At 32.2% G+C, this 233,593-nt stretch overlaps 34 protein-coding genes across 54 annotated transcripts; 20 read left to right on the top strand and 14 right to left on the bottom strand.

Moving 5' to 3' along the window:
• Positions 1-2,913: 2,913 nt before the first annotated feature.
• On the top strand, positions 2,914-5,141 carry LOC113874587 (probably inactive receptor-like protein kinase At5g41680). Its single transcript, XM_027512807.1, has 3 exons — positions 2,914-3,430; positions 3,521-4,021; positions 4,483-5,141. The coding sequence occupies exons 1-3, from the start codon at positions 2,914-2,916 to the stop codon at positions 5,139-5,141; spliced, it is 1,677 nt and encodes a 558-aa protein (XP_027368608.1).
• Positions 5,142-9,190: 4,049 nt separating this feature from the next.
• Positions 9,191-13,382, top strand: LOC113846474 (heterogeneous nuclear ribonucleoprotein 1-like). Of its 3 annotated transcripts, XM_027474802.1 has the most exons (4): positions 9,193-9,719; positions 10,026-10,247; positions 10,552-11,746; positions 12,714-13,382. In XM_027474802.1, exons 2-4 carry the CDS (start codon positions 10,026-10,028, stop codon positions 12,725-12,727), a joined length of 1,431 nt encoding a protein of 476 aa, XP_027330603.1. In that variant the 5' UTR covers positions 9,193-9,719; the 3' UTR covers positions 12,728-13,382. The 3 variants fall into 3 exon arrangements, with proteins under 3 accessions (XP_027330602.1, XP_027330603.1, XP_027330604.1); XM_027474801.1 differs by lacking the exon at positions 12,714-13,382 and having other exon boundaries at positions 9,191-9,719; positions 10,552-12,051; XM_027474803.1 differs by lacking the exon at positions 9,193-9,719 and having other exon boundaries at positions 10,020-10,247; positions 12,714-13,299.
• A 4,615-nt stretch (positions 13,383-17,997) lies between these two features.
• LOC113846501 lies at positions 17,998-20,726 on the bottom strand. Of its 2 annotated transcripts, none has more exons than XM_027474858.1 (2): positions 20,467-20,726; positions 17,998-19,555 (listed from the first exon to the last, which is right to left on the bottom strand). In XM_027474858.1, exon 2 carries the CDS (start codon positions 19,532-19,534, stop codon positions 18,260-18,262), a length of 1,275 nt encoding a protein of 424 aa, XP_027330659.1. In that variant the 5' UTR covers positions 19,535-19,555; positions 20,467-20,726; the 3' UTR covers positions 17,998-18,259. The 2 variants fall into 2 exon arrangements, with proteins under 2 accessions (XP_027330659.1, XP_027330658.1); XM_027474857.1 differs by having other exon boundaries at positions 18,021-19,572.
• A 5,807-nt stretch (positions 20,727-26,533) lies between these two features.
• LOC113874586 (receptor-like protein 9DC3) lies at positions 26,534-29,681 on the bottom strand. The gene is made up of 3 exons (XM_027512806.1): positions 28,778-29,681; positions 27,929-28,561; positions 26,534-27,840 (listed from the first exon to the last, which is right to left on the bottom strand). The coding sequence occupies exons 1-3, from the start codon at positions 29,679-29,681 to the stop codon at positions 26,534-26,536; spliced, it is 2,844 nt and encodes a 947-aa protein (XP_027368607.1).
• Positions 29,682-31,793: 2,112 nt separating this feature from the next.
• Positions 31,794-35,261, bottom strand: LOC113847787 (receptor-like protein 32). Its single transcript, XM_027477067.1, has 2 exons — positions 34,665-35,261; positions 31,794-34,591 (listed from the first exon to the last, which is right to left on the bottom strand). The coding sequence occupies exon 2, from the start codon at positions 34,513-34,515 to the stop codon at positions 32,104-32,106; it is 2,412 nt and encodes an 803-aa protein (XP_027332868.1). The 5' UTR covers positions 34,516-34,591; positions 34,665-35,261; the 3' UTR covers positions 31,794-32,103.
• Positions 35,262-44,601: 9,340 nt separating this feature from the next.
• Positions 44,602-45,660, top strand: LOC113874585 (FBD-associated F-box protein At2g26860-like). The gene has a single exon (XM_027512804.1). It carries the CDS (start codon positions 44,602-44,604, stop codon positions 45,658-45,660), a length of 1,059 nt encoding a protein of 352 aa, XP_027368605.1.
• A 1,580-nt stretch (positions 45,661-47,240) lies between these two features.
• Positions 47,241-53,262, top strand: LOC113874584 (kinesin-like protein KIN-12F). The gene is made up of 16 exons (XM_027512803.1): positions 47,241-47,534; positions 47,656-47,793; positions 48,014-48,097; positions 48,343-48,468; positions 48,562-48,621; positions 48,709-48,762; positions 48,834-48,926; positions 49,032-49,127; positions 49,252-49,400; positions 49,550-49,699; positions 49,804-49,933; positions 50,024-51,064; positions 51,152-51,250; positions 51,328-51,444; positions 51,540-52,331; positions 53,014-53,262. The coding sequence occupies exons 1-16, from the start codon at positions 47,241-47,243 to the stop codon at positions 53,260-53,262; spliced, it is 3,672 nt and encodes a 1,223-aa protein (XP_027368604.1).
• A 1,105-nt stretch (positions 53,263-54,367) lies between these two features.
• LOC113847573 (mitochondrial import inner membrane translocase subunit TIM22-3-like) lies at positions 54,368-56,418 on the top strand. Its single transcript, XM_027476761.1, has 5 exons — positions 54,368-54,602; positions 55,013-55,077; positions 55,196-55,268; positions 55,351-55,404; positions 55,711-56,418. Exons 1-5 carry the CDS (start codon positions 54,431-54,433, stop codon positions 55,959-55,961), a joined length of 615 nt encoding a protein of 204 aa, XP_027332562.1. The 5' UTR covers positions 54,368-54,430; the 3' UTR covers positions 55,962-56,418.
• Positions 56,419-57,287: 869 nt separating this feature from the next.
• On the top strand, positions 57,288-59,428 carry LOC113847817 (tubulin-folding cofactor A). The gene is made up of 4 exons (XM_027477108.1): positions 57,288-57,421; positions 57,715-57,872; positions 58,308-58,394; positions 59,107-59,428. Exons 2-4 carry the CDS (start codon positions 57,720-57,722, stop codon positions 59,206-59,208), a joined length of 342 nt encoding a protein of 113 aa, XP_027332909.1. The 5' UTR covers positions 57,288-57,421; positions 57,715-57,719; the 3' UTR covers positions 59,209-59,428.
• Positions 59,429-60,565: 1,137 nt separating this feature from the next.
• On the bottom strand, positions 60,566-63,819 carry LOC113846424 (pirin-like protein). Its single transcript, XM_027474673.1, has 6 exons — positions 63,523-63,819; positions 63,284-63,333; positions 63,139-63,177; positions 62,990-63,018; positions 62,196-62,362; positions 60,566-61,337 (listed from the first exon to the last, which is right to left on the bottom strand). Exons 1-6 carry the CDS (start codon positions 63,636-63,638, stop codon positions 60,833-60,835), a joined length of 906 nt encoding a protein of 301 aa, XP_027330474.1. The 5' UTR covers positions 63,639-63,819; the 3' UTR covers positions 60,566-60,832.
• A 4,053-nt stretch (positions 63,820-67,872) lies between these two features.
• LOC113847974 (glycerophosphodiester phosphodiesterase GDPDL3-like) lies at positions 67,873-73,914 on the bottom strand. Its single transcript, XM_027477314.1, has 9 exons — positions 73,655-73,914; positions 72,825-73,118; positions 72,565-72,683; positions 71,981-72,482; positions 70,639-70,677; positions 70,221-70,508; positions 69,704-69,846; positions 68,687-69,170; positions 67,873-68,598 (listed from the first exon to the last, which is right to left on the bottom strand). The coding sequence occupies exons 1-9, from the start codon at positions 73,755-73,757 to the stop codon at positions 68,303-68,305; spliced, it is 2,268 nt and encodes a 755-aa protein (XP_027333115.1). The 5' UTR covers positions 73,758-73,914; the 3' UTR covers positions 67,873-68,302.
• A 3,657-nt stretch (positions 73,915-77,571) lies between these two features.
• On the bottom strand, positions 77,572-82,971 carry LOC113846814 (glycerophosphodiester phosphodiesterase GDPDL3-like). Of its 4 annotated transcripts, none has more exons than XM_027475475.1 (9): positions 82,843-82,971; positions 81,788-82,081; positions 81,193-81,314; positions 80,584-81,079; positions 80,205-80,243; positions 79,768-80,052; positions 79,111-79,247; positions 78,234-78,708; positions 77,572-77,908 (listed from the first exon to the last, which is right to left on the bottom strand). In XM_027475475.1, the coding sequence occupies exons 1-9, from the start codon at positions 82,901-82,903 to the stop codon at positions 77,724-77,726; spliced, it is 2,094 nt and encodes a 697-aa protein (XP_027331276.1). In that variant the 5' UTR covers positions 82,904-82,971; the 3' UTR covers positions 77,572-77,723. The 4 variants fall into 4 exon arrangements, with proteins under 4 accessions (XP_027331276.1, XP_027331273.1, XP_027331274.1 ...); XM_027475472.1 differs by having other exon boundaries at positions 77,576-77,908; positions 82,604-82,911; XM_027475473.1 differs by having other exon boundaries at positions 77,607-77,908; positions 81,788-82,087; positions 82,628-82,911.
• A 781-nt stretch (positions 82,972-83,752) lies between these two features.
• Positions 83,753-86,044, top strand: LOC113874583 (pentatricopeptide repeat-containing protein At4g39952, mitochondrial). The gene has a single exon (XM_027512802.1). The coding sequence runs from the start codon at positions 83,753-83,755 to the stop codon at positions 86,042-86,044; it is 2,292 nt and encodes a 763-aa protein (XP_027368603.1).
• A 3,521-nt stretch (positions 86,045-89,565) lies between these two features.
• On the top strand, positions 89,566-92,622 carry LOC113874582 (receptor-like protein 6). The gene is made up of 3 exons (XM_027512801.1): positions 89,566-90,412; positions 90,482-91,354; positions 91,424-92,622. The coding sequence occupies exons 1-3, from the start codon at positions 89,566-89,568 to the stop codon at positions 92,620-92,622; spliced, it is 2,919 nt and encodes a 972-aa protein (XP_027368602.1).
• Positions 92,623-96,015: 3,393 nt separating this feature from the next.
• Positions 96,016-99,514, top strand: LOC113846675 (receptor-like protein 34). Its single transcript, XM_027475195.1, has one exon. The coding sequence runs from the start codon at positions 96,065-96,067 to the stop codon at positions 99,209-99,211; it is 3,147 nt and encodes a 1,048-aa protein (XP_027330996.1). The 5' UTR covers positions 96,016-96,064; the 3' UTR covers positions 99,212-99,514.
• Positions 99,515-100,689: 1,175 nt separating this feature from the next.
• LOC113874581 (putative lipid-transfer protein DIR1) lies at positions 100,690-100,995 on the bottom strand. Its single transcript, XM_027512800.1, has one exon. The coding sequence runs from the start codon at positions 100,993-100,995 to the stop codon at positions 100,690-100,692; it is 306 nt and encodes a 101-aa protein (XP_027368601.1).
• A 4,224-nt stretch (positions 100,996-105,219) lies between these two features.
• On the top strand, positions 105,220-111,856 carry LOC113846331 (fimbrin-1-like). 6 transcript variants are annotated; one of them, XM_027474449.1, is made up of 15 exons: positions 105,220-105,484; positions 105,875-106,194; positions 106,312-106,482; positions 106,687-106,925; positions 107,029-107,200; positions 107,305-107,343; positions 107,501-107,569; positions 107,697-107,813; positions 108,846-109,057; positions 109,510-109,665; positions 110,027-110,226; positions 110,459-110,616; positions 110,731-110,827; positions 110,978-111,069; positions 111,218-111,856. In XM_027474449.1, the coding sequence occupies exons 2-15, from the start codon at positions 106,108-106,110 to the stop codon at positions 111,491-111,493; spliced, it is 2,085 nt and encodes a 694-aa protein (XP_027330250.1). In that variant the 5' UTR covers positions 105,220-105,484; positions 105,875-106,107; the 3' UTR covers positions 111,494-111,856. The 6 variants fall into 6 exon arrangements, with proteins under 6 accessions (XP_027330250.1, XP_027330253.1, XP_027330251.1 ...); XM_027474452.1 differs by having other exon boundaries at positions 105,279-105,432; XM_027474450.1 differs by having other exon boundaries at positions 105,306-105,478; positions 105,883-106,194.
• Positions 111,857-112,718: 862 nt separating this feature from the next.
• On the top strand, positions 112,719-123,345 carry LOC113845862 (protein ENHANCED DOWNY MILDEW 2-like). Of its 2 annotated transcripts, XM_027473518.1 has the most exons (18): positions 112,719-112,843; positions 113,076-113,529; positions 113,626-113,722; positions 114,389-114,439; positions 114,552-114,694; positions 115,184-115,280; positions 115,388-115,486; positions 116,349-116,596; positions 116,689-116,781; positions 116,865-117,377; positions 117,553-117,700; positions 117,788-117,889; positions 119,326-119,367; positions 119,906-120,016; positions 121,135-121,206; positions 121,297-121,415; positions 121,593-121,656; positions 122,135-123,345. In XM_027473518.1, the coding sequence occupies exons 2-18, from the start codon at positions 113,099-113,101 to the stop codon at positions 123,071-123,073; spliced, it is 3,369 nt and encodes a 1,122-aa protein (XP_027329319.1). In that variant the 5' UTR covers positions 112,719-112,843; positions 113,076-113,098; the 3' UTR covers positions 123,074-123,345. The 2 variants fall into 2 exon arrangements, with proteins under 2 accessions (XP_027329319.1, XP_027329320.1); XM_027473519.1 differs by lacking the exons at positions 112,719-112,843; positions 113,076-113,529 and adding an exon at positions 118,503-118,586 and having other exon boundaries at positions 113,654-113,722; positions 114,599-114,694; positions 122,135-123,286.
• Positions 123,346-124,691: 1,346 nt separating this feature from the next.
• LOC113874580 (probable long-chain-alcohol O-fatty-acyltransferase 5) lies at positions 124,692-125,756 on the top strand. Its single transcript, XM_027512799.1, has one exon. The coding sequence runs from the start codon at positions 124,692-124,694 to the stop codon at positions 125,754-125,756; it is 1,065 nt and encodes a 354-aa protein (XP_027368600.1).
• A 1,286-nt stretch (positions 125,757-127,042) lies between these two features.
• On the top strand, positions 127,043-128,231 carry LOC113848479 (probable long-chain-alcohol O-fatty-acyltransferase 5). Its single transcript, XM_027478013.1, has one exon. It carries the CDS (start codon positions 127,150-127,152, stop codon positions 128,200-128,202), a length of 1,053 nt encoding a protein of 350 aa, XP_027333814.1. The 5' UTR covers positions 127,043-127,149; the 3' UTR covers positions 128,203-128,231.
• Positions 128,232-128,989: 758 nt separating this feature from the next.
• On the bottom strand, positions 128,990-131,248 carry LOC113847957 (V-type proton ATPase subunit e2-like). Its single transcript, XM_027477291.1, has 4 exons — positions 131,129-131,248; positions 130,903-131,022; positions 130,035-130,082; positions 128,990-129,100 (listed from the first exon to the last, which is right to left on the bottom strand). Exons 2-4 carry the CDS (start codon positions 130,998-131,000, stop codon positions 129,034-129,036), a joined length of 213 nt encoding a protein of 70 aa, XP_027333092.1. The 5' UTR covers positions 131,001-131,022; positions 131,129-131,248; the 3' UTR covers positions 128,990-129,033.
• A 1,240-nt stretch (positions 131,249-132,488) lies between these two features.
• LOC113845820 (cell division protein FtsZ homolog 1, chloroplastic-like) lies at positions 132,489-135,407 on the top strand. Its single transcript, XM_027473422.1, has 6 exons — positions 132,489-132,869; positions 133,184-133,283; positions 133,412-133,641; positions 133,799-133,966; positions 134,216-134,449; positions 134,891-135,407. The coding sequence occupies exons 1-6, from the start codon at positions 132,618-132,620 to the stop codon at positions 135,158-135,160; spliced, it is 1,254 nt and encodes a 417-aa protein (XP_027329223.1). The 5' UTR covers positions 132,489-132,617; the 3' UTR covers positions 135,161-135,407.
• A 1,352-nt stretch (positions 135,408-136,759) lies between these two features.
• On the bottom strand, positions 136,760-138,878 carry LOC113845821 (syntaxin-51-like). Of its 3 annotated transcripts, none has more exons than XM_027473424.1 (6): positions 138,618-138,878; positions 137,949-138,176; positions 137,544-137,746; positions 137,364-137,464; positions 137,238-137,282; positions 136,760-137,108 (listed from the first exon to the last, which is right to left on the bottom strand). In XM_027473424.1, exons 2-6 carry the CDS (start codon positions 138,170-138,172, stop codon positions 136,977-136,979), a joined length of 705 nt encoding a protein of 234 aa, XP_027329225.1. In that variant the 5' UTR covers positions 138,173-138,176; positions 138,618-138,878; the 3' UTR covers positions 136,760-136,976. The 3 variants fall into 3 exon arrangements, with proteins under 3 accessions (XP_027329225.1, XP_027329226.1, XP_027329227.1); XM_027473425.1 differs by having other exon boundaries at positions 136,894-137,108; positions 137,949-138,156; XM_027473426.1 differs by lacking the exon at positions 138,618-138,878 and adding an exon at positions 138,417-138,546 and having other exon boundaries at positions 136,894-137,108; positions 137,949-138,156.
• Positions 138,879-141,512: 2,634 nt separating this feature from the next.
• Positions 141,513-146,392, top strand: LOC113845999 (serine/threonine-protein phosphatase PP-X isozyme 2). Its single transcript, XM_027473790.1, has 8 exons — positions 141,513-141,888; positions 142,133-142,285; positions 142,867-142,929; positions 143,068-143,153; positions 144,808-144,883; positions 144,974-145,242; positions 145,320-145,398; positions 145,777-146,392. Exons 1-8 carry the CDS (start codon positions 141,748-141,750, stop codon positions 145,825-145,827), a joined length of 918 nt encoding a protein of 305 aa, XP_027329591.1. The 5' UTR covers positions 141,513-141,747; the 3' UTR covers positions 145,828-146,392.
• An 873-nt stretch (positions 146,393-147,265) lies between these two features.
• Positions 147,266-150,908, top strand: LOC113845998 (putative BPI/LBP family protein At1g04970). The gene is made up of 6 exons (XM_027473789.1): positions 147,266-148,008; positions 148,422-148,561; positions 148,930-149,269; positions 149,746-149,994; positions 150,225-150,350; positions 150,469-150,908. Exons 1-6 carry the CDS (start codon positions 147,595-147,597, stop codon positions 150,676-150,678), a joined length of 1,479 nt encoding a protein of 492 aa, XP_027329590.1. The 5' UTR covers positions 147,266-147,594; the 3' UTR covers positions 150,679-150,908.
• A 687-nt stretch (positions 150,909-151,595) lies between these two features.
• On the top strand, positions 151,596-158,979 carry LOC113846306. Of its 2 annotated transcripts, none has more exons than XM_027474398.1 (7): positions 151,596-152,345; positions 152,946-153,327; positions 153,917-155,292; positions 155,522-155,635; positions 155,925-156,079; positions 158,210-158,307; positions 158,397-158,979. In XM_027474398.1, the coding sequence occupies exons 1-6, from the start codon at positions 151,944-151,946 to the stop codon at positions 158,256-158,258; spliced, it is 2,478 nt and encodes an 825-aa protein (XP_027330199.1). In that variant the 5' UTR covers positions 151,596-151,943; the 3' UTR covers positions 158,259-158,307; positions 158,397-158,979. The 2 variants fall into 2 exon arrangements, with proteins under 2 accessions (XP_027330199.1, XP_027330200.1); XM_027474399.1 differs by having other exon boundaries at positions 158,394-158,807.
• A 7,135-nt stretch (positions 158,980-166,114) lies between these two features.
• Positions 166,115-169,642, top strand: LOC113874579 (indole-3-acetate O-methyltransferase 1-like). Its single transcript, XM_027512798.1, has 4 exons — positions 166,115-166,235; positions 166,410-166,826; positions 168,015-168,290; positions 169,283-169,642. The coding sequence occupies exons 1-4, from the start codon at positions 166,125-166,127 to the stop codon at positions 169,640-169,642; spliced, it is 1,164 nt and encodes a 387-aa protein (XP_027368599.1). The 5' UTR covers positions 166,115-166,124.
• Positions 169,643-172,837: 3,195 nt separating this feature from the next.
• Positions 172,838-176,089, bottom strand: LOC113846888 (protein HOMOLOG OF MAMMALIAN LYST-INTERACTING PROTEIN 5). The gene is made up of 6 exons (XM_027475611.1): positions 175,857-176,089; positions 175,579-175,679; positions 175,207-175,316; positions 174,800-174,875; positions 174,503-174,643; positions 172,838-174,394 (listed from the first exon to the last, which is right to left on the bottom strand). The coding sequence occupies exons 1-6, from the start codon at positions 175,948-175,950 to the stop codon at positions 173,480-173,482; spliced, it is 1,437 nt and encodes a 478-aa protein (XP_027331412.1). The 5' UTR covers positions 175,951-176,089; the 3' UTR covers positions 172,838-173,479.
• A 1,634-nt stretch (positions 176,090-177,723) lies between these two features.
• Positions 177,724-181,627, bottom strand: LOC113847011 (65-kDa microtubule-associated protein 1). Of its 3 annotated transcripts, none has more exons than XM_027475830.1 (10): positions 181,539-181,618; positions 180,796-180,889; positions 180,501-180,704; positions 180,160-180,411; positions 179,829-180,044; positions 179,414-179,569; positions 179,023-179,334; positions 178,758-178,845; positions 178,486-178,634; positions 177,724-178,294 (listed from the first exon to the last, which is right to left on the bottom strand). In XM_027475830.1, the coding sequence occupies exons 2-10, from the start codon at positions 180,865-180,867 to the stop codon at positions 177,992-177,994; spliced, it is 1,752 nt and encodes a 583-aa protein (XP_027331631.1). In that variant the 5' UTR covers positions 180,868-180,889; positions 181,539-181,618; the 3' UTR covers positions 177,724-177,991. The 3 variants fall into 3 exon arrangements, with proteins under 3 accessions (XP_027331631.1, XP_027331633.1, XP_027331632.1); XM_027475832.1 differs by having other exon boundaries at positions 177,767-178,294; positions 181,371-181,627; XM_027475831.1 differs by having other exon boundaries at positions 177,767-178,294; positions 181,399-181,609.
• Positions 181,628-186,324: 4,697 nt separating this feature from the next.
• Positions 186,325-190,498, top strand: LOC113846158 (phosphatidate cytidylyltransferase 1-like). Its single transcript, XM_027474114.1, has 11 exons — positions 186,325-186,402; positions 186,937-187,190; positions 187,282-187,433; positions 187,735-187,876; positions 188,629-188,785; positions 189,029-189,076; positions 189,163-189,249; positions 189,528-189,656; positions 189,761-189,817; positions 190,131-190,214; positions 190,409-190,498. The coding sequence occupies exons 1-11, from the start codon at positions 186,325-186,327 to the stop codon at positions 190,496-190,498; spliced, it is 1,278 nt and encodes a 425-aa protein (XP_027329915.1).
• LOC113846157 (trigger factor-like protein TIG, Chloroplastic) lies at positions 187,097-196,686 on the bottom strand. 3 transcript variants are annotated; one of them, XM_027474111.1, is made up of 14 exons: positions 196,341-196,676; positions 195,728-195,811; positions 195,220-195,348; positions 194,660-194,748; positions 194,277-194,463; positions 193,788-193,878; positions 193,521-193,675; positions 192,761-192,853; positions 192,576-192,668; positions 192,015-192,095; positions 191,684-191,833; positions 191,357-191,452; positions 190,940-191,061; positions 187,097-187,387 (listed from the first exon to the last, which is right to left on the bottom strand). In XM_027474111.1, exons 1-13 carry the CDS (start codon positions 196,632-196,634, stop codon positions 190,984-190,986), a joined length of 1,620 nt encoding a protein of 539 aa, XP_027329912.1. In that variant the 5' UTR covers positions 196,635-196,676; the 3' UTR covers positions 187,097-187,387; positions 190,940-190,983. The 3 variants fall into 3 exon arrangements, with proteins under 3 accessions (XP_027329912.1, XP_027329913.1, XP_027329911.1); XM_027474112.1 differs by lacking the exon at positions 187,097-187,387 and adding an exon at positions 188,639-188,774; XM_027474110.1 differs by lacking the exon at positions 187,097-187,387 and having other exon boundaries at positions 190,812-191,061; positions 196,341-196,686.
• A 4,902-nt stretch (positions 196,687-201,588) lies between these two features.
• LOC113847713 (F-box/LRR-repeat protein 25-like) lies at positions 201,589-205,533 on the top strand. 2 transcript variants are annotated; one of them, XM_027476960.1, is made up of 3 exons: positions 201,589-202,633; positions 202,719-202,881; positions 205,248-205,533. In XM_027476960.1, exons 1-2 carry the CDS (start codon positions 201,650-201,652, stop codon positions 202,851-202,853), a joined length of 1,119 nt encoding a protein of 372 aa, XP_027332761.1. In that variant the 5' UTR covers positions 201,589-201,649; the 3' UTR covers positions 202,854-202,881; positions 205,248-205,533. The 2 variants fall into 2 exon arrangements, with proteins under 2 accessions (XP_027332761.1, XP_027332762.1); XM_027476961.1 differs by lacking the exon at positions 205,248-205,533 and adding an exon at positions 203,161-203,492.
• Positions 205,534-205,768: 235 nt separating this feature from the next.
• Positions 205,769-206,965, bottom strand: LOC113874578 (probable pectinesterase 29). The gene is made up of 3 exons (XM_027512797.1): positions 206,739-206,965; positions 206,498-206,642; positions 205,769-205,807 (listed from the first exon to the last, which is right to left on the bottom strand). The coding sequence occupies exons 1-3, from the start codon at positions 206,963-206,965 to the stop codon at positions 205,769-205,771; spliced, it is 411 nt and encodes a 136-aa protein (XP_027368598.1).
• Positions 206,966-227,849: 20,884 nt separating this feature from the next.
• LOC113874577 (putative F-box/FBD/LRR-repeat protein At1g78760) lies at positions 227,850-231,682 on the bottom strand. Its single transcript, XM_027512796.1, has 3 exons — positions 230,690-231,682; positions 230,441-230,603; positions 227,850-228,124 (listed from the first exon to the last, which is right to left on the bottom strand). The coding sequence occupies exons 1-2, from the start codon at positions 231,680-231,682 to the stop codon at positions 230,469-230,471; spliced, it is 1,128 nt and encodes a 375-aa protein (XP_027368597.1). The 3' UTR covers positions 227,850-228,124; positions 230,441-230,468.
• Between the last annotated feature and the right edge of the window lie 1,911 nt (positions 231,683-233,593).

The raw sequence follows: 233,593 nt of genomic DNA, 5'->3' as shown, positions 1-233,593 counted from the left end.
ACTAGAGTCGAATTAGTAATAATAATAATAATAATATATTTATATACATGTTAACATTATATACTATATTAAATTATAAATTAATATTAAATCATAAAGAGTACTTTGAATAAGATTTTAAAATAGCATAAAATGATCTTATTACATAATTTATAAGATGAAAAATTATAAATAAACAGTTAAATACTTATATATAAATATCATTTGTGAATCTATGTTTATCGAAAAAATATTTTAGAATATTTTTTTAAAAATTAAAAAAACAGATAAATAAAAATGATATATTTTTATGCACTGACCGGTTCAAACAAGTTTTCAGCATCGATTCATACCTAATTTTGACCGATTTGATTGAATCGATCAATTTGATCCGATTTTAATAACTACGTTTATATTTAACGTATAATATATGTATTAATTGGTTAAAATAAACTCTAAATTTACTATCCTGAAAATTGAAATGATAAGAATTGATTTGAAAATCAGAAGGGTATCTGTGATATTGAACCCTCTGTTTGATTGGCACCTTCAATCATGGAAATGAAATCTTGAATCAATGACAAGCAATGTGAGAGTGAAAAGGGTTATATCATTTGATTTGGGGTCAAAGAAAGAATGAAGAAAAGGGTTTGAAGTTTGAACGCAATTTTATAAAATAGTACATGTTTGGAGGGCAGGCTACATGTGATAACTACAAGAAGCAAAGATGAGTTGTTCATATTTTAAAAATTTGACCAATGACTATTGGAATAAAGCTAAGCTTAATGATGAAGAGAAGTGGGTGAGAACTATAAAGGGGCATGTAAACTTGCATCGTGCAAACCCACTCATTTTTGTTGGCAAATTATTATGGTGACCCGTTGGTTGTGCCACCTCTTTTTTCCCCTTAAAGCAATATCCCATTTTGACATTAACTTTATTATAAAGTTTTTTAATCATGCTTGGTTGGTTGGTTTTCAATATTCTCTTCTTTGTATGGGACGAATCAAAACTTGTACTTTGGAAATGCCCCATGGATGCCAAAGAAAACTCCATAGAATCATTTTCTTCTTCAGCAAATTTGAGATCAAGACAAACAAGCTCTTTAAACAACGTTTTGGGTAATTTCAAAGGAGGGTCTCCAATTGCATTATGGCATGGCAAAATATTCAATTTTAACTTTATATATAAGAGTATATATTAGTATATTTGTGGTTCATATCGTGTAGGTAAAGGTCATGTTAGAATAAAGATTAATTTGTTTGAGGGGTGGATTTGGAAAGTCAATGAAAGTTTATCCTCAATTATTGGATATGTTCATTTCTACCTATTAATGCCATGGCTGATGGTAATGCTACAACTATTCTTCTATATAATCAGGTGTGTGACAGCTATTTGCCAAAATATTAATAAAATGTTTTATTTTTATTTTCAATTTAAAAATTTAGGCTGTGATGGATGAAAAGGTACACTAATTAATATAATTTTATTATTTTAAAAAGATATATTACGTTATATTATTCACTAATTAAATTTTTATATTATTAATGATTAAAATTGATTTCTATAAAGACTAATTTATTGCGAATGTGATTTTGGTATCTTTTACGATTTACAAATTCAACTTGAAGAGTGCGATAATATTAAAATGTGGAATTAATTAAATTAACTTTCGTTTGTATTTATTCCATTCGATTTAGAAATCATTATATTAAAAACTTATAGAGGAAAATCTGGTTTGAATTGACGCGTATATTAACTTTTCTATTTGGATCACGTTAAAAACGGATATTTTTTTAATGACTTTATTTTATTTCATTATCCTTACTTACTACAGAAAAAATGTTTAAATTAATGGAGTAAATTGTCAATTCAAATAATTCAAATCAAAATTACATAAAATTTATTTAAATCTAACAATTGAAATGAATTTCTTCATGCAAACAACTCAGACCATAAAGAAAGAACTCAAGTCTTAAAATTTTGGTTTCAAAGTACATAGCTCAAGGAATTTTTTTTTTAATTTGGGAAAATTGAGTGATACACAATTATTGTTGCAAGAGGCTTTTAGGTAATGTAAAACAAAAAAAAATGAAGAAAAATATTAAGAGAAAGAATGTTAAATTTTAAGTATGATTAACTTTTTTGAATATAATTACACAGCCGCATACTCATGACCACAGCCCTCAAAACAAATACAAGAGTTCAAAATGTGGTTTAATGTACTCAGTCTTCTTAAATTTTCTAAATGTGGAGTAAAATTTGTAACTCTAACTTTATTCTTTATGTATTTGTCTAGAGTTAAAAGTTTAGAAACTACATTTAAAGACTCATTTAGAGGCAATTAAAGTGTCAAATGAGTTTTGACTCTCAGCATTTAATATGCTCATAAATATTTTTTAAATTTAAATTATTTATGTATTTTCACCTAATAAATTAAAATTTTGGCATATTTAATTCGTTACATGACCATCTAGAGTTAGCTTCTTTTTACTGTGTACACTCTTAGAAGTGCAAAATGATTTCATCCGAAAACTCAGTTTTAGGATATATAGAAACTTTATGACAAGTTCATAATTATACTGATACCATGGATTAATTATATATGATGTTAATCCCGATAAGCACATGACTCATCAATTTTGGAACAACACGTATTTTTATGTTGCATGGAGACACAATACACCGATTAAAACAAGTAATACAATTATGCATGACGAAAACATCTAAGAAGACTAGAAGACACATGTCATTATCCAATGCACAAATAAAGAAGCTAGCAGGACTAGCATGATGAATTCGAGGTACCCTTAACAACAAATTAGGGAGGAAGTCAAGGAAGGGTGTGATCACAAAAAAAAAATGCATATCATAAGATATTTTGCTGTGTTTCTAAGGAGGCTGGTTTGCTATGCTATCCCTTTTTTCTTTATCATGGTATGTACAAAAGGTGAGTTATCAGAATCTGAGTCTTTCTTCAATTTCATTAGAGCTGTTGATCCCCAAAACGTGCTTAACATTACATGGAATGAGTCACCATCGCATCCATGCTTGGTCAAGTTCAATGGTATAAGATGTAACTCAAATGCTACCAATATTGTGCAGATAAGGCTTGAAAACTTGAACCTTAGTGGCATAATCCATGCAGATTCCCTATGCAGGCTAAAAGAACTTAGAGTGGTGAGCTTAGCTAAGAATAACATTAGAGGAACCATTCCACACTCAATTTTACACTGTACAAGGTTGACACATTTAAATGTAAGTAGCAATCAATTGAGTGGGAGGTTGCCAAAAGCCTTAACAAAGTTAAAACATCATAAGAACTTAGACATCTCTAACAATAATTTTTCTATTAAGATCCCAAGTAAACAAGAATATAGGCGCCTTATTACTTATTATGTTACTCCAAGAAAGTCAGAACGCAACACTACAAAAGAGTGGCTAAAGGAAAGTGATACAAGTGCAATAGAGCCACCAACTTCAGATCCTTCAAGCGACAACACAAATCGTCCAAGTGGGAAGAAACCATGGTATATGAAAGATGAAACCTTGTTGGCCTTAGTTTTGGGCACTGGATTGCTTTTGTCATCCCTTTACTTTATGATCAGGAAATCATCACAGTTCAATGAAGAGAAACAGGTAGAGAAAGGCCATCATCATCGTGTGTCTCCAATAAAAGAGGCTACAACTCATGAGATTCAAGAAGTGAAGCAAAAGGAAGGAGATTCAGAACTTGTGTTCTTTGTTGAAGATCGAGAAAGGTTCACACTAGAGGACCTTCTTCGAGCCACAGCTGACTTAAGAAGTGAAAGCTTTTCCAGCAGCCTTTACAAGGTGAAACTGGAGAATAATGTGAACTATGCAGTCAAAAGATTGAAGAATTTGCAGGTATCCTCTGAAGAATTTGGTGAAACGTTAAGGAAGATAAGTAATTTGAAGCACCCAAATATCCTCCCCCTTGTTGGTTACCGTTCTACCACTGAGGAAAAACTCATCATTTACAAATATCAAAGCAATGGAAGCCTGCTTAATCTATTAAACGGTATGTTAATATTACTATTAAATATATGTACTTACAGTAATAGAGAAAATTATTTTGTAATTCCAATTAAGTAACTAAATATTTTATTGTATAGTTGAAACATATGGATTCATCCACGTTTTCTCACTCTCTTTTCTCTTTCAACAATTACAAACTTTCAGCAGTTGCAATTCTCCACGTAACCTTCTCTCTGTGTTCCTAAATCATATATTGCATGTGTATATATGCTTTTACCTCGATCATTTGCACAATACTAGCTGAAACACTGCATATTAGAAAAGAGAGTATTTCCTACAAAAGAAATATAAAATTCACATTAATAACAAAATAATTTTAAATGATTCGAACATTTGCTGATTCTTTAACCATGGCTTTAAGATAATAACACAATCATTTCAAATAATTAGAAACACTGTATCTAGCACTCTTTAACAAGTAGGTTTGTTTTATTTTTTATGCAGATTATATAGCAGGTAGAAAAGATTTCCCATGGAAGCTACGTCTCAATATAGCATGTGGCATTGCACGGGGTTTGGCCTTCATATACCGAAAGTTGGAAGGAGAAGAGGCCATTCCACATGGAAATCTTAAGCTATCAAATATCCTTCTTGATGACAACAATGAACCATTAATAAGTGAGCATGGTTTATCAAAATTCTTGGACACAAATACAGGTTTCCTCTTTTCCTCACAAGGGTATACAGCTCCTGAAAAGAGCTTAACAGAAAAGGGTGATGTGTATAGCTTTGGAGTGATCCTCTTGGAACTACTAACAGGAAAAAGCATAGAGATTAGTAGAATAGACCTTGCAAGATGGGTCACGTCCATGGTGAAGGAGGAATGGACAGGAGAAGTATTTGACAAAGAGGTTAAGGAAAAAGAACATCAATGGGCATTTCCACTGCTAAATATAGCCCTTGTATGTGTGTCACGTTTCCAAGAAAATAGGCCTACCACTGGAGAGATTTTGGAGAAGATAGCAGAAGTGATGGATGAACATGATCAACATCAAGAACGTTTTGCTTCAAGATGTTGTTCTAATGGATCCAACCGTGATGAATGTTGTTCACTTCACAAGATCATACCTGAAAGTTGGGATTCTCCAGGATCAAATTATTGATTTTCATGCTCCACATATATATAAGATGTGTTCACCTACATCATTTGAGCCTGAATGTATACCATAAATGTTCCTATGTGAGAACCACGGGCATCATCTAGTTAATGAACCTGCGATACTTAATTTTTAGTCAGTTAATTATCTGTTTGTCATCTAGGAATTAATACTATATTATGACTATAGCATGCTTTTCATCTTTGATACATATTATTGTAATCTCTTGTTTCTTAATCATAAAAATTTGTGTAACTACATTTGCTATGTAAATGCAGCTCAGCCTCAACCATTACAGAATTTGAAAAATATCATCTACAGACAAAAAACTATCAAGTATCTTAACAAATTTGCTTTGATAGCATAATTTTTATCTTACGAAAATTCATATTTAATACTAATAAAGTTATTTATTAATATCATACATCATACTGTTTGCATAAACTCAAAAAATTTGTATTAATAATTTAATTTTTATTAAAAAATTATAATAACAAAAACTAATTCAATACTATAAGTTGTTGGTAAATCACAATTTTTTACAATGGAATTTTACACAGATTTTTTGTTTTTTGGGTGCAATAGAGGGCCAAATTCCTTACACAGAAATTACTATTAAATAGATAAGTTGTATTTATTTTTTATTTTCTTTTTGCAAAAAGAGATACATACAAAATTGCAATCTAATATATAAAGTACAAAAGGAGACAAAGTCTTTCTGAGAGAATCAGTTAAGATAAGTGTATACATAAAATTGAGTTTATTTCTCATGGAAGGACAGACAAACGAATAATCCCTTCCATCGAAATTTCATTATTTTTCATTTTATAATGCAATGATGTATTACCTAATTTTCAAATAAAATATTAATAATTTCATTGCAAGTTTTATTCTTTTGAAGGATATTAATTGAGAAATAATAAATTAATTTTTTATCAACAATCATAGAAAGAAAATAGTCATAATGCTAGCTATTTTATAATTTTTTTAATCAACGATGTAAGAAGTTATAAGAAAAAGAAACAATTATATATATGAAATGAAAAAGTTTTAAGAAATAAAAAAAATCTAAAAAATGTATTAACTATATTTTATATAAAATAAAAAGTTATACCACTAATTTGGATTAACTTTTAGTGTATAAGAGTTTTCAATTGAGACAAGTACTTAATTCTCAAATTATAAAAAAAAAAACTTTATAGTTAAGTTTATAAATGTATATTAAAAAGTTAAATGAGAAAATTTTTAAAAAATAAGATGCTCATATATAAATTTTAATCTATATATTATTTTTTTAATTCTCTTATTTTATAAGTGTTTATTGAAAATTTTATTTAAACTGAGTCTTAGTTATAATACGAAATAGTTTTGAAAAAAGATTTAACTATTAGTACTGTTATGTGAACATAATAGATAACTTTAGATATATGTTTCGCTGACTGATTACCTATTTAATATAGAAATGTTAATTCGTAAACTTGATTATAGATCTTGCTTAAATAATAAAATAATAATAATAATAATCTCATTTTGAAGCTTCGCTCCAAAATTAATTGGAATAATTTAAGAAAGAACTTATAAAAAAGATATAAAATATTTTTATTAATATAAATAAGGTCCATATAATTTACTTGTAACAAAAAAGACCTTTATCCATCTAATGAGCTTGTGATTGGAAACGGGTCATTACGTGGCAATTTTATAAGAGTGATACATTTATTAGGATTAGATATATAATCAATCTCATTTGCGTAAGTTTGATCTATGATTGATGTTATTAAATTAATTAAATCGGGTTAAACAGTGAAATAAATAACTTCATAAAATTATTGACTCGCACGTGCCTCATCCTGACCCACGACTTGGGTTTCACCTTCTGCTATTTGTAATTTGCTGCTATTCTCTGTTATCTGTGTAGTCACAAGTGGTGGGCTCAAATTGCAGTGAAAAAAATCCAATTCAAAATTGGTTTAAAGGGCTTAAGATTTTCTCAGTTCGGGTTTGAGTTGCTTTGTAATCGAATTCAATGACATTACATGCAATTAACTTCACCTAATCTGATAAAGTTTAGTTATTATTACTGGGTTTAAATTGCTTTTGCTTAGTAGATTTTACAAATTTGATTAATACTTGATTGGCTAGTTTGTTTGATGAAAATACTTTTTTTTTTGTTATTTCTTAAGAGATTTAGAAAGATTTTCTTTTCTTCCAAATTTTAATCTCTATTCAAACATACATCAACACTAACATGCCCCAAAAATAAATAAATAAAGGTCAATGTGTGTGATGATTACATAGTACGTAATGATGGTTTCTTTTGGAAAAAATTGAAGGTAATGGATTCGGCTTCAAATATTGTGACTTCAGCCTAGGCCTTTTGAAGTAGCTTTCAAGATGACCATGTATGGAACCAACTGATCATAATAGTGAGCAAAATGTCTCAAACCACTCTTCACAAATTCTAGTTTCTTCATATGTCAACTTTATCCACCTCAATGTTGACGTAGCATTAGACATTGAAAGTGTATATATATGGAGTTATAATGGATTTAGTGTTCCAGCATGAAAATGGAGCAGCATTTATCACTGCCGCCTCTAATTAAGCTTTGCCTTTTCAGATTAGCTTGGAGCTTAGTGTTATTCTGATGGTAGTTTTAAAGAAAAATGGTAACAAGTTTATTACAAATTGTATGAATGTTTTTCCTAATTTAATGAGATAATAGGAAAGATTATGTTAAAATTTTAACATTTTTAGTGATGCTAATTATAACTTTTGCATTGAATTGGATTAAAAAAAATCCACTTAATGGGCAAAAAGGTTTTGGTGCAAATTAGATTTTCATGGCTCATGCTGATATTGGATGTTACTGTATATTGGCACAAAAGTTATAAGGCATTTGCTATTGATTTTTCCTTTTATTTACAGGAATTACCCGTCGGATTGCATTGCACTTTCAGTTGTTCCCCCATCAAAACTTTCATTCAAGCTTTGAAATTAAATAAACAATTAAGTTGATGCTCCATCTATTCCCACACTAACACAACATTTTAACTATTTAGTTACTTTCTCTTTAAATTTCTTGGTAATATGCAACATTTAAAGCTCATTTTTTGAATCCAACCCATGTCAATTCAAATTCTGAAAATTTTTCGCCTTCTGTTCAAATTGTAACAGTAAAATCTGATTATTTATATTAACATCAATCATGGGTAATCAGGATATTAAACTGAAGGTAATAAAAGTTGAAATAATTATATTTTAGGAATCGAATTAGTTAATTCAAGCTGAAAATTTCTTATTCACATTGGGGCAAATCTTAATTCAAGTTCTTTGGATGAAATATTATCATTCCATTCTTTTTGTCAAATGTTTTTTCACTTTTGACAAATAATGTAAAGTATAAAATAATTTTCTTAAGTGTAAATAAAATCGAATTCAACATTATTTATAAATTTAAATTCCACTTTTTTTAAATGAGCTAGTTTCTTTACATAACTTTTTTTTTCTCCTCAAATTGCTCATTTTTCTCATTTTGCACACATGTCAAATCAATATTCAATGAATTTTTTACATTCCTTAATCATTTAATCAATACCTAAATTTTTCCAATCAGCATTAAATATGGTGAGAAATTTGAAAATGATCAATAAAATATTTTTTTAATTTATATTTTATTATAAAAATAATCTTTATTAATTCAATTAATCTTTTCTTAACTATTTTCGAAATTAAAATATACTTGTAACACACGAATAGTTCCTAATATAAGCTACATAAAATGCTTTATTCCAATAACCATTTAAATAATCAATTTATTCAACAACTCCACTCTTAACCTATATGTATTCATTTAATTTATAAAAATCGATACTATATATTTTTCAAAAAAATAATTAGGTGATATACAGTTTTCATTATATATATATATATATATATATATATATATATATATGTATGTATGTATGTATTTAATTAATTTTGTTAAAAGACCATGATCTGTTGTCATCTGTTGGCTCCTCCAAATATTCTTGCACCAGAGGATTTGCACTGTGTGTGTCTCTCTCTATCTATTTATATATATTGTCTTTGCCCATCTTTGCTTCAAATTCCATTTCTTTTAATTTAATTAAGGGTAGTGGAAGCAGGCAACAAGATAAAAAAGCAAGAGAAGAGAGAGGATGACACCACATCCTCTGTTTCCATTCTCATTCTCAGTTTTCCCTGCCATTCAAATTTTCACATAGCCTCTCATTTTTATTTTTTATTTTTATTTTTTTTGTTTCCATCACCAACCATTCATCCTTTAATGCTCAATTTTCCATCTGGGTTGTTCCCTTTTCCCCTTGATCTCTTCACCTTCTCTCAAATTCTTCTCTGATCCCAGAAAAAAAAATTAAAAAAATAAAAATTTAAAATCAAAATCAAAATATACCTGCTTGCTTTCTCTCTTTGCTGGATTAGATATTTTGGTTCAGTTTTTGATTGATGCTCCAAAGATCCGATTCTCTAAGATCGAATTTGACAAAACCCACTTCGTACCTGATTGAAGCAACAACTGGGTTCTGTTTGAGTTTGAAGATAAGGTGACACCTTCTTCACAGATTTATCTAATCTGCATTTCTGATCGCTTTGCTTTGTTGTTGAATATGAAAAATTGAATCTTTATGGAGGTTGAGCTCAATTATGCATTATTAGGTGAACGATGCATTTGGATTGGTTCTGGGACTGTAACTTTGGCCATCACTGAATAATTTGGATTGTTTGTATTGAAATTTGTGTTTTTTTGTGTTTTGATTTTGGTTTGGCATGACAATTTTGATTCAATATGAATGGTTTATTTGAATCTGTCCAATGAAATGAGTGATTGATGATTAATGGTGTCAGAACAGATGGAATCGGATCTTGGCAAGCTCTTCATTGGGGGAATTTCCTGGGACACTGATGAGGAACGACTCAAAGAATATTTTGGGAAATATGGAGAGGTGATAGAGGCTGTGATCATGAGAGATCGCACGACAGGTCGAGCTCGCGGTTTCGGATTTGTTGTCTTTGCTGATCCTGCTGTTGCCGAAAGAGTCATTATGGATAAGCACATAATTGATGGCCGCACGGTGAGTTTTTCATTATAGATGTACAATTCATTATGTCAACACGTGTTATTTGGCTGCGCAGTAGTGGTACCTAGCTAAATTTATGTTTCTGATAGAGATCATTAAGTCCCTATTTTTGTAGTTTTTTTCTTTGTTGGTCTGATATAGATCATGTTCACTTTTTGCTCCATTGAGCTGAAGTTTAGCAACTTTGGTGTTTGGATTTGTATGGCTGCATTGTATCAAGCTTGAACTTTTTTTGCTAATAGGAAAGCCAAAAGTGACTTGCAGATTTTGATGCATGTGTTGTGCTCTAAATTTTCAGGTTGAAGCTAAGAAAGCTGTTCCTAGGGATGATCAGCAAACTATAAATAGACAGTCTGGTGGCGTCCACGGATCTCCTGGTCCTGGACGAACCAAAAAGATTTTCGTTGGAGGTTTACCATCAACAATCACTGAAAGTGATTTTAAGAAGTACTTTGATCAGTTTGGTTCAATTACTGATGTTGTAGTGATGTATGATCACAATACCCAGAGGCCAAGAGGTTTTGGCTTCATCACTTATGATTCAGAAGAAGCTGTGGACAAAGTTCTTTATAAGACTTTTCATGAACTCAATGGAAAGATGGTTGAGGTCAAGAGGGCAGTTCCTAAAGAGCTTTCCCCTGGACCTAGCCGGAGCCCATTGATTGGATATGGTTTGAATAGGACCAGTAGCTTCCTAAATAGTTATGCTCAAGGTTTCAATATGAATCCAATTGGAGGTTACGGAGTCAGGATGGATGGTAGGTTTAGTCCACTTACTAGTGGTAGAAGCGGGTTTACCTCATTTGGCTCCAGTGGTTATGGAATGGGAATGAATTTGGATTCAGGATTGAACCCAAGCTATGGAGGGGCTTCCAATTATGGTAGCAGTCTAGGATATGGTCGGATTAGTCCTTTCTACAATGGCAACTCCAGCAGATATACCACTCCAATTGGCTATAGTGGGAGCAATGGGAGAAGTGATTTGCTTGTGAACTCAACTTCTAGGAATGTTTGGGGAAATGGGGGCCTGAACAATGCTGCCAATAATCCAATCAGCCCTGGTACTTACTTGGGATCTGGAAGTGGGGCTTTTGGTGTTTCAATTGGAAATAGTGGCACCAATTGGGGTGCATCTGTTCCAAACCAGGGTGGAGGAGGGGCTGCTTCTGGGTATAGTACTTGGGGTAATGCTTATGAAGGTGGGGATAACAGCATTGGATTAGGAAGTGGAGGATATGGAAGGAACAGCAGCCCGAGTGTGACTCAGTCCTCAACATTCACTGCACCAACTGTTGGTTATGAAGGATCCTATGGGGACTTGTACCGCAGTGGCTCAGTATACAGTGACTCAACTTGGCGGTCTGCTGCTTCTGAGATAGATGCTTCTGCTTCATTTGGTTACGGACTTGGTGGTATAGGTTCAGATGATCCAGTAAAGAATTCTGAGGGTTTTATTGGAAACTACAATGTAACAAGTAGACAATCAAATAGAGGTAAGATTTTTTACCACTTTCTTGCCTCCTGAAGAAAATTAGAATGGCTTATAAATTATTTTATGTTTGTTTTCATTTTTTCAATGAAACCAAGTTTGTGTTTTTAACTTTCTATTTTTCAGAATATGAATTATTCTGAAGGAAGTTGAAAACTGTATCGATATAGTTTATTTTCTGTGATGCTGTTTACAGTTGTCTTTAACCTTAAGATCTTCGTGTCTGTAACTGTATATAGATTAAGATATCATGGAATCTTTTTTGTGCCTTCTTTTAATTATATGAAGCACTATGTTCCCAACTTTCACATTATGTCTCTTTCTTTTCTTTCTTATTTCCTAAATTCATGAAATGTTCTTGTATATTCTTACTACTGTCTTAAAAAATATTAGGGCCTATTTGGTTTGAGAAGATATTTTATGCTTTTATTTTCTATTTTCATTAATTAATTATAATTACAAAAACTTTACTTGTTCTCAAAGAATTAATGCAGTAAATGTTGAAAACAACTGTAAAGTTATATTTTCTGTAAAAGAACTGTTTTCACCATTTCTTGTACAAATATTTGAAACTACAAAACAAAGTGAAAATAACATGATATTTTGTAATTATTAGTGAAAATATTAAATGTTTTCTCAAACCAAGTAGGCTCTTAGCTTTCTGTATTTATGCTTGAGTTTCTTCATTAGTTCCATTTTAAGATACTGGAATTTGGTGTTCCATGTGAAGTTAGATTAACTAGCAAAATGATCAAGATGTAGACGTATATTACTCTTTTTTGTTAAATGTGCATCATTATTTTCTCTTGAATCAAGATATGAGAGTTTCAAACGGTAATGAAATGTAGATGAAGATTACACCCCTTTGTTTCATTGTTGACATTTGAGTATTACCATTACATTTTTTAGCTGTTCTAATCTAAGTCCATTTGTATACTCATTTTCTTTTGTTGTATCTCTACTTGCTTCAGGAATTGCTGCTTAGGAGATATGTTAATTGGATATGTTATGGTAACAGTAGATCAAGGGAAACTGGTAAAAGAAAATGAGGTTTTGTGAATTCATACATCTCCATCACTTGAGAGATATCAGCTCATAAGGAAATTCATAATATATAGCTAACGGTGTTCTTTCATTTGAAGAATACATAAGCTAAATCAGTTACAAGGGTTTTTGTGTAAGGTTTTGGATTTTTTGTTTTGTCCTTTCTTTGATTTTTCAAGACTTAGGTTCCTTTCTTGGAATTTGATTGAGGTGTAAAATCAGATTGCGGGATATACTCAGGAATATTGGTTCTGATAGTTTAATAGTGCATCATCTCTGGCGAGATGCACCGTTGTTAGTATGCTTAATGATAGTTTATAATTTTTGAATTTTTTTTTGCCACTGTAATGCTTGGCAAAGTTGTTTGTTCTTGTCACCATCTTTTTTATGGGACATGTTTCTGATCAAATTGTAAGTGAGGTTCAGTTTGATTTATCAGGTTTGGAACATGAGGGGTATCCCCATATCTTGGATCCCCATCAAATAATTAGTTACTGGACAGTTATTATTTTTTACTAGACTTTTGTTATGAAACTTTACATTTGGTCTATTTTTACAATCAAAATCTGATTCTTACTAATTATACAACTCTATTCATAAATATTTTCTTTCTTCTTCTGTTTGGTTTTAGTAACTTTGTAGCGAAAATATAGAGCATTTTATTGCATCTATGGACCAAAATTGATTGGTTAAAACAAGGGAGCATTGTTCAAGATAGGGACTATTTTTAACTTATGTTTGTGAATAGTAACTATTTTAGATTTCTGGTTATTTCTTTTCAGCATGTTCATCCTAATAACATTTGGATTTGGATCTTGGATCAAATTTCTGTGTGGTCATGCTAACTCTTATCCTTATACGGATCAGGATTTGTCTTTTATCACCTTCAGTTTTCCCCTGAAAACACCCTTTTACAATGTGGTCCTCTCTTTCTCCACACACAAACACAATTGCCTATATACATAGTTGTAGTAGCTAGTTTTCTTGTTAAAATCAGATATGCATAATAATATGTATAATACTTTACTAGAACAACATTATTTAGGCCATGGCAAGTTTGTGTTGGGGACATTAGAGGGTTGTCTCACATGCAAATCCTTACAAATGCACATGCCTCAATTATTATTATTATTATTATTTATTATTATTTTTGTGCATGCCTCAATTATGTTGAAGGTTGTGGACATATCGTGGTATCTTTTGAATTCGAAGACAATAACGTCTGGCAATGACAAAGTCATGAATAACAATGTTGGGTTTTGTCATTCCTTGGATGTTTGAATTGGTAAACAAAACATGCATGAATTTGAGACTCCATGGACAAAAATCTAGATATTTAAATAGCTGATACCATAACTACTTTCAAATGCAATTATGCCTCAGGTTAAAATCAGGACAAATTTTTCTTCTCATGTGATTTTCTATCTGTATATTTATTCTACATCACCTATTTTTTAAACTTTTATTTTAAATCAAAATTAATATTTTTTTCCTCTTTAATTATATATTCAATTAAGGTATATTTTTAATTTTCCTAATTTCTTTAATAAGTGGCCAAATTTTTTCAATCAATATTAGACGCAATAAGATATTTGAATATTATTATTTAAAAATATCGTATCAATTAAATCAAGTTTTGAGATAGTATAAAATACTTGTATTTTTATATTTTGCCCACAAATACTCATGCAATGCAATGCATGAGATAGTTGCAAGTCGTTATTAAATTAATGTTTCCACATGGATAAGAGGCAAACATATAATGAAGCATTGATGATTAAATCAAAGTTAAAAGGTAAAAATATATTTACAAGGTTACAGATACAATGTTTACATTTTTTCTTTTACTTTTAGTCAAACCTGTTACTAAGAGTAAAATTTAATTTTCAGTGGGTATCAATCCAAGGTGAATTTTATGCATAAATTACATTTCTTTAACCCAAACATGCATTAAAGACACTGCAATCCAAACATGTAAAGTGTTCATAATTAGTTTCAAATAAAATTAGAAGTATGTTCAACCAATCCTTTTACAAGCGAAACACTATCCTGTAGTTCTTGATAAGAATCATAACATAATGATGGGAGAGGCGTGCCTCTGTTGGTATTAATACGATCCCAACATATTGAAAAGACAAAGAATAGATTGATGTCACCAAGCCAAAATATAGAAAAGTAAAGATCCAATCCTCCCTAAAAAACTATAAATAATTATTTTCATTATTTAAATATAAAAATATCGAATAATTTAGCTTTTTTTTTCAAGAATGAAAATGATATGTTTGATTTATATTTCATTGTTCTAACTTATATCTATTAAATTTGCCTAGCTATAGCATTGACATAAGAGCATAACCTTAAAGTGTCCGCAGTGAAACAAGCACTATTTATATATTCCACGTTGGTTTGGAGATGCATTGTAGTAAGCTTTTGAGTTTGTGTCTATATTTGACAGCTAATGCTTTTTCTAATGGTATTGGGGCCCTTTGTTTGTTTGTTTGAGAGTTGTGATCATATCAATGTTCACATCACAGCCCACAGGCTTAGGCTGGTTGAAGCTTTGTGGTGGGACCTTAAAATTGCAAGTGAATCAAATTTCATAGTTGATGCCTCAAATGAATTGTTACATTAAGTTTTCAACTTTTTTTATGCCCAAAAGGACATCAAGTTTACAACTTTTGCTACCCTTGTTTTGCCAATTGGTCATCTTCATATGGTCCCCTTCCCACCCCATAATTGTTCAAGCACTATGTTCAAATCAAATCCTCCATTCTATATTATTATAAGATAAACAAAAAGCAAATATTTAATAAAAAAAGGAAAGTTATAATAAAAGTTCATTCAACTATATCTTGACATGCGACTTTCTCCATAAAGTTGTGATAGTAACAATTTGTCCCATCAGGCCATCGCCTACAAATTAAGTATTCATGTTTAATGTGATAAGGGCTAATTACTATGGTCAAAATCTTGAAAATGTTTTCTAAACCTAAAAAAGGTAATAATGAGAGTATGCAGTAGTTATAAATTGCCAAATTTTCTTCACCAGTAGAAATTATGATTTACCAATCAAATTAATATTTCATCTGTCAAGAAATTTTTTATTGTTTAACATCATGCTCATAGATTAGGAAATTTATTAACTAGTTTTAATTTTAAAAAGTAAGTGCAATTTACTGAACTATAATCAACTATTCCTTGTAAAATATCTAAAATATTATCTTCTCGTTAGTACTCTCTTATTTTGTTTACCCAAGATAATAAGAGATTAGAATAATTTGAAAAATAAATCCTACATTTTAAATTTTTGAAGCCAAGTATAAACTAATTTTCTAAAGTAGAAAATATTTTAAAATGAAAGAAGAAAATTACATGTTAATTCCAATAATAAAAAAGTGAGGAAAATGTATTGCACATTAAATAGCACCTTTCTGCATTTACTTTGTATAATTTGAATTCTTGACTAATCAAAACTCTTGCAAGAGTTCATAACTTATGAAGGGTACTATCAGTATTCAGTCATGAGTCACTCTGTAAAGAATGTTTGCAGATTGAATTTATTTTTAGATATAAAAAGTTATTGGAATCGATAATAAAATGGTAGTGCCATTTTTACATTAAATTAGGTTGAATGATTTGATTTTTATATATTTTCAATCCAGTTAAAATATGATAAATACTTTATTTTATTATATTTTCAACACTATTTTCAAATAACCTCTCACTTATACTTATACAATTATATATACATACACCTGAAAAATTAGTTTAGAACATTTTCTAAAAACATTCAATTTTAAATGGTATTATAAATACGGAAATCAAAACATCATTCAAAATATTACATTTTATATAAAAAAGGATATTCTTTTCTCAATTCTTGCAAAGTTTATAAAATATTATTAACTATTTTTGTTGCTGTAATAATATAAAAAAAATAGAAGAGATTAATATTAACAAAAAGAGTACATAGTTTTACGTTGTTATATAAATTTGAAAAGGTTTGTATAGGATAACAAAAGAGGATTTTACCAACAAGTATTATCAGTGTTTTAAAATAACAAGTTAAGGAATAAAAAATATAATTTTTAGCTAAAAATCACGTTAAAAAGGATAAATAAATAAGAATGTATTAATACTATTTATAATAAAAAAATCAATTTTTTATTTCGATTTTTGACCCAGACATAATAAAAACTAGAAGGAGGGAAAAAAATGGTGAACAATCGCTGCTTGTCTACATCATATTGGTGAGGTGATTTATTCTGCTGAGTTGAGGTTTCTAATTTTAAATTGTGGTGTCCTTCGTCAATTTATAAATTTAAATGTCATCACGCCTCTGGACAAAAAAATGGTTTTGTTAATAAGTTATTGTGGTTTATTAATTAATATTTGAATTTTATTACTATAATTTGCACTAAATTAATCTAATAAAGAGGGCTTAAAAAAGACTAAGATAATCTTAGATGAAATTATTAAAAAAACTTTTTAATTAATAAAATTTTTAAAAATTTAATTTTTAATTGGGTTCAATAACATTGTGATCCATATAATAAATCTCACTTAATGAAATAAGAATTGATTGATGTTATTAAATTTGCAATACAATTAAATACAAATATTTTATTAAAGGAAACTCAAATATTATATTATAATCCTCAATTATTGAAATCTACAATGTTTGATTTTTATAATTTTGCCTGGTTTCCATTTTTCAATTTTTTTTACTCATGGTTGGTGGGGCGCTTCATAACAGAAAAATGGCCTTCAAGAATGATATAAAACTTTATAGAGCTCTAAGCTTCAATTTCCAACAAGAATTTGAAATAAATTTGAAGTTCCTCAACACATTAAAAGGTAGTTCAGATATTGATCAGAGACTTCAGCTGTAGATGATAATTTCATCAACCTTAATTTCAATTTCGTTAAGAATAAGCATAATCATTCTATTTTCATTTGGGTCCATAAACATGATCATTCCAAAAATCCCAAGTTGTTGAACACCTTGAGGCCCAATTCAAGGATATATGTATGATGAAAAAAGAACAGAAGAAACCCATGATGTTGCATGGGCCTTCTAATTCATGTGAAATAGAAGAAAGCAAAAGAATAGATGATTTGGACCCATCAACTTTAGTATTAGGCATGTGAATGTGGGACCATACTACCACTCGTGATTATACACAACATGAACCTTTGCAAGATGAAATCCAATTTCACAAATATTGACATTCAGAACAAAAAGAAACACAAGGAAATAAGATTAAGACAGAAAAAGTTCATGTAGCAGTTAACATAGGACCAAGCCTGTGAGAGTACAAAGTTAAGATTCCCTGTTTGCCTCTAAGGGATCAAGAAGTACACAAGAGAATCACACTGGATAGTACATTATTTCATTTCACTACTGATATCAGTTTTCACTCTAAAATCTAAGTCACTTGAAGGTACTGCCTTGACCTGTGGAACCGAAAGCTCAGAAGAAAGCTCTGCTCCCATAGAACACACGGGAGTTAGTGCTCTTTGATGTCTGTAGTTTCTGTTCAGAGCTTGAGTTTCCTGAACTAGTTGGTCCGCTTTCAAAATCCATAGGAAGCTTCATTTTTGCTAATGACTCAGTGAATTGCTGCATGCTTTTCATGTACATGTCTACTATATCCTGTTGCACCACATTTGGCTCAGACTCAATGTTCACAGTCACAACTGGCTTTGGAAATGAATCATTCAGCACCCCATTTGAGGAATCACTCTCACCATCTTTGACATCACCACTTTTCGCTTTGGTGCCTGAAACTTGTTCCTGATTGGTAGACTTGGAAGCAGTAGCATCAGGTGACTCTGAGCTTGCAGCCACTGAAGGAGATGAAACTCCATTTGTTGACACACTGCTGGGTGGAGAATCAGCCTTAGGAGGTTGGACAGATTCAACACTGCATGCTGAGAAGCTTTCCACAAGTTGAACACCAGCTTCAGAACTAAGATTTTCAGTATCAGTAGTGGCCAAGCTATCGCTCTCATCACATGGAATGCCAAAATATTCTGAAACCATCAAGTGGTCTTCATTTACAATTTTTGGATCCGGGAATTCAATTTTGTCTAAATCTCTGACCAGTGACTCGCATGATTCAGAGTCCTTCTCGGTGCCATTGGTAGCCAACTCAGTAGGCATTGCAGAAATTGCCATAACATCGGGAGAAGCACCGGTGTAAGAAAGAGACAAGTGAACAAAACCTGCTGGGGAATGGAATAGATCAGTTGAAGAAAGAGAGAACTCTTTCTCTAGTTTGCCATCCTTCACCAGTACTTCAGACAAAGGCACCAAAGCAAAACCAAGCAACTGATCTTCAAGATAATTCTTCACCCTGCTAAGCATCCAAATCTCACATTTAACAGAAGATTCAACGGTCTTAACACTTAGACGAAGATTCTCATTAAAGACAGGGTTCCTTCCTCCTCCATTGATAATCTTGGTAGAGACAGTATTGTCAGGATTATTAGTCAAGCAAATTTTAGCATAAACATCTTGCTTGTGGTATATGCAGATGTTATGAATGTCCCTGGCCTGATGTATGTAAACATCAACAGCACCAATGAATTCCTCTGGATTGGACACCGCAGCTTTATTTCCATTGGCTTCAATGTCTTTAGACAAGGAACCCGAGCTTCGTGTGAAAACATCAGACTTATACTTCTCGCCTTCACCAAAGACAGTGCTCTTGAATGGTGACACAACAGATTGTGGGGATTCCATGATATCAAAGTGACTGGGAACCTGACAAAGCACAAAAGCTTCAACAAAATGAAGTTACCCTTTGTAAGCAAAGCTTCAAACTAACTCTACAAATGATTATTAGCACTTAAACCCGATAATCAAACAGGAATCAAATTGAATTTGAAAAACTAATAACTCAAAATTCACTATTCCATGATCAAAACAGCTAAACTCAGCTTGAATAAACTTCCTTACAACCTAGGCAGGCTTAAGCAGATCCAAAATAGACAAAAAACTTATAGTATGTGAAATAAAATAAAATAAATAAAGAAAAAAAGAAGGAAGGAAAGGCAACACTCAACCCCCAAATGTGAAAAAGAAGTAGGAAGCTTCAATTTGAATTCCTCCACAGCGTTGTTAGCTCACAGGAGAGAAGGCAATTAGACACAACAACCCCAGTTCAAACCTTAAACTTTAAGGCAAAGAACAGACAAACACAGAACTGAGAATCAAGGTCCACCAAAAAACTACAGTAAAATGAAATTCCAAGAACCAGAACCCCAGCCTCAAAATTGAAACTTTCCATTTTCTAGTGACATGCTACGATACCCAGAACCGGCCAAAACTTGAAAACTATCAAGAAGAATAAAGGGTAATGTCAGATTTGACTATATTCCAATAAAGCTACCAACTTTTTTCTGTTGTTCTACACAGAGAGGAACACTACCACCGAAATCCAAGAGAAGAAAACAAGGAAAATCAAAGCAAAAAGGTACTATGACCCAAGTCCTGTCACAGAATCCCAAAACAAACCCACCTAAATTCTCCCCTAAACCACTCAACACAACAACACACTAGAAAAACAAAACAAAAGACGCGCGAATTCAGAGAGACACAGAACACATAAGAAAAAGGAGAGACTTAGATGAAAAACACTAATATGATGGTGATGTTGCTGCTGTTTTACATACCTGCCTTAGGCCCTGAGCCTGTTAGCCTCAAAATTGAAAGCAGAACGTGTTATGTTTGTGCTCTAATGAGCAATCAAGTACACTTCGGTTCGTGAATCGAGGGAACAAAAGCTGAACACAGCTTCGTTTGTTAGATGGAAGGATAATAATGTGAAAGGAAAGAAAAGGAATAATCTGAATACTAAAAAAATCTTGAGGCGCTGTAGTGTCGGGAGCTTGTGTTCTGTGAATCCGTGTTTGCTTTTGTTTTTGTTATGTGTATTAGGAGTATGTATGAGTATATGTTATATAATAGTTATGGCAGGCTACATACTCAGACAGAGAGCACTAATTCATTATTGTTGAATATTTTATGGGAGAAAGAGTATCAAAACTTTTTCTTAACTCAATTTTAAAAATTATCTTATATGATGAATATTTTCTAACGTTTATAAAAGAAATATTTTGATAATATTTTTAATAGAAGTAAAATATTTCAACACACTTTTATTATCTTCAAAACTTATTATGTGATGAGTAAACTAACTAGTTGAAATTATATAAACTTTAGTGTTATACCATGAAAGTTAGTAAGTTACTTTTATTTTTTCACTCATAATTAATATTTTTCTCTCATACTTCTTTTATACATTTTAATAAATTTTAACTAATAATTAAAAATATAATAAAAAGTATATTATTGGTCTTGTCATGTGTTATATTAAAATATTAAGCTTATCTTATTGTAAAAAATAAAGAGAGAGAGGATAAGGTATGGAAGGGAATAAGGAATACAGCAGCCTGGCGCGACTACCTCAGACAGACCAATGAGAGTGGATTTGTGTGGATTTTGCAGTTGCAGGTGGGACATGTTGTATATGACTTTTCTTTGTTCTTTTTCTGCTCCACACTTCTCTTTCTTCACATACACAGTCCCCACCTACGACTTTCACTCACTGCAATTCTGTCCTCTTCTTCTTTTTCTATTCTAGTTTTACCAAATATATTTTACAAAGAAATGGAGTTTAATTTTCATTCATTGTAAAGCTTTTTCATATTATAATTCACTCCTCAGTCATTTAATCCTTTTGCATGTAATTAATGTGTTATTGAATCTTACCCAACATGTCACGTAACATGGGAATTGAAACCAAACAATCATGCTGGACTTTGAAGTTCCTTTATGTTTTGCTCTGTGTGATGTTCTCTCTCCCTTATCATGTTACATCCCTTCCCTAGAACTCCATTATCTAAATTTTGCATGAAATAAATGTGTTTTTTTGTTTAAATTTATCTTATGTTCTTGTAAGGTGCACCCTAGTAATATTCATCATCTCATATCACAAGATTCTCATTGTTGCTCAGCCAATACTAGGTTCATGTTAATTTTTTCCTGAAGGATCTTACTTGAGACTTGGGCTTGAAGAGCTACAACTATACATATCAAGTAATCAATCCCTTTTGATTATTTTCATGTATGATCACATAAAGCGACAATTAGCATTGTTGGTTGTTTCTCTCTCTTTCATTGTTTTTGGGTGAGTCAAATTTGATCACCAAAATCCTGTGCAAGAATTGCATTGATGATTATCTAAGCAGTCTAGAACATGAGAGATTTCCTTGCATACTATCAACAATCGCCCACTAATGGCAAGAGCTTTTGCACTTTAGTTCTAGAAATTTGCCCTTTTTCTGCATTGTGGGTCCCATGGCATATGCTTCGTTAATGTTTTGTGCAACTCTTTTTCACCAAAGTTGTACATAAAATAAAAGATTAATCATGGTGGGGTCTTCTGCTTTATTCATCAACTCAAAATGACTTGGAGGTATCGCAATATTAAAGGGGAATAAAAAACATGGAAGTAGAAGGGCGTCACTAATCCACAATTCAACAACCCTAAATTGTGTCTTTGAAAGAAAAATTAAATGGTACGAATATGTTTTTGTAAAACAATCTTAAAAGAAATTATGTTATATAAAATAGTTCTTATCTCCTACCATAATTCATCATGAGCTATCTGTATACAAAATATCTAAATAGTATTGCAGTAGAAACCATGATGTTTGAATCTTTTCTATCAAATGTCGAGTAAAACTAACAATTTAATTTGATGTTGAGTAACAGATCATATAATTCTATTAATTGTTATGAGAATTAAACTCAATTTTTTGTCAAACCACACTGTAATTGGTGGTAGGTTTTATTCATTATATTTATGTTTTTCATTCTCTAGGGACCATATTATTGGAGAATACCTAAATCCCTCGAAATGTATTAAATTCCAACCATTTATAGCCTTTTTTTCGGTTCAAGAATCATATATATGACCCACTATTAATAAGTCTTGCACTCTTGCACTTCATCAATTTGATTATTTTCCCTTTCTAGCTACATGTGACGCGTGGCTTGAAAGACTACACTATAATAGAGATACCAATGGAAATCCCTATTATGGTCTCCCTCTTTGTCTTGTCTTCTTGCCCTTTCTCTTTCTCTTATTGGATTTTGACAAGTATGAATGAGACCTTCTTGTGCACAAGGTGCGTGAATTGGAGTGCTTTCATGTGCCTTTTCATATTTCACACAATAGTTATAAGGATGCCGTAATTTGCGTATGAAGCTTTCAGCATTAGATGCCTAAATGAAAATTGTTGACCAATAAAGTTTGTATAAACACAAAATTACTAATAGATTTCAATGCTCTACTTTGAATATTTGAAGTTTGGAAGGACATGTGGGTACCATGTGAGACTTTTTAATTTGTATAAAAACAAATGGCATCATCAACATATTAACAGTGAGTTGATCCCTTTAGAGAAAAAGACATAATTAAGCTTATGAAAAGCTAGTTATATTAAACCACAGTTACTATTAACTCGTGAGAGAATATAGTGAAGGTGACAAAAAGAGTTGAAGGAGAACTCACTCATTTTGAAGGCAGGAGTATGTGTGCTAAGGAAACTGTTGATGATGGAAACAAAACTTAAAACTTTTTAATTTCAATCATTACAAACTAAACATGTTGGTTTATGGGTTGAAAATTTAGTAACGCCTCGTTCATTTAGTTGCTTAATTTTGAATAATTGCCTAGGTGGATTAATATCAATTTAAAAGTTAATTTAGGTAATTAAAATGCCTAAACTCAATAAAGGCTAACGCTGAAGAAGTGTTGGCAAATCTTGGTACTATAATTGAAATCATATTAAATCAGGAAGCATTGAAAAATTGTCACTCACATGATCGTTTTCACTGTTATTGGTTTTTCTATATTAAACAACGTTCTTTGACTTGCATATACCCATGCCTCATCGGGTACTTAACTACTCCCACAATCTATATTAAAAAAATAGACATACATCCAATCCTATATCCCATCTTTTTTAGATAAAACATCCTTTCAAAAACGTTAATTAATAATTAATTCTTGTCTCCTTAGTCCTTACAAGTTAATTGCGTCCAGATCCATTCTACTAAATTTGAATTTACTTGTACCTTTCACTAACTCGTTCCGTTTAAGAATTTTACTTCCTAAACAATGACCCTTAGCCAGCAAAACGCAGCAATCAATCGGTAGTAATTGCACATTTGTTAATATTATGCTTATATATGCAAGTTTCTAAAAATTCAACAAAAAAATAAAATAAAATTTATGTTACAATTAAGAAGAGTGATGTTATTACTTTTTCCTATAATATTGGTGTGCCTTGGATAGAACCACAGATCTTGGAGTCATATTATTTAAAAACCTGCAGACTAATGTATCATAAACGATATTGTATAATTATATATATAGTTTTAAAAATATTAAAAAAAAAAGATGTCCCATTTTAGATGTAAAAGAAATATTTTCTTAAATTTTGTGCCCTGATTTGGTATATAACACATTCACTAGGTGGATGTATTTGAGCAGAATTGCAGGAAGAGAACATATCCTTTTCTGGAAATACCTACCTGTCTTTGGTTACTTGAGCTAGCACACAATCTTTTGCCAGTAAAAAGTTGTACCAGTTTTAAGTGAAGGGAGGAAAGGTCCATGCAATCGTTTACTCAAGTATTTTTATCTGCATGTTTTTTCACTTTAAGAGAAAGAATATCATTAATTAGTGAAAATTAATTCAAATATGAGATTTGAAAATATTACATACCGAAATATATAATTTTAGAGAAAATTACAGAAATATAAGACTAAAAAATTGCCATTAAAAATAAGTTAATTTTACTTTAACATGTATTTGGACGATGATTTGTTTTTTAAGTAAACAAATTACAGAAGAGTTTATCATTATCAAAATTTTCTATAAACTTATCTTTACCTTTCCTCCATTCTTTTGATCCAAATACTGCTTGAGGACCAAAAGGGTTAGTGCGGTTGTTTGGTGGCTAATTAGAAAAGAGTGAATAAATTATTAATTGAGTGAGTGGATATGCTAGAAAGCGTAACTTGCCTTTACATTTATGCACTTGATGCTGGTCTGAATGTGGCAACTTCAGCTCAAGACATCTTATACAATATTATTCACTTAAGGTTGAGTGCGTCAAGACTCAAAGGGATCATAGTGTTGCTGCCAAGTCATGTTATCTCCAAATGCATTAATTATGTGTTAGTGGAAGAATATACAATTTATCATACCAAGTACGAAAAGCATGTATATACACAATAAACTATTTTTAATGGAAAAATCATTCATAAAGATCATTACTTATGTTAAAATTGAAAGATGAGTCATCTCTGCTGGTGTAATTATAATACAAAGGTACTATGTTTGTTATAAAAATATTATATGGTTATTAAATTTGAATAGTTTCAGTGAGACATACACGATTTTTTAAAATAAGTTTTCGATTCCAATTGAATGTAGTCGTCTTGACCAGAAAAAACTATAGTCCTCAAAATAGGTTAATTTGTCCCCAGCTCCATGCCCCACTGTTTGTGTATGTGTTTTTCAATCATTTTTATTTAACGTGATTTTGCAGAGAAATTCATATTATGCACTTCTTTTCAATTTATGTATCTGCCTAAGTAATGTTACATATTGATCGTTAAAAGGAAAACGATAATTAGGATTTAAATTGAGCTCAAAATTTCTTTGTTGAGTCACATGGAGAGACGAAGATCTTGCTGTATATGAAATTACAAAACATTTATACAAATAATTGTAACATATTCTATGTATATTCAACGTTTTGAGAAGTTTAACATAAGAAGTCAGGGTTAATTTCTTCAATACTTAATCTCCAAATTGGTAAAAAAAAAACTCTCCAAATGATGGCCAACAACAATTTCATTTGTTGTATTTGGGAGGGAAGTATTTATTTCCATTGATCTAATTGTGTTCTTCACTATGCAAAAATACACATTAATGCAGCTTTCACTTGTTTTCAATTAAACTTGTGTTCCACGATGAGTGAAAGTATGAAAAGTGCATGTATAGAATATGAACAAATGACTAACTAGGAACGGTAATTGATTTTGGAAAGATGTAAAGACACAAACCAATTGGAAGCATAGCCATTCCATTATAATAGTGGTGTATAGTTTGGGTTGACATCTAAAAATTTTCTATTGCTGTACAGTATCAATGGATATTGAATACGATATACCTATAGTAAAATTGTATACCTATCAATCTAAGCAAGACAACAATACTAAGGCAATATTGAATTCCCATGTTTAGAAGTAAGAACAGAGTTTACACAAATTTTAATGCATAAATCTACGTTGGAAATCAGGTTCTGTGAGAGGAGAAAAAAATCAAAGTGAGTGAACTCCATTTTGAATGAAGATACAAACAGACTAGATACATGTTTTCTAACAATTAACTTCAGTGTTAGATCACAATAACAAATACATAATAGTTTTAAAAGTATACGACAACGCCTATTGATATATGACCAATGCAAACAATTGTATCTCTATACGTATTAAATAAAAGAAAATTGCAATCTCAAGGCAAAGGAAGTACATCATACTCCTTTTCCCAAAAACCAAAATGTATAACACATTCATATTACAACAAAACTTTGAATCAAATCTCCATACAATGCAGAGTAATATGGTGTGCAACCAGACATTCTCCAGTCTTTCCACTAATTCATCCTTGTCATCCTTTTCACCCTTTTATTAGGCCGACCCCCAACCATCCTCACAAGCCATTCAGGCTTTCCTATTAATAGCACACAACATCCTACGCCCATCCCAAAGACCATTCCACATCCATATCCTATAGCCACTGGTTTCCAACCAAATCCAAATTTTTGTTGATGTTGCAAGATTGATAAAGGTGAAGAATGTTGTTCATGGTTGTTGCTACATGTTATTGACAATGGAAGTCCACATAATCCCAAATTTCCTTCATAGGAATCATTTAAAAAAGTATTGAACTGCTTTCCTTGAGGTATTTCTCCAACAAGATGGTTTTGAGAGAGATTCAGGACCTCAAGAAAGTTCAAATTGATTAATTCTGTTGGAATTCTGTCAGTGAGCATATTGGAGGAAAGATCCAATGATTCCAAGTTTGTCAAATTTCCAAGGGACTGGGGAATAGAACCACTGAGTCTATTATGAGAAAGGTTGAGCCCTTTGAGTGCATGAAGCTCTCCAATAACATCTGGAATCATTCCTTCGAATTTTTTTTGTGATAAATCAATGTTTACAAAATTCTTCGGAATTTTCACGAATTTCAGACTGTTTGCTTTTATTGTTAAATCTATAGAAACAATATATCTTCCACCGACTAAATATATACCCATGTATTGCATATCGTTATTCTCTTCCTTTTGATTCTTCATGGCTTTAAAATTTTTTATATAGGCTTTTGGTATTGAGCTGCTAAAATTATTGGAAGAGATATCAAAAATAGTTAAACTGGGAAATTGATGCTTGGTCTTTAAGCTGACAATAGGACCATGCAGCTTGTTGGCTCGCAAAATAAGTACTTTCAAATATGGTAGACTTTGAAGCCAATAGGGAAATGTATCCTCTATTTGGTTGTTGCCAAGATTTAAAACCTGTAAATGCGTGCAATTGGACAAAGATTGAGGCAAAAACCCTTCCAATCGGTTGTCATTGAGATTCAGAATTTCAATCTCCTTTGAGAAGTTACTTGGCAAGGTGCCATGAAGTTTATTCATTTGTAAATCCAACAAAGAGAGGGATGACAAGTTTGTAAGGCATTGTGGAATGATGCCTGTCAAGTTGTTGTAGGACAGGTTAAGAAGCTGAAGTGAACTTGCATTGCAAATTGAGGAAGAGATGTCACTGGTCAATAAGTTGAAACTAAGATCAAGGAACCAAAGGTCGTAGTTGTTGGAGAATTGGTCCATTAAAGATGTCAACAGGTTGTGAGAGAGATTTAAAAAATACAATGTATGCATTTCTAATAACCAATTAGGCACTTTTCCTATAAGTTTGTTATTGGATAGATCAAAATATGCCAAACTCGGTAAATTTTCAGATAAGATGGGCAAGTCAATTAAACTTACAGAAGATAACTCCAATGTATAAAGATGGGAGAAAGTATAATGGACATTGGATTTGAAGTTTGTGATCATTGTACGAAAGGGAAAGACTTTCTAGATTTTGAAGCTTTGAGAAAAGTGGAAAGTAGACAGAACCACTCAACTTGTTTGATGATAAACACAAGCCAACAAGTTTTACAAGGCTGAAAATTGATTTTGGAATATTTCCTTGTAGCTTGTTGTTGCACAAAAATAGAAACTCTACAGAATAAGATGAGATTGCACTTAAGTGCCCCGTAAACTGATTGTATGACATATCTAAATCTACCATGGATGGAAAAGATAAACACCAAGAAGGAATTGTCCCGTTTAGTAAGTTGTGATGTAAGTGTAATGTAGTTAGATTAGAAAATCTTGTTATTTTGTTGGGCAGAGGACCTTCTAATTTATTATAAGAACAATCCAAAAGAGAAAGATGAGTTAAGTCAAACAATGAAAATGGGATTTGTCCTTGCAATTTGTTATTACTAAGACCAAGAGTTTCCAATTTGGCGAGTCCACCAAACACATCAGGGATTTGATTACTAAATTCATTGCCTGAAAGATCCAAGTGAATAAGATGTTGAAGGTTTGAAAGTGATGATGGCAACCCACCTCCTATATTGTTTTCACCCAAAAATATTTCTTGAAATCTGTTTGAGTGATGAAAGACATTTGGGATTTGACCACCAAGATTATTAGCAAAAAGAGACAAAATTGATAGACATGGAAGGGTAAAAAGTGAAGAGGGGATTGAACCACTGAGTTTGTTGGATGAGAGTTCCAAGTAAGTAAGATATGTGAGGTTAGAGAAAGAGGGAGGAATTGAACCACGGAGGTTGTTATCTGAGAGATCCAAGAAAGTAAGATGTGTGAAGTTAGAGAAAGAAAAAGGGATTGACCCTTCAAATTGACATGCAGAAAAATCCAAGACATTCACAGAAGCAGCACTACAACTCAAGTTCGGAATTTGGCCACGAAGGTCAAAATTTCCTGATAAATCTAGCTCTTGAAGACTTGGTAAACAGAGAAGAATGTCATTTGTCAAGTTTTCCCTTAATCTAGAAAATCCAAAACCAAGTGTAACCAAAGAGGAAGACAAATTGAGTGACCTAATTGAAATCAAAGACATGTCCGTTTGATCCAAAACAAGCTCTCTTAAAACTGTTGTGTTTTGAAGAAACCTCTCCCACGTGCTTTGTTTCCATTTTAATTGATAATTCAAAGAGAGATCAAGTGAGGTTAATTTAGACATGCGCGAGATTTGAGAAGGAATTTCACCTTTAACGTTGGAATTAGACAAGTTTAGGTAAGTAAGGCTCCCAAAGCCTCCAAAATTTGATGAGAATTGGGACCCATGCAAATCGTTGTGAGCCAGGCTCAGTGATTGCAGATGAGAGAGATGAAAAAGGGTACTGTTTGGATTCATTCTACCCACAAGCCCACCGCAGCTGAGATCAAGCCCAATCACGTGACCCGATTGGGGATGGCACGTGACTCCAAGCCATGAGCAGCAATCTGTCTCATTTTCCCATGTTTTGGTCTTAGGATAAGGAAGACACTGAGGTGGTGACTCAAAAAAAAGAGGATCACCATAAAAAGTAGTATTGACATTGAAGGAGTTCTTGAATTGAAGCAAGGCAAAACTATCATGGGGATGGCATAAGGAATGGGAGGGTGAAAAATGAGTGAGTAACAAATGCAAACACGTGTGTAAAACTACAAGCAACAACCCCATCGATGATTGCATTCAAACTTTACAACATTAGAAAAGAGATTAAGGAATGGAATGAGAATGCTAAGCAACGAAAAATTGATCATACTTATAGCCAAAAAATGAAAACACGAGATACATGCAGTTTTCATTTGGTGTCCAAATCAAGCTGAAATGATCCACACGGAAACTAAACGCATAAAGAATTTTGGTTTCCGCAATCCACACAGAAACAAATATTATCAGACTTTGCAACCTTTCCATAAAGAATAATGTTGTAGTTAGTGAATTTAATTTTTAAAGATCATTACAACATAATAGTCATATTTATGTATAGCAAAATTTTGATTGTGGACCATTTTATGTTTATGCGCCAATTCATCATTCCACTGAATGCATCAGCGACCAATCAAATATAACAGTTACAGTATCTCTATTTATGTTCACTTTCTCATTTTATAATTTTTTTAACTCTAGAGGTCTCTTCAATCCTATCACTTTTATATTGTTTTCGTTGTTTTTGTTTGGTTTTATTGATTATTTATGACATTCATTCATTTCATCGATTGTTTTCTTTCTGTATCTTCCAATACAAAGCATTGTCAAAAACTAATTTCTAGATATAGTTATTAGTTCCTATTTTTAAAAAACACACAGAAACATCTTTATGAAAAAGAGGAAAAACATGATATCTTCAAAGGTCAAATGTTAAAGCAAAAGAACTTACTCGTAATCAAAGAAGAATGTTTAATTTAGCTTCATGGTGGTGGCATGGAACATGAACCGTGTGCACACAACATTTTCTTTTTGGGTCATGCATGAAATGAAGACTTGGAAAAGAATTAGCATTTGGGTGGTTAGAATAGTAGCAGTAGAATATATTTACAAAATGCATTTTATTATATAAAATATTTAAGTTTAGAAAAATTAATCAGGAAATATTTATAGCAATTACATTTTGTTTATGAAAATGTTATTGAATCTTATATTGAAAAAAATAACACTATTCTTTTGAGCTTGCAGTTACACTGGTTTAAGCTCTTGTATATTTATGCTCTCATGAAATTCAAATTCAAGTATTCTACGAAGTTGAATATTTCACAAAACTATCTCATTTTTCTGTCAAAATATTTATGAATCTTGCTTAACAATTAATTAAATGTCAGTAAGGGCCAGATTAATTTGAACGTACACTTTTTTACGTTCTGACCAAGTTTGAAGCCTATGTAAGGGTGTTATGGTGTGAAACAACCAAAATCAAAAAATGATGGCTTTAAATATATATAAGTTTAAATAGAAAATTAAGTAGAATAATTTATTAATATATACAAGTTTAATATATATATATATATATATATATATATATATTAAAAAAACTAATGACAATTAATAGTTATTTCTCAATGTTATAAATTCTTAGTTTATAATTTTGAATACAAAATATCTTTTTACATTCTGAATTTAATTCTCTCTTTCTACTTTTTGTCTTCTTTTCAAGATATAAAAAATATTCACACTAAGGGATGCTATGTGGTATGAAACTAATAAAAGGTTTCGGTGTGCAATATTTTTACAAAACACATCTTTTGCTTGTTATTTTTTAAAAATCAAATGAAAGAAAGAGTTGACAAATCACTGCATGTCAATTACTTTTCGTGTGTCACTCTTTGAGCAAATTCCTATTGAATAAGGTGTATATGATCATGTTAAAATATAATAATAAATTTTGTTGTATTCAGTTAGTAGATCTTATAATTAGTTATGATAGATTATTATGTGAATTATTTTTTTAATTTAATATATAATTTTGGTTAACAACATAATAAGATTCCAAATTGCCATAAACTAGATTTTTTTTAAAAATATTAATTTGATATATCTAATCACATTGAAAATAGAAGGGATTGATGAAATTTAATCATCATATTAAAATTAGTTTTTAAATGAAATTATATTAATTTATTTAATCATATTAAAAGTGAAATTAATTGATTAAATATGTCAAATTGATCATTAATGAGTTTATAAAATTTAATTAGATTGAAATTTGAAAAGTTTTAAGTTAAATTAAACTAGTGAGTTATCCATACATCCACACATTATAATATTGGGTAAAGCTAGTAGCTTTTGAAGGAACGAAGGTTGCATCTAAACATGTTCTACAAACTACCTGGTACCATAAGCTGCTACCACCACAAGATATGTGTTTTTCTAACAATCAACTTCATAGGGTTGGATCACTAAATCCAAGCCATAACAATTTTTTAAATATAGGACATCACCTGTTGATATGTGACCAATATGAACAATTATATGAGTTAAATAAAATAAAAATACAAGATCAAGGCAAATAAAATATATCCTAGTCTAGTACACCACCCTCCCCTCAAAAAAGAGTAAAACAAATTCATATTACAAGACATTCTCAAGCAATGTCACGTATCCATTAATTCATCCTTGTCATCCTTTTCACCCTTTTATTAGGCCCACCACCAACCATCCTCGCAAGCCATTCAGGCTTTCCTATTAACAGCACACAATATCCTATGCCCATTCCACATACCATTCCACATCCATATCCTATAGCCACCGGTTTCCAACCAAATCCAAATTTCTGTTCATGCTGCATGGTTGATAAAGGTGGAGATTGTTGTTCATGGTTGTTTCTGCATTTTTTTGACAATGGGAGTCCGCATAACCCCAAATTTCCTTCATAGGAATCATTTGAAAAAGTATTGAACTGTTTTCCTTGAGGTATCTCTCCAACAAGATGGTTTTGAGAAAGATTCAAGACCTCAAGAAAATTCAAATTCATTAATTCTTCAGGAATTCTGCCAGTGAGCATATTGGAGGAGAGATCCAATGATTCCAAGTTTGTCAAATTTCCCAGGTACTGGGGAATAGAACCATTGAGTCTGTTATGCGAAAGGTTGAGCCCTCTGAGTGCATGAAGCTCTCCAATAACATCTGGAATCTCTCCTTCAAATTTGTTTCTCGATAAATCAACGTTTACAAAGTTCATTGGAATTTTCAAGAGCGTCATTCTGATCGCTTTTGTTGTTACAGTCACAGAATCAATGTATATTAGATCTCCTGAATCACTTTCCAAGTATTGCAATCTGTTACCCATTTCGGCCTTTTGAATGACATTCTTCATGGCTTTAAAACTTTTTAGATAGGCTTTTGGTATTAGGCCGCTGAAATTATTGGATGAGATATCCAAAATAATTAAACCGGAAAATGGATGTTTGGTCTTTAAACTAGCAAGGGGACCGTGCAATTTATTGGCTCGCAAAATTAATACTTTCAAAAGTGGTAGAGTTTGAAGCCAATGTGGAAATGTGTCTTCTATTTGATTGTTCCCAACATTTAAAACCTCCAGATTTTTGCAGTTAGACAAAGATTTTGGCAAAAGACCTTCTAATTGGTTGTCATTGAGATTCAGAACTGCGAAATTATTGTTTTTTGAAAAGTTACTTGGGAATGTTCCATAAAGTTTGTTCATCTGTAGATCCAAAACGGACAGAGATGACAAGTTTGCAAGGCATTGTGGAATGGTGCCTGTGAAATTGTTGTGGGACAAGTTGAGAATCTGAAGTGAACTTGCATTGCATTTTGACAAGGAAATGTCATTAGCCAGCAAGTTGAAACTGAGATCAAGGCATTCGAGCTCTTGATTCTCTAAGAATTGGCACGTGGATGTCAAAAAGTTGTGAGAGAGGTTCAAATTTCGTAATGAATCCATTTCACATAAATAGTTGGGCACTCTTCCATTAAGTTTATTGTTTGATAAATCGAGAAGCCCCAAAGTCGACAATTTTCTTTGAAGTTTAGGAAATTCGGTTAAACCTAAAGAAGATAACTTCAATTCATATAGGTTAGGGAAACTGTAATTTACATTGGATTCAAAGTTTAATGACAATTGAGTATTTTGAGAAAGGGAAATAGTTTTCAGATTTTGAAGCTTGGAGAAGAGTGGAAAGTAGACAAGACCACTCAAGTTGTTAAATGACAAATCTAAGAGAGTAAGGTTTGCAAGACTGAAAATTGACTGTGGAATATTGCCATGCAGCTTGTTGCTGGACAAATCTAGATACTCTAAGGATGGCAAAGACAGACACCAAGAGGGAATTGTCTCGTTTAGTAAGTTGTTATTTAAGCTTAAATAAGTTAGGTTAGAAAGGCCAGTTATTTTGGTAAGCAGAGGGCCCTCTAATTGATTATAAGAACAATCCAAAAGAGAAAGATGAGTTAAGTCAAACAATGAAGATGGGATTTGTCCTCCTAATTTGTTGTCATTGAGACGGACGGCTTCCAAATTGATTAGCCCACCAAACATATCTGGGATTGAACCATCGAGGTTGTTGTATGAGAGATCCAAGGAAGTGAGATGGGTGAGGTTAGAGAAAGAGGATGGGATTGAACCGTTGAGGTGGTTGGATGAGAGATCCAAGGAAGTAAGATGTGTGAGGTTAGAGAGAGAGGATGGGATTGAACCATTGAGGTTGTTTCCTGAGAGATCCAAGGAAGTGAGACGGGTGAGGTTAGAGAAAGAGGATGGGATTGAACTGAGTTTGTTGGATGAGAGATACAAGGAAGTGAGACGGGTGAGGTTCGAGAAAGAGGATGGGATTGAACCAATGTTGTTTCCTGAGAGATCCAAGGAAGTGAGACGGGTGAGGTTAGAGAAAGAGGATGGGATTGAACCACTGAGTTCGTTCCGTGAGAGATCCAAGGAAGTAATATGGGTGAGGTTAGAGAAAGAGGGAGGAATTGATCCTTGGAACTGACATCGTGAAAGATGCAAGATATTGAGAGATGAAGCGAGATTGATTGGTTTGATTGAAGTTGAAGACATATCTGTATAATCCAAAACAAGGTCCCTTAAAAGTGTTGCGTTCTGGAGCAGCCTCTTCCAACTCCTTTCTTTCCATCTTAAATCATAATTGAAAGAGAGATCAAGTGAGGATAATTTTGAAAGGTGTGAGATTTGGATAGGAATTTCACCTTCAATGAGAGAGCCAGACAAGTTGAGATGTGTGATACTCATACTCGTAAGCCCTCCAAAGAGAGACGACAATGGAGATTGAGAGAGATTATTGAAAGCGAGATTGAGTGATTGGAGATGAGAGAGACGGAAAAGGCTACTGTTTGCTTCGATTTTACCAGAAAGCCCACTGCAGGTGAGATCGAGTGCGATCACGTGACCCGATGTCGGATGGCACGTGACCCCAAGCCATGAGCAGCAGTCTGTTCCATTTTTCCATGTTTTTGTCCTCGGATACGGACGTGGGCAAGGAGATCGATAATAAAAATAGGAAGAATTATAATAATGAGTGATATCAACAGTGAAGGAGTTCTTGAATTGAAGCAAGGTAAAGCTATCGTGGGAATGAGCTAAGGAATAGGAATGGGAATGGAAGGATGCAAAAAGGAAGAGGAACAAGTGCAAACACAGTACAAGGAATCGCCCCATGGATGGTTTTGGTTAAGGAACAAATGCAAACACACACTATTTATAGCCAATTGAAAGTACACATAATGTCTATAGAGAATTGAGAGAGATAAAGGTGAAGGTGAAGGGTGTAGAGAAATTTCCTATATAAAATTTCTATTCAGTAGTATCAACCTCATATAGTTCATTTTTTCCACCCTCTCTATAACGCTATTAAGGCCGTTTCCAACACTGCCAGTTACGTTCACTTGGAGGTCGTTGTCTGCAAAGACGGGACTTCGCCACTTCCGTTACGGCTTATCCTTCCTTTGACTTTTCATCTCTCTCTTTTTATTTATTCATTCACTTTAAGGATTTTTGGAAGAGTTTATCAGAAATTTAATAAAATAATTTACGATTATTATCATTTTTTAATTTTAATAAATTCTATTATTAAATTTATATCATATAAACTTATATATTAAATATTTTGGTCTTATTTATAAAAAGTAATTACTTAATTTATTAAGACCAATAAAAAATATTTATATATTATAAATTTATACTCTATTTCTGAAATATTCATCTATTAAATAATTAAATTCGTGTATTATATATTAAATAAATAAATGCATCTACTCTTAAGGTTAAAATATAAATATCTAATTTTTATATATATAAAAGTAGATGTGTTTAATAATTAATAATTATTATTTAAGGCCATCTTAAATGCTTTAATTTAAATTAATTAAATCTATTTATTTTTAATTAGTAATTTTGATATATCTTTATCTTTAAGGCCGTCTTGAATGGTTTAATTCAAATCAGTTAAATGTATTTATTTTTAATTAAGATTTTTTATATATTCAAAAGGTGTATCTTTTGTACCAGATTTGAACCTTAATATTAATGTTTATTTTAAATTTTATTATTAGAAATTAATAACTGATAAAATTATATAATACTCTTGAACTTTAAATTAAGTTTATTATAAAATAAAAATTATAAAATTATTATATCAACATGTGTAATTTTAATTAATATAAAGATTCATTTTTATTTTCAATAAAATTATTCTTCTCTTTTACTTTCTATTTAAATCTTAATTAAAATTTTAAAATATATAAAGTATATAAAATTTGCTTATGAAAATTTATTTATCTTATTTTTCAATCTATTTATATTTAATATTATTCAATATAATATAATTTTATTATTATATTTTTTATATTTAAATTATAATTTATAATATTAATATGTACTAATTACAATATAAACAAATTTTTGTGACATATAAATATATTTACTAATCTATAATTAAATTATTTATAATAATATTTATAAAATTTAAAGTTACATATAAATTATTTTTAACTGTTATATTTATTTTTTATAGATAATTTATTTTAAAAATAATCAAAATTTTCATTTAATATTTTTTATCTTTCTATTATATTAAAAATAATTAATTTAATATTTAAATTATAATTATTTATCCATGTATGCTACTTTATTATTTTAAAATAATGTTTGATACATGTTCAATTAGATGTCATTGGTTATGTAGTTCAGAAAGATAATCTCAAATATGTAGAAAAAAATGAAAAGAAAAGCAAACATATTGATTTGATTTTCGATTACTTGGAGTGAGTATTATTTTATAACATATTTTAATGGCTAAAATATTTGTTTAATATTTTTTCTCTTTCATTACTTTATACTAATTAAGATTATATTATATTGAATTTGTTTCGTAAGAATCAGAGAATTGTTTGCACTTTATGAGAGGAGTTTGATGATCAAATGGTTATTTTTTAAAGAATTAAAATTCTAATGTTTTACCTATTATGATTATTCAATTATATAAAGTGAAAACATTTGGTGGTATGATTCTTTATCTATATTGAACTCTTTTAAATTGTGTGATAGTTATTATTATCAACAAATTATATTTTATAGCTGTTTCAGAAACTTTAGGCATATCAAATACTTATAATGAGACAATGTTGTATATCAATCCTAACATAAAAAAGGCTATTGATTACAAGAATAAGTAAGTATTTTAATTATTTTTTATTTATAGAGGCATCATTATGTTTTGCATGATGTTTCCTATTTTTGTTAACTTACAAGCTATCCAATTTGTGGTATATGATGAATATAAATGATGCAGTTATAAGTCAAGTATTAAGTTCGATGTTTGAGTACTCTTCTGTTTCAATGGAAGATGATTTGGTCTTAGCTCAAAGCATGACCATATATACATGAAATAATTGAGACAAATTATGTATGAAAGTATTGAAATAATGAAGTGAAATGCATATAATTAGCAGTTAAATACAATTTTAAATTTTAATATAAGTAATTTACTTTAAATTATATTCTTCAAAATTGATAATTTGTATATGATTAATGAAGAATAATGGAATAAATGAATAAGAATTGATGAGTATATATATATATATATATATATATATATATATATATATATATATATATATTCTAAGGGTCGTTTATGTTACATTTGAATTTGTTATAAATAATCAAATGAGAGCTATATGGACAAATATAAAATATTTAATAAAGATAAAAAAAATATATTTTATTTAGTGTATATATATATATATTAACATATTTGTACTTTCTTTTTAACCTTAATATTAATATAAGATTATTCATGAAGAATAGTAGAATGAATAAATTATAATTAATTAATTAATATATTTGAAAGGTCATACAACAATAGAATAATAAGAATTAATATTAATTTAGTATTTATAATTTAAATATTATATGAAAAAAGTACAAAAACTGTTAAAAAGTTGGTATATAAGGAAATCTTTCAAAACATAAAAATTATAACTTTTATTTTTAATTAATGTCAATATGAAAGAAAAATATTTTATAAAGTTATATATTATATTTCTTTCTTTCAAATAACTAATATTTTTATTAATAATAATATTAACATATACTAATTAATTTTAAACTTTCAAATAGTTTAAATATTATTATAAAGTTATTTTTATCATAATATTTATCTATATTTTATATATGACACATAATTTTTATATTATATCAACATGTGTAATTTTAATTAATATAAAGATTCATTTTTGTTTTCAATAAAATTATTCTTCTCTTTTATTTTCTATTTAAATCTTAATTGAAATTTTAAAATATATAAAGTATATAAAATTTGCATATGAAAATTTATTTATCTTATTTTTTAATCTATTTATATTTAATATTATTCAATATAATATAATTTTATTATTATATTTTTATATTTAAATTATAATTTATAATATTAATATATACTAATTACAATATAAACAAATTTCTGTGACATATAAATATATTTACTAATCTATAATTAAATTATTTATAATAATATTTATAAGATTTAAAGTCACATATAAATTATTTTTAACTGTTATATTTATTTTTTATAGATAATTTATTTTAAAAATAATCAAAATTTTCATTTAAATTTTTTTATCTTTCTGTTATATTAAAAATAATTAATTTAATATATAAATTATAATTATTTTAAAATTAAATTATATATATTTAATTAATAAATATATGATTCAATAATAAAAGATTAAATTATAATACTTGATACATGACAATGGTTTCAGAAACACAAAATAGCCTTATTTAATAAAAAAATTAATTATTTTTATTCTTAAATTGTGTGCTATATATAATTTTATAATATAAAATAAGATATATAATTTTATTTCTTTAATAATTTTTACCTTAAAATATTTTAAATATATTAAAATTTATTCTTTTATTAAGAATCCTTATATTGTGGTATGTATATATGCATGTGAAATTATTATAAATTAATTATAAGAGTATTTTTAAACTTTATAAAATTAAATTTATAATTTATAAATTCAAATTATATTTGAATTTAAACCTTTTACTTTTAAAATTAATTTATAAATATTTAAAAGTATATTATAAATCTTTATATAACATATGAAATCATTTTATTAGCAATAATATTAATATATACTAATTAATTTTAAAATAATTTAAATATTATCATAATTATTTTATACAAATATTTTTTATTTTATAATTATTAATTATAGTATTATAATATAACATAATAATTTATCCGTGCATCGTACGGGATTACCTTTCTTGTTAGTATAAATCTTACAACAAATAAGGATATAAAAAGCACTCAACAATTAATGCATTTTAAAAAAATCTGTCTTTTATAATTAGAACTAAAAGATACTTATTTTTATTTTTATTTTTTTATAAATGAGACCTGAATTAGTTAGTATTTAAACGTATCCTTAATTTATTGTGATGTTAGGACAAACGGTTGAACGAGTTTGCTATTCCTATTGACTCTGCCTGACTTATGAACCATAGATAGAAGTACTACATTCTATAAAACATTGTAACAAAACCTAATTTCTAGGCTTCGTCGATATAACATATATATAGCTATGCCAGACAAACAAGTTGAAGGATCCAAAATCAACCCAATCAATTTTTGATGCAAAACAATGCAAGGAATCAAGGAAATTTGTCTTATTTTGCTTGCAATGGTTATTAGGGTCATAAAAATAATGATCACTGTTTGCAACATAGAAAGCTATTATATACAATACTTTTTGTTTTTTGGTGGATAATTGGAGCAGAATTAGCACTTGGGTGTGGTCAAGAGATATAATTGAATTAGGAATAGGAAGCAAGTGCATCACCTTCAGCAGAAGTATGACCATGTTATTGGTCTTTGCTGCCGAATGTTGAGTTCTTTTGGCCCAGCATAATGGCGTCGTGAGATAGCTTACGTCATAGATAATGCTTATTTGTTTTGTGTACAGATATTTGAAAAAATAAAATCATACATGAAGAAAAAATAAGAGTTACATTGATGTAATATATTTCACTTGGAATGCAGGTGTTTTCTGAAGTAATTTTTGTAATCACATAATTTTGTTTTCCGCATTGGAAAAACATAATTTGGTAGCTAACAGGCCTTGCTATGTGTTTAGATTATGAAAGGGGTATCATATCAAACCCAACATGCCTCAACAAAAACAAAAGCAAAGTAGGAAAGAAAATGTGTATTCTACTTAGTTACAATGGAGTGAAATATGGCTACTGATTGTGTAATACGAATCACGAAGTACTCATGGAGAACTAGTAGTCAAGTTAGCCAAGATGTGAAAAAAAGAAGCATATGTGATAATGGGTAACATGTCCAATCCAAACCATGGATATAAATATGCAACTGATGTTTAAAACAACAAAAACTGCAGAATATTGCTCCAAGCAATGGAAATAATAGCAACAAAGGTTGCATGACAAAAAGCTATTTTAAGTATCTAATGTGTGTTTGAGTAATACTTTCTACAAACAATTCATAATCTGATCAAATTGGATGGATTCACAAAATCACACTAGTACACCTACACTTGATGGTTTTGATCTTGTTCTCAGAATTGATACAAAAGGATAACCTATTGCAGTAACCCAACTTCTGCAATTTTTTAGTAATTTAAGGTACAAATAAAAGAACGTTTGATGATTTCAAATTGTTAGGATATATTTATATTGTTTATTACAGAACAGAAGTCCAAACAAGTGCAAGGCCATGCTCTGGAGTTTGATTTCAATCCATAAACTACTAGACTAGTGGAAAAATTAGCATTAAAGGGGAAAATTATATTCAAGAGGGACTAGTCCTAATTGTAGACTTCCCCCAACCTACAAAATGGCAATCCTGCTATGACGCAACTGTTTAATTTCAGTCACATAATTTTCTCATTTTTTGCTTTGTAAAATATTGTTCCTATTTGAATGAGAGTAGTCGCATCTAAATGATAGAATGCGAAAGTGCATTTCATAAATGTTCAGTTACTTACCAAGCCACTTTTATTCATGCTCTTGACATGTTCTTTTGACAAATGAAAATGGTTGAATTGAAAGGAGGATATCTGCAAACATTCATGCCTTTCATGGACCAAGAACTTTACTTGCCATGAAAAGTATGTGCGACACCAACCAAAATTCAGTCTCCATATATAGGCAAGCTCTTGGTCTAATACAGTTGACTCGTGACATCTAAACTCTATTATTAGACTTGGGTTCATCATTGTTTTCATTGGCATCCAAGATCATGGAGAACGGAAGAGAAGATGAGATTAAAGATATGCCAATGTCACCCCCATCCATGGGCTCCATACAGATTGCAGGGAGCAATGGCTTTGGTCATAGCATGGAGTTCATGTCTCAGGCATACCTTCCGAATAGGTACTCAGAGATTGACATAAAAGTTGAGGATTCTAGTTTCAACCAAGATCCACCCCTCCCCATATATCTCAAGGTGGAGAGAAATGACTCAATTCTACAACATTTGGTTTTTTCACTTTAGAGCAATTCTTTACTTTTTATTAAAATCTGTGTTTTTCAAGCAATGCAATCTAGAGTCTTGATGATTCATCACTTGAGAATGAAAGCTGATTTCAATCAGTCAGAATAGTGTTATCAACAATATTTTGTTCTTAATTAGTAGTTTTGATTTCTTTCACTTGCTCTCAAGCTTCTCATTAATGTGCAGTTTGAAGATGTAGAGTTTAAGGTGAGAAATAGTCAAACAGCTTCCAAGAACCCTGTGAAGACAATGATGTCAAAAGTGGCCACACAACAGCAAGTGGATGAAGATAAATACAAGAAAATATTGAAGGTTATCACAGGAAGCATTGGCCCTGGTGAAATTCTTGCTTTGATGGGTCCTTCTGGTAGTGGGAAGACAACCTTGTTGAGAGTTGTGGGAGGAAGATTACTTGAGAATGCAAAGGGGAAAATAACTTATAATGATGTTCGATTTAATCCAGCTGTCAAGAGGAGGTTGGCAACCTTCATTAGACATTAACATCCATTTCATAACATGTACTCGATTTTTTCATTGAGCATAAATATATGCTAATATTGTACTTTTCATTGTCATTTTTCATTTGCCTTGTAGGATTGGATTTGTGACACAAGAGGATTTGCTTTTTCGACAACTTACAGTAGAAGAAACGTTAATCTTCTCTGCATTCCTAAGACTGCCATCCAATATGAGCAAGCAACAAAAATATGCAAGAGTGGAGACCACTGTCAAGGAGCTAGGCCTTGAAAGGTGTGTTTGAGTTATACTTTCTACAAACAATTCATAATCTGATCAAATTGGATGGACTCACAAAATCACACTAGGACACCTACACTAGATGGTTTTGATCTTGGGTCATGAAATGGAAGATTTGGAAATTATGCTCTTATGAAATTCATACCTGTTTGGAAGTTAATATTTCATCAAACTAACTTATTTTTCTATCAAAATATTTACTTATCTTGTGGAACAATGACCCTGTCAATAAGGGTCAAACTTTTTATAAATTTTCTACATTCATAACTATTTATATATTTTTTTAATTTAAGAAATTGTAATCATTCTAATTAATTCACGTTTAAAATAATGAGATTTTCCAGTTGTATATTTAAATCTATAAATAAATTCATTTGTTTTTATATTAAGAATGTGTAAAATAAAATTAAGATTATCTCTTTCTCTTTAATAATGTTATCTCTATTTTTTCATTTGCTCATCACAATTTTATAACAAAATTAATTTGAGCCTACGAATTTTATGTTCTACCAAATTTTAAGTCTACACTGAAAATAATAAATAATAATAGTGTTGTAGTGTGAAACAACAACAAAATTATAAATATAAAGGTTAAAGTAAATATTAGTTAATTGTATAAATATAAAATTATTTATTAAATTATCATTTCTAATTGATAATAAAATTGATTTAATTAATTTTAGTTAAGATAATATTAGTTTTAAGTAAGGTTTTATTAGTTTGGAATTTGAAAACTGACTGTATAAAACAGTAATATGTGTATTTTGAAAACAATCAAGTACTTTTAACACAAAAAAAAAACTAACAGTTGTTATGTGAACCTATTAACCACAGCAGTAAACCCTTTAAATACACTATGAATCGCAGTTTCATAGTTATAATTTACGATTACGAAGAAATTGTTAATCTGGATAATACTTAAATTTGACTCATTTAAATAATTAATTTTAATATTGAATTTAATAAATTTACTCAAATATTTAATAAATCAAGCTAAAATACTTCACGCATTTACACTAATAAATTTCAACTACTATTTCTAAATAATTAGGCATGGCTTTAACTATTTTTTTATATTTTTAATATATTTTTAGGCTCTCTTTATATATATATAACTTCACGTAATAAACAGTGTTTATGCTAGACAAACACTTCAGCTGTATATATTTCAACTTCACATATATTTAACATGATTATAAGATTCATATTTTAATTTTTTAAAGATAGATTAATTATAAATAGTATATGTTTAAAAGACATTTTAATTCTCGCATTTTATTAAATAGAGAGCTGTTATATCGTATGAAAGGTTTCAGAGCAATTTTTCTTTCAACAAAACACATATTTGCTTGTTATTGATTTAAAAATAAAAGGAACACTTGACAAAATCAGTGTGTCAATGATATGCGAATTTGGTCACTTCACTCTTTGATCAATTTTCTGTTGAATAACGTTAGTATGGTCATGTTAAAATAAATAAATTTATCATGTTTAATTAGTAGATCTTATAATTAATTATGATAGATTTTTACTTGATAAATATTTTTTTTAATCTCATTGTATATATCATATCAAATTAACTTAAAGTGTATAAAAAAAAATAAAGTAACCAAAAAATTAATTTAAAATTACAATAAATTGGATTTTATTTAAATTAATTTGATAGAAAATAGAATTGTTTGTTGAAACTTAATTAGATCAAAATTAAAATATTATATTGAAATAAAAATTTAATTATACTACACACATTTTTTAAAATTTTAGAAATGTTAAAAAATTAATACTTTAATTATTAACAATAACTATTATCGTATATCAAATAAAATTAGAATAAAAAGATAATTTTTAAATTAAAAATAAATGATAATTTAAATTTAAAAGTTACACACTAATGCAACAGAAGTACATACATAAGAAAATAATTCGTAACTTAAGAATGAGTGCTCATATTTTTTATAAAATAAATAAATAAATTGATTTACTAATTGCGTGATTATCTCCCCACGGTTGACATGAGTTTAAAAAAAGATTTAAATGTTTTTAATAATTTGTTTTGAGATATATAGATAGATAGATTCTCACAGTTTAAAGCCTTACCCAGATTAAGTTCAAAATTCAAATGTGATTTAATTGCAGATATAATCCAATATCAGTGGAATTAACTAAATCAATCACAACAAACTCTTAAAAATAATCTAACTTAGAATAACGACTCATATCTTTTATTAAAAAAATATAAATTAATTGATTTAACTGCATGATTTTGAATGAATTCTATAAATAAGGATAAATTACAGAGAGAGAGAGAGAGAAAACTAACAGTTGCTATGCTATCCTTGACGATGGCGACGATGAGAGAAGCTGCAGGAGTGGATATGATTAGCCAGTTACCGGACGAAGTTCTATGTCACATCCTTTCATTCCTTCAAAGCAAAGAATCCATAGCCACGTGCTTGTTGTCTAAGAGGTGGAGATTCCTATGGACTATGGTTCCGACCTTTGACTTTGTGTGCTCCTCATCAATCCCTCCGACCTTTGGACTTGTGTGCTCCTCATCAATCGTCAAAACCAAGCCACAAGACAAGTTCTTGAGTCTACGCAAAACACAAAGGATCACAAGGTTTCGTCTCAAATGCAAAAACCATCGATGTTGCTCACCTCTTATACAAAAATGGATTTCTTCAGCCGTAGATGGAAAAGTTGAGCATCTGAATATCTCCCTAGCCCCTGAACAAGTAGTTTTCACTCTTTCATGCAACCCATTGTTCACTTGCACCACAATTGTCACCATGAAGCTAAAGGGTTACTTTCGTCTCTCTGTTCCTTCTGATATTAATCTCCCCTCTCTCAGGAATTTGCATCTCGACGTGGTGAAATGCTACCCCAATTTCAAGAAGATTATTCTCTCTGGGTCTCCAATTCTTAAAGAGTTTTACCTTAAAGAAATTCGTCATCCGTATGAGATGTCGGATAGTAGGTATGAGCTGTGGAAGATTGTGAGAAACCCTCGAGGCACCCTACTTGCCCGAAAAAATGCGTGTATTGATCTTGTTATACAGAGTGATTATGATTTCATCAAAGACTATTTCGAGAATCATTGGGAAAATATAGTGAAAGCCAATGTTCATATGACCGTGCCTGATATTAGGTGTCATTGTTTCTACCCTTGTGCGGTCTCGTTTCTCTATAGGCTACGCTGTGTTGAGTCTCTGTCCCTGCGTGATTTTACGGAATGGACGATGGACAGCAGCACCCCTCAGGTTCCACAGTTTCCAAATCTTGTTCATCTGCAGCTTCATCTTAGACACCCTTCATCCTTGTTTTCAAAGATTAATCCTAAACTGTGTCCTAAACTTCAACAAGTTGAAGTTAAGCTTGATTCTGAGGATGAAAGATACTAGCGTTCGTTGAAAATTACTCCTTTAGAGTATATAGTACTTGAAATTTTAGTTTAGTAGATTCAGGGTTTTGTTTGTTTTTTTTATTAAAGTTTGAACTTGATTTATTAGCTTATTTGTAATTTGTTTATTTTGATTTTGTAAGTTTTGAATTTTTTTAATTAATTTAACACTTATTGTATTTTTTATGTTAAAGTTAAAAATAAAAATTTTATTATAAAAATAGTATATATTAAAAAACTTAAGATCACTTGTCTATAATATAAATTTTGATCATCAAAATTAAGTAAATTATTATCTAATTATAAAATTTAAGTAAATTTCATAAATTATAAAAGTGTTTGTTTAAAATACAATTTTTAAAAATTAAAATTAAGCAAATGGTCATCGAATTATAAAATTTAAGTATATATAAACCTGCGCGCACCAATTAATAATGTCAAGCTTGTAATATCAATTCTACATCTGCTCTCTCATGCAAATTCATAGATAAACACACACTTCGAAAGTGAAATATCAATTCATGTAATATTAAACTTTGACTCATTTAAATAATTGATTTTAATATTATGTTTAAACTTATTTATTTAATCGAATAAACAAATTTACTCAAATATTTAATGAAATAAGCTATATTTAATAAATTTAGTAAGTCATTAAATTGTTTTGCGTTAAAATTACACTATTACGAATTTAATCTCTCTTTTCATATACAGACAACATTTAAAGTGAGAGGAGAATAAGAAAACAAACTTCAATCATTAAATATTATCATATCAAAATTAAAATATATAAATCAAATAATCATTTAAATAGTTATGTGACTTCTGAAATCTTTTCATTTTGACTGTCCAAATAATTATAAATAATGTTGTATATTGAAAAGTAACATGTGAATTCCAAAAACCAAAATCTAAACGTATTTGGATTGGTTACCATAATACTTGCTCACTTTGATACAAAACTCTTAAAAAAATATTTAAAATTCATAACTTTTTAAAAGAATTTTATAATTTTAAAAAAGTAGATACTTATTTAAGTTTAAGTATATTTTTAGTATTTAAAAATATATAAAAACAAAGCCTTGATATTGTCACTGTTTTTCCTTGCTCTCGTTTCTTCTACTATGATCTCAAGACTTAGGCCAAAAAAACTTATTAAAATGTATTGTGTTTGTGGGAAGAAAGGAGATGATAATAAATTATTTTTAAGAAAGATAACATATTTAATAAAAAATATTTAAAATATTTTTAAAAATGAAAATATTAAGGTAAAATAAAATTGAGAGTTAAAAAATTAGTTTACTATTTTTGCTTAACAGTAATTGGTCCATTTAATTTTTGAAGCAGTTGTTTTTTTGTTAAGAAAGAAGAGAAGGACAATTTAGGCATTTCATTCACTATTGTACTTATCTAACGGTCATCTAAATCACCGTAAGCCTTAACACAAAAGCATGCTTCTCCATTTTCCCTCTATCAACATTTGAATCCAAACTCTCTCAATCCTTCTCTCTCTGTCTCTCTCCCTCTCACTGGGTATAACTCCATTGCTACTTTGTTTGGTTGCTCAGCAAAACCATAACCATGAGGCAAAGCAGTAACGCAGAAACTACGGAGGCTCGTTTCTCGGCCACCATTTCCTCCTCTTCTCTCAGAAACCTTCTTCACAGATCAATCTCTTCCAAGCACAAACCCACTTCAAACCCTAAAATCCCAAAATCAGATGCAGAGAACACTCCACCCACCCACCCCAACGTCCAGATCGACCATGACCAATCGTTGCCTTCCACAGCCAAGCAATCATACTCCCAAACCTCAATTTCCCCGAACAACCTTAACCAATCGAAACCCGCTCTTCAACCGGATCCATCAGTCAAGGTAAGTGCAAATTTTGCTCCTTTTTGGGCTTATTATTTGACATTGAAGTTGTAATCTGTGAGGCCGAATATGGGTATGTGCAAAAATTTCTTTTTTTGCTCATGATATAGTTTTGAAACAGGTTGCAGTACGAATTAGACCTGCCAATAACAATGGAATAGAGGGAGATCGAACCGTTAAGAAGGTTTCTTCTGATACCTTGTATGTTGGGGATAGGCAATTTACATTTGACTCGGTTTTTGATTCCAACACCAATCAGGTAAAGAGTGAAGTCACTGTGTTTATATATATAAGTGTGTGTATGCACGCGCGTGTGTTTATCTTCCAATGATTTTCCATGATAAGATTAAAGTACTTACTACTTAGTAGACTTGCTTTAAGAATGAAACAACCATGAGTTCACTTTCTTTCCTACAACTTAGTGGCTTCATGCTCTTAAGAAATATGAGTGTGATTTATATAAGCTGCTGTTTGTTCAGGAGGATATTTTTCAGTCAGTGGGTGTGCCCTTGGTTAGAAATGCTTTAGCTGGTTACAACACTTCAATTCTGTCATATGGCCAGGTACTTATTGACTTTTGCTATATTATTTGGAAATGCTAAATCAGCTAAAAATGGTAAATTTTTATTAAGAAAAAAATTATTAATTACACTTTCGTATTTTCAGTGTAAATTTTTAATCTACATAAAATCAGTTAGACTGATATTAACCAAAGTGATATTGTTTTAATAATTAGTGGAAAGAATGTATAGCATTCTTGATGAACTAGTGAGAAATTTTTAAAAAACATTTTTTAATTCTTTGCTAGTCTGGAAGTGGAAAGACTTATACAATGTGGGGTCCCCCAAGTGCTATGTTTGAGGAGCCCTCACCCCAAAGTCACAAGGGAATTGTTCCTCGGATCTTCCAGATGTTATTTTCTGAGCTTGAGAAAGTATGTTCTACTTCCTACATTAACTACCTAATTTATAATTTTCTATAATGTTTTTTGAGTTTTGACTATATTGAGTTTGAGTTACTGTATTAGGAGCAGCAAATGTTTGAGGGCAAACAGTTCAACTATCAGTGCCGATGTTCTTTCCTTGAGGTAATTCTTCGTAAACTTTCTCATTGTTGCTTCCTTACTTATATAATAATGATCTTGTTTCTTTTTTTTTGTTGTTGTTTGAAACAGATATACAATGAGCAAGTTGGGGATTTACTTGATCCAACCCAGCGGAATCTTCAGGTAAGCATATGCCACTCTTGTGCTAAAATTTATTATAAAATCACTATTTTCTAATACACTTGTTATTGCAGATGAAAGATGATTCCAAAAATGCATTGTACATAGAGAATTTGACTGAGGAATACGTCACTAGCTATGATTATGTGACACAAATTCTGATCAAGGTATGGACTGGGGAGCATCATAGCAAATATTGTTGAAAATTAGACGTCTACATTCTATTTATACTCTATCACCAGCTTAGTTAATTTGATCTTTATATGCTACAGGGCCTTTCGAGTAGAAAAGTTGGGGCAACAAGCTTAAATTCTAAGAGCTCTAGATCACATATCATTTTCACTTTTGTGATTGAGTCATGGTGTAAGGTATTGCCAAAGCTATCTTTTTTTTTTTTCATTATCTTAAATTGAAGACAGACTCATATTATCAATTTTCTCTGCTAGTTAATTGTTAATTGATACCTCTTATTTTCATTGACCGGTGATGCAGGGAATCTCATCAAATGTTTTCAGTAGTTCAAAAACTAGCAGAATTAGCCTTATAGATCTTGCTGGACAAGACAGGAACAAAGTTGATGATGCAGGCAAAAAATGTATGAGGGAAAGCAAAAATGTAAAGAAGTCCTTGTCTCAGCTAGGGTATGATGCCATGCCATGACTAGATTACATCTGAATTAAATTTTCCTTGTTGGTTGAAAGTACTATCTTGGTCTTGTGTATTTATATTTTGGGTGAAATCATCTTGCTCTTATTTTACTTCTTTGTAACCTCTGTTTTATTTGCTGTAGGCACTTAGTAGATGCTTTGACTAAAGAAACTCACTCCAGAAAAGGACAAGCAATTCCAAGCAGGAAATCCTGTTTAACACGATTACTACAGGAATCACTTGGTGGAAATTCCAAACTCTCAGTAATCTGTTCCATCTTCCCTGATAACAAGTATTCACCTGAACTAAGACCATTGTTTATTCATGTGTACGCCTAATAACAATAACATTGATTATTTTATTTCTATTAGTAAAGATTGTTCTTGTTGATTGTAGGAATAATGGTGAAACACTGCGCACACTAAGGTTTGGACAGAGAGTAAGGTCCATTAGAAATGAACCTGTTATCAATGAAATAAAGGAGGATGATGTTAATGATTTGAGTGATCAAATCCGGAAGCTCAAGGTATTGTTTCTAAGACTTCAGTGGAAAATATTTTTAAAGGATTGATGCTGGTCTGACATCTAAGAATCACATGTTTGTTCTTTGGTGCAGGAAGAACTTATTAGAGCAAAGGCTGAGGTTCACAGCTCAGATGGGAGTAAAAATGGATTCTTCCAAGTATGTAATGTACGGGAAAGCCTTAATCAGTTGAGAGTCAGCTTAAACCGTTCTCTAATCCTGCCTCATGTTGACAATGACACTACTGAGGAGGTAAATGTGGATGAGGAGGACATAAAGCAATTACGCCAGCAGATTGATGAATTGTATAGTTCATGTGAAGGGAATCTTAAAGACATATCTGTAAGTGAAGATTGTATACAGTATTATTCTGTTGCGGAAAATTGTGAAGCAGATGTGATCAGTGGCGATGAAACTGAAAGAGAGGAAGTGTGTTCTAGGGAAACACTCAGTAAGCTTTGTCACGAGGAAAGTGAGGGATCAGCTAACACCTTGTATGCATCAGCAGATGACTTTGTATGCACTGCTAAGTCTTCAAGGGCAATTAGATCTTCATTCAGAGATAGCATTTCAGTTAGTTCATGCAGCCGATCCCCAATACTTGAGGAACCACAGTTGTCTGAGTCTCCAAAAATCAGGAATACCCAGAGGAAAAGTGTGGCTTATTCATCAAGTTGTCTGGGAAGTTGGAATACTGTGGCAGAGGAGAATTTGAGTTCCAGTCAAGATATATTAGGACAATCTCTTAAACAGGGTGAGCAGATGAAATCATCACTACGGTCAAGCAAGGTTTTTCCAGGTCCTACCGAGTCCTTGGCAGCAAGCCTTCAGAGGGGATTACAGATAATTGATTATCATCAGCGGAACTCAGCATTAAACAAATCTTCAGCTTCTTTCTCTTTTGAGCACTTAACCTTGACACCTTGTCCAGAAATAGACAGTGGTGATTCTTGTGATCAGGCAATGCGACAGAAGAAATATTATGTTGATGAAAGAACTGCTACTCTGCTTTGTGAATCATGCCGTAAAAAAATATATGATCAGGATTCCACAGAGTTTAAGGATAGCTTAAACTCACCAATTGACACAGCAGAAGCAGGAAATCCAGATGAACTGACAGATGAGGTTCCAAAAGTATGTCACTCATGAGACTTGATTTCCAGAATTTTCTGTGATTAATTTTCTTGCTAAATTCATTTATTCAATTTTGTTTTCTCCTAGGATTTACAAAATGTAATAGAAAAAGCAACCGTAAGAGAAAAGGAGCTTGAGAATGTTTGCAAGGAGCAAGCTGCTAAAATTGAAGAACTAAATCAATTGGTATGAGTCGAGACCCTTATGAATTATATCTGTGGTTTGAATTTTGCATTGCTGACAAATTATTTCAATTTGTCCAGGTGGAAAAATTAAAAGGAGAGAAAGAACTAAAATCATCCATCATTGTGTATGATCAAGAAAGCAACAAACAGAGTAGACAAGAAGAAGAGTATAACTCATTGAAAGATGAAGACAAGGTCTATTGTTGGTTTTTTAATTTACAATATGAAGTTCTATCCAGTTGGAAGGTTTGGAACTCACCCTTCCCATTTACTTTGTATGTTGTTTGCAGCTTCTGAGGGGCACTTCCTTAGACAGTCATTTACCAGATATTATAGAGGAAAAATGTGAAATTAAAGAAGTCCAGGAAGAAGTAACTCAAAGGGACAGCTCTTTTGATGCAGCTGAGAAGAAAGAACTTCTTAAGGAAATTCAAAATCTAAGAAGCAAGCTGCAATTATATGGCGATGCACCAGTTAAGAAGTCCACTGACAAACTGAGATCTTCCTTATCATTAATGTCAAGATCCATTCAACTGCGAAAAAGTAGTGTATTTTCTCCTGATAATGGTGGTGATGAACTAGAGAAAGAGAGACAGAGATGGACAGAAATGGAAAGTGAGTGGATATGTCTTACTGATGAACTAAGAGTTGATCTTGAGTCCAATCGCCAGCGGGCAGAGAGGGTGGAGATGGAACTAATTTTAGAGAAGAAATGCACTGAAGAGTTAGATGATGCACTAAAAAGAGCTGTTCTTGGACATGCTAGAATGGTGGAACATTACGCTGACCTCCAAGAAAAATATAATGATTTGGTTGCAAAGCACAATGCTATAATGGAAGGCATAGCACAGGTGAAGAAGGCAGCGGCAAAGGCTGGAAGAAAGGGTCATGCTCGCTTTGCCAAATCTCTTGCTGCTGAGCTTTCTGCATTGAGGGTGGAGAGAGAGAGGGAAACAAAATTCTTGAAAAAGGAGAACACGAATCTCAAGATTCAACTTAGAGACACTGCAGAGGCTGTTCATGCAGCTGGAGAACTTCTTGTTAGACTCAGGGAAGCTGAGCATGCAGCATCTATTGCAGAGGTAAGTAAAATAATCCCACCATCAATTCTCTTGAATGCTTCAGATTATGAAGGTTGCCAATTAGGTGCTTTACCTTGTGCTTAAATCAACTTGAGGGACAGAAAGTTTGTTAAGTTGGAATGGGGTTACACAGTATATTGTGGAGAGAAAGGACTTCCATAAAATATTACAAAATAAACAAAGAACTAATATAGAATTATTGTTCTGTTTTATATTAGTAAAAAATAAAATAAAATATATGTGAAACAGTAACAAACAGAATTATGCTTGTGTCTTTTCATTCTAATTTTACTTGGTGCCCTTTTGATATCCTTTTGTTGCGTTTTGGTGCCATTTTGATTACACTTATTGCGTTTTGGTGCATTTTGGTGCACCTTACTGCTCTATTGGTGCCTCTTGGCGCATTCTGGTTCGTACTTGGTACATTTTGGTGCTCTTGCTCCTCCTCTGTACACTTTGGTGCCTATTTGTTGGAGGGATAGCGTTGCATTAGAATGTTTAATATTGGAATTTATTCTGCTATTTTCTCCGACCTTTCTGATATCAAATATGAAATATCAATAGGTATATAAATACCAAGAACTCAGAAGCATAGAATAGGACTTAAGGAAAACATTTATGTGATAATCCATATAAGATATTCCTATTCTTTTTTTTCTTGATTTTCATATTTCCTATACAGGAGAATAATACAAAAGTGCAACAAGATAATGAAAAGCTAAAAAAGCAAATGGATAAGCTCAAAAGAAAACACAAGATGGAGATGATTACGATGAAGCAGTATCTTGCAGAGAGCAAATTACCAGAGTCTGCACTGCAGCCACTATTTAGAGAGGATTCTGATGTGATACACAACAATGCTAATTCCCATCCAGACGATGATCAGGCATGGAGAGTAGAGTTTGGAGCAATCTATCAGGAGCATTATTAATTGTTGGATTGATTATAAATCAACTTCCAACGGTTTGTCTAGCATCAGATCCTTCTCGGATCGTTAAGTATTCATTGTACCCATTTATATTCTTTTTATTGTTTTAGATTCTTTGTATTTTTTAAGCTCTGTGGAGCACTTGGTTTGTGGAACTTAAATTCTTTCGTCTAATTGTATCGACCGTTGGTAATAGTAATAACATTGAATTATTTGTTCTTAAACTTGAATTTTGCCAGTAATCATAGCTACAGAATGATTTTATGTTCTGTTTGAGGAAATATTTTTGAGAATACAGACACAACTCAAAATATGAAATGAGATCGGCACATGAATGACTACGACATGGACTGTTCTCTCAAAGCATTGGTTAGGATACAAAGGTAGAAAAAATATAGAGAGAAATAAAAGTTATCGAATATATTATTTTTGCCAAACTTATTTATAAGATTCTTTTAATTTTTTTTTAATGATTTTTTATATGAATTCTTTACAAAACTTTAGAAAATTCTCATGTTTTCTTTTATGAATGTTAACCCTTTTTTAAGTACCTACATAATATAGTAACTTTGAATAAATTTGGAAGTGATAATTTTTTATAAAAATAATGCATTAATTATTTTTAACAACTTTTCTTAGGGGAGTGCTTGAAAGAGATAATAAACACTTTATAAAAATATTTTCCGACTCATAATTTTTTTTACTTATTTTAATAATACTTTTAAATTTATTCTAATAATTTTTATGATCAAGTTTTTAACATAATTTTATGTAAAAATAGCTTATTAAATAAATATTTAATTAAATTATGCATTGAAACTTATCTTTAACCTACATGATTTAATTGAAAGAGTTTTTAAAAATAAATTTTAATTTGGAACATTTGAATATTTTAATTGAAAATAAATTTAAAAATATCATAGCATTGTTTAAATTTTACTAAGAGTTTATAGAGTAAATGAAAAAAAAAAATGTATATACTATAACATTTGATCTTTTTATTATTATTCATTTTTTTTATGTAATTGAACCGCGCTTATGGTTAAAAGAGCAAAAAGCTGGGTACGAAACGACGTCATTTGGGAACTTAGAAAGAGATAACATCACATCAGAATTGAGAAGGACGAAGAGAGACCCAACAACACAACACACAGCACAGCACAACACATCTATGGCCACGCCGGAATCCGACGCTAACTCGCAGCCTCAGCCTCAACCTCAAGATGCTGACTCCGTTTCCAATCCTCCCAACTCTCTCGTCCCTGCCGCCCCCGCCGTTTGCCTACTCCGCTTCGCCACTGACTCCGCTGGCGGCGCTTTCATGGGCTCTGTTTTTGGATACGGTCCTTCTCTCTCTTCTATGCCTTCCTTCTATCATATTATATTATCACACTTTCATTTCAGAGCGATTATCGATTAATTTGAGTTTATTAAAGCCTAATTTCTTCGTTCAACCTTTTAATCCAGGATTTACTGTTTCTGTTTTATAGTGTGTGTGTGTTGTGTGGATACACGATTGATGGTTTAGTTTGGTGTAAATGAGAACAAGTAAATGTGTCTGCCTCGGTTTTATAGAAGCTAGTTTTCGGTGTTAGGTTACGTTCAGTGATATTGATATGTAGCCTTTTGAATTAATTGCTTTTTTTTTCTGGTTATTTGGATGTATTCAGTGCATGTTTAAGTAAAATAAAAGCTGTCACTAGGTTATTTTTTCTGATTTTGCTTAAGGATGCTTGTAATTGGTGTGTTTCAGGTGCTGGATTGTTTAAGAAGAAAGGTTTTAAAGGATCCTTTGTAGAAGCTGGGTCATATGCCAAGGTACATTGAAAATCTCATTACCTTTTCTCATGTTTCCAGTGTCTAGCTGGTCCATATCTCTGTGTGTTATTTATTTATTTTATTTTGCTCATAAATAATCGGTTTTTTTTGTCATTAGACATTTGCAGTTTTGTCTGGAGTTCATAGCTTGGTTGTTTGCATCTTGAAACGACTTCGAGGAAAGGATGATGGTATTAAATGTCTAACTATAAAGTGCCACTTTTGCTTTTAAGAGTTCTTTCACTGATGATGTGAATTCTTTCACATTTGTAGTCATTAATGCGGGGGTAGCTGGATGTTGCACTGGTCTTGCTCTAAGTTTTCCAGGTATCTTTTCTTTCTTTCTTTAAGTTGCCCTATATTTGAAACTTTTAAGAAAGAAGGATGAAGGGCTTGCCAATTTGGCTTTGCTGAATAAGCCTTCTTGTTATTCTTGATATTTCTTTAAAGAACATAATTATATGATCTAAATACAGTGGTGATGTTGTTCCTAATTGGCAAGTGAGACAATCTTTTGAGGTGTATTATTCTGTACAATCCATCAGAATGCTTTCCAACCATTTGCTATTGTTAAAATTCAGTACCTTGTTTAGCTAAATACACTTGAAAATTTCATTTTCTGGGGTTTTCCAGGTGCACCACAAGCACTTCTTCAGAGCTGCCTCACATTTGGGGCATTTTCTTTTATCATGGAAGGGCTAAACAAGCAGCAGCCAGCACTTGCACTTCCCATGGCCTGGAAAGCAACTGTACAACACAATGCACGTCCACCCTTGGCACTCCCCCTTCAACTCCCTCTTCCAGATGAACTAAAAGGAGCCTTTTCCTCTTTTTCTGAGTCTTTGAAAAAGCGCACGAAGGGGACTTATCCTACATCTCAATAAGAAATTGGAGTAGCATGATTTGCTAGCATCATGTAGATAAGAATGCACCCTTCTTTGCATTTGTTTAGGTTTCTTGTAGCTTTTGCCGACATTTCTTTTGGAAGAACTTGAGGGTGACAACAAATTGTCCGAGGACATGGGCTGTTTACAAGTTACTGAGTTCCAATATGGCATCTTAATTCTATCATGTTCTTTCTTGGTGGTTTGTTGAACTTGGACGGCCTATCATGAGTGCTTTAGCTTGACTCATGTACTTACCATCAACGCTGTTAGTATGAAGTGGCAGCGATTTTAGTTTGAGAGCTAAACTCTGCATAATTAACCAAACATTAATTATTTTGTTAGTATATAGTAATCAGATCCCAATCCCGATTCCTGCATTGCTGAAAGTTTCTGAAACCCCCGTGACATTTACGGACTTGCCATTAGCGATTCATTTAATTAGAACATTATCTTTCTGATCTTGGTTGGAAGTGTACTCTTAAGAGCATTCAAGTACCGATGAATTATACATTTAAACAGGTGACAGCTCATAGCTATCAAATTTGGTATGAATTCAACCTGTTAACACCCTTTAAAGGTAGATAATTGAAATATAATTAATATTATCAACTACTAGTATCCAACGGAATATCTAGGCTGCAATTAAATATCTACTTAGAAGCATGTTTAAAGGGTATTATTTACTCGTTTCTTTCCTCGGTTTTCTAACCATTTACTCTGCGTTATATAATTGTTTATAGAAATGTTTTTACGTTAAAATGTAGACTAAATATACTGCTGTCAATGAGAGAAAAAACCAGGGTACGAAGATGGCCTAAGTTTATTCCTCTGTAAAATCTCTCTAGAGTGTCCACCTAAATGCGCCCAGCTTCTCTCGTGTCTAGTGTAGCAGGTGCCCCTCTATAATTAGCATCAAATTCGTACATTTCGTAAGCTAATGATAAAAATGATATAACAAAGGTGTCATCATGTCCGAGAACAGTAATTTCTCGGATCTATTCGGTAACTTTTACATCATTATATAGTTCATATGTCTTTTTGGTATTAAAATCAAATGCAACTATGTGAACAACACATGACCCCTGTTTCTTTTAAATGAAAAGTTGTGTACAAACAAGATTATTATTATTTTCGGGTCAAAAGTCAATATTTAAATGAAAAGTTGTTAATTGACTAGTGTTCAAAATGGGCCGAAAATGGAGAACTAATCCATTCCAGCGGGACTGGGAATAAGGGTTTGAGGCCTTAGGCTTGGGCTTCCAAATGACCAAAAACGAGAGGGGAACAAAACTTTTCAAAAATACCAAAAAAAGAAAAGAAAAGAAAAGAAAAAGGGATTAAACGGTGCGTTTTAGGGAGAGCAAAGGTCCTCTTCAATCATCATCGTCTTGTTTCACCGCGTGTCTGGGCTAGGGCACCGCAAGCACCACCATCATAGTGACCAAAACTATCAGCAGGTAAAATCAAACATAATCACCGCCATTTTCTTCTTCCTTCATATAACCCTAATTTTTTATTCACAACGAACTATTGGACCGAATCTCTGCTGCTTTTTTATGTCTTACTTTTCGATCAATTTTTAGTTGCCTTTCGGAATACGGAATGCAGCTTACGACTTTCACTTTTAGCTTTGAGTAAGCGATTGATACTGGATGGAGAGCATCTTCGTTGCATTGAGGACTTCTATTGATTTTGATTTGGAAGCAGATTTTACATGAAGCTTTTTTTTTTATTGCTTTTATGGATGTAGGATTAATGGCTACTTTGAGAAGCCTGAAGATCAAGACAAGTACGTGCAAACGTATAGTGAAGGAAATGCATTCTTATGAGAAGGAGGTTGAGAGAGAAGCTGCCAAAACTGCTGACATGAAGGAAAAAGGAGCTGATCCTTATGACCTCAAACAGCAGGTATTCCAAATTATGTGCCTACTGGACTTGTACATTCAATTGTGTGTGTGGATTTAGGACGCAAAAATTACAACCAGTAGTGATAAAGTAAACGTGGATTTATAGATATTTAAATGCGAATCCAAACACATTAGAAAGCCTTTTTATGTGTTTGGATTTCCCTATAAACTTATAATTAAAATCTTACTGATAAAAATAAGTGTAACTTTTTTTGTTCCTAAAATTAATCTAATCCCAACATGCAAATATATATGTATCTTTTGCTACTTTAGTTAGGCTGGCTGTACTGTTGCAATTGCATTGTTTAATTTGGGAAGTCACTGTGATCTGAGATGATTTGGTGTGTATGACTTTGACCATTGACATTGTCTGTTATTTACTTTTCTCTGTAAGAAAAGAAATGATTGTAAATTTTGTTGGAACTGATTTGGACAGGAAAATGTGTTGGGTGAATCTAGGATGATGATTCCTGACTGCCGCAAGCGCCTTGAGGCCTCTTTGGCAGACTTAAAAGGAATACTGGTACTGCATATCTCAGTTTTCTTCGGTTTTATCATGTCATCAACATTTTAAACCATTTTGACATGCTCACAGCATTTGATGCCTTGGCCTTGTCATAGAATCACTCAGCTGTCTTAACTCTTAATTGGTTTCAATGGAGAATGATACCATTTAATTATCTAATGTAATATAAGCAAGAGGTTGAGGTAGGAATATAGTTAGATTACTGATCCTGACCCTCCTAGTTCAAGGTTCGGTAGAGCGTCCTACAGATTTCACTTTCTCTTGTTTATCTAATTATAGTTAATGTAAAAATTAAAGAATTATTTTGCTGTTTGGGTATCATGGCATATTAATTTAATTAGGAGTTAACAGATGCAAAAATAAAACGATAACTAGGATCTTTCTCAAGACGGAGGGGGAGGGGAGGGGAGAGAGAGAGAGAGAGAGAAAAAAACTTGCAACTAAAAAGACTTCTGTAACATTTTAATATTTTTTTATTTGGTATAATTTAAATTTTTTGCTCCTGTTTATGAATGCATTTATGTACGTCTAAAGCAGGGTCTTTAGAACTGATCCATTAATTTCAATTATCCAAAAAAAAAAATCTTTTTATCTCCTTATTATTTGGTCTATATCTTTATTGAAGCGTTTTCTCTGATTTTAAAAATGCATTTGCTTGAAGTTGGATATGTAATTTCGATTTTTTGTGTGTTTTATTTCCCATTTTCAGGTTGAGTTGGAGGAGTCAGGTGAGAAGGAAGGCCCTGAAATTGATGAAGCTCGAAACACCATTGCAGAAGTTGAAAAAGTATTTGAGACAACAGAAGTTTAGTTGGGCGGTTTAATTAGTACTTTCAATGGAGGAAATTTTGCCTGTATTATATATTTTCCTGATCACAAACAATCATATTCTTCTTGTTGCATGCGCCCCCTCCCCAACTCTAGTTCTATTCTGTAGAACATCTGAATGAATATGACATCGAAATACTTTTCTAAGCTTTATAAACATGGTGTCAATGTTATATCAAATATATGAGTTATTCACAAACTATTAACATCAAGCCTCTACAATTTGAACCTTGACTCATATAAACAATTAATTTTAATGTTTATTTAATTAAATTAATGAATTTAATCAAATATTTAATGAGTTTAGTTCAAATAATTTGAGTAACTAAACTAATTTACATATCATTTAATTAAATAATTTGAGTAAATATCATTTGTTTTGGTCTGCACATGTAGAAGTTAAACTTCGATACTATTACATTCATAGTATTCAGGATTTTATCTTATTGGTCAAAGGTTAATAGCACTAGTTTTTCTAGTATGCAGAATTATAAGTTATTTTATAAGTAGTTAACGGATAAAATACATTATTTAACAGATTAAGAAAAAAATGCATGTTAAAATATTAACAGAGAATAATACTTTAGTAGATGATATAATTTAATGAATAAAGGCTAGTCTTTGGCATGAATCCTACAAGCTCGCACCTAAGAAACCTATTTTTCCATTTGGCAAGTGGATTTAAAAGAATTGACCAAATTTATTGTAACATTATAAGCTATATTAATGTAATATCAATTTCACTTCCAGAAAATAGGCGTATTAATAAGCAAATTGACCCTCATTTTTTTTCTAATATGAAAATTTTCCTATTTAACTTTAACATATATAAAAAGGTTAAATAAATACAATATTAATATACTTCAATCGTGATAGTATGGCACATTTTACAAAATAAAACAAGAGAGCACTTGTGAAATTAATTCCACGAGCTTGTATTCACTTTATAGATTATGTAAATAATTAAGCATTAAATATTAATTTTATAGAAAAAAATTGTTCGTTAAGAATCACCTAGTATCATATCAATAAAAGGGTAATGTTATTATAAAACCTTTTTTGTTACCATTAAATAAAGTCACTTTATGTCATACGTCAGTTGGCAAATTGTAAATTCACGGAAAGTTATGTAAATTAGGTTGATGGTTTGGTTGTTCTATTCATTAGTTCTATCTATAAAATAAGAAAAGCTTTTGTTCACCTTTTTTTTTTATAACATATATATATATATATATATATATATATATATGTGTGTGTATATTCTAAACATGACTATACATAATAATAATAATTATTATTATTATTATTATTATTATTTGACACTCTTTTTATTATTCAATAAAATATCCCAGCAACTCTACTGATAAAGAGTATTCACAATATAGATATTGTTCTAAGACTAAAAAGGTTCAATGAATGAGAACTTTTTTTCTCTGCTTTTAACTTACTGCTAGTGGACTTCAAATTACGATTACAAATTATATCGACATATTAGAAAGGTGAAAAGGATAGAAATTCTTCTTCTAATCATAGATTCTAATTTATATTCCAACTTATTTTCCCTGCCTTCTATCCAAACCAACCAACAAATGTGACATTAAATAAAATCAAAAATCAAGACTAAGTGCACTTTCAGATCTCCAGTGTCTTGCTTTCTCAAATCCGTTGGTATAGTTCTCAAAATCATCAATGGTTTGATCAATCTCTTCTTGAGTATTCATCACAAAGGGTCCAAATTGCACCACAGGTTCTCCCAATGGTTCACCTCCAACCAAAATGAACCTAAGTTGCTTAGAAGATTTGTTCCATGCTTCTAGGCCATCCCCAAGACCTAGAAGAAGAATATGATGAGAATTTGTAGGCTGAGATTTTTGGTTTCCAAAGACACCCTCTCCTTCCAATATGTACACAAAAGCATTCCAAGATTTTGGTATAAGTTGTTGCAAGTGTGCCCCTGGTTTAAGGGAAAAGTCCAAGTACATGGTTGGTGTCCTTGTGTAGATTGGAGACTTTATTCCAAGAGCTTCACCTGCTACTACTCTAACCTTCACACCATCTTTCATAGTTTCAGCTATGTCCTTGCTCAACATTTCTTGATACCTTGGTTCAATCCTAATCAAGACAATAGTACAAAGTAAGATTAAGCCAAAGTTTATTAGCGTCTAAATTAAGAAACAACTGTTCCAATTTAACGTAAACTTCAAGGTAGACATTAGTTACTTTCTTAAAGGGTAACATATATTTCCAAGAAGACACTGATGAAAAAGTTGAGCAAATGGGTCACCCAGAACCAGACAAATTTTGAAACTAGGAGCGGTAACATGGTGTGCCCTTATGATTGAAATTTCCATCATCACCCCCGGCTATATGGGTGAGAGGCACATTTTTTATGGTGACCATTTTAGGCCCTTTTGCATAATAGCATCTTTTGATGCTGTATTAATAAGAGCACTTCTAGGAAATGGTACATGATGGGGAATCATGAAATAAAGTCATGTGAAAGTGAGGATGACATAAATTAATTCAGAAAATTTAAAATAAAAAAGATTTGACTTTTTCCTTTGTAAAGAGTGGAGTTCCTTTTTGTCTCATTGATATGTAGCCAATACCAATGAGCATTATCCAAAACGATACTCCAAACAAATAATGATGATCTTGAGTGACGCAAAATGTACGTCATCTAATAAGGCTAAGATTGTGATTTCAGTATTTCATCAGAAAGAACCCTGTTGTTTACTTTTATTTAAAGATTTTTATATTAAAAATGAGGGTCAATTTTTATAGGCATAATGATGAACTTATGTAACTTACAAAAATGACTCGTAACCTTTTTTTTTATAGGCACTTTTTAACTTATTTTAAAAAAAATTCGGCCAAATTTATGAAATTTTTATAACAAAAGTTTAAACTTAATTATATTGTTTATTCCAATTAGTCCATAAGATTGCCGGAAATTTATTGTCCACTTACATTTTATGTTGGGAAGCAACGTTGATCCACAGTTGCAAACCCTTTTGGGTTCCTTGAGATGCAGGCATTTCTGAATGAACTATCCCTCTCCCTGCAGTCATCCATTGCAAGTCACCAGCTTCTATTGTTCCCTTATGTCCTTCAAAATCTTCATGCATTAAAGCTCCCTGAATCGCACAGGCAATTGCATTCAGGTGAGGTTAGCACAACTACATAAGCATATGTGGCCAATATTGCATGGACACAACTTTAGGTACATTATACTCAAGCTGGTAGTTGGCATTCTAGAAAACTATACTAGATATCAACATGTGGGGTCACTCTTGTCTTCGTGCTTAATGATTATAACCAAATACTATTGCCAATCAGGACACAATCTTTGCTGGCTTTGTTTTAGTGGCACTAATCAAAATGGCTTATTTGCTTAATGAATTATTAATTTTGTGACTTATATGTTACCATACCACCAGCACACAGATTAACACCATATTGAGCTGATATTTAGCTCAACTAACAAACATTTTAGCTAATATAGAATAAAAAATTTAAAATCAGAAAACCAAATATTTAGCTTACTTTTAATTTTCATTTTGCAATTATGTTTTCTTTTGGTACATAATTTTGCAATTATGTTGGTTCACCCCTGTAATGACCAATATATTATTATACCTTTGACTTTATGACACGGATTACAATAGAAAAATAGAACCAAGTTTCTCAAACGTTTTAAAACAGCTTTATAATCAACGAGCAAAGGAGAAAGCCAATGAACGGAAAGGATAAATTTGATCTACCTGTAACATATACGTGACTGTCTCAAAGCCTGTCATAAGAAAAGTGAGAAAACACCACAAGGAAGGAGCATGGAGTCAGAAGCTGAACAAAGAAGATCAGGGAAGAACAAAACATTACATAGACGACACAGAAATTCTAATTGTCAAACCTCTATGTGGATGATCAGGAAACCCAGCAGGAGCAGAGACTGCAATATATAATAATTTCACATTCTCAGAAAACAGAACAAAATTGACCCTCATATGATTTCTTAATTCAAATTAGAAAACAGAGCAAAAAACAGAGGTGCCCACCTGAGAATTCATCCAAGACAAGGAAAGGATCAAAGTACTTGAGCTCAAATCTGAACATACCCAGATAAAAAAATCAATTCAAAAGGCTCAACTTTTTAAATGGGTTCCAAAACATGCAATGCAAATACAGAGAAGTCAACATACCCCATTTAATCTTAAGAAAAGAATTAATCTGAGTTAAATTAAATATAATTCTTAACTTCTCATGTAATATAAGTATGATTTCATTTTTCTCTTACCGTCCTATGCTTCTTCTAACAACAGCTCCAACACCTTCACGTTGAGGCCTGGCCAAAAACTTCCTTGCTACAAGACGAGGTTCTTTAAGGTAACTGCAAATATCTTGGTCTGGCATTTTGATGAAACAAGTGCGAAGTTGTAGAATGATGGAAATGTGAGGAGCAAGACAAAGATGCTTTAAGGTATATATAGGAAGGTGGGGTGTGGGGTGTGGCGTGAGAGAGAGGAAGAATTAAGAGTTTCACTCTTTTAAGGTCAAACTCAAACCCACATGGCAAATAACAGAGAAATAGAATAGAAGGGTTTGCTTGAGCTCAAGGCTCTCTTTATTCCTATGAACGTCAGCATAACGCAATTATGATGTGTCATAGGAATGAATAGGAATTGTTTGAATCTTCCTCGTTACATGTCATATTGAATTCAGTGGTTTTCGATTCAAATCAAAATTTAAATCTCATAAGTAAAAAGGAAAAAAAAATATCTTTGGTCTTAGGCTTGGCCTAGCTGGACTTGTCCTCTGCATCACTTGACATCACCCACGTTTCACCATCGGTTTGATTAAAGTCTTCATTTGTTTTAACAACCTAAGCACTTCATCATTTTGTTCAATTTAAGATTTGGGGCCATGGCCTCTTTTATTTGTCTATTAATGTTTTTCTTATAGTTTTTTTGTTTTAAAATTAGTTTTAAGTGATCTTAAAGAAATATTTTTTAACCAAAAGAGTTTTTTGTTTTTTTTTCATTCATTGTCGTCTTATTGGTGTCAAGTATTAAGACTATTATTAATGGAGATTAGATTAATATATAATTATATGTTACTAAAAATTTTAATATTGCTTTTATGTTTAAGGATTTTGTTTTAATTTAAGATAATTAATTAGGCGGGCTTATCTTTTTTATTTGATTTAGATTGTTTTATGGATTTTTCTTTATCTTTTATGCATTTATTGCAACATCATTTTTCATTAAATAAGTAGGATGCGTATATTATCCTGTTAGCACATCTATAATGGGACGAACTCAATTAAGAATAGGGATTAATTTATAAAAATTTTGTTTTTAAAATTACTTAGAGGTAATTAAAGAAATGAAATTGTTAATGCTGCTACTTTCTATCTAAAACATAAAAATTCATCATCAAGGGTTTTATTTTGCTTTTTTGTTTGAAAACCTCGAATTGGGTTTTTTTTTTGGCTAAAAAACGTCTTAAATGCTACTTTGGTTCAAATTATGATCTTTTGAAGTACTAAGTGAAACTAAATTAGTGTGATTTTAACATGATTCCGATTCTATACACGCAATTATCACTTGATAGAGGGGTGTTTGGGAGGTGATATTGGCAGAGACAACATTATTGCATGATAACAAATAATATTTGAGTCACATCTTTCATCATCAACCCCTCAGCACCTCATGTGGGAGAAATTAATCAAAGGGTTGAAAAATGGTTTATGAAAAATATGGTAACTACGAAATTCAATGAAAACCACAATTGGAGATCAGTGAGTAGGAAAATCCGTGTCACCTTCAATGATGCTTCCATCAAAGTTAAGTACAACAAAAATAAGAAACAGAGAAAAAATGTTGAATAAAGTGATCTCACTTGATCGCAGCGTGCGTGCATCTTTCATGATGACAAACACGGTCTTAGACTCTTGGTTCATAGTCTACACACGCAAGTACTTAGTAACTACACAAATATTCGTTTATTCCAATATTAACTATGCAAATTGCAGAGTCAATAGATGGAAGGTATGTTCCCACTGAAGCAGGGTGCCCTTTGAATCCCTTCCTAATTAGCTACTATTATTCACACACACACCTTTTTTCCTTTTTCTTTTTCATTTTTGGGTAAATCATTTAATTTAATTTTAAACTTCACCATTGTTAATACCAAACTGCTAACTATATCATCATTCAATGATATGTTTTGACACTTTATTAAAACAACCAAGCTTACTAATTAAATAATTAATTAAAAAGTTGGGTACATGATAATCAAACTTTAGTAATACATAATTAATTAATGAATTATTATTATTATTATTATTCAGCCGTGACAAACTGGTAAGCAGTGGCAATTTTATAGCAATCAGTTGGGTGGAAGAAAATAAAGGCTTCTGAATTCACATGAATGACATCATTAGAACAAAAGCATGACGCATGCAGATTGGAAGTCTTATTTGAAAAAGGCAGTGAAAGTGAGAGCTCCCCCTTCTCCCTATTCTTTTTTCTTATTAAAATTTATAAAATTTAATGTGTTAATTACATTAATACTATAATTTTTAATAAATATTGTTTATTTTTTTATTATGTTCTTTCAAATACATATCAAATTAACGGTTAGTAAAATATCATCCATAATCTTTGACATTTTTTTTGTACTTTAGAGAATTTGTCACCAGAATATCTGTTAAATCAATAAAGGGTTTGCAATAAAGGGACTAAGGGTATTTGTAGCTCTGGGTTGAGACACGTTGTACAACCTTCATCTGACTTTAAATTTTGAAGGAAATCTAAGATTCGTACTCATTTTTCAAAACCAAAGATGTATGAATATAATTGTGACTAATTTTAAATAGGATAAGATTGGATTGACTATATTACACAACTAGACATTAAAGTCAAGAATGAAGTTACTTTGTTTTATAATTTTAAGGGGGAAATGCTAATTTTGATAATTTAATTGATAATTTATTTTAAAAAAAGAAACAAATCCATATTAAATTTATTTTAATATTATCTTAAGTTTTTATTGAAAATATTGGTAATGTCACTAAATAGTGTGTTCAAAAAAATACAAGAATCCCTCACATTGGAAAATGGAGAACTAGTGAGAAAAATAGTAGAAATGGATCATGTCAATAATCTTAGACACTGTGACATTTTACTATATTTTAATATTAGCTATTATTATTTATCATGATTGCCCTGCTTGGATATGAAATTAAAGGTGACAGTTGACTATACGAATTATGAAGCCTTGTGCCTCCAAAATCATACCCAACTCAAATTCAAAGTGCAATAAAGGAGTAATTCACAAACTTTACGTCTTCTTGGATGGTCACAAGTTTCTCACATCCACAACAGATCATAGAAAAAGGAGAAGCTATACTGAAAATTTCCACTTGTTTAACATAATCCGCACCACAAATGACCATCATTTCATCCCCAATACTTTGCGTCTCATTTCTAAATGCTCCAATTCATCATGGTTCACGGTGGAAAGGTTTATAATAAAGATAACAATGGCTATTTTGTTTGTAATGCATATAATAAGAATTTATGTGTAATGATTTTTTATTAAAAATGATAACATATCGATGAATTTAATGCATTTTCTGGTATGATTTTCAATAAAAACTTACAATTTATGAATTTTTTTTATCGCTTGTCCTTCCATACATGTTAAAAAAACTAAAAAATATTATAACTATGGTAACAAACAAAGAAAATGTTGCGAGTTTTTTTTTTTTTTTTGTAATATCTCCTATTTCACCATCGCTTTTTTTTTAAAGTCTTCACCTTCATCTCTTTCTTACCATTCTCTTTTACTTCACAATTTTTTCAGCAATAGAACCATTAGAGTCACTCCCTTATTGTCAAAGCTCTGCCGTATCTCCGTTAAATCTATTGCCATTTTGGACCAATCAACCATAATATCTTTATTGTTGAAAAATAATGATTCAACCGATGTTTTTTATTTATGTTGATTTAACTTAATGTTAAGCTTTGTAATAACTCAGGGAAAAAAAGCCTTTTTCTGATGGCTCGTTCATTGTCAAGGAAACATGTGAGTTTAGAACTTAGCATTAACTCTTATGTTTTTGAGATTTTTGGACTGTTAAATTCGTTTAGTTTGAATGCACAAACTTGATCTTTTGTTTAGTTGTGCATACTCTTTTTTAAGCATCTTTTACTTAAAAGTGTGGCTGGACATTTTTTCTACAAACCTTAGACCCAAAAGAAGAGAGGTTAAGTGCATATCTGAGGAACTTTAATTAGAGAGAAACAATTATTATCTTCAGCTTTATAAAAGTTATTTAAGAAAAATCGAAATATAAAACATAACTAAACAAGCTCTAAATCATTATTTGACTTACATTTCATTCTTATTTATATATTGACATGTAGTTCCAGCAACTGATTTTGAAATTCTCAAAATCAATTATTAATTAAGGCAGCCCAAATTGACTCGGGTAGAATTGAATAAAATCTAAGTCATATTTTGTAGAGTTACAAGACGTGGAGACCCATACTTATATTTTCTGTTCGATAACGCTATCATAATTATGTTAATTTCATGTGGGATCAGAAATAGAGCAAGAACTACTTATATTGTCACTATCAACCCATGCATATGCCCTGGATAATTCGTGGAAAATTTGATCAGGACCTCAACTTGTCAATCTCATGCCAAATGCACACCACTAAGTATAACTGTAAATAAATATATCTTACACCAAAAGATACAAAATACACTTCTAAAAAGAATTCATAGATATATACCCCTCAGGATTTTGTGCTCATATAGTATAAACCCACTAAGAATGAACATACATAGCTACAACAAATAAGATTAAAAGAATTTGCTCCTTTTAAGAAGAGAAAAAATGTGGATTATTCATGTAGTCTGAAGCCAAAAGCTTCATACCACTTAATCCTGGAAGAGATGGGGAAATTGAGAGCTGAAACCACCAAAAGCAACCTTTTCTCCTTTTCATATTTTTTTTTTTTTTTTGTTTCCAGTTTTCAGCATAAGTGTAGAGATGTTTTTACTCAAAGCACAAGGGAAACTAAAAACACAGCCAGAGTGGACAAGAAAAGGCACACAGTGACCTTGGGCTGTGCATTTCCAGGTGGAGCTGATGTGTTTCCGGCGTTTGGGCCAGAAGCTGGGGTTATTTTAGTTACAGGAGGCAAAGGTGGCTCTGCCACTTCAGATTCTGTCAAGGGTGGGAGTGGAGCCATAGCTGGAGGCAAGTAATTTTCGGTAATGAGTCCATAAAGATCACCTGGATGAACAGCTTCCATGTAAGTGGGTTTGTTGTTACCCATGTTTAAGCATTTGTTCCCTGCAGCAATGGAGAGTAACTATGTCAGTGACTAAGATGCTTATAGGAGACTCCATGGTACACTATTGCAGAATTTGCAAGCACTTACTTCTGTATCTGTTAGCAGTTTGAGGGAAGTCGGTGATGACACCATCAATTTCTGCTCCCAGAATATATGAGTTGATCTCCACAGTTGCGTCTGAGAAGAAATCCCACGCCTGAGATACAAACTCATTGCTGAATGTTTCTACAAAAACTGAGAGGTTAGCAGCTTTTAGCTTTGTCAGAGTGTTTGTAGAGCCGGTCAGGAATTTTTGATTGCTAGGAAATACAGAGTCCTTGCTGACAACCACAGAACTAGCGAAGCTTTTTATATCCTTTACAGCTGCATTCACAGCATCACCAACAGTCTCATCAATCTTGTAGACACGCTCGTAATTGGTTTTCTTCTTGAACTCCTGCAGCACAGAGCTGTCTGTGGATTGAATGTAAACTTTTTGGGGTCCTTGTTTATCATAACCTGTTTTGTTCAAAGCGCCGATGACTGCATCAGTCACACTTAATCCTTGCTTCCGTGCAAGATAGCCTGCATTCTGATAAGAAGAATACAATATAAATGTTAATCAATAGAATATGAAAGAAAAGGGAGAAGAAATCATTTATAGACTAGGAAGAAACCAAATAACTCTTTCTTTGGACAAAATAAATTAGTGGACAGAAGAGTTAGTGAGGAAATATTTAATGTGAAATTCACAGGGATATAATTTTTGGGCAGGTCAGTCATTTGGTTTTTGGTTTCAAAAGAGAAAGAAATCACCAGCACAACGTACAAGTAGAACCCTAAAGAATATTAAAATATTTCATAATCCTTGACACAGTTATACAGAACTTTACAATAATTATATGGCTTACAAAAAGAAGTGAAGTGACTCTTGTAATTTGTATGATAGTCTAGATATTTCCTCCATTATTTGAAGGCGAAATCAGTCATATGAATTATTAAATAACTGGCGTGACCCCAAACCATTCTCACAAAAAATTGTCCAAATTCTTATCAAGTTTATATGTCCAAGTAACAGCTGATGGAATGAATACAATACAGAAATAATAGGCTGCAAGAACGCACCTCAACAATGATGACAACACCTGATAGAGAAGTCTGATTTTTTGTCAAGGACAAGAAATCTGATAACGTCAAAAAATTCCCAGCATTCTTATATTTTGGATTCCGGTACAATCTGTATTTTGCAAAAGGGCTCAATATTGTAGCTGCAGAGAAAATAGAATAGAGAAAAGTATGTCAAATATTTGTTGTAATACTTCTCATATATTTTATTTCTTCGTCACAATGCAAATCAATAAAAACAGCAGGCAGCAAAGTGAAAGCACTGAAATATATGGGAGGGAAAATTTTGCCATCGCAATTTATCAGTTAAGTTGTAAGCTAGTTTTCTCCACTATTCCTAAAACACAACTTGTTTTAGTGTGCATACATATCTCACTCATTCTGAATATTGGCTAATTTGAAAAATCAGTCAATTATGCTTTGACAAGTCTACAGCATTACCTCCAAAAATAAAGAAATGCAGAAGATTATTAGACCATAGGAATAACTAACAACTGCAGAACTTTCTTTAACTTACGGGTCAAGTTATTTTTGATATCATTCCACGTCAAGTTGAATGTGTATATGCCACTGCCAGATTTTATCTCAGGGATAGTCATGGCATATGTGCTGAACCTTGATTGGGCAGCTGTCGTACTCTCAATAAGATCAACGGAGCTTAAGCAAAATGGTGTTCCATCCTTGGACATTTGAACAGGACAGTCAAGAACATCCACACCATCTGATATGGCTTTTTTATATGCTAAGTCGGTACAAGCAGGATAATCACCACTTGCCCCATATTTTGAGATAACCAAAGTATTAACTAAAACATGATAAAAAGTGAGAGCAATAAGTCAACAATGAAGCTATGCTGATAGATACCATCAATTAAAAAACTAGAAATTACTAAGAACAGGATGAGAATACATGTTCCAAAAAGAAAACTAGTGTACCATTTTTAGTAGCATTGGTGCCTAGGTGAGCAAAGCAACCTGCATTATAAAACGACAACTCAATATCTACTTAAATAGAGAAAAAATAATACTAACATATAGACATATTCTGAGGTTACAAATCTTAAAAAGATAAGTATGTAGAATCCACAAACAACCGTATCAAGTACATATTTAACATAGGGTTTGGTTGGAGGAAAATGGAGGGAGGGATTCTCATAATTTTTTCATGTTTGGTTTAATATTTGGGTTCAAGACAATATTTTTATCATGTAAAAGCATTTTAAAATTGAGGAAGAAAATTCTAGTTAGGATAACTAATAAGCATGCAATACCTAGATGAAAATAATAGTTATTCTCTTTAATGCAATAAGGAAACCGAACACCATGATGAAATCTTTTATGATAGTTGCTTAGAGAGTATATAGCTAGACCTTACCTGCCTAAAGGAGGAGCCTACTCTAAAGTTATTTTAGTTTAAGGGGGAAGCATAAAAGCAGAAGGTGGTGAGTGATTGGCTAAAAGATTTTATTTTTAAATTTTTAATAACATTATGCATACATTTGCACCATGAAATCCTACAGTCAAATTCAACATAAATTATGTCCCTTTCATTGATCAATGATTGGATAACCTAGTGGCATCCTGATGGGAAGTGGAAGTATCTCCTTACCAAGATTGGATAGTAAGATTCAATTAGCTTATAGATTACCAATTTCAGGCAGATTGGTCACCAAAGTCCAGGATTATGTGTCATTTGGCAGGACATTTGCATAATGAATCCTTGCTTTTAGATATTAAAACAATTTAACTCACAGGACAAAACTTGGGGATTCAGCCAATGGCCACTCTAAAATTATAAAAGCATGCAAAAGAAAGGGAGAGATACTTAAGGTGATTGGCTCAAACACTTTGAGCATGAGATCAAAAAGACATTAGGAAAATATCATTCAATGGAATGCTACAGCCGCATCAGCTCCATTCCAAGTACAAAGACTATATCGTGAAAAAATCTATATATATATGTTTGGATGAAAGAATTTGGAAGGGAAGGGATGAGAGTGGATTTTTCATTTCTAAATTTAGAAAATTATAAAATGTTTATAAAAATGAATAAGTGAAAATTGGAAGGTTGCATGATAATCTCTGATGTGTTCCTCACATTCTCATATTATAAAAAATTCTCAAGTAATTAGAATGTCTTATAATATTTTTCCTTCCCCTCCCTCTAAACTCCTCTATCTAAACAAACCCTAAGTGAATGAGGTTTTGATCAACTAAAATGCATTCTATCTGTGGCAGGCTATTCTGACAAAATGGAGGAAGAAAATAAATAACTTACCTACAGCTTCAAATGGAGTTACAGGGAAATCAGACAGTACACCATCAACAGAGAAGTCACCATTGTCGATGAACTGGAGGTACTCAGCAAGAGGATCATAACTGTTGTTAAAGCTAAATGGAACATCATTCGCAAAATCTGATGCATAAACTTCCAGCCCCACTTTATGTGCATCTGAGACCAAAGATGTATGTGGTTGTAGATAAAGTCTGTCATCTACAGGCCAAATGTATCCCTTGGGAACAAGAATTCCAGAAGCAAACGTCTTGATAAATGTAAGATTTTTTAAGAGTGATCCATAAGTCTGATTGGTTGATGGGTCTACATCACTCTGTCCCAAAAACCTGAAGACCAGTTTAGTTGTTTTTGGGTTGAAGCGTGCTGTGATACTTCTCAGAAAACCAACCTCAGGTGATGAGATATAACTGAAAACTATTCTTCTAGAAACTGAAAGCACGATGCTTCTCATACTCAAATTGTGTTGTGTGTAGAATGCATCGTGCTTTAAAATACCAGACAAAACAAGAATTAGTTTTAAAACAAATGAGACTGAATCATGAGAACGGGTTCTGCATTCCATTTACCTGAACATTCAACCAAAAGCCTTTTGGTCGTTGCTTTACTGTAACAAAATCATCAACAGTAAGAACTGGAAAATAGCTGCCATCAAACAGGTTGGATCGAGAGAATACTCCCTGACTCACTGTCCAGAAACAAGAGATTATCAGCAACTATATAAGGAAACAACTTCAAATCTCTTAGCAATAGAAAAGAATCGCTTAGTACATCAAACACCGAAAGTCTATAGCAATAAAACTACATGTTTAAGATAATTTAAACTCACAGAAGACATTGGACAGGTCCTTCAAGGTGTAATCCACAGAAAAATAGCCTCGCATGGTTACACCATTAACCAAGTAAGTTGAAGTTTTATTAGGGAAATTGACTCCAAAGGTAGTAGCATTTGCAAGGTTCATATTTGGAAGGCAAATCCCAACTCCATCTTTTGTTAATTGCACATCACACCATAGAAACACATCTGGTCCACACGTTATTACCGCCAAATTATAGGCACCATCACTGGAATCAGGAAATATCCCTGAAAACCCGCCTCGGGCTACCACCAACGGTGGACCTCCTACAAAACAAGTAATCCAGCAAGTTCAAAGGCACCTCACAAACAAAGAAAGTTTCTTCTTAGAAAAATAAATAAAGAGTGCCTAAGTCATTCAAGAATTGTATTCACTTGGTGATTGATTAACCTTGAGATCACATGAAAAAAATTGTTGAATCAACAATCATTCAAACTAGTTAAAACTTTCCCTAACAACAAATAACTATTGCTTGTTTCACTTTCACATATTATTTCATCAGATTCAGCTCGAGAAACTTCAAACTCATTTAAAGCACTATATCTAATATCCATAAAATAACTAACTCGGTGATAGCAGAACATGCAAATGAACCAGGCTAAGCCACTTGTTCAAATCCCTATTCAGCTCAAACTAACCAAACTAAGTTTAAGTGTTTAACTCACAGATCCTCTACTAGATAGTTGATAAGCTACCAGAGATTGGTTTCTACTAGGTAAACAAGCAGATGGTGAAGAGAAGCAGAACCAAAGATCCTAGTAAAACGAGACATTACAATCAGTTACACACGCGCGAAACATACCGTTGAGTGTGTTCCAGACAGATCTCTGAGCAGAGACCAGAGCCAAGAGCAAGTGAAGAAGAAGCAAGAAGAGTGGACCAGAAAGAGCGCGTGGTTTCCACATTCCGGCAACCTTTGCAGATTACGATGAAGTGAAGAACTAAACCAACCACCTCAACCTTAAAGAGAGAGAGAGAGAGAGAGAGTAACAATGGGCTCTTAACTCAGAAGCAGCACCTTTTCGGAGTGGTTCTTTGCCTTTTGCTCTATTTCTTTCTTCCATTTCATAATTGTACTGTTTACATTTATATATTATTCATTGTCTACTTTTTTAATACTTATAATTGTTAAAACATTAAAAATTAGATACTTATTTATCTAAATATCATAAAAAATATTTAATACATATTTCTATTATAATTTAAAATATATATTTTTTATTTAAAGACAATCTTAATTGAATTACAATCGAAATACAAATTTTATTAATGAATATTTTAAAGAAGTCAATTAAAGAAACAATCAATAAATTTTTTTAAAATTATATTAAAACAAATGCATAATTAATTTTTATTTTTTAATCAGCCCCTATTAGTATATTCTAAACACATTAAAAAAATCATTATTATTATATCATGAAGAAAAAATGAAAAAAAAAAATAAAATAAAAAAATATATATATATATATATAGGGCGAAGTGGACAAGCTGGCTTGAGCTAAGCCGCGGTGTTGACTGATGCGGGTAGTGAGTTAGCGGGGTCCACAACATGGTTGTCAAACTCTGGCAAGAGAAACGTGGCGGCTCATCATTGGGCGTTGGGTGACGTCAGCAACGCGCACAACGGCGAGGTGGGCTCCACCGCAGAAGAACAACGTGCGACTGTGATTTGCATTTGCAGTTGACGCTTGGTCACTCTGTTTTGGCACTAGAACCATTTCACCCTCGCCACTTATTCTCTTTCATATATAACTACAGCTACCCATAATATCCAAAATACAAGAACAAAATTTTTGTGGCAAATGGGAATCCATTAAGCAATATATATGTGTGGTTTACTCTCCCATTTTGTCAATTAGTGGCATGTTGGAATATCTAATTTGCATGAAAGTGGGCTTCCACTCTTCTATAACTTAATTTGTTAACCTTTCAAATTTAATATTCAAGATCAAATGTAAAGTAATTATGGTTCAAAACTTGTTCATGCCTAATATAATTATTAAAACCAATCATCGCTTTCTCGTGTGTTACGATAACGCGTCTATGGTCATCAATTTGAATTGCATAAATTGAAAGATTTATATACTTTCTTGACGTAGGTTTGATAGAAGAAGAAATCAATCTTTTCGGAAAAAAAACTAATAAATGAGATCAACATCGTGTCATTATATATTGATGTTGAAACCTGATTTTGAGGCCATGACTATTTCAAAAGGCCAGTTATGACTTAATTATCTTAGGTTTGCCTCATAAAAACTTAAAAAGAACCCTTTTTTTATATTGCTAGTGGTTGGCTGAAAGGGCCCTCCTTGTTCTTATAGAAAGTGGTGATGGAAAGAAGAAAGGTTCCTTGATTTTTTTTCCTTAAACTGAAGATAAAGAAAAGCATGACACAGTTGCACCAATTTCTGAATTGTCATCCAAGTGGTCTCAAAATACATTTACTATTAATGGAATTAATCAACTTTTGTTAAATGTGGAAAAGGGTTTGGTTAAACCTTTTGGTGGCTAAAAGTTAAACATGTTATAAACAAAGTGATTGATTGGCATTACTTATTATTAAAACTCTGAAATTGATTTTGCACGCTTAAGCGTGTGTCGTGAAGTTTAATATGAAAACCGAAAATAAAGATAATAACTACTTTACTTCTCCAATCAAATGTTGAAGTAAAATTAAAAACTAAAGGGTTGTTTATTCTGCAAAAATAGCTTAATTATGAGAACCTATTTGGCCATCTTTTCATAGTTAAATAGAAGCAAACAACGAGTTCAGAAAATGGAAAAACCCATCATTCCATTTTCTTAAAAATCTTAATCTAGTCTTTTTAAAGCATCTTTAAACTCGTATTTAAATATTATGAGTTTAGGTTTATTTCGAAATTATTATTTATAATTTTTATATTAGTTCTATGTTTGTAAGTATTCTAACATATTTTTAAATATATACTTAATGGATTAACAGTATGAGTTTGAGTGCATTTGTAAATTCAGGTTTGAATGAAATTAATTTTGCATAATTTTTTTTATTTAAAGACGAGTTTAACTTATTGTAATCCTTGTTTTAGTTTATCTTCAAAGTAAGTTTATAGTAAATTTTGGTATAAATTTTTTAATTGAATGCAAGAGTTATAAACTCAAACATGAGTTTAGAATAAAAAATAATTTTGATTTAGACCTACCAAATATGCTGACATAATAATTAAAATATGATTAAATTATTCAATATAAATTTAGAGATGTAAACATATTTTTTAAATATGCACAAGATATAACTTTTGTATTAAACTTACGTTTCCAAATATTTGAATGTAAATGGAAAAAGAGACTAAATTGCATACAAGCTGAAAGCAGCAATAAGGTGATTTTTGCAAACAGTACTACTTACCAGCTTAACTACTATTAATAGATATTATTTGTTTATATTTTTGTTTGCATTTCAATCAGATAGTAACAGAATAGGATAGCCATTACCATGTGGTCCAGAGACCACAAAAAATAGGATACCCATTTAAAAGCACATGAAATAACAAAAACTACTCAAACAAAGCATATGAGACATTAATATTATGATGTTTAAATATCACAAGAAAAGGTATTCCAGTTTCAATATAAGGGACATACATGGAGAATTTAAGTTTTAATCTAAACTAATGCACTTTATTAGATAATAATGAATCTTATTATGATTATTTTATATTTTTTTCATTAACTAATCCAAGGTATCTGCATCTTGATAGTAACAATTCCTTGTTCAAACTTCAATTTTGGATGTTATAGCATTTTGAATTTTAACCTTTTATTTCTGATCAGTGCAAAGCTTCTAATAATGCCCAGATTCCAGAGATTGCGGTGACATCTCAGTTGCTTGTTTAGTGTGTTGGACATGACATTGATTAAATTAAAAGTGAGCAATAATTGAAGAACAACAATGCTATATCGGTGTTATGGGCCCCTTAAGTGCAGTATTGGAATTCTTTGGCAGTGTATTAATGTGAGATTTACTGCAGAATGAGTCTTCAAAAATAATTTTGAGAAAACATTATTTTAACCCATAAATGGGAAAAAAAATTATTAACTTCAAATACATTTATGAAAGATTAGTGTATGAGAGTCACATGATTTTAGGGAATTGATTACATCAATCCTTAAAAGATGTTAAGGACGAAATTAAATTAAGGTGAAGAAAATGGGGACTAGTCAACAGCTACCGTGATTTCCTATCTTTTACGTCACTGAAAATGTCGTTGTATTGTTATTTGTTAAGGAATATGCACTTGCATGATGCTTACCAAGTCAATCTTGTACTCCTCTAGAAAAAATAACAATAGAGATAAACCATTTAAATGCAATGTGTCTTTCTTCACAAAATCACACAGATATAATGAATGCAAAGTTAACAATGAATCATCAGGTTTAAAAGTGAGGAGAAGAGAAAAAGGTGTCATCTTGATTCTTGATTGTTCTCATACTTCATTTAGTTTCTAATATTACATTCAATAAAAAAATTGTCACTATCAGAAGTTAGTTCATTAAGGTTAACTGCATTGGAAAAATATATTCGATCTAGGACAGACTTTGATATTATATTAAATCTGGGTTAAGGCTTAACTCAAATTCAAAAGCTAGCTCACAAGACTGTTTTAACCTTTATAAACTTTTATTTAGTCTTCGATGTAGAACTTTGAATAAAAATGAGATTTATTTTTAGCAACGTTGATTATAAACGTGACAGTCAAAAGCTTAGTGCATCTTATTCAAGCAAGTAACTGATACAAAAAGATTATCGTAGCATTAACAATGTTCATTTTGAAAAGATAGTTTAATTCCAACCGTGAAGCTTAACATTTGGTTTCCTCTTTGTTTGTCTTTGTTTATGCTGTGGTGGGGGCTGGAGAAACAGCAGGCAAAGGTGGCTCTGTCACATTATTATCAGTCAAGATTGGAAGTGAAGGAGCAGGTGGTGGTAAGTAATCCTGGGAAATTTGTTTTAAGAGCCTGCCAGGTTCAACAGGATTCATATAAGCATTTTTGTTGCCTTGCTTTAAACACCTGTTTTCTGCAACAAGTAGAACAACAATCAGGGATAAATGGCTTCTTAGAAGACACCTTTCATGTTCTCCAGCACAAACTAATTGAGTGATGTTAATTAGTCAGAAAAGTAATAATAGTAACACTCTTTAACACATATTGATCCATTTTTTGAGAAGTCAAAATTTTTTTGAAATATGATCAATTTATGAGACAAGCGCTTTGATATTTTAGAAAATAGACCAATAACAAAGAGTGTATCAGAGTGTGTTTAAAAGAGTGTGTTACTAACAAATCTCTTATTCAGAAAGTTTGTTGAAGGTGCAAAGTTTATGTGTTAGTTTTCCACTTACTTCTGTATCTATCAGCTGTCTTAGGGAAGTCTGTGATAATGCCATTAACTTTGGCTCCCATAACAAATGAATTTATCTCAACAAATGCATCTGCATAGTAGTCCCACGCTTGAGATACAAACTCATTGCTGAAAGTTTCTACATAAACTGAGAGGTTAAATGATTTTAGCCTTGCTATAGTGTGTGTATAGTTAACTAGAAAGGTTGAAGTTAGAGGAAGAACAGATTCCTTTCCAATCACCACAGAATCGGCAAATGCCTTGATGTCCACAACAGCTGAATCAAGAGCATCACCAATATTCTCATCAACCTTGTACACCCTTTCATATTTGGTTCTCTCTTTGAATATCTTTAGTACGGAGCTATGAGTAGACTGGATCATAATTTTTTGGGGCCCTGGCTTGTCATAATCTGCTTTTTGCAAAGCATCAAGGACTACATTGGTGATCATGCTTAGTCCCTGCTTCTCTGCATTCTGATAGGGAAAAATACATTTGAGAATATCATTAACAAAGCTCAAAAGAAATTAGTCAAGGTGGTAATACTGTACTTTCTCTCTGGTTCACTAATTCTTAACTTTAATGAAATACGTCATTACGTTAAAAGTTAAAGATCCTTGTAGCAAATAAAGATTGAGAACTATAAAGTTACATGTACAAATTAGTTTCATTAATTCATGCGATAACAAGACGACCTTAAACTCTCAGCAAATACCGTCCTTGATTGCCTTTAAACAAGCCACTTCTCTTCTTCAAAGAAACATGTTAGATAAAGCATGTGATTGTCAAATTAATTTGTAAGATGCATAGCAGCAATCTATGACAATATAAAGCCCACATAAGAATGAATCCTAAAAGAATATAGATGCAGAACAAACCTCTATGCTGATCAAGAGACCAGTTGTCTGACCTTTTGTCAAGGACAAAAAATCAGACAAGTTTAAAAATGTTCCCTGATTTCTGAATTTTGGATTCCGTAGCAAACGAAATTTTTCATAGGGGTTCAATATTGAGGCTGCAGGAAAAAAAAAAGAACAGCAAATTGAGGGAAATTAGCATTTGTTAAGAACATATTTTAGTCTATTTTACTTAATCCCCAATCGGCAACCTAAAATCAATATTAACATTTAAAAATGTCATGCCTAAAGTAACATCTAAATTATCTTAACTAGATCCATCAATATTGTTCAACAGTGGATACAAGCTCTTAGCTGTGTAATACTTTAGCAAACAAAGAGTCTAAGCATTTCTTTTAGATGAATATCTAAACCTATAGTGTAAATCAGTGACATCTGACATGTTTTACCATCTCCTGTTATGGCAATTTATTTAATAAATTCGTTGCTACATCTTTTATGTATGTAATTCTCACTACATGGGACTTCGGCTAACTAAAAAAGTTTTGGGATAATCTTCTGAACAAATTTAAACAATTATTCTTACTGATATCCACCAGAGAGAGGAAATCAAAGAAGGAGAAGGGCTACACAATGTTATATCCTGATAGAAGAACTCAAGAACATCATTCTGCTTACGAGTCAAGGTTTTTATCTCATTCCATGTCAAGTTGAAAGCATAAATGCCACTGCCAGATTTAATCTCTGGAATAGTTGTTGTAAGGTTCCTGAATTTTGATTTAGCAACGGTTGTGCTTTCCGTAAGATCTATTGAGCTTAAGCAAAATGGTATTGCATCCTTGGACATCTGAACTGGACAGTCGAGTATATCTGCTCCATCAGATATAGCATGCTTATAAGCCAAGTCAGTACAAGCAGGATAGTCTCCACTTGCTCCATATTTTGATATAACCAGAGTCTCCACTGAATCAAGAACAATGTGAGAGAAACAGGAATAGGTCAACAATGATCTAAAACATATTATCACTCAGAAATCTCAGTTACATATCCTATAATTTACTTGTCAACAAGAAAAAAATAAAGTATATGAACAAAGAGCAAAGGTAACTGTATACCTTGTTTTGTGGCATTTTTCTCTAGGCCATGAAAGCAATCTGAATTAAAAGAGAATTCATAATATCAATCCAAATGCTAATTTAAACATACAGTAAATCAATGATGGCAGTAGCTAAATATATAATAACACAGTATTTGTTAATCACTGTTCATAAGGTCGAAAGAAGTAATGTGCAACTCTTCAACTGATTACATATTCACTCTTTGGCTGATATAAGAGGTGAATGTGCGTGCGTGCATGTGTTATTGTGAGAGTGGCTATAATAAGCATGTGTGTGACCATTGGGAAAAGGGCCAATTATAGACATTTGTTTAATAAAATAACCAAGGATACACTTAGCTTTAAGGCACATTTTAAAGATGGGAAAGGAGACTTACTTATGGCTGCGGATGGAGTTATTGGGAAGTCAGAAAGTACACCATCAACTGAGAATTCATCATTGTCAATATAAGACAGACATTCAGCAAGAGGATCATAACTAAAATTGTAGCTAAATGGAACATCATTAACAAGGTCTGACACAAAAACTTGCAGCCCTTCTCTATGAGCATCTGAGACAAGAGAGGTATGCGGTTGTAGATAAAGGTGATGATCCACTGGCCATATATAATCCTTGGGGACAAGAATTCCAGAAGAAAATGTCTTGATGTACTTGAGATTTTTCAAGAGTGATCCATAAGTCTGATGGGTAGCAGGTTCTGTCTCATTCTTCTCTAGAAACCTAAAGACTAGTTTGGTTGTTCTAGGTCTGACGACTGATTTTATGCGGCTCAAGAAAGCCACATCAGGAGATGAAATGTAACTGACTTTGGTAGGCAGAGAAAGTAGATATCTTTCTGTACTCAATTTCCTTTCCTTGGTGAATGCATCATTCTGCATTGTATTTGACAAGTATATTAAACCAACAATAAAGATTCATACCTAGATTCTACATGCCTAGCTCTCTAGGCTTTGAAACATGAAGGGACAAACACTCTTCCATTTACCTGAACATTCAACCACAGGCCCACTGATGGTGATTTTACCAATTTAATCACTTCTTCAACAGTAAGAATGTGATATTTATTTCCGTCAAAGCTATAGCTTCGAGTGTAGACTCCTTGCATAACTGTCCAGTAGCAAGGAAATTATCAATGACTAGAATTACAGTTCAAAAAGGGGAAACAAGGGTACAGGAGTAAGTTTGCAACTTCTAAGAAGTTGCTAAGAAACTGCTCCAAAAACTAATTTAATTCTTGAGAATACAATTTCATCCACCAATTTACCTTATTCTTGAGAATCTCTTATTTAGTTGATAAAGAAAATACAAACACACATATTATTAGCATTTAAAAAATATAAGAGACATGCTTGCAACACTCTTTTGAACACATTTTTTAACACACTCCTCAAGATTAGTTCATTTTGTAAAATGTAAAAACACTTATCTCATAAATTGATCAATTTTTTATAAGAAATGTGTTGAAGAGTGTGTTACTGCTAATATTCCTATAAAATTAACAGTAACAAAGTCCCACTAGGTTTGGCTTTATCTATGAAAGAATGTCCTCGCTGGAAGTGTTGAAGAAACACTCTACTCACGTGAGACACCTGTTAGTTCTGTCAAGTTGTAATCAATGGAAAACCATCCCTTGGTTGGAACCCCATTAACTAAGTAACTCTTGGCTCTGGCTGGGTACATGAAGGAAATATCAGTGGCATTGTCTAGCTTCAGGTCTGGAAAACAAATCCCAGCTTCATCCTTTGTCAACTGCAAATCACACCATAGAATGACATTTGGAACACTAGTGTTCAGTGCCAAATTATAGGCATCTGAACTTGAATCTGGAAATATCCCTGAAAACCCACCACGTGCAATGACCAGTGGAGGAGATCCTGCACACAAAAATCAGCAGCATGTGAATAGAAGTAGTAAAAGATAGCAGTAGATTACAAAAATATACACATCATGCATGAATTTCTGTCGTTTGTTCTACTTGAAGACATTTGAAAAGGCCACGTTCATCAAATTAAAACCAACTTTGTCTTCATTTTTGTGGCTGCAACATGAATATGAAGAAAAATACAACCTTGAAACTTACGCAAATTTTTCATCTTATCTATTGATTAAAGTTGTAAATTGTAAAACCAGTTACACTTTTTTTATAAGCATGTTGATGGTGTACCTATTTTGTTCTTTTCAAGACTAAAAAAATAAAAATAAAAAAACAAAAGAAGTTGATCACTTTACACCGCTGTGACTGTCTGAAGAATTTTTAGACTAATTTATACTATGTATCAAATTAAAACAAGACCTTAAAATATAGAAAGAACATCATATACTCAACTTCCTTTCCAAATAAAACCACTACACACATTTAGAGTAGTAGTATCCAGGAAGAAAAATCTAAAACACACCTCGCAATGTTTTCCAAACAGTTCTTGTACCAGCTCCCTTAGAAGAGACCACTGCTACTAATGAATGAATAATAAGTAGAGCCAATAAAGGAAAGAGAGGTCTGAAGTAGCACATAGTTTTCATCCTAAAAATCTTTCTTGGCTTTAATTTTTTCTGTAGGTCAAGTGATCGAGATGGAAAACATAAACATGGTTAACTTTGATATAGAAGTTAATCATTATGAAGTGATGGAGTTTACCCCATTTCCTTGACTCATACATCAACATGGATGAAGCATATCCATAGGAGCTGTATACCATTTACTCAAGTCAACTTCATAAAGACAAGTCTTGCATATAGTCATTTTCCCAGTGATTTAACTTTGTATGTACGTGTTGCGTGATCTTGAAATATATATTACACACAAATTAAACCTTCTTCCACTGACTGGTTTTGAAATATATATAGCTTTTATCAAATAAGATGCTAACATAATTAATTGTAAAATTTACTAATTAAATTTATATTTTAAACATTTAAATACTTTAAATTATGTCTTATTCAACAAATTCATCTTAAAATTAAACATTTTAATCTTGTAAATATAATGCCTTTAATTTTAAAACACATTCCAAACACTCTTCTTAAAATCTTAATCTTAGAATATAATACAAACTTCGTTTTAAAAAACCTAGTAAATAACTATTAAAATTTTGATTTTGATTTTGATTTTAAAAGATAAAATTCTCACCAAATTTATTTAAATAAAGATAAAGAATTTAAAAACATTTAAAAAAAAGTCCAATAAATAAGTGGGTCCAACAATAAATACTATACTTTTAAACAAAAAATTATTATTTATCAATGCAAACTCCAAAAAAATCGTTAAAAAATAAAGGCAGTGCCATTTTTCCGTCAAAGAGAAATCGGTGCATGAAAACAATCACTGTTTGGCGGCGCGCGTTTCTTGAATATGAAATAACCGTTTCTGCAACAACGAGCCTCTCATCCACTGTATCTCCGTTTGCAAGTTAGTTTTTAGTTTGATGCAACTAACGACAACAATGTCAAATGCTATCTGAATTTACGTTTCTTACAAAGTGACACCGACAAACGATGTCAGTGATGAATTCATGGTAATGTAATGTTGTTGTCTTGACACTGCTTCAATGGTGATGCTGATGCGCACATCATGTGCGTTGAAATTTCAGCATGCAGAGCAATTCATCTCTCTCTCGAAGCACATTACAACCCTCGAATCCCTCCTTCAATTCCACGCGCTCACAGTCACCACCGGAAATTCCAACAACCTTTTCATTGCATCCAAAATCATCTCACTCTACGACTCTCTCCACCACCACACTTCATCTTCCACCCTTTTTCATTCCCTTCCCTTCAAAGATACCTTTCTCTTCAATTCCTTCCTCAAATCCCTCTTCTCTCGCTCCCTCTTCCCCCAAGTTCTTTCCTTCTTCTCCCACATGCGTGCTTCCAATGTTCTCCCCAATCACTTCACTATCCCCATTATAGCTTCCGCTTCTGCTAACTTGATGTTTCTCTCTCACGGCGCGTGCCTTCACGCTTTGGCTTCCAAAATTGGCCTTTTCCCTTCTACTTCCGCTGTTGGGTCTTCGTTTGTTTCGTTGTATTCGCGGTGTGGACATATGAACCTTGCTTGCAAGGTGTTTGATGAAATTCCTGTTAGGGATGTGGTTGCTTGGACTGCGCTTGTTGTTGGGTATGTGCAGAATGGGGAGGGTGAGAAGGGTTTGAGGTGTCTCCGTGAGATGCATGGGGTTGGGGAAGACTATCAGAAGCCCAACTCTAGAACTTTTGAGGGTGGGTTTCTTGCTTGTGGGAATCTGGGTGCTTTGAGAGAAGGCATGTGTTTACATGGGTTGGTCATGAAAAATGGGATTGGATGCTCACAAGTTATATGGTCTTCACTTTTGTCTATGTATTTTAAATGTGGAGTCACTCGAGAAGCTTATCGATCCTTTTGTGAAGTGGTTGACAAGGATCTTCTGACTTGGACATCCATCATTGGGGTTTATGCGAGGTTTGGGATGATGATTGAATGTGTAAGGTTCTTCTGGGAGATGCAGGAAAACCAAGTACGTCCTGATGGAGTTGTTATTGGTTGCATCCTTTCGGGTTTTGGTAATTCCATGGATGTGGCTGGAGGGAAAGCATTTCATGGGTTAATTGTACGGAGACATGTTGTGCCTGATGAGATGGTTAATAATTCGTTGTTGTTTATGTACTGCAAGTTTGGGATGTTAAGTTTTGCGGAGAGGCTTTTCCATGGCTGTCGACAGAACGAAGAGTGCTGGAACTTTATGGCTTTTGGCTACAACAGAATAGGCAAGAACGTGAAGTGTATTGAACTCTTCAGGGAGATGCAATATTTAGAGATTCGTTCTGAATCAATCGGCATAGTTTCAGCAATTGCATCGTGTGCCCAGCTAGGAGCAACCAATTTGGGAAGGTCACTTCATTGCAATGTGATAAAAAGTTTTCTGCATGACAATGTCTCAGTCACCAACTCACTCATAGAGATGTATGGAAAATGTGGCAAGATCACCTTTGCTTCGAGAATATTTAACAGGTCGGAGAGGGATGTTATATCATGGAACACCCTGATTTTATCTCATATTCATGTTGAGCATCATGAAGAGGCTGTAAATTTATTTAATAAAATGATAAAGGAAGGTCAGAAGCCCAATACAGCCACTTTCGTGGTAGTACTTTCAGCGTGTTCTCACCTTGCATCTCTAGAGAAAGGAGAAAGAGTTCATCGCTACATAAATGGAAGTGGACTTGAACTCAATTTACCTCTTGGAACAGCATTGGTTGATATGTATGCTAAGTGTGGGCAGCTAGAAAAATCAAGGAAGGTATTTGACTCAATGACGGAGAAGGATGTAATTTGCTGGAATGCTATGATTTCAGGCTATGGAATGAATGGGTATGCAGAATATGCTGTGGAGATATTCCAACATATGGAGGAATCAAATGTTAAGCCCAATGAAATTACCTTCCTCTCTCTTCTCTCCGCGTGTGCCCATGCAGGGCTTGTTGAAGAAGGGAAATGCATGTTCGCTAAAATGCAGAGTTATACTGTGAAACCCAACTTGAAGCACTACACTTGTATGGTAGATCTTTTAGGAAGATCAGGTAATCTACGAGAAGCAGAAGCTCTGGTCCTATCCATGCCCACATCTCCAGACAGCGGCATGTTGGGAGCTTTGTTAGGTCATTGTAAAACTTACAATCAAGTTGAGATGGGAATAAGAATTGCCATGTATGCTATTGACTCTGAACCAGAAAATGATGGCTACTATATAATGATGGCCAATTTGTATAGCTCCATTGGGAGGTGGGAAGAAGCAGAAAATGTAAGGAAGACAATGAAAGAGATGTGTTCAATGGGAAAGAAAACTGGTTGGAGTATTCTCTGAGCTAAAATTTCCTCTCTCTCCAGTCTAAACTTTGAAAAGATAAAAGAAAACTTATGAATTTTACCAAGTCCCAATAGATTTAATGTTCTCAAGTTTGATATTTTCAAAGGCTATTCATGAGTTTTGATAAACTTTTTGGCAAATGCACTAAATCATTAAAGTAACAAAAGATTATCGTCCACAGGAATGCTAAATAACAAACCACAAGAATGACACTAGTTGAGTCACCAAAAACAAAGTAGGAATAGAACGAATTTTAACTCAGTGCAGAATCGTAAAAACAAAATTAAAAGTGCCGAATTTAATATTTATAAATGAATAGAACTTGCGAGACTAAACATGAAGTAAAAATTAAAATAATTGCAAAATATAAATGTCTAAATTACTAGAGATGGGTCTAAACACAGTTAAAAGCAAGTTGAGTTTGGAATCCCTTATCATTTTCCCTTTGCATGCAAATATATGTATAACTCAAAATATAACTTCATCTAATTGTCAGATTTTCTAAAGTACCCCATCCCAATTCCTTGGTAATTGGTTCTAAAATAAAATTAGTGTTCTAATTCTTTAGATACAACTAAAGACATTTAACATTAAAGAATTAAATCCATTGACCACATCGTCAAAATTTTTTATTCCTAGACAATTCATAATGAGCAAATTAATTCTTTTCCAAGAAAGTTCACTACTTTCCAGCAAATAAACTCCTTTTCATCAATCTCATTCACTTAGAACAAAAAAAAAATTACTATGTTGATTAAAATATGTATCTTGAGCTATATTCAGTGTTAGTTCATTGCAAAAGGCAAATGTATAGGTTCATCCTCACTCAATCCAAAGATATTAAGTTAGACATAATAAAAGTAAATAATATAAAATTGAAATATATTGCAAAAATAGAATTCATGTTTACAAAAACACTTACAACAAATAGATGAAATGAGAAAGTTATTGTTCTATTATATAAACCAAAGAAAATAAGATGAAATCCAAGTTCCTATAAAAATCTTTTAGCAAAGATGTAAAAAAAATACCTTAACTATCATATTATACCTAAGCTGTATGTAAAACCTAGGTTTCTGTGTTCTGAATATGCTAAAAAGAAAAGAATAAAAGATGTTGCCTTTTCAGAATTTTTTTGCTTTTATATGCTCAGTCAACATCATGTCCCTACCATCAGTAATCCGTGTCCCCACAAATGAGTCCTGCATCACTCAACCTTAACTCTTTAAGTCCAATTGCAAATTTCTTTCTAATCCCTTCAAAATAAAACTGTCAGCCATCAGAATATTAGTGATTCATGAATTTTTCAACAATTACAACATTCCATTGAATTTCTCAATTAATTATATTAACTTATAATTTAAATTTAATAAAATATGCTTAAAATTTTTTAATTTTCTAGATGATTCAGTGACTCATCAATCTTCTTGTTGAGAAATTGAGGAAAGGAAGCTAACATGTTATTATCATGAAATACTGTTCACATTATGCTGATAACCACCAAATCACCCCTCTTGATGGATGCTTTGATACAGTAACTCATAGGAGCTCATGCATCAGCTAGCAGAGAGGAGAGAGAGGGTTGGCGGGAAGTAGAAGAGACCAAGTTGCCATAAAGGTGGTTTTTGATTCTGCAGTGCATTGTTCGATTCCTTTGAATTGTGATCCTTTATTGATTAAAGACCCGTTCCCCTATCCAAAAGGATATGGCAATCTGGTTAACAGATTAATAGAAGTTTTCTCAACAGTTTTGTTATTTTGCTCACAATGTTAATTTTATGAAAACATTGAGGTTTTGAACCTTGTAAAATTAGTTGTGCTTAAAACCTTTCCTTGCACATGCCAAGTTAAGTAGCACATCCATACTTGTTTTCCTAACATACATTCCCGTAAAACTTAGTTCTCCTGTAATCTTTTTTTCAACCAGATTGTAATGCGGAGTTACTTTCTCAGGTAGTTTAACACGTGGCAGAGAAATATTGCTGATGGGATCCCTATATTTGTCCTGTTCATTATTGCTACCTCGGTAAAGAATTGGAAATAAGATGGATCCTGAGTTGCAATTTGCTGTTTGTCGGCATTATCCGAAGTCATACTGCTAAGGTTATTTCTCTCTTTTGTTTGTGTTTCTCTTTTAAATTTTATGATTATATTGGATATTGTCTTGACAGTGGATTCTCGAGTTGCTTTTATCAGGGAAATTGCTTTGGACGACATAGATAATGAAGATATTATACAAACGGGGTTTCGGTTGGTCTTTTACCAACAATTGCATTCTTTTATATTGCTTGTAAATATTATATGGATGTTTGTGTTTTTCAGTTTGTTGTTAACCGCCTACACAGTTTTTATTTAGCATTGCTCGGACCAGAAATCATGATATTGATGATGAACCTGAGACTACTTTGAGATATCATATAAAAGTCCCCAGTTGGAAAGCTACTGTTCAAGAAATTAATACTACTTGGATAATTCATCTGGCAAAAACACTGCTAGATGATGTAAAATGAGATTATATCATAAATGAGTTGGCAAAGAAAATTTACTAGCTTTCTTTTTAAATTGTAAAAAACCTCCTCACAAGGTTTATTTCATAATTATTTTTAAAAAACTCTAATGATATAATATTACATATGTAAGAAGTTATATATAATTTTTTAAAAGTTACAAAATAAAATACATTGATAAAAGGTTTATTTTTATTGATTTCTTATGATGTATAATGTAGCACAAGTTGAAAAACTGTTAAAAATACAAAGACAAGCTTGGAAAGAGACACTGACTTCCAAGCATTATTGGAAAGAACCTAGACAACGTAACAGAAGGGGTAGAAAATGGATGTTCGTTTGGCATAATAATTACTCCATAAACAGATGAAAAATCAAAGAATTGATGTACGAACCCAAATCCCATCTTTGCCGACAATGACTTTCCAAATCAGTGTAAATGACAGTATTTGGTAGGACTTCAATAGCATTATAGATGCAGATGGGGTAGAAAATCTGGAGTGTTAGTCTCAGTGGTGGGACCTTAAAAAATGATTCTGTATAACGATAAAAGTTGCGTCAAAAGAGTAGGAAAATTTGGCCATTCTTTGTTCCCCCATTGTACGTTATACGTCAAAATGTTATAATCTCCGTCTGCTTTCTTATCGTGAATAATGAAAATATTATATTTAAGTTGTAACTTTTGAGTTAAATTTTCACATAAAGTAAAATTGATTTCCCGTGGATGATCTGAACCAGCTTTTTGTAGATGTACGAAACGTGTAATTTGAAATAATGATATAAATGTATTAAAATTCTCATTAATAACTGATCTTCACCTCCATCAAAAGTCTTGAAGCTGGGACCGCAATCAAGACTTAAACACAAGAATATACCTGGTGTTTTGAATTTGGCTATAAGTATGATCCATTTACGTTGCAAAACATTCACATTCCATTCCATGCGCCCCTTTCTTAATTTTCTTTCTGTTGTAGTAAAGTAAGTCGTGGACGTTGCACAATGCAATCATTGATGATTTGGTTGCTTGTACTTTTACATGTGTGTTTGCATTTGTTACTCTTTCATTTTGCATCCTTTCATTCCTTATGTCATCCTCATGATAGCTACGCCTTGCTTCAATTCAAGACCTCCTTTACTGTGGATTATCAGGTCAGTATATGTAATGGTCATGCTAATCCAAAGACAGCAACATGGAAAAATGAAACAGATTGTTGCTCATGGCTTGGGGTTACGTGCCATCCCATATCTGGTCACGTGATCGGACTCGATCTCAGTTGTAGTGGGCTTTTCGGTGAAATCCATCCAAATAGTACCCTTTTTCGCCTTTTTCATCTCCAAGTACTGAATCTCGCTTTCAATGATTTCTCTCAATCTCCATTGTCATCTCACTTTGGAGAGTTTGCGAGTCTCACGCATCTCAACTTGTCTAATTGCGACATTGAAGGTGAAATTCCTATACAAATCTCACACCTTTCAAAATTATCGTCACTCGATCTCTCTTCAAATTTTCATCAGTTAAAATGGAAAGAAATGAGTTGGAAGAGGCTGCTCCAAAACGCAACAGTTTTAAGGGAGCTTGTTTTGGATGACACAGATATGTCTTCAACTTCACTCAAACCACTCAATCTCTCTTCCTCTTTGGTTACTCTTAGTCTGGTTGATACTCAGATAAGGGGAAAGTTGACAAATGACATTCTCTGTTTACCAAATCTTAAACAATTGCATTTGTCAAATAATGTCAACCTTAAAGGGAAGCTTCCAAAATTGAGTTGTAGCATTGCATCATCTTTGAGTATTTTGGATCTTAAAACCTGTCATTTTGAAGGGTCAATCCCTTCCTCTTTCTCTAACCTCAATCATCTTACTTCTTTGGATCTCTCACAAAACAATCTCACTGGTTCAATCCCTCCTTTCTCTCACTTCACACATCTTACTTCCTTGGATCTCTCATCAAACAACCTCACTGGCTCTATACCATCCTCACTCTTTACCCTACCACAACTAACTTTTTTGCATCTCAACGGTAATAATCTCAGTGGTCAAATCCCAAATGTCTTTCATTACTCAAACACATTTCAAGAAATAGATTTGAGTGAGAACCATATAGGAGGAGACCTTCCATCATCACTTTCAAACCTTCAACATCTCATTCATTTGGATATTTCAAAGAATGAATTTAGCGGTCAAATCCCAGACATGTTTGGTGGACTACTCAATTTGGAAACCTTCAGTGTCAGTCATAATAAATTAGAGGGCCCTCTGCCCACCAAAATAACTGGCCTTTCTAACCTAACTACATTATATTTATTTAACAACTTGCTAAATGAGACAATTCCCTCTTGGTGTTTGTCTTTGCCATCTTTGATGGATTTAGATCTATCAACTAATCACTTCACAGGTCATATAAGTGAAATCTCATCATATTCCTTGGAGAGTCTAGATTTGTCCAACAACAAGCTGCATGGAAATATTCCACTATCAGTTTTCAGCCTTGCAAACCTTTCAGACTTAGATCTATCATCAAACAATTTGAGTGGTTCTGTCCACTTTCCACTCTTCTCCAAGCTTCAACATTTGACATCTCTTTCCCTCTCACACAATACTCAATTATCACTCAACTTCACATCTGATGCCAATAATACTTTTTCTCGCCTAATAATAATGGACTTATCTTCTACAAGAGTGACTGAATTTCCTAATTTATTTGGAAAATTCCCAAGTTTGGTTTATCTCGATATGTCCAACAGTAGACTTACTGGAAAAATGCCCAATTGGTTACATGAAATGAGTTCATTAAATTATTTGAACCTCTCTCAAAACTTATTAACATCCTCATTGAACCAATTTTCATGGAACAACCTGATCGAACACTTGGATCTCAGCTTCAACTTATTGGCCGGTGACATCTCTTCCTCAATTTGCAATGCAAGTTCACTTCGCATTCTCAACTTGTCCCACAACAACTTGACAGGAACCATTCCACAATGCCTTACAAACTTATCATTCCTCTCTGTTTTGGATCTGCAAATGAACAAACTTTATGGCACTTTGCCAAATACCTTTTCAGACAATCTTGCAGTTCTGAATCTCAATGACAACCAATTAGAAAGTCTTTTTCCACAATCATTGTCCAACTGCATAGAACTGAAGGTTTTAAATCTTGGCAACAATCAAATAGAGGATACATTTCCACATTGGCTTCAAACTCTACCAAGTTTGGAAGTATTGGTTTTGCGAGCCAATAGGTTGCACGGCCCCATTGCTAGTTTAAAGACCAATCATTCATTTCCCAGTTTAATTATTTTTGATATCTCATCCAATAACTTCAGCGGTCCAATACCAAAAGCCTACATAAAAAATTTGAAGGCCATGAAGATTGTGATTCCAGAAGAAACGGGTAGCAGAGTGCAATACATGGAAATTGATTTAATAGATAAAATATACATTGATTCTGTGTCTATAACAACAAAAGCAATCAACATGAATCTCTTGAAAATTCCAATAAACTTTGTACATATTGATTTATCAAAGAACAAATTTGAAGGAGAGATTCCAAATATTATTGGAGAGCTTTATGCACTCAAGGGGCTCAACCTTTCCCATAACAGACTCAATGGTTCTATTCCCCAGTCCCTGGGAAATTTGACAAACTTGGAATCATTGGATCTCTCCTCCAACATGCTCATTGGCAGAATTCCTGAAGAATTAATCAATTTGAATTTTCTTGAGGTCTTGAATCTTTCTCAAAACCATCTTGTTGGAGAGATACCTCAAGGAAAACAGTTCAATACTTTTTCAAATGATTCCTATGAAGGAAATTTGGGTTTATGCGGACTCCCATTGTCAAAAAAATGCAGAAACACCCATGAACAACAATCTCCACCTTTATCAACCATGCAGCATGAACAGAAATTTGGATTTGGTTGGAAACCAGTGGCTATAGGATATGGATGTGGAATGGTATTTGGAATGGGCATAGGATATTGTGTGCTGTTAATAGGAAAGCCTGAATGGCTTGTGAGGATGGTCGGAGGTCGGCCTAATAAAAGGGTGAAAAGGAGGAATTAGTGGATATTTGGTATGACTGGAGAATGTCTTGCTGCACACCCTCCCGTTCAACTTCACTTCTTCCATCTTGGTAAACAAAACTTAAGGACAAGAGTCTTATCACTCTGCATTGCAATGGAGATCTGATTCAAAGTTTGTAATATTAGTGTGTTATACTTTATTTGCCTTGCGCTTGCAATTTTTTTTTATTTAATACATATAATTGTTTGTGTAGGTAGTTGTCTGTTTGTAAAATATTTGTTATGTATTGCTCATTGCTAGAATAGTTTGTTCATGTATGCAATTGTCTTAGTTTATTGAAGTATGTTAATTCACAGGTTCAGTTTCAAATAGTCTATTCAATTTTCTATCTATCTAACCACCTTATTTCAACCCTTTCTGGCGTTGAGTTTAAGTACTTTATCTATGTACCCACCTTAAGTAATTCATTTTGCTACTTTTACATAAATGAAACCATTAATGCAAAATTAATTAAAAATCTTAGCAACAAATTGTTGTGATCTAACTATCAGAATTAACTGTTAGAAAGTAAACATTGTACTAAAGGTGTTTGGACAAAAGAGCATAAGAATGGTCAATGTGCATATATACATTAGAAGTCACCAAATTAATCTGATATTACTTTTATTCTCTATCTCTTTCTCGTTCTCTCTCTCTCTCTCTGCAAAGCACGTTTTTTACATTGATCAAATATTTTAAGTGCGCTTCATTTAACATTCAATTCTTAGAAATCCTTGAAGACTATGCATATTACTTGTTCTAATGTACAACTCGCAGGATGGTGTTTACAATTATAAATTGATATCATGCTTCGATTTGTTCTTTCTAACTACCAACAGAATTTTATTTACCATTACTAGGACCAGAAATCTTGAGATTGATGATGAGCTTGGGACTCCCATGAGAGATTATTTAAATTCTCCAATGTGAAAACTACTATTCAATAAATAAATACTCCTAATGAAAGTATGAATCCTGCAAAAAAAGAGGGAGTTCCACTGAAGAAGAACAATGCTTAGATAATTCATCGGGCAAAAACACTGCTAAAGGATCTAAAGTGTAAGGAAAACTATCTCCTGGGAAAGTTGGTGGCATTAAGAAGTCTGAAAAGATGATTTATGGTCAAATATCTAAAAGAAACAAAAATCAAATGAAACAACGAGAATGTCTTTGACTGGAAATTAGAAAGTGAGGAAAACTGAGAAATCATATGTTATCATGAATAATGGTTTTCTGAGAAAATCAATCATGACAATCAGGTCGATATTGTGCTGAATAAAATCCATTTGTCAAGCCTGTTAGAAAGCTGAGTAGTGCATGGCCTTGGACGCTGATTCAGAGAGAAAGTAAATCTCTATAATCTGACTTCTGGATTACTTGTTGCCTTGCTGTTGATTCCTTTTGTTCTTTTGGGATCTTTCTTTAATGTTTGACTCTATGATGGATTTCCCTTGGACTAACTTGAAAGCTAAGTCTGTCATTATGATATTGCTAAGAATTATTTCCTTAAGATGTTTTCCTCTCATGTATTTTGTTGGCTTTGTTTGAAGAAGCTAGATCACCAATTACGTTGGAGAGTGTCTCAGAAAAGCGCACACATTTGCTTGTACTCGTACTCATAGATGGAGTGTTGTGAAGAAGACCATTACTATCTATACTCATTAATTATTGCTATATATGGTGTCTCATTAAGTTGTTTATCTCTTAAGAAGAGGGAGTGATAGAAGTCTTGATATTCTTGTAGACATGGATGGAAAAGAGTAATGATATACTGATATTCTTGTGCACCAACCACATTTGCTACATCTACAACACGATATACTGATACATCATTCATTTACTTGCAAACATTAAGGTCCACACGGATTAAAATAAAGTACACCTATTGAGGGCTATAAAAGGATGCAGATTTCATACTGGGGAATTATATGTTCAAGGTTTAATTCAGGTTTGTGATTTTTTATTTTTTGGTAAATGTTTACGTTGATATTTAGGAGGTATTTTCAGCCACATTAACTTACCAGGCAAGGCAAAACATTTTGAGGTTTATTCTGATTGAAGGTAGTATAGATTTGTATCCGCGTAGTTGTGAACAACCTAACTAGTGTTATAGATGGGGTAGAAAATGGATGTTTGTTTCAGACATAATAATTGAAGATATAGAAACATTAGACTTCGTCAATAGGCGAAAAATAAAACAATTAGTGTACCTAAGCCCGGTCTTTAAGACAATGACTTTTCAAGTCAATGCAAGTGACAACATTTGGAACCACACACTATAACCGCGTCATAAATAGGGTAGAAAATGGATAATGTTATTTGACTTATAGGTATAGACACTCTAAATTGTAATTTCCTTAGGAAATTTCTATGCACTGAAACTCTATCCATCACTTTCTTTATTAGAGTTAAATCCGTTTATCATGTACCAAATAAATAAGCATGTCCGAAAGCATAATATTAAAATATTTATCATGTATTAAGAAATGTAAAGTGGGAATGCAGGTTTGTTTACTCATTTAAATTCAAGTTTTGTAAACATAACTAACTTTAAATTAATTATAAATATATTATCACTTTCTCATTTTATATTTCTCAAACACTTTAGAAGAGCTAAATTCTACCCATTTTCAAATACTTTCATCCTCAAATTCCTAGGAAACGATATAATTACACATGTTTCATGACTCAATTGGCCGTAAAAACAAAGATTGAGTCATGAAACATCATCTTGTCAAGTACAAGCAGAAGTAATTATATGTTGAAGGTTTATTAAGGTTTGAGATGTTTTCTTGATATTCAGGAGGCATTTCAGAATTCAGACCACAATACATAATTTACCGGGCAAGGCAAAGCAATTTTGAGGTTTATTTCAATTTTAAAGTAAAGGTGATTTTACGGTATCTTTGAGGAGGTACCAATACTTTTTTTATGTGGTGCATTATATTTATAACATGTGTAATTATATCATAATTAAATGAGTTGGCAAAGAAAATTTAATAACCTTTTTTTTAAAAAAAATTGTAAAAAACCTATTATAGGGTATATTTTATAAATTTAAAAAATTATATTTTTAACTTGTATAATATTACATATGATTAAAAAGTTATATATAACAATCTTTTATTAAAAATTATAAATTCAATATATTAATACAAGATTTATTATTTAATGATTTCTTGTTACATGTAATGTGACTCAAATTAGAAAAATTGTTAAAAAAATATATAAAGACAACCATGGAAAGAGACATTGACTTTCAAGTCAATGCAACTAGCAATGGGGTTTTAGGGGTCTTGAAGCTGGTACCTAAATCAAAGCTCAATTTGACTGCATGTATCAATTTTTAAATTTGGCTATAAGTATGATCAATTTGCGTTGCTAAACATTCCCATTCCATTCTCCCTTTCCTTAGTTTCTTTTCTTTTGTATTAAAGTTTGAATGAAATCATTGATGGGGTGGTTTCTTATTATACTTTTACATGTGAGTTTGCATTTGTTACTCTTCCCTTTGTCATCCTCCCATTCCTCATGCAATCCAAATGATAGCTTTGCTTTGCTTCAATTCAAAACATCTTTTACCATTGATACTACTTACTATGCTGATGATTGTCAACGTGTTTATCCCAAGACAAAAACATGGAAAAATGGGACAGACTGCTGCTCATGGCTTGGGGTCACGTGCCATCCCACATCCGGTCACGTGATCGGACTCGATCTCACCTGCAGTGGGCTTTCTGGTAAAATCGAAGCAAACAGTAGCCTTTTCCGTCTTTCTCATCTCCAATCTCTCAATCTTGCTTTCAATGATCTCTCTCAATCTCCATTGTCATCTCTCTTTGGAGGGCTTACGAGTTTGACTCACCTCAACTTGTCTAATTCTAACATTGAAGGTGAAATTCCTATCCAAATCTCACACCTTTCAAAATTATCCTCACTTGATCTCTCTTTCAATTATGATTTAAGATGGAAAGAAAGGAGTTGGAAGAGGCTGCTCCAGAACGCAACACTTTTAAGGGACCTTGTTTTGGATTATACAGATATGTCTTCAACTTCAATCAAACCAATCAATCTCGCTTCATCTCTCAATATCTTGCATCTTTCACGATGTCAGTTCCAAGGATCAATTCCTCCCTCTTTCTCTAACCTCACCCATATTACTTCCTTGGATCTCTCACGGAACGAACTCAGTGGTTCAATCCCATCCTCTTTCTCTAACCTCACCCATCTTACTTCCTTGGATCTCTCGTCCAACAAACTCAGTGGTTCAATCCCATCCTCTTTCTCTAACCTCACCCATCTTACTTCCTTGGATCTCTCGTCCAACAAACTCAGTTCAATCCCATCCTCTTTCTCTAACCTCACCCATCTTACTTCCTTGGACCTCTCGTCCAACAAGCTCAGTTCAATCCCATCCTCTTTCTCTAACCTCACACGTCTCACTTCCTTGGATCTCTCATTCAACAAACTCAGTTCAATCCCATCCTCTTTCTCTAACCTCACCCGTCTCACTTCCTTGTATCTCTCATCCAACAACCTCGATGGTTCAATCCCAGATATGTTTGGTGGGCTAATCAATTTGGAAGCCGTCCGTCTCAATGACAACAAATTAGGAGGACAAATCCCATCTTCATTGTTTGACTTAACTCATCTTTCTCTTTTGGATTGTTCTTATAATCAATTAGAGGGCCCTCTGCCTACCAAAATAACTGCCCTTTCCAACCTAACTGATTTAAGCTTAAATAACAACTTACTAAACGAGACAATTCCCTCTTGGTGTTTGTCTTTGCCATCTTTGGTGTCTTTAGATCTATCCACTAATCACTTCACACACTTCAGAGTGCATATAACTGATATAAGTGCAATCCCATCATCTTCCTTGCAGTATCTAGATTTGTCCAACAACAAGCTGCATGGAAATATTCCACAATCAATTTTCAGCCTTGCAAACCTTATTTACTTAGATATGTCGTCAAACAACTTGAATGGTTCTGTCCACTTTTCACTCGGACTTCAATATCTGACATATCTTTCCCTTTCACATAACGGTAAATTATCACTAAACTTCACATTTGATTCCAATCACAGTTTTTCTAACCTAACAGAAATGGACTTATCTTCTATAAGTTTAACTGAATTTCCTAATTTATTTGGAAAATTCCCATGTTTGGGTTATCTAGACATGTCCAATAACGGACTTGCTGGAAGAGTACCTAATTGGTTACATGAAATGAGTTCATTGTATTATTTGAACTTCTCTCAAAACCTGTTGACATCATTGGACCAATTTCCGTTGAACTACCAGTTGAAAGGCCTTGATCTTAGTTTCAACTTATTGGCCGGTGACATCTCTTCCTCAATTTGCAATGCAAGTTCACTTCGGATTCTCAACTTGTCCCACAACACCTTAACAGGCACAATTCCACAATGCCTTGCAAATTTATCATCACTGTCTGTTTTGGATCTACAAATGAACAAACTTTATGGCATTTTACCAAGTAACTTCTCAAAGAACAACGAGCTCACAACTCTGAATCTTAATGACAACCAATTAGAAGGTCTTCTGCCAGAATCGTTGTCCAATTGCACAAATCTAGAGGTCTTAAATCTTGGCAACAATCAAATACAAGATACATTTCCCCAATCGCTTCAAACTTTACCAAATTTGAAAGTATTGGTTTTGCGGGCCAATAAGTTGCATGGTCCCCTTGCCCTTTTAAAGACCAAACATCCATTTCCCAATTTAATTATTTTTGATATCTCATCCAACAACTTCAGTGGCCCCGTACCAAAAGCCTACATAAAAAATTTTAAAGCCATGAAGAATGTTTTTCCAATGGAAATGGGCTACAATTTGCCATACTTGGAGAATAATTCAATGAATCAAACATACATTGATTCTGTGACTGTAACAACAAAAGCGATCAGTATGACGCTCTTGAAAATTCCAAGAAACTTTGTAAACATTGATTTATCGGAAAACAAATTTGAAGGGGAGATTTCAGATGTTATTGGAGAGCTTCATGCACTCAAAGGGCTCAACCTTTCGCATAACAGACTCAATGGTTCTATTCCCCAATCCATGGGAAATTTGACAAACATGGAATCATTGGATCTCTCCTCCAATATGCTCACCGGCAGGATTCCTACGGAATTAATCAATTTGAACTTTCTTGAGGTCCTGAATCTTTCTCAAAACCATCTTGTTGGAGAGATACCTCAAGGAAAACAGTTCAATACTTTTTCAAATGATTCCTATGAAGGAAATTTGGGGTTATGTGGACTCCCATTGTCAATAACATGCAGCAACAAGCATGAACAACATTCTCCACCTTTATCAGCCTTGCAGGATGAACAAAAATTTGGATTTGGTTGGAAAGCAGTGGCTATAGGATATGGATGTGGAATGGTATTTGGGATGGGCATGGGGTGTTGCGTGCTCTTAATAGGAAAGCCTGAATGGCTTGTGAGGATGGTTGGAGGTAGACCTAACAAAAGGGTGAAAAGGATGAATAAATGGATATGTGATGAGTGGAGAATGTCTTGTTGCACACCTTCCCGTTCAACTTCACTTCTTCCATCTTGGTAAACAAAACTTAAGGGCAAGAACCTTATCACACTGCATTTCATGGGAGATCTGATTCAAAGTTTGTAAAATGAATGTGTTATACTTTTGTTTTAGGAGGTAATAGAGTATGATATACTTTATTTCCCTGGAATTTTGTTTCATTTAATTCATACAATTGTTAGTGTTGGTAGTTATTTATTTTTAAAACATTGTTTATATGTCGGTCATTGCAAGAATGTTTTGTTCACGAATGCATTTGTCTCATTTTGTTTAAGTATGTTAATTCACAGGATCAGCTTCAAATATAGTCTATTCAATTTTCTGTCTGTCTATCTAACCACCTTATTTCAACCCTTTCTAGCGTTGTTTGGCAGCCGAGCACACGCCTTAAGTAATTCATTTTTCTACTTTTACATAAATGAAAATGTTTTCTTCATTGATCAAATATTTGAAGTGCACTCCATTTTTGGTCAAATATCTAAAATAAACGAAAATCAAATGAAACATTGAGAAGGTCTTTGACTGGAAATTAGAAATCAATCTCAGAAATTTAAAATGCCTGACAGAGAGGAAAACTGCGAAATTATATGCTGTCGTGAATAATGGCTTTCTGAGAAAATCTAGCATGACAATCAGGTCGAGATTGTTCTTAATAAAATCCTATTTGTCAAGGCTGTTAGAAAGCTGAGTAGTGCATGGCCTTGGACGCTGATTCATAGAGAACGTAAATCTCTCTAATCTGACTTCTGATTGGCTGTTGATTCTTTTTGTTCTTTTGGTTCTTTAATATTGCTAAGAACTTATTTACTCGATGTTTTCCTCCCATGTTTTTTGTTGGCTTTGTTTAAAGAAGCTAGATTACCAATTACGTTGGAGAGTGTCTTAGAAAAGCACTTTCATACTCATAGAGGTGTTGTGAAGAAGACCATTACTATCTATATTTATTAATTATTGCTACGGTGTCTCGTTAAGGATTTTATTAAGTATTCTGTCTCGTGTATATACAGGCTGTCTCCTAGTTTCATTTATTGATTTTCCTCCTTTAATTCAGAACCCAAAAACCAAACATTTTATTAAACATGTTACAAGTTTCAGGAAGAGGGAATGATAGAATAGATGTCTTGATATTCTTGTAGACATGGAGGAAAAAGAGTAATCATATCTTGTATTGTTATACATCAAATCTTTTGCAGCATCTGCAAGATCAGATACTGGCACACCACACATCTGCCAGAAAACTTATGGGCAAAGCACACTGATTAAAACAAACTACACCTTTATTTGAGGGGTAACAAATTCTGTCTTAAAAGCGTCTTCAGTGTTCACAAAACACATGAAAGCAAGTGAAGACTAATAGGATCTTGAAATGATGTGACCTTCATTACTTATGTCACTAAGCTGCAATAACAAAGATGATTGAGTCATGAAGCTATACCTCGTCAAAAATAAGCATAAGCTAATTATAAGTTCAAACTCTATTGAGGCTAAAGATTATTACCTCAACAATTAGGAGGGTTTTTCATACCACATTTACCAGGCAAAGCCAAAGCATTTTTGGGGTTTATTCCAATTGAAGGGAGGATGGACTTGTATCCGCAAAGGCACGGCAAATTGGCCTGGCGAATAACTGCACAACATTTTTCATCTGGTGGTGGCGGGTTTTGACCACTAACTGCTGCACGACATAATTTTAGCTGATTTGAGTCTATGTTACATATCTGAAAAGGTTTGGCACCACTCAACAAGGAAATAAGAAGTGCTGCTACCAGCCACTGAACCAAAGTGTTGCCACTAGACTGTGCCATTCTCTCATTAACCAGGTGTTGAGTTAGCTTGGTCTAGTATACTATACTCTTTTGCATTCATGAAGTTAATTTATAGTGATGTTTAGAATATAGTTGGTATAATTATTTGCATTTTTTTAGCCTCTATAGTTTCACTCACACTTAGGTGTGGCATGTGAGTGCTTTTGGTAGAAGTTCACGAGATAGATTTCCACTGTAATAGTGATAGTAATCATAACAAAACGAAAGTTACGCTGGCCCATTACTCGCTAATAAACAAAAACGGTTCATAATGTTGAAGGCCTACCTTGAATCTGATCATTAATGACTCTATGCAGACACACAAGTTCTCTGTTTTGGTTTCTGTTCATTACGCGTTTTGTTTGATATTTAATAATACTGCCAAAAATTGAATAATAAAAAACTATAAAGTTGATCCACCTTCTTTTGTTAACAAAAACTTTTTATGCGTAGAGGAAGAATTAATTTCATTGACTTCAGGGACCCTGGATTGAGGTTCTCATTCTCTATCCTAAATTGTTCTTTAGGCATTACTAAATTCATGAAATAAAAATTAAGTTGATAATGAAACATTGGTGGGACAGGAGGAATATTGCACTCATGGACAATCATAAAGATTGCTTGTGGGAACATTATTTAATAATAAAATTTATTGAAATAAGTTAAAAATAATTCATTTTGATAAATTATAAAAATTATTGTCATAAAAGTTGATAAGGAAATATTGGTGGAATACGAGGAATATGGCCAAAAGATAATATCACATTAGTGGAATATGATGAATATTGCACTAATGGTGGGTTTAGGAATAGTTTATGTTATAAATTTAATTAAAATAAGTTAAAAACAATTTACTTTGATAAATTATATAAAAAATTATTAAAATTAATTTATGAAAGTTATATATTATTTTTTATAAGCTATTCATGAGCCTATAATAACAGGGATTGATCTTTGCAATGATCGCCTCCATTGAGACACTTTCGGTGCAATTAGTCTTGTGCTTAAAAGGGTATGTGACTAATACCTTTGTAAGGATCTCAAAAACTAAAGTTGGAATCAGAACACTAATGGGCTATGATGAATATCGCACTTGTTAACAATAAATTACACATTTAAATAGATCAAGTGTAGGTGATGGAAATATTCTACTACCTGAAATCACCATCACCCCAAAAAAAAATGAGAATCAAAACGTTTGTGGGTTGTTGTGAATATTGTACTCGGCTTAAATAAATTATACAGTAAAATAGATTAACGTTGTAGGTGAAGAAAGCTATTACATCTTTACTGTATGTACATAGAGACTATTGGTATGATTATAACTTTTAGCACCATGGAGAACTCATCTTCAATATATAGGATCAAATTCTTAGCTTCATTGAGTTTATGAGATAAATGTTATTAATAATCTGAAAATTGACTTCTGTGAGATTGTCTTTCTCCTTTTACCATTGGAGTTCTTCCTTGCATAAATCAACATGGCATCATCTTCTCAGTTCCTTGTGTTTCATCTCAGATAACTATTGGTCAGATGTTGAATAGGGTTATAATGCAAATGTACCCTTTGACGAAGACATTATATGTCAATGATTACAAGGTTGTCTTTCACTGTAGATTCATCACTATGATTTATTGTGATTGAATTTCCATTGTTCCAGCAATGCAAAGAGAGACTACCCCTAAGGTTTCTTGTTCTTAGTAGCTCTACTAAAAGTTTTTTTTTTTTTTTTCACTTAATAATAGTGCTTTTACTTTTGTATTTTACTATTAACTCTCACTTGATGCACAAACTATAATCTATAATAATACAAAACATACAATTAATTATTGAAATGGTATGTTGCTATTGTTATTTGGGCTCAGTTGTGGAAATTTAATTTTACTAAGAAAATTCACCATTGACAAGTACTGAAAATTTAATTTTAAAAATAAACTTTCTGAAAATTATCGGAAGGTTTCTAGAAACTAAATTCTATATGTAAATCAAACTTTCAAAATATAATTATAAAATTAGATTTTCATTGTTTTCAACTCTTCAATATGTAAACCCAAATATCCATAATAGAAATACCCAATTAGGGATAGCCCATTGTACAACCAAATCTGGTCCAATTTCAACATTTAAGTTGATATCTTCAACCTCCAACACCCCAGGCCCGTTATACGAGGCTTAAAGCTATTGAGCAAAACTCCAAAACCCTTTCTGACAGTTTCTTTGTTTGACGCTGATCTATGATGATATCGTTGTTTGATCTGACCCCACCCCATGAATGAATAATGGAAGTTAATGTTAAGAATTAAGAATAATAAGATAGAGAATTGGAATGTGGTGTGGTGGTGGCACATGCTCTTTGTCATCGACAATGGTTACAGCAACCACTTCTCGGTCGGTTTGGCGGTGGCTGTTAGCTACGCTATGGCGTGAACACCACTAACTCAATCTCATTAATTATGCCCTTACAATCTAATCATTACACCTTCTTTAAGACATATTATCAAAATCAATTAGCCCTTTCTGTTTGTATTTTCTCATTATTTTTGATAGGTTGAATTTGAATTTTTTTTATAAGAATAATGCATATTAGATCAACTGACATAGAGATTTTGTTACAGGAGTATGTTTTAAAGAAAAATTATGCATTTTTTATCAAATAAAATAAGTGCTTATTACTGTATATTTTATTACCTCTTACTATTTATTATACATTATCCATATTTAATATAATATTAATAATAATGATTATTTTACGCGTGAGAAAGTATAAAATTCTCTTTTAATTTTCACGAAATTATTTATAAAATAATAATTATTAACTAGTAATTTGTAAGCCTGCATTTTAAATATATTAATAATGTATTACGTATTTGTTAAACCAAAATGTATGACTCATGTGTTTATGCTTTGTGTTGAAAAGTAAAAGTCGTCTTTTAATCAGCGTTCATTAGTTTGACTATTAAAAATAAAATATTCTATTCCTTTTTTAATTTTCATTTTATGTGAAATTTTAGAAGTAATAAGACTATTATTTTTCCTACGGTAGTTGTTGTTATTTTTCTCTTATGTTATATATACTTTTTACTAATTCCCTCAAATTTTATTTTTAAAAATTTTTCTCTCTTAAGATAATTAGTATTGTTTATTTGTTCTTTCTTATGAGTTGCTTTTTTATGTAATTTCTTATGTTCTAATTGCTAATGGGACCTTTTGAATTGTTCTATCTCATTGCCAATCCTCAATCATGCATGACAAATTGAATAATGTATTTCACAAAATGGAAAATGAGAGTTGCGTGAATTATAAATGTTTCCTTGTTGTAAGGGAATGTGCTGAGGATAAATTAGAATCAAACATTAATGTCAACTTTATCTTCTTTTTTAATTGTTCATTTGTATTACATAATACTTTGTGATTAAAAAGGACTTCACTAATCAATAAAGTAAAATTGTTGATAAAAAACTAAAAATTAGGAAATCAATTGCCAAATGAAATCAATATAACAAATTGCTAGTTTAAGAATGATTAGATTACCTCTTTAATTTTTTTTCAACCTTGAAATATAACTTAAGATTATTAATTGAAAATTGAAAATTGAAAATTATTTTTTATTAAAACTTGTGGTGATATAAACTTTAATATACCTCTAATATAATTTTTTTATTCCTTAATTATTTAACGAATGTTTTCATAGCATATGTAATTAAGTGTAAAATTAATTTTATATTTAAACTAGAGTAAAGTTATTACGACAAACCTGTCCATGCCATTAAAAAGTTAATTCTTACATTTTAATAAAAATTCATATTTTAATAAAATTTTATGATTAAAAATGATTAAAACAGATACTATAGTTATATTCCAAAATTAATTTTACTAAACTTTAAAATAAACAACATTAATCTCTTGATTTGGATTGCCATGGAAAAATAACATGGTTGAATAGAAAATTGGGCACGAGATTTGATGGAATATAATTAGAAAATGATAATAATAATAATAATAATAATAATAATAATGTTGCGTAATGTGTTGGTCACTTGGTCCCAAATCTAATCACAGCTGTGATGAGAAGCGTGGGCATGATGACTGGTGTGTTTTGGTGAGATCACAAAATAAGATCAAAGTCGGTTGCAGAAAACACCAAAAAAACTATACACCCAGAGAGTGACGTGTGCCAAGCCTAGAGCGACTTAAATAAGTTCCCATACTCTCGCGGTTAAGCCACGCGCGTAACAAAACGAACGTGAATCTAAACAAAAACAAGAGAAAACAAAGTCATACGAGTCACACGGTTCGGGGTGCGGGTCTCTACTCTTCTCTATCACTTTGCCTACCCACTAAGAAAAATCGATCCTTTCTTCTCTCCCATACTCTTCTCTTCTGCATCTCGGCATCATGTTCCTTCATTCAATGTGCTGTTTCTGAAATAATGAGGGGTAGTTGAACATTCAAACATTCAAACAACCCATACCTGATTTTTATGTATGGGTATGTCCTCATTATTACTTTCACTGATTCACTTATTAACGTGTTCCCTGCAAATAACAATTACAATGTACCAGTTTCCGCGTGGTGCTTACTCAAGTTCTCTTCTTCATTGATCTCAACCGTCAAAATTCTATTTTGTTTTGTGGGGTGGAGGGGTAGATTGTAATAACATTAAGACTTTAACCGTGTTCGTGAAAAAACAATTAGATAGATGTGAAATGTGTCATACGCTTTTCGTGTGTTTGATGGAATTGAGTTTCTGGCCATTTTTTAGTGATGAGGTTTGAGATTTTCAATAACTAATCTAACAAACTCCTTTTTTGTTTTTTAACCTTCGTGTGTTATATTTGCTCTGTTTTCCTTTTTTAAGCTTATCTTTTGTTTGTGCAGTCTGTCAGGATAACGTTGGACAGATCGGTGACTTTAGGAGTTAATCCACTTATTGTTTGGGGTTTTGTTATAGAATTTGATCGTGTAAAATTGCATCTGGCAATAGGTTGTTGAGGAGTGCACCTTGTTTGTTTACGCAAATATTTTAAAGCTTTTCTAGGGGCTTTTTGTAGTTTGGGGACATAATTTGTAGCTTTGGTTGGCCATCTGTTGTGTATTATTGATTCTCCAAGATGTCAAAATTTGAGGGTGTTATTGTCTCCGATCAATGGCTTCAAAGCCAGTTTACGCAGGTTGAACTTCGCAGCCTGAAATCAAAAGTAAGCTCATTTGGACATTTTGATCCTATTTTATTATTCTTTTAAATGTGGTGCCTTTCATACTTCTTGTTTTTTTTTTCTTTTACCTATATTTGGCCCTTCTTTCTGGTGTTGTAGTTTGTCTCTTTAAAGAATCAGAATGGAAATGTTACGTTTGGAGATTTGCCACCTTTAATGGTGCAGCTAAAGGCATTCAGAGATATGTACGGTGAGGATGAGATTAGGGGGATCTTGGGTGAGTCAGGCACTGACTTTACCAATGATGTTGATTTTGAAGGCTTCTTAAGGGTTAGGAATATCATTTCTCTGACTTTTCTTTTTTTCAATGTTGTTAAATTTGATGACATTTTCCATTTTGTGAAATTATAAAAATGGGATGTTACGTTTAAATTAGTTTTGTTAATGGAACAGTTTATGTGCTATATATAACATCAAATATAATGGATGTTACTAAATGTATGTAACTTTCAATTATTGCGTTTTTTCATGCAGGCATATTTGAATTTGCAAAGCCAAGCTATAGCAAAACAAGGTGGCAGGAAGCACTCATCATCATTCCTCAAGGAAACTGTAACCACCCTTCTTCATACGATCAGTGAATCCGAAAAAGCCTGCTATGTCACCCACATAAACAGCTACCTTGGCGATGATCCCTTTTTGCAGCAATATCTTCCATTGGACCCAGCTACAAACGATATATTTGATCTTGCAAAAGATGGCGTTCTTCTGTGGTATATAAGCAGGGTCTGCTGATTGTTGCATTTTACTTATGTGTGTATGATTGTACAGCCCTTTAATATATTCCGGCTTTGATATATGTTGTGCCTAATGCAGTAAGCTCATAAATGTTGCTGTGCCTGGGACCATAGATGACCGAGCCATCAATGCCAAACGAAATCCTACTCTTTGGGAGAGAAATGAGAACCATACTCTGTGCCTCAATTCTGCCAAGGCTATTGGCTGCACGGTGGTTAACATTGGTACACAAGACTTAGTTGAAGGAAGAGTAAGTTTTAGCAATCTGAGCTCCCCATAATCTTCTATCCATATTCACTTAGGTTCTTAATATTTAGTCTTTATGACATTATTGTTTGGTTGTTTATGTTGCAGCCTCATCTTGTTCTAGGGTTGATTTCCCAGATCATAAAGGTAACTATTCAAATGTCACATTTCATTTATTTCTTTATTGGTTTAGTTGCTTGAATTTGCTTGTATGCTGACATTATTTGTTTTCTTAATGGCCTAATAGATCTTTTGACTTTAGAAATGTTTACTTAGTCATCTCCCACTTTCTTGGTGATTTCAGATTCAACTGCTGGCAGATCTCAACCTTAAGAAGACACCTCAACTTGTGGAATTGGTTGATGACAGCCAGGTAAGGACATGTGCATATTTCTTCTTTAATTTTTGTTTTAATTGCAATTAAATTTAATTTAATTTTTTCATTTTACACAATGTATTTTAGGATAACTAATTAATCTTGCTTTTTGTTGTTGTCTCAGGAGATTGAAGAGCTTCTTAATTTGTCTCCTGAAAAGGTTCTACTAAAATGGATGAACTTTCATCTCCAAAGAGGAGGTTACCAGAAAACTGTCAAAAATTTTTCTTCTGATGTTAAGGTATATATATGAGCACTTTTTCAAAAAAATTTGTTAGAGTAACTAATTTATGATTAGTTTATTTTGTTTTTAACTATTTTTGTATACTTATGAGTACAAGTGTTCAACTAAATAAATGCAATTTGAGGATTTTTTTTAAAATTAATTTTAGTATTGATAGTTATAAAGCTGTGCAATGTCTATATTTTTTTAATCATTTTATTTTGGTATGTATCATTTTATATCTTCTCTATCATAAATTTGAGTTTTGAAGAATTTGAAATTGTGTTTATTCTTCAAGGTTTCTTACCTTGTGTCTTTATGTGAAAGAAAGGTTTAAAGCATATGGTTATTAACAGAATAAATGATCTAAAAATAATAAAAAATTTACTTTTGAGATGGTAAGCCCTGGTACAATGTCAAGATTGAGTATTATTGAGCCCCATATTCTAAAAATAGGTTTTTTTAAGTGAAATATTTTTTATGAAATTGCTCAAATGTATATGTTACATTAAAATATTGTGAAATGTATTCATAAAAGGTGAAGATATATGTTAGATTAAAATAAAGTGGGAACTCTTACATATTTATTATTCTTAAGATGGATAAATGGGCAACATGAAGTTCCGAACATGAATATATCCATATTTATGAATATGCATAAGCACATCTATATGTACACACACACACACTATACTTTTGATGTATGGCTGCTCTAAGTACGTAATCTTGAATTATCTTTAATTTTTCATGCTTCATGGAATGTGAATTTCTAAGTACGTAAGGCTTGACCTGGAAGATGTTCACTCATGTGAAATTTCTAACTATGTAATGGCTGCTTTAAGTACATAAATTTAAATAACAACTGGGAATAAAAAAATCAAATTCCAATTTTTCTAATTTTTGTTCCTTCAAAATTATGATTCCTACATCTTTATGACTTCTATACCAATAATGTCATGAACTCATGGGAGTTTTGCCTCTACAATTTGAAATTGAATCAAGCTATTATCAATCCATTATCCTTATGTGTTCATGCCCATATATTCACAGGATGGAGAGGCTTATGCTTATCTGCTTAATGTCCTTGCCCCTGAACATTGTAGTCCAGCCACCTTGGATACTAAGGATGTAAATGATAGGGCAAATCTGGTTCTTGATCATGCAGAGAGAATGGGTTGCAAAAGATACCTGACTTCAAGGGACATTGCAGAGGGTACCTCAAATTTGAATCTTGCATTTGTCGCACAATTGTTTCATCACAGGTAAGAAATGAATTGCATAGTTAATTTTATGCAGACGGTTTGATAATTTAAATAAATTTCTATATGCATGTGCAGTTCTCATGAGTGGACGATCCTTTTTTTTAATCTGCATGTTGTTATCATAATCATTATTGTCATGCATCTGAGTGGTAGTAGGTAGGGTAAGCTGTAGGAATTGCAATGCGTTAGAATAATCTTATGGTATGTGTTTTTATACATGAGGCACAAAGAAAGACAAACAATATTGAGTTCCCTTGAGGCAAAAAATCAAATAATTTTATTATTTGGAGATTAAAAAGTAGAGTAGGTAGTTTACAATCGACCTAGACAATCAATAATCATCTTCTTACTTTTCTGAACATACTTTGGTTTAGCAGCATTACATATGTTGATTTCTGGATCTTTTGTTTTCAATTGCTGTAGTCATTTAATTAGGACCCTACACAATGCAGGAGTGGTCTATCTACAGACACTAAAAAAATATCATATGCTGAGATGATGACGGATGATGTGCAAACATCTAGAGAAGAGAGATGCTTCCGGCTGTGGATCAATAGCCTTGGAATTTCTACTTACGTAAATAATCTGTTTGAGGATGTCAAAAATGGGTATGTGTTCCTTCTTTAAACTGCATTTACCATTTTGTTGAAATCTAAAGCCTTATATATATGTGTAAAAATGTAAATTTTCTGGATCTCAAAATGTAATGACCAAAGGAGCCATTGGCACACATTTATCCACTGATCCTGTAGGCCTGCAATTGCTCTTATATATACATATACATTTACACACACACAGACATATATATGTTTGTGTGCATCTTTGTCTTTGGGTTTTTCTTTTTCAAGTTTCTGGTAATTTTCCAGCTACACCATGTTGGGGAAAAGGAAATGAATGCGATATCCAAATTTAATTTATAAATTTACCAGGTTCTTAATGTGTTTGATTCCTTTTACTTTCTGCATGTAGATGGATACTTTTAGAAGTGCTAGACAAGATTTTTCCAGGATCAGTTAACTGGAAACAGGCAACTAGACCTCCAATTAAAATGCCATTCAGAAAAGTAGAGAACTGCAATCAGGTCATAAAAATTGGTAAAGAGCTGAGATTCTCACTAGTCAATGTTGCTGGCAATGACATTGTGCAAGGAAATAAGAAGCTTGTTCTTGGTAAACTCTTCATCTCACTATAGCTTCCACACGAATGTTGTGGACATATTTGCTTTTATTTAGCTTTTTATGCCCCTATTCCCACCTATCTGTTTTATCTTTCTATTTCTGTGGCAGTTTTACGGATAAAAGTTAGTATTCCAAATTTTTGGCCAAACCAAAAATATTGGCAAGCATTGCAGTTGTGACTTCCTTGAAAGAGACTTACTTTTCATAGAATTTTATTTTTCAGCTTTACTGTGGCAGCTGATGAGATTCACAATTCTTCAACTGTTGAAAAATTTGAGAAATCATTCCCAAGGAAAGGAGATCAGTGATGCTGATATCCTGAAATGGGCAAACAGAAAAGTGAAGAGCACTGGCAGAACTTCTCACATAGAGAGTTTCAAGGTTTTTCCTGAAAGAAATTCTCTGTTTTGTTTCCTGCTAACAGTGCCTAATAACAGTAAACTAAAATGATGTTTTACGAGTGACACGTTTTTTTTAATGTAATTTTATCTACAGGACAAGAGCTTATCAAGTGGACTCTTTTTCCTTGAGCTTCTGAGTGCTGTTGAGCCAAGGGTTGTCAATTGGAACCTTGTCACTAAGGGTGAAAGTGGTATGATTTATTTCAAATGTTACCGTTTTGCGTTTGGCTATTTCCATAGGGATAAATAGATAATAGATAAAACGGTCCTTTGTATAACATGTAATGGCTTAGCTATTTTTCTCATCCCTCCTAAATTGGCTTAATTTGTTGTTATTGTAGATGATGAGAAGAAGTTGAATGCCACCTATATAATCAGTGTTGCGCGAAAGCTTGGTTGTTCCATCTTTTTGTTACCTGAGGACATTATGGAGGTATGTTTGTCACCTTAGTTTCATTCATGTTTGCTACAGAACTTTATATACACCATGTAATAAGGAAAAGATACCAAAAAAATTACCTAACACCTTCCAAATTGACTTTGTTTATGATGTGCTTGATTCTTTGTTGATCTCATGGCAGGTAAATCAGAAGATGATTCTCACTCTTGCAGCCAGTTTAATGTATTGGAGCCTACAACAGACTGAAGATTCAGATTCACTTCCTTCACCTGCTGACACTGCTACTACCACCACGCCGGAAGCATCCCCAGCACCTTCGGTTTGTGGCGAAGATGAAAGTTCCTCCCTCGGTGGTGAATTCTCCAACTTGAGTGTTGATGATGCTACCTCTGACACAACAGCCTCTTCTTCACAACTTGAGTCTGATGGAATTCCTGCAGGAGATGAGCTGTTGTGAGTGTAATTTGCATTTTGCAAAGCTTTCATGGCATGAGATGAGTCTCAAGTGTTTTTGTTAGAGCATATAATACAGCAAAGCTTAAGAATCACCTCCACCAAAATCTCAACCTTCAAAAAAGTTACCAATGTAAACCTATAGAATAGATGTGAATAGTTTGTACAAAAATATCTTGTTCTTTGGCTTAATGAGAGGGAACAAAATAAAAGCTTAAGAGGGGTAGAAAGAAATGAGAGAGATCAATAAGGGGGATTCACACAACTTGTCCCTTATTACCGGATTATTCTTTTTAAGAAGGTTCCATTGCAACTCTAGTTGTATTTTCTCATTCATTATGTTACCATGGCAACCCACAATTATGACCATTTGCTGTGTCAGAAAACACAGAAGTTAATAAGCTATTATTCATGCTTACACAGAAATATAAGGTTCAACCTGATAAAAGTAAAGCAAAAAGATGAAATGATGTGAATATCTCAACTCTGAAGCTATCAAGCTATAACGCATTTAAGAAATTTTAAAATTAAAAATATTAACAATGTTTTTTTTTTCCCTGTAAATTTCAATGCATCATTAATGTGTTTAAACAAGAGTATATGTCACGTATCAAAAAGTTACACAATAGTATATTTTTATACGAATAAAAATGGATAAAAATATGTCTGAATATATTGGCTTAAATAACCAATTCGTTTCTAAAAATATTTGATTTTATTTTTTTTAAATTATTCAATTTTAGTTTTTATATTTTAAAAGAAACACATTATTTATTAAACTATATGCTTTTTTGTTTTTTGTATAAACTAACATTAATAAAATATTATAAAAATTAAAATCAAAGACATAATATTTTCAAGGATTAATAACTTATTTAAATATTATATAAAAAAATTCATATAATTATAAATTATATACTCTATATCATCTTTTATATATTAAAATGAGTTTTGATTCTTAAACTACAGTTTTTTAAGAAATATCTTAAATAAAAATATTTTAAAGAGGTAATTATCATTTTATTATCTTGTTTGATAAATGTTATTAAATAATAACTTTATTTTAATTTTAAAATAATATAATATATCTTTAATTTTTATTTAAAATAATATTTTAATTTAATAATGGTCAAACAACAGTGCATCATCAGCATCATGGTAGCAAGTGGCAGTGCAGACAGGTGGCACGGGCAGTGACGAAGTTTGGTGACGTGGACAGTTTTGTGAAGAACGAAGCGCCAAAATATTCGTCACAGCCTAAGCACCGTGACAACACTGTTAGCTACTAACGCATCGCCACCACTCTTCTCTTTCTACGTTCGATTTCCATTGTTTCCCTCTCTCGCGTTACAAGGTACCGCACACACTCTCTCGCTCTCTGTTTTCCTGTTTTTGATTTTAGGGTTTATGGTTCTACTTGTTTCATTCTCCGTTGATTTCTGCTACCATTGCATGTTCCAATTAAATTCACTTATGGCCATTGTGATTCATATTTTTTTACTTTCTAACCCTAAACGATTTTGATTGTTCGTTAGATACGTTTGATGAAACTGTTACTTACTTTTTGATTTTTTGCGGGGGTTTAGGTGTGTAGTGAAGAAGGTTTGGGATGAAAAGGGGTAAGGCATCGTCTTCAGATGATGAGACTGAGGTGAAGCCTCTCTCTGTGTCGAATTACCATCTTGTAGACGAAGATGACACTCCTGTGTCTTTTTCTGTATTGCCAATTCAATGGAGTGGTTCTAAGAATTCTGATGCCAACCAAGGCCATGTGTTCCTACACGGGTTCGCTGATAATGGGTTGCAGAAGATTTTCATGCAAGTTACCGCGTGGAGATTTGATCTTTCCAATGTAAAACCCGAGATATCCTTGCTATCGAAGGATGGAAGCTGGATCAAGCTTCTGAGGCCTAGGAAGAGCTTTCAGGATACTGTGAGAACCATTTGGATCACCCTTCGTTTCCTGCATCGTGTGAAAAAAAATCGACGATTGTCTGCGGTATCTGTCTGGAAAGGCTTGCGTAAGGATAAGGAGTTGAGGTGTTCTTTCTTCTTCCTTTTCAAACTTCCCCTTTTAATGCTGATTTATGTGAAAGTTCATTTCGCGAATTTTTTTTCTTGTAAAAACTATTGTAGCTCTTATCGGGTTAAGGCTTCAGAAAGCGATTTATTGGACCATGTGCCTTTGATTGGTGAAGCTGCCAAAAGAGATGCTGTATTAGCTAAGTCCAAGGTTTGTATTTCCCTTTCCAAAGACAATGTAGTGTTAAACACTTACCTAGAAAACTAGCATTTTCACTTCTTCTTCCTCAACTCCCTTTTTTAAATCAATAATTAAAAATATGGTTTGAGTTTAACATTGTACCATAGTTATCAATCTCAAATAGTAGCAGGCAACCTCAAAAATGCTGTATATTAATTATTTTTTGAACATGTATCAAATATACTGACTCCTTTGAAGTCGTCTTAAGGAGTCTATATGATCCTTCTTTGTTCATTGAACTTGATAAGGTTTTTTTATCTCAGATACTGTTTTATCCTTAACAGTTTTCATGCTGTAATGAAATGTTGGTCAATTGAACTCTGTTTCTTCTAATTTTCTCCATATTTTACTTTTCGCTGCCTTTCTTCTTCCGACAAATATGTACCCCCACATAACAAAATTGTTTAATTATTGAATGATGTGTCTACTTTTTGCTCGTAAATTTGCTTTCCCTTTAGTTATGTTAAATTTAATCTCTTTTTTTATTTGTTTAATAAGTGTATAAATATCCTTTTGTTTGTTCTTTTGCAAAATTTTTGCTTATAATAACAATAAAAACCTTGTGGGATATGGCTTGGTTATTGTTCCCAACATGCCTGCTTCATTTTAATGACAATTACACGATGACTTAAGCAGCTTTTGCTCATGGTTTTGGAGAAGCTGGAGAGTCAGAAACTTCTTGATAAGGTCTGCTTACATATTTATTTTTCAATCCTTGAAGATGAATTTCTATGATACATTTTCTTCATTTTATTATTGTCATATGTATTTTTATAAGATTTTTTCTACTTGATTTCAGGGAGTTAAAGATTTGGCACAACCTGGACTTACAGTTGGTATTGACAGTGATAGGGTAGATGAAGCTAATGAAGAGTCAGAAGAAGAGGATGATTTGTTTTGTTCTGTTTGTGCACTTTGTGACAATGGTGGTAATCTTTTGTGGTATGAATACTGTTTCATATGGGTTAATTTCATTTAGTCCTGTGTATCTCTGTGAGACTGTGACTGCATATAATTATGTTAAGAATTATTGAATGGAGGCTATGCATAATAATACATTATATTGATAATGGTGTGTAATAATGTGATACAAAATACTAACACAATAGTTTTATTTGTACCAGTAATGAAGCATTAGTCTACTGGTATAGTAAAGCTAGTGTAATCCAAAGCCCACCAAGATATTAAGAGCAATAACCCTAATAAAAAAGGGGACAAACCAAAAAATATAACAAAATTGGGAAACATCTCCTAAGATTGTTTCCACAATTAGATGGCTAATTGATTCTGCAATATATTATAAAGATAATTTTACGATAATCTGAAATTTCTTGAGGGTAAATTATTACACACAGTTTTGTTTGTCTCCATATCGTAGAATAGTATTGGAGTTTTTCTTCATAATTTTAAGTTATTTAATGATAAATGCAGTTGTGAAGGACCATGCATGAGGTCATTTCATGCTACTGAGGAGGATGGTAAAGAAGTTAGTTGTGATTCTCTTGGTTTCACCCAGAAGGAAGTTGATGTATGATGATGTTTCTCCATTTTCCTTTTATATTTTACTTGTCCTTTTCCACTTTACATAATCATGTAGAAATTTGTTTGATTGTGAGTTGTGGCAAAAATCTGCAGGAGATCCAGAGCTTTTATTGTAAGAATTGTAAATATTGTCTGCACCAATGCTTTGCATGTGGCAAGCTGGGGTCTTCTGATAAAGTTAAGGGTGCTGAGGTATAGGCTATGCCAAAAATAATTTCTCTTTGCTTCTTGTTTTAGTTTATTAACACATTTTTCTGTAGTCAAATGATGTGCCGGCTCCTCCTTGTTGCCCTTTTTAATACTTATTTCTTGTTCACAACTTTATAGAGGAGAAAGAGCTTTTAGAATTTTGGGTCTGCTAATGTTTATGCTACCTTATGGTAAATGCAAACATCACTGATGTGGCAGCTCTAGATCTCTTATGCAATTCATTATCACGATTCATTTTGGTTTCATTTTTCTTTCGAGTTTAGTATTTATTGAGTCAAAGCATTATTCAGTAGACAAGTTGTTTCCTCACTAGAATAACTAATCATAGATCTCAAAAGTTTTGGATGGAAGTCACTATTCCTCATTTGAAAGATACACTCCTGTATTTATAGGTATGCTTTTTTATTTAATTTGAGAATATAATTGCAGAGTTTTATTTTCTTTATAATATTCCCATTCAGGCAGGCTAGATTTTAAATGATTTTGCTCAGGATCCATGGCAATGATTGGAGCTGTTTTTCTTTTTGACTTGCTAGGACCCTGGGACACACATCCTCTAGCCAGCCCAAACCTGCCCATTGAACAAATTTAGGGGGAAATATGTTGTATGCTTTAGACAATTTTGACAATTTATGAAAACATTTGAGGTTTGAACCTTGTAAAATTTGTTTTGTTTCAAAGCTTAACTTGCACATGCCATGTAGTATATCCCACTTCAATGTCTGTTTTATCTAGCATTGATTTTTATTGATTAGTTAAAATATTAATGATTTTTGGAAACAAGAGGGTGTAACTTCCTTGTAATGTATGGAACTAAAAGTTATTTTTGGAATTCATCTTTCAGGTCATTAAATGTGCTTCTGCAACCTGTGACCGTTTTTATCATCCACATTGCGTTGCTAAGTTACTTCCCCAGGTAGTTAAGCATGTTGCAGAGGAACTCGAGAGAAATATTGCTGATGGGGATCCTTTTACTTGTCCCCTTCATTATTGCTGTGTCTGTAAGGAATTGGAAAATAAGATAGATCCTGAGTTGCGATTTGCTGTTTGCTGGAGATGTCCAAAGTCATATCATCGCAAATGTTTGCCAAGGTTATTTCTCTCTTTTTCTGTGTTTTTTGTCGTCATTTTATAATTCTAATTGATAATATCTAGATCGTTGATTCTCAAATTGCTTTTAACAGAGAAATCGCTTTTGAGGACAAAGATGATGAACATATTATAACAAGAGCTTGGGAAGAACTTTTACCAAACAATCGCATTCTTATATATTGCTTGTAAGTGTTAAATGGATGCTTTTGTTTTTCAATTTTTCCTTGATAATCCCCTATGTAAGTTTATTTACCTTTACTTGGACCAGAAATCACGAGATTGATGATAAACTTGGGACTCCTATAAGAGATCATATAAAATTCCCCAGCAAGAAAGCTACTGTTCAAGAAATTAATCCTAATTATCCTACTATTGAGCGAAAGAAACCTGGATCTAAAGAGAGAATTATATTGAAGAAGAAAAATGTTGACTTAGATGATTCATCTGGCGAAAGCATTGCTAAAGGATCCAAATTGACTGCAAAGCTGTCTTCTGGCGAAGTTGGCAGAAAGAAGCAGGCTGATACGAAATCAAATGAATCATCAAGTTGTTTGAATGAAAATAAGAGTTCAATGTCAAAGAAATGTGAAATGCCTGACTGTGAGGAAAACCATAACCAGCCTCCAACAGGTGAGAAATTATATGCTCTCAAGAATGAGGGTTCAGATCAAATCAAGCCTGACAATCAGGTCAATAATGTGATTAATAAGTCCCTGTTTGTCAAGCCTATTAGAAAGCTGAGTACTGCATTACCTCCATTAGATGATGATTCAGAAAAGAGGTAAATCTTTCTAACCTAACTTCTGAATCATTATCTTGTTATTATTTATTTTATTTTATTTTGTGGCCTTTTATGTCTGACACTATGATACAATTCTTATGGATTCTTGTTTGAAATGAAAGCTGAAGCTGCCATTATGATATTGTTAATAACTCAAATGTTTTCCACCATGTAGTTTGTTGGCTTTGTTTAAAGAATCTAAATCATCAATTACATTGGAGAGTGTCTTAAAAAAGCACACAATTTCTTCTACTTGTGCTCGCTCATTGAGAAATGTTCTGGAGAAGACCATTACAATGGGGAAGCTGGAAGGCTCAGTTGACGTACATAACTGTCTATATTTATTATAATAGTTCTTCACTATGGAAGTTCTTATAAGATTATGCATTCTATCTCTTGTGTATATACAGGCTGTTCGAATAGCTCTAAGGAAGCTGGAGAGTGGATGCAGCATTCAGGATGTACAAGCTGTTTGTGACCCTGATGTTCTGAAACAGATTTTGAAGTGGAAGGTGCACATTTTTAATTCATTTCCAAAATTTTTATTTTGGTACTCTAATTAAAATAAAGCAGGTTAGTTTATATGCATAATGATCATTGACTGCATATTGATGTAAAGTATGAATCTGAGTATGTATTGCCTCTGGGTGTGTCATCAAACATGAGATTTTGAGAATTTGGTTTTTGCTAGAATGTAATGGCATTGTTCGATTCTATGTAGTTGATAAGGCATGGAAGCTGGTCATTGATGTTTGGCTTTTCACTGCTGTAGACTATGATTAGGAGTTGATAACTTCTTATTTGTTACCAGAGTAAAAAATTTTCATATATTTTTCCTTTTACATTGTCATGATGGTGGTGAATATTATCATTAATTATTTAGAGATATGCAGAAATCAGCAAAGTTGTGGTTTTTTTTACTTTTCTTTTGGCCATTGAAAAGTTGTGTTATTAAAACTAACTGAAGTCATTACATTTAATTTCATAAATGATAGATGATATGAAAAGATAAGCAATCACTTAAAAACTGATGTACAAAATTGATAATGTTTATAAGGTTTTTTTAGGTCTTTTCTAGAAATGATTCAATGTAGTTATCACAACTTCAGAGTGAATTTCCTGTAGGACAAGTTGAAAATATATCTTGCACCCTTTCTTTATGGTAATCGCTATGGTCACCATTTTACCCATGTGGAAAAGCTGGAAGGGGTACCTACTTATATTTCCACTCAACTTTATTCTTTTAGTAGCTTTTTTGGATTCTGTACCCTTGATACTCTCGTATTGTATATTTCTACTTTTATGTCCTCAACTATTGTTAGCTTTTGTGTCCTCATTTTTCGTTACAGCATATTTTTTATTTAGGACTGCCCTTGAGCACGCATGCAGTAAAGATTTCTAGGTGAGACAGATGTCATGGATAGGAGAAATAGTATGCCTATGCAGTTATGTAGGAAAGCAGCCTTACTAAATCTGTGCTAATGCCGAGTGGTATTTTACATTTTTGTGTTCACCCATTAGACCTGATACTGACCGGTAGTTTTGAGTTGGGTTTATTGGTTCTGTGTTTGAATGACAGAAATGTAATCAATAATTACACAATGTTGTTATGATGGGGATAGTTGTTGTTAAGTAAACACTTCACACCATAGCCTAACAAATGAAGGAAGTGCTAAGAATTGCCTTTATAGTTGTATCCCTTGGTATGTTGGTTTATTGTGTTTCACTTATGGTCATTAATTAATTACTACATGTACTGATTTTTCCTTAAAAAAGCAAAGGGTACCAAAGGATCATGCTTAGATATGACCAAACCTTTTTGCAATATTCAAATGAATTTTCATCTTGACCAACATATTCAAGTATTCATACCATTTACAATTACTTAGCATGTTACCTATGTATCCTTCTTAATAATCTACATTGGTATGGTTTCTTGCATTTGCAGCTTGTTGATAAGCTACATTGGTATGTTCAGAATGGTGATACTGTAAGCACTCCTGCACTTGTGCATTTATTTCAAATCTTTCATCTCCATTTGCATAAATTTTGTCAGTAGTTGATCCTTTATATTATCTGAAACTGAGTGAAGATAATAACAAAATTTGCATTCTACCAATCTTTAGTTTCTAGTTTCTTCTTGGGAAATTTATTACAAAACTGTGTTTACTTATTTTCCAATCAATTATTGAAAGGAACTAAATGTTGCTGGCTTTTGGTAGTTCTCTCACTAACCTTTCTTAATGATCTGACTAGTTTTGCAAAGATCTTTCTTAAATTCCATGTTGATTTCCAGCTTATCTCAAATTTTGTATGATACACTTGAAGCCTGTTTTAAAATTTTTACTATTTTTACATTAGATTTCCCACAAATCTGCTTGAATTTTCGTTCTAGGACATTTCTATGCAACAAATATATTAATTTCCTGGTGAAATTTTCGGTCTGATGGATTGCCATTCTCAACATTGTTAATCTATTTTTTATTCTTGATGTTGAATACCTGATTGGCATAGTTATTGATGGTCAGATTGTTGACTTTTCCTGTGGTGCTAATGATTTTAGCACCCTTATGAAGAAAAAGCTTGAGGAGACTGGAAAGAAATGCTCATACAGAAACTATGATTTACTTCCAATAAAGGTAAATGTACTTTTTATTGATCTAATTTTCGTGATTTAATTTTTGCTTTCTGACATTATATCATGCTGTGGTTGATTCTAAATTCACAAATTTTTAATATTCAAACACTGAATCTTGAATGTACGGGATTTTTTCTGTTACATCTCTATTGTTACTGAATTTTTAACAAATTGGGAGGGTTTTTTAATATTTGTCCTGTTGAAATTTCTGTTTATCAATGGTGTCTTCTCTGTTTATCATTGTTTAATAATCATATTTATTTATGAATTGACCGCATTCCATGTATGATCTTTTGGTTTTCCTTTTTCTTTTAATTTTTTTGGTTCTTCTATCTACATTGATAATGTATGAGAAATTATCTATATTAAAATTGGGCTGGACCTAACATTCTCAAAAGCTAGTTTAAAGGAGGATATTGCTTGGGAAGAATTTATGTACTACATCAATTCAGCAAAAGGAGCTGATATGTCTTTTGATTGGTTCTTTTAAAGAATGTCCTTTGGCTTTTTGGGAAAAGTTCCCCATCCATTTCTATGCATCTGATGTATGGGCAGGTGTCTAATATAGCTATTAAAAATTTGACCGCATGCGTATGCATTTAGAAATTATAAGCCCCATCTATTTAAGTCTAAAATGCAAGTTTGGGCCTGTATTTTGAGGGCCGATGTGTGACAGGTAACCTATTTTGGCTGCTCTACTAGAAATCTGATATTTTTTTCAGGGATGTTTCAGTGCTTCAGCTACATGACATGACATCACTGAGACTCTGTTCATCACCATATAGATGGTTGCTGCTTTTGAGGACTGGCAGATCAATGATACTAAACATCAAAAGCCATCTTATATGGGGAACTTATTGAATATTATTTTTATGTTATGCTGTTTAAGTTTGAAGGTCTTTATGCTATTTAGTTGTTTAATGAACATAAATAATAATAAAAACCTGTGTAAAATATCTAACTGGACTCTGGTGTGAATTGAATATCTTAAGATGCATGGTACATATTTCGTGCAAGAACTCCTGTTCTGAGAAACATGATTTATGATAGTTTCACCTAAATGTACTTGCTCTTGATTGTCTTGTTTTTGTTTGGTGGCATTTTTTTTTTCAATAACAGAATGATGCTAGTTTTGAAAGGAGGGATTGGATGACTGTCCAACAAACTGAGTTGCCTACAGGGTCACAGTTGGTAAGAATCTTTCAATTACATGGTTGAGATGTGCAGGAATATCCACAAAACCAATGCACTTTTTTTTCTTTCTTTTTTCTCCTTGAGCAGATCATGGGGTTCAATTCCACCTTTGGGCTTGAAGCAGCTTTGGCTAACAAGTTTATAGATAAGGCTCTTGAGTTTAAACCAAAGCTCTTGATTCTTTTAGTACCACCAGAGACTGAGAGGCATGGTCCTTTTCCTTGTCCTTTTTTTATGAATGGAGAATCAAACAATCACTCCCTTCATACAAGCCTCATGACACTACCCTAGACCTGTGTTGTTGAAAAAGTTTTTGTTTCTTCCTTTTCACTTTTGTTTTTTTTTTAGCCTTTTCACTATTGTTTTCTTGCTTGTTTTTACAGGCTTGATAAAAAGCGATCACCATATGATCTTATATGGGAGGATGGGAATTTTCTATCAGACATGGTTAGTCTCTCTCTCTCTCTCTCCCCCCCCCTCCCTCCCTCCCTCCCTCCCTCCCTCCGCCTCCACATGTACACACACAAGGTGGGGATCTGCTTATTCAATAGAAAAACTTGTCCACTTATGTAAATGATTACTTTTGTAAAATGCAAATTTAACCAATATAACCTTTAAATCATGTCATAATATTGTGATGATCATGCATATCAAATTTAAGGCAAACTAGACATTTGTAAGTACATAATCTACTATTTGGTATTTATAAAATTTAATGCTCATAATAGTGATTCAATTTAATGGTGTAACTGTATCAACTATCAAGTATTAACCCCAAGAGTGAGTGGATCCCCGCTCTTGTATCTTGTAGTTTTATTGCAGTTTTATTGTGAATTCAGGTAATTCTTTCATGAATGCATCATGCATGCTATTTGGTAACCTAATGGATGTACTTTCCTTTTCTTGTTCCTGGCCCTTCTCGCAGTCATTTTATCTGCCGGGATCAGCTGATGTAAATGACAGACAAATAGACCAAAGGAATGTAAGGCTGCCTCTACTCTCCCTTTGGAGCCTTCCTGACTGGACTACTAAACACAAGGTCATAGCCCAGGAGCATGGTCATGTGTCCATCCAGCATGAAGTATTACTCATAGAAAGTTGTAATACTGACATGTTGGCTGTTGATCATACCCCGGGGGAAAATTATGCTGACAACTGTGGTGATCATGATCACTTGAAGTCAGCTGATGATCAAGAATATCAAACATGTATAAATGGTCAGAAAAGAAGCCAACATCATGGTAATGTTGACCAAGAGCATCAAGGACAGAAGTATAGGATGGGCAAGTCTGGCAAGACACCTCAGAAGAGAAAACATATTGAGGAAAATAATAGAACACGAGTAGGCCTGGTCTCACCAGCCAGAAGGCAGGCCATAAAAAGAATACTTGAGGGAGTACCTGATCATAGTCAACCCAATCCAATCAATGGGAGATCCTCAGGTGAAGCTTTTCAGCCCAAATCTGTGATGGCCTGTCCCCATGTTGAGATTAGAGAAGGGTCAAATGTTGCCGGTCCCAAATCTGATGGCCTTTGTGGTATTGAGGATCCTGATTCTAATCGTCTATCTGGTCATGATCCTTCCTGTGGCAACACTGGATGTAGTAGTGCGCAACTAGTTTCAGTAACACAGATATCTTGTAAGACGAATACACCAGCTATGGAACAAGATGAAGCTAGCCTAGATGAATTAAACCATGCCAGGATAAGTTCTTTGGGCTCTGAACCCCGTTCTTTTAGTAAAAGTGGCACTCTTGGACGTAGTGTACTCCAACCTGGATATGGTGGTGGGCTGCTCGGTTTTGCACCTGGTCCTAACCTTGCATATTCATGCCAGCATTCGGCTGGTTGGCTCGAGGAGTAGTTACAGCATCTATTGGTTTTCTCTCTCATTTCTGCATAATGATGCCGCATGGTGTACATCGATGATCTGAGATGGAATGTGATGTACAGTGATTTTTATCACAATCCTCTTACGATCGTCAGAGATCTTGAGGTAGAATACTGTGTAAATGTACTGGAAATTATATCAGTGCTCTAGTTCTACACTATACCATCAATTGAGGAAGTCATTGTTTATTAGCGCGCACTTTATTGATTTTTTTGGGTATCAAATCAAATTGGAATATGTAATATCATAATAAGGGTATAAATGAAATTTTTTTTATATGCCTTAAAAAACCTAAAAATTAAAGTGGAATTATTCAATTCGTTTCTATTTTTATATTTATATTCGAATTTCGATTATCTGTTTGTTTTGTTGCAAATTCATAAGTTATTTCATCATCACGGAATCATACCAACCTTCTCTGGCTAGCCTATTAACATATAAATATGGATCGAACGTAAAAATTACCACAAATAAAATTAAAGTAAACATAATTTAATCAAAATGTAAACGTTAATACAAATATGCTATTTGGGGCTTGACAACTCATCTTAACAAGTGCCTTACCTGCAAATGACAGAACCTCAAGGTCACGAGTAGTATTCTTTTCTGCATGCGGACACGTGACCTTACATTGTTCCTTTCCACACCCTACGAGGACGAGGAATGGAGTCTACAATATTATATGTCAAGTTCAAATTATTAAATACTATTACGTGCAATAAAGTGGCTAAACTAGGTTTAAGCTTTTAACTGTTAAGCACTGATTTGATTTTGCATCATGTGTGTCCACTCTGAGGTATGCTATTTTGGAAAGGGAAATTATTAGGTGTGACTTGTTGGGTTTTGATAGTCTTAAATTTGTGTCCAATTGTTATGGCAGAAATGCAAGTTGAGGTTTTGTCATTCCCCTCGTGTTGCACTTCCCAATATATAAATCTCATTTTTCTTTACCTGTATGAGCACGCATTCCACGTGACATCGCCAAATGATAAGTTGAAAACCTGCACTTCGATTTCGAGGTTTTACTTCTTTGTTATTTTTTAAGTTGGATATTTAGCGAGTATTCCATACACCCTTTGATTAATAAAGTTGACATAAAATTCATTCTAATGAGTAAAGTAAAAAATATTTCAAAGCATGTCACTAATATTTGTTTTTCTTCGCCTAAATAACTAACTCAAAACATTCAAGCTAATGCAATACAAACAATTTGCAAACAATTTGCTATATACACACACACTAATTTACATTATTTGTCCTTAGATTAATTTAAGGGGTTTAGTTTAGCATTTAAAAAAGAATATGTATCATATTATTTTTTAAAAAGTATATATTTACATCAGATGTTTCTGATTGTCATTTTGATTTAGTTAAACCCCTAATTTAATCGGCTGTCAGAATGCCACTTCAATGGAAAATCACGATAAAATTAAAAAAGAAAACAGATCTTTCGTCAGTGCATTTAAAAATAAGGGCGCCTTACCAAAACCAAAGTAGATGGTCCAAAATGGTTGGTTAATAATAAAGATGTTCCATGGCTACCCCCTTTTCCAACCTTGGCGATCAAAACCATCAAAGTGAGAAAGGCAACATGGTGAGCCCAAAATGTATGCAATTGGAAGAAGAATTCAAAAGCTTGATCAAGGTATGGCTTTCAGTCATAGCCTCACTATGTTACTGTTATTTCATATCATCAAAAATACCCAAAGGCTTGTTTAGGTTTCTCTCCATTCTCCCAATTTTGTACCTCTTCACCATCCTACCTCTTCAACTCTCCACTGTCCTTCCAACAGGTATCACTGCCTTCCTCATCACTTGGCTCACCAACTTCAAACTCCTTCTCTTCACTTTTGATTTGGGTCCACTCTCTTCTAACCCATCAAAACCCCTTCCCCTTTTTCTCTCCTTTGCATGCCTCCCAATTAGACTCACCCATAAACAAACAGACCCATCTAACCAAAGTCCCTTCAAATTAAAATTGTATCTCATTCTTCCAATCAAGGCCTTGCTTGTTAGTGTGCTACTAATAGGCCTAAATGATCACAAACAAAAGTTTCACCCCATTTTTATTCTTGGCCTCTATTGCACCATTGTGTATCTATTGTTGGATGTTATTTTGGGACTATGCAACATTGTGATCAATGTTGCACTTGGAATTGAGCTTGAGTTGCCGTCTGATGAGCCTTATTTATCAACATCATTGCGTGATTTCTGGGGAAGAAGGTGGAACCTTATGGTAACACATCTTCTGCGACACACTGTATACATGCCCGTGAGATCAGTGATGTCCAATACCATATTGGGCACCCAGTGGGCTTCAGTGCCCGGAGTCATGGCATCTTTCTTAGTGTCTGGGCTAATGCACGAGCTGCTATTCTACTACTCCACACGTGCCACTCCCACGTGGGAGGTCACGTGCTTCTTTGTGCTCCATGGGGTGTGCGTAGTCGTGGAGTTTTGTGTGAGGAAGCGATCGGGCCACAAGGGGAGACTCCATTGGGCCGCGTCGGGGCCCATAACGGTGGCGTTTGTTATATCCACCGCTGCATGGCTCTTCTTCCCACCGCTGTTGCGCGACGGCGTGGACGAGAGATTGATGAAGGAGTTCAAACATGGAGTGGATTGTATGATGCCAAATTTTTACAGGTTCTATTGAACGTTCTTTGGAGAAGCATATGCCTTATCATTTGAACAAGACGTTAATTGCTTGTTTAATGCTTTTTTCTTTGTTAGAAATTTTTAATTGTTCTTGTCGACAAGTAAGAAACAAACTAACTATTTTGCTAGAATGATGCACCCTTTATATTTAAGATTGAATATTTAATGGATGATCCAAAATTTAAATTGAACAGACTTTAATATCGTATTAAAATAAATAAATCTAGTTTATTTTCAAAAGTTATCTTCAAAAAGTAACTCAAACCTCATAATAGTATTTTAATTATACTTTCAAACTGATGTTAGAGGAATTGACATAAACAAACGGAAAAAGTGGGAGTAGAAACCACCCTCTGAACTATGATTGTCCCAAAGCAGCAGAAACCACTGGCCAGAGTAGAGGGCATGGAAAGGAATTTGGTGGCGGTGGCACCATAAACAATGGAGTTCAGGGAAGGAGAAAACGAGCGAGAGAAGGAAGAGCCAAGAGAGAGAGATCGAGATACAAGTCCAGAAATATTTTTATAAATTTTTACTGTTCTACTGAAATTTATTTAGTTTTATTGTTGCTTATCAATTTTTTTATTTAAATTATTTAAAATAGTATATTCAAATAAATTAATTTGTCTCACGATGTTTGAAAATCTTCTCATAAAATAAATTTCGTTTACAAAATATCTCATCTAAAATTAGGATTAGTGAATAGTAAATGAATTCTTATTTTAAGTGGTTGTCACTATCGGTCACTTACTTCAATGCAAAATAATGCTTAAATTAAAAAGAGGAAACTACTATAAAAGTGAGAAAACTATCATTGCAGCTTGTTGCTTTTAAGGACTTATCAAAATAAGTTTTCAGTTTATATATATATATATATTGAAAGACATTAATAATGATAATTAACAATAAAAAAATAATAGAATAGCAATATTAAATTTAAATTCTTATATATATATATATATATCATTAAGAAAGAGACACTTTGAATACTTAAAAATAAAATTAAAATAAAGAAGAACAATCAATAAATAATAATTTTTAAAAAAATAAATAATTTAATATTATTAATGATAAATTGTAATATTTTGTAATTTTTATTAAAAAAATATTGTATATAAATTTTTAATGTACGTGAGATAATGTTAAAAAATGGTTTAAAGATTTATAAAAAATAATAATAAATTGTTACAATCTTGAAAATTTAATTAGAAAATAAAATGAAAAGTCCGTGCAAGTTTTGTCCATAAATCGTTTGTCTTTCTTTTATCCTAAGAGATGGTCCAAAATGGTTAGTCAATAAAGATGTTCCAGTTTCCACGGATGCTCCCATTCCCAATGGACAAAAAACAATTGTGAGATTGGGAGGGGAGAAAGGCAAGGTAAAGAAGAAGATGCATAGTCCAAAATGCATGGAATTGGAAGGAGAAATCAAAACCTTAATCAAGGTATGGCTTTCAGTCATAATCTCACTGTGTTACTGCTATTTCATATCATCAAAAATACCCAAAGTCCTGTTCAGGTTTCTCTCCCTTTCTCCAATTTTGTACCTTTTTACCATCCTACCTCTTCAACTCTCCACTGTCCTTCCAACAGGTGTCACTGCCTTCTTCATCACATGGCTCACCAACTTCAAACTCCTCCTCTTCGCTTTTGATTTAGGCCCCCTCTCTTCTAACCCACCAAAGACCCTTCCTCACTTCCTCTCCATTGCATCCCTCCCCATTAGACTCACCCAAAAACAAACAAACCCATCTAACCAAAGTCCCTTAAAATTAAAATTATATCTCATTCTCCCAATCAAGGCCTTGCTTTTAGGTCTGCTACCAATAGGCCTAAATGATCACAAACAAAAGCTGCATCCTGTAGTTATTCTGGCCCTCTATTGCAGCCTTATGTATCTATTGGTGGATGTCGTTTTGGGTCTCTGCAACATTGTGATCAATGCTGCTCTTGGAATTGAGCTTGAATTGCCGTCTGATGAGCCTTATTTCTCAACATCATTGCGTGATTTCTGGGGAAGAAGGTGGAACCTTATGGTAACATATCTTCTGCGACACACCGTATACATTCCCGTGAGATCACTCATGTCCAAGACTACAATAGGACCCCACTGGGCTTCAGTACCCGGAGTCATGGCATCTTTCTTGGTGTCTGGGCTAATGCACGAGCTGCTGTTCTACTACGTCACACGTGACACTCCCACGTGGGAGGTCACGTGCTTCTTTGTGCTCCATGGGGCGTGTGTAGTTGTGGAGTTCTGTGTGTTGAAGCGGTTGGGGCACAGGGGGAGACTGCATTGGGTTGTGTCCGGGCCCATCACGATGGCATTTGTGATAGCCACCGCCGCGTGGCTCTTCTTTCCGCCATTGTTGCGTGATGGCGCAGACGAGAGATCCATCAAGGAGTTCAACGATGTAGTTGATTGTATAATGGGAAAATTTTAGCAGTTCAATATGAATGAAGGTCCAAGTTTTGTCTTTACCCATTTTTTAGATTTAGTTTTCTGCAACAAAAATAGGATTTTCAGTCATGCTCAAATGACGCATATCTTCGCAAATTGAATATCACGTTATCTTATTATCATTATTGTCATAGTTATTATTATTATTATCAGTTTGCTTTTGAAATTTATAATACGAAACTACATTACCACGTTATAAAACCACCTAAAAGCTCCTCCCTGCCACAAACATTTTGTAGGCTGCAATGTTGTATTCAATTGTTGCCTGAACGTTTCAAATGCAGAAAGCCATACCTAAGAAACAGATTTTTTTTTTTTCTGACCAACGCACTAACATTAGTATCCAATTTTTCAGTGGCTCGTAAAGAAAGATATTTCCAGGTGTTACCATCTGCTTCTTGTGTTGAACATTATAATCGGTACTAAAATTTTTCCATGTGATGTCTCATAATAATTATGTTTTTTTTTGTAATGTGGTAATGACCGGAGCTTCCTTTGTTTCTAAAGAATTATACACAAGATGACCAATATTGCACAGATGATTTTCTTCATAAAGAAATAAAACCAGATATAATTTTCTTGCATTAACTTATTTAACCAAAATTCATCATACTTAACACCAACTCTACCGACTTCAGAAACGAATGAGGGTTAAATACAACAATGGTAACATGGGTAATGCCAGCAATGGAAGATCCAATTGAAACCCCATTATCCAACATGAAATACATACAGATCCACCCTCAGGAAATACTGAATGATTCATGAGAGCTGTGATTCATATTCTTTACGCAGTTTCACTCTATACAGAAAATTATTCGCCCTCACTCAAGATAGGTACTATGAGCGGTTTCATCTGTGCCAGATATACAATCGCCCACCTGATAAAAACAATTGAAGAATCAAAGTAAGCAAATGGCATCTTAACACCCCCCACCCAAAAAGAAAAAAGTGTAAAGGATAATGAAAGAGGACATCGCTCTTTACAACTTAGAATCACAATTGGTCAAAAAAAGTTGAAATCATAAATTAATGAACGAAAGTCTATCAACTCAAGACAGGCATATCTAGATCTTTGGAAATTACATCACCGTGAATACTAAATTGAGCTTTGTTGATAGAAAAGAAAGATTTTGGTATAAACACTTTTAAAAAATAGTACTAATTCAACTCGTTATGCATTCATCCCATGTAAAGGAAAATTTTCCTCCTCCCTTAATTATATTGGACACATACTGTCCCAATAGCATTTATTCCATGTGATGGGGAAGACAACATGCACTCAACGTGTTCATTCAATTTCATCATAAGCTTCTTATTGATGATAAAGTTTCCCATCAAATATCCTTTTGTCTACTTGTGAAATTTGGCAGCAAAATGCCCTGCTTAATAAACGAAAGCAAAGCACCAAGGCTTGTGTATGCCCAGGCATGATTACCTAAACATAGATTATGAAGATTTCACCTATTCCTCTTCAATTACTTTTATTTAGTGCTCTTACGCAGGGCCCAAAGTTTGACTACGAAGTACTCCAAATTCATGCGGCAGTATTATGGCCACACAGAACAAAAGGACTGGTATGGAAACAAACAACTTTGAAAGAAAGAATTGCAGATATGTTCAGGCTGAGAAAATATTCATTTGGAGGGGAAAAAAAAGAGAAAAGTATGTATGCAGTGCATTTCTTCTCTAATTGCACAATACCATGCCAGGGTAATAAGCTGAGACACACAAATTCTACGTGCACCAATTCCTATTATATCCTTATGCAAACAAAAAGAAGAATGTCATCATGTAAATCAAACATGCACTTACATCATCCAGCAGCACACTGTTGCAGTAAGAACCAGAGTTAGATGAAATCTGCAACCAAATAATAAGATACTCGTTCAGACAGAGATAATGGAAATTTCCAGAGAGGAAATTTTTATTAGAGAGAGGAAACACAACAAAAATTTGAGGGATTCATCATTCAAGAATAATTAAAATCTCCTTTTTCTTCAGATCAACTCACATCATCTTAGAAACCTGCTTGGTACTGAATAAATATAAGTATGTCACTTTGTAAAACACAGCAAGACATTATCATAAACAGTTCATTACAAAACAGCTATGAAATAGATCAACAGATTCTAAATCATGCAAAGCAGGAAAGTACATCATAATTCCTTCAATCATACTTTACAAAGTCCGCATCCAGAAACTTTTTTTCTACAACCAGTTCTCATTTTCCCAAACCTATCAGTATGTCAGATCATGAATTTATCTATCCTGATTTTTCTAAGATATTCTTGACCGTGATTTGATCATGGGAATTCTTCCATGTACTGTGTATCCCTCGCTTATCTCTTTCAAAGAGCTACCTAATCATCAAAAGTTCAGCCCTATTCGTCTTAGTTTTGGTAACGGAAATCCACAATTAGAACTAAATGAAGTAAGGGCCCTTATGAGATAATCCAACCATACCATAACCAAATTTAAGATTTGCACATTTAAGAAGCCCATAACAATTATATTAATTTACCAACACCAGTTATTTTAATTAATTCACCGGAACTACAAGAGAACGTTGTAAAATTGTAGTGTAGTTCAATTTGTTGCATAGTTCCCAAACCCAAGCATCGAAATCGAGAAAATAATAAAAGCCAGTCATAATTCCGCAGAAAGAAATGGAGAAGCATACAGATTAGCAGAAGGTCCTTTGTTGTAACAAATTCTGGTCAAAAGGGACGCGACAATTCCAATCGACACGAAAATTAGCGTTGCTACCAAGAATTCCATATTGCAGAGAGAAAATTAATTCCTGCGAGACAGAATGAACAAAATCTCAAAACAGAAGCTCTTTCTGTTAAAGGCGTGTTTGGTTTGCGCAAAAGAAAGTGTGCAGTGAAAACGAGACGGGAAATTTCCTCTGAGCTCCGCAATTCGTCGTCGTATCGAAGATCTGCAGTTGCTGCGGTGCTGCTCTGTGCCGTGAGTTCAATCCAATTTGATCGCCTCGCACGCTTGGCATGGCATTGCCACTCATTTTTTATTTTTTTTTGTTCATTACATTGCCACTAATTGAACTCTCCAACTTGGTATCCACATGGGCCCAACTCACTCCTTCCTCTTTTGTTATTTGGGTTTCTTGGGTTGTGTCAATCGACCCAAAAAAGTTATTATTTTTTTCTGGACAAAAAAAAAAATTTTGCCCCTTGTTTTTTTTACTTCTACTTCTCTGAAATGTATAGAAACAACAATTTCTAAAAAATTCTAATTACAAACTTCAATTTCAGTTTTTTATTTTCTTTTTTATCAAATGTTGGAATGATGACCGTTTAAAGGCCATGAATTATTAAAGAATTATCTCAATTCATATTATATATGAAAATCATATGCATTTTTTATATTTCATTCATTGCAGAAAATAAAGTGAGTGTTGGGTTCAATGTATGGCAAGGTGCATATAGAGTTTGCAATCTTTGCTCCATCGGGTGAATTTTCTCCTCCATTATGCCATTAATGTTTCAACTTTCTTTGTCCCTTTATTTATGTGATTCTTGAAGCTTTTGCATCTTTGCAGATGATAATATCTCAGGCTGAAAAGAGGGGGCCGGAGCATGAAAATGACATTAGAGATATGCACCATCATCGAAATTACCTATAAATTTCTTGAGCATCTAAGATTTAAATTTAAACTATGGATTAGTAGCGATTCGACTGTTAATTACATGCACAGTATGATATTATAGTAAGTAAAACAGATTACCCAATTTTGAAAATGTCATTTAAATGCATTATAATGTTTATTCATTTACGTTAAAGTTTTAACATAAATAGAATTATCAATATCTCCAATATATGATTACCACTCAGTAAAATATTATGTCTCGTACAAAAGTTTTCAGCAAATTTCTAACTTTTGTTATTAAATAGATAACAAACTGGAGGAAATATTTAATATTTCCAAATAAAACATTTGAAAAACACATGATTGTTAATAGAAAAGGTTTTCATTTCTATAAAATTGAAATTAATGAATTTTATCGTTTCAAATTAATACTTAAATTTATAAAGGCAAAAAAAAACCACATAATTTAATTAATCTAAAATAAGAAATTCACTCAAAAATAAAAAAATGTTAATTATTAATAAATAATATTATGTTCAGGTAGATTTAATTTATTTTTTAAAAAGAGCGAGGAAGATTGAATCGAAAACGACGTCGTCGGTTTTCGTCCGCCGCAATGAACCGTTAAGTAACGTCCCTTCATTTGGTTAGAGTCCAACCAAGTGAAGTGAACAAAATCCACTCGAAATTGGAGGGTAATCAGCTTCAATTCTCATTTCCATTTTGCCCTAAAACCCTAATAAAAAAGAAAATAAAAATAATATCGGAAAACCAAAGAAACAAAAATGGCCATGCTTCATCCCCTCACAAACCCAAACGAGCTTCTCTGCTCTTCTATCTACCACAATGCAATTGCTCTCACTACCTCTGTTTCTCTCAACCCCAGAACAACAAGAATTGCCCCACAACGCCTCACTCGCCGTTACGTGTCGGTGAGATGTTCCTACGCTTATGAAGATAACGCTAGGATTAAGGTTGTCGGAATCGGTGGTGGTGGCAACAATGCCGTTAATCGCATGATCGGTAGTGGTTTGCAGGTTGGTTTTCATTCCCTTCTTCTTTTCTCGATGAAGTTCTCTTTTTTTACTTTGCCCTTCTGCTCACACTTCAATTGGGTATCATGTTTGGTGCCCAATTTGGAATATCGTTAATGGTTTGTTATCATTTCTTTGTTTTTAGTGATTTCTATGTGGGTTAATGACTTTGGTGCTTTGCTTCTTGCATATTTTGGATTAATTTATGTTGTTCCAGTGTGATGGTGTGGCCCGTGCCACTGTTCACTAAGCTACCCTCTGTGTTTTGTTGCAACCAAGTGAAAACTGATGTTAAACTATGTTGCATTTTCAATCAGGGTGTAGACTTCTATGCAATAAATACTGATGCTCAAGCACTGTTACATTCTGCTGCTGAGAACCCTATAAAAATTGGAGAAGTTCTCACTCGTGGATTAGGTCAGGCTGCGCGCTCCTCGCAAATTTTCGACTATGATGTGATTTGTTTCTGTAGTCTAGTTTCTTTGCTGATTTTATCGAGAAATTGAGAGGTAGCCTTTGATTCAAGTTACTTGATAGAAATGCAGGTACTGGTGGGAATCCACTTTTGGGGGAACAAGCTGCGGAGGAGTCAAGAGAAGCTATTGCTGATGCTCTTAAAGGATCAGATTTGGTGTTCATAACAGCTGGGATGGGTGGTGGAACAGGGTCTGGTGCTGCCCCAGTTGTGGCCCAAATATCTAAAGAGACAGGTTACTTGACTGTCGGTGTTGTTACCTATCCCTTCAGTTTCGAAGGACGTAAAAGATCCCTGCAGGCAAGTGTCCTTTCTTTTTCCTTGTATAGAAAATTGATTGCACAGCTACTTCTACTCTTTATTAATGCCTCACTCTTTCTTTATTAGGCTGAAAGTTGTAGTTTGTCATCGGAAATTCAGAAAATAAAATCTCTAGTTTTCATTTGATTTTCTTCAGGCCTATGAAGCCATTGAAAAGCTGCAGAAAAATGTCGATACACTTATAGTGATTCCAAATGACCGTCTGCTTGACATAGCTGATGAGCAGATGCCTCTTCAGGATGCTTTCCGTCTTGCAGATGATGTTCTACGCCAAGGAGTACAGGGAATATCAGACATCATAACAGTGAGTTGATTGGAAAACAATGTATTCATATTTTTACTGAATCACTAGAACGTGGTTTAAGTAACCTGCAAAGATAAAAGGGAAACATAAAATGCTTAAACCATTCTCCACCCACGTTTAACTTGGTACTTTTGAGCAGTCACTTGGTCACTTCTTCATAATTGGGCATTTTGGCTTGCATTTATGTGAAGGGTATGTTCATGCATTTTTTTCTTTCTGGATAATATTAACTGTTGCGTCTTCTTGCAGATACCTGGGCTTGTCAATGTGGATTTTGCTGATGTAAAAGCTGTGATGAAAGACTCTGGGACTGCAATGCTTGGAGTTGGTGTGTCCTCCGGTAAAAACCGGGCAGAAGAAGCAGCAGAACAGGCTACTTTGGCTCCTTTAATTGGATCATCTATTCAGTCAGCTACTGGGGTAGTGTATAATATTACTGGAGGAAGAGACATAACCCTGCAGGAAGTGAATCGGGTTTCTCAGGTATTTTAGGATTTTATCATTAGTTGTTTAAGAAACATTTTGTTATTCGTTTGTGAATTTGTCACAAATATGATATTTTTTATATGCTAACTATTCTTAGAATGTTGCTTGACTTCAAGTAGAATAATGCAATATTTCTTTATGTTGATATTTTTGCGTTCATTTTACCATAATATGTTGAAAAATTATTAAGTATTCCTTTGGATTTCATCTAGTTAAGTACTTAGATAGCCACCTAACCTCTCACTGGAAGAGAAAAAAAGGAATATATTTATACTCCTCTCAAGGGTCTGTTTTTCTTTGCTTCATATTAATATGTAATGCTTTATTTTGTTTTAAGCTGAGTGGTATAACTACCTGCAGTTATTACCGGGTTCACTCCTACATGTTGTGCCCTTTTCTTCATATTTGTCCTGTCCTTGACACGTACAATCTTTATAGGTGGTGACTAGTTTGGCTGATCCTTCTGCTAATATTATATTTGGGGCCGTTGTTGATGATCGCTACACGGGTGAGATTCATGTGACTATCATTGCAACTGGTTTCTCAGAGTCTTTTCAGAAGAAATTGCTAACAGATCCAAGGGCTGCAAAGCTGCTTGACAAAGTGGCTGAGGGCCAACAGAGCAAGGCAGTGCCTCCTCCTCTCAAGTCCTCAAATTCATCTTCCACTGTTCAATCTAGAGCATCCCCGCGAAGGCTCTTTTTTTAGTTGCATAGTGCTTCTATCCTTTTCTTTTTTCTAACTACTATTTTATTGTAGTCATTCAGCGGTGTAATGAATGATTTTGAAGCTTAATTAATTTGCTATCATTCTCTTGATGTTCTCTCCCCTTCAATATGCACTGTTATCAAGTTCTTTTATCATTTTTCTACTTATTAATATCGTAGTCATTCAGCTGTGTAATGAATGATCTTGAAGCTTAATTGATTTATCGAGATATCATTCTTTTGATGTTCTTTTCCCCCTCCAATATGCACTGCTATTTCATGCTAAGTTTTTCGTTCTTTTCTTCAAGAAGTTCGACGTTGACATTGTCGTGGCTTATTGCTCGTATCGTTGTGGTGTAATAGCGTAAAATGTCAGTAGCTCACAAACAATTTGTCAATACAATGGATATATAAGTTGAAAATAATCATCCTTAAATTATTTAATAGATTCAGATCATAATGTATTGTAAAATGAATTGAAGATGAATACCCTGTATTCACTTACTTTAGGATTTCCCCCCTTTCCCTCCCATCTTCCCATCGAAACACGGGCACATGGGGAGGAGTGTTTATATCGCATAATGATCAAGAATTGTGGAATTCGTACAGCTAATATGTGAAGGCCTTCATCTACAGGGGAAATGTGTTACCATGTCATGAAAGGATAAAATTATTTAAAGAATGTTATATTGATTCTTGGAATGATCAATGTACAGTCAGAGACGAGGGAATACTTTTCGAGTACATTCGCCGATCTTCCTAGTAATAGGAAGCAGTACTTGAACTAGTGTAGGCTGTACCCATATCCTGTAATTCTATGCAAATCCCAGGTGGATGAGACGTTTACCGTTCTTACTCGGGGACAGAACGGAGATGAAATAGAGCGAAACAGATGAAAAGTTAACTACAATCCTCAGATAATAAGTAGTTCATGACATCAGTGATAGATGCATCATCAAACTGTTTCGTGTCTTTGGAGAAATGCTAATTCAAGAATCAAAACAAAGGGGATTCCAAATTCTGGAATACATGGTACGAAAAAGAGATGACACCAGGGGTCAGAACATCAGTAGAAGAGCCACAATGGTAGGTGGGCAAGCCACCATCAGAATGCTCTGCCGACACAGAAAGAGTGGGACCATTCGACAGTGAGAAAAGTGTGAGGGTGGTGATGGTGAGATGGAAGGAAGAGGAAGAAAAACCAATAGAAGAGTGTGAGAGAAGCAAAAGGAAAAGAGAGATGACACTGGGAAAGAAAGGAGATGCAATCGAGGAAAAAAAAAAAAACAGTACAAATAAAGTTTTGAGTAGGTGAAAGAAAATTTACCGAACTAAAATTAAAATTTTAAAGTTTAAATAGAAATAAAATAAGCTCAAATAAATTTTTTAGAACCACACCATCAGAGAAAAAAATTGCTCAAAGTTATATAAAATGAAAAGAACTGATGTGTTATGATGGGACTCAAGAAATTTAACTTAACCAACTCGTGGTGGGACCATTGAAGTTGCTCGATGAAATTAATGGCAGTCATGCACATAACACTGAGCAAAATCTAACTAAATAGAGCAATGTGTAAAAATTCAACCATGTTGACACTACAGCCAGTAACTTTAACTTTCATATTTTCACAAGGGAAAAACACACGTTATTTAAACGCTTAAAAATTCCAATTAGGCAATTACAATACAACATCTTCCACAACCTCAACAAATTCTCTTTGGAAAAGTATCAACAGAAATCACGAAACCCAGTTATGATGCACACGTCCAGAAACAGAGACAAAATGTTACGCTTGCCAAATTGGGTATTTTTATCATTACAAATATTTTATCAATAGCAAAATGACAACAACCAAAACCACTATACCAACCACTGATAAAAGCATGCACAGGCAGGAGCAACCACCCTTGGTTCGTTTATTTAAAACTGCTAAGTTCTTCTGCACCCGCTGTTTTCAATACAGAAACATAAAAGATATGCTATAAGTTAATTACAATATTAATATGAACATAATTTAACTTTGATATGACTAAACAAAGAGATTTGGTCCCAATAGAAGTTACTATAAGAGTGTTACCCTAAGCCGAGAATCTGTGACATCTACATGTTGGTCCAGGTCATCCTGGCAGATGAAAAAGAAAAGATTCAATTTTAGAAAGGGAGGGAAAAGAAGAACGAAAATTAATGTACAAAGGGAACATACAATGAGCCTAGTGTGTAGATCCAGCTCCTCATTCACTGCCAAAGCAATATGTTTTGTACTTGCCACAGTCTCCTCCAATTTCTCAAGGCCCTCATCTTGTTCTGCTTGAATAGCAATGCACTATAAGATCCAAAGAACAGACTAAAAGCAATATATTTTCAAACAATTCAATCAAGCGACCTTTCATAATTTGCCGTTGAAGTCCAACAACTCCATTGTTGTCCAGGCCAACTGTTCGGCTCATTGCATCTGGTTTTATTTCTGGCCCAAGCAAACTATCCCTATTTGCAAAGTTTGACATGTTTAATGTGGAAGCCATTTGGTTAACTTTTGATCTCAAATTCGCAAGCGTGTCCTTGCGACGATTCATCTCCTTCTCAGATCTGCATCATTGAAGTGAAAAACACTTCATAAAACAATAACGCAAACTTCATCATAAACCTTCACAGCTGAATCGAAGACATTGCCTCTTCTACCAACATACACTAGTTAAAGAATCAAAAGCAAAAAAATAAATAAATATTAACAATGTTATTAATCCACTTCCATCGTGATTTCTAAATTAATCAATAAAACCACACTCACATAGGCTGCTTCCCAGAAACAGGAAGCTTTGACAAAAAGGATTGCAAGCTATCAAGCCTGGTTCCCAATATTGTAATTTTCCTTCTTATAGCAGATGAATGACACTGAGTTTCTGGTCCAGATGCAGGAAACAAACTCAGCTCAGAAATCATGCCACTTATATCATCAGCAAGTTTCTGTGCTTCATTATATTCCTTCACCCACGAGTCTGAAGAAGATGCCATTGACCTGAAAGAGAGAAAAATCAATGAAAAAACCAAATAAATATCGCGATTTTGTAGAAAAAGAAATGAAAAATAACACAACAAATAACAGATGTCGTGAAATAAATAAAAATAGAAAGGCCTATAATTTTCAACACAGCATGAAACACGATAGAAGAAAACTGTTCCAGTGCATAAGATTAACACAAGACAAGTTCTACTTGCTTAGTTAAACCCATAAAACGATCACATGATCACAATTTACCAGTATCCGTGTTTAAACCAGTCTAAAATTATCAAAAGTAAGAGAGAGATAGAAACTCATAATCAGACACAAAGCATATCATTCTCAGTGAATGATCATAACAAAGAAAAAGCAGATTAAGATTCAGAAGAATAATTGTGCTGATAATGGGAAGTAGTTGGAATGAGAGTTAAAGAGGGAAACGATCGGAGAGGGAATTACCGTTTTTGGGAAGCTACAACAGTGAAGGTGAGAAAGAGGAAAGGCAAGGGGTGATGGATACGACGTCGTTTTAGGAAGGTGGTGATGACGATGAATGGAATGATGCGTACGGCACCACCACCAACAGGCGCCGTCGTTTACCTCGCGAGATAATGGAACCTGAATTCACTGCGGCGTCGTTTTCGCTGTCCTTTTACGCATCATTCTCTATCCCTTTCTTCACTGTGTTCTGCACATCCACTTGCTTCCGCATCAGAAAAACAAAATCCTAATTATTATATATATACATTTGCGTATGTGAAGAGTATTTAAAAGTTAATTTCTTTCAATAGTTATATTAAACGAGCGGTAGATGTCATATTGTATTACTGCCAAATACATTCTACCGAATCCTTCCTATTTTTTATTCATTTCTTCGTTATTAAAATTATTATAATACAATTTTTGTTTTAAATTTATCAATACTTTTAAAATTTTTACTTATCAAGATTATGGTCATTTCCTAAAGAGAACAGAAAAAATTCATTCATTCCGGTTGTCATAATATTTATTGCGAAATATTACGTTCGGTACTTTTTATAAAAAATAAAAAATTAAATTATAAAAATGAAAGAAAATAATTAAGTCAGTTATATTTTTTATAAATATAAATTTTATTTTAAAAATATTTATAATATTAAATAATATAATTAGTAATTTATATATTTAATGATATTTATAAAATAAAAATATAAAAAAAATTTAACAATCAATACATTTTGAATCTATAATTTATTTCTTATAATAAAGATAAAAAAATATTTATTTTTTTCTTATAAAAAAAATTAAATGAAATAGATTTTAAAGATAAAAATATTTTTAAGAAAACTTGTCTCATGTTGTATATACTTATTTATTTTTAATAAAAAATTTAAATAAGTTAAATTTAGAAGACTCTTAAAAATTAAGACACAATTCAAAGTTTAAAAGATATTCAGCTTGTGATATTATAAAATATGAATTCAATTTTTATTAGTAGAACTAATTTTTATTGAATATATTTAAAAAAAAAAAAAGAGTAAACTAAACAACCAAATTTAACTTTATGATTGGATATAAATTATCTATATTAGATTCTTTATCATTGATGGCTTAAAAATATCAAAGTTTTATACAGTATTTATTTAATTATTACATATCTTATTAATATTTTGAAGAGTAATCTATTTATTTTCTGTTAAATTACACTTAAAATCATAAATGCAATTATAACTTTTTATAAATAATGTATCGATCATAATAATTATATTAAAAGAAGTTTTAAAAAAGTTAAAAATTTCACAATTTTTATACAGAAACTCTATATAAATCATTATAAAAACACAATTTATTGTTATTAAAAAAAAGTATTTTATTATATCAATTCTTAAGATTAAAAATAAGTAACTAATAATAGTAAAATTTTATTTAAAAAAATATATTTATAAATATTTAAACTTAATTCTAAAGGCAAAGGTTATCAAAATTCTTTAAAAAAATATAAGCGAAGTTTTAAAGTTATTCATTTTTTGAAAGGTTATTTTTATATTTACATTAATGTGGATAATAATTGGGAGATAAATTAAATTCCGTGATAAAGAAGCTGGGGGAGGAGCACAAAGAAGCTTACTAACAAAGGTGGGTCAACGATAAAGAAAAAGTGGATGAAGCTAAATGAAAAACTGATTACATGTCGGATGAGTGAGAGATAAAACTTAAAATCTTGTTAATAATAATTATTTCACATGTACTTTATTATTATATTTAACAGTTTATATTAATTAGACAATATTATATTCAGCCTAACTATTTATATATGTAGAAAGTTTAATGTTTGTTACTTGTCATCTTCGTGGCTGCAATAGAAAGGAGTTATAATTTTATTTGGGTGTTTTCTCTTTGACGTGCATAGTCAAGTTCTTAGTTTCGTGTAGATGTTTCATGTTTTATATTTTCATTGTTATTTACTAAAATTTAAACTATCCCTTAGTGTTTAATTTTTCTCAAAAAACTTACAATTATCGTGTCATTATGTTTGCCTTAAAGGTTGGATACACACTTGAGCATGTCACTTTCTACAATGAGAGCCACATCAACAGACAAAATCCTTATATATAGTTCAATAATTTAATTCAATGATTGCACTTATTTTATTTTAATTTATGTTTGATAAGATTGTCTTATTATTTTATCTTTACTCATTAATAAGAAATTCAATTTTTAAATTCAATTTCTTAGATTTGAAACACCATGTATTAATTTGTATAATATTTTAAAATATTCAAATCGTCTTTTAGTCTCGCTAAATAATTTTATTGTGATATATCTACGTACTTTAATTTTTAAAAAAGGAATTGAATAATTCTTATTATGATTTTTATCAAGATACATGGATATAATTGCTACTTAATTGTGTGTTTTAAATAATTTTATTACTGTTAACTCTTTAACAGTGTCATTCGCTTATACTTGTCATTTAACACGCCATTCACTTATGTCAAAAGAGCAATACTAATTTGTTTGATTTATACATTTCAATTTTAAATACTAATTCATTCCATTTATAAATTCAATTTTTATATAATAACTCTGTCAGTGAGCGATTTATAAATTTTTTTGAAAGACATCATTTTGGAATACAACTCACTTAAATTATTTTCAAAAAAATATAAGAATACATGACTGAGTTTAAATTGCAAAAAAGTTAAAAATCAGAGAGGGGAGAGAAATTATAAAATAAATGATAAATAAATTAAAACGCGAATTAGTATTCGTATTATTTAATAAACTTTATATTACAAATATTTTACATCAATAATCTTCATATTTTTTAAGGGGTTTATTTTTAATTACTATTATTTTTTTGGTACACAGAAGTGGAATAATGGTGACAAAGCTTTGTGCTAGGTTTTGTTGACGACATCTTAAATTTTCCCTGTTTTTTTTTTACAGCGGAGAAAAAAAATGAAGGAAATGAAGAAGAAAGGAACGGAGTGAGTAAAGTTAGAATTATATTGGAAAAGAAAGCGAAAATTGAAGCAGTAGAAGCAGAAGAGAGGGAAGAAAGAGGAGGAAGAAGGAACTGTAGAGAGAGAGAGAGAGAGAGAGAGAGATGTCAGACCTAGACAGGCAAATAGAGCAGCTGAAGAGGTGCGAGCCTCTGAAGGAATCGGAAGTGAAAGCGCTTTGCCTGAAAGCCATGGAAATCCTCGTCGAAGAGAGCAACGTTCAGAGGGTTGACGCCCCTGTCACCGTCAGTCGCTATCTCTTTCCTTCATTCCTCTCTTTTCATTCTCAATTTACCTAATAATACATTTCACTTCATTCTCTACAATTTCCCTTTCCATTTTACTACTACAATATGATTATTACTTAACAACTATTTTATTCGCAATTTCATTTTTTCTAGGGCTTGTTATAAATGCCACGTGTAGTAATCACTATTGTTGTTTTTCCTTTATCTGATTTTCATCTCATGATTTTTGTTGCTTGTGTAGATATGCGGTGATATACACGGTCAGTTTTATGATATGAAAGAGCTTTTCAGAGTAGGAGGTGATTGCCCCGAAACTAACTATTTATTCCTTGGGGATTTTGTCGATAGAGGCTTTTACTCCGTTGAAACATTTCTGCTTCTGCTCGCTCTTAAGGTGATAATCTTTTTTTTCTCATCTCAAAAACTTTTCTTGTGATAACACTGGAAGTTTGAACTTAGAAGCATTTTGTGCGGTTATTTTGAATTATCTTTTATGTTTATATTTTATGCTTTCTGTGGTTGTTGGATCTATGTTCGGCCGCCTTGTAACAGTTTCAAAAGTTTTTCAGTCAGTTTGTTCAATTATTATTATAAAATGTGGTCTTATAGCATCATAGTTGTGAGCTTGGTGATTCGTGCATATGTTGTCTTGGAGTGAACTTTAAATATTTTTTTTTTCGGGAACACAGTTTACTATTGTTGGAATAAATCTCTTCCAAGTCTTTGTATGGGATGGTATGAGTAATGAAATGTGAAAATCTGCCTAAGGATGCTTTATTATTGCTAATATTTTATCAATCCAGCCTGATATCAAGGTTTTGTCTGTGAAAAGGAGAATAAAATGCTTTGGAAGGGTTTTTGGCTTTGACAGCTAGGTTCTGTCGAATGTAGAACTACTCATTCATTCTATCCTCTTAATTATGCCTCTTTTATATCGTTCCTTCTTTATGTAACTAATTAATGACATACAATCAGGTGAGGTATCCAGATCGAATTACTCTAATTAGGGGAAACCATGAAAGCCGGCAGATCACACAGGTTTGTCCATCAGCTAAACTGGAAGTGAAAGTAAATCTTTTTAATAGACTTAATGGGGGAAAGTGGGGGAAAAGACACTGAAAATTTTTCTACATTTTATGGCTCCGGAATCCTTATGCAATATCCATCACTTGACAGGTATATGGATTCTATGATGAGTGCCTTCGAAAATATGGTTCAGTCAATGTGTGGAGATATTGTACTGATATATTCGACTACTTAAGGTTTGCTAATATCTAATAGATTACAGATTTTATACAATAGTTTCTGTGGGTGGCATAAATCAGATTGAGATATTACTATTAATATAAATTTTACTTGCTTTGAGTCCTGCATATGGGAGCTACTTCTCCAGAAGAGTGCAATGCCCGATATAATATAAATTTCCTGAAATGGTTGTTGCACTGCAGCTTATTTTCCATGCCATGCCATTTCTAATTCCTCTCTTGTATAGTGTCTCATTCTTTAATGGCCTAGAGGGGTTGCCTGCTATTTCTTTGAAATGATTTTTCTACAAAGAAAATTTTTTGTTCATCTTTATGCAAAACTGTTGTTTGGGCAACTCCTTCTGGACTATTATTTCTTTCCTTTTCTTCCAACTGTCTAATTCTTGCTTGAAGAATTTCTACAAGCATAGAAGGTAAATGCAAACAATACACTCTTCAATACTCTTTTTTTTGGCACTCTTTTCATTATTAGGTAAATTCTGTGTATTTTATAACTGGACGCACATGGGAATTGGCTTAGCAATGGACAGAGCACTATTATCAAATTTGTGAACTTGTAGGATCATACAATCCTATGTGTTTTGTGGAAATTCCATGCATGATCACATATAAAATCACAGGGGAGAGGGATTGTTGTGCAAGATTGAGGTTGTAGAATCGATGATCCTCAATGAGTTGCAGAGCTGCAAAATTGTGGGTTAGGTTTCATGACCTAGTTTGGGAAATTTTCAGATTTTTGCCCTAATCTCTCCCCCTTTTCTTCACTCGAGCCCTCAATCCCTCTATTTGAAATTGTCTCTTCCATCTATTCTCTCTTTCAAGTTCATTTAGGCTTGGGTTACCTGAGACTGAGAGTTCTCCCTGTTTTCTGTGTTTGACCTCAGTAGCCGCACTTCTCTTCTCTCTTCCTTTCTGTCTGTTTGTCTTCTATTCTCTGTTCTCATTTCAAACTCATTTTGACCTGGGTTGGAGCATTTAGAATGTTTCACTGTTTTTTGTAGTGTCTGGCATTTGATTGTTTAGTATTTCTGTTCTCCACTTCTAGTTTCAAGTGTTTCTGATCTGATCTCCCTCCCTCTTTGCTCTTATTTATTTGTCTTAAAACCCATGGATTGGACTTTAGGCCTTTGGTTAAAGTATGTCTTTTAGATCTTTAGACTGTCTTATCAGTTCTGTACACTTTTGCTCTCTTTTCCTTGCCTTTTCATAATCATTATCAAATATACAAAAAACGAAATATTTACAATAACTAGTAAATGTAAATTCTTACCTAAATTTCTGTGATATTCCTACATGTATTAATTAATTATATCATGATAATTTTTATGTTAAAATATAATTTTTATATTTTTTGGTAAGATCTTAAGATCCCTCTATGATCTCATGGTTTATTATCATTCATACCCATACCTAGTCAAGGTAGGATCTATATTTTGACAACCTTGTTGACTTGAGAGTTTTGATAAGGGTGTCAGAGAATGTGTTTCAATCACTCCTTGTGTATAGAAGTAACCAAAATTAGAGAGGTTAAAATGGACAAATTCTTGTATCTAGTTGCTTATAAGACAACCTAACTGCATTTACAGATTTACTTAGTTTAACTTACAGCTTCCCCTAATAACTTTCCTATGTTGATAACAACAACCTGCAGCTTGTCCGCCCTAATTGAAAACAAGATTTTCAGTGTTCATGGTGGTCTTTCTCCTGCCATTTCAACCTTGGATCAAGTTAGAAATTCTATCCTAATTTATTTGTCTTTGAAGTTTTAGATTTTATATTAGCAATATTATTTATAATTATTCATCATTCATAACTAGATACGAACTATTGATCGGAAGCAAGAAGTACCTCATGACGGTGCCATGTGTGACCTCCTATGGTCAGATCCTGAAGATATTGTGGATGGATGGGGTCTGAGTCCCCGTGGTGCTGGTTTCTTATTTGGTGGCAGTGTTGTTACATCTTTTAACCACTCCAATAACATTGACTATATATGTCGTGCTCATCAGTTGGTAATGGAAGGATATAAATGGATGTTCAATAACCAGATAGTTACTGTCTGGTCAGCTCCAAATTATTGCTACAGGTATGTAATCAATTAAAAGGTGTGTTCTTGTTTGTGTTCTGATGATTTTAGTAAGACATTTTTCATCCTTTTCACAGATGTGGCAATGTGGCTGCAATTCTGGAGTTGGATGGAAATCTTAATAAGCAGTTCCGTGTGTTTGATGCTGCTCCACAGGTTTGTAGGCAAAATCACTTGATATATATTGCGTTTATAAACTCCATACACAGTGACTTAGTGAGCTATAACAAGTTCCTCAAATAGTAGCAATATTAGCTTTAAATCCTCTATGTCAAATCCATTGATTCATGTGGTAACGGATGTGCTTTTAAAATGACCTTTGGTTCACTACTGTGAGAGTGAGCTTTAATTTATTTGTATATATTTTTTTGTTTTCATTTGGATTGCACTATCTTTCCGTGTTTAAACAAACAATTGGTGTTTCTTGCTCTTCCCTACCATATGATGCTTTAGAATTTTTCCTCCCTGTGGCAATTTAAATGCGTTAGGTTTGTTAAAATTGGTTTTTAAATTTGTAATTTTAATGGGATGTAGGAATCAAGAGGGACACCTGCCAAGAAACCGGCACCAGATTACTTCCTATGAAGTGGATTTCCTTGTTTCTACAATCTAAATGCTTAAATTGATGAATGGAATACTTGAATGGGGGAGATTATGTCTGACTCGGGAGGAATCAGTGAAGGTCAATTATCAGCTCCGGAGGCAGGAGTTCTGCGGTCCATGCGTCTGCTTCACCCATCTTTAGTTTTATAGCAGTATTGTGAATTGATGTGATTTGCAATATATTATTACCTTTGTTCATTCAAAAGCTGTGATGGACAGAGGGTTTAGAGGGAAAATGACGATTACAAGTATGAAAACTTGATTAGGGAGGATTGAATTGGATGAGGGAATATTGGGAGAGAACTTTCCATGTATAATCCGTGGAAGAAACCCACTAGTTGAGTTTTGATTGCCGTGTTTGGGCCATAAAATTTTATGAGCTTCAGTATGTGTGTAAATGTATTATTGCTCAAATTTTACCCCTGGTGCTTGGTAGTGTATTTCTTGCCTTGCCTGAATTTGAGGGTTCACTGGTCAAAGAGAAGGGACCTTTCTCAACCGAAAATCCTGATGCATATGGGCACTCTTCAACACAATCTATTATTAGTTGAAGTTTATCTTAAATTGTGGTTCAAACTGTTTATTTCATAGTCACGGTTGCGTTATCTCCAATAAATTTTAACGGAAATGTTAGAAAGTCTGCCTTCCTTGGCATTACTTGGGTACAAATGCATGGAGCAGCTTGATGTGTACAAAAATCGCTTGGGATGCCCATTCTAGAATGAAACGGATAGACTGGGAATTTGCAATCAGATTTACAATGTTCATTCCTTGTTTCATCGTGTTAAGCGATTTGCTAAAATAAATGAGAGTGAAAAACACTTGCAACTTCAATCAATATAGCAAATAAAATAATCTCCTTTTCTTTCTCAGTGTTTTGGAGCACTTGCAATTGAACTAAATACGGAAATTTTAGTTGAATACCTTCTATCCCAGTTTGACCATGAAAGGAAACTTGAATATAAATAAAAAAGAAATGATGCCCCTATCACTGGGCCCCTCTATTGTCGTTGGCGTGGATAAGGATAAGGAGCGTTTGTATCTTAAACTGCACCTTTGCAATTACTGTTTCGCGTATTAATTTTTTTACCACATTAAATTATAATACTTACAGGCAAAATCAAAGCATTCAGAGGTTAGGATACTTGCTCAATCACAATAAATTTAACTGTCACAGTTCTATGTACCCCGAAAAAAGCCTACATCAATTGGATTGTAGAAGAATAAGATTTCTTTTTGGGGGCCAAGGTTCTGGTTTACTGGTTAGTTGGACAGCATGTTGAAAAGTTACCCATATTGTGAAATATTGCATTTTCAAGAGTTAGAAATCTGAATATGCTGAAGCGTAAAATTTCACGTCGCGTGCGTCTCGAGCTCACATGTAAATATACTAATTATTGATCACTACCGTGCGAGCTCCAAATCAATTTAAATAATAACAAATGAAGTAAACTCCAAAACCAAACCACTTCCTTCTACGTCTCCATTCACAGTTCCTGTTCCTCCTCGTTGTTTTCAGAAAACTAAGCTCCAAATCCAATTCCATATTCATTATTCAACAGATAAAATAGTAAGAAGGTGTTCCCTGCTGACACAACTGTAAAACTCTTGTCATCATATGGGTGTGTTTAATTTTTCATCTTTCAGTGGATATTCATGAAAAAAATAGCAGTGCTCTTTTTCAAGATTCAACAATAGCTTAGGCTGCATATTGATATTTGCTTTGATCCCTCAAAAGGAGCAAAATTCATGGCACCCTCAGTTTTTTTCCTTCTTTTGTTCCTTCTGTTCATTCCAATCACTGCCAGTGGTGATCTCCAACATCATGAAGAGGGTTTCATCTCTTTGGTCATCTCTGATAAGGGCCTCGATTTTGCCAAGGATTTTGTGATAGAGCAGGCTATTGCCTCTATTGTTCACTCTCAACTGCCACCAATTGAGAAATCTGTCCAAGTCCCACTTATTGGAAAGGCCAAAGTGGTTCTTTCTGAGATCACAATCAATGATATCCAAGTAAATTCTTCATCTGTTAAAACAGGAGAAACAGGCATTGCTCTAGTTGTTTCAGGTGCCACTGTCAATTTGAGTTTGAAGTGGAGGTACACTTGCAGCAGTTGGTTAGTCCCAATTGGAATTTCGGATAGTGGGACCGCCACTGTGAAGGTATATATATTAGAATAATACCACTTTTATTACATACCCTTTTCTAAAGTTGCACCTTTTTGTTTTGATGGCTTATACTTTGTTGCTTTGTGCTTTAATTAAGAGGGTTTGACCTTAAACCAAATAATAAGTGTTTTCATGATGTTGGCTATTTTGTTCAAATTGGTAAGCCTCACTGTCTTAGGGAAAGCTATAAAGTGGTTATGGTAGGAATTGCATTTTCCCCCTTCTTGATATTGGAGTTCGATCAACTTGTCAATCAATAGCCAATTATAAAAAGAAAAGGCATGTATTGCAGTGTTTAGATAGACATAAACCTGGAGAACAGTAAACTTTTTATGCAGATAAAATTACTCTCGTCCTTGCTCAGTCAATAATATCCTCACTCTATTGTATTGTGCTTTGTTTGGAAGGTTAAAGATTTGCAAGTGGGACTTACTGTAAATTTAAGGAACCAAGAAGGAAGTCTTAAGTTGATTCTCCTGGATTATGGATGTCATGTTGGAGATATATATATAAAGTTGAACGGTGGAGCAGCTTGGCTTTACCAAGTGTAAGCAGCCTTCTTAAGCCATGGTTTTTGATAATTGGCTACTGAACTCTTCACACATGCTGTATCTAACTTGTGTTTTGTTATTTGCTGATTTAAATTCCACAATTCCATGGGGAAGCCTTTGGCATACAACTATAATCCCAGAGCTATGTTTCCATTTTACTCTCTATTCTCTGATACTTCGATTCTTTAGGGTGACATGAAAATGGGAACGCAGATTAGAGTGCTTACATTATCAACAAGAACTTTCCTTGGGAATTTGAAGCTCTATTTTCTATATTCATGTGAATTGACTTTTCTTTTAAAGGAAGAAAACTAGACTCACATAAGTTGAAGATATTATGCCAATAATGTCTTTTTTATTGCAGGCTAGTGGATGCTTTTGAAGGAAATATAGCATCTTCAGTTGAAGAGGCAATTTCTGAGAAAATAAAAGAGGGGATAGCAACACTTGAATACTTACTGCAATCTCTTCCGAGGACAATCTCTTTAGATGAAACTGCTGTTCTAAATATTTCTTTTGTGGACGATCCTGTGCTGAGTGATTCTTCTATTGAATTTGAACTTAATGGTTTATTCACAGCAAGAAATGAAGTTTTAGTAACTCAACGTCATCGCAGAGGATCATGTGGTGGAAGTTCACCAAAGATGATAAAGATTTCATTACATGAAAGTGTTTTCAAATCTGGTTCCTTGGTTTACTTCTCTGTAAGTTTCTGAAGTTTTTACTCTTTTTTTTTTTTTTTTTTTGCATGGCTTAGTCCAATAAATGGACTTTTCCTTTTTCCATGTTAGGCTACAGCATTATCTAGACTCTGCAAAAGAAAAAATTTCTTTGTCGTTCCACAGTTTGCATGCTTGCTTGCCTCATTTATTCATACATATTAGTGGAGTGAGTTCTTTAATAATGAAGGTTGGTCGTGGAATGTTTGTTTGGGTGATTTGTGTTGCTGGAATTGCGCTAAATTTGGGATAATCGTATTACTTTGCTGACATCATATAGACTTTGGATTGCTAGGCTGCATCACATTATGAGTAAAATTCTATTATGAGCTAATGCTGATTAGGTTACTGGGTGACTCCAATTAACTGTGTGCACTTCAAGCTTTTGTGCTGGATAGTTTTACATTATTAGAGTATAGAATGAAATATAGTTTTGATATTTTATGTTGTTTTGTGCTCAGGCAGATAGTATGCAATGGATTGTTGATGAACTACCTGATCAGGCCCTTTTGAACACTGCTGAATGGAGATTCCTTATTCCTCAATTATTCAAGCAATATCCAAATGATGACATGAATCTTTTTATCTATGTATCTTCTCCACCGATTATACAAGTGACGAACAAAGATATCGGTGTAACCCTTTCCATAGATATAATAATCAATGTTCTTGAAGCCAGTGAAGTCATACCTGTTGCATGCATCTCAGTGGTATGCTTAAGTGAAGTCAATACTTTAGTGGATAGTTCAAAATGCCACCATAATATTTCTGTATTTCTATATTTTGATTAAGCTATATGAAATTCAAGTTTTTTTTTTTTGTCTTTGCACGCTAAGATTCTATTATCAGAAACGCTTTCTTTCGTAGTGTTAAAGAGGTAGCCATGAGCCATGATGAGTATCTTACCTAACATGTCCATTAATCTTGCATATTGGCGCAGGATTTTAGTGCCTCATGTGCTGCAGAAATTGTAGGAAACAATCTTGCTGGTTGGCTTAAGTTAAGAAAGTTTTCCACATACTTGAAATGGAGCAAAATAGGGAAGCTACACATGCATCTTATTCAGGTAAATCAGCATAAATGATATTAAGTTATTAACATTTTCCTTCCTCTCATGTGCATAGTTGTTGTACATTGAGGCTATTATTGTGAATCTTATTCTTTCACTGTGTAAATATTTGCAGTCAGTGACATCAAGTGTCCTCAAAACTGTCCTCATACCATACCTCAACTCACAGTTAAAGAGGGGAATTCCATTGCCAATTCTTAACGGTTTTGCTCTTGATAGTGCTCATATATTGTACACTCCACCGTGGATTACAGTGTGTAGTGATGTTTCCTTCTTAGGAGACTACTACCTCAAACAGCTACCTGCTTATGCTTATGCATCATAAACATGTTCTCAGAAATTTGTCTGCTATGTGTACCTATGGTATGGCTGTGAAGAGTGAGTGTCACACGTGTACCTATTTTGTGTATTTCATCTCTTTGCTTTGGATTTTTCCTAGTGTAAATTATGCTGTCATGAACATTACTCTTGAGAAAATTTCCAATATTCAAACCTCCTTCCTCAAATGTCCTTCAAGCTCTTTATTATTTTAATCTGAGATTGATATTTTTATTTGTAAATTTATGCAAAGAACATTACAATTAACCTATTTCTTTAGGAGTTTTGCTTTATTGGAGTTTTTTTTTGGGTGATCAAGGTACAAACTAAAAGAATAATAATAATAATAATAATAGTAATTCATTTTTTTTATAATTTCAATAGGTTAAACATTTATTCTTTTTTTTCTCAACATTTTTAGTTTAATTAACTCTGTCTTTGATAAAATATTTTCTTAAAAAACACTAATTGTCATTGCCTACTAATTTAAATATGTTTTCATTTAATTTTCAAAATTTAATATTATTTAACTAGTATAATTTAACTAATACCTACATCTTGGACGTGACCTTAAATAAACAAAAGAAGATTTTGAAAAATATCAACGCAAATTTAAAATTTTCCGTGAACTTTATACATAACAATATATTTATAATCATAATTTATAATAAATAAATATTTATGATTTTAGATGGTATTTTAAAAAACAAATACGATGAGATATATATTTTTTTGCTAATTACGATAAGATATTTTAAACTAATGAGAAATCAACGCCTACATACATTAACACTATTAGAAGAATGATATTTTGAATATCTGATTTTTATTATATTTATCTTAAAAAAAAGTTCTTTAATGGTGATGGGGAAACTCGTTGAGTCGCGTTACGAGTTGAGGGAAGAGGGAGCGAGTTAAAAGAGAGGTTATTATTATTTTAATTCGCAAAAGGGTTGTTTTTGTATTCTGTGTGTGTCTCGCTAGGGAATAGGGATGGCTCTGGTCAGCCACCAACTCAAACTCGTTCTCTTTGAATAACTCACTGACTCATCTCGCCCATTACCTATTACCTAATTACTTACACGCCCAAACCAAAAACCCCTTACCTTCATCTCTCTCTCATCTCAAACACACTCACTTACCCGCCAAAATTATAATTAGCGGCTTCCAATTTTTCATCTCTTTTTCTCTCTTTATTTTTCAAATATCTCTTTCTCTTCTTCTTCCCTCCCTTTCTCTCTCTTCCTATCTCTCTCTCCCTCTCTCTAGGGTATGGAGGACGTTCCCGATCCCCAACCGGAGGAGACTTCGCCGGTTCAGAATGGCGAGCCTGCGGATTTGGACGAGCGTTGCTCCAAGAAGCCGAAGGTGGAGTCTAAGGTCGACGACGGCGAATTGAAGCGAGTGGCGGAGATTGTGCTGGTGTTGTCCACGATGGCCACGATGCGAGCGGGTAGGAAGCCCACCGATGCCGAGGTTGAACTCATGAAGGAGGCTCGCGCCAAGCTCGCTAGCCTCTGTGAGGGTTTCGCTCCCAAGGATATTGTCGCCACCGAAGCTATTGGCACTGTCATTGAGGATCTCGGTTTGAATTCCAAGCTTAAGGACCAGCGGTTAGGGTTTCGAACCCCTAAGATGTCCATTGCCGAGAGGTATTCTCACGCTAAGTGGAAGGTAACCAACCTCTCTGCTCAACTAATATACTATTGATTCATCTTTGTTACTTCATGAAAATTGCGTTGAATTAAAATAAGCTTCATATCGATTCATAGACTGAGCTCGTGAAGTTTGAGGTTATGTTTATCTTTGTTGTTTTCATAATTGATCTTTGTTATGATCGATGCTTATGTTTCATTGTGATTATGTTGGTTGTGATGGATATATCGGAGTTAAGAAAATGAGGATAAAAAAGTTGGGTTATTATTGCCACGAAATTCCGCTGATTCTTGGGCAGTTGTTGTGTATATCTTAATGGAAGAATCTTTGGCAGGATTAATGTGTACTAATGAGTTTTCATTGCTTGGCTTGAGTAGTATTGTGGTATTTTTAAGTTAATTTTCTGTTGCCACTCGTGTTAATCTTTAATCACGGGCACTTCATTTTGTTTGTTGGAATGTTGAACTCTGTTAATGTGAAAAGTGTTTTTTCTATGCATGACTAAGAGCATTTGTTTGTTTATAGTTTGCGTGCAATGATAACAATGATGCTTTGGCAATTTTTTTATTAGTTTTTTCTCCTATTTTTCTTTTTCTTTACTACCCTTTTGGTTCCTAGATGGAGGAAGCAAAGAAGTTTTCTGCATCATCTACACCTTCTGCGACCCAGCCCTTGCAAACAAGCATTGGTGGAACAGTGGACAATCGTGGTGCATCACAAGGTGTTCGAATGTTTCCACCTGATAAATCTAGTCATCCGATAATGTCTTCTACAGGTACCGTAGTGTCTGTTCCTGTCCATGTTTCTGCTGGATCTTCTGCAACACTGCAATTCCAACCAACTGGGCATGAAGTAAGACCTCCTGTTGGTGTTTCTGGTGTAATGCCTAGCAGTCATTTAGGGAGAAATGCATCTTCCTTAGCATTGCCTAAAGTTGAACACCCACAGTTCAAAGTTGATGGAGGATCAAATGGGTCTTCTTATGTTTTGCAAGTCCAAGGTATAGTCAGACAAAGCTCCTCACCAGTTCAAATTTCCAAGGACTGGTGATGTTACTTTTCCGATTGATGAATGACTAACAGTGCAATATGTTTTGACTGAATTATGGGTTGAACATGTTGAGTTGGATTTTATTTTACTGTGAAACAACCTTTGTAAAATTTTTAATTTCATGTTCAAAATAAAGGGCGGGAATTTTATGGTTATTTACATATAGTAATTTCTTCAATATAAGTAGGTCAGGGAATGATGCATGCTGAAGTCTGAAAGTTCACTGGATTGGTGTGTATCTAGGTCTATTTAGAGGTTGTTGGATGGATAATCGACAAGCAGATGTTCCTGTCTCCTTGTTTTCAAGAGACTGGAATTGAGTGATTTCCTTTTTTCCCCTTCAATCTTTATTATTTGTAGGTAACTATTTTGAAAATCTGTTAATGTTTTAAATATCTGTTTTCATTTTCTGCTTGTGTTTTGTTTTCATAGTTTGCAAAAGGTGGAAGTCTATCATATCTTTATAATGTGTACAAGTGTATCTTTTGACATTTTAGTAATGAAATTGGCAACTGAATGATATAACTTTTAAACTGTAGCAAATTCTTCAACAAACCAACCTTTGGTGAATGCTCCAACATGGTCAATACAGACTCAAGCTGCTTCATTACCTAGGAGCGCATCAGAAACCAAGGTGCCTGCTCATAACTCTCTCAAGGTTGAAGGAACACCTGATGTAACTGTATCAAGGGCAGGGCCACAAATAACCACAGATCAGAGCTTTAGACCATTTATTACTCAAACAGCCCCTGGAAATTTGCCTAGCCTGCACCAGCCTTTGCACGCCACAAACATTGTTCAGCCTCCTTTGATTCCTAGTCATGCTGATATTGCAAAGATTGTCCAGAAAGTGTTACAACCAAAGCTTCCTGACCGTCCCACATGGACTCCTCCATCAAGGGATTATATGAATAAGGCTTTGACATGTCAGATGTGTGAGCTCACTGTAAATGAGGTTGATAGTGTACTTCTCTGTGATGCTTGTGAAAGGGGATATCACTTGAAATGTCTACAGTCATCGGTCTTTAGAGTAATTCATAATAGAGCTGATTGGCACTGCACGAGGTGCTTGAGTTCAAGTGGTGGAAAACCTTTGCCTCCTAAATATGGTCGTGTCATGAGATCCTCTAGCACACCACCAAAATTGCCCTCTAATACAGGTGGTATTCAATCATGTTCTGAGAAGAAGCCAGAGAACTTAGATCCAAAGGTCTGCCTGCAGACTTTTATGACTAATGGGAGCTCAGTTCCAACTATTTCCAGTGGCAATCACAATGTTGAGCTGCCATCTGACTCAAAAATCCCAGATACAAAAGATATGCAAGGGACTGGCATTTCATCCAGCATTGAAGCTATTGATAAGACACCTGATCCAAACAACTCTATGAAACCCCTTAGTACAGCTTCTAGTCCTTCCACTGGCTTGCTGTGCGAAAGCTCTGCACAACAACTAAATTCCAAGGTTTTGAACTTTAAAGAGACTTCAGAATCTGAGTCTCTTCCTAAATCATCTGAGCCAGCTAAATGTGAAAATTTGCAATCATCACAAGATTTTCAAGTTGAACAGAGAGTGTCACAAGAAGGTACTGGAGTATCATCAGATAAACATGTTGACAGTAACATGAATAAACAAAAGGAATCTAGAGGAGAAAATTTAACTTATAATATCAAACGGGATGACAAAGATGCTGTGCTCACAAATTTTGTTGGAACTTCTGGAAATAATACTGAAGGTAGACAGCAGTCTGCATTACCTTCAGATAGTTCACATGCTGTAGAATGGATTGGTGATGTACAAATTGTAGATGAGAAAAAGTTTTACCAATCTTGCCGAGTTGATGGAGTAACATATAGGCTGCAGCATCATGCTCTTTTCCCCACCAGCCATGGCAAATTAACTCCTTCTAAACTCCAGGCAAGCAAATGATCATACTTGCCACTGTAATCTAGCAGTTGGTTATATAATACCTGTAGAATTTTTCCTATCAAACTTAGCAGTAGATATGGATATCAAAAAAGTTGTTTTAGGTGTACTTTACTGTGTCTGTTGTGTTTTGATTGGTTATCGATCTGCCTCCTTGTGTTTGCTTTTTAATAAATTTATAGAACTTTAACAAAGGGACTTATTCCTTTATTATTTTCAGTCGATGTGGGAAGATTGCAAAACTGGTTTAAAGTGGGTTCAGGTGACAAAGTGCTATTTTCCCAATGATTTGCCAGGGAGTATTAGTCATCCGTGTATATCTGAAGTCAATGAGGTATTTTATTTTTATCTTTGTATACATTCATCTTTATATATAAACAGACGTCTTTTCCTTAGATGGATAGTAGTTCATTCATGCAGAGTGCATAAATTTTTCATTGGTACGTTAAGTATAAGTTTTTGTCTAAAGCTACATTGGTTTACATGCACTTACACATCATAAGCTGTTTATTGGGTTGAACATGTAACTTATACAGTTGATTTCTCTTTTGTTTGATGTTCCAATCAAATGATGATGCTCTCCATGTTGCATATTTCTTATAGCTATACTTTCTTTGTTGAAGGTTTATGAATCTAATAGTAACAGCACTGAAATGGCTAGCTCTATTCGAGGCCCATGTGAAGTCCTTCCATCTGGTAAATTTAAACAAGAAAATGACAGGCGATGTCAGTTAGGAATTGAGGCAAGTGCTGAAATGCAGCCCATTTTCCTTTGCAGGTTTGTTTCTTTATATTCTTCAATTATTATAGACACTTTATTTTGTTGTTTTACTTTATCCCTCATTCATCCAAAATTTACAATTTTTCATATATGTAATGCACCTGTGAAGTAGAAAATGTTACAATTGTTACACTTATTCTGAGCTTATAGTTACTACAAAAAGGGCAGTGGTAAACAGAAAAAATTATGATTTCGGATGTAGAATTATTATCTTAAATTAATTTAGATAATCTATATTTAAAATTGATAATAGATAACACAAAAGTTAGTGCTTAGTATTGAAGTTGCCATTATACATACCAATATAATACTGTATTTGATATAAGCATATGGCAGCCTCTATATTGTGTGTTTTGTATAATAATGAACTTTTTTCTGCTAAATTTTTGAAGTGGTCTTTCTCAGGTCGGGGACAATGTTCTCTGACTCTGATACAAGTTCTTCAAATGGGAAGTACAGGCCTATTGCTTAAAGTAAATATTTTGGATCTATGAGATGGAATTTGGAATATCTTGTGATAGAACATTGTGCAATCTGATCTGGTGGAAGTTAAAATTATGCAAAATTGCAAACTTAGATTTCCCTTGTGTCTATACTGGATGGGGTCAAGTAACAGGTGTTGCAACTGGGACTTAGGAAGAAGAATATTCCTTTATTTACTAGTACTCCTGATTGATGGTATTTCATAGTATAATAACAGAACCAGAGAATCCACTGATTGATAGTACTTCATAGTATAATAACAGAACTAGAGGATCTAGATAAGGAGATTGGTGTCTGATCTCTTATTCCCTTGGTTGTGGAGATTTAGGAGATCTTTTATTGGGATCAGATACAGTTTCACAGCAGGTCAGGGGTATTAGTTTATGTTGTTATTGTTGTTCAAATCAATTATTTGTTCATCCAACTTTCTTAGATATTTGGGCTTTTGTTGGGAATTATAAATCTCGATCAATTTAGAATATGGGAAGATGTAGTCAGACGTTGCAATGGTTATAGTTTTGGTGCATGATTTATTTTCATGGGGTTGAAGGGGAACGAAGGGCTTATCATGATCAAGGCTATCATCTAGCTCTTGATTTGAGATTGAGTGCAAGTTTCACACGTAGGGTTCTGGTCACGACAACTTATGTGTAGTAGTGTGCCTGGGGAACCTTTACTAGAAAGGAAAAGAGCTGTGTGTAAAAAGGGAGATAAAATGCTTTGAATTATGGTTTTTGCATGTTATAGTTGGTGAAAAATTGGATAATTAAAACAAATTTTTGTGTTGCTTTCCAATATGATTGGGTATTTAGAAATCACGTTTTTTCTACTTTGACCTCATTTCAATTCGTATACAACATTACATTGGCACCCTTCATTCCATCCTTATTTCAATTTGATGGAATTTTGGTCCACAAGAATTAAAAAACCCTTAATTTTGGGATAGTTACTTTACCTGAAAAAGGATGAATACTTCGCACAGTTGAACCTGGGAAACAATCATCAACAAGGACTTTCATACATAAGATGGAGGAGGGGAACTACCTTCATACCATGTATAAACGTGTGGCAAACAAACCCCTTGTGGTATCTTGAGTCTGAGACTACTACAATAAATATATGATGAGTAAAGACCTATTGTGATAACAATATAGGTTAACGTACTCATCATAGAAAACTCATTACAAGGCTCACAAAATCCACATGGGTCTTCAGTGTGTTTTTTGGTCAAAATCTTCAGTGTTTATAACTGCCCAATACGAGATTATGTATGGGCTAACACAAGAAGACATTTGGCAGTCAGTTAATCAATGTTTTATCGAATATGTGACAAAATGCTAGTCTATGTAGTATTAAAAATATGACACAATCTTCTATTTTCATTGCCGTTTCTTTGTTTTTTGTATCATAAACATGTTTATATGCTTAACTTATGGTTTTGAAACCACATATTTAATTCATATTTTAAAGGTTCATACCTTCTGAATCAGACTATCAATGTAGGTAACGTACTCTGCTCATGTATCCACCCTATTAATCAGTCAGGACAAAATTTGGATCGAATCAGAGTTGATATTTTTGCTTTGTAGATTTTTCTTTTACTTTTTTTGTTGAGGTTTCTTAAGTGATATGCTTATTTTGCAGGTGGTTTTATGATGAAGTCAAAAGCTTATTTCAACCTGTAACCAGTTGATTCTGTCTTGAACATATGTTTTGTGATTCCTACATTGTGCAGTTTTGTGGTGAGTATTTGACCCTTGGTATTTAGCCAAATTGTTGGCTAGAACTTTCTTTACACTAATATATCCTCTGAATCTATAAAATCTAGCAGGATTTTTCTTGTATGGGTTAATTGAGCATGCATTAGATTCTTGAGACTCGTTACAAGGCTCATTGCAACGGCATTCCCTCCCCGTGCAAGAAACTTCAATCATTCCAGTTGAATTGCATTTGATATGAAATGTGTAACTGAAGTTGTGACTGCTTAGTTTAGCTTTTACCTTAGTAGATCTTTTCCCGATAGATATTCATTCTGTATAATTCTTTTTGGGTACTAGGCTCTTTACGCCCACTGGCCCACTAATCACATTATTATCCTTGAGATTAGATTATCAGTGTAGTTCCTTTTTTTTTTTTTGGTCCAAAGTGTAGTCCCCTTAGTTTGCTGGAATTGTAAGATACTTCATTTGTACAAAAGCCATTTCTTTTAAAATGCACAACATTGAGAATTTCGTTAACCATTGGACACCAATTCGGCGACCAATGATGATTTTTCTAGCGATGACCGAGGCATTTTCTATCCACCGAACGAGTAGCCTAGGTTTTACTGGATGAGATTAGTATTCGAGCTCATGAGCTTAATGTATGTATATATTAATTTCTTGTTTATCTTAAGATACCAAACTGATTATTAGTGGACCTTTGGTGCCTCTCTGATTTGTAGTTGGAAAATTGATTTCTGTTCGTTTTTAATGAAAATGTTCTAATAAAAATTTGAGGAAGATTAGATTTAACACAAATTTCTATTGTGTTTAAAGTTCTAAATTAGTTTCATTATAATTTTATTTTAAAACAAAATGCGTTTTCTGCAAATCGATTTCAGTATTTGGACTTTTTAAAAAAAATTGCAAAAGGTTAAAAAATTAGAAATGTTGAAAGGTGTTTCATTCCAGTATATTCACTCTCGTTGCAATATCAACTTATTTTTTTAATGTGGAATTTTGGATTAGTTTCAATATTGCCAATTATGCGACTACTAGTTGGGCAAAAGTAACCCTTCTTATCACATATATATTATGAGATGGAGAGGTTTTGTCCAACATGACTATATGGCTATTAAATATTGATTATTCTGGCGTAATTACTAGACATTTGTAAAAGACTCATAAATTTTTTCAAATAAGAAAGAAAAATCTAATTCAGCGCTCGTAATAAATGTTTAAAATTCTATCTATTCTAATCTACAATCAATGAAACAATAACATATTATCATACCAAATCATTATTAATTTTTTTTTGTACTTTTTTGTAATAAATACTTTTATTTTAAGCTTTCTACGTTTTGATGTCGGTCACCATTTGTTATAATAACAAAATATGGTAGAAAAAGTGTGTCAAAGAGAATAAATTCTTTTATGTTAAAATTTCACGTGAGACTATATCATACAAAAGTTTTGCGCCTATTTTTCACTTGATAAATATTCATACATTTTTATAGAATTCGACCTATTCAATATCTATTAACAAAAATTAAATGACATAGGTTTTTCATATGATCGTGTAAAATTCTAACAGGGAAAGACCCATCTCTGTACGTTGTTAGTATTTTTTTTTTCATATCCCTATAACGCATCATTCTATCTCGATTAATTCATGTGACCGTGTTTGCCTAAATTTGTTAGCGTAAGAAGTTAATTAATACCTTCAAATAGAATGGAAACGGAAACAAAGGAATTGATGAAAAACTTCTTCATGATCATGACATTAAGTCTCGCATTGTAAAGGATAAATCATTTGCATGAGTATCATGTGTGTGATTTTTATTTTATTTTACTTAATCCTATGGACATCCGAGCATTACATTATACATTTAATTGATTTGGATTGAGTATAATGTAATTATTAAAATTTTGTTAACCTCAGGTTTTACGTTGAGTTTAAATATTTATATTTATATATATATATATATATATATATATATATATATTTAAAAAAAGAGATACATATTTATTATAGTAAAATCATAGAAGTACAGTAAATATTTTTTAAAATAAAATTTTTTCATTATTAGTTGCTTATTATTCTCTGACTGAAGTTAACATTTTTCTAATTATTACAAGTGAGACGATTTTTATGAGTTTTCATGTAATTACTGCATTTCAAGGTCGAGATCTTGATTTGGAATAGTCTCACTCCAACTGATCTATGTATGTTCGGTGACATTATGTGAACTATTAAGTTCTTCGTTTAATATATTTTGTTTGCGGAATCTTAATTAGCAGAAAAGTTCAACTCCTGAATTTCATGCACATCTTCTTTCCCGATATCATTGAATTCGAGACACAATGCCAGGTCCTATCATGGGGACGCAGATCTTCATGAGCCTTTTATAGATAATAGATGGTTGCTTCAAGTCGATCCAACCAAAATATCAAGAAACTTCAAATTAACTTCTTGATCAGATGAACTTATATATACACTGACATGTGATCAATAGCCTAGCATTTTATATAATTCGTAGGCATGTGGATCCTTACTTCAATTCTGCCAATACTTTTTCTTCACAGTTTAGGAATTGGTATGAAAAACCGTGTTGTTAGCCAATCAACATGGCAAGAAGTCTTACTTGGTATAGAAAAATCAATGCAATAAATGTTGATATGTAGAGATAATAAATAGCTAAAGCCTATATAGTGCCTAATAAATGTCCTTTTGTGAGAACAAAAACATATTTTACTCTATTATTCGTCGTGACAAACCATTCTATGATCTATTTTGCTTGAAAAGTTTGAAACCATGATAACTGCTATGCTTGAATGATTCTGGGAACGTTGTTCCTTTTTAGAGATACAGATTAATATTTTACGTTTAGTTGTTCCTATAGAATTTGCATAGGCATATGAGGGTCGCTTAATTTTGTTTTATATAAAAATAAGGCCAAGCTAGATGCCTATGTGGCTAGATAGAGAGCAGGAAAAGCCACTGTCTACACGTAATTACTACGTTTTGTTTCCAACTCTTACATGTAAATGTATGAGATTTTCAACACTAGCTAAGTCTACTAACTATAGCTAATATGTCCCCAAAGAAAGAGGTAAACAGTCATCAAAATCATAAAATCTTCTAGTAACATAACTGAAGGCACTAGTTAAACAATCAATAAATAATGAATATAAAAAAAATAATTTCAATTTTTAAGATCAAAAGTGTGGTTCTAGTTAATTAATAGGTGATTATAACCGTAGTGGGTTTGAACTAGAATAGTATATATACTGTGGTTAAATTTTTAAAGATATTACAAGAAGCACAAGAACTACAAAACGAATATTCTCTTTTAAGTCTTCAGAATTATGCATCCATGCTGTTTGGGAGTAAAGACATTAACAATAAAGCACAAACATCAAATCAAATAGCAAGCATTCTCATTAAAACTTTTACTCTACTTTATTATAAGGCCCCTCACCCACCTGTTCTCCGAAGTCCAAAAACTAGGCAGAGAACCCATTGCACAAGCATATATGCAAAAGGGAAAAATAACTACCAACTTTTGACCATCCTACCATGTCTATGAGATCTCTCTTTTCTCTCTCTGGGCTAGAAGTTTCCCATTGATATCTTTTGTTAAATGACCTTATTTAGTAACTAAGGATAGCCCACAAATCATAATTATTTTGGTTCCACTAAGCAAAATTATCAGTTGTTCAAATTCCTGACCCACTAATCTAATGGTTACAGATGTTGATTCAGAGTATGAAACAAAAGAAAGCAGCTGGTATATATATATATATATATATACCAATTAAAATATGTATACAATCAAATGCTAGAAAATAAAACAAAATGTGTGTAAGTATTTAGCAAATGGGACTGTTACATACTATTGGTAAGGACCTAGTTTCACGTAAACCGGCGACTATCACGGTGGTTTGGACTTTGAAGGAGCGCAAAAGGGAAGAGGGGGCCATTAGTTAATAGCTATTGTGAAAATTAGATGACAAGATTCCAAGTTTTTGGATTGCAACGTAAATTAAATTTCAGAGATCATAATGGGTTAGAACTTGTGAATATATATGCTCCTTTTTCACAACTTGTCGGGATGCGTTATGTAAAACTGTGATGGTAAAAAATGGTTGATATGTTAAGAGAGTTAATTGAAAGGTATTAGATGAAGGTTAAAAGTAAATTGTTAAATTAGCTAAATGAATCAAGAATGTTTAGTAAAATTAGTTTTTAATTGAACTGTTCAATAAATAAAATAATATAGAAGAATGAATTTGTATGATTTTTATACAAATTATATTTTTATTTTATAGAAAAATATACTTTTTAAATAATTATAGTTTCAAGTGTTTTTATTAATTTTAAACTCTGGTGAATTTTTGTTTGATAGGGATGAAAAAAATATATAAAGGCAATCTTAAGGAACATACATATTAACAGTAAAAAGTGTGGACTCGGATCCTCTCTTGCCATACAGCAAACAAAATTTTTCAGTATGATCTCAATTTTTAAAATTTTCATCCAAAAGTTATAAAATATTATGATATTTTATAATTTTTCAGCTGGTGAGAGCTGCACTACTACAAAAAAAAAATTAAAAAAATTCTGTTTTAATGTGTGTGAAAGATGAAAATTACTTATAATTTAAATATAAGTAGATTTTCATAATGAATAAAAAGAAATCATATATATGTCCATCTTTGACAAGAAAAATAAATTATTTCTTCTATCTTTAAACAATAATACATAAATGTATAACTGAAACTGGATTTATCAATTCACCACTTAATTGGTATTTAAAATTTCTTAATGCAAATATAAACCTATGAGAGTATTAGGATTGATTTGTGGTTCTTTATAGCGGGCTTTCAAGCATATAGTTATGCATAAAATAGAAAGAAGAACTAATCCCACCCAATCTAGGAATTCTACTGGCAACTTCAAAACAATTTCTAAATCACAACCTTCATTATATTCCTTCAATCGATGATGTCTTGTCTACATACGATACTTATTCTTTGAAACACAGTAAAGTGAGACCCTTCCTATTGCATTGTTTATTAGTGTTCACTCTTATATATATTTTTAGACTTACACTAAAAATTCTTCTCATATATATATAAAGTATATATATATATATGTATATTTTAATTTTATATTTTAAAGTAATGAATCTATGGACGGTCAGAATAATTACTTCTAATTAACATTCTAAGCTGATTAATTAATATTTTTTGATATTAATTATTATTTTTTTATTTTTCATAAATATTCTCAATCTAATGAGAGAAAATTATATAAAAAAAAAAACAGGTCGATCTAAGTTCAATGTTTTGATGGAAGATAAAAAGAAAGTGGTAAAAGAAGTTTTTATAAATTAAAATAATAATTATGATTAATTAAGGAGGTTAAATTCCAGGATAGAAACTAAATTTTTTATATACTATCACTTATATAACTTTATTTTGCATCAAATTTCTTTTATATATATGATAAATAGATAGTATCGAAATCCATTGGTAATTTAGAAACTTTATACTCTTTTCTTTTGACCGATAAAACACTAGCACCATTGATTCTCTCAACTGTTTTTGAGAGTTTTGATGAGATCATACAAGGGATAACAAGGTTTGACATCAAGAGGTAAATGAAACTTTATTGACCATATGTAAAAAAGGAGAATAATATGCATGTTGTTGTTGATTTAATTTTTAGGCGTGTGGTGCATGTAAGCTACTGAATTCGTTGTACTTAATGTCATTGAAATCCACTGTACTTTGAGGCATCTGCTTTGAAGCTTCTTGTTGCTTTTCTTTTCTCCCTACCAACTAAAGACCAATTCTGTAGACATGTATGTGAATCGCGATTTCAAAAAAGTAGTATACTATTATGCTCTCGTAAAACCGTCAATACTGTTCTTTGAAAAAGCTTTGTAAAAACATCTTTTTAATTATATTAATAAAACTTTTCAAGGTTTTAAATTTCTTAGCCTTTTGGAAAACGAAAAAGAGATCAACAGTTAGGAATATAAAATAAAGAGAACGCAACTTAGAAACAAAAGAAAGTAAAGTGAGCCGTGGAGTACTAAATGCTTACGGGTAGCTTTGAAGTTGATTATAACTAAATTGATTATCATTTTAATCCCACAAAATGAGTACCATCCCGTTAACTCGTTTGTTTGATACAAACTGATGGACCTTGATTTCTGGGGTGATGGCTTAATTAATAAAGAAATAATTAACCATCATCATTTGACTTTTAATGGATTACTTTGACTTCTTATTCTATAATAAAGCCCTGAACAGTCGGCAAAAGTTATCAATGTTCCCACTAGAATTACACTAAGTCAAAAAAATGTAAAAGTTCCTTATTAAAGAGTAATCAATTTAAGTTGTTATATGGCAAACTTTTGCCAAATGAATGGAAACTTACGTAGCCTTAAGAACCATTATTGTCACCTTCTTTGATGTTTTTCACCAAGTAGGTAGCTGGTTGTTCCCTTATAAATAATACGTATCATTACTCAATAATTTTCAATATATTAATCTAAAGCTCTCTAGCATTATATTTTACCGTAAACAGATTAATTAACTAAAGATCATTATTGATTGAGCTAATTTAATATGTATAGGGTGAAAAAGGGTATGATGAAAACGTTTGTATAGCACTTACTGGCTTATGATTTAGTACTTCTTTTGCTGATAATATAATCGATATGACATTCTGATATCAAAGTATATAGGGATTAATTAGTGCGATAAGATATTTATAGGGAGCTTTTGTTTGTGTTCCTTTATTAACAGATCACTTACAAGCACTATAATATTTTCAGAATTTAGATCTTCTGCGGTAAGGAAGCAGAGTGCATGATGGTTTAGTTCAATCCAATAATTGATCATAATAAATCTATGTTCCTAGCGGTTTTTGGTTATATAAAAAATTTTGAGGGTGAGATTAAGATCATCCATCTACTATTAAAAATAACCACAGATGTTCGTAACCTTAAAGTTTTGATGAAGCTTACAACATATGCTCTCGTAAAAAAGTGGTATAAGATGCTGTAATAAGTCAAATGATTACAATTTTTTTTTATTGTTTTTTTTTGTCATAAACAAAATATATACTTTATACGTAGCTTCCTGATACAAAGACCAGAATCCGGCGCCAGTCTTGGGCCTTCCGTGTTGCACGAGAGGCCCATATTTTGTGTTTTTAAGAGTTTCTTTTTATAATTTTTCTTTCCCCATCGCACAGCTAACTAATTTATTTATAATAATAACAACAAAAATAATATTACCCACTTGCTTGTCCTTTGTATCTATCGTCTAGATAGCGGCAGAAGTTAATAGAATACAAAGAAGAAGGGCTTATTTGATTTTGTTTTTTATATTAAGAAATCATTTTGTAAATCGATTTTGAAAACAATTCGTTACATTCTTAGTCTTTATAACTTTGTTATTAGTAAAAACAATCTCTTATCTGTGTATTTTCTTGTTTTTAAAACTAAAATGAAACTTGACAAGCAAAACAGCCTAATTGTTTTAAATTTTTTACTCCTAAAAATAAAAAATAAAAGTTTTTAAAACCAATTATTATAAAATTAATTGATCAAACAAGTTTTTTTTTTTATTTAGAAAACATAGAAGTGTTTTAAAAAAACAGTAAACAAACAGCTGTGAGTGGCCTCTTTCTTTATCTATATATATATATCAATTCATGCCTCTCAGTTTTCCAATCACTCACAAGTCCAAATTATATACACTATTTTGCCTTTTCACATATACCATTTCTCTTTCATTCATTCATTCATTCGTCTTACATCAGGCTTGGCTATTAATTCATGGCTCCCATGGGAGACAATGTTGTTGTGTCCAACATGGAACTGGAGAGGTTGCTTAGCATGAAAGGAGGCAGAGGAGAGGCCAGCTATGCCAACAATTCCCAAGCACAGGTATATGCATTAACATAACATCTATCATCTTAGGTTTTTCCTAATAAATAAAACAATAGTATATGTTTCCATTAACTCTCACACATACCCTCAAAATAGCTAAACCTTATTTTTCTAATACAAAAATTTAAGCTAAAAATAATAACATACGATTAATGAATATATAACATGCAGGCCATACATGCCAAGTCCATGCTTCATCTTCTGAAGGAAGCCCTAGACAGAGTTGAGCTTCATGGTGGTGACACGGCATTTGTGGTGGTGGACTTGGGGTGTTCATGTGGCAGAAACACCATCAACGTGGTGGATGTGATAATCAAACACATGATAAAGCGTTATGAGGCCTTAGGGTGTTACCCACCTGAGTTTTCTGCTTTCTTCTCAGACCTTCCAAGCAATGACTTCAACACACTCTTTCAACTCCTTCCTCCACTAGCCAACCATGGCGTTAGCATGGAAGAGTGTCTTGCTGCCAACAACTACCGCTCCTACTTTGCCGCCGGAGTTCCCGGTTCTTTCTACCGGAGACTTTTTCCGGCGAGGTCCGTTGATGTTTTCCACTCAGCCTTTTCTTTGCATTGGTTATCTCAGGTAACTATCAAGACTTGTTAATACCTCTTTCTTATTATCTTCTTATATGTTGTTAATGTACGTACGCGTGATTTTTTTTTTCAGTGTATAAACAGTTGTAAAATCGTCACTCTGTTTAAATTTTGTTTCTTATTTTTAAGATTTAAATTCATATACGAAATGACACAAGAAACACTAAAAAATATTGTGCGAATGTTTACAAATTAAAAAAAAAAAAAAACAATAAAGTGACACTAGCTAAAACTAAAAATTTCTCGAATTAAAAGACACTAATTATCTTATATATGTAGTTTCCTTCTTCGTTTCTTTTTTGATGGTGGGAGAAAACGTTCGATGGATACTTCTTTCTTATCCCTAAAAATTTCATTAACTTGAAGGGGTTAAATTATTACCAAAAAATTATAATTTACTTCAAATCATTCCATGGCTTTTGTATACATCTTTCATCATTCATGCCCAAGATCTTTACAAACCTTTCGATTAGAATTCCAACTTTAAGGTACCGCACACATTTCTTGGAAACTTTTGGTGGATCACGATTACGTTAGTTTAACGAACCCTTTGAAGCAATTTCTCGTTTTCAAGACTTCCTTATATATTTTGTCTTTTAATTCACTCCCCAACCTACCCATCCATAATCAAAGATTCTAAATATGTATTTTCCACCACAATAAGAATGGGATAGTATATTTGCCTCTTCCCGATGACAAGTTAATAAAATCATCATTAATTTGAAGGCTAAGTCGTAATTAATGGTCAAAAAGTGAATGCAGCAAATTCATGGTCTATAGAGTTGAAAAAAAGGACCATGTTTCAGGGAAACAAGTAACGTGTTTGGACAGTAATTTTCAATGCATGCATAACCGCCCAATGTTCTTCTACTTTCATGCATTTTGAATTTCAATAATATATGGGGCCGGCACCTAGAATTTGATTACCAAAAGAGACACATTTGGAGTTCGGATCCCTATTGTAAGTGTTTAGTACTTGGTATCTATCGTTCACACAGTTACACATCATTCACCTCACCATACTAACTTCAGTTTTGTTTTTTTTTAGTACATGCATTATCATGTAGTAAAGTAAAACTACTAAGGAATCCGAATTTGGTCTTGCACTAAATACAGAACATTTTACTTTATTTATATATTTTTTCCAATTATTTACTTAGTTGGTTTGGACCTGTAGGTCCCAGAATCTGTGCTGGACAAGAGGTCAAGTGCATACAACAAAGGGAAGGTGTTTATACATGGTGCTGATGAGAGCACAGGAAATGCCTACAAGAAACAATTCCAAACAGACTTAGCAGGCTTTTTGAGTGCAAGGTCAGTGGAGATGAAGAGAGGGGGGTCCATGTTCTTAGTTTGCCTGGGTAGGACTTCAGTGGACCCCACAGACCAAGGTGGGCCTGCCCTTCTTTTTGGGACCCACTTTCAGGATGCTTGGGATGATCTTGTCCAAGAGGTAATTATCATAATCACAAACATTTTTATGCATGCTTGTGTGAGAACAGTTGCCACTTCACATAGCTTCTATTTGCCATTGGTAGACCAAAAAGGAGTTGGAGACACTGTGGAAATTGAAAAACAAAAAATGCTCGAGTGTTGTAGGCATCACCAGAACTTATCATGAATTTTCACTGGCCACGTTTAATATAAACTGGTCCCAGCCGTTGATTACCACCCCTAATTGATCTAGCCCTCCATTTTTTTAATCATCATGTCGGCAGAAATAATAATTAATTGCCGGCTGGCCGTGCCATGTGGTCCATAATATTGACCAACAATTAGGTTTTGGATATCTAAACTTTAGAACAAACACTGAATCACATCATCATGTCTTAAAGCTGTGGACAAAATGGATATGCATTCATCTGATCAATTTTCATCTAATGATCATCATAGCCTATGGGACCCAACACTGTCTTTGAACAGCGTCAAAGGCATGTACTTTAAAGAATTATCCTCTACCGTTGTACACATCTAAATTCCCTAACTGTAATATATGAAGTACAGAATATAACTACACCTGCATAATAGGATGACTTGAGTAATTTGAACAATTTCAGTAACTAAAACGTGTCATGGCAAATCCCACATACCAACTCAAAAATAGAGAGATATAAGGAGAATTTCATATCATAGTTTGAGTGGAATTAGCTCATCAAAATTGAACAACTGTGTACATTAAGAAAATAAGGGCGTATTTTAATTAAAATATCTTCTAACTTAACATAATATTTAATCAACAATAATGTGTCTATTTTTCTATTTTATACAGTTATTTACTTTAAGGAAATCAAATATTGTTTGAGTGCATGTTATGCCTTTCAAATTTTTATCTCAAACTATCAACTTATTGAACGGTATATTTTAATTTTATTTAAAGTATCTTGTATTGCTTAATTATTTGATATCCATATGGTATTATGAAGAAAATCACATTGTTGATCGCAGGGATTAATTAGCCAAGAAAAACGAGACAGGTTTAACATTCCAGTTTATGCAGCAAGTCTGCAAGATTTCAAGGAAGTGGTTGAAGAAAATGGGTCATTTGCCATAGACAAGCTTGAGGTATTCAAAGGAGGAAGCCCACTTGTGGTGAACCAACCAGATGATGCCAGTGAAGTAGGAAGGGCATTAGCCAACAGCATTAGAACCGTGTCTGGAGTCCTTGTTGATGCTCACATTGGTGACAAACTCAGTGAGGAGTTGTTTCTTAGAGTGGAACAAAGAGCCACTAGTCATGCCAAAGACCTATTAGAGCAACTACAGTTATTTCACATTGTTGCATCCCTTTCTTTGCTCAATCATTAGAGACAGCGAATAAAAGCTCACTTGGAGATAACTAATACGACAAAGACTTTTACTCCACCACCCCTTCACCCTCTTTTACTTTGTGTGTTGAATTATCTCATAGGAGTCAAAATGCACAAAAGAAAGAGAAAAGAGAGGTTCACTACTTTCAACCTCTTGTTTTCTCCCTCTTTTGCGTGTTGTTTGTGTGTTTTATTGCTGACTGTAGTTACTTTCTACACATCATGCGCTTTCTGACTTATGATCCCTTGTATGTGAACTAATTTCGTTTTCCACAGAGTATATTATAGTGTCCATATTTTGTGAAAGATGTATGAATGGAACGTGATGACTTTTGTACCTAATAAGCTATGTTGTTGGATACGCCATTTGATTGTTAGTCACATTTCCTTGCTTTCTTGTCCTCTTCGATCTAACATCCTTTTTCTTTAATATGTCACTAGCCGATCTTATTTATTAGGTAGATAAATTATTAGTTCTGTTACAATATAATGGAAAGGTAGAAAGACTTTTTTTTTTTTTAAATGCTTTAACTGATTCCTTATCCAAGCTCATTTCAAATAGTAGCTGGCTGTTACCATTATATTGAGCCATGTCAAGCATGCTACGTTATGATCAAGAACAAAACCTGATCCATATTTACTAAGTATAAAAAATGGAAAACTTCACATAAGAAAAGAGGAATCCTATCAAAAGAAACAGAAAACAGCATGGAAGAGAGAACAGAATACGAAGCATCTGATATTGAAACCTCCTTAAAATGAATCCAACATGAAAACAAGAAAGACTGCAATGTCCCCTAAAGAGGCACAAGTAAAGTTCTACCCAAATCAACCACTCCAGAAAAAGGGAACAAATTCAGAGTATCTTATGCTTCTTTCTCACCTAGACCTCGAAAGCAGACACAACTGAAATGCTCCAACACCAATATACATGCATTGATCAACTAGTTAAGAACCATACAATCGAATTGAAGGGGATTAGTAATTTGAATTTTGAGCTAAGTTTGAGATTTTAATCCATTATTATTGCACTCCAATACTTAAGCACATATGTTACGAATAGTTAGGAGACACTTCATTCTAGTAAACTCACAATTCACATTGAATAAGAAGATAGAAACTTGTGCACTAACACTCTTTAAAATCCACCTCTAATGGATACAAAATGATAGTTTCCGACACTTCTGGCAGTCTAAAGCTCACCCTTTTCTTCCCCTTGCTACTTTGGCTTCTAGTCAACGAATTAAACTCCATTTCTTTTACATCAACCGCTTCATCTTTCAACAGTTTCTCCGAAGAGATATTGTGGTCCATAGACAAAGTTTTATAGTCACCACCCTTTAAGAGTTGCTCCAAAGACAAACTACATTCCTCACAGCCAGAAAAATAGGTCCTTCCTTTAACTACTGAGGGATAATCAATGCTAGACCGATGCTTAAAACCATAATGATCACCATTGAAGTTACCATCATCTTCCATAATTGGTGATTTTAGAAGCCACTCCTCTAATGTCAGCTTTTTCCCCATTTTCAGTTGCTGCTTTTGTTGCCCCTCTTTATTCTTCTTTTCCCACCTTTTCTTTCTCAGCAAGAAAGTTTGTTTGATATTTTGGATAATCCATACTACTAAATTCACCTTTCCATGACAAGAATCTTCCTTAGGTAATCTCTCACGGCGTAAATACGCCTCAGAAGAACAGAATGAAAAGGTAATTCCCATTCTATTTACTTGCAAAACGGAAGGGTGAGAATCGTGGTATTAATAATAATCAACTAAGACTACATAGGACACCTAAGACGTATTCTCCTAGAGTTAAGAATATTAATTACATTCGATGCCCTTGTTAATATCAACAAGTAACTAAGGAACATGTTGAATGGATACCGTTAATGCAATGCGATTAAATAAACATGAATAGTTTTTTTTTCCAACGGTAAATAAAATATCAAGGCCAAAACTAGGAATACTGAATAATTCTGCCATTTGATTAGAAGCATATATACTATTGCGGTTGTTCATTGTTCAAAATATTCAATATAGCATGTCTTGTATGAAAGAAGAAAGAAAAATTCATAGTTCAATAGCCCACATATTAAGTTTTGGCCTTTTGGCATTTACTTTGGCGGTGAAGACAAAGCTTCCTAAGCAAACACAAGGGCATTTTGAACTTAAAGAAGTGCACTTGATGTTGCTCATCATAACTATTTGCCTTGGTTGCATCCACCAAACTCCCGATTCCTAAAAACAAGTTAGAAGTACAATTGGTGAAAGAATTTATAACATATTCATAAGAGTTATCATGAATATCTAAGTTGGAGTGATGACTATATTGCAAAATTGGCAGACAGTATATATCAACGAAGCCAAGTCCTGTGACTGAAGAATTAATCTAGAAAATACCTTACAACTAAAATAATGTAATATCATGCATTACTGAGTGACAAAGTGACTTTATTGCAAACCTAAATCAATTCAACAAAAAATTCAGATGGTTCAACATAACGGGTGTGCCTCACAAATTCTTTTGTTTTTCCGTAATAAATAGTTTTTGGTCACCGAAATAAACATTGAATCGACCACGCAGCATGTTGATAGTACCTAAAATTCAAGTTGTAGGTCCATAGAGATTGGACCCTGGATTTTCAGCCCAATATGTCCCTGATTGCTTCTCCGTTCTGTACTAGTATAGATTCACATATGACACGTGTACTTGCTCCTCATGTTGACATCATATTTATGTATTGCTAGTTCTCCACACTACAACAATCGTGAAGTCTATGTTGCAGTTCTTGAGTCCTTGGGCTTGGGCTTTCCCTCGTTGGGTCCCCATTGTCGTTGTAATCACAAAAACAAAAGAAGTTTACTGAAAGCAAAATATTTTTGCTTCGGAAAAATCTGAACCCTAACTCTGCTTTTATACATTGAAAAACCCGAAACTTCCGTTGGATAAGTTAAACAAGCCTGGAGCTCTTTCTGTTCTTCCTTACTTTTCATTGACGGAAAAACATTACTGTTTATTTATTTCCGTTGGCACGTAAAAGCTTTGAGCACGTAGAGCAGCTACTATCTTGAAATACTGAAATAGGGCAATAAATTGACCATTCCGTTACTAATAAATCATCTAATTCGACCACGAAATTTCTCTCTCTGCTTGCTTATTTTGTAATTTTCTTTTTTTTTTCCCGTTAAATGACTCCTTTATCTTTGCTATGTTTTTCTGTGTATGTTTCTTAGACAAATTAAAAAGAAAATAGGTGCCCGATTAAGTCTGTACGAGTCATAGTACAATATCGTTAAACTTATAAAATGTATTCCTCATGACAATTTCCGTCAATGGCTATCCAGCTGGGAAAAATTATGATTATCCTTACAGAAATGTAGACATACACCGAAATGGAATAGGTTTGTATGCCAGACCAAATTGTCCTAATAGCTGAAATGGAATTTGTTAAGCAACAAGTTTTATGACGTGCTAAGGAATTTCACTGCTCGAGATTCAATTCCACAGGATCAATAGATGAAATGAACGTAAACCTGAATTGAGTTCAGAGAAAAGACCCAAAAAAGAAAGAGAATTGATCCAGACAGACAACTGAAATTCATCAATCAGACATTTTATATGTACCACAACCCCTTGACAAACAACGAATCTAACAATTTCCAGTTAAACAAGAACGATCACACTCCAGGCAGATTTCATGATTTCCGTTCAAAGTCATGTTCACTGAATTTCTTCACTCTTTCATGCATGATGCATATAATACTTTACAAAATAAGACATGCAAATAATAGGTCGAAATACCATGGAAACCAACATTATTATTTGCATAAAATCTCACTGGCCAGCAGATGGATTTGTCAGCAACTCAAGTGATTTCTTCAAGTAGTCTACTGCAATTGAGACATCATCAAATGCCAGTGCCCCAACAGCAAACCTTGCAGCCTTGTGTGCTTCTGCTATTTTTTCAGGTGCTGGCTGGTAGTTACTGTCATACTGGTATGTCTGAGTAATTGACTTAGGTTCCACGACAGTTCCATTTCTGCTACTGGAACTGTGTTGAACACTTGATAAATGGTTTGTAGTCAGCGGAGCTGACTGGGAAGAATAGGAAGCATCAGACCCTTGATAATAAGTATAGTTTGATGGGACAGATGGAAGGCTGCTTTCCGTAAAACTTGGATATGACTGAAAATGGGGGTAAGAATAAGAGGAAGTTTCCTGAGAAGGGTAGTTAGGACCTAAATGCTGTGAGTGATCTGGTGAGAATTGCTGATGGCTGTAAGGATCAGGATAAGAACTTTCTGATCTGGCAGGTGGAGGATGGTAATCTTGGGAAGGTGGAGGAGGATGGTAATCTTGGGAAGGTGGAGGAGGATGATAATCTTGCGAAGGTGGAGGAGAATGATAATCTTGTGAAGGTGGAGGAGGATGGTAATCTTGTGAAGGTGGAGGAGAATGATAATCTTGTGAAGGTGGAGGAGGATGGTAATCTTGTGAAGGATAAACTGCAGGTGTGTAAGAGTGAGCTGATGGAGAAACAATGGACGGATGCTGGTTATTATCTACTCTATCATGAAACGGCATAGATGGTGGAATGTTTCCAGAATGTTGGTCGTTAACAGTATCATGAAATTTAGGTGCAGGATGAGTGCTGGGCAGATTCTGATAGTTGGCAGGGTTATGATAACTATGTGATGAATCAGATTCTGGTCCAGGACTGGTAACGGTGGTTTCAGTAGTTTCTAGGTCCTGCAAGAATAAACAAATGAAAGTTAATCTTTATACTTATTAATCTATTATATATGTATTAGTAACTGATCAAACTCAGAAGATACCAGGTTAGGTTTCAAATCATACATATCTAATACTTGAAGCACTCAATGGAACTGACAGATCTTCATCATCATAGGGGGGGCCAGCTGTGGGCTTCCTTCCTTCTTTCAAAGCTTTTCTTATATCAGCTGCTTTCCATGCCGCATATTTCTGTTTCTGCTCCAGCTGTAAGAGAAACTCAAAAAAAGCATTAAACATACAATTACAGGAAGCTGTATTCTTGCTGCAAATTGTTTCCAAATAAAAAAAAGCTTTGTGAAAAACATGCAAATGCAGCAATACATGCATAAAAAAGGAAGGTGCCAAGCATCAAATACATACATCAGGCTGAATCACTCCAAATTGATTAAGAATCTCAAAAAAGATGCTAGCAGCATAAAATGTTTTTGCCGTATTCCTGCAAAAGGTCAAAGAATATATGTTAAAAACTTATCACAGACGTAAACTTTTAACATCCGAGAGAGTTATGCAAACCACATGTAAAGGGAATGTGTGGCAAAAGACAGATACTGTAAAGAGAGTGAACTACTATCTTGTCTTGTTAATAAGAAAGGAACAAGAAGAAACAAAAATTCCTCATAAACCTCAATGCAAAACTGAGATAGAACAACTCAAAGCTGACACGAAAGAAGCCACAAATAAGCTTAAAGGCTCATTTCTCTCAAGCCTAGGAACTTAGCAGTTATATATAAGCATTTAAATAAACAAAAAAAGGCTATTGGTCATACAAATCAGCCCTTCCAGCACGATCTTGCTTGTCTGCTTTTCCGAACACATTCAAAGCAAATCCCTCGAGATATAAATTGTCTTCAGGCCCCAACTGGATTGACTTTTTATCCTGTAGAAATCCATAAACATATTGAGGATAAACCAATTGAGCACTGACATCTTTTATAGGAAAAGAAAACTGCAGGTTGTCATTGAAACACGCCATATAGTATCACTATTATCCAGATTTAGACACTTCCTTTTAACAAAACAGAGTTCGGGATCTACCAGATTAATTGAAGTATCACACATTTTTTTTTGGCGGGTTTCATAGTGTTACAGTTAATTGTGAATACAATCAGCACAAATAATCAATATGATTAGTTTAAAACCTTTTCAAGCTGCTTCATGAGCGAAACGAGAAGAGCATTAGTGGTCTTGGTGCGCTCATTTTGTGGAATCTTCAACCCCCGATCCATCGCATATAATCGACCTAATTTTACCAAAAACGATTAATCATAATAATCATAATAATGATTAGTGTATTTCAGATCAGTGCAGAGGAAAAAAAACAATACAATTTGGTGAAGGGAAAATTGAGAAGACGCGAAGCAATAATCAAATACAGGATCGAAAAAAGAAAGAAGAAAAATTAGATAATTATAATTACAGTAATAAGCGACGAGAGGTTCGTGCTTTTGCAATTCATCGGCGCGTTGAAGGTATGGTAAAAGCAGCTTCGCGGGTTCGTTCTCGCTCGCCATCCCAAATTCTCAAACTCAGAAGCTATTGCAAACCACACGACGTCGTTTCTTCTCTTTATTCCAAGCTTGTGCTCTCGACCGTCTTTCCTTGCCGCGTTGATGTGTGCAAATTTTTACTACGTTTGACAAAAGAAGAAACAAATCTTTTGGGTGAGTCAGACCTAAGTAATATCACTTTGTATATAATTTTTTTTATTTTCGTTGATTCATTTATATTTATTTATATAATATATTTATTTAAATAATCTTGTTTTTCTCTCTGTCTTTCCTCTTCTAAACAAAACATTGACAAAGAAAAAGCCTCTATTTTTTAAAAAATTATTGAAATGTAAAAATTAAATAATTTGTTTTTACTAATATACTGTGTTTAAAAACTTTAATTGATATAAACATGAATTTTCTATTTATATTTTAATTTTCAAATTAAATTTATTCATTTGCTATATTGCTTATGAAAGGGATGAATTTTTATAGTTGAATTTGAAAAACATACAATTCATTTTTAAGAATAAAAGAATATTAAATACTAAAAGCTAAATACTAGAAAAAAACTGCAATAAAAAATTCTTAAAAAATTATTTAAAATAATTTTTAAAAATACTTTTATTTAAAGATAAAAAAACTTTATGTTAATATAAAAGTAGATTATAACATAAATAATGTGACATTTGGTTAATAATACGCATGCCTGAAATAACTTAAACAAGTTATTTGACAACGTTAGTCCTGTAATTTAATACTTATTGGTTTTGGCATTAAAAGATTAATTTTTATTGTTTCCAATAAAAAATACGCATTAATATAAAGTTCTAACTGAAATTAATTTCAACATACATTTTAATTAACTTTAACTATTTCAAATTGATTATATTTAACCTTAAAATAAATAACCCTAAATATTTATGAAATAATCTTGTTATACACTGCAGTTCGAAAGACAATATTTTTCTTTTTAATTTAAAACTCCTTTTTTCCTTCTTTTCCATTGGGGTAGAATTGAATTACGAGGATGGTGTGATATAATTTTAAACATGGTTGGTTGCAATGTCATCATTGCTCTCAGAATAGGCCAGACCATCTTCTCTATCGCTTCCCTTCTCTTGATGTGCTTGGACATCCATCTCTACAACTACATTTTTCATGTGACTGGACCAAATCAAAAAGATTATAATTCACATTTACCCCTAATTCTGAATTTTCCGTGACCATGTTAGCCTTCCTCACATGCTTAACTTAGGATCTGTATTCCTCTCTCCTTGTTTTCTTGAAGTTGATGACTTTATCAGTTTTATTTTGTTCTATAAATTTATTATATGTTCCATAAACTTATGCAGATGAGAGCTGGCCTATAAGGATGCTTTGTATATGCCCTGATATACACTAATGCACAAACTAAAATATACCCAAATGGATGAACTGGAGTACCAACATTTTGGAAGGCTTTTGTATAATAAGGTAACTTGGAACCTGATAATTATGCCCATCTGTGCCAAAGCAAGGCGGTTTGCTGGATGCCAAAAGACAGCTTGCTGATCCTCTATACAGGGGTAAAACACCGGTTGATATTAAAAAGCAAGGAGGTTAGAGATGGTAAAGATTAGGAAAATATTATAATTTTAAATTGACGTGTTATAATTTCACCTAATCCCTGCAATTTTCACGACAAATATTAGTTCCTACCATTCAGCATTATTCTTCATGAAATACCAATTGCCCAGGGACAGACTGAGAAAGGAGAAAATAGAGATTCGGAAGTAGGTGTTAGACCACATAAAGAAGGTAGTGAAACAAACCAATGAATAGGAGCAAGGGTTTGGAAAAAGGCATGACTACCACCGTGTACATTTTCATATTAAAAGGCTTCAATGGATAAGCCAACATGTATGGAGAAAACCTCCGAATGGCAAATTTAACATGCACAGCGCAGAACAGTTCCTCTCTAATTACTTGTCACTCACATATTATATTCCTACAGCAGTAACTAGTAATATGACAATGCTACAAAGACGAAATTATATGGATGAAAATAATGTTCTTGTTATTAGGGTGATGCCGGGATGGGTTCAGTGCCAGAAACATGGGAAGCAGCATCTTCTTTTGATATGGCCACGTAGTTCACGGGAGCAACTGGTCTTATATTATCCCTTTTTCCATCTTTTGATATGGACCTGCTTCCATTTTGATGAGCATTGAGAGATAGCCGTCGGTTAGGAGTACCATTGGCTCCTCCATTAGCTCGAGGACCTCCTACCTTATTGGAACTAGCTGGCCTAGCAGGGCTGGGTCTTGAACCATAGATGACTTCTTGTTCTGTGTTTCGTTGCTCATGGTGCTTCTTCTGATCCTAAAGATTGCAAAATCCATGAGTTATGACCTCTCACCACAAACAGTACGTAACAAACATAATAGTGAACAGAAATAGGCCACGCTGATAGTTTTATTTTTCTGCAGATTTATTTTCTTATTATCAGCAAGTGCTCAAATCAATATGACAATGAGTCATCCTATCCTAATCATCTTATCTGTGAAACTTACCCTCATCCTCCGTTTTTCCTCTTCCCGTTCATGTCTGAGCATGGCATATTCATCTAACATGGCAAGAAGAGGAACACCATCATATGCAAATGACATGCCATGATCTTCTTCCCATGCACGGGTTTTAGCAACCAATGTATCGACCAAAGCTGCATTTTCACCAAAAGAAACAAATTGTTTATTCCAATATCGATGCATCATTTCGTTTTGCCTACACTGACAACAGATTGAATTACAGTCTGACGGTGGTTGTAATCTCATTCAATAAATACCTGGAATTTTGTTGACCAATATCCGAGCTTTCTCCGCCCGCTTGAGGTTTAAGTGTGCACCTCTGCTTGCATTATATCTGTTTTCATCCTGTTTTACAAAGACAAATGCAGATTGACTCTGGTTAAAGAATTCACTACTTCTGTTAACAATGATAGTAAGTGCTCTACCCAGAATAGTACAACTTTGCCTCTCACCAGAGCTGGGCACAACCAACCACTCAGATACAGAATGAAAAAAGAAAAGCAGAATGGAGATTATAAGTACCCGATTATAGTCTTCAAGCCAACTCTCTTCTTCACATGCTGACATCCATTTCTCAACCTTGTCCAATATATCTTTTCGGCTTAAAGCTTCTTCTTTTGCTTTTGCTATCTGATTGTCCATGTCAGCCAGCAATTCAGCTGGTTCAATGTTTCCTGAATCAATCAATGTCATGATCTTCTCTCGGGCAGCATCCGGATCTATTTCTATATGAGCACGGGCAAATATATCTTCAAGTTCTGCTTGCTTCTTGAAAGCAATTTCCTTCATCCTGCTGGCTTTCAGCTGATCAAGTCTCTCAACTTCCACTTCAGCCTACGTTAAGGGGGGAAGGGAAATCAGTTAACATCATTTTTGGAGCCCAAATCTGTAAACTTCAGAAGGTCTGTAGTACCTGCTCAATTAAATCCAGAGCAAGGGCACCAGGAACAGTGACTTCATCAACAGAAGCTGACATATTACAGGTAACATGGTCAAAAAGTCTCCTTTCCTCTGGATGGGTATCCATTAGATTCCACAGATCAATTAACTGAGAAGCTAATTCTTGGAGCTGCATGGGGTATCCAGGTCAACGTAAAAATGGTATTAAATTAAAAATGCCAAGCAGAAAAGAAAGCACCACATTTGTAGGTAGAGCACTTCTGAGGTGCCATTGTCAAAACTGATGCTGATTTCTTGAAAACATATATGAATTTAGCAAGGAAAAAAACCACAGGATACCAAAATTACAACATTTGGGTGCATTGACAGTTAAGAGATATTGTATAAATAAAAATTAAGGAAATAAAACAGTGTTCTAAATGCTTTACCTTGTGCAGCCTATGCTTTTTATCTTCTTTCAGCGTTAAGACTGTCTTAGCCAGCCTAGCTAGGGTGTCGTTACTTATGCTTTTGGATTGAACACCAGTAGAATCATTTAGGCTTGGATGAACCTCAGTTACAGTACTGAAGAAGTCCATACCAAGGACAGCGCATAGATCATGCACAGTACTCACAAATTCAAGAACCTTGTGCAACCTCTCACTCTGCCAAACAAAGAAATGAAACAAAACTCTCAATAAGCTGTTTACTGGATGAATCAAATAGAGTTTTCAAAGTTCTGATTAACTGATACATTACTGAGCACTACAACAGAATTACCTTTTCTTTTTGAAGTTCTTGGAGCTCGGACTGATATTCATCTAACCTCTTCAGGGATAGATCAGACTCATCAACTGCAGGTGAAACATCATTAAGGTTCAAGTTCCCGGCTATCTCTCCACATATTTGTTGGATCTGTGACTGCACATCTGAGAACTCCTTAATTCTTTCTTCCTTTTGTTGCCATAATTGGTCCAGTACTGGTGCTATGGCTGCGAGCTGTTCCTTGATAGTTCCAGATGTGTTCTCAGGCTGTGAAAGAATAAAAGATATGCAAAGGAAATTAGTTTGCCACATTACTCTCTAAATGCATCATGAGACATAGTTAAGTAGCTACTAACAATTCCAGCAAAGCTCTTTTCTCCAAGAGCTGATAGAAGACCAGAAAGCTCCAGCTTAGCATCAGACAAGGCTTGAAGTAGCTGTGCCCTTGACTTTGCAGCCTGCTCAACCTTTCTCTTGTACACATCCAAGCACTCCTGCTCTAACTGAAGAAGCATCTTGTCTCGTTGCTCATCGCTCTCACCAACCTCATCCCATATTTCCTACAGCAAATAAAGATAATATAATCTTAGTACTCTGTAGACCATGGGCATCTTAAGCGACACAAACGAATAGCCAAATGAAGTTCATTACCTGCAGCTTCTTTAACAAGGAACCACAGGTGTTTTCTCCAAGAAGAGGATTTTGATCTTCTGTCACCGCCATTGGAGTTCCTGCGCAACCTAGCCTGCACCCCAAAAAATAGAAATCACATATGAAAGTCCGTTCTTCTTCCACCAAACATAGAGAAACATCTATTCCGTAAAGATGAAAAACAATATTGGCAGAATTTTCATATAACAGCCACATATAAACAAAGCCAAAACCAATAAAGAATATATATATATATATATATATATATATATATATATATATAAACATGAGTACATCAGCCATAAGACAATGCAGATGCAATTAAACCATAATAAGGATCTTGGAAATGATAAGCCCAAAAAGTTTCATAATAATAATAATAATTCTGAATCACTGTTTGGTTTTGATAAAGTAAAAAAAAAAAAAAAAAAACTTGTTGAATTGCATCTGAAAAGCAAATCTCCAAACAAATCAAGCTCCATTCAGCACGATATGAGCACAATCCAATGCGCGGTAAGCCAATTAAACTAACAACAAAGAGGATCACAACTAACAACAGAAGAAAATGAATTTACCAAACCGAAAGCTAAATTAACCACTGACAAGAAACAAGAACACGGTGCAATCCAAAGTAAGAAAGAAAGCAATGACTGCAGAGCATAGGGCAAGTTGAGAGAGCAACGAGGAAGAAGCAGATCTCGGAGAATGCGGAGACGAAGAAGATCTCAAGAGAAAATGCTTACTGTTTGAAGGGAAGCTTAGGGTTCAGATCTGAAACAGAGTGTGTGTGAGTGAGTGTGTTGTGTGTGCATATAATAATGCTCATAAGATTAGATGAGATTAGAAAGAAGGTGCAAAAGACACAGTGCTGTGTAGGGAAACAAAATTGGACCCACCAACACTATTCTCTCCTTGTCTCCCAATTCAATTCATTTCTTGCCCCTCAGTCTTACCCCTTATTTACGGATATGACACTGTGTGTGTTCTGTGTTCTTTTCTATCTACCTCACACGCAAATTACTTTTTTCTCCCTATTCATGTGAAGTTTGACCCTGTGTTTGTCTTAACACGACTTTCATAAATACTAATTTTTTATTATTAAATAAATATATAATATCATATAATAATCTAAATTTAAACTTATTTTCTACTAAGTGTGTTAATATGAACACTATCCCGCTCCACCAGTCAAAAATTTTGGTTGTTTGTATTGAAAATTCAAACCCAGGCATTTATTAGTCCAAAACTTTCAACTTAAATCAAACATTTATATGTACTCCAGAGGCCATAATATATTTTCATTACAACTATTTACTGCAGTAGTAGCTATGATATTACAACTATTACTAATACTTGTGATTGGTGAGACTTAAATGCATCAATCTTGTATTAACATACATGACAAGCTTTAAGGGTGTGTTTAAATAGGAATCAATAAAAAGGATAGATAATTATTAGTTATTACCATAATTGTTAACTTAATTATTATCCTTTAGCAACACTTTACATCATATTAATAACTTATTATGTTCTTGTTACCAAAATCTAACTGTATTAAATTAGACAAAATATTATTTCTCTTCATTCATTTAAATATTTTTGTTTTTAACAATAATGATACCAGCAATGCATATATATATAGATATATATTGTGTTGCTAATATTCTTGGTAATAATATTTTAAGTTAATTTTAATTGTGTGAAAGGATAAACACATGGAATTGAATAAAATAAAGGCCAAAAATGTGATAATGCTAAAGGGCAGGGGCAATTGCAAGTAACAAATGAGGAATGGTTTCCTATTTTTCTAAAAATTTGTCAATAATTATATAACCGGAAAAAATAATAAGAAAAAAGCAAAGGATAGGAAAACCCAGACATGGGCAAAGGCAAAGGTCGCGGTCAGGGGTTGGGTGTCATCACGAATCCAACACGTCTCTGTCCAAATGAGTAATGACAGCATCAGTGGGAAGCCACCTATATTTCTGTTCAGTGTATAATAATCCTTTGCAACGTGACAACAACAGGTTTTCGTTTATCCCTTTCCTTGGGCCATAACTTAGCTTCTCATTCTACGTAAGCATCCCATATTAGAATTATTATTATGTGATTATGGAAGGCATACCCCATCCTACATCATTGTTGCATTTGGAATGACCTAGGTTTCAGGCTTTTTTATAGAGAAATATATGTATCATTGCAGCATTAGAACAATTTTTGCGGTGCCATGTAGTGTGTATAATATATATATGCCCCCCAAAACTTTACTCTGTGTAAAATTCAGTGTAATAAAATTGAATTAATCATTTATTTGGTTAATTAAACATTAATCGGCATATCTAGCCAAATTGATTCAAAAGCCTGTTTCTTTTTCCCCGTGACAAACTTTCCCACACGCTTTGATTTAAGGAATTTCTTAATTTTGCGTCTTTCTCTTGACAAACATTATTAGAGTGTGTCACATCTTGCTCTATTGGTTTGGAACATTGACCTACAACCATCATAATTTGAAACAAATATTTGTGGGACCGACATGTTAAATAGTGATAAATCAATAAATTGTAAAATGATCAAACTATCTAAATTAAATAGTAGAAAATAAAAATATAAAGTAATGGTTCATTTGAGCTTTCATAATAGTTAAGACATCCCACTTAAATAATATCAATCATTTTAATTTTGGTTTATTTTGTGTACCTCTTAAGACAAAATTAAAGAACAAAGTATAGCTTTCAGTTTTCATTTCATACATAAAATCGGAAAACAACATCTTTAAATCTTCTTAAAAATAATTGCTTTTATATTAATAGCAATATCCTGTTTAGATGGGGCAATTACGAATTTAAGAGGATTATCAGTTACATAAACTAACTAATGTATACGTATCAAATTTATAAATTGTGAGCTTAGTTAGAAACGTTCGTTGACAATTTGCTATCTCTTTTATCATCCAACCCTCAAATGTATGCTGAGTTGATTAGACTAAGAACTAAAAAGATATGAAAGTTGTCACCCTTTAAGGTCTCACGGGGATCCTTCCATAAATAAGTGTTTGTTTTCTTTTTCTTCTTCTTTATTTGGTAATGATACAAATAATTTTCCTTTTATATATTTTTATAAAAATATATAATTATTATTTTTTTCTCCTTTTTAGAGCATGATATGCCGTTTCATTTTTCTGAGTTTACGGTTAAGATAAGTTTAGGGTTTAGAATAAGCACATGTTTTTACTTGGCTTGAGCAATAAGCATCTTTAATTTTAAAATTAAAAATAGTAAATATTTTCTTCAAGAGTAATAGATTAAAAAATATAAACAATATTTTTGGAATGGTAATCACACTCATACTAAGATTTTTAAGCACTTATCGTATACTAATATTTAATAATTTTCTGGAAAAAAACTATAAAAATGACATAAAATCCATTCAGCAATTATTTCAGTTAGAAGTTGTATAATTATAATTATAGAGATACCATAAAAAAATTTCATTTATCTACTCCTTTTTTATCTATTATTTAAAATCATTGTAAATAAATCAATAAAATATAATTTAGCTCCTCAATTTAATTAAAATTATTTATAATTTTATTATGTAATATTTATCTCTTTTAGTCATTACTTAAATACTACACATACATTTTTATTTTTTACTAAATACAATTAAAAAATATGTACTATATTGTACATGATAAAAAAATTATATATAATAATTTTTTATAAAAAAATATAATATTTAATACTATCAATACATTAAATTTTATACATTTTATTTTAAATTAAAAAAATATTTATAATGATATAACTTGATAAATATTTGTACAATCATTGCTGAAAGCACAGTGATTTTAGATTATGTCCTGCCCTCAAATGGATAAAGATGCCAATGAAGAGTTGGGCCATGGCACATGTGGCCTAGGCAGGGAATATAATACCTCTGAATTTGTATAGTTGCTTTGACCAACCGAAAGCACAATTTCTTCTAATATTATATCAATTATTCTCACATGCTTTTGTATTATTATATCAATTATTCTCAATCATAGTTCAAATTGACTATCTTAGCTAAAATAAACAGCGATTTGTTATGGAATGATCTCTAATATGATTGTACTTTATAGGCACAAAATTTTTTATGCCCTCCTCTCGTGTTATACCTATTTTCTTATCCCTCACATGATATCTATCCTTTTCCTTTCTGATTAAATATTGTCATCGTGGACCCAGATTTTGGGTTTCCCACTTGTGCCATTGTTGTTCAATGGAATGGAATTAATGTCCATTATAATTTAATTTGAAGAGACTATAAAACTTTTGGTGAGCTAGGCCTGCTTTATTTTAGTGATCATTTTCTAATTTTACGTTGATGATGCAATACATTGTGATATCTATGCATTTTAGAAGAGGGTCATTTCGTAAAATTCTGAAGCTAGGTTAAAAAATAGAGATTTTGATGTATCTGCACAATTTTGTTTTGGGGCAAATCTGGATACTCAAATTTTTGGTGAGATTTCTATCAGTATCATTCATAAATAAAATAATTGAAAATAAAATTAAATATTTCATTAAAAATTAAGTTAGAAAATTATTTTTCATATTTTCAGAAAAAAAACACATTTTAATCTAAATTATTAAAATTTCTATTGCACGGTATTAGCATGACTGTGAAGATTGTGGAAGAATTTATATAAAACTTATATTAAAATGAATTATTTTATCTTATTTTTATAAATTTTATAATTAAATTTATTACATAAATTATTATATAATAACAAATTTTAAATAAATATTTAATGAATCTATTTTTTTGTTTTGATTTAATTAATATGTTTATCAAAACATGCCCATGAGAACTGCATGAGAGATATTTGGATAAACATGCTTAATCACTTGCCAGTACATGTTTATAGGGGTTGCTGAGAAGGAGAGATTATTATTAAACTATTTTGCAACATTAGATTGTGTAAGACAATTACAGCATTAATACTTTTGAAAACAAATCTAGGACTAATTAGTTATTAATTATTTTTTATACATATTTTGTTATCTTTTGTATGTTTATATGTTTTATGATATTGGCAATAGACTTATAAAGTTTTATATTTATTCAGAGGATGCGTCATCAAATACAAAGTAACTTAGTGGTCAATAAAGAGCATTACGTATCTCTCGTGGTTTGTTCTCTCTCCTGTTTCTTGTCATGGTAGTGGTATGTTTTCTGTTATTCTAATTTCCTGAAACATAGCAAAGCCACATCAAAGACATCATCAATTTCTCCCAATTGATTCTTTTGTCATTTTCAACCTTTTCATAAACGACTTTCTCCGAGTATGTACTCTTTCAATTTTCACCTGCTTCGCCATTATCCATTATTTTTCCTTTTATGTTAATGTCTGCCATTTCGTTGTTAGAGTGATCATTCCATTTCTATTTTGATACATTTATAAATTTTTGGCATCTGATATCTCAGGGGAGGTCTTAGTCCATGCATGAATATCACTCCAAAAATATTTGAACTATCATTTCAACAATGAGAGATATACATACGGATCATAACTGTAATTCACCAAGAACGCCAAATGTTCGGCTAAGAAGACGCTCAAATGAGGTTGGTGTAGTCTATTAACATGTATCTTTGTGATTAGGGATGTATATTTTTTCGTAATACCAACTTTTAGTGTTAAGTTATGCTACTGCAAGACCTGTTATGGAGATTCTGTCAATTTGGAAAACATTTGATTCCGTCAATGTGCACAAAATTATGATTCTCTTCTATGCATTTTATTTTATATGTGTAATTCAGCTTTAAATGGTTTATTTTTGTTAATCATTTATTGAGGAATGAAGTATGGTTATTAGGATTGGAGGGGAAAATATTGTGCTGAATATGGGAAAGGAAGCTATATATGTTTCCAAAGCATCCTTATTATTATTGGAACACTGGTTTGGCGTTTAAATTATAAATTTTGTTCCTCTAAGATACCTCTGCATGTAGTAGAAGAAATCATTATTGAATATAGACTTCCCTTTAACACATGTGTAAGTTATTAATCAAATGCTGTAGTAAAGGAAAATAAAACATAGAAGAAAAAGAAATTTCATTTTGGAGAATTTGAAACTGATGCTTGCATTTTTGTGTCAGATTCCTCCTGAGATAAGCAAATCAAATGGAAACTATTTACTTGTGGATGATAAATGTAAATACAGATCAATGTGGATCCGTGCATACTCCTCTCTGTGGATGCTAGCAAGTGTCTCACTGATCATATACTTGGGTCATCTTTACATTTGGGCTATGGTTGTTGTTATCCAAATATTTATGGCCAGTGAGCTCTTCAATCTACTGAAAAGAGCTACTCAACATAAACGTCTCCCTAAGTTTAAGCGATTGAACTGGTAGGCATCTATGCTACTGTAATTTTAAATGATCATGTACATATGAGAAAAAAAAATTTCACGAAGATAAGATTCTGAATACAATGTCCAGGCATTTTTTCTTCACAGCAATGCTATTCGTTTATGGCCGCATTCTCAGACAACAACTTGTGAATACAGTGACCTCAGATAAATTCTTCTATAGACTTGTGAGCAACCTGATCAAGTATCAGATGGTTATATGTTACTTTTTATACATTGCAGGTTAGTACTTCCAATTGTTTCACTCATAGGAATGTTAATGTATGATAATCCCATCCCAATATTGTCAACCAAGATTTGGTAAGGAAGGAAAAATAAATAATTAATGTATATTCATTGAAGATTCCTATATGTTCTGTCTTTCTTGGCACATTCCTAAGAAGTCTGAGTCAATCCTGTAACTAACTAAATTTTGGTATCAAATATTATGTTATTCTAGTCTTCTGCTGGTTAAAGTGTCTGTTGCCTTTTAATTTAAAAAATTCATTCATTCCTGAATAAGTCTTTTCATCTGTGATTTCAGGCTTTGTATGGTTTATCCTTTCATTAAGGAAGAGATACTACAAATATCAGTTTGGCCAGTATGCATGGACACATATGATACTTATTGTTGTGTTTACTCAGTCTGCATTTACTGTAGCCAATATATTTGAAGGGATTTTCTGGTAACATGATTTCTGCGAAATTACTTAATGATGAAATCTATATTTTCTAATTCCTTCTTTTAGTTTATTCTTTCGTATTTTATGTGATTTTAGTTTACTCAAACATCTTTCCTTGTAATGATTAATTGATCTAGCTTCATTTATATTTGATCAGAAAATTGTTGAACATAGTTAGTTTCTTTTTTCTGTTAGCTTTCTCTAATGCTTTATTTGTTCCAACTTTTGTCTGGTTTCGGAAATTTTATATTTTTGTATGCATTAAATAATTGAAAATATCTTCTACTTTTTGTTTGTTGACTTTGGTATTGTTCTCAGCTTAATTGAGAAGACAGAAAAGTTAGGGGGGTATCATATATAATAATATAAATTTTAGCTGTCTTCGAATTAACTATGCGGTTGCTCAAGGATTAAAGATGTTTCGATTGAATATTGTGATTTGATGGTCTTATAGTAAAATTTCTCATTATGAAGAAGAAAGATAGAAAAAAAAAAAATAAATAAATAAAAAAAATAACAGGACTCTTTACACTCAGTGGTCATATAAGTATCATTATAGTTTTTAATTCTCAAAAGAGTTACAATTTCCTGCAACAGCATCACCTATGATCTTTTTCTCATTCAATGGAAATCCTGGAGATATTCTATTACTAGTAACTGCTTTGCTATTGCTAACCCTTATGTTTTTTCATGCTTTAAATTATCTTATTTTATTGTTATTATTACAATCTAATGTGTTAAAATTATTATGAAAGGTTTCTTTTCCCTGCATCCCTTATTGCTATGAATGATGTTGCTGCATATGTCTTCGGTTTCTTTTTTGGGAGAACACCTCTGATCAAGCTTTCCCCAAAGAAAACATGGGAAGGATTCATCGGAGCATCCGTTGCCACTATGATTGCTGCATTTACGGTAAGCATCAGTTTTTTATGGAACCATAACAATTACCCTCCATTAGGAGAGATGCTAAACAAGTAACATTTCACAAAATTTTCAAAATTCACACCTTGTTTATTTTGTTATAATTTTCCATCTGATGGAACCAGCCCTACTAGATCATATTTGTGTACCTCACAATCTTCAATTTATAGATGATTTAATGATTATTTTTCTTTATTTTTGCTTTACACGATGATTTCACCTTTACTTATGCAGTTTGCAAACTTCTTGGGTCACTTCCAGTGGCTAACATGTCCAAGGAAGGTAACAATCCATGTTAGGTGTAGTCATCTAAAAGGAGAAATATGTGTCCTGTTCCTAACGATGATCATTTTGTGAAATAAATTCAGGATTTATCAACTGGTTGGCTTCAGTGTGACCCTGACCCAATATTTAAGCCAGAGTTCATTCCATTGCCAGGATTTATTTCTCATTGGGTAAGTGAGAATTCTTTAGATTCACCAGTTGAAGGTAATATTTTTAAAACTCGTTATCAAATACACTGCATCACTTAGGTTTGTTTCATCAAGAAAAAGAAGGCTTCAAGAATGAAAAGTTATGCAGTATTTATCCCCGCTTGTTTATGCTCACAAAACAAAATCTAATGAAAAGCCCCGGGTGATACTTTGTTAATCGTGCTGATACGATTAGCACTCATATGATTCAATATTTCCCATAATCTTACGAAGTTATTTCATTTTACAACATCTTGTAGCTTACTTGGAAAGAGATTGCAGTTTTGCCAGTGCAGTGGCATGCCTTGTGGATGGGATTATTTGCGTCCATCATAGCACCATTTGGAGGTTTTTTCGCTAGTGGATTCAAAAGAGCTTTTAAAATCAAGGTCTGCTCTTGCTCTTTTGTAGTAGGTTACTTCGCAACCATCAGTTTTTCTCTATTCACTTTAAAACTCCCAAACACAACATTGATGGCTTTCATTGAATGCAGGACTTTGGGGACAGCATACCTGGACATGGCGGATTTACTGACAGAATGGATTGCCAGGTTTTTATGACATGCAATAAATTAAAGCACACAAATATCTCCTCTTATGACATGCAATAAATTAATAATTTTGTTAACTTAGCCTTTTGCTGAGTTAAAATAATTAATAATAGTAAAATTTTATTAAAATAGAAACATTTATTATAGTCTTATATCTTCAATACATTGTAATGAATGCTTCTATTTTTAATAAAATATTACTATTATTAGTTGCTTAAACTCATTCTTAAAAATTAAGATTAACAAAACTGATAAATTACCTAGAGAAATATCTTACAATTGTTTTTTATACTGTGTTATGCATCCTTTTCAGATGGTAATGGCTGTTTTTGTCTATATTTACCACCAGTCATTTGTTGTGACCCAAGATTATTCAGTTGAGATGTTTTTGGACCAGGTGAGATTTTAGTTTTAGCAATTTATTGGTAAATTTATAATCATGTGAAAAAATAGAGGATTCTGTTTTCTTTCAGTCCAATGTTGCATAGGTGTGGGTTAAACATGATACCTTTTACTATGGCCATTACCCATAGAGCAAACGCTCAAATATTTGCTGCAAAATAATTTGCAATTTTTTAATTTATGGTGTAGATAATGAGGAACCTTGGTTCAGAGGAGCAGCTATCTCTCTACACAAAACTCGGGCAGATATTACAAGAAAGGCGTTTTATTCAGACATGATCAACTCACTATATACACTTTATAAAGCATGCTTCAACTGGGGTTATATTTATAGATGATTACCCTGTTTGAACAAGTGGAGATTAGTAAAGGATTTCTTTTAGACCTCTCTTTTATAGCTGCTGAAGTATATTTAGAACACACAGTATAGCTATCCTTACATATGGCATTGCTTTTCTTTTCTTTTGGAATTGTTCTTATATTTTAGAGCTTAACATTGACATTTTGAAGACGACTTGTATATGAGAAATATGTTGCTTTTTCTTCCATTTTTTTTTTTTTTTGTGCTCCCTACTATTAATTTATCATAGAAGTCTCAATGCAAATTTGTAAATTGTAATACATAACTTTATTTATAATATTTTTTCTTCAAAATTCAATCAAGAATAGTTTATTTTCTCACAACTTACATTAGCCGAAACAAAATTCTTTCAAATGGACCTGCAATGTCATTTTCCTGATTTGTTTGGGCCAGTGCTCATCTCTCACCTAGTTATATACTGAATCTCTGCATGTTCTCTCAACCATTCAAGCACCTTAGCTCCTTCCAGTATTTCTTGAACCTTCAGGAAAGTTCAAAAATATCATATCAATTGATCTTTTATATTAGCGGAGAGAGAGAAGTTCGACCCAAAGCAAAATTTTTCCTCCTTGAAAATGCAAACTAACCTACCATTGTCTAGATATTTTTAAAAATTTAGTTAATCAACTTATTATGCAAGTAGGAAGTGCATATCCCTACATGGCCCATTCTGAAGACGGTTCAAGATATTCCTAACTTTTTATATGCATTTATGTAATGATGAAACTGCCAAAACAGAAAACAACAGCCAACAGACTCAAAAGTAAGGTGCAAACCTGTTCCTTCACCCGTTCCTCGTCATATTCTTGATTTTGAAGTTTGAATTCGGCAATGGAATTCTCAACCTCTTTGACAAGGTCCTCAGTAGAAAACTAAAAAACATATACGCACAAATCATTTGAATAAGCAAAAACATTCACCAATTACACTAGATAGTTTAATAATAAAGCAAGTGATATGCAAAGCAAATGCTATTTCTCAATCACATTGAATTGGGTGGATGCAATTCAGTTATGTCATCTTTTGACGAAGGGAAAATTTGTTGTCAGTACAATCTGAGCCAATATTTATAATGGGTACATATATTAATCAAACACACATACCTGCAGATTTTCACGCCTATATATATCACCAACTGCCAGATTCTGTTTTATCAAGTTTGTTATATTTTCCTTCTGATGCTCAAGATATTCATTGACAGCCTTTGGACTTGATAGAGATGCCAGCTGCTGCTCATTTAGTTGCATTTTTGCCTGCATCACAATTTTGCTAAAATAAGAACAGGTACAATATTGTGTCAGATACAGAGAGAGAGAGAGAGAGAGAGAGAGATTTTTTTATTTTTTATTTTTGCATTAAATCATGAATAAATGTAAAATTGCTGGAAATCAAGTTGCCGATTGGCCTGAAAATGATCCATCTTGCAATCAATACCTGTATTTCTAATAGGTTGGCCCCATAAAGCTGCCTACCTTGCTCCTCAAACAGGGATTGAGGTATATCCACTTCTACCATCTGAAAATGACGAGACACACAGATCTTCTGTGATAAACTATGCAGACACCGATATTTTCTTGCAGCAGATAATGCATTAAAAGAAATATTGATGGTAAAGGGCCAAATTTAAATGAAACTTGTTTCATAAATGTCATGTTTTCCAAGGATAGATTGTCCTCTCTCCTCTGAACTCTAGATGATTTACAAGATGCATTAAGATTAAAGAATTAACCATGTGGTCCAGAAGGAAAGGCGGATCTTATCATCCTATATCTTGTCATCACTTGTCACAAAATTACAGAAACTGAAGTCCTTCTTGATAATGGTTATATGCCTCCCCCCAAAAAATAATAATAGTTCAAGTGTATCCATGTTAGATGCACAACGTCATGCAGAATGTAAAAGAAGTATGTGTATTGAAAACGTGGCAAGGTACCTTCTAATCTAGAAAACATGACAGATTCAATCTTACACAGCTACTTAATGATGCAATATTACCTTAGAAATCTGATCTAAGATAGTATTGTCAGCTGCTTGTTCTCTAGCTGTTTGCTCCACCTCAAGGTATCTCTGTAACAACAAGTCTTTGACCTGGCAATTGATGCTGGAGAATTTTAGTTGAATTCAATTCAATATGACTCTTCAGTTTACACAACAATTGGACTTAAGAGTAAAAAGGTCACCTGTTCCACAGTGGTGCATCCCGGGAGAAGCTTATCAGCAAGAGAATCATCCAGCTCTGGTAAATCTCTGTAAAAAAGTTCTTTGCATTCAACCTGTTATGAATGAAAGAGAAATTCAGTAATTGTGATCTGTTAAAAGTTATATATGCAGCAAAGGGCATGTTTAAGCAAGCTACAAGCAAATAAAGAAATAGTAAAAATCCACCAACTATAGAAGTATAGATGAAACACAAACATGTGTACCCATGAAAATGGGTTGAGCACTACGTACCCCACAAAGAAGGTCCAGAGTTTGAATCCTATTGAGAGCAAGTAAGTTGAGTTTTGGCAGAGGGGTTAACTATCCCCTCAAGTGGAAAGTAGCAAGACTGCATTTAGACAAAATGCTTTGATGATTTACTGTGTGATTGGGAATGACTATACAAGTTGAACAAGAAAGGTAAAGCCTCATTTCTTACTTTCATCCTCTTTCTAGGAGAAAAGTGGAAAGATAAAAACTTGTCATTAAAATTTTCTGGAGCCACAATGCAAAAGAGCATATACATACTACTGTGAGAAAATGCTACTCTCTATTCTACAAACCAAAGAGGGTAATTGTATCATAAGAAGAGATGAAAAAGCACCATAAATTCTGTGAGACATATGGCCAAAAAGGATTTATGATGAACAAGTTGGTATATGACGGATCAAAAGAAGAAACTAGTATGCCAATTCATGTACCTAATACAATTAAATTTTTTATTCCACATTAGAAACTTACAGTAAACTGAGCATGAACACCACGAAGATTTTCTTGCTTCCATGTTTCAGGAAATACAAGAGGAAAGGACTTTGTTTCACCACGACAAATTCCAATTATAGAATCCAGGAAACCCGGTAATAATTTGTCACCATCTTCTGTATCAAAATTAAAACCTGCATATCTAATATAAAGTTTAGCGATAAAATGTTCATGATATATCACCAAAAATAAAAAGATTTCTATTGCTTATCAATTCTTTATCATCCTTCAAGCAAATCACCAGACCTTTACTTTCAGCAGAAGAAATATTTTTAACATTTGATTCATCTTGATCAATGGTTGTTGCTGAGATGTCAACGACAGCAACATCACCAACCTGTGAAAAGGAAAAAATTTCCTATAGCAGCCATCTAATTTTGGGTAGACTAGTTGATATTAATTAATACAAAAATTAATTATCAAGATAATAGTAAATACATACCAAACGAAACAGTATTTGTATGAGAATTATATGCAAGTATGAGAGACAGTAAAGATATAAAACTAAAATACAAAAAAAAAATCAGTAAATATCCTCCATTGTATCAGCTGAAACTGTATATAACACACATGAGAAAATCTGGATAGTTTCTTAATGCTTGCTTTATAGAACTTGAAAGTGTTATGAATTACATGATTCATGAAGGTTTCAATTAATAGCATTTTTAATAAATAATCATATTTAAAAAGATACGGTTGTATGCCAGTTGGGTGGTATTAATTAAATGCAGTCACCTGTAGCCCTCTGTTAGTAACTACTTTCAGTGAACCAATGGACTTGTACCGCCTTCTGAATTCTTGTTCAGATGCTCTGTGGGCGTCTATATCACTCTCTATCTCAACAAAAATCTTCAAATTTTTGTAGGCATTATTATCAGGAATCCATTTGATTTCTGGTGCAACATCAACAATAACATGATATCTGGAGAAGTGAAATCAGTGAGAATAATTAAAATAATCTGCCTGTAAAAGTCTGACAATATGAGCATTCTTAATGACAATCTTCCTCCTCCATGTTATGACAAAAGATAGTTCTAGTATTACAGATTCAGCAACCAAAGAGAAACATAATGAGTCTAGTAGAAAATGTATTTCAAACAGCTTAACATATAAATTACCTAAGAGACCCATTAGAAGAATATGTCTCCTCCATCTCAGAAAACTTAGTCATTATACGTACAGAGTCTTGCAAAGCCCTTCCAGTAACCTATAAAACACAATTAATCACAAGATGCTTAAGTGTAAGATTAAGAATAATATTTGATCTGAATAATCCACTTTTCTCAGCAATAACTCTGGCCAAAGGATACGGAAATTATAAAGAACTTTTTTTAATCTTTTGATCAGGATCAAGTTCTCAGATCAAAGGCCTTGTTGGTTCATAGATTTCAAATACATGCACTTTGGTAGAAATATATAATGAGGAAATGTCCATGATCAGTTTATGCTTGTGCATTGATGTGTATGAACCAACAAGCTTGTCTTTCAACAAAAAGTAGATTTAAGTAACATGATGATTGTAATTGTTAAATACAAGTTTCTCAATCAAGATCAAGGAATCATTAATGGATATAATTGCAAATAAACACAATGAACCCAAAATTGTCTGAAAGACAAACATCAAGAGAAACAGTAACAACATAAAAAATAAGAAAATCAAAACCATATTGCAACATACCGATGTCATAGCATGGGAAAGTGTCCTCCTCAATATAGATTCAATTGTAGCCTTCTGAACATTTTTACTCCCAACATAACTAACAAGAATACTTTCTGGAACTTTCTTTCCAGGGCGAAATCCAGGAACCTGTTCACTTAAAATTAAATTAAATTAGCTCATAAAAGTAACATGGTTCCTTTAGATGTTGAAACCTGGGATCCATGAGTCTCAAGCAAACTACTTTGTTATACTTGGCAATAAGTAAACTCACATATGATAGGACAGGACCAGGCCTTAAGATTGTGAAATTTGGTAACTCAAATTTTCAATGAAAGAATGCAAAGAGGTTATACTGATGGCTTCAAATTTAGAAACCAAATATCATTACTAATCATGCTCACGAAGGACAATATAAGGAGTATTTACAGACAACATTAATTTACGAGATATATTTTCCTTTAGCCTGAATATGAGGAAAACATTATATAACTATATAAAGCATAAGTTAAGTGTAGCCCAATAGCACCTTTGCATGCTTCATAAACTCTGCTATGACCCTTTTGTAACAGTCCTCACATACCAATGGTGGCACCTCCACGTGCAATCTAACCTGCAAAGAGAAAAAGATGCAAAAACACATATTCAACGATATGAATTCGGAGCCAAAAGATAAGCTTACCATCATCCTACTATAAGGGTTTCTTTTGCAATTGATTGATGATACTTTCACAAGTTTAGACCCACACACTTCTCACACACTCCCATTCAAGGCATTGAGTAAACACTCTAGTTTAAATATATTCTTTAAGGAAATGATATATATACATCAAAACCAATGGTGCACAGCAAGAAAGGAGAGGTAGAACAGCATATGTGTATTACTCTTACTGCTTAGCTAAGGGAGTGTTTGGTTTGTTTCATTTTATGATTACACCGTTAAAAGCAATGCTATATCTTTACAATTAACGTTACCCTATATAAATAGTACACCAAAAATTTAATTTTTAAAAGAAAAAAACAGCAAAAAAAAAAAAAACAAAGAACTTGGGAAAATGGGGGATGAGAAATATAAACACCACACCAATTTCAAGTGTGCAGCACAAAACTGAGAAGAGTGGATAAAAGGAACATTGACATACTCTGGAGTTGGATTCCTCTGTTTCAGTGACCTTCAATTCAGCAGGAAGACGGTCCTTTTCTTCTCCAAGTGCGACTGAAGAAGAAGAAGAAGAAGCTGCGAGTGGGAATGGAGAAGAAGTGTGTTGAAAGAGGTGAACATGATGAGGGATAAAAGATGATGAGAGATTGAAGGAAGTGAATTTGAAGGGTGCAGTGTTGGCACGAAGAAGGAGAGGGTTTGAAGTGGGGTGTGAGAAAGAAGGTTTGAAAAGGACGACCCTTGTGAAGGTTCGGGTACACAGCTCCATGGCCATCGACCAGAGCAGTTATCTGTTAGCACTAAGCAGATACAGAACTTCCTCGGATAATAGCATATTTTTGTTTTCTTAATATTTTAGTATTCAAAAACAAAATATGACCTATTAAAATAAAGATTAACTTTAATGTATTTTCAGTATAAATATTTTTTAATTTATACCAAACGTATTTGCTAATCAATTAAAATGCATCATAAATATATTTTTATATTAATTATTATAAATATTAATTATTTTATTTACACAATAATTCATAATTAATTAAAAATATAAAATTTCTTTATATTGTCAATTTTTTAAAATAAACTTTTAGAATGATATTTTAATATCTTTTAAATTTAAAATTTTAAAATTAGGTTTTCACACTTTTAAAATTAATTTGTAAATTAATATTCTCTTCGTAATTGAGTTTCTAAAATTAGGATTATACACTTCCAAAAATAAATTTTTAAAATTAAAATTTTATACTTCTTAAATTAATTTTTAAAATTGGATTTCCTTACTTTTAAAAATTAATTTTCATAATTATTAATATTTTTAAAAATAAGTTTCTAAAATTATGATTTTACACTTATCAAAATAAGTTTTCAAAATTAAAATTTTAAACTATTAATTTTCAAATTTAGGTTTTCAAACTTTTTTAAATTATTTTTTAAATATTAACCATTTTCATAAATAAGTTTCTAAAATTATAATCTTATATGAACCAAATTGATTAATGATTATTATGTTTGTTTAATTTTAGTTTTTGAATTTTTTTATTATATAATTTTAGTTTATATGTATACTTAATTTAATAATTATTGCACTTTTATTCAGTTACCATTTTTTAATTAAAAGATATTTTTTAGTCCTCTCTTTTTAGAGGAGTTTGTTATCACTGAAACTTTCCCATTGCTACTATTACATCTCTTTTCTTGTTACCTATCAACCTATTTTTTCTACTCCTCCTCTATTGTCCCAACTCTTTCATGATTAAGAGCTTTTGTTACAATAGTAACAAAATGCATGCCAACTTCGTAAGGACACATAATTTTTGGCAAGAGCATTTGCATTAATACAACCTAATCACTATTTCATTTATATTTTTTTTGAAGTCATCACGTGTAGAGAAAATAATATAATTGCTTGTTATTTTATAGAACAATTAATATATTTAGAAATTATTTATGAATAATTATTCTCTAAAGTCACACTTTAAAGAGTAGTTAACCACTTTATACTTTCAAAAGTAATAATGTATAAATTGTTATAACAATTTAAAATTTTAAAAAATTCTAATAATTTTTAACTTATAAATGCATGTAAAATAGATAGTTACTATACTTACATTAGTGTCGTGAATTTTTTTGTCTTATTTAAATTAATAAATTTAGTCTCTTTTATAATTGTAGATATTTTTCTCACACTTCTCTCTTCATTCTCTTTTTCTTTATCTTTTTGTTAACATTAAAGTCTCTTATTACTTTTTTTTTTTTCTTTTTATAAGTGTTTCATTTGTTTAGGCGTTGACTATTTAGTTAACACAATATACAAACTTAAGTATCAACAAAATAAAAATTGATTATAGTTTATGATAAAAAAAAAACTACATTTTGATTTGAGAAATTGATTAGTTTTGGTTTAAGAAAGAAAGGGAAGAAAAGAAAATAGTATGTTAATGAAAGAGTTTGACTAGGAAAAAAGGAGGAAGAAGATCTACATTTTAATAATGGCAAGGTAAGACAAGCGAGAGAGAGGAAGCAATGACAAACTTCAACTAAAGGGAGAGAAGAATGAAGAACAATTCCATTAAAATTGGATGGAATGACAAAATTTATTAAATTAATAAAAATAAGAAACTAAAATTGCAACATAATTAAAAATTAGAGAATTAGAATCAAGTTAGATTAGGTTAAGTTAGACTTTATATAAATAATTAAATAATTCTAATGTATTTAATAATTTTAAAGTCTAATTTATTATTTGTTATAAGTTTTTTACTACATTACCTTTTTAAGATCTTGAGTTGGTTTATTAGTTTTTTAATGACAAACTTTGAAGTTTTTAATAGGCTCTTAAATTTAATTATTAATAAACTATCAAATTATCTAAATAAGTATATCTCTGAAAAAGTCAGAAAGCTTATCTCTAAGACATGAAAAAAAATAGTTAAATACTTCAAATATTTATAATAAAATTATATATTTTCATATTACAAATGATTACAAATATTTTTAGAAATTATTATTTTGAAACTTGTGACGAAGTCAATCTCCATCTTAAATTAATTTTTTAATTGACTATTCTTTCAACTAATAGCAATATTTATTAATAACTTTATTTTAAATACTAAATACAAACTTTTGATGTAATAGTTAATATTAGAATGTAAAAAATATATGCTCTTAATTATATATTTTTTTAAATTTAATGGATTTTTCTTAAACTCAAACTTATCTTATTAAATTAGTTAATTTAAAAAAAATAAATTAAATCTATTACTTAAATAAAAAAATTAAAGTTTTGTTAAATATTTTATTATATTTCTATTTCTACGTGTAGCTAAGCCTCACATTACTTTTATTGTAATAAATTGAAAGATTAAACTTTATTGAAATATCATACAATAAAGATTTTTAAGATGGTTTTCTTTAAGTGCAGAGATAATATAATAATGTAATCTATCTAGATCTTACATGTAATAGATGCTTCATCGTTTATTATATATTAAACGGTTATTTTGTTTTAGGAGAAAAGTAATATATATTTTTTTATAAGATGTTATAATTAGTTGTTTAAGCTTGCTCAGTTGCTCTTATCAAGGCAATACAAAAAATATATATCCTTACAGTAGTATGGTTTCTATTTTTCTCAGGTTTTATAAATCCGTGCTCGAAGTAATAAGAAATTTGATTTTCCTTGACTAAGGCTATATGGGATAATATTTAATTTTATATTTTGAAAATTTTAAGGTAATTTTTAATTTTATGATTTTAGTTTTCATTTTTTATTACTTTTTGTTTTGAGTTTTAATAAAAGCATGCAAATTATTTGATTCTGTTTATTAACAGTAAACATTGATTAATAATGTTGGAGCAGTAATAACGATAATGATTGTGATTGATTGACAAATGGTTGCAACGATTACAGTGATGGTGGGTAGAAACGACAATAAAAGTTGAAACGAAAGACCGATAACAGTGTGCGGTAAAGATAAAGAGAAAAGAACGAATGGACCGACGACAATAATAAAAATATTGGTTGCTCAGTGATAATAACAATATAAGAACAATGAAGACAACAACAGTATATTGTTATTGTGTTAAATTATTACCTTACATCTTAGATATTTTTTTTCTAAGTCATTATTTTGTCTTTTTATCTATGTATTAATTCTTTAATGTAAAATGCTATAAAAATTTTAAAACTTATAATAATCTTTTTCTAATAAACTTATTATATAATTTAATTTATAGGTTCATAATCATCTATATATTTTATCAGTGATGTTATAATTTTTTTATAAAATAAAAATATTTAATTAATTAATTAATTTATATATAATTATTAGTTACTGAATAATAATAATATAGGAACAATGAAGAAAACAATACTATATTATTCTAGTTTTAAATTATTATCTTATATTTTTTAGATTTTTTTTGCAAGTCATTGTTTTGTCTTATTTATTATTTATTAACATTTTAATATAAAAGGTTATAAAAATATTAAAGTAAGGTACTTTATCTTATAGATCTATGTCCTCTTATTTTCTTACCATTAAAAAATTATTTATTGAAAATTTAAATTTTATCTCTTTCATAAGCATGAGTTAATTTAAGACTTCATCTATTAACCTTTTAAATTATTTAATTACTTTCATAAGTAACTCTAAACTATAAATGCATTTTTTCAAAAGTGTCTTAGAGTTTCTCTTCAAATTGAAGTATAGAATCATTTTAGAGATTTTAGTCAGAGCAGGTCATAGCATTAAATGTATTTTTTTAAAAGTGTTTTAGAATTTCTCTCCAAATTAAAATATAGAATCATCTTAAAAATTTTAATAAAAATAAGTTATAACACTAACTGTATTATCTCAAAGATGTCTCAGATTCCTCTTCAAATTAAAGTATAAAATTATCTCAGAGATTTTAGTTAGAACAAACATATGTTAAATGTTAATACCTTCTAAAGTAATAAGCAAAACACCGTGCAAACAAATTTAATTCAAAATTTGAAAAAGATGTAAATATCTTTTAATTTTTATGATATTAAAATAATCATAACTATTAATTTATAAATGACACTAAATGCAATTTTAAGTATATGAGTATTATAATAAGTATTAAACTTTAAAACTTATCATATCATATAATTTGTAAGTACATAATTAACTATATATTCTACAGTGATGTTATATATATTTTTGTAAAATAATAATTTTTTAATTAATTAATTAATATATTTATTAGTTGCTTAACATTAATAATGATAAAAGAAGAATAAAAATAACAAACATTATTTTTGTGTTAAATTATTATTCTACATTTTAAAATTTTTTATAAGTTATTGTTTGTCTTATTAATTATTTATTAATATTTTAATATAAAATATTATAAAATTTTTAAAATTTATTATTTAATTTATAAGTATAATTATTTATATATTTTATTAATATTATTATAATTATTTTATAAAATAAATAATTAATTAATTTATATGAATTTATTTTTTTATATATTTTATTTGAACAAATTTTGTTCAGACAAAATATATTACGTGTAAAATAAAATAAATTTTATTTAAATAAAATATATACGTGTATCAGTATAAGATACACGTGTGTAAGAAAATAAATTTTATTTAAATAAAATATATTAGTGTATATATAAAATATTTGAAGTATGTAAAAAAATAAAATAAAATTTAAAAAATAATTATTTAAATTATTTCGAAAGGGAAGGGAAAGAAAAAGAAGATGAAGAAGAAAGAGAACGCTCAAAAGAAAAGAGTTTTCTCATATAAAGACGATGAAGAATTCCGATGAAGTCGAAGGTCGAAATACTTTCAAGTTTGGGAGAGAAGTACACGGCAGGAAGAACAAGAATAAAAATCAAAGGGAGAAGAAAAAGATAACAGTTAAAGAGGACAGGCTAAGCAACTTGCCGGATGAAGTGATCCATAGCATCCTCTCTTTTGTGGACGCAACAACAGCTGTTCAAACCAGCGTTCTGAGCAAGCGTTGGAAGCAACTTTGGACTTCAGTTCCGGTCCTTAATTTGCACGACGATTACTTTGACGACCCTTTTGTTTTTCAATGTTTTGTCGAGCAGTTCTTGGCTAACAGAGACGCTTCTGCCAAAGTACAGGGGCTCAGCTTCGCGTGCCAGGCCGAACTCAATGATGGTAACATGGTAGATTCCATTATTGACTATGTTATCCAGACACCCGTCTCCACAAACATAAAGTTTATCAGTATCCTTGCGGAATGCGTTATACGAAAGTTACCTCAACTTTCTCTTTGTCAATCTCTCACCACGCTCAAGCTTGTAGATATAGCCACTGAGACCACAACTTTTGACTTTGTTTCCCTTGAAAAGTTGTACCTTTGTGATTGTCGATTTGAATGTGGGGAAGAGTTTCTTGATCCTTTTAGGGGTTGTGCTAATTTGAAGTGTTTGTTTATGCATGGCTGTCAATATTATGGTGACATTGAAGAGTTAATAATCTCTGCTCCTCAGCTCACTGAATTGAGTATATCGAGTATGAGGGTGGATGAAGTGTTTGATTCAGATTGTGTCATTGAGCTTTTCACGCCAAAGCTTCGATCTTTTAGCTACAGTGACTCTGATCTGTATGATTTTTCTCCCATGGTGGACCTTTCCTTTGTGGAGAAAGTGGATATTGTTCTGGAGTGTTTGACTACAGATGCTGATTTGTGTTATCAGTTGATTGACTTGTTTGAAGCCATGGGGAGTGCAAAGTTTGTGTCCTTGTCACCTGGTATCATTGAAGTAAGCATAGTTCTTTGATTTCAATTAATGATTGCTACTTCAGTTTTGTGGATATGAATTCGTGTCTTTCTTTGATTTTTTGTAGGTGCTGTCTATGTTTCCTGCTCTGCTGGATGGCCGTTCTTCTCCTTTCACTGGAGTGCAGAGTTTTGAGTTAAACATGGATACACCTTCCTTCTTTGCCATACCTACTAATGTCATGGCTTACTTATTTGGCTGATCTCCTGGATTTGATTGCTATTGATGGGGTATGTAATAAATCTTTGACTGTTTCTTTTAGCCCTAATAATAATGCTGCTATTGATGGGGTATGTAATAAATCTTTGACTGTTTCTTTTAGCCCTAATAATAATGCAGAAAATTGTCACAGATATTTCTTTTTAAGGTCAATATTTCTTTAAAAACAATAATTGTGAACTATTTGGTGTTTAGAAAGCTCAGTGAAGTACAAAATTGATCCAGCTGAGTTCTTAAAAGGATTTGATCTTATTTTATGTTGGTTGTTGACTTCCTAACACATTTCTTAGGACTCACGGTGTAAAGAGTTGTGAAGATGGTTTGGTCTTTTAAGGAGAAGACTAATGGAAGCTCTAATGAGAAAGTCGATCAAATATAAGATTCATTTTTTGCTAAGAGGGAATCGGCAGTACTTTGATTTGAAAGCAGCATCATTACACTTTAGGGCAAATTCGGTAGATAGGACATGATAAAAGATGATATGATTTTCTCTTTGTTTGATTAAACACGTGAAATCGGGTGTAAACTCACAAGTTTACCTCAATTTATCCGAGTTCACTTAAGTTTACCCAACTTTACTTAAAAACAAGTTTATATATGATTTGAAACGCATGATTCCTGGTAGTGTTTTGTGTACTTGGAAAATGGACAGGATTACAACGCTACAAGGTGAGAGTTTGGGTTGGGTAGCATAGACGTTCTTCCTCCCCTGTGCAGGTGCCATGCCTAACTTCTTTGAAATTGTGCGAAAGAAATTGATTAGGGCTTATGCCAGAATTGACACTAGAAATTGGAAGACATGGCTCTGCATTAGAAACAAGCTCTTATTACCATATTAGAGTTCAGAGGTAGAGAGAGAATGAAAGAAAACTGAGAGCAATGAGTTTTTTTTTTTTTTTTTGTACTGAAAATGATTTTCATTCGTTGTGAATCTGATGGTTACACCAATATTGATACAAGTACACAAGCATGCTTTGCTAGCTATACATACAACAGCAAACTAACAGTACAAGCTGAGAATATATACCCAGATGCTCTCTGTTCTTTAAGCACTTGTGATAAATGCAGAGCATTGACATATTGATTGATTGTCATGTTGCATTATGGGATTGTAAATGTTTCTTTTTAAAGGTCAAGATTACTTGAAAAGCAAGAATTTGGAATTATTTGGCATTAAGAAAGCTCAACAAACTACGATAATTGTTCCAACTAAGGTCTTATTATAAGGGTTTGATATGTCAATGTTGCAGAAGATTGAACCAAGTTTTGTGTGGATTCTGAAATTCCTATAACATATCTTGGAACTCATGGTGTGAAGTTTTGTGAAGATGGTTTAGTCATACTAGAAGACTAATAGAAGGTTTAACGAGAATAACCAATCAAATATAAGATTTATTATTTGGTAAAAAGGGTAGAAGAAGACCTAAGGCTATGTTTGGATATCTAATTGGTACATAGACTGGAATCAAGTTATAATTCCTTTATTTGGATATTTTTATGATGGAATAGGAAAATAAAAACTGGTTTCATCCTAAACTCCCAAATTGGGGAATTGGACGGAATGGAATAGCGCATTCCATCGTGTTGCATTCCATTCAGTCGTATTTTAAGCAATCCTAAAACCTATTATACAACTCCATTCTCAATTCTCATTGTTAAAGGGAATCCAAATATACTGTACATCAACTCCATTCTCATTGTTATAATTTCTGCTTGCACAAATGATACAAGGTTGTATATCTAACTGCTAAATAATTACCAAGAGCAAGCATGATACAACTTGAACTTCTTTCATGTGGTAAAATCTGGATGGCTCAGAGCATTTATTTATGTATCATATTGGTGTATGCATGCTGTTCATCTTAAAATAGGTGAATTTCTTAAATACAACCCAGGTTTCAGGAATCAAAACTGAGGATTGACAAAAGAAAAATGTTAAACACAGCTGCTATTTTTCTGCCTGAACTCTTATAAATGATTTGGTATGTTTGTTTACTCTTGAACGGCTAAATCCCTTCTACTTTGTTCCATCCAACCCTCATAGTTGAACCTAATTGAATTTTATTTAACAAAAGGAATTGCTGAAGTATCTGTTTCAAAAGGCCTGCAAAGAGCATTGTGATATATTTTATTGATTTTTTTTTTTAATTTGTATAACATTACATAGGATAAAAAGTTATAAATAATATTTTTTATTGAAAATTGTAGCATTTAATTATATCAATGTATTAAATTTCATTGATTTCTGTAATTTTTAATAAAACTTATTATATATAACTTCTTATTATCATTTACAAAGTTATTATAGTTAGAAATTTTGATATTTTATTGTCTGTCCCCTTGAAATCAGTTACAAATTCAGTGCTTTCCATTACAGGTACGTAAAAGTGCAAACCAATCTGGTTGAAGATGGATTCCAGCTTATTCTCACGGCTCTATCTTTTTGGGTATTAAAATATGTTTTTCTTGAGTCTTAACAAAGAACTCCTGTCATGCAGAGCAAAGAGTAAATAGGAGTTGACTTATTGTTCTTAGTCTGACATCATATTTGAAACTATGGTTATTTTGTGATCTTTTAGGCTCTTGTAAGTCGTATCCTTTTCAGCTCTCTTATGTTATAAATAGCCTATTAAATATGGAATCTCAATTATCCTACTTTCAACATAGCTAAGATGAAGTGAAAAATAATGTCTAGTGGCCATAATACTTCTTGTTCAAACACCCTAGATATGTGATACTTGGAACAGATTCAAACTCTCCTTATCTTTCCATATAGCTGCGGTCACACATCATTAGTACTCAAAAGTACAATGTTTCGCTTTTTAAAAGCCAAGAAGATAGAAATATATACCCTACAAATGATTATGGCATTCGAACATTATGATCTAATCTAGCAACTCAAGTTACAGCTTGTTTTTGGTTTTCTGTTTCAAACCTCTGTTCATAAGAATTGAAAAATTTTAACACATACAAAGGCTTCTCTTGGAACAAATTAAACCGAAAGAAAAAAAAAAAAAAAACGAAATATTGGTTTGTAAAAAGATGGTAGTAAAAAAGGAGTGAAAATTATTTTATTGCATGGAATGAATTTTGTTTTTGTTTTGTTTTTTGGTACAGTTCTTTGGAGTGATTGAACACAAATGAGACTAACCCAAAGTACCTTCCTAATCTTGATTAACCATAAAAAACAACTTAACCCAAAATTATGATAATTTCACTGGTAAGTTGGAAAGCCACCCCTCTTTGTTAATAAAAGACTAAAGAATATTCCTTTAACTGTAACGGAGTAAGCTTCTTTTTTCATTGGACGCGTTTTGTGGTATCAACCCATGGTGAGGGCCGTTTTTAAACTTTGTAAGATCATAGACGAAATAAAAAATTAGAACTCTTTAAAAAAATTATAAAATATAATAAACAATATAAAAGTATATATTAATAATTTTATTAAAATAATATTTTTTTAAGTGGCTATAATTTTTTTAAATAAAATTATAAAAAAAATATTTTTTCATTCAAACAATTTCTATGTTATATAATTAACTACAAAAACAATAAAAAATATTTAGAATAATGTTACATAAATTAAAATAATAATAATAATACTACGTCGTAATATTATCTAATTACCTTGAAGCTAATGCCAATGACCACCACGTTGGGCGGAGAAGACACAAATGTAGGGCGGTTGCTGTGGAATGTAATAGAGGTAATGTCTTTGCCAGCACCTTCTAAGATGATGCACGGTTTATGAAAGGAAATTTGAACTTTCTCTCTGCAAAATTGCAACAGATAAAGAAAATAATACACCATACTTCAATGTTCTACTATGTAAATAAGGTAAGTAATAGATAATAACGTTACAACTTACATGTACGTGCCAGCATTTATGCGAACTTTAACCCATTTGTTGTTGTTTTTCTCTACGGAATCAATGGCAGCTTGAACCGTTGGGAATTTTCCTTTGCCATTTTGATCAACAATTACAGTGTATGCGATTTGGTTCCCCCCACATTGTATGCTTCCACCAGTCCAGAAAGAGCAACTAAGAAACATCAACATGAGAGGTGAAAGCATTGGTTGAAAAAACAATTTCATCGCGCTGTTGATCAACGCCTGTTCTTCCTACAAAAACACTCTTTCATGTATATTTATAAACTACACTTGCAAAGACTTCGTGTGTCTATGTAATCACACAGTGAATTTGCTAATTAGTTTCTATATTTTTTTTAAGTATTAAATAAAAACATTTTATATTTTATTAGATTACAGTGATGAAGTAAAGATAAAAAAAAATGAAACAATAATCATAATAGGAGTAATTACACATTAGAAATTCATATTCAAAATTAAAACTTATAAAAAATATTAAAAATAATACAATTATATTTTAAAATAATTTATTAAATATTATTTTTATTTAATTATTTTATTTTTATTTACATTGATCTACACTATTAGGACCACCAAAAAGTTCAAATAACCATGAATACGCAGATTGCACTGAATAACAACATAAAAAATCTGTCCGTCATACTTATTTATCTTCTTGTTGTAATTTAATAGAAACTCTATCCACAAGCTCTAACAAAAGATTAAAGCTTGAGATTTTATGTTGAAAAAGTCCTCTTCGCCAACTAACATCTCAAATCTACCTAGTGCTATCATGAAAACCATTCTCCAATATACAAGATTCAACATTTTTCACCACAACAAATAATTGTAAAAATGCCTCACACAATCGCAACTCACCTATTCACTTATCTCCCAAAAAAAGAGTGTGTAAATCTGCACCCGCACTCCTATCTAACTTCTCATTCAGCTATGAATTCCCTTAATGAATAACCTCCAGCAAATCACGCCACCACAAAGAACATCTATTGTGGATTGATGGATGTTGAATAAAAGAAGCTAATATACCATATCTATCTCCTAACACCCGCACCCACAATGAGTTAGAACAATTAACACCTCGCCACAACTATTTACCAATAAACGTCTAGTTAAACCACTGCACATTCTTAATGCCCAAACTACCATTCTCTTGTGATTTACAAACCGTTTCCCATGTCACTCAGAAAAACTTAATTCTAAACTTGAAAAAGATGTAAATATCTTTTAATTTTTAATATATTAAAATAACTATAACTGTTAATTTATAGAAGACATACAATGCAATTTCAAGTTTATAGGTATCATAGCAAGTACTAAACTTTAAAACTTATTATATCATATAATTAGTAGGTACATAATCATCTATATATTTCATAGTGATGTTATAATTTTTTTGTAAAATAATAAATTTTTTAGTTAATTAATTAATACATCTATTGGTTGCTTAATAGTAATAATGATAAAAGAACAATAAAAACAACAATACATTATTTTTATATTAAATTATTAACTTACATTTTAGAAGTTTTTACATAAGTCATTGTTTGTCTTATTAATTATTTATTAATATTTTAATATAAAATGTTAGAAAAAATAAAATTTACTATTTAATTTATAAGTTTATAATTATTTATACATTTTATTAATAATATTATAATTATTTTATAAAATAAATAATTTATAATTAATTAATTTATATTTATTCTTTTTATATGTCTTATTTGGACAAATCTTATTTAGACAAGACATATGACGTGTAAGATAAAATAAATTTTGTTTAAACAAGACATATGAGCATATGCAAGATATACGACGTGTAAGAGAAAATAAATTTTGTTTAGACAAGACATATTGACGTGTAAGAAAAAATAAATTTTATTTAAGACAAGATATACGGCGCGTGTAAGATAAAATAAATTTTATTTAAACAAGACATATGAGCGTGTGTACAAAACATATGGTGCGTATAAAAAAAATAATTTTTTTTAAAAAATAACTATTTAAATCATTTGGAAAGGGAAAGAGAAAGAAGAAGAAAGACAACACTCAAGAAAAAGGTTTTCTCATAAAAAGAAGATGAAAAATTTAGTTCAAATTAAAGGTGGAAACACTTCCAAGTTTGGAAGAAAAGACACAATAGGAGAAACGACAAGAATAACAAAAAATAAAAGGAGAAGAAAAAGAGAACAACAACTTGCCAGACGAAGTGATCCATAGCATCCTCTCTTTTGTGGACGCAACAATAGTTGTTCAAACCAGCGTTATGAGCAAGTGTTAGAAGCAGCTTTGGACTTTAGTTCCACTCCTTAATTTACACGACGATTCCTTTGACGACCTTTTTTTTTTTTTTTTAATGTTTTGTTAAGCAGTTCTTGGCTCAGATTCACATGCTAGGCCGAACTCAATGATGGGAACATGGTAGATTCCATTATTGACTATGTTATCCATACACTCATCTCCCGCCACAACTTTTGACTTTGTATTGTAAGAATTACTAATGTGCGGAAGCGAAAACAGATCAATGCACTAACCTTCCAGCCATTGCCAATTTGGTTCGCAATCACGGTCTTTTAGTTTTTCAAACCCCCACTCACTCAAAACTTGATGGTATAATAGCCCGACAACTTATTCAGGATTGATGACTGTCCCTACAAACCAACATAAGACTTTTCAGTATACTTTATCCTCACTCACACACTTCCCGTGAATTTTTCAGAAGGTCATTCATCCCATAATTTCTTCAAGTTAAGCATGCTTAACTTTAGAATTCTTATGTGATAGACCACCGAAAAGTAAATGCATTTTATTGGTATAGATAGTCCTAATCAATTCATTTAAGCTATCATCAATTATATACACAGTCTCCAGATCCCTCTCATTCTAGTGTAAGTTCAATTCATTCATGTGTCCCTTACCGCCAGAAGCCTACTAGGAGCCACTCATTATCCGTGCTACAATGCACCGATGATCACTCCCCGCCCTCTCCTAGCGCCTAGATGTCACAGATGGTGTGTGTTTAGACTGAATAAAAGAGTAGATTTAGTGACCTAAAACAAATGAGAGTGCAAAATATTTATAGGGTTCTTCCTATCATAAAGCCCAATTCAAAAAATTAGCAGAGTTAACTTTTATATAAAATAAAAATTGAATGTCGTTAATGGGGATGTGGATCATATTATATTTCTATTTTTATGTTCCTTAAAGATAAGAACTAAAACTAAAATGGGTTGCTAACATTCTCCCACTTGATCCATTAATCCCATTATCAACCATAATAAGAAACCAATATATGAATCATGATGATAGTTCCTCCAATGGTAAGTATTATCTCCCATGTATCACAATATACCAAGTGTCTCAATACTAGCTCTCAACTTAATGAATAAACTACATGTTCATTCAAGGTCAAATTAAACAATATTTCTCAATCAAACAAAAGTGTGCACAAAATGAAATAGAAAACATTAAAACTGAATAAAAAGTTTTGTCAAAACAATAAAAGTACTCATAATGATTGTCACATCATGGAACTAAGTCTCATTCATGCTACATGATCCTTAAAATTCTTTGGTGGCATGCCTTTAGTTAAAGGATCAGCAATCGTTAACTCAGTGTTAACGTGTTCAATGACCATTTTTTTTTTCCTTAACACGTTCTCTTATGCTAAATACTTAATATCAATGTATTTACTTTGACTTCCACTATTATTATTATTAGGCATAAATGCTGCAGTAGAGTTGTCACAGTACACCTTCAACGGCCTAGAAATATAGTCTACAACTCTAAGCCCATATATAAAACTCTTCAACCATTTACCATATGAGGTAGCCTAAAAACAAGAAACGAACTCAACCTCCATAGTGGAAGTAGCAGTCAAGGTTTGCTTCATGCTGCTTCAAGACACAGCTCCATAAGCTAACATAAAAATGTAATTAGATGTTGATTTTCTAGTATCAATGCAACCAACGAAGTCTGAATCAGAGTAGCCTATTACCTCTAAATCATCAGTCCGTATGTACATAAGCATATAATCCTTTGTTCCTTGAAGATATCTCATTACTTTTTTTGTAGTTTTCCAATGGTTAACACATGGATAACTCTGATATCTTCCCAAAACTCTAACTGCAAATGCGATATCAGGTCTTATATAAACTTGAGCATACATAAGACTTCCAATAGCTGAAGCATATGAAATATTTTTTATGTGTTCCTGCTCAATGTCATTTTTCGTGCATTGACTCAATTTAAGTTTATCATCCTTCACAAAGGGAACTACACTTGCTGAACAATCTTTCATGTTAAACCTCTTTAAAATCTTGTTGATATAAGTCTCTTGAGACAAACCCAAAATGTCTCGAGATCTTTCTCTATGGATCTTAATACTTATGACATAAGATGCTTCACCCATATCTTTTATATCAAAGTTCTTTGAGAAAAATTGTTTCAATTCATATAATATATTCTTATCATTAGCTGCAAGCAAAATATCATCTACATATAAAACAAAAACAAAAAAAAATCGTACTCCCACTAACCTTAAGATATATATACATTGATCTATAATGTCTTCTTCAAAACTAAATGAAGATATGACTTCATGAAATTTTAGATACCATTGGCGGGAAGCTTGTTTTAATGCATATATAGACTTATTAGCAGACCAAATGCTCACCGTTACTAGAGAAGAATCCTTCAGGTTGTTTTATGTAAACCTCTTCTTCTAGATCACCATTGAGGAATGTTGTCTTCACATCCATTTAATGTAACTCAAGGTCAAAATGAGCTACCAAAACCATAATTACTCGAAGAGAATCCTTTTTAGACACAGGAAAAAAAAGTCTCTTTGTAATCGATTCCTTCTCTTTGAGTGAACCCTTTGACAATAAGCCTTGCCTTATGTCTCTCAATGTTGCCTTGTGCGTCTTTCGTTGTTTTAAAGACCCACCTACATCTAATGACTTTTATATCATCAGACAACTTGACGAGATTCTAGACTTTGTTAGATGTCATAAAATCCATCTCATCTTTCATGGCATTGTACCATAAATTTGATTCTTTAGAACTCATGGCTTGTAAAAATATTTCAGGATCATTTTTGGCTCCTATATTATAATTTGTTCTTGTATGTACACCACATAGTGACTAAGAATTGCTGACTTTCTGACTTTAGTAGATCTTCCTAATGTTACCTCATTGTCTTAATGAGGAACTTGTTGTTCAACTAGTTGCTTAACAGGTTTATCAACATTTACTTGTTACTCCTCATCAACAACTTGATCTACAAAATCATCTTCAAAAACTTGTGGAATTTACATAACTGGTTGTCTGATACGCCCTTGAGAGAAGCATGAATTATTATCAGTTTATCATTTGACTAAGAGAGTTTAACTTTATAATAATATGTTTCAAGAGCAGTGTCTTGAATTAGGTCACTCCCACTAATCAAATCATTTTCAAAAAAAATTTGCATTTCTTGATTCCACTCTAGTGGTATAAGATGAACAATAGAACCTATACCCTTTGGACTTTTTAGAATATACAATGAAATATCTAGTAACAATCATAGGGTCAATTTTCTTTTCCTGTGGGTTATAAATTCTTGTTTCAGACGGACATTTCAAACGTGTATATGTCGCAAACTAGGTTTCTAACCCTTGAACAATTCAAAATGTGTCTTTGAAACAGCCTTAGTTGGAACTCTATTTAATATATACACAACCGCCTTAAGTGCTTCAGTCCACAAAAATTGACGAAGTCTTACATTACTCCTCATGCTTCTCACTATATCCATTAAAGTTCAATTCCTTCTTTCTGTTACACCATTTTGATCCGGAGAACCAAGCATAGTGTATTAGGCAACAAACCCATGTTCTTGAAGGAATTTCGCAAATGAACCAGCTCTTGTCCATTCCCTATGTATATACCACAGTATTCTCCAACTTTATCTGATATTATAATCTTAATTTGCTTTCCACATTGTAACTCTACTTCAGCCTTAAAAAATTTAAAGGTATCTAAAGCTTCATCTTTAGAACGAAGCAAGTAGAGATACATATATCGAGAGCAATCATCTATGAAGGTGGTAAAATATCTTAGACTACTCGCGTCCATGTCTGGACAACAAATATCTGTATGAATGATCTCTAACAGGTTTAAACTCCTCTTGACACCAGTTTTAGACTTGTTAGTTTACTTATCCTTAATGTAATTCACACAAGTCTCGAAATCAATAAAATCTAAAGCATTAAGTACTCTTTCATTTACTAACTGTTTAGATGTGTCACAATCTCCGATGCCACAACATAGAGAATTCCTTATTCACAACACATTGTTTTAACCTAGCAATAACATGCATAGAATTATGAGCGGCATTATTTTGCAAAGTAATAAAATGAAGACCATCACGTAGTTCGCCAAAACTAGCAATTTGGGATTTATTCAATAAAGTAAAACCAGAGTCCAAAAAATTAAAGAAAAAAACCCATAGTTGTAAGTCTTGAAATTGAAATCAAATTCTTAGAAAAATTAGGAGCATAAAATATCGTTTCTAAATTCAAAACAAAGCCATTACTTAAAGTTAAACTGCACGTCCCAATGGCCTTCACATGTGAACTCATCCTACTTTGTCACTTCTCACTGGCCTCCTTAGGTTTTGCATAACGTGCAAGGTATTACAAACATGGATTATAGAACTAGAATCAATCCACCATGTGTTATGATTAATACTAACCATATTAGATTCATAACAAACTAAAGCAAATGGATTACCTTTCTTGTCTAACTAAGTCTTGAATTTTAGACAGTCTTTCTTCATGTGTCTTTTTTTTTACAAAAGAAACACTTTAACTCTTTCTTTATATCAGACTGAATAGAAATTTTTCCTTTGTGATTAACTTGATTCTTTTTACTCATCGCAGAGGTAGTTAAGTTCACCCTCTCTCTTTCTTCTATTAGTAATCTTTCCTCTTCTTAAGCATACATGGTCAACAATTCATTAATATACTATTTATCCTTATGTGTGTTATAAGAAATCTTCAAAAAGGTATATTGATGAGCCAAGGTGTACAAAATATAGTGCAATAAGAAGGAATCAGACATGGTAACATACAAGGCTTTCAGTTGAGTCACTATATCCATTATGCGCATGATGTGATCACGCACTCCTCTAATCTCAGTGAAATTCATAGATAAAAATTGCATTATAAGGGTACTGGCAAGAGATTTATCAGAAGTAGTAAACTGTTCATCAATTGCATACACAAAATATAAATGCTAGATAGACACGTGTCATTATTTATGTATGCATGTATTCGCTTTATTCATGACATTTGTATGAGTCAGCAAATGCGCTGTTCATGTCATGGAATTAACCTTGGGACTGGGAGGAGTAACCAAATTTTTGGGAAGAACAACCGATTTTCTTGGAGGAACAACTAACTTTTTGGGAGGAGCAACCGATTTTCTTAGAGGAGCAACCGATTTACCTAGATCAATCAGTTGACAACATTAGCACAGGCAAGTTTAGTCCTTCGAAATCTTTATTAAATCAATAATAATCCATAATTAATATGACTATATTTTATAGTATGTCCCCAATATATACACCCTCCGTTCCATTCATTTTATTATTAGTTATACCATGCCTTCATATTTTAGACATTAAAACACATGTTTTTATCCTAATATATCCTTTAGTGCTCATGTTTTAATTAATGAGTACTTTTTTGTTCTCTTAGTTTTAATAACTCATATTTAATATATCTAAACTTTTAATTGTTTAAATTAAATTCTTTCATCAAAATTTCATTAAATAATTGATAAAAATATAGCAGGAATAAATAATGTATCATTTATTTAGTCACTGTTTGTCTTATTAATTATTTATTATTTTTTAGTATAAAATGTTATAAAACATTTAAAATTTATTATTTAATTTATAAGTTTATAATTATTTATATATTTTATTAATAATATTATAATCATTTTATAAAATAAATTATTCAATGTGTCTTGGCTAAATAAAATTATTTTTTTCTTACATGTCAGTGTCTTATCTAAAAACAATTTATTTTTTTCTTACAACAAAATCCATCATTCTTCAACAACATTGTGAGAGGCCAAGCTAGTTTATCGTAATTCTTCATAAATCTTTTGTAGTATTCGGTTAAACCCAAAAATCCCCTCAATCCTTTCACTTCTCGTGGTGCAAGCCAGTTAATTATGGCTTCAATCTTCGGCCTCTACTCCCTCCTTAGAGATAAGATGCCCTAAGTATTCCAACTTGGCTACCATAAAACAACATCTTTTCTAGTTGATATACACCTAGTTCTGTCTCAATAGTTCTAGCACCTTCCTCACTTGCCTCACATGCTTTTCCTTGGTCTTGCTGTAGATTACTATGTCATAAAAAAAAACTAACGCAAACCTCCTCAAGTGGGGTCGGAGTACTTGATTCATGAGAGATTGAAACGTGGAAGGGGCATTGGTTAACCCAAAGTGCATTACCAAAAATTCATAATGCCTCTCGTGCATCCGGAAGGCTATTTTTTCAATGTGATCTTCCTTCATCCTAATCTGGTGGTACCCAGATTTTAAGTCTAGCTTAGTAAAGATTCTAGTTTCGCCCAGCTCGTCTAGCAGTTCTTCTATGATTGGAATGAGAAACTTGTTTGGCCTTGTGATGGCGTTCAGGCAAGAAAGGCGGGAATCTCTTCAAGGGTTGACAACTGTGAGATATGATGTGATAGACGAAGGTTGGTTGAAGTGAAAGAAAGCCAGGGGTAGTTAACAATTTTAGTAGTTCAGCTCCGTCTCACTTAGGTCATGGGAAACCATAGATTAGAAAAAGGCAGGACGTAGGCATGCCTTTACAAGTAATAGATCGAGCCAAAGTGGGTCAACCATTCGTCTCAGCATTACCTTTTCACCCAGGCATTCAGAGCAAGCAACCGAAAATTTACTAAAGAGTAGCAAACCAGTAAGGATTTCAACACAACAAGAAAATACCTGATTAGCCACCAAATTTAGCAACCAAAATAAATTCGTAGCAAATAGTGACTAATTTAGCGACCAAAAAAGGTCCGTTGCAAATAGCAACCGAATTTAGAAACTGATATAATTCCGTAGCAAATAGTGACTAATGTAGTGTCCAAAAAAAATTCGTTGCAAATAGCAACTGGATTTAGCAACCGAAAACAAAATTCGTAGCAAATAGCTACCAATTTTAGCAATCGAATTAAATTAGTGACAAATAGCAACTGAATTTAGCAACCGAAAAAAATTTGTAGCAAACAGCTACTAATTTTAGCAATCGAATTAAATTAGTGACAAATAGCAACTGAATTTAGCAACCAAATTAAATTAGCGACAAATAACAACTGAATTTAGCAACAAAAAAAAATTGTGACAAATAGCTACTGATTTTGGCAACCAAAACAAAAATGTGACAAATACCAACTAATTTAACGATAAAAAAGTATTTTTTGTAAATAGCAACCAAAATTTTAGTTGTTGTCGTTGTAGGTTGTTAGTACTATTGAATTTCTCTCAATTGTTCTGTTAATGTGAATTAATAATGATTTTTTTGTGGGCTGTTAGTAAAACATGTCCTCATCTTTTTGTTACTGGACTCTGTTTCTCTTGGGAATAGATTATCCTTGTCTCAATAGCAATTTTCCTATTTTCATGTTATTTTTACTCTGCAGTGAAGAAGTTGCTAAATATATATTGTTATGGATTGTAAGATGTATTTTACGATGTATATTTTTACTATGTTTGTAAAATTTGATTATTAACAGGTTTTGTTAAATATTATGTCTTATATAAGTATGTTTTGTCATATAAATAGGTCTTGTTGAAAAAAAAAATTTTAAAAATAAAATTATTCATTATAATTAGTCACCGAATTTAGTCACCGACTTAGCGACCAATTGAGCAACAAAATATTTGATGAAATTTAGCCACCAAAACAGCAACTGAACAAGGTAAACGCAAAATTGCAACCGAATTACCTACTAATATTATAGGGTAGTAGAATACAGCTAATTAGCAACCAAATTAGCTATCGAAATTTGGGGTTGCAATTAACAACCGAATTAGGTGGTCGCAGTTAGCAACCGAAATAGCTACCATTTGATAGTGGCAAAATAGCGACCAAAATTTTTTGATTGCTAAATTCAAATTTCTGCAACCGAATGCATTTTCGGTCGCTAAATGTGTTCGCAACCAACATATTAGCCACTGATTTTAATCGGTGGCTAAAAAAATTTACAACCGATTTTTATATTTTAACCACAGATTTTGTTGGTTGCTAAATACAATTTTTCTTGTTGTGCAAGCGTTCGGTAGTCAGCGTAAAACCTCTACCCCATCTTTCTTCTTTATTAACAACACTGGACTGAAATACTGGTTGATACTAGGCTCGATGACGTCAGTCTTTAACATTTTATCCACTATCATTACTTATTTATTTGACATATAAGATAAAAGAAATTTTTTTTAGATATATAAGTGTGTGTATAAAATATACGGCACATATAAGATAAAATAAATTTTAGTTAAATAAGACATACAAAAGGTGTATAAAATAAACAAGCCGTATTAAAAAATAAAATAAATTTTAAAAAATAATTATTTAAATCATTTCAAAAGGAAAAGGGAAAGAAAAAGAAGAAGAAAGACGCTAAAGAAAAAATTCTCATAAAAAGAAGATGAAAAATTCCTTTGAGAGTGGAAACACTTCATGTTTAAGAGACAGGAGGAATCAACAATAACAAAAAATCAAAAGGAGAAGAAAAAGAGATAGCATCCTCTCTTTTGTGAACGCAACAACAGCTGTTCAAACCAGCGTTCTGAGCAAGCGTTGGAAGCACCTTTAGACTTCATTTCCAGTCCTTAATTTGCACGACAATTTGTGTGACGACCCTTTTCTTTTTCAATGTTTTGTCGAGCAGTTATTGGCTCACAGAGACGCTTCAGCCATCATAAGCTTGTTGCGGGGTGTTGAAAAAATTTGATATACCTGTCTCTGTAGAAATACTAAAATATCTGAAATTGAACCGAAGATCAGAGTAGAAAAAGCCATCTATGCAGCCCGGGCTTGGGGCTGCTCTGTTCCTAAGGGAACCAAGTGTGGGAGTAAGAGCCTTCTATCATCTTTAACCTCATTTCTTTTACAGGTTAAAAATATTTATTCCGTAAATAACTTAATTAGACAAATTAATTAATCCCCTCTTGCTTGATATATATCATCCCATCATTGTGTTTTCTTTCAGATTACACTGTTCCTGATCATCCCAAGGGCTGGTGAACATAAACAATCTGGACCCATGCATGCAGCGTCCTTAACTCGGGTTCCATCAATAAGCCTTGAACATGGCGTGCATTTTTTTTAATGTATTTACTTAGTTTAATGTGACAAGATAGGGAGTTCAATGTTAATGGAAACGGGTATGATATATCTTGCAATAACATTTTCTTAATGCATAGTTCTCTCTTAAATTTTTAATATAATTAGTAAATAAATAATAATAATAATTTAATATCTTGGTAAAATCAGCAGAGATCATTTTTGCTGCTCCCGATAAAAGATATTGCAAAGTCTTCTATCTTTAAAGTTAGGATCAGATACCCATAAAAGGACTGTATTACAAGAAATAATCAAAATTAATATTCTAAGACAAAATAATGACATATTTGAGAATTGAAAAATATTCCAATATTATGAACAACCCATTTCATACTTACTTGAGCAATCATTCTCAAGATCAGTATCATGAGTGTTGCTTGAGGTGGAAGATGGAGTTTCTTGCTGAAGACAAAGTTCCCTAGATTTTCAATGTATATATATTAAAAATAGAACAAACAATTGAACCAAAACCGAAAGCTATATATCAACATATGATGGAAGACGTACACCTGCACTCACCGTCTACAGCACCATTTTTAAGCCACCACCACGTGCCACTACTATTTCTTGAAGTTTATTCATCAAGTCAAAATATAAAAATAAAATATTCTTTTTTCATATTATTAAGCTTATAAATATTAATGATTATAAAATTTTATATTTAAATGTGTCTGCAGATACTTTGATTATTATATATAAGTCGTGTTAGGCCACCCAGCTAAATGCACCGTTAATCTCAACAAAACCACCTCTAAATTATAAATATTTGTTAATTTATAACTAATTGTTTACCTATTTTTGTACAATTCCACAAAAGAAAACACCTACTTTTGCACAATAATGCATATTATGAATTTATTAATTTATTTTATAATATTATATAAGTTGAATAAAATTATTATAAATGATTAAAAAATTTAAATATTTAAAATAAGGATTTAATTTAAATATTTATATTTAAAAAATTAAAATATAAATAATTAAAATTAAAAAGAATAAAATTGTAGGTCTATTAGGGTTAAAAAATAAAAATGGTAATGGATACATCATTAATACGAAAAAAAAGATTAAAATAACTGCATATGTATATATATAAAAAAGTAACTGAAAGTATTCGTGAGGAAGATTAATCATATAAATTTTAACCTGTAAAAATTAGTAAAGAAGACAATTGTTTTTTTAAAAAATAATAAAATTAAATTTCATGAAAATACTATTTTTTTAAAAGAATAGTTTTTAATTGAGCCTGATAATAACGTATAATTTATACAAACAACTTCCTCAATGACACTTTTGTTATATATTTCTATAAAAATATATTATATTAGAATTACCTTTAATTTTTTTTTATAAAATATATAATTTTTTATTTAAGGTTAGAACCAGACACTTGCAGAAGCTTAGGTGAAATCTAACATGAACAAAATTTTAAGCAACAAAACAGAGAGGTTTCAAAATGAAAAATTATTCCCACATTAGTACTAATCTCATTAAGTTTTTTTAACCCATGCATTAATTAATGCTTTAAAAGTGTGTTGATCTTCACCAAAAAAAAATATTAATGTTTTAAAGAGTTTAATTTTAATATATTATTAACATAATTTACCACAAATCAATTAAAATATACTACGAATATAATTTTTATTCTAATAATATAAAAGTTAACTATTGTCACTGCTATTTTAATATATAGTTAAATGATAATATAATTTTTTTATTTTATATGTGTATTTAAATTAAATTATATATTTCTAATTACAGTTGTAAAAACATTTCCTTTAACATATTAGACCACCTTAATTTCTATTCTATTTCCCAAACGTTCAAGTTTAAAATGCATTTATTTAATGTAAGTATCCATTTTTCGATGATGAACCCAAATTTATATCAGCTATATATATTTGACTTTTGTGCCACCACCAGTCCACCACAGAGACTAAAAACCATGATTCCATTGATCTTCATTGTCCTATTATTTCGTATTTCATTAATTTCCTTCCGTCCCCTGATTTCTTTCTATTTCGTGACGCATAGTTAAACATGACAAATGGTCAAACGTATCATAAATTCAAATGCATGCAACCTTTTCCATGAATAAATATCAAAAAAATATTTAATGAATCGAAATCTCATTTTATTAGACACTTAAAGTTTACTATATGTGGTAATTTCTTAAATAAATGAGATAAATAATTTCATTCAAATTCTATTCAAGTTATCATGTAATTTTTTAACATGTGCAAATATTGCACGTAATAATAAATTGTATATAACAAGTTTTTATTAAAAAATTAAATATATTAATAACATTAAATGTTACAAGTTATATATACACTTTCCTGTTATCCTCATTTACTAATTAAGACACTGTATTAATAATTGTATATTTAGCATAATCCTTTATTCTCTTAGGGATGATGACCATGACAACTAGATGCTTAGCCTTGGCATTGTTGGTGGTTAGTGGCACTCTCTTGCAAGGCATTTCGGCAGATTGTAAAGACAACCTTCTACCACTTATATTCCAATGTTATACATTTGTAACAAAGACAGGGCCAACGAGTCCACCATCAAAGGATTGTTGTAACGTATTGAAATGTGATGAAATCCCTTGCTTTTGCCAATTTGTGAACCCAGCAATTGAGATTATAATAAGCATGGACAAAGCAGTCAATGTAGCCAGGACTTGTGGATGCCAAATTCCCGCTGGAACGAAATGTGGAAGTAAGTTTCTGTATTAAAATTCATTTTTTCCTGCACCTCTCATTGGTATAAGATTTTTTTTTATGTAATAAGACTTTTTTTAATGTAGAATGTAACATATAATAGATGAAAATGAAAAGAATACAGTGAATAATTGTTAGACAATAAAAGTTAAGAGGATATAAATTTAAAGGTGACTCTCCCAATGATTCAATTAAAATTTTAATAATAATCTAACTGACTGATTATAAAATACAATATTGATCATGTCTTCTTTACATTTGCTATCTGTGTGTCTTGTTATTTTTAGGTACTGATTTATTTCTAAAATTTAATTCTACCAAATGTCTTCTAGGTTTTACTGTTCCAGCTACTCCTCCTGCCCTGCCGTGAACTGCGACACACAAGATGCATGCATGTTTATTCTGTTACCTTTACACATAAATAAGGCAAAACATGCAATGCGTATTTTATATATGCCTCCTTAATATTTGGTTTGTATTTTCGCGGTTTAAGAGTTAAGGATCCATATGTTTGATCTAAGTTTCTCTCTTCAATGTGTGCCCCTTTACATGGTTTTATGTATGTTACAATTAAAATGCATATATTGATAATTTATTTTTATTAGATATAAATTATACCAATAAAAATAAGTTTATAATACTCAACTCTTTTTAGATAACACATGACAATTTTTTTGTAATATATCTTAAATCTTATCTTTAACTCTCTTTTTTTTACTTATTTTTTGTTAATTGAACTATCCGAAGGAGTTGAGCAGATTCGTTTAAAAAAATAATGACTTAAATTTGTTATATAAGAATGGATAAATATAGACGATCACATTGTATATTTTATTTTTATTATAGAAATAGTAAAATATTATTTGTAAAATTTTCATTCTAAAACTGATTTTCGAAATGAAATTGCATTTTGACGTTTACTATTTTGCCATGTAAAACAATAAAAAGCTAAATCATGTTAGTATTTTTAATATAAGCAATATTATATTCTCTTCTTTATTCTAAATCAAGTCAGATCGATTCACAGTCAAATGAATTCTACATCCTAATATTTTTTCAAATAATTAGAAAATACCATTAAAATAATGAATTAAAATAGACGATTTTTTTTCTACATATATATTATTTTCTCATTACTTTCATACCTGACTTATTTCTTTTTTTGATTTCGTGACGGGAAGATAAACACTAAAGATGGAAACCATATCCCAAAGTATCACACCTCCCTTTTATGATGACCAAAATATTTTCACCTCAACTTTAATTAATTAGTTTGAACATTTTTGGAGAAGTAATACAAAATATTATATATAATAAAAATTATATACAGTAATTTTTTCAAAACATCATAAAATATAATACATTAATACCTTTAAATGTTATAATTTTAATAAAAATATTATTAACTTTTTATTGTATATCTTTAAACACACGGCTTGAAAATTTTCACAAACAAATTATATGTCAAATTTCCCCGTTTCTCCCTCTTCATCCTTCTATATAAGCATCCCTGGATTCCTAAATTTTCAGCACAAACCTTCGATTTTAATATCGACCACAGTACATTCAGCACTTAAGAGAAGTTGAGAGCTATATTGATTAGCATGGCAACTAGGTACGTGACATTGGCAATGTTGGTTGCTACTATCACTCTAGTGTTAGGGAACCTTGAGGATGGAATGAGTGTTCCACCACAGCCATTACCAGAATGCAAAGGTTACAACCAAGAAATCATGAAGGAATGCATTACGCATAGGCCATCAATGAGCACACCTTCCTCATCCTGCTGCAAGGTTTTGAGACTTGCTGACACCTCCTGCCTCCTCAAATTAGATCAACTTTTGGGCCTGAAAACCACCCAACTAGCCCAGTCTTGTCCAACCATAATTCCTTCTGGGTCCAGCAAGAACCATGGAAGTAAGATCCAACCTTTATAAATTTCACTATTTTTGCTTCTTTTGACTGTGGAGATTATTTTTCTTTTTATTTAAATTTTAAGTTTTTAGTATGGTTGTACGTATTTATAAATAATTGTTGTATGCTTAATTGCATACTTGTGACTATACTTTAATTTTTTTTTTAATTTTTAAAATTGTTATTTATTTTAAAATTTTATCTAATAGTTAACCAAAATATAATAGAAGTATTGAAATAAAATATATATTTTTATTTAATTCTTTTTATATACTTCTATTCACAAATTTATTTAAATCAATGATATATCATTTATTTCTGTTATATTTTTATCAATTATTTAATGAAATCTTGATGAAAGAATTTAATTTAAAAAATTAAAAGTTTAGATATTTAAATGAGTTATTAAAACTAAGAGAACAAAAAATTACTCATTAATTAAAACATGAGCATTAAAAGAGATATTAGGATAAAAACATGTGTTTTAATGTTTAAAATATGAATACATAGTATAGCTAATAATAAAAATGAATGGAACGAAGGGTGTATATATATATTGGGTACATACTATAAATATAGTCATATTAATTATGGATTATTATTGATTTAATAAAGATTCTAAAACAGTAAATTTGCCTGTGCTAATGTTATCAAGTGATTGGTATAGGTAAATCAGTTGTTCCTCCCAAAAAGTCGGTTGCTCCTCCAAGAAAATCGATTGCTCTTCTCAAAAATTCGGTTGCTCCTCCCAAAAAGTCAGTTGCTCCTCCAAGAAAATCAGTTGCTCTTCCCAAAAATTCGGTTGCTCCTCCCAATCCTAAAGTTAATTCCATGACATGAACAACGCATGTGTTAACTTATACAAATGTTATGAATAAAACGAATACATGCATACACAAATAATAACACACATCTATTTAACATTTATATTTTGTGTAGTTAAAAGTTAATATTAAATAAATCTCATATTTATTTTAATTTTTATTTTTTAAATATCAAAGGTAATAACATATCTTATAAAAAAATTGGCACAATCCGTAAATAGCCTATCAATTGCTTGTCTGGTACTGAACAATCATCCACGTTGAAACAGTGTTTATTGAACGGTCAACAAAATTCATACGAATGAAATCATTTATACTAGAACTCTTAATTAATACTTAATTACTACATGAAATCATAATTATTTGATAATTTTTAAAAAATGTTTACATGCTATTTACACATTAATTCATTGCTATTTATGTTTATTGCTATATTGATAAAAAAAAAAAAAAAACATTGTTATATTTTTATAATAATAGAATATTTCAAATAAAAATTTCAAATAATTTATTTATATCGTTGTTATTATTATTATACAATATTATTCTTACAATTTAGAAATTATAAAAATTAAAACTATGATAAAGAGAAGGAATGAAAATTTATATACCATAACATAAATTATCTGTTTCATGTTGATTTTTAACTGTTAAATTATGGTATGATATTTAATCTAATTATACAACGAATAATATTTTTTATTATAATAATATATAATAAAAATATTTTTTTATAACTAGTTTTGCACGTATTGACACGAGACTGAACAGCGCAGATCATGATACCATTTCTTTCTAAGTTCACATTCTGTTTGAAATTTAGTTTGATACCTTATCGACCAGTTTGACAAAAACGTGCAATGCCAAAATTAGAGTCTCTTTTCACTGTTTGTTTGTTGCAATACGAAAATGCTAACTGAAATCCTATTCAGCCAAACTGTTGAATATTGGATATGCTGTAAAAAGATTAGATTTGTAAGTACTTTCTTTTTGTAAAAATATTTAAGAACATATCTATCACATTCAAAATTCTTGTTGTGCGTTGAACCAGATTGAAAGGGAAAGAAAATGTATATACAATGTTGGTTAAATGTTTGAGAGTAACAATGGAAGAGCATTGAATACAATAATTAAAGAACAATAATGTTGTGTAAGTGTTTCAGAATAACAATGCAAGAGCATTGAATACAATATTTAAAGAACAATAAAGCTGTTTGTTGAATATAAACAAAAAAGACAAAAGAAATAAATAAATAGAAGACACAGAACACAATTTCATAATAAATAACATAATAAAATAAAAATATTATTATTAACGTTGCATATAATAATTTTTGTCTAACATTATAAAATTTAATATAATAATAGTATAAAATGTTATAGTTTTTTATAAAAATTTATCATATATTTATTTTTTTATTTTGAACAATATTGCACATATTAAAAAATATTAATATAATTACAAAAAGTTTTTTTAAATAATTTTAAAAGAATTAAAATAAAACAAATTAAATAATACTGTTATTAGAAAGTCTCGACGTTACCACTACATTGTCCTTAATTACAAAGTTATATATAATATTTTTTTATAAAAATTATAATGTTTAATATTATTAATATATTAAATTAAATTTTATAATTTTTAATAAAAAATTATATATACCCTATATCATACTATACAAATTAGAAAATTTATTATTTTTTATATAAGACGATTGATATGGTTACAAAAGAGAGAGAAAAATATTTAAAAAAAAAAATTAAAAGAGAATAATAATAAACATTTTTAATATGCATTTTGTCTTTAATTTTTTATTTTTTAATAAATATTTTGAAGAATAGTTAACAAGACCAATCATTTGACATGCTTGTGGAATTTGTATAATCTTATGTGATTGTCACTAACATTTCGGCATACGCCATTTACTATTATTAACATGTTCTTTAATTGTAGTTTTCTAGGTATCTAAAAATTTTGTTGTAAAAAATCATGATTTTGTAAAGGTGGTTGACAAAGTCAAACATTGTTGTCTACAAGAGATTGACAAAGAAAAAGTTGATGTAACTTTATAACACACAGAAAGCTGAGGTAACTTTGCTAACATAAATAGAGAACTTTATTTTTTGTGAAAACGGGTAGCTGAGTAACATATCAGGAATCTATCATGTCTCCAAAGTTAATTTCATATGTGAAATGCTGCATTGACCACATAGAGATGATAAGGTTATCTGGTATTATTGTTTATGTGATTAAAAGGTTAATATTAACTAACAAAAATAATTTTGTAATAATAAAAAATACATTATGAAAAGTGAAAAAATATATTTTTGTGTAATATTTCTTTTAAATATATATAACATTTTAATAAAAGATTGTAATTATTTACCTAGTTTTATTATTAATAAAAAAAAAATAGTAGTGTATTTATGATGGCTATTTGAAAATAGTTTTAAAATTTTAAATATCAATAAAAATAATACTTCATAGTAAATAAAAATAAGATAATTAAATAAAAATAATAATTAATAAATTATTTTAAAATATAATTATATTATTTTTTAACATTTATTATTAATATTTTTTATAAATTTTAATTTTATTATGAATTTCAAATGTGTAATTACTGCTATTATGATTATTATTTTTTTAATCTTCTCTTGATCGGTGTAATCCAATAAAATAAGCGGGTAAATTAACACATCTTTAATTACTATATGAAATCATAATTATTTGAGAATTTTTTTAAAGATGTTTACATGTTACTTATATCTTATTCCACTGATATTTCTGTTTACTGCTATATTTATAAAAAAAAAAATATTTTAAATTATTTATTTACATTATTATTATTACGATTTAGAAATCATACACATTAAAACTATGATAACATGAAAGAATGACAATTTATATATTGTAAAGTAAGTTATTTAATTGTTAAATTATATTATGATATTTAATCTAATCATACAAAAATAACTTTTTTTTATTATAATAATATATAATAATAATAAAAAATTATATATATATATATATAGCATGAAAATCACGGATAAACTAGTTAGTTAAGCTCGTAGAGTGTCATGATACTCTTTCACCGGCAAAATGCTCTCTTCAATTCAAGAGATTAGTTTCATATCTTACCTGCCAGGTTGACAAAAGACAGGCAATGCCAGAATTATATTTCATGTCATACCCCCAATTCTTGCAGCGCTGACTGGAACCTGTTCATGCTGAAACCAATTTATTTAAATATGAAAATTATTAAAACAGTTTTTTTTAATGTGTAATATTCGTTGATAAAAAGTAGTATATAATACTTATTGTTTAAAATTATAAATTTTATTATATTTCATAAATATAAAAAGTGGAAAACTATTGTTGTTTTTATTTAATACTTACAAAAAAAAATATAAAAACTAATTATCAAATTCACTGTGTGATTACGTAGACACACAAAGTCTTTGCAAGTGTATTTTATAAATATACATGAAAGAGTGTTTTTGTTGGAAGAACACGTGTTGATCAACTGCGCGATGGAATTGCTTTTTCGACCGATGCTTTCTCCTCTCGTGTGGATGCTCCTTAGTTGCGCTTTCGGGACGGGTGGAATCATCCACGTGGTGGGAACCAAATCGCATACACTGTAGTTGTTGATCAAAATGGCAAAGGAAAATTCCCAACTGTTCAAGCTGCCATTGATTCCATAGAGAAAAGCAACAACAAATGGGTTAAAGTTCATATAAATTTTTAATACACTTTTGTACTTTTAATATAATATTTTTTAATAAAAATTACTGTAATTTTTAATATACCTTTTGCGTTTAGTTTTATATTATTTAAGAAAGATTTCGACCAATAATTAACCAGCCGAGTTTAATTTTGCATTCTTTAAAAAAGATTTTGATCAATAATTAACCAGCCGAATCATTTGACCCGTGCGTGCAAAGGGTAGAATTCGTATAATCTTATTGGATCACGACCTATCGAGCAAGCACCAGCAACAGTCATCTACTGTGACAAATCAGAGTTCTATAAGTGTAGTTTTATAAGTTTTCAAGACACTTTATTTTACGTAACAGGCGTCATTATTTTAAAGAATATTACATTCAAAGTGAAGTCGACTTCATTTATGGAGGTGCCCAATTTAGGATGTTTGAACAAGTATTATGGCCACTAGACAATATTTTTTACTTCATCTTAGCTATTTTGAAAGTAGGATAATTGAGATTCCATATTTAATAGGCTATTTATAACATAAGAGAGCTGAAAAGGATACGACTTACAAGAGCCTAAAAGATCACAAAATAACCATAGTAGCAAATATGATGTCAGACTAAGAACAATAAGTAAACTCCTATTTACTCTCTGCTCTGTATGACAGGAGTTCTTTGTTAAGACTCAAGAAAAACATATTTTAATCCCCAAAAAGATAGAGCCGTGAGAGTAAGCTGGAATCCATCTTCAACCAGATTGTTTTGCACTTTCACGTACCTGTAATGGAAAGCACTGAATTTGTAACTGATTTCAAGGGGACAAACAATAAAATATCAAAATTTCTAACTATAATAACTTTGTAAATGATAATAAGAAGTTATATATAATAAGTTTTATTAAAAATTACAGAAATCAATGAAATTTAATACATTGATATAATTAAATGCTACAATTTTCAATAAAAAATATTATTTATAACTTTTTATCCTATGTAATGTTATACAAATTTTAAAAAATCAATAAAATATATCACAGTGCTCTTTGCAGGCCTTTCGAAACAGATACTTCAGCAATCCTTTTTGTTAAATAAAATTCAATTAGGTTCAATTACGAGGGTTGGATGGAACAAAGTAGAAGGGATTTAGCCGTTCAAGAGTAAACAAACATACCAAATCATTTATAAGAGTTCAGGCAGAAAAATAGCAGCTGTGTTTAACATTTTTCTTTTGTCAGTCCTCAGTTTTGATTCCTGAAACCTGGGTTGTATTTAAGAAATTCACCTGTTTTAAGATGAACAGCATGCATACACCAATATGATACATAAATAAATGCTCTGAGCCATCCAGATTTTACCAAATGAAAGAAGTTCAAGTTGTATCATGGTTGCTCTTGGTAATTATTTAGCAGTTAGATATACAACCTTGTATGATTTGTGCAAGCAGAAATTATAACAATGAGAATGGAGTTGATGTAGAGTATATTTGGATTCCCTTTAACAATGAGAATTGAGAATGGAGTTGTATAATAGGTTTTATGATTGCTTAAAATACGACTGAATGGAATGCAACACAATGGAATGCACTGTTCCATTCCGTCCAATTCCCAATTTGGGAGTTTAGGATGAAACCAGTTTTTATTTTCCTATTCCATCATAAAAATATCCAAATAAAGGAATTATAACTTGATTCCAGTCTATGTACCCATTAGATATCCAAACATAGCCTTAGGTCTTCTTCTACCCTTTTTACCGAATAATAAATCTTATATTTGATTGGTTATTCTCATTAGACCTTCTATTAGTCTTCTAGTATGACTAAACCATCTTCACAAAACTTCACACCATGAGTTCCAAGATATGTTATAGGAATTTCAGAATCCACACAAAACTTGGTTCAATCTCCTGCAACGTGGAAATATCAAACTCTTATAACAAGACCTTAGTTGGAACAATTATCGTAGTTTGTTGAGCTTTCTTATTGCCAAATAATTCCAAATTCTTGCTTTTCAAGTAATCTTGACCTTTAAAAAGAAACATTTACAATCCCATAATGCAACATGACAATCAATCAATATGTCAATGCTCTGCATTTATCACAAGTGCTTAAAGAACATAGAGCATCCGGGTATGTATTCTCAGCTTGTACTGTTAGCTGTTGTGTGTATAGCTAGCAAAGCAAGCTTGTGTACTTGTATCAATATTGGTGTAACCATCATATTCACAACGAATGAAAATCATTTTCAGAAAAAAAAATAATTCATTGCTCTCAGTTTTCTTTCATTCTCTCTCTACCTCTGAACTCTAATATGGTAATAAGAGCTTGTTTCAAATGCAGAGCCATGTCTTCCAATTTCTAGTGTCAATTCTGGCATAAGCCCTAATCAATTTTTTTTCACACAATTTTAAAGAAGTTAGGCATGTCACTTGCACAGGGAGGAAGAACGTCTATGTTACCCAACCCAAACTCTCACCTTGTAGCCGTTGTGATCCTGTCCATTTTCCAAGTACACAAAACACTACCAGGAATCATGCGTTTTAACTCGTATGAGTTTACGATTTTAGATAAGGAAATCATGTCAAATCAGATATAAACTTGTTTTTAAGTAAAGTTGGGTAAACTTAAGTGAACTCAGGATAAATTGAGGTAAACTAGTGAGTTTACACCCGATTTCACGAGTTTAATAAAACAAAGAGAAAATCATATCATTTTTTATCATGTCCTATCTACCGAATTTGCCCTAAAGTGTAATGATGCTGGTTTCAAATCAAAGTAATGCTGATTCCCTCTCTAGCAGAAACTGAATCTTATATTTTGATTGACTTTCTCATTAGAGCTTCCATTAGTCTTCTCCTTAAAACACCAAAACATCTTCACTGTCAGTGCTAAGAAATGTGTTAGGAAGTCAACAACCAACATAAAACTTATAAGATCAAACCCTTATAAGACCAATTATTGTACTTCACTGAGCTTTCTAAACACCAAATAGTTCACAATTCTTGCTTTTAAAGAAATATTGACAAAAAAAGAAACATCTTTGCCGATTTTCTGCATTATTATTAGGGCTAAAAGAAACAGTCAAAGGTCTATTACATACCCTATCAATAGCAATCAAATCCAGGAGATCAGCCAAATAAGTAAGCCATGACATTAGTAGGTATGGCAAAGAAGGAAGGTGTATCCATGTTTAACTCAAAACTCTGCACTCTAGTGAAAGGAGAAGAACGGCCATCCAGCAGAGCAGGAAACATAGACAGCACCTACAAAAAATCAAAGAAAGACAAGAATTCATGTCCAATAAAACTGAAGTAGCAATCATTAATTGAAATCAAAGAACTATGCTTACTTCAATGATAGCAGGGGACAAGGACACAAACTTTGCACTCCCCATGGCTTCAAACAAGTCAATCAACTGATAACACAAATCAGCGTCTGTAGTCAAACACTCCAGGACAATATCCACTTTCTCCACAAAGGAAAGGTCCACCATAGGGGAAAAATCATAAAGATCAGAGTCACTGTAGCTAAAAGATCGAAGCTTTGGCGTGAAAAGCTCAATGACACAATCTGAATCAAACACTTCATCCACCCTCATATTAGATATACTCAATTCAGTGAGCTGCGGAGCAGAGATTATTAACACTTCAATGTCACCATAATATTGACAGCCATGCATAAACAAACACTTCAAATTAGCACAACCCCTAAAAGGATCAAGAAACTCTTCCACACATTCAAACCGACAATCAAAAAGGTACAACTCTTCAAGGGAAACAAAGTCAAGAGTTGTGATCTCAGTAGCTATATCTTCAAGCTTGAGCGTGGTGAGAGATTGACAAAGAGAAAGTTGAGGTAACTTTTCTATACCACATTCCGCGACCATGCTGATAAACTTTATGTTTGTGGAGACGGGTGTCTGGGTAACATAGTCAATAATGGAATCTACCATGTTCCCATCATTGAGTTCGGCCTGGCACGCAAAGCTGAGCCCCTGTACTTTGGCGGAAGCGTCTCTGTGAGCCAAGAACTGCTGGACAAAACATTGAAAAAGAGAAGGGTCGTCAAAGAAATCGTCGTACAAATTAAGGACTGGAACTGAAGTCCAAAGATGCTTCCAACGCTTGCTCAGAACACTGGTTTGAACAGCTGTTGTTGCGTCCACAAAAGAGAGGATGCTATGGATAACTTCATCCGGCAAGTTGCTCAGCCTGTCCTCTTTCACTGTTCTCCTTTTCTTCTCCTTTTGGTTTTTGTTATTGTTGTTGTTCCTACGGTTGCTTTGTTCTTGTCTCTTAAACTTCAAAGTGTTTCCACCTTCAATCTCAAAGGAATTCTTCATCTTTTTACGAGAATATTTTCTCTTAAGCGTCGTCTTTCTTCTTCTTTCTCTTTCCCTTTCGAAATGATTTAAATAATTATTTTTTAAAATTTTTTATTTTTTTAATACGACTTATTTATTTTGTACATCATTCGTATATTTTATTTAACTAAACTTTATTTTATCTTACACGTGCCGTATATTTTGTACACACACTTGCATATCTAAATAAAATTTCTTTTATCTTACATGTCAAATAAATAAGTAATGACAGTGGATAAAATGTTAGACACTGACATTATCGAGCTTAGTATCAACATGTATTTAAGTCCAGTGTTGTTAGTAAGGAAGAAGGATGGGGTAGAGGTTTTGCGTTGACTATCGACCGCTTGAAATCGTTACTAGTTTGTTACTCTTTAGTAAAATTTCGGTTGCTTGCTCTGAATGCCTGGGTGAAAGGTAATACTGAGATGAATGGTTAATCCACTTTGGCTCGATCTATCGCTTGAGGAGGCATGCCTACGTCCTGCCTTTTTCTAATCTATGGTTTCCTATGACTTGAGTGAGACAGAGTTGAACTACTAAAGTTGCTGACTAGCCCTAACTTTCTTCCACTTCAACCAACCTTTGTCTATCACATCATATCTCACAGTTGTCAATCCTTGAAGAGATTCCCGCCTTTCTTGCCTGAACGCCATCACAAGGCCAAACAAGTTTCTTATTCCAGTCATAGAAGAATTGCTAGACGAGCTGGGCAAAGCTATAATCTTTACTAAGCTAGACTTAAAATCTGGGTACCACCAGATTAGGATGAAGGAAGATGACATTGAAAAGATAGCCTTACGGACGCATAAGAAGCATTATGAATTTTTGGTACTGTCCTTCGGGTTAACCAATGTCCCTTCGACGTTTCAATCTCTCATGAATCAAGTACTTCAACCCCACTTGAGGAGGTTTGCGTTAGTTTTTTTTATGACATACTAATATACAGCAAGACCAAGGAAAAGCATGTGAGGCAAGTGAGGAAGGTGCTGGAACTATTGAAACAGAACTAGCTGTATATCAACCAGAAAAAATATTGTGTTATGGTAGCCAAGTTGGAATACTTAGGGTATCTTATCTCTAAGGAGGGAGTAGAGGCCGATCCCAGGAAGATTGAAGCCATAATTAACTAGCCTGCACTATGGGACATGACAGGATTGAGGGAATTTTTGGACTTAACCGAATACTACAGAAGATTCGTGAAGAATTACGGGAAGTTAGCTTAGCTTCTCACAATGTTGTTGAAGAAGGATGAATTATGTTGTAAGAAAAAATAAATTTTATTTAGACAAGGCATACTAAATAATTTATTTTATAAAATAATTATAATATTATTAATAAAATGTATAAATAATTATAAACTTATAAATTAAATAATAAATTTTAAAAGTTTTATAACATTTTATATTAAAAAATAATAAATCATTAATAAGACAAACAACGACTAAATTAATGATATATTATTTATTCCTGTTATATTTTTATCAATTATTTAATGAAATTTTGATGAAATAATTTAATTTAAACAATTAAAAGTTTAGATATATTAAATATGAGTTATTAAAACTAAGAGAACAAAAAATTACTCATTAATGAAAATATGAGCACTAAAAGATATATTAGGATAAAAACATGTGTTTTAATATTTAAAATATGAATGCATTGTATAGCTAATAATAAAAATGAATGGAATGGAGGGCGTGTATACTGGGACATACTATAAAATACAGCCATTTTAATTATGAATTATTATTGATTTAATAAAGATTTCAAAGGACTAAACTTGCCTGTGCTAATGTTGTCAAGTGATTGGTTTAGGTAAATCGGTTGCTCCTCCTAAAAAGTTAGTTGCTCTTCCAAGAAAATTGGTTACTCCTCCCAAAAGTTCGA

This window comes from Abrus precatorius, unplaced genomic scaffold, assembly GCF_003935025.1.
Source record: "Abrus precatorius isolate BTA unplaced genomic scaffold, Abrus_2018 Scaffold8, whole genome shotgun sequence".
In the NCBI taxonomy this organism is placed as follows: Eukaryota; Viridiplantae; Streptophyta; class Magnoliopsida; order Fabales; family Fabaceae; genus Abrus; species Abrus precatorius.
Note: the sequence above shows the minus strand (reverse complement) of the source record. Positions and strands in the feature narration are given on the sequence as shown.

Excerpts from the sequence above, each read along its gene's own strand:
- LOC113847011 (XM_027475832.1), bottom strand. The coding sequence starts at position 180,867 with ATGGCGGTGACAGAAGATCAAAATCCTCTTCTTGGAGAAAACACCTGT. Across the intron at positions 180,045-180,159 it reads AAGAACTTCAAAAAGAAAAG|AGTGAGAGGTTGCACAAGGT; the intron begins GTAATTCTGTTG and ends TTTGTTTGGCAG. Across the intron at positions 179,335-179,413 it reads CTCTGGATTTAATTGAGCAG|GCTGAAGTGGAAGTTGAGAG; the intron begins GTACTACAGACC and ends CCCTTAACGTAG.
- LOC113846306 (XM_027474398.1), top strand. The coding sequence starts at position 151,944 with ATGGAGGACGTTCCCGATCCCCAACCGGAGGAGACTTCGCCGGTTCAG. Across the intron at positions 152,346-152,945 it reads ATTCTCACGCTAAGTGGAAG|ATGGAGGAAGCAAAGAAGTT; the intron begins GTAACCAACCTC and ends TTTGGTTCCTAG. Across the intron at positions 156,080-158,209 it reads CAGCCCATTTTCCTTTGCAG|GTGGTTTTATGATGAAGTCA; the intron begins GTTTGTTTCTTT and ends CTTATTTTGCAG.
- LOC113847573 (XM_027476761.1), top strand. The coding sequence starts at position 54,431 with ATGGCCACGCCGGAATCCGACGCTAACTCGCAGCCTCAGCCTCAACCT. Across the intron at positions 55,078-55,195 it reads AAGCTGGGTCATATGCCAAG|ACATTTGCAGTTTTGTCTGG; the intron begins GTACATTGAAAA and ends TTTTGTCATTAG. Across the intron at positions 55,405-55,710 it reads TCTTGCTCTAAGTTTTCCAG|GTGCACCACAAGCACTTCTT; the intron begins GTATCTTTTCTT and ends GGGGTTTTCCAG.
- LOC113847713 (XM_027476960.1), top strand. The coding sequence starts at position 201,650 with ATGAAGAATTCCGATGAAGTCGAAGGTCGAAATACTTTCAAGTTTGGG. Across the intron at positions 202,634-202,718 it reads TGTCACCTGGTATCATTGAA|GTGCTGTCTATGTTTCCTGC; the intron begins GTAAGCATAGTT and ends GATTTTTTGTAG.
- LOC113845821 (XM_027473424.1), bottom strand. The coding sequence starts at position 138,172 with ATGGCATCTTCTTCAGACTCGTGGGTGAAGGAATATAATGAAGCACAG. Across the intron at positions 137,465-137,543 it reads TCAACGGCAAATTATGAAAG|AACAAGATGAGGGCCTTGAG; the intron begins GTCGCTTGATTG and ends CTATTCAAGCAG. Across the intron at positions 137,283-137,363 it reads ATCTACACACTAGGCTCATT|GATGACCTGGACCAACATGT; the intron begins GTATGTTCCCTT and ends TTCATCTGCCAG.
- LOC113874582 (XM_027512801.1), top strand. The coding sequence starts at position 89,566 with ATGATTTGGTTGCTTGTACTTTTACATGTGTGTTTGCATTTGTTACTC. Across the intron at positions 90,413-90,481 it reads CTCTTTCTCTAACCTCAATC|ATCTTACTTCCTTGGATCTC; the intron begins ATCTTACTTCTT and ends CTCACTTCACAC. Across the intron at positions 91,355-91,423 it reads TGAAATGAGTTCATTAAATT|ACTTGGATCTCAGCTTCAAC; the intron begins ATTTGAACCTCT and ends ACCTGATCGAAC.
- LOC113846331 (XM_027474449.1), top strand. The coding sequence starts at position 106,108 with ATGTCAAAATTTGAGGGTGTTATTGTCTCCGATCAATGGCTTCAAAGC. Across the intron at positions 106,195-106,311 it reads TTCGCAGCCTGAAATCAAAA|TTTGTCTCTTTAAAGAATCA; the intron begins GTAAGCTCATTT and ends CTGGTGTTGTAG. Across the intron at positions 111,070-111,217 it reads TACCTGAGGACATTATGGAG|GTAAATCAGAAGATGATTCT; the intron begins GTATGTTTGTCA and ends ATCTCATGGCAG.
- LOC113848479 (XM_027478013.1), top strand. The coding sequence starts at position 127,150 with ATGCATAGTCCAAAATGCATGGAATTGGAAGGAGAAATCAAAACCTTA.
- LOC113846157 (XM_027474110.1), bottom strand. The coding sequence starts at position 196,634 with ATGGCCATGGAGCTGTGTACCCGAACCTTCACAAGGGTCGTCCTTTTC. Across the intron at positions 194,749-195,219 it reads TTTCCCATGCTATGACATCG|GTTACTGGAAGGGCTTTGCA; the intron begins GTATGTTGCAAT and ends TGTGTTTTATAG. Across the intron at positions 191,834-192,014 it reads CCAACCTATTAGAAATACAG|GCAAAAATGCAACTAAATGA; the intron begins GTATTGATTGCA and ends ATTGTGATGCAG.
- LOC113874583 (XM_027512802.1), top strand. The coding sequence starts at position 83,753 with ATGGTGATGCTGATGCGCACATCATGTGCGTTGAAATTTCAGCATGCA.
- LOC113847957 (XM_027477291.1), bottom strand. The coding sequence starts at position 131,000 with ATGGAATTCTTGGTAGCAACGCTAATTTTCGTGTCGATTGGAATTGTC. Across the intron at positions 130,083-130,902 it reads AAAGGACCTTCTGCTAATCT|ATTTCATCTAACTCTGGTTC; the intron begins GTATGCTTCTCC and ends ATTTGGTTGCAG. Across the intron at positions 129,101-130,034 it reads ACAGTGTGCTGCTGGATGAT|GTGGGCGATTGTATATCTGG; the intron begins GTAAGTGCATGT and ends TGTTTTTATCAG.
- LOC113846158 (XM_027474114.1), top strand. The coding sequence starts at position 186,325 with ATGAGAGATATACATACGGATCATAACTGTAATTCACCAAGAACGCCA. Across the intron at positions 188,786-189,028 it reads CTATGATTGCTGCATTTACG|TTTGCAAACTTCTTGGGTCA; the intron begins GTAAGCATCAGT and ends TTACTTATGCAG. Across the intron at positions 189,657-189,760 it reads AAAGAGCTTTTAAAATCAAG|GACTTTGGGGACAGCATACC; the intron begins GTCTGCTCTTGC and ends CATTGAATGCAG.
- LOC113845862 (XM_027473518.1), top strand. The coding sequence starts at position 113,099 with ATGAAAAGGGGTAAGGCATCGTCTTCAGATGATGAGACTGAGGTGAAG. Across the intron at positions 113,530-113,625 it reads CGTAAGGATAAGGAGTTGAG|CTCTTATCGGGTTAAGGCTT; the intron begins GTGTTCTTTCTT and ends AAACTATTGTAG. Across the intron at positions 116,597-116,688 it reads CATCGCAAATGTTTGCCAAG|AGAAATCGCTTTTGAGGACA; the intron begins GTTATTTCTCTC and ends TGCTTTTAACAG.
- LOC113874586 (XM_027512806.1), bottom strand. The coding sequence starts at position 29,681 with ATGGGGTTGTTGCTTGTAGTTTTACACACGTGTTTGCATTTGTTACTC. Across the intron at positions 28,562-28,777 it reads TCTCTCAGATAACAACCTCC|GAGGTGGGTTGCCATCATCA; the intron begins GTGGTTCAATTC and ends AAAACAATATAG. Across the intron at positions 27,841-27,928 it reads ATACATTGGAGTTATCTTCT|TGCCTAATTGGTTATTAGAA; the intron begins GTAAGTTTAATT and ends TTATAGGAAAAG.
- LOC113846474 (XM_027474801.1), top strand. The coding sequence starts at position 10,026 with ATGGAATCGGATCTTGGCAAGCTCTTCATTGGGGGAATTTCCTGGGAC. Across the intron at positions 10,248-10,551 it reads ACATAATTGATGGCCGCACG|GTTGAAGCTAAGAAAGCTGT; the intron begins GTGAGTTTTTCA and ends CTAAATTTTCAG.
- LOC113846424 (XM_027474673.1), bottom strand. The coding sequence starts at position 63,638 with ATGCCAGACCAAGATATTTGCAGTTACCTTAAAGAACCTCGTCTTGTA. Across the intron at positions 63,178-63,283 it reads TGTCTTGGATGAATTCTCAG|TCTCTGCTCCTGCTGGGTTT; the intron begins GTGGGCACCTCT and ends TATATATTGCAG. Across the intron at positions 61,338-62,195 it reads GTTGCTTCCCAACATAAAAT|GATTGAACCAAGGTATCAAG; the intron begins GTAAGTGGACAA and ends TGTCTTGATTAG.
- LOC113874587 (XM_027512807.1), top strand. The coding sequence starts at position 2,914 with ATGGTATGTACAAAAGGTGAGTTATCAGAATCTGAGTCTTTCTTCAAT. Across the intron at positions 3,431-3,520 it reads AAAAGAGTGGCTAAAGGAAA|ATGAAACCTTGTTGGCCTTA; the intron begins GTGATACAAGTG and ends GGTATATGAAAG. Across the intron at positions 4,022-4,482 it reads CCTGCTTAATCTATTAAACG|ATTATATAGCAGGTAGAAAA; the intron begins GTATGTTAATAT and ends TTTTTTATGCAG.
- LOC113874585 (XM_027512804.1), top strand. The coding sequence starts at position 44,602 with ATGGCGACGATGAGAGAAGCTGCAGGAGTGGATATGATTAGCCAGTTA.
- LOC113845820 (XM_027473422.1), top strand. The coding sequence starts at position 132,618 with ATGGCCATGCTTCATCCCCTCACAAACCCAAACGAGCTTCTCTGCTCT. Across the intron at positions 132,870-133,183 it reads TGATCGGTAGTGGTTTGCAG|GGTGTAGACTTCTATGCAAT; the intron begins GTTGGTTTTCAT and ends ATTTTCAATCAG. Across the intron at positions 133,642-133,798 it reads GACGTAAAAGATCCCTGCAG|GCCTATGAAGCCATTGAAAA; the intron begins GCAAGTGTCCTT and ends GATTTTCTTCAG.
- LOC113874584 (XM_027512803.1), top strand. The coding sequence starts at position 47,241 with ATGAGGCAAAGCAGTAACGCAGAAACTACGGAGGCTCGTTTCTCGGCC. Across the intron at positions 49,401-49,549 it reads AAGTCCTTGTCTCAGCTAGG|GCACTTAGTAGATGCTTTGA; the intron begins GTATGATGCCAT and ends TATTTGCTGTAG. Across the intron at positions 51,251-51,327 it reads TTGAAGAACTAAATCAATTG|GTGGAAAAATTAAAAGGAGA; the intron begins GTATGAGTCGAG and ends CAATTTGTCCAG.
- LOC113874581 (XM_027512800.1), bottom strand. The coding sequence starts at position 100,995 with ATGGCACAGTCTAGTGGCAACACTTTGGTTCAGTGGCTGGTAGCAGCA.
- LOC113874577 (XM_027512796.1), bottom strand. The coding sequence starts at position 231,682 with ATGAAGAATTCCTTTGAGATTGAAGGTGGAAACACTTTGAAGTTTAAG. Across the intron at positions 230,604-230,689 it reads TGTCCCCTGCTATCATTGAA|GTGCTGTCTATGTTTCCTGC; the intron begins GTAAGCATAGTT and ends GATTTTTTGTAG.
- LOC113846814 (XM_027475472.1), bottom strand. The coding sequence starts at position 82,727 with ATGAAAACTATGTGCTACTTCAGACCTCTCTTTCCTTTATTGGCTCTA. Across the intron at positions 81,315-81,787 it reads AGAACTAACAGGTGTCTCAC|TTATGCAAGGAGTCTACACT; the intron begins GTGAGTAGAGTG and ends GCTACTGGACAG. Across the intron at positions 80,244-80,583 it reads AACTCCATCCGCAGCCATAA|ATTGCTTTCATGGCCTAGAG; the intron begins GTAAGTCTCCTT and ends CTTTTAATTCAG.
- LOC113847787 (XM_027477067.1), bottom strand. The coding sequence starts at position 34,515 with ATGTCTTCAACTTCAATCAAACCAATCAATCTCGCTTCATCTCTCAAT.
- LOC113846675 (XM_027475195.1), top strand. The coding sequence starts at position 96,065 with ATGAAATCATTGATGGGGTGGTTTCTTATTATACTTTTACATGTGAGT.
- LOC113845998 (XM_027473789.1), top strand. The coding sequence starts at position 147,595 with ATGGCACCCTCAGTTTTTTTCCTTCTTTTGTTCCTTCTGTTCATTCCA. Across the intron at positions 148,562-148,929 it reads GCAGCTTGGCTTTACCAAGT|GCTAGTGGATGCTTTTGAAG; the intron begins GTAAGCAGCCTT and ends TTTTTATTGCAG. Across the intron at positions 150,351-150,468 it reads TACACATGCATCTTATTCAG|TCAGTGACATCAAGTGTCCT; the intron begins GTAAATCAGCAT and ends AAATATTTGCAG.
- LOC113847974 (XM_027477314.1), bottom strand. The coding sequence starts at position 73,757 with ATGTGGAAACCACGCGCTCTTTCTGGTCCACTCTTCTTGCTTCTTCTT. Across the intron at positions 72,483-72,564 it reads GCTTTTGGTTGAATGTTCAG|CACGATGCATTCTACACACA; the intron begins GTAAATGGAATG and ends GGTATTTTAAAG. Across the intron at positions 70,678-71,980 it reads AACTCCATTTGAAGCTGTAG|GTTGCTTTGCTCACCTAGGC; the intron begins GTAAGTTATTTA and ends TTTATAATGCAG.
- LOC113847817 (XM_027477108.1), top strand. The coding sequence starts at position 57,720 with ATGGCTACTTTGAGAAGCCTGAAGATCAAGACAAGTACGTGCAAACGT. Across the intron at positions 57,873-58,307 it reads CTTATGACCTCAAACAGCAG|GAAAATGTGTTGGGTGAATC; the intron begins GTATTCCAAATT and ends TGATTTGGACAG. Across the intron at positions 58,395-59,106 it reads CAGACTTAAAAGGAATACTG|GTTGAGTTGGAGGAGTCAGG; the intron begins GTACTGCATATC and ends TCCCATTTTCAG.
- LOC113845999 (XM_027473790.1), top strand. The coding sequence starts at position 141,748 with ATGTCAGACCTAGACAGGCAAATAGAGCAGCTGAAGAGGTGCGAGCCT. Across the intron at positions 142,930-143,067 it reads AAAGCCGGCAGATCACACAG|GTATATGGATTCTATGATGA; the intron begins GTTTGTCCATCA and ends ATCACTTGACAG. Across the intron at positions 144,884-144,973 it reads CCATTTCAACCTTGGATCAA|ATACGAACTATTGATCGGAA; the intron begins GTTAGAAATTCT and ends ATTCATAACTAG.
- LOC113874579 (XM_027512798.1), top strand. The coding sequence starts at position 166,125 with ATGGCTCCCATGGGAGACAATGTTGTTGTGTCCAACATGGAACTGGAG. Across the intron at positions 166,236-166,409 it reads CCAACAATTCCCAAGCACAG|GCCATACATGCCAAGTCCAT; the intron begins GTATATGCATTA and ends TATAACATGCAG. Across the intron at positions 166,827-168,014 it reads CTTTGCATTGGTTATCTCAG|GTCCCAGAATCTGTGCTGGA; the intron begins GTAACTATCAAG and ends TTGGACCTGTAG.
- LOC113874578 (XM_027512797.1), bottom strand. The coding sequence starts at position 206,965 with ATGAAATTGTTTTTTCAACCAATGCTTTCACCTCTCATGTTGATGTTT. Across the intron at positions 206,643-206,738 it reads ATAAATGCTGGCACGTACAT|AGAGAAAGTTCAAATTTCCT; the intron begins GTAAGTTGTAAC and ends GCAATTTTGCAG. Across the intron at positions 205,808-206,497 it reads TCATTGGCATTAGCTTCAAG|AGGTTTGAAACAGAAAACCA; the intron begins GTAATTAGATAA and ends TCTTATGAACAG.
- LOC113874580 (XM_027512799.1), top strand. The coding sequence starts at position 124,692 with ATGGTGAGCCCAAAATGTATGCAATTGGAAGAAGAATTCAAAAGCTTG.
- LOC113846501 (XM_027474858.1), bottom strand. The coding sequence starts at position 19,534 with ATGGAATCCCCACAATCTGTTGTGTCACCATTCAAGAGCACTGTCTTT.
- LOC113846888 (XM_027475611.1), bottom strand. The coding sequence starts at position 175,950 with ATGGCGAGCGAGAACGAACCCGCGAAGCTGCTTTTACCATACCTTCAA. Across the intron at positions 175,317-175,578 it reads TCATGAAGCAGCTTGAAAAG|GATAAAAAGTCAATCCAGTT; the intron begins GTTTTAAACTAA and ends GGATTTCTACAG. Across the intron at positions 174,395-174,502 it reads GTGCTTCAAGTATTAGATAT|GACCTAGAAACTACTGAAAC; the intron begins GTATGATTTGAA and ends TTATTCTTGCAG.